This window comes from Peromyscus leucopus, chromosome 1, assembly GCF_004664715.2.
Source record: "Peromyscus leucopus breed LL Stock chromosome 1, UCI_PerLeu_2.1, whole genome shotgun sequence".
Classification (NCBI taxonomy): Eukaryota; Metazoa; Chordata; class Mammalia; order Rodentia; family Cricetidae; genus Peromyscus; species Peromyscus leucopus.
In genome coordinates this window covers 61397418-61669096 of record NC_051063.1, presented here as the reverse complement: position 1 = coordinate 61669096, position 271679 = coordinate 61397418, and the positions used below count along the sequence as shown (strand labels likewise).

General features: G+C 50.4%; 6 protein-coding genes, 1 long non-coding RNA gene and 1 other non-coding gene across 15 annotated transcripts in view; 5 read left to right on the top strand and 3 right to left on the bottom strand.

Moving 5' to 3' along the window:
* Positions 1-48137: 48137 nt before the first annotated feature.
* Ascl2 (achaete-scute family bHLH transcription factor 2) lies at positions 48138-50149 on the bottom strand. Its single transcript, XM_028870874.2, has 2 exons — positions 49202-50149; positions 48138-48641 (listed from the first exon to the last, which is right to left on the bottom strand). Exon 1 carries the CDS (start codon positions 49799-49801, stop codon positions 49220-49222), a length of 582 nt encoding a protein of 193 aa, XP_028726707.1. The 5' UTR covers positions 49802-50149; the 3' UTR covers positions 48138-48641; positions 49202-49219.
* A 22345-nt stretch (positions 50150-72494) lies between these two features.
* On the bottom strand, positions 72495-148596 carry LOC114694109. Its single transcript, XR_003734655.2, has 7 exons — positions 148367-148596; positions 141027-141181; positions 131205-131294; positions 126580-126870; positions 86709-86784; positions 85476-85609; positions 72495-72590 (listed from the first exon to the last, which is right to left on the bottom strand). It is a non-coding gene; the product is annotated as an uncharacterized LOC114694109 (transcript).
* Tspan32 (tetraspanin 32) lies at positions 96000-110053 on the top strand. 8 transcript variants are annotated; one of them, XM_028870869.2, is made up of 9 exons: positions 96000-96130; positions 96708-96822; positions 97732-97829; positions 102009-102083; positions 105663-105764; positions 106289-106375; positions 107729-107812; positions 108104-108195; positions 109254-110053. In XM_028870869.2, the coding sequence occupies exons 1-9, from the start codon at positions 96065-96067 to the stop codon at positions 109366-109368; spliced, it is 834 nt and encodes a 277-aa protein (XP_028726702.1). In that variant the 5' UTR covers positions 96000-96064; the 3' UTR covers positions 109369-110053. The 8 variants fall into 8 exon arrangements, with proteins under 8 accessions (XP_028726702.1, XP_037064747.1, XP_037064742.1 ...); XM_037208842.1 differs by having other exon boundaries at positions 96005-96130; positions 96529-96822; XM_037208849.1 differs by lacking the exon at positions 108104-108195 and having other exon boundaries at positions 96005-96130; positions 96529-96822.
* Positions 148597-150583: 1987 nt separating the features above from the next.
* On the top strand, positions 150584-166698 carry Cd81 (CD81 molecule). The gene is made up of 8 exons (XM_028870889.2): positions 150584-150875; positions 160828-160942; positions 163942-164039; positions 164693-164767; positions 164999-165103; positions 165422-165523; positions 165905-165991; positions 166073-166698. Exons 1-8 carry the CDS (start codon positions 150810-150812, stop codon positions 166133-166135), a joined length of 711 nt encoding a protein of 236 aa, XP_028726722.1. The 5' UTR covers positions 150584-150809; the 3' UTR covers positions 166136-166698.
* A 104-nt stretch (positions 166699-166802) lies between these two features.
* On the top strand, positions 166803-169859 carry Tssc4 (tumor suppressing subtransferable candidate 4). Its single transcript, XM_037208836.1, has 3 exons — positions 166803-168329; positions 168484-168607; positions 168690-169859. Exon 3 carries the CDS (start codon positions 168713-168715, stop codon positions 169664-169666), a length of 954 nt encoding a protein of 317 aa, XP_037064731.1. The 5' UTR covers positions 166803-168329; positions 168484-168607; positions 168690-168712; the 3' UTR covers positions 169667-169859.
* A 747-nt stretch (positions 169860-170606) lies between these two features.
* Trpm5 (transient receptor potential cation channel subfamily M member 5) lies at positions 170607-189540 on the bottom strand. Its single transcript, XM_028870899.2, has 24 exons — positions 189422-189540; positions 188823-189003; positions 186736-186902; positions 185886-186069; positions 184372-184436; positions 184059-184250; positions 183680-183782; positions 182207-182325; positions 181514-181852; positions 181320-181448; positions 181089-181212; positions 180498-180643; positions 179934-180046; positions 179697-179789; positions 179091-179349; positions 178329-178447; positions 178018-178150; positions 177217-177391; positions 174387-174540; positions 173286-173467; positions 172845-172977; positions 171978-172050; positions 171530-171596; positions 170607-171231 (listed from the first exon to the last, which is right to left on the bottom strand). The coding sequence occupies exons 1-24, from the start codon at positions 189536-189538 to the stop codon at positions 171143-171145; spliced, it is 3456 nt and encodes a 1151-aa protein (XP_028726732.1). The 5' UTR covers positions 189539-189540; the 3' UTR covers positions 170607-171142.
* Positions 172327-181368, top strand: LOC119088603. Its single transcript, XR_005092265.1, has 4 exons — positions 172327-172937; positions 174971-175084; positions 175258-181152; positions 181283-181368. It is a non-coding gene; the product is annotated as an uncharacterized LOC119088603 (long non-coding RNA).
* An 18096-nt stretch (positions 189541-207636) lies between the features above and the next one.
* Kcnq1 (potassium voltage-gated channel subfamily Q member 1) overlaps positions 207637-271679 on the top strand; it is a 329937-nt gene continuing 265894 nt past the window's right edge. The window contains exons 1-2 of the mRNA XM_028870925.1: positions 207637-208121; positions 255975-256065. Coding sequence (XP_028726758.1) covers positions 207736-208121; positions 255975-256065 — 477 coding nt within the window. The 5' untranslated portion in view covers positions 207637-207735. The remainder of the gene's footprint in view (positions 208122-255974; positions 256066-271679) is intronic.

Sequence of the window (271679 nt, the reverse complement as noted above, 5' to 3'; positions counted from 1 at the left end):
CACGTGTGTGTGCACAGCAGCACCACGCCCCCGCCACAGCAAGATGAAGGGACACCACTGTAGCCTGCCACCACATCACACATGGGGGAGAGATTGCTCGGGGCTGAGAACTGGATGGAGTAGGACAGGGCACCTCAGTCCCGGGTCAGCGCAGCTGGACTCTGCCACCACGGCCGGCTCCCGTCATGCACTCCCCTGGGCCCCAACTCCATGCAACCCTACTCGGAGCTCTTACCCCTTCCTTTCCCCCAAAGACGGAACAGGAGAGAATATGGAAGACAGCTGGGGCTCTGCTGTCCTATAGTGACTGGCCCCAGAGGACCAAAAGTTCTCTCCTGTGGTAGCCCCCAACTCAAGGGCCTGACCTCTGACCTCAGGGACCCAGGGCACAACAGATAACACATACCTGGGGGTGCCTGGGGACTGGACCTGGCCAAGGTTCTCATCTGGAAACAGGAGACACTCCTCCGGAGACTTGCCCAAGTGCAGATGTTCCCCTCCTGGTGTGTGATGCTTCAGGCCTTACTCTTCACACTTGGGGATCCCAAGGGCAGGCTATCTGTCTCTTTGCCCAGGTCTTGGTATGGCAAAGGTCTTGTTAGAGCCTCTGGTTACCTGGCCCCTACCAGGGTTCTCCAGGAAGGAGTGTGGAGACTGTACTTTCCAGACCCCAGGGACTCCTCACTGAAGAACTGACGCTGACAGGGACCTCTAGCCACTGGGATTTTCCTGTGTGGGCCTTCGTGGACTCTTGAATGTAGCAGGACCAGCACACCATAAAGTTTCCAGTCACAATAGACCACCCACTTCCCTGACTACTCCTGGGTTTCCTAGCCAATATGATCTTGGAGCCCTGAAGATGTGGCAGGATCCACCTCGTCCACAACGGCTTTGTTTTTTTCCAGCAATATCCCCTACTGAACCAAGTAGGCTCTGGGATCCTCTGGGGGATCCAGAAGGCAGGAAGATCCTTCCTAGCGCCTCATTCTGGCCCATGGGTGGCCCCAGCATGGGATAAGGAGCAAGGGTAGTGACCATTATGTTTAGAAAGAGCGAGCCCTCCAAGCCCCGCCCCACCTCCCAGATCCATGAAGATGGGAAAACAGGTGTGAAGGTGAGAGAGTGCTATCTGTGCAAAGTGTGAGCACGGGGATAAGATAAGGGATGAGGTGGGGGTGGGGTGGGGGAAGATGCGGACTGTAGGAAGGGGGAGACAGCGGGCCACAGTCATGACTCAGCTCTCCCCTGCAGTTGCATCTGGGGATGAAGCACCTGTCCTGTTCGCCTTTGGGTGAAGGACAGAGATATACACAAACCCCTCTCCTGCCCCTACTCCCTGCTGGGGCTGCAGTAGCTCACTCATCTCTCTTCACTCTGGGAGAGGGTTTCCATGATCAAGGGGCTACCCTCAGAGAAGGTACTGCCCGCCGTGTCCTCCAATGAGGGTAGCAATCCTGTAGGACCACAGACCACCCGTCACCCTCACCTAATCTTCAAGGTCCCCTCGGTGACATCCTCAAGGCTGCTGCCCCGCACAGCCTTTAGCATCCCACACTGTTCCCACTGAGCAGGAGTCCGCCTATACAGCGGCAGAGAGCAGAGGCTCACACTAGGCAGAGCACGCACAGCTGGAGAAAGAGCCCCAAGTCTAGGCCCTCTGCATCCTGCCCCAGAGGATGCCTAGACCCTCTCTCCCTGACCCCGGCATCAATTGCTTGTCTCCTCTTCCTTTGTCAGGTACTCGTGTACACACATACAGCGCCCCCATGGGGAGCACACAAATGTAACACAAATGTGGGCCCCCCAAAATTAGTGCTCCAGAAAGACAGAAATTAAGTATTTTCAAAGAAGCTGAATGAATTAAGACAATCCAATGGCCTTGGAGTGTTTTCATGCTCAGAGCAGAGAGTTCCTGGAAGCAACTCTGTAATATTCCCCTCATAAGCTGCAGAGTCTGTGGACCAGAACCCAAATACCAAAGCTGACAAGAACATAACATAAATAGCGGGGCTGAGTGGCTAAGGGAGTGAAGAGATTAGAGACCACTGTTTAGATAGATCCTGCAGATACCTGCAAACATGGAAGAAGTGATGGAGAAGGAGAAAAGAAGGGGGATGGATGGATAGATGGGTGGGTAGGTGGGTGGATGGGTGGATGGATGGGTGGATGGGTGGATGGGTGGATGGTTGGGTCTATGGATGGTAGGTGTGTGGAAGGTTGGGATGGATGGATCACTGAGGAGATGAGTGAGTAGATAGGTGGAGTATGAGTGGGTGGGGATGGAAGGATGAGTAGGTAGGTGAGTAAATGGATGGGTGAGTGGGTGGGCAGAAGGATGAAGATGGAGGATGGAGGGATCAGTGTATGGTATCCATCAGAGTGTATGGTTGGGGATAGGTGGGTAGGTTGATAGACAGATGAGAGAATGGGTGGGTTAATGGATGGATAGGTGGTGAGTGGGTGGAAGGATGGATATGTGGATGGAGGATAGATAGATGAGTGGAAAGACAGAAGGATGGGTGGATTCCCGGGTGAGTGGATGGATAGATTGGTGAGTGGAGAAGTAGACAGTTGGAGGCACATCCCTTCACAGTGTATCCTTGAAGTTGTGTCTCTACCCAGGGATGCTGGGAATCCTCTACTTGTCTTTTTCCCCATCTTCTAAGCCTGGCTGAAAGGTCACCACCATTCTAGGAAAGTTCTCTGAAATAAAAGGCCCCCTGACCCCTGCCCTTGGTCACTTTGAGGCAGGAAAATCTTTTCGGAAGGGAAGCAGTCGGCTTTGCTAGCATAACAAGTTCAGGCATGGGCTAGAGAGGAGGGAAGTGTTCACAGAAGCATGGAGTGACCGCCTCCATGTGTCTATGTCCAGGGCCACATAGTTGGGACCCTACATTAAGGTCTGAGCCTCATGTGCTTGCTCATGGCCCTCATGTGTGCAGGTATCAGCAGATGAGGATGCTCATGAGTGCAAGCTCCCATACCTGTGGGCAAGTACCTCTGATGTGGATCCCAGGCTTTCAAGAGTGGCCAGAAACTAAATCATTTCCATCCACAGGCAATGGGTGCCTGCTAGAGCCTGAGAAGTAAGAGGAGAGACACTGACTAGGAGGAAGAACACTCAATTAGCCTCGTGGAGCTTACGCCGAGGAGGGTGTGGCCACAGAACCAGAGATCCAATCTCTTCTGGACCCATGTTCCAGAAGGGTCAAAGAGTCCAGGGACCTGGACGGGGGCGGGGGGGGAGGGTCTTCTACAGAGACAAGAGGGCACTGCTCCAGACCAGTAGACCTCCACAGTGCTCTCCGCCTGGGACAGTTCCCATGCCATCAGCATAGGGGGCCACGGAGCCTGTTGCCAGCCTCACTCTGTCTCATGAGACTCTTACGCAGAGCTGTTCAATTCCCAGAAGGACATCACAGCCCATGGCCAGTAAGTGGCCTTGGACAAATCACCTTCAGTCTCCCCACGCCCGAGCCTAGGTCTCTACTGCTGTGTGGGTAGTGGGCTGGCGGGGCTGTCCTGGCCCGGAAGCCCTAAACCATAAAGACTCCACCTGCCTTTTTGATTCTGTAATTTTATAGCAAAAAGAAGAGATAAGTCAGCCTTGATTGGCAATAATTTTATTGGCATAAGCTTTTATCCCTCTCTGTTAAGGGGAACAGAGAGTTTATGGCCACCTCCTCATCTCAGCCAGAGCGGGTGGGGTGACAGGCTGCGCTCTGACTGGGGACCCTCTCAGGCCTGGCTTCCCACACCCTTGAGGGGCTGCGGCATGAAGCAGCAGTCTGTGATGGAGACACCTTCCTAATCCCCGTTCCTCCCTCCCCACCCTTGCCCGGGCTGGCTCCACTTGCAGAGGCTCTGGCACTGCGTGTCTGCAAGCCTGTTTCTTCACCTAAGAGCCCGCTATCTGCGAGTCACTGAGACTCTTGGGATCTCACCCACGGCAGGTACTGCCTGCTGTACTGCAGGGTCAGACACAGCCCCACTGCGCCCTCCAGTCCCCCAGGTGACATCGCCACACACGCATGTGCTGAGCACAGACAAAGATATCAGAGTTTTAGGGCAGGGGGAAGGCAAGGGGCATTGGTCCATAGATGTGAAGCTGGTCCGGAGGTCGGGGAGGTGGCTGGGCCTGTGGAGGGCTGCCCGCTGCCCACAGCCCCAAACTACCCAGCATACTCCAGGGTGGACGCCAGCTCTGGCCGGCTGTGAACGGAGCTGGTGGCAGCTTCAAAGAGCCAAGAAAGCCGCAAGGCCACACCTGAAGAGTCGGGGACATTAAAGGGCCCCACCCTAAGTGGCGGGTAGCCCAGACAAGCATGGGGATGCCCAGAACTCTGACCCAGAGGGAGCGGCCCAGGGTGGGCCCAGGGGGCCAACTCTACCCATGAGGCCACCAGAGGCCCCCACAGGGCCAACCCCACCCATGAGGCCAGTAGAGAGGCCCCCACAATGCCTAAGTCTTCGGCCTGAGGCTGCACCCTTGGGTTTCTTGGGAACTCCTGGAAGGCTCCTGCCTCTTGAGGGAGGGCCCTGTTCCCTATGGGAACAATGGGGCAAAGGGCACGGGATACTGGGGGCCTCCTAGGGCCAGGCCAACCTTACCTCAAGACCACAAATTAGGATTAGGATTGGGACAACTCTTGGATCCCTGGAGAAGACTGTTGCCATACAGTTCATCTTCTACAGGCCTCTTCTCGGGGCATCTCAGTGCCCACAAGGGTCCCCAGCCAGCCCCTGGAGGAGGAGGAGCAGCAGCAGAAATGGACTGACTTGCAGAGGATCTCTTAGTCGTACTTCCACCAATACAAGGCCATACATCCCCTGAGGTGAACGCACCCAAGGATCAGCTGCCTGAACCAGTCCCTTCTGATTAACAGGATATGAGGCTCCCAAGATATGAGGCCCATGTACCCTCACCCCCAACAGCACAGGGGCTCCATATGAAGCACCCTAGGGGAACCCCTTGATAGGGCTCCACTGTGGTCCAGAAAAGGGGCTGACCCATTATGGAGCTCCCTTCTCTCCACAGCCCCAGGCAGGAGCATTCTCATTCAATTCTAGAGCTTGAGGTCAGGGGGCTAGTGACATCCACAGGGTCAAACAGAGAAGGGCCAGGTGGTACCCCACACCTGCCCTGGCCAGTAGACACTCTGGCTTCAGTTTTACCCTGGCCCAGGAGGTCCATCTCCTCCAAGCTCATTCCTAGGATATCTGATGAAATAGCCACCGGGGTGGACTCTAGCTGCAGGCTGTCCAGATGATTCTATGCAATAGCTGGGCCTGTGGGGCAGGTGTCCAGATGTGGGGCCTTCCTATAGCTATGAAAGCAGAAGATTATCCCCTTGCTCCCACCAGGAACGAGGCTAGGTTGGATGTTGTAGCCAGGGGCAGGAACCCTCTGGCTGCCTGCTTTCTGCTTTTCCAGGGCAGAGAGTGAGGAATCACTAATTGGCGTCTAGGGCGGTACGGCACCTGACCCGACTGTCCTCAGGGGCCAGTGACTCACGGAAAAGCCCACACCCTGCTAGCTGCTCTGCCTCCTGCATTAGCTCCTAACCTTCAACATCCCAGCCTCTTGGCCTACCAGCCTCCACTTCTTAACCTCCCCTACAGCTCTCAGACTCTTCTTTTGGTACCCATACTCCACACCCCTCAAGCTCCCCAAGACTTCCAGCCCCTCAGCCTCCCCACCCTAAGGATACTCTCCTTGGGATCAGTCTACACCAGGTGTCTCCCTGCATAGGGACACAGTGCAATGACCCCAAGGCAGCAGCTGTAAGTGTGTTTGTGACTGAGGGGGGTGGAGAAAAAGGCCGAGAAACAGGTCAGAGGGGAGCCTCCGGACTTGAGGGGGAAGAGACCCACACTTGCTCCAGTCTGGCTCTTATTCACACAGGAAATAAGTTGGGGGACACCAGGGCTCCAGACCCCACTAGCAGCTCTCCGCAGTACCTGCAGCCTCTCCTAGTGTAGATTATGTGCCCCAGCCTGCCTTGCAGTCAGTGGTCCAGCCTGAGAAGGCATATGGTACCCTCTCAGGAATCCACATAGCCTCAGAGATGGCAGGCGAACTCATCCATAGCCTGGAACCCAGGAAGATCTTGGGATAGCTCTTCAAATGATAATACTGGGAGGGGATGCTGGGAAATAATAAGATTGTAGTCCAACCCAGAGGATACAGGCACCCTGTAGGCCCAGTGGGACCAGTCCCCATCACTTTCCAAGCACCCCTGTGGTGTCCTGGCTCTGCCTGCAGGACCTTCCCTTCAGCAAGCTGGTTACTAAGCAGAAAATGGGGTCACCCCCACCCCTGCCTACCAAGGATGCTGAGGGCACTGGCAGCTATTCAGGCCCACATTCCAGAAATAACCCGTCCCAGGCTGCCCCGTGGGTGACGTGAAGGCCATCAGTGGCTGCATGTCGCTGCTTGTCCACAGACTGAAGCAGGAGGGCCCCTTCTGAACTCACCTCTTCTCGGTGGAAGTCAGCCATTGCCCACAGGCAGCAGAGAGGAGTGAGGAGTGAGAGGGCAGGGAGACCACCTAGAGGTCACAAGCAGCCTGAGGCAGGGCCAAGGCCCGCAGAAGCAGAGTAGCCACAGAGAGGAGAGGGAGCAGCAGGGCTTGGAGACCCGAAGGAATGGGAGCAAGGAAGAAAGACAGTGAGAGAGTATCACCAGGGCATGGAGATGGCTAGGATACAGACAGGGTATGCTAAAAGGAGGGCATGGCAGAAACGATGATCTTGGGGGAGCCCTGAGGACAAGGCTTCACTGGGTTGCAGAGGGAGAGCATCAGGCAGGGCTGGGCATTTGAGCTGGGAGAGAAAGGACTGAGGTACTCATGGCTATGGGACTGAGGAGGGGTAGGGGACTGAGCAGACCTGGAGCAGCTGCCAGAGCCCCAAGATTCTCCTGTCAGAGCAGAGGGAGAGGCGAGAGCTGGACCCCACCCAGGAGAGGGGTTGCTGGGAGACCCTTTGGCCCCAGGCACAAGCCCCACACTGCACAGCCCTTGTAGCTTGTGAGGACAAATGCCTGGCCATGGCTTAGTGTGAACATGGCATTGCCAGGGAAGGCAGGGAGGAGTTAGAGAAAATGACTCAGCCCTAGACTACTGGCTACCAAGCTTCTCTGTCTCTCTGTCTCTCTCTGTGTGTCTCTCTGTGTCTCTGTCTCTGTCTCTCTCTCTCTCTCTCCCCTCTCTCCAGGTTCTCAAAGGCCAACCTCTGATGTCAGGATTCAAAGCCAAGCCACGCTAGTCCTATTCAAGGCAGTCTCCAGCTCAGTCTCCGCACACCCCAGGGACCAAGTGTTCACTCCTTCCCAAGGCCACATTGACCAGATCAGGCCTATGGATGGAACCAAACCCAAGCCTGAAACATCTTCCCAATGTCCCCACATGACAAGGACAGCCTGTGCCTCCATTTTATCCCATTTCTAAGACCACATCAGAGCTGGCATGGGATAGGGGTGAGGCACCATGGGATAAGATATCTCCTGGACCCCATGAGTGATACTGCATGCTGGGAGAGGGGTACTGAACTTGGCTCCCAAACCAAGGCCTCTACAGACCTTAGGATCTAGTGGCCTGCCTAGACAGCTGGCAGCAGTTGGTCTGCTGGAGAGCAGCTGCTACCTGCTGAGGGTAAGGGGCTACATTCTGGTCCCTGGTTTCTGCAAGCATGCCAGATCCACCCAGCCCACTCCCTTCCAGCTGCAGCCTTCCACATCAGAGGGTGGGCCACCTTGCGGCAGGCGCTTTCCACATCTGCTGCCCTTCTAGCTCCAAGGACCCCACCAACAGTCAGACTCTGAAAGCAGCCGAATTTATTGCTGCCTCCTAGCCAATGGGATGCAGCAAAAACGATGACATCATCTCTGAGTTTAGGACATAAAAGGACTGTAGTCCCCTGCTTTGATTCACAGCCCAGTGCTGAGCCCAGCCCTGCCCACATGGGCTGGTCTGGGAAGGGAATTCCTAGCTCACCTGTCTGCCCAGACCCATCGCTGCACATTTGCACATAGCCCCAAATCAGCTTGTCACATCAAGGCCCTCAAGAGCTGCCAGGTACCAAGTTTGCCTGAGGCTGCTCCACATGGGCTAGACCAGGCCGTGTACCTGTCAGGGTAGCCGCCCACGCTCCCCCCACACTCATCAAGGAAACAGAGAAATGACATTCACTAACGGGTCTTGGTGTTCCCTATAACTCCAGGACCAAGGCCCCAGGGCAGTGATGTCTACAAGAGAATGGTCACTGTACTGTTGGTCCTGATCACAGGGCCACGAGGTGTTCCCCTCCCCCGACATCTGACTTTGATGCAGGGCTGAGGGCTCAGCAGTTCCCAGGACTGCAGGATCAGGCACCTGCAAGCCTCCTGGGGCTAGGACCAGGATGTATGCCCAAGGGGCTTCATGACGGCACCCCTTGTTGGTGGAGTCCCCAGTGCCTCCCAAAGGACCCCTCCTAAGCAGAGCTGGCCTGGAGGATGGCCATCATGTTCCCTATTCCCTGCATTCCCTGGTTCTCCAGACCAGTCATGCCCTAGGCAGACCAGGTAAATGGAGGTGAGCAGGTAGGCCCCCAGCTCAGGACAGCCAGTCCTCACACCTTGTGTGCTTAGGTGAGTGGCTGATCTTGACCGTCTTTGGTGGGCAGGCTGCTGGTGGGGAAGGCCCAGCCAAGCTAGGGCGGTTTGTGGCCCAGCAGCTGGCCTGGCCCCTGCACCTGTCTCTGTTTGCACAAATCCTGTCCCTAATAGACTTAATCATGGAGCTTTGATGCCTGTGCCAGGGCCCTACAAGTCCTTGGGCCTCCCAACAAACAGGCCATTGTCTGCAGCCCAGTGGTAGGCCTGCCTGTTAATGGTTAAGCCAGGGAAGACGGCCCTCTCTGAGGCCAGGATGGGGAGCCAGAAGAAGGGTCATGGTCTGGGCACAGCAGCCCCCATCTCTCAGGGTGCTGCTGTCCTACAATGGGGGCCCTATGGGTGGTCACATGGACATGGGGAGTTTTTTCCCTGTTCTAAAAGCAGTGGACACTGATGCTTGCCTGGTGCCCCTGTTCCCCAAAGCAGGTTGCCAGTCTGTATGAGCCTGGGGCACCTGAAGATGCTCTAACTCAGTCCCAGCTGCTTGCTGTGCTCTCCCAACCCAAAGGACAGCAGCAGATATGTGGTCATACACATGGTCAGTGAAAGGGGCTAGAGAGATGGTTGGTGGCTTAGAGCACTGGATGCTCTTCCAGAACTGCATTTCCTGCACCTACATGGTAGCTCACAACCATCTCTAACTACAGTTCCAGGGGATCCAGCACCCTCTTCTGGTCTCACAGGCAGTAGGCATGCATGTGTGCACATAAATGCACACAGAGAAAACACTCATATACATAAAGTAAAATAAAATACCAGCAAGAAGACCTCACATACAGTAGTGGGAACTCACGATCATGCAGCTGCCATGGTGGACAACACAGTGTTACCAGACGCAGTCACAGGAAGCAAAACCAGGGACTCAGAGAGCCTCCTGCACCTGCTTCAGTGTTCATAACAGCATTACACAGAAGAGAAAGAAGAGAAAAGCTCCCAAGTGTTCATGAACCAATGGGAGGTGGAGCCACATTTTGGAATATTACTCAGCCCAGCAAAGGATGAAGCTCGATGAGCTGAGTGTGGTGGTGGCTGAGTCAAGAGAGTTGCCACATCTTTTCAGATAGCCTGGGCTACACAGTGAGACTAGGACTCAAAAATCAAAAACACAGAAAGAATAAAGCTGTAACATATGCTACAACTAGGCTGAGCCTCTGGCACACAGCTCAGTGAAAACAGCCAGATGCAAAAGGCCACAGACTGTCTTTAGCACTTCATGCCAAATAGGCAAGTCCCCAGAGACAAGAAAAAGAGCAGAGTTCACCAGGAAGTTGAAGGCCAGGTGAAGGGAAGAAGGAGAATAGTAGGCAGGTTCCTTCTGGGATGAGCAAGTTCTAGAAGCAGATGGCTGTGTACCTTATATGCACTAATTGCCTGCCAGTGGGTCATGCACTTTTAAAAAGAGCCAATCTTAGCTGGGTGGTGCACGCCTTTAATCCCAGCACTCGGGAGGCAGAGGCAGGCGGATCTCTGTGAGTTCAAGGTCAGCCTGGTCTACAGAGCGAGATCCAGGACAGGCACCAAAACTACATGAAGAAACCCTATCTCAAAAAACCAAAAAGAAGAAGGAGGAGAAGGAGCAGCAGGAGGAGGAGGAGGAGGAGGAGGAGGAGGAGGAGGGGGAGGGGGAAGAGGAGGGGGAGGGGGAGGAGGAGGAGGAGGAGGAGGAGGAGGAGGAGGAGGAGGAGGAGGAGAAGAAGAAGAAGAAGAAGAAGAAGAAGAAGAAGAAGAAGAAGAAGAAGAAGAAGAAGAAGAAGAAGAAGAAGCAGCCAATCATATGTGGTAAGAATTTCCTTTAATTTAAAACACCAGTGGTCCACTTAGATGGATGGAAGCTGTGGGTGGGGGCTGTGGCACAGACCCTAGTTGTATCTGGTTGTGACCTTAGCTGTGACTGCTTAGCTTAGCAATAAGCTTCAAAGTACCCCAAACACTGATTGCCTAGCTCGGCAATGACATCAAGAGTCCCCATATACTGGCTGCTTAGCTTAGCAATGGCATCAAGGGTCCCTCTTCTTTCCAAATCTCAACAATTTCTGTACTCAACCACCCTAGGTAACACACATGGTCCAAGGCAACCTCCTTCACCCCAAACATCTTGAGAGCGTAGAGTCACCCTGCCCCAACCCTAGCATCTCTGCCTCTTCGCCATGATGCCAAACAACCAACCATCCCTCCAACACTTCTAAAGTGGGCCTGCTAAGGTCTGGGGACTGGCCCAAGCCATTGCGATAATTTATCCCTCCTCTCCATTTCCCCTTCTCCAGCTGTGACTCCCAGGGTCCCTGAGAAGATGGAGCCTCATCTATCTCACAGGGCTCCTAGCCACAACTTTCTACTATGGTTCCCAGCTGTGTTTCCTCTGAATCTCCAGAGTCCTGACCCCAGAGGTCAGCTTCCCCAACTGTGGACCCTACCTGGTCCTCCATCACTGGAGATGCCAGAGTTCTAGGCAACACTGTGGTTTTCCAATTGTCCACCAACATCTGTCCCTTGCTACCTCCACATGCTTGCCATCGGCTGCTCCCTGGGGACTACTGCCCATGAAGAGAACATAGGCTTTGGACAACCTCCATCCCCTTGGAAATTCAAGTTCACGTGACTTCAGGAAACATTTATGTCCATGTTCACCTCGTCCATACTTAGAGACGCTGCCAGCCTTGAGTAAAGACAGAAAAAAATCTCCTGGCTAGACCTACCTCCTAGATTTGAGAGGTTATAGCCAAACCAAGCCCCTCTGTCTCTGAAGGACCTGGCACTGATCAGCCACAGGCCTCTTGCACAAGTCACACCCCAGCCTGAGTTAATCCTATCTGCTTATAACTCCTCCCTCACCAGATGTCCCGGCAGGCTCTAGATCTGCACTCCACATCAATCTCCTCTGTATACATGCCACACTCTGCTCAGCAGCAGGCAGAAAGGTGCTGGGGCCTAGGCTCAGTGTGAGGCTGCAGGCCCTGTGTTTGATGCCCTCTTGGATTACAAACTCCATAAGGACCACATTCATCCCTGGCCCCAAACTGTGCCCCAGCCACATAGCAAGTGCCCAGTGAATACCAGTGAAGCAGAGGGTAGCAACGGACAAGCAGCTGTCTGGATGGCCCCTGGAAGGGAACGTGCTGAGTTTAGGAAACGTCCAGGGTGGTAGTCCACTGGTACCCTACTCATAGGTAAAACCCCGAGCCAGGCAGAGAGCCTCAATCTGGGAAGGGAGGAAGCCAATAGATGCCATCCTGGGGCAGAAAGCAGCACAGACTACTGTGGCTCCTTTTCATAGCCCTCCAGTGGGCAGTCCAAAGCAGGAGGGGTTTCGGTGAAGTGGCCCGCATGGGCTACAAGGTTCCACAGCGTCTTGAGCTGTGCCTCCCTCCCCTTCCTTTTCTCCGAATTGCTGCTGCTTGCTGACAAACAGGGGCTGAACATAGACTTGTGAGTGCTTACCATAGCCCGTCACCCACTGCTGCCAAAGGGAGAAAGAGGCAGACGTTGCCTAGCCTCGAGACAGGAACTCAGTGCCAGGTGCACACAGCCATGCACAGGTTCACATGGCCACACACAGACAAATACAGTCACACGCAGTCACACGCAAGTGTGCATTGCCTCATGCGGCCACACAGAGGCGTGTACAAGCACGGAGACACGTGCCCAGCCCTCCCAGCCGCACTCAGGCTCCCATACCCACAGCCACGCCCATGAGACCCAGCAACACCCAGCCACTCCTGCAGTGGGTGCCCGCAGGCAGCAACAACTCCACGCCGCCCAGGCGCACGTCCTCAGCCATGTCCACCCAGGCCTGCAGGTTCAGACAGACACCACCCCAGGCAGCAAGTGTGCCTGGAGCCTGCCAACTTGGACTCGGAGGCTGTGGGTGTGAAGGTGCTCCATCTGAACCTAACTGCCGCGGCCAGGGGAGTGGAGCCCTGCTGAGCCAGTGTCCTACTTCACAGCCTAGAAGGGAAGAGCCAGAACAGCTACCTGCTATAACCAAGGGCCCCGGAAGCTCTTCCTGGGGCACCAGCCTTGGAACTTCAAGGAAATTCATACCCAGGCAGTACATGGTGTTAAGAGTCTCCAGAGCTCTCTTTCTCTTTGCCTTGGTGGATGCCGCCTGTGTCCTAGCCATGCCAAGTGTCCAGCCCCAGCTCTGAGGTTGACTGCTAACTGCCCACACTGCCCTTTGTAGCATCTTGTTCTAGACAAATCAGAGGTCGTGCTGGCCAGGATGCAATGGCCAGCCCCTCACCTGCAAGCAGGACCACCTGTTTCCTGTCCTAGTCTGCCTGTCTCGTCTGCCTGACAAATCCTCCTTCTCTTATAGGCCCCCTCCTTCTCCTGAGGTCATTGGTCCCCACCAACAAAACCCATAGGTAGATTCTCCATCCTAGGCCCTATTTTGAAAGTGGGGGGCTAAGACAGCTGGTGCTGGCTATGGAGCTGAGAAGTATCTCAGGACAGACTTTGTTACATCCTCTTCAGAGAGCTCAGGTAGGGGATCTGGGGGCAGACCTCTGCAGGTGATGCCTTGCAGTTGCTGCCCAGCCTTGTACTGATGGGAGGAGGTGGCACACACCTGTCTCTGTACCCCAGAGCAGGGAAAGGGAATCTTCAAGCAGAGGGCTGTCTGGTAGGCAACATATGCTGAGGGTAGCTGAGGACCCACAGAAGGAAGATGCGGCAGGGCCTGGAAAGACAGGATTGGAAATCACAGTTGGGCTAGGCATGGCGGCTCATTTCCTTAACCTTAGCACTCAGGAGGCTGAGGCAGGAGGATCCCTGTCTCCCCCAGGGGGGAAGCTTTGAAAATGTTTATGAAGGGTATGTGCCAGGACCACAGACCACTGAAACAGTACAATTTAACCAAAAGACTGAGGAACACTTCCCACATACCTGACCACCCCTTGTTGGAAAGGGGCCTGGGGTCTCAAGAAGATGACACACAAGTACTTCAACAAGGCTAAACGTTCCACTTCTGCAGACAGGTAATATAGATACTCTAAATTCAGCAAGCAAGCATGGGGGGGTGGGCTTCCACTGGTTTCTTTCTTTTTTTTTTTTAAGATTTATTTTTGCTTTTATTTATGTGTATGAGAGAGTGTATGCTATTTGTGAGCAGTGTCCATGGAGGCCAGAGAGGGCATCAGACACCCTGGGGCTGGAGTTACAGACTGTTGTGAGCTACCTGATATGGGTGCCCGAAACCAAACTCAGTTTCTTTGCAGGAACAGCAGGTGTTCTGAACTGCCAAGCTGTTTCTCTAGCCCTCTCCACTGTTTGGGGGTTTTGTTGTTATTGTTGTTGTTGTTTGTTTGTTTGTTTCTAAGACCCCACTGGGTTTTTATGGCTAAGACAGAGGGATCTTGTACCACACTCTGATGCAACTTGAGCACACACTTTGATCTTAGAAAAGTGCTGCCTGGGAGGGGATTTTTGTGAGATGGTGTCTTTACCCGTTTATTTAAAGATGGACTTTCTGATGTTCATTTAACCCTTTGGTAGAAAAGAGTACATTTCATTTACATTCCCACACTTTCCCCCTCTTTTACGATACATTTTTATTATTTTCTTCAAATTCAATTCATGTTGCCTGACTTCCTTATTTTTGGGTACTCTTCAGTAACACATGTGATAAGATGTCAGACGTTTGTGATCGGTTATTGCTGCTTCAATAACTTCAACTCCACAGGTTCAGGTATGTGAACACTGGCCCTCAGTTGGCAGTGCTGTTTGGGTAGGCTGTGCAGCCTTGCTGGAAGAAGTATGTCACTGGGGTGGCCTTTGAGAGTGGTTAGCCATGCCCACTTCCAGCTCTCTCTCTCTCTCTCTTGTGTTTATGGTTAAAATGTCTCAGCTTCCTGCTCCTGCTGTGCCAGCCCCCCCCCACCATGATACATTCTTATTTCTCTGGAACCATAAGCCCCAATACACCCTTCCTTCTGTAAGTTACCTTCATCATGGTGTTTCAGCACCATGACGGAAAAGTAGCTAACATGGAAGGTCAGGACTGAGGTCAGGACACCTTCCCTCTTTCCAAAGCAAAATGCCATCACATTAGAAAAGGGGTCATTTAGTCCTGAAGTGTCAGCTGACTCGTTAAATAACAAAGTCCCTGAAGAGGTTTTGTAATGGCGCTATCAGGATCCATGATATTAGGAAGGAAAGTTCAACACTGGCCGCCTGCCGTCACACAAACCCCATGGTTTCTGCTAGCCATGTCGAGGGCTCATCTCTTACCCCATTGTGCTGGTGGTTTTCCGCTGGTCTGCCTCGGTGTTCACAGATCTTTGTTGGTTGCAGTGCAGATAAACCACCAGGGTGGCACTGATTCCAATCACATTGTTATTTGGTTCCTGGCCTTACACTCACCAGGAACTCCTTTGGGCATGCCAATGGAATCTCTATAAACATCAAGGTCACAGGATGTTTCAGCTCCCTTTTTCTAGGAGACAATTGGGTTTGACTTAGGAATAGACTGGAGAGATGTAGTAATGAAGGAAATAGCCAACTGGACCAAAACATAGCTCTCATATAATGGCTCAGCACAATTACAGAAGACGTCTACCTTGGCAATGCTCAGGATAGAGCAGCACATTTCCTCAAAGGCCCAAAGGCCCTGCCGTCTAGACACATTTCCCAAGAATTACAATCCTCCTGACCTTTCCTGTTAGAAGGTGTCTTACTCACTGCTCTACTGCTGTAAAGAGACACTATGACCACTACAACTCTTATTAAAGAAGGAATTGAATCGGGCTTGCTTACAGTCTCAGAGGTTCAGTCCATCATCATCTGGGGAAGACCGCAGCACAAAGGCGGACGTGCAAAGCGCGGACGTGTTGCTGGAGGCTTCTATGTCCAAATCCTCAGGCAGCAGGAAAAGAGCAACGTTGGGCCTGGCTTGCTTGTGTCAAATTGACAAGAAACAAAACAAAACTAATCAGCAAGAATGGTCTCTTTGTGAAAAGGCCGTCCATTTTCCCTGAGTGCTGTTGCATCTTTTTCTAGTTCTGGGTAGTGTGTCCAGCTTCCTTCAGCCATCTGAACCATTGTCTCAGTAACTAACAGCACCAGAGAGGGTCCCTCCTGGGCTGACTCCAGTTGGCTCCCTTTTCCACTTTTTATCAGCATTTGGTCCCTAACTGTAAAGGATGGGCTGGAAATTCAGATGAGGGGGTGTGGATGAGAAAACCTTATAACCTATGAGAAAGAAAAACAGAAGAAAGCCCGGCACTCCATTTCTGAGAAATTGATCTTCAGTCTCCAGGTTGAAAAAGGTCATCATTCCTCCCCACTGCTCATCAATCAGATAGCATTTCATAATGGATGGCCCTGAGTCCTCTGAAGAGCTGAAAGGATTCTAAACAAAGCTATGGGAAAACACTCGGTCTCTATCTGTCTACTTGTCCTCTATCTTCTGTCCTTCTATGGATCACCTATCTATCTATCTATCTATCTATCTATCTATCTATCTATCTATCTATCTATCTATCTTCTATCAGTTGCTTATCTATCATCTATCTATCTATCATCCATCCATTTTCTACTATCATCTATCTATCCTATCTTTCCATCCATCCTCTAGTAGCTTCTATCTGACTACTTGTCATCTATCCATCTTCCATTCCATATGCATTTATCATCTGCTTATCTATCAGTCTATTTCCTTTTGGTTCTGTTTCTCTGGAGATTTCTGACTAATACAGACATATGCAGAACAATAGAAAACACTGACTGGAACACAGGAAAGAAGCATCATAATCTAGTCCTTCCCAATTTTAACAAACAAATTAAAAGAACACACACCTTAGACCATATTCAAATTTTAACTTAAAATAAATTCATTACACAATATAAATCTAAAACTAGAAAAAGTGTAGAAGAAAATGTTGGAGAAAAATCTTTTGATCAAGAACCAAAAGGAAATTATAGTAAGAGCACGATTTATAAAAATAAATAAGTAAACCCTTATAAAAATTAAAAGCTCCTACCATTTCAAGATGGGGATAAAAACATGGAGCTGGAGAAAAGGCTCAGCAGCTAAGAGCACTGGCTGCTCTTGCAGAGGTCCCAGGTCCAGTTCCTAGCACCCACATGACAGCTCACAACTGTCCTTAACTTCAGTTCTAGGGGATCCAACACCCTCTCTGGGTTCCTGGACACATGAACCAATGTGCATATAGACACACACACACACACACACACACACACACACACACACACACACGTATATATATGTATATATAGAGAGAGAATAATTGAATGATTAATTGAATTGAAATTTTGATATCAATTAAATAATTGAAAAATAATAAAAATAAGTCTATTTTTTAAAAGTTGATCACAGCACCCACCATGAGCTCTGACTGATCACACTAAGCTATTTACTCAAGAGCTATAAATAAAAATGAAATCATGAACTTTGCAGGTAAACGGATAGAACTAGAAAAGATCATATTGGATAAGGTAACCCCAGACCCAGAAAAACAGATGCTGTATGTTCTCTCTCATTGGAGGCGCCTAGCTCCAAATCTTCAGATGTGAGTACACAGCTTAAAGTAACTACAGAAACCAGGAAAGAAATGGAACCACTGTCAGGATAGGGGGCTTGGGGATCAGGAGAGGGGGGAATAGCAAGGCACAAGTGATTTGATCCAAGAAATGGGAAAGGGAGGGGGACTCTTAAGGGGGATGAAGAAGGCAAATACAGAAGGAGGGCAAATGAGAAGAAGAGGGTGCATGTGATTTGATAGGGAAATAGGAAAAAAAGAGGGCTTTTAGGGAAGGCAGAAGGAGGAAAATACAAAAGAAAGAAGGAGGTGAGTAAAATAGCAATAAGGATGTCTGGAAAAGCCACAATGAATCATACTATTAACTGTTTACCTAGGAAAATCTATAATATACATAATTCCATGTATAAACACACATACATAGTTTTAATGAACTTCTCTCATTTAGGCTGATGATGCTAGAGAGCCAAGCCTCCAAGAGCCAAAGACCACCAAACAAAAATCCCAATACCAGACATGAGAAGCCCTTTTTGAGTTGTTAGCCAGGACTGTCCAAGAGAATCCCAAAATGTACATCCTATTACTGTTACTGTGGGTTACCTGACAGAGGTGGAAGATAAGTCTCTATTACTGAAAACACCCTGCATTTCAGAAACAGAGCCCAGAGACCCCTGAGCTGGAACTGACCTCAATGCCGCCTCTTTGAGGACTTTCATCGAACCAGAAGACTCTATGCAAGCTTCCAAAGAGGGTAGGCAACCAACAGTCCTATATAGCTATGATGCTGATGAACTACATGAACAACCAGCATGATACAATAACCCTAAGGGGTCCACTAATGGCACACATACCTTGGTAGTAACCAATAGCTCTCTAGTTGGATTTAAGGCCTGCTCAACAAAAAACAAACCATGCATGGTACTGGAAACCTAGCTGCTACTCAGTACTAGTGAAGTCATGACTGTTGGAGGAGACTCTACAACCTCTGGTTCACTGAACCAGCATAACCCCTAAGAATAATCTATAAACATTTGTCCTTATACCCACAGATAAGTAGTCTTTACCCTTCGGCAAAGAAACTTCTCTTTGCAACAGATGGAGACCACTGCAGAAAACCACAGCCAATCAAAATGCAGAGCTGTGGAGCCCAATCCCAGTGGATTCATCTGCAAAACACTCCTGTGCCTAAGGTTTGGGGAACGTTAGAAGAGGTGGCAAAAAGATTGTAAGAGCTGGTAGATCAGGGAGTTTGCTGTGAGATTATGTCATCTCCTAGTAACATCAGAAATTACACCCATAAAGTCTCACCAACATGATAACCCATGCATGAACTGAGCATGACTGACACCAATAGACACGTCCAACTGGATGAGGAAAAGTTAATGAGTTCAACCAACATGACCTGTAAGGTGCCAATGAAGAGCAAATGTGTTCATTATACAACTCTTCAGCATAAGGGAATGAGCCTGCAGCGGCTTCAGCCATGCCAAGGAAGCTCAAAACAGGATGAAAGAAGCCAGTGGAGGCCTGGTGAGATGACTAAGTCCATAAAGTGTTGCCTATAGCAGGAGGATCTGAGAATGGATCCCTGGAAAACATTTTCTAAAGCCAGATATGGTGGCACATGCTTGTAATCCCGGCACTGGGGAGGTAGACACAGACAGGTGGAACCTAGACTAATCAGCAAGTCTGCTGATGTATTTAAATGAGTCACCAGGAAGTGGCACTATCTGAAGGGTGTAGAAGGATTAAGAGGTGTGGCCTTGTTGAAGGAAGTATGTCACTGGAGGTAGGCTTTGAGGTTTCAAGAGTCTATGCCAAGCCCAGAGTCTCTCTCTCTCTCTCTCTCTCTCTCTCTCTCTCTCTCTCTCTCTCTCTCTCTCTCTCTCTCTGCCTCCAGATCAGGATGTAGCTCTCAGCTACTGCTCCAGTGCCATGAGTGTCTCTATGCTCCCCATCATGATAATAATGGACTAAACTCTGAAACTGTAAGCAAGTTCCCAATCAAATGGTTTCTTTTATAAGAGTCACCTTGGTCATGGTGTCTCTTCACAGCAACAGAATAGTGACTAAGACAGAGCCTGTCTGAAAATCTAAGGTGGACACAACTGAAGAGCAGCAACACCTGAGGTTGTCCTTTGGCTTCCACACACATGCATGCACACACCTGCAACAACACCCACACAAACACATGCAGACATGTGCATCCATACAACAAAAAGGAGGAGGAGGGGGAAGAAGAGGAGGAGGAGGAAAGGAAGAAAAGAAAGAAAGAAAGAAAGAAAGAAAGAAAGAAAGAAAGAAAGAAAGAAAGAGGAGGGAGGGAGGGAAAAAGGAAGGGAGGGAGGGAGGAAAAAGTCATATAAAAAGAATGCCTATGGTGTAAGTCTACTTACAGGAAATTCTAGAAAATAAAAATTGATCTATCATGGCAGAAAGGTTAGCAAGGGTTAAGTGTAAGTCCAGATTCTTGACAGGTGATGATTTCACTCTTGGCTTACACAAAAACTTCTCAGCCTCTACACTCCATAAAAATAGTGTCACTTCCCAGGAAGATGGCATAGGCTGGCACCACCTGCAAAAATTAGAACACAGATAAACTGATCTCCATTGTATCTACTGGTCCATTGTCCTGTAGACCACCTCACTTAGAAGAGTTCTAGCTCCCAATGCAGCTGCTGGTCCAAACACGGCACCTTCATTAAAGTATATGAACTGCCCACAGCGTAAGGGAGGACACACATGCTGTCCCCAGGAATGAGTTCTTTTCCATATTCCTCAGGAAGGTATCTGAGCAAGACTTTGCAGTCACACAGGGCAGACAACAGTGCACAGCCCCTTCACCCAGCCTATACTAGGTATGTGAGGAGCAAGAAGGCAAGCCACCCAGATACCCCAAGTAAGATACATGATCTCTTCAAGGGGGAGTCTTTCAGAGATTACACATAGTGAGTAAAGCCTTGATCCCAGAGCAGCACTCTTGGAATAGAATGCAATCTTTGGGAAGTGGAACCTAGTGGGAATTCCTTAGGTATTGGTGGTAGTGTGCCTTTCAAAGAGACCATTGCACCATGCCTCTTCTCTTTTTTTTTTGTACTGGCTCTGAGATGAGTTTTTCTGTTCTGTCACCTGCTCCTGCAGTGATGTGCAGCCTCACCATGGGCCCAAAGCAACAGAACCCTCTAGAGAAACAGAATAGAATAAATACATAGTAAAAAGGGATTTGTTAGATTGGCATTTGTTATGATATGGCCTAGGCAGCCCAATAGTTGTTGGCTCAAACCAAAGAGGCCAAGAAGGCTGGATGCCTCTGCAGCCCCAACCTGATTCTGAAGGACTGGAGGGCTGCTGGTCTTTGGTCTATACTGGAAGACCAAAGGTGGTTTAAATATCAACGAAGAAATGTAGCAATGGTAGCAACAGGATAGAACTTTCCAGCAAGAGTGAAAGCAAGCAGGCAAACATCAATGTTTCCTTCTTCTATCTCCCTTTTGATTGGGACGTCACCAGAAGCGACTGCTCATATTTAGGATGGATCTTCCTACTTCAATAATCTGATCAAGAAAAACAATATAGAAATACCTAGTAGCTTGCCTCTAAGTTGATTCCAGATCCAATAAGTTGTCAATCAAGATTAACCATCGCAGTGGTCAATGGGTCATAGGCCAGAACCTCTAAACTTGTAAGCCAAACCCAACCCTTCTCTGGATAGATGATTGGTTCAGGTGCTTGCTCTGTGATGAAAAGTTGACTCACATACCATGGAAACTGGTAAATCCCAACAGAGCAGGTGCCTACAATGAGGAAAAGTGCTGTATATCCAGAGTCCATGGAAAACCCCACAGATGAGCTATAGTCCAGTCACTCAGGTTCAGGGATGAGGCCATCAAGGGAATGATCACATCCTTCATGGCTTGGATCTGGAAACCTGACTGAGGTGGTGAGGGGATGAAGAAAGGACATTTACACAGAAATACTGGAATCAGGTGGGCTGTGTGTACTCTGGAACCTCACCAACTACTGCACAGCAACCAGGAATCTCAATGTGCTTATTATGTATAGCAAGGAGGCAGGACCTAGCTAGTCTCAGTAGGAGTATCTGTAGGTGAGCAGTCTCAGGCTGTAAACATCTTGGAGGAAGAAGCTACAGTTGCTAGTTTTTGTACACACTGGTCATTTGTAAACATTGTACTTGGACCAGAGGAATGTTGTGGGATATTTTGATCACACTCTGATACTCTCAAGACTGCCCAATAAAGTTATGCCTTGAATCAGTGGGTGGAGCCAGTGACTAGCTGACTGGAATTGGCCATAAAGAAGCCAGCAAATTGGATAGAGAACACTCACAGAAAAGAAAGGGCGGGGACTAGAGTTTGAGCTCTCTTGGTTCTGAGATGAGGGAAGAGATGTGTCTCTTGAGGTGTTTCCAGCCAAAAAGCAAGGTCAGCTAGTCGCTACTCAGTCTCTCTGAGCTAGCAGGTTTTCACCCCAGCCTTTGGCTTCTTTGAGTCTTACTGATAAATAGAACAATAGGGACTTAATTTAAATCTATATAACACAGCTGCAGCAGAGTTGGGGCATGGGATCAGAAGCCCTGCCAAGCCTTGGCCTGAGTCTGCAGGGTGCTGTGGGGCAGCAGATGATAATTAAAATATCAGTAGACTCATGTGCAGCCACTAAGCCAACAGAAAAACATCAGAGGAAGGCTTTGCCAATTCTGAGTCTGACCCACACAGGGAAGGTTTTGCCAATTTCCCATGAGTCTGAGGCATTAGTCTTTGGCATGGTTGTGCCCCTGTCAACAGTATGCATTTATGTGAACCAAGACTTACCTACTTTTTACACATTCACTCAAGGCTTCACTGGCACCCTACAGAGAACTTCTTCATTATCCAGGCCACACTTCTGGGCCCTAGAAGATATCATATACCTAAGAAGTTTTGAATGTGTCAAAATTTGTGTGCTGGAGACTTAACTCTCAAATCCTTGTGTGGCTGGCATTTGGAAGCATGGGGCTTTGGGAAGTGAGGTTATAAATGTGGGGTCCCCCGGGATGGAATCAGGGACTCTATAAGAGGAAGATACTATTCCTAACACCCTTGCTCTGTGTCGCCACTCAATGCCATGTCCACATTATAGTGAAGCACAAAGCCACTAGCAGGTTCCATGCAGATCCAGAGCTATGTTTCTGGACTCCCCAGCCTCCAGAACCATGAGCTGGAGCTAAGACAATAGGACAACACCAAGGATGTGCTGCCAGGTCCTTTGCTTATGTGTCTTTCTTGTGCCCTCTTCATGTGCCCAATGCTAGGTGTAAACTACATCTTCTGGTGTAGGATGCATGGATGGCTTCTGTGTTTCTCTGACCTCATGAGTTGGTGGTTCTGACAACACTGAGCTCACAGTGGGCATCTCAGAGCACAGATCCCCTTGGATTCTGAGACCATCTCTTTACAGTCTAAAAAGACAACTGGGCATGGCCCCTGCTGAGACTCCACACCTGCACTATCTGGCAGATGCTGTGGGTGAGCAGGGTAGGACTGCAGAGGGGTGGGGAGCCAGATAAACATTTCGTCAGCTGCCACGATGGAGTTTCCATGAAGAAAGGGGTAGATGAACCTTCCCAGGAAGGTTCTATGATGCTCTGCTCCCCGTGGAGCTGCCTCTCTTCTGCTTGGACCACTACATCGCCCAGAGCATTGGGAAACTGGTGGGGAAGAGTGATGGAGACAAGGTCTCTTTCACCCATGTGGCAGGTTCTAGTCCCCACTGGGGTCTGGGAAACACTGGAAAGGCAGCCTGGCCTGCCCCACCTCCACTCTAGATCCCAGGAAGGCCTCAAGTGTCTTCATGGATATCCTAGGCTTCCTCAACTCTGAGAATGGGCCCTGACCAAAGGGTCCCAGACCTTATGTTCACAGAGACAGGTCTAAGAAGGGACTGTAGGGGAAGACCAGGTCAGTGAGTCAGAGAACCCACCCCAATCCCTTTAAGATGTGCCCTAGGCAGATCTAACACCTCAGTGTTGGAGAAACATCTTAATCACAGCCTGGCCGAGGATCCAGGTCAGCCCTCGGTCCCTGGGGGCCCGGTCTATGCCTACCTTCTCCTCTCAAAGAAGGCAGTGGTGCCTGCATGGCTGCTCAGGATGACAGCGAGAACTAAGCTTCAAGCTTGTGAGAATCCCTGGATCGCAGACTAAGAAGCCACTGCAGCTTCCATCAGGGACTCAGAAAGCCACGCCCACACCACCCCCAACCTGAGCAGAAAGACCAACAAAAGGAGCCAAACGTCCCCCAAGCATACAACTTCCAATGAAACAGTCAAAGCTGAGCTCCCAGGCCAATCCGCAAAGCTAAAACTGAAGAAAAGGCAGCATCCACCAGGAGAGACCAGCACAAAGGGACCCAAGGCAGGTGAGGCAGGGCGCATCAGCAGAACTCAGCTCCCAGGCTGCAAATCTGTGAGAGTCAAAAGAAGGCTTACAAGACAACATGGAATCCCTGGGGTGTGAACATGGGTGACCTTATCTGGGGGAGGTGTGAACAAGCATCTACTCACCCCAGAGAGGTCACCACCAATTACAGACCAAAGAAAGGATTCCACACAAGTCTGGTTCAGCCTCTCAAAGTTTACTGCAGTTACACACAGGAGCATGCGTGACCCACAGACAGGAACAAAGCCCAGCCATTGTTGGCTGCTTCTGAGCCTCCCAGCTTCCCCCATCTTCCTGAATCTTACAACACCTCCTTTCTGGGGTCTGTTGCTGTGATAAAACACAAACTCACAGCAACTTGGGGAGGAAAGGGTTTATTTCGCCTTACAGTCCATCATGAAGGAAAATCAGGGCAAGAACTCAAGGCAGGAACTGAAGCTGAGGCCATGGATGAACACTGCTTACTGGCTTGTTCCCCACGGCTTGCTCCCCATGGCTTGCTCAGCCTACTTTCTTACACAACGCAGGACCGCTTGTCCAGAGGTGGCACCGCCCACGGTGATCTGGGCCCTCCCACATAAATCATTAGTCAAGAAAATGCACCACAGACTTGCCTGAAGCCAAAATGACGGAGGCATTTTCTCAGCTCAGATTCCTTCTTCCCAGGTGACTCCAACTTGTGTCAAGCTGACAAAAACCTAACCAGCACAGAGGGTCTGCTGCAATTTAGAGGGAATTACTACACACCACCACCCACTTCTGGTCTCCATGCATCTCTTAGGATACTTATAAAGAGGATTAGTGAGTATCACAGGATCAACCCCATAGTGTATCAGGTCACAGACCCTCTAAAGGCCTCTCTCTCTGCCAGAAATCAGGTCATAGTCCGCAGCTCTCTCTGGACAGAGTTGGTCAGCTGCTTGTGTGGTCTTGCATTCTCCCTCCCCCTTGCCATCCAGGACCTCCTGATACCCAGACCTAGACATGAATTGTAGCTACTTTGAAACTATTCTTATAAATTCTTTGAGAATTTCATACAATGTATTTTGATCATATTCACCTCCTCTAGTTTCCTCCCTAATTCCTTACCTCCCTATCCACTCTTATCAACTTCATGTTTTGCTTTTTTTTTACTATTTTTTAGGCGAGGTCTCTCTATGTAGACCTGCTGTCCTGGATCTTGTTATGTAGATCAGGCTGGCCTCCAACTCCCAGAGAGCTGTCTGCCTCTACCTTCTAAGCGTTGGGACTAAAGGCGTGTGCCACCATGCCTGTTTGTTTGTTTTTTAAATAACGCTTTGACTCCAATTTGCACTGCATATATACACACCCTTAAAGAAAACTGACTCTCCTTCCCTCAAGAGCCATCAAGTGTCCTAGCTCTTCCGTTAAATGTGGGACTTGTGAATCCCTTCTGGGACGATCCATTTAGGACTTCCCTGTGACTCCTGGCATGTAGTGTGCAACTTCCTCCCCACCCCACCCTGTCTCTGGAAACCTGTAAGAACAAAGGATTCTGAAAGATGTCTTCTTTGGGGACCCCCTCCTTGCCATCTGTGCCAGCTCTCTCTCCCAGTGAAGCTCTTCTTCAGGCCCGAAGGCTCATCCTCCCGTCTCGGGGTCCCACCATGGCTGTCTATGGTCATGATGCTGTAACTGCATCTCAACTTTCATCTACCAAACCTGTAACATCTTTTATGAGTTGTATGTGGTGGTATTGTATTTTCCAAAATATTGTGTACCTTAATAAATTTATCTGGGGTCAGAGAACAGACAGCCACTAGATACAAAGGCTAGAAAATGGTGGCACTCACACCTTTAATCCTAGCATTCCAGAAATAGAAATCCCTCTGGATCTCTGTGAGTTCAAGGCCACATTGGAAATAGCCAAGCATGGTGACACGCCTTTAATCCCAGAAAGCCAGCCTTTAATCCCAGGGAGTGGTGGTAGAAAGCAGAAAGATATATAAGGCGTGAGAACCAGAAACTAGGAGCATTTTGGCCTGGTTAGGCATTTGGCTGGTTAAGCATGTGGCTGGTTAAGCTTCAGGCTTTCGAGCAGCACAATTCAGCTGAGACCCATTCCGGATGAGGACTCAGAGGCCTCCAGTCTGAGGAAACAAGACCAGCTGAGAAGTTGACCAGGTGAGGTTAGCTGTGGCTCGTTCTGTCTCTCTGATCTACCAGCATGGACCCCAATAACTTGCCTTGGGTTTGATTTTATCAATAAGAACTTTTAAGATTCATGCTACAGTTGTAAATGTGGATCTGGAGGGTCACAACTGTCACTGGTTGTTAAAATATGGATCTGGCCTCCAACTCACAGAGATTGGCCTGCCTCTACCTCCCAAGTATTGGGATTAAAGGCTTGTACCACCATGCCTGGCTTTTTTTTTTTTTTAATAACCCTTTGACACCAATTTGTACTGTATGTATACACACCCTTAAAGAAAACTAAGTCTCCTTCCCCAGGAGACATCAAGTGTCCATAGCTCTTCAAACAAATATGGGGCTCATTCTCCCAAAGATCTATGGATTACAGACCCAAGCTAGTGACACTCCTGAGAGGCGATTGGCTCATTAGTACACTAAAATCAAGGGGGAATCCGCTGATGAGCTCACAGCTGCCTGGGCTCTTAGGAGGAGGGGCCTAGTTGGGGGAAGTAGGTCACTGGGAAGTGTGACTTTAAAGGGTATACTTATCCTCAGCCGTGTCCTCACACTCTGCTTCCTGCTTCCCCACCACCTCGACAAGAGCAGGTCTGCTCTGCCACACCCTTCTGCCACGAGGCACACTGTCCTTCTACAGGTCCAGAGATGATAGAACCAGCCCTCACCCCCACCCCCGGCCTAAAACCACCAGCCAAACGAAATTTTTTCTCTTTTCAGTTGTTTTTCTCAAGTATTTTGTCAGAGCAAAAATCACAGAAAGCTGACTAACACATAGCCCAAGGCACAAACTCAGCCAGTTCATTTGCTCCTGGGCGAAAGGCTGCTGCTTGCTGCTTCAAAGAAAAGGCTCTCCCTGTGGGGGAGGAGGAAGACCGTGAAGCTTAAGGTGCCAGCAAAGAACCCCAAAGCTGGGGACTCTTAGAAGCTGACAACCTGTGGTGAGGAGTGAGCTGTAGACCCTGGAACCACAGCTGGAGGTGGAGGGAGAACCCTGAGGATGCTGGGTCTAGGGCTAGCCATAAAAACAGAACAGCTCCCAGCACCCACAAATGCTGACCCCCACAGCATTGTAGGACCTGTGACATTGGAAGTTGGCTGAGAAGGTGACTGAGAGCATAAAGAAACCCTCTGAGGTGTCACTCACAGCTGAAGGTGGACCTTGACAGGGAAACATCTCCACAGCAAATCCCAAGCAGTAGGAGACTTACTGGCTGCCCGGCTCTGAGGACAGCTGAAGACATCCATCCCAGCTTGGTACCAGAGTAACACACCAAAGAAGCCATGGCCATTCCCAGGTGTGCATCTGCTTACTTCCAATCCCCCACAAAATTTCCACATCTCAACAAAAACATAGCCTGAGCACACTTATATGTGTATACAGGTATGTGTGTGCAGAGAGCACTGTATTCTACAGCCACACACACTGGCATGACATTGTGCCCTGGGCACGAGACCCCCAAAGAGACCACCAGAGACACAAACTCACCAAAATGCAAAAGCAAGGTTTATTGGAGCAGTTCAAGCCGGGCGGCAGGGACCTCGGTTGAGTACCCCAACACAGTGGAGGTTAGAGGAAGCGCCCACCCCGCTACAAGCTCAGGTTTAAAGGCAAAAACCACAAGGTTACATCAGTTAGGGGTGCTAGTACGGGTACAATTCTGATTGGCTCAAGTTTTAGGGGCTTTTCGGAATTCCTGCGTTAGCTTACTTGGCAGTTTTGACCGGTTGTTTGTCAAACTTTGTAGACTACCTCCAGCATTGGGGCATTCTGTGGTTAATCAATTGCTACCAGATAGTCCTTCAAACATCCTGACTTTGTACTTTTGAGTTCCTGGGACCTATGTCAGCAGCTCTGAGAATTTCAAAACTCAGGCCTATTTCAAGCTGGGGTGAGGGGCTTGCTTGAAATGGGGGTGCTTTGGTTCTTCAAACATGAGTGTACATGCTATGTGTGTGCAGGCAACACTGGCAAGAGAAAGCAATCAGGACAACCAGGTCAGGTGTGACACACACTGAAACCTAAACAGCCACAGTAAACATAACAAAGAGGGGAAAGAAGGGCAGTGTATAAGAGCAGACAGCGTCTGCAAGGAGACAGAAATTCAGACGAAAACTGGTCAGGTTGATGAGACGCCTTTGTGGGCTCCACAGTGATTTGGCACAGCAAAGAAAGTCAGACAACAAGATGGGTCAGTAGTGATGCCACAGGATGAACTGCAAAGAGGTGAAAAGGAAAGGGGGGTGGGTGCTGGGCACGGTGGCACAGTCCCAGCCCTCAGGAGGCAGAGGCAGGTAGATCTCTGTAAATTCTGTGCCAGCCTGGTCTACATAGTGTGACTTTGCCTCAAAAAAAGGGGGTTGGGGAGGACACGATCTGGGAGATGCCCAGTGGGTGAGAGAGCTTGCTCCACAAACATTCAGATCTCTGGCACCCACCTAAAAAGACAAGTGTGACCCTGAATGCCTGTAACCCCAGTGCTTGGTATGGGGTAGAGGGGGAGACGGGAGATAAGCCAGGCCTAGTCAGGTTCAGTGAGAGACCCTGTCTCAAGAGAATAAGATAGAGAGATGAGGACCCAATGTCCTCCTCTGGTCTTACACACACACACACACACACACACACACACACACACACACACACGTGCATGCACATCTGCACACACTCTTACATACACACACACACACACACACACACACACACACACACACACACACACAAAGACAGAAAGAAAAAGGGAGAGAAACTGGATCAACCCAGAGATGTGGACATTAAACTCTAACACATGTAGCTGGAACCTCAGGAAGACACCTAGAAGAGCCGTGCAGACAGAATATTCAGAGGAACAGTGTGGAGAAGTGGCATACCTGGAGAGCTCAGGAAGATCCAACAGTGCGATGCCATTAGAAGGGAATCCAAGGCTCGGTACTCAGCCTGCTGACTATCCAAGACAGAACCTCCTGAACCACCAGAGAACCCACAGAGGGCAAAGAAGTTCTGGGCAGACATCAAGCAAGTCAGGACTAGAAGAAAAAAAAAAGAGAGAGAAGAAACTTTCAACCTAGAATTCCATGCCAACTGCAGACACTTTTCAATAACTAAGTAGACAATAATGTCTTTCTTGAACAAAGAAAGCCTGGAGGATCCATTGCCATGAGGTGTTCACTGCAGGAACTGTCGATATTCTTCAAACTAAAGGAAGGTGATGCTGGACAAGAACATGTATCTAAACAAAGAGCACTGGAAATGGAGCAAATGAAGGTGAAAATTGAACTGATTCTTCCCTTATTATTAGTGTTTCTGAAAGAGAGCATATATCTAAGGAAAAAAACAGTAATGCAGTGTTTGCTTATAGTATGGTGCAGATTAAAACATGTGACAATGGCCCAGATAATGGAAGGGAGGAGATGAGAATAAACAGTTATAAATGCCGTAAGGCCTGGAGAGATGGCTCAGCAGTTAAAAGCACTGGCTACTCTTCCAGAGGACCCAAGTTCAGTACCTAGCACCTATATGGTGGTGTACAGACACCTGCAACTCCAGTTCCAGGGGATCTGATACCCTCTATTGGTCTCTGCAGTCACCTACACACGTGTGGCATACACACACACACACACACACACACACACACACACACACACGAATAATAAAAACAAATCTTTAAAAATATTCCTACCATGATACATAAAACAGTGTGACACTGTTTTGTAGGCATTGATCAAATAATTGTGTGTGTGTGTGTGTAAAATACAACATAGTATGTTATAATGTGTAATAAAATCTGTCATTTTTTATAAAGAAGATATAAATACACCAGAACTAGGAATGTAGTTCAGTGGTAGGGTGCTTGCCTAAAGTGCACGAGGCCCTTGAAACAAAATTATTGATTTTAATAAGCCAAAAACAGAAAAAAAATAGTACGATAAAGAAAAATACTCACGGGGCTGAGGAGATGTCTCAGTAGTTAAGAGCTCTGACTGCTTTTGCAGAGGACCTGGGCTCAATTCCCAGCACCCATGGCAGCTCACAATTGTCTGTAACTCCATTTCCAGGGGATCTGACGCCCTCTTCTGACCTCTATGGGTACTGCCTACACACAAACGTGTGTGTGCAAGAGTGTCACACACACACACACACACACACACACACACACACACACACACGCTGACACAAGCACGTACACATAAAGTAAAGAAGTTATTTTTTAAAGCGGAAAGAGAACTATGGGTACAGTCAGTGATGGGTAGGGCACTTGTCTAGCTTGTGCAACGGCTCCGGGTTCAGCCCCTAACACTGAAATAATAAATAGGATCCTGAAAGGAAACTAACACAGTAAACAGTAACGGACCACCACGCTGCTTCCTGTACGACTGGGGAAGGCCTGTGAAGAGGGTTTCCTCTCCTGCCACTCTGACTACATATTTTTCACTGGAAAGCTCACTAGTTTAATAGTTTTTTAAAAGGCATGCATATTTTAAGGGAAGAAATAAAAATTATCTCTATTCACAGTGCCGTGGATGTTAAGTGGACCATCCCCCCCCCCAAAAAAAAAATAATAATATGGGACGCTAAGTGTGTGTTGATGCCAAGAACTGAGCTGTGCTCTCAAACACCTGTAATGAGCTAGGAGAAATCATTTTCCCCAAAGCTCCACTTGCAGTAACAAAATAGTTATAACAAAAGCATGTGGAGTCTATAAAGCGTAAAATTACAAAACACTGGGCTCAGGAAACAGCTCAGTGATCAAAGCATTTGCCACTCAAGGGTGAGGACCAGTGACCTGTTCTTCAGGACCCACGTAAGTGCCAAGTAGACATGGTAGTCCACCAGTAATTCCAGACTTGGAAGGCAGAGGCAGGAGATCCCCAGAGTAAGACTAGCCAGATCAGTGAGCTCGGGGTTTGACTGAAAGAATCTGCCTCAAGGAATAATGTGGAAAAGCAAAGGAGGATAAGTTCTAACAGCAGCCTCGGCCCCATATGCACACACACACACACACACACACACACACACACACACACACATGCACACACACACATACACATGCACACACATATACTTGCACACACACATACATATGCACATACACATACACATGCACACACATACATATGCACACACACATACACGTGCACACACACACTTGCACACACATACACATGCACACATACATACACATGCACAAACACATACACATGCACACACAGTGGAAAAAGAAAAAAAAACCTACAAACCACTGATGATAGAAATCAAATAAAGATCAGAATAAAACAGACAAACATCCATGGGTGATTCAATTTTAGAATGTCGGTCCTTCTCAAGTCGATCTAAATATTCCCAGATTTATTCTAAAAATCCCAAGAGGGTTTTTTTTTTTTTGTGAACAATGAGCTGTTGATAGTTAAGACAACTCAGAAAATGAAAGACACATCACAACACTCACCAGGGAGTCCACAGTCACCACCTCACAACTGTTCCATTTGACTTTCCTTAAAGCTGAGACCACGTGCTATTGGGTGGAAAGATAGATTGATTGATCAAGGGAAGAATAGATCCCAGAAGTAGACCCCTGTAAATAAGATCCATTGAGTTTGGGCAAGATGCCAAAGTGATTAAATGGAAAAAAGGTGGTGCTGTGAGACTTCTTGTCCTAGGAGGCAGGGACAGCTGTCCATATACCGATACGGCACCAACGACAGACCAAAGAAATGATTCCTCCCAAGTCTAGCTTAGCAAGCCAGTGAGTTTATTTTCCCAGTCTGCTTCTCATTGCTTGATAAACACCATGACCAAAAGCAGGTTGGGGAGGAAAGGGTTTATTTCATCTTATGCCTTGTAGACCATCTTGGAGAGAAGTCAGGGCAGGAAGTCAGAACAGGAACCTGGAGGCAGTAACTGGAGCAGAGGCTGTAGAGGAGTGCTGCTTATTGCCTTGCTCCTCATGGTTTACTCAGCCTGCTTTCTTATACAACCCAGGACTCCCTGCCCAGAGGCGGGCACCACCCACATGGACTGGACCCTCCCACAGCAATCATTAATCAAGAAAATACCCGCCCCCCATAGACTTGCCTACAGGCCAATCTGATGGAAGAGTTTTCTCAGTTGAGATTCTCCCTTCCCAGATGACCCTAGCTCGTGTCAAACTGAAAAGTACAATAAACCACCTAACCAGCTCAGGTGACTTACAGGAAAGGAAACCAGGATGTTGTGAAGATGGATGAGGGGTGACTTACAAGTACCTGGGTGATGCAAGGGTAACTGTATCAGAAAAACCACTGACTGTAGGGTCGTTGGACTTCCCATCCTCAGCCTTGTCTTTTGGAGACTCATTTATATCTCTCTGCTATGGAATTGTTTTGCTCTGTGCAGTAAGTAGGTGAGACAACAAAAACGTTCTCCAGACATTGCCAAATGTCCACCGGGGAAACAGCAGCCCAGAACTGAAAACAACCAGGCTAGCAAAGGGTTCCCACCCGGTTCACCTGTGCACAGCCCATAAAAGAAAGAAGTTATGTGCTAGATTTTTGTTACATTTAAAATGTAAATAGCAATGCTAAGAAGAATGCAGGCTGTAAGAAAGTGTTCGCAAAGCACACAGCTAGTCCAAGGCCTCTACCTGGAATACATAGGGAACTATGAAAACAGCAACAAGAAAGCCAATGTCATAGGGCACAGAGATGGCTCAGAGTTAAGAGTATTGTCTGCTGCTGGGCATGGCGGCACACGCCTTTAATCCCAGGACTCAGAAGGCAGAGGCAGGTGGATTTCTGTAAATTCAAAGTCAACCTAGTCTACATAGCGAGTTCTAGGATAGCCAGGTCTATAAAGAAAGATCCTGTTTCAAAAAAAATCAAAATCAAACAAGCAAATAAAACCCACAAAGAGCATTGTCTACTCTTGCAGAAGACCCACGTTCAATTTCCAGCACCCACATGGCAGCTCACAACCTCCTGTAACTTCTGTTCCAGGGAATCTGAGGCCCTCTTCTGGCTACTGTGAGCACTGCAAGCAATGCACATGATACACATACACACACACACACACACACACACACACACACAAATCATCCACACATATTAAATTAAACTTAAAAAAATAAAATAAGTCTTTTGGCATCTCTTCATGGTGTGCATCTCTCTCTCTCTCTTTCTCTCTCTCTCTCTCTCTCTCTCTCTCTCTCTCTCTCTCTCTGTGTGTGTGTGTGTGTGTGTGTGTGCGCGCGCGCGCGCGCGCGCACGCGCACCAGAGGTCGATATTCGTACCTTCTGTGAGGCAGATTCTCTCACTTAAACCCAGAGCTTGCTGGTTAACTAACTAGCTAGCTGGCTCCAGTGATCCCCTATCTCCACCTACCTGCCAACAATTACACAGGTTCTGGGGATCCAAACCCTAGGTCAAGTGCTTTCCCTGATGAGCCATCTCCCCATCCCAGAAAATAAATTTTAAAGGTGGATAATATCTGAGGAATGATACTTGAGATGGTCCTCCAGCTTACACATACAGACACATGCAAAACACACACACACACACACACACACACACACACACACACACACACACATCTACAAAGCAACCATCAACATGGCTCAGCCAGTATAGGTACTTTTACACAAGCCTAACCACCTGAGTTTGATCCCTGGAACCCATGTGAAGAAGGAAAGAGAGAACTGACTCTACAGAGTTGCATTCTGACTGCCACACACATGCATGTACACCCATACACATCATGCATACACATAATAATAATTAATAATAATAATAATAATAATAATAATAATAATAACAATACATTGCAAAGGGCTTAAACAAACACCCCACCAAAGAAGAGCTATGCACGGCAGATTAATGGCTGAAAAGGTATTCCGTATCATCAGGTGCTAAAGAAGTGAGCTTGGCTCTTGTTCCTCCTCTGCCTAAAGGCCTCCATAGAGGCTGAAATTAAAGCAAATGATGCCATCCTTTCCCATTCGGTCGCTTTCACATCTTGCCCAAGTTCAACTGGCCATGTTTATAGGGTCTACTCCAGGGATCTGTTCTACTCCATTGATCTAGAAACCAACCCTTTCACCCAACATCATATGGACAGATGGACATTTGGATAGATGAGGGACCAGTGCCACCATGCAGTTTTCTATACAAGGTGTAGGTCAATTTGTGTGCTGGGGTGGGCTCTGCTTTATGGGGTGTCAAGAGTAAGAGATGTTTGAATAGGAGCTTGTAAATGAAAGGGTTAAGGGGGAATAGGGAACAAACATGGTGGACTTTGTAAGCAGCATGGAACCACCCATGCCTGTGTCTATGCTGCCTAAAGCTACAATCCAACCTGTTTCAGGAATGTGCAGGTGTGAATGCTGGTGTGTCTATATACCTAACTTTATGTCTGTACATGTGTGTGCTGTGTGTATGTCTATGTTTGTGTGTGTATTTCAGCATGTCCATGTAATTGTGGTGTATCTGTCTCAATGTGTCTGTGTACATGTATGTATCCATGTATCTCTCACAGTGTCTGTGTGTATTAGAGTGTGTCTGTGTGTGTTTCAGAATGTCTCTACATAAATCTGTGTGTGTATATGTGTATGTTGCAGTTTCTGCATTTATCTGGGTGTCTGTTACTTTTCTATTACTGTGATAAAACACCATGACGAAGGCAACTTATAAAAGGAAATGTTTAATTTGAGGATTAGGGTTTCAGAGAGTTGGAATCCATGGCCACCATGTCAGAAGTATGGCAGCAGGCAGGCAGGCACTGAAGTGAAAGCTCACATCTTGATCTATAAGCACAGGCAGAAAGAACTAACAGGCAATGGTAGGGGCTTCTGAAACCTCAAAGCCCATCTCCAGTGACATACCTCCTCCAAGGCCACACCTCCTAATCCTTCCCAAACAATTCCACCAACAGAGGACCAAGCATTCAAACATAAGGGGAGCCTATGGGGACCATTCTCACCCAAACCACCACACTGGATGTGTGTATGTATGTATGTTTTGGGGCATCTCAACATGAATCTGTGCATGTGTTTCAGGGCGTCTCACAGGTGTCTGGTGTGTTTAGAATTTATCTGGGTGTGTCTTTGAAGTGTCTATATGTATTTATGTGTGTGTGTGTATATGTGTGTGTGTGTTTTAGGAGGCCTTTGTATGAATCTCTGTATGTGTATGTTTCAGGGTGTTTCAGATATATCTGGGTGTATGGATGTAGATATGTGTTTGGGCTGTCTGCATGCATCTAGGTATGCACATATATCATGTATGTGTGTTTTGGGATGTCTATGCATGTATCTGGGTGTGTGCAGGTATGCATGTTTTGAGGTTTCTCTGCATATATCTGGGTGTATGTGTTATGAGGTGTCTGGCATGTGACTGGGTGTGTGTTTTTAGAGTGTCTGGGTATATCTGGGTGTGGATATGTGCATATGTTCCAGGATATCTCTGCATGTATCTGGGTATGTGCATATGTGTGTGTTGGTGTGTCTCTGTATGTGTACAGGTGTGTGGTGCACCACAGGGTCTTTGTGCCTATGCCATTCCTGTGCACATATGTAGGAGGGAGGGGCAGCGCTTGGCTGCCTGACGTCTTGTAAGTAGAGCCCTGGGGCTGAGGGCTGGGCTTGAGTGGCCAAGGCTGGGCCAGGCGTTTCCAGCTTCAAATGAAGCAGAGCAGAAACAGAAGCTGGAAGCCACCCCCAGCGGCAGCCCTGCCCAGAACAGGTTCAACCTGAACCAGCCTGGTGCTGTTTGGGGGTGGGGTGGTTGCCACCACAAGGGAAGGGAGGCCAGACCTTGAGGGTGGTGCTGCCACCCTGTATCTAGGCCTGCTACCTACTGCCTGGCATCTCCCTCATCTGTCTTCTGGTCTGAAGTTTACCAGACCCCCCTTCCCTGGAGTCCTTAAACCGTTTGAGCCCTGGGGCCTCCCTGACTCTGCCTTTCAGCTCTGCCTGAGTCCAAGTCTTCTCCAGGGCACTGAACATGCCTTGCTCAGGTCAATGGCTCCATATCTGACCCTAATTCAACTGGCCTCCCCTACCATCACCAGCACCAGCTGCTTAAGTTCTATATCCCATCTACAGGCACTCTATGTCTACTCCAGAAGTGCCCTGTCCCCAGGCTGTCCTTGGCTGAGCTCTGGAACCCATACTAGATCACTAACAACTCATGAGGCCTCATAGGAACTTTAGAAAGGCCATTGATCCCCAATGCCCCAGAGGCTTCTGTTTCCTGTTGACAATGAGAAAATGGTCCTCACATCCCTTCACCCCCTTTCTGCCCCAGGTAGGCCCTGTCCCAGAGCTGTCATGGGAGGGAGGTGCCATGCTGGTCTGTGTGTCCCAATCTATCCCAGTCATCAAACCTTTAGAGAACAAATGACCTGGCCTCTTTTAAAAGTGGAAGATCTGTCTGTCTGATGTTGGTTGGTTGGTTGAAAGAAGGTCTCACTATGTTGCCCAGACTAGCCTTGAACTCTCCATCTTTGTGCCGCAGCCTCCTAAGCACTAGAATTACAGGAATGTGCCACTATGCAAGTGGATCAGCTTCAGAGGCTAATCAAGCAGGAAGGACCTCCTTGACTCTTAGGAATGAGCACCTCAACCAGATGCCTGATCCCAGGCTTCAGTAAGAAGCCAAGGGCATAGGCCAGCTCCCATCATAGGACTTCCCAGCAGCCAAGGCTGGGTAATAAGAAACAATATGGAGCCCATATACCTGCCAATGTCCCCCCAACTCATACTTTCTGGGCATCATCCCAATGGCCTAATATCTCAGCTGGAGGTCAAGCCTAGGAACTCCCTACAGCTCTGCTGTGGGATGTTCTGTATGTCCTGTGGGAGCCCTTCTTGGGTTCTTTGTGGCGTTGCCCAGCAGGTCCGCATAGAGGATGATTAGGACCATGGGCCTGAGTGCAGGTGTCTGAGATGGTCTGCACTTGGCTGTTCTGGGGGATGGTCTGTATGTCAAGTTGCTCTGATTGGTCAATAAATAAAACCTGATTGGTCGTGGCTAGGCAGGATGTATAGGTGGGACTAACAGAGAGGAGATATAAAAGAACAGGAAGGCAAGAGACACTGCCAGCCGCCGCCATGATCAGCAGCATGTGAAGATGCCGGTAGGCCACCAGCCACGTGGCAAGGTATAGATTTATGGAAATGGACTAATTTAAGCTATAAGCACAGTTAGCAAGAAGCCTGCCATGGCCATACAGTTTGTAAGCAATATAAGTCTCTGTGTTTACTTGGTTGGGTCTGAGCGGCTGTGGGACTGGCAGGTGACAAAGATTTGTCCTGACTGTGGGCAAGGCGGAAAACTCTAGCAACACAGCTCTGCTCAGGGGCCTCAGTGACCATCCCTGACAGAAATGCAAGATGTCAGTCTAGCCTGATCCCTTCTGAGTGCCAACAGAACATAGCAGGAAGCCTGAGTCCATGGAGACAAACTAGCCCAAGAAAGTCATGATAGCATTGTCTATAGCAGCTAAACTATGGGCCACTGTCAGTGGTAGAGAGGAGGGCAGACCCTCATGTGGTCACTAGTGGCCATCTTCAGAGACCACAACAGTCAATGGCTCATAGGTTCATGTGTTTGCTTTGTTGGAATGAAGTTCAAGAACAGCCCCCAGATGTGGTATCAGATGGTAGGACATGGCAGGGATGGGGCCAAATCTCAGAGAAGCAAGCCTGTGGCTCTGAAAGCATTGGGCGTGGTGACAGAGCGATTGTCCAAATGCAGATGAACGCAGAATTCTTTAGCAACCACACCAGACTCCTGCTCAGATTTACACCTCAAAAAATCAAAGATGTCAGCTACTCCCCTGGCCCCCCAAGACTTACAGATCTAGAGTACCTCAGAAGAGGGGAGATTCAAGGGTAGGTAGAGGATAATGGCAGGCTTGTGTCCCTGGGGAGGCTGACTGAGGGCACACTCATGTGGGGATGTGGCACTCTCCTCAGAGAGGCCTTTGCTGCCGAGCTTGTGAGCCAGAGACGGGTTGTTCTAAGTCTTGGGCCCCCTAGATTAAGCCCAAGGCTCATGCCTCAGTCCAATCCGATCTCCAGTCTGCATACCCCCTAGGGAACCCCTAGTGTCCCCTCTTCTTTTGCAATGCAGAGGTAGCCAGAATGTGATGGCTTTAGGGAGGAGAGCAGGACTCCAGTGATCCTGATCCCAACCACAGGGCGGATGCCGGTGGATGAGGATGGGACATTTGGCCTGAAACTTGCCCCTCTCCATTCCACTGGCTCTCCTTCTACTAGACCTGCTTCATCCGCAGGTCCAAGCTGACCATGGCCTCTAGAGTCCCCCCCTGCCCAGCTGTGCAGGTGACCAAAGCTCTCTCTGATGCTCCCTCAGCATCCAGTATCCCCAGGGGGAGGGCAGGGTAGAGGGGCACCTTGAAGAAACAGGAATAAAAAGACAGACAGGGAAGGGGTGAGCAGGGGCCTACCAGGCCCTGCCCTGGGGATGAGTGGAACCGTGTGCCCATGCCCACGCCTGTCCTCTCTTCTACCCTGCTCTCTTCAGAGCGCATCCTAGGGGCTGGGGCGTAAGCGTATCTCCTGGAAGGCTGTTAGGGAGGAGAGGCCCCCAGCAAGGTCACTGCAAAGTTGCATTGTTACAAGATGGCCCTGCCAGAGTGAAACTGGGGACACGATGGGGATCATGAGGGAGAGAGACTAATGGAGATAGAGTGGCTGCCAGGAAAATGCTGAGATGACCCCAGCACTCCTCCACCCCTTAACCCTAGGCTGTAGGGAGCCCATGACCCTTCCCATCCTCTACAGCACTGGTTCTCAACCAGTGGGTCGCAACCCCTTAGGAGTCGAATGATGCTTTCATAAGGGTTGCCTAAGACTATCAGAAAACACAGAAATTTACATTATGATTCATAACAGTAGGAAAATTATAGTTATGAAGTAGCAACAAAATGATTTTTTTTTTGGTTGGGGGTCACCACAACATGAGGGACTGTGTTAAAGGGTCGCAGCATAAGAAGGCTGAGAACCTCTGCTCTGCAAGCTTTCCTTGCCCAGCCCTAGGAACTCATTTCTACCAGCTACAAAAATCACATCGGCAGCTAGGAGGAAGGGCCACAACCAGGGTGGCCCTGAGGAAGATTACCAAGACGGAGCCTTCACACCTGTGAAATGGGCACAGAACACAGGCTAAAGTGAAGCAGGAAACACCTTGGGCCTGGCACCCCAGCAGGGTAAACTGAGGAAGATGCTCTCTGCTCTGAAAACTGGCCTCTAAGCACCCTGCTAGTTCTAGGTGTATCCAGAGGAAAACTGACCAGAGTCCTGACCAGCATCCCAAATCCCAGGGATGGCAAGGTTGTCACGTTGTGGGTAGGGAGTCAGACTAGCTACACACTCAGTGAGCTCAGAATAAGAGCAACTACCAGAGAGGCATCAGACACATGTGTTGCACACTCAGATGTCTGGGTCACACGCTCACACCCAGTCAAAGAAAGCTGTGTGCCTGGCTGCCATATCTCTCCCATAGAGTCCTGGCTCCAGCCTAGGATTAGAAAGACCCCAGAAACTTAGCTCCCCCTACCCTCCACAGCTAAATTCTTACACAAAGCAAGCCAGCCTCAAGCCTCAGTCTTGCCATCTGACAAGTGGGTCTCTACTTCCTTTCTCTGTCCGCCTTGCAAGAGGGTGTGGTTTACACAGTAGCCAGCCTATGGGGGCTATAGGGAGTAGTCAGGGAAGAAACAGACTGTGGGACCCAGAAGGTGGAATTGAATATATAAAACCCAGCCCAGATCTTCCCAAACCTAGCTCACAAGACAGCTGTTGTCCGAGTTGAAGGCCCCACCTGCCAGCTTACAAAAGGCATTCAAATAAGAGACAAATATTTGAGGCTCCAAGATATAGGCCCGCCCAGCCTCTGCCACTCAGTGGCTGCTCCGGGGCCCTCATTTGGGTATTAATTGCATTCATTTGGAGATTTGCATGTTTATCAATGCAGCCAGCCTCTGAGGGACTGGACTAAACCTGGGACTCCCAGGTAAGCACCAGGTGCAGGGAAGGCAGGTAATCAGGAGCCTAGGGCTACCCTCATCTCCCAGATAACATCACAGCACAATCAGCACCTTGGGCCACATCACCTAGAGGAATAGGCCCAAGGGACAAGCTAGGGGGAAAATTGGAATCTACCAACAGGTGTGGAAAGCCAACATCCCTGTCACATTGGCTCCCAACATCCCATGGCTGGGGTCAGGGGGTGCTGCCTGCTCCTCAGTCTGTCAGGGCAGCCCTGGGGTCACCGTCACATGAGGTCGGTCACAAGTAGAAGGGGACCCTCCTACCCATGCAGCTCCTGGGGGAAGAGGGAGTCCATGCCACGCTCCTAGGCTTCACTCTGCTGGTGTTGGGATCCTAGAGGGTAGCTTTTACTTCTCAGGTCTGGTCACAGCCACCCTAGTCTCAGGAGAGGTATCTCTCTCAAGGCCACATGGAAACTCAAGTGCCCCTGTCCTCAGTTCTGGACTAGTTACCATCCACAAGAGTTACCCAAAGAGGGACCTGCTTCACCAGGGTCCATGAACAGTGAAGGAGAGGTGTGGCCTGGATGCATCTACGTAGGAGGCCCCTCCCTTCCTGTCGGGTGGGGGCTGCGTCGTTCCCTCCACACACTCTTGCCAGCTGAAGTCACAACCATCCAGTCACCCAGAGCTCTGTGCTTGGAGACGGGTCTTTAAAAGAGGTAAGTTAAAACGAAGTCATTACGGTAGCCTTGATCCGTATGACTTGGGTTTCTTGTAGAAGAGATCAGGACACAGGCACACAGCGGATGATCACATGAGGACACAAGAGAAGACACCATCTGCCATGTAACACCTTGTAGCTCTACCTCAGTCTTCTAGCCTCAGAGAAAGCCCCGAGGAGATGATGCTAAAGTGCTGTCCCCGGTCCTGGCTGACTCACCTCTGCCTCTGCAGCTGTCACACCCCCAGGTCCTGCTGCTGCTCTGCAAATGTGCCTCCTCAGGCATCAGTAACTGGGGCTGGCTTTTCCTGGTCCTGGAGGTACAGCAAACAGCGCCCAGATGGAAGTCAACAACCCTCCCTGATCTTCGACTGTGGAGTGTGGGTGCCTGGGGAGCGGGGTGTGGTAGAGGGACTCGGACTGGCGAGAATATACCACTCTGCCTCCTGTTGCCAAGTGGCCTTGGGCAGTCACTCTGGGGGAGTGACAGGTGACCCCTCAGGAGGTCCTTGCCCTCCTCTGACTGAAGCTGCACTTCTGGGAGACACCTAGGCATCTGGCAGCTCAGAGCCCTGTGGACAGTGGCCTAGTCCCACGTGTAAAATGGAGGGAGTCGGGGTGGATGGGCAGGAGCTCACAATCTCGGCAGAGGTCCTGATAAGCAGCTGGAGGCAGGAGATGGGGTTCTCTGTGTCTTCAGGCCTCTGGCCAATCACCTCACTCCACTAAACCCAACCAGGAGCCAGGGAGGGAAAGGGCCAGAGTGGTAGGGCAGGAGCCCATGGGTCCGGGTGGCAGGGAACAGGAATCAGCTCTGAGTGGGCCTTACCTGCTTTCAGCCCATCTCTTTTCCATTCCTCCTTCCTTTAGGCCCACCCACAAGAAGTTCTGGGATGAAGCAGGACCTGGTGGTCAAAGCAGAGGTGCCACCCTCCAGTCAGCCTTTCAGGGAGTCCTTCCAGAGCCCCAGGCCTCTGCCTGTTGTCTCCAAGCCCAGGGCATAGGCCTTTTCCTTGCCTGCTTGGAAGGCTTGGAATGTCTAGAGGCCTGAGCTGGGCCTGGGCCTGGGCCTGGGCCTTCTCTAATTGGTAAACCAGTCCCTCCATGTGAGCAGAAAACAGTAAGCATGGTGTCCTTACCTCAGGCAGGCACAAGGAAGGTGTGGCCTCCACTCTTGCTCACTTGGAACCTTTCTCACCTGTGGGCACTGGGCAGGGAAAGACCCCTCAAAGAGGCCAGGAGGATGCACCCCCCTGGGGAGACTAGAGATCCCATGTCATCGTGCTGTGTCTTTTCCCTGGAGCAGCCTCCACCCTCCACTAACAACCTGTCCTCGCAGCTTAGGACACCCCCCCCCACACACACACACACACAACCAGCTTCTGGCTCCCTCCTATCTTCTCTGGGCTCTAAAACAGACTTGAGCCAGTCCCCAGGCCTTCAGAGCTCAAAGATGACCCAGACCAATCATCCAGGCTGAGTTTGAGAAGCCACTCACCAGACCAGGCTGGAGAACAGAGAACGGAGGGCATGCAGCCACCCAAGGCCTAACTCTGCTGTGCAGCCTCCAGGAGCTGCCCTAGACCACCTTAGGTCAGGTCTCTTCGGCCTCACCCTACAACCAAACCAGTTGCCTCTGGATGCGGATGTGCTGCTATGGTCCCCAGGTCTCTGAAGGTCACCAATCTCAGGAGAAGGGAAGATGTGAGGTCAGCAGAGCCCTGTAAATGGCTGCATTCCCTGACACAGCCCTTCCGCTGTTTGCTGTGTCTGGGTGTCACCATCTGCAAGGAGCTCTGGTCTCAAGAGGGGCAGGAAGCAAGTGATATGTGGGGCCTCTTCACACAGCAGTTTTGGGGGTGGCTTGAGGGTGGAGCCCCATAGGTCCTACAGTGTCTCCATGTCCCATAGTGTCTTGGTATTCTTCCCTTTGAACATGAGTGAGAGGGTCAGGGGACTCTGGAGTACGCTTGTGAGTGAAGGAGACATTGTCCCCTGTTCATGTTCAGCCTTGCCATCCCCCCACCCCTCTGTCAAGTCCAAAGTCTCCCAGGTACACCTACAGCTGAGCAAGCTAGGTGCCCAGGGGCTGCATTTCCCATTCAAACCAGGACTTGGCTTCAAAGGCAGGAAGGAGAGAATGTAAGCGTGAAGGACTAGGGGACAGGAGACAATGTCTGTCTTAGCGGGAGACTTCCCTGCATCAGAAAACCACTTATGCTGAATATGCTGATGGGAGAGTAGGGTCAACCTCAGTCCCCTTTTGTTGTGGCTGTTGTTTGAGACAAGGTCTTACTGCACAGCTTTGGTTGGCCTGGAACTTGCTATGTAGATCAGACTGGCCTTGAACTTGTAGAAGTGCGCCTGCCTCTGCCTCCTGAGTGCTGGGATTAAAGGCATGTGTCACCATGCCTGTCCTGTACTTCTTTCCCATCAGTAAGCAAGGATGGAGAGCACTGACACACTACACAAACCATTGAACTTTGGCCATATAGCATCTCTGGGATACCAGGAACTATGTCCTGTCGGAGTTTCAGCTGAATGTTCTTGCATTTGCATGTCTAACTGGCACTGCACAACAAAAAGACAGATGGCAACATTTATGCTGTTTATTCCAGGCAGTCTTTTATAATTGAGGGAGACTGATTTTGGAAACTACTACCCCTGAGATACCAAAAAAGGGGTGCTCAAGACTCCTCTACAGAATCCTGTAGTATACAGAACCTACACATCCCTTGTGTGCTTTAATCTTTCTTCCATGACTGACAACACACCACTGCAGAATGCTACATGTGATGGGTTAATGTTCTATTGACAAGAGAAAAGTCCCCACATGTTTACCACGGGTAAAATTGTTTTTCAAAACATGTTGTTTTTTAGAGACAGGATTTTTCCGTGTAATCCCGGAGCTTGCTCTGTAGACCAGGCTGGCCTAGAACTCAGAGATCCTCCTGCCTCTGCCTCCTGAGTGCTGGGATTAAAGGTGTGTGCTACCATCCCCAGCATCTCAAAATATTTTCGGTGGGTTGGAGAGCTGGCTCAAACATCAAAGTACTGAACAAGCATGAAAACATGAGTTTGACCCCCTGCAACCATATAAAAAGCCAGGCAAGGTGGCATTTGTCTGTAATGCCAGCATTGGAGAGGCATAGATAGGAAGGCCCCTGGTGCTTTCCAGGCAGCCAATATAGCCTAGAAGTGAGCTTCAGGCCCAGTGAGAGACCCTGTCTTAAAACTACTGTGCAGAGTGATTGAAGAAGAGAACCAACACCAGTCTCTGGCTTCCACACATGCACACACACACACACACACACACACACACACACACACACACATACACATACACACTATGCTTGAGCATTGTGTGCACATACAAGCATTTTCAGACCACGGTTGGAAAGTCCTTGAATACAGAAGTCCGACTACAGTTTAAACTGTTCCTTTCCTTACAATGGCATTGAATTAGTGAGCACACGATACTCGAGTCAGGACACAAAGCAGAAGAAAAAGAAGCTTTGCATTCGCTCCTTACTCCTTCGCCCTTTCATAGGAAAAAGTGTATGTGTCTCAGTCAACTTCCTGTCACTACAATAAAGTGCTTGATGTAATCAGTCCCTAAGCGGAAAAGATTTATTTCAGCTTGCAGTTTCAAAGATTTCAGTGCAGTCCCTTGGCTCTGTTTTTTTTGGGGGGGTGGGGGGTGGGGGGGTGCACATATCATGGTGGAGACATGTGGCAGGCAGAGAAGAAGGCTGCTCAAAAAGCAAAGAAAGATGGAGGGCAGGAGCCTCCTGAAACTCCACTTGTTTTGCTCTGTGCTTCAGGCATTCCTCAGCCTGCCCTGGACATTCTGCATTGTACAGCATGAGGGTTTGTTTGTTCCTGGGTTCTGGTAGAGCTCAGGGTTCTGGGTCTCCAAAGGCTGAGTCACAGCTGGGTTCCCAGGGCTGCCTTGACCTCTTTGGGAAGACAGTATCCTGGGGAGTGTGATGCCTTCAATGGTGCTGCTCTGGAATGAAAAGAACCTTGTGCAACATGGCCTTGGCTGACAGACGGGTCTATGCAGCTCACCTGAACCCCAGGGCTTCACAAGCCAGGTGGCTGCCCCATGAGGTCAGTACTGTATAGATGATTCTGAGAAAGCAAGGGAGCCAGACACAACCCCAGACCTCTGCTGCAGCCTGGGGCCCAGTGCACATCCCCTAGACACTACTATACAAGGGACACATTGGCTGTCTGGAAGAGGGCATCCACCAGAGACTGGGCTCCTAGGTGGGCTGTCTGTGCTGCACGTGGCACACGTAACACAGAGGGTGGTGCCAGTGAAGATTCCCCGGACGTGTGGCTGGAGACCTGAGTTCAGAGGATATTCAACCCGGGCAACTTCCCTGACCCATTTTGGGGTCCGTGTGTGTCAGTGACTACACCCCGCCACACACACAATGTGGAGAGAAACACTTGGGAGAAAGTGATTCTTGAGTCAGAGTCCATAGGACACTGGTGCCCCCTGGGGGGTCTCAGTGATCAAGAGACAAGAACATTTATTGATCACAAGCAAAAGAGGGTTCCCAAAGCTCCCTGAATCCCAGGTCATTGGATTGCCCTCCACCTCCTCACTCACTCCTGCCAGGGTGAGCATGACCCTGAGCCTGACTCTGCGGATGGTAACCATTCTGAGGCACCTACTCCACCTTGTCCCAGGGTTGAGAGCACCGAGAGGCTATCCCTGCCCCCACTCCCCAAACTGATCCAGATCTCCTTCTGCCTGGAATGGGCGTCTCTCCTTGCCGCAGAGCTCTGCTGCTCCCCACCCCCACTCCAGCAGAGCCTAGGGCAAGCCAGGGGCCCTGTCCAGGAGAGACTCTGCTGTAGACAAAATTCTAAACAGTCTTAGTAAATAAGAAATACAGAGCCAAATACAGGGGAATAGCCGAGGAGATCAGAGAATTAGTGAAGAGCTCTTGTGTGGGAAACTATGGTTTGGTGATAAGGTAAAGGGTAGTCAGTGGCTCTTTGCTAATTCTCTGATCTCTTCAGCTATTACTCCTGTATTTGGCTCTGTGTTTCTTATTTGCTAAGACTGATGAGAATTTCGTCTACACTCTGCCTAAGCTTGTTCGTCCAGAATACCAAATGTTGGGGGTGCCTTCCCCAGGCCAGCTGTGGGGCCACCACTCCTGACTATTCAGGGAAGGATGGAAGCCCAGGGTCAGAATGCCATTTACCTTCCATGATCAAGTTCTGTGGCTTCGGAGGCACTTAATCAGTGGGGATTGGTGTTCCGTAATTGACAGCTCAAGGGACTTTCTGACCAGAGGAGCAGCAGCTCAGGTGACTCACCTGTTGTCTGGCTGCTTGTAAATAGCACTTCTACACTCCACAGTGGCCCTGTCGGGATAAGTTTGGATAAAGAATTATACGGTGCCACACCTCATGTCTTGAGGCAGGTTACAGGCACAGGATAGTGCACTGCCAAAGAGCTCCACTCTTGTCCCTCAGGCTACCATCTGCAAGCAACACAGGGTGAGGGATTCCAAACATGATACCTGGGACAGATTGCTTCCAAGAGGCTTAAGAGATCTATCTATCCAGCAAGTTTGGTGTATGGACATGGGATGGACCCTGGTTCTACAGATCAGAGAGAGAATGGTGTCACTGGCTGGCAAGGTGCACTTACATCACTGTGGGTGATAAAAGGCGCTGGGGTTTCCTTAGGCATCGAAATCGTACAATCTGGAGGTGCTTCAAAAGTGCGTGGAGGCAGGAAGCAGGGTGGGGCAGCAGTAGCCTCTTTAAGCCACAACCTGGCTGTGGGCTTAAGCAAAACTTTCACCCGGCTGCCCATGATCTGGTCCATGCCTCTTGCCAATAGGCTTGTCTCCAGAAGAAGGCGAGTTCCTTGAGGTTGGAGTTTCTATCTGGCACACCAAATACACCCTCAGTTCAGGAAGCAGAAAAGTTCCTTTGCGCCTGTGTTGTGTATGAGACTGTTCATGCACGAAGGTCCGAGGACAGCATCAGGTGTTGGTCCTCACCTTCCACTGTGACACAGGGCCTCCTGCTTTTCTGCTGTGTGCGCCAGCCTGGCTGGCCTGTGCACGTCCAGAGATTGCCCTGTCTCTACCTCCCATCTTCCCACAGGAGCACTGGAATTACAGATGTGCTGGAAGTCCGGCTTCCGAGGATCTGTCCCCAGGTCCTCATTCTTGCACAGCAAGCGCTTTCACCCACTGAGCCATCTGCCTCCTCCGCCCCCACCCCCACCCCTCTGAGCTCAGACTGGCCTGAAACTCACAACAACCCTCCTGTCTCAGCCTCCTACGTGTCCAGACTACACGTGTGAGCCAATAAAGTTGCTTAATGAAGACTTCGGATATCCCATAATACAACAGGTGCACACCATTGACATCACTGAGGATTTTTTTTTTTGTACATAGGGAGGCTCACGCTTCCAGCAAACTTCCGCCCCCTTCCCACAAACCACTTGGAGATACCGGAAGGAAACCATGAGACAGTTCAGGTCCCCTGGCTCAGTGGAGACACTGGCTGGCTATGGGCTCCTGGGAAAAGGGTGGCTTTCCCTATGCTGTCCTCCAAGACAGGTCCACTCAGTCCTACAGCCCCAAGCCGGAGCTGGGCTGACCCCAGCTGAGCCTGATCCTAATCAGAGCAGCTGAAAAACTTTGACCCAAGTTAGATTCAACTTTGGCCCTGGCTTTCGGGTTCTGGGTCCTGTGGGGAAAGAAGGGACCCTGCCATCATACTGACACAGATGACCTTGTATACAGCCTTCTGTACAGCCACCACGGGTACATGGAAGACATCTGCTCCATGGCACAGCCCTTCCCGCTTCCCACAGCTCCAACGGTTGTGCTCCAGCCACTCCCTCCTGAAGAAAGGGATGCTTGAAGCACCCTAAAACCACCTGGGATCCCCTCAGCCCCGCCCAAACCCCTGCAATAAAAGGGAGCTTTGGACACACGGAGACTTCAAAGCTGCAGAGGTTCAGGGTCAAAGGTGGAGCTGGGTAATATCTTAGCAATCACAGCCTGCTTCCCTGGGCTAGGGAACGTGGGTGGGGAGTCCTTGGGAAGCTTCCAGGTCTTCCTTGCTCACTACAGAATCTTGCAATTGCAATCGAGAGCTATCTGCAGGGCCTAACTATGGCCACTAGTCCTAGCAGCCAGCACAGGAGCCTAGCACATGCTGGCTGCAAGCTCATGGTCAGGTTTTCCAACCCCTCCCTAAAACCTGGAAGGTAGGTTTAGACTCGGTACCATTTGCAAACTAGGCAATTTGCCAAAGGCCACCCAGCTGGTAAGGAAGAGAGAGCCTAGGCCTAGAGATGCCCACAGTCCAGAGATGAGAAGTCAATGGTTCCCACACCTCAAACTACTTTCAGCCTAGCACCCGGCACTTGCCCCTCTCACACAGATCCCTCCTGGGGCGAGCAGCCCTGCAGGGCAGACACTGGCTCACAGACCCCTGCATGAAAGCCCTTGTCCTCCAAGGTGTCTGAACTGCTTTGCCATCTGTGGGGAGATAGCTAGAATGGGCACTCACACCTATGCACCAGCCCATGCAATGTGGGGCACGAGAGAAGTCTCAGCCACTACTATCCACCCAGGCCTAGCCCTCACCTAGGAAACAGGGATGAGACGGTATGGACACCAACGAAAAACAACTTTTATAGAATAGTACACTTTACAACAGCAGGTTTCCCACACTGGCCAAACATCAGCGCCAGGCTGGGCTTCAGAAGAGGAAAAGTGCAGCCAGGCATCTTGCCCTCAGGGCCTGGCTGGTCCAAACTTTGGCCAGGTTGGAAAGTTCTAGACAGCGGGGGTGAGGGGCAGAGACAATCTTTATTGTGCTCCAAGCCTAAGGATCCTTTGTACAAAAATAAGTCTTCATATTTTCAGTAAGAGTCCCTCCAGCAGTTCAGGTTAATTCGTAAAAAATAGATTGTCATTGTAAAATCCTTTCTCCTGAGAGAAATCTCCAAGTCCTTGAGCCACACAGACTGGGAGATGGAAGGTCCATTTCGCAGGGTGGAGGCCCAGGTGAGGTCAGCACTTGGTTTTTGGTCAAGTTGCACTAGAAAGCATCGATCCAGGCTCCATGGGCAAGAAGCGCGGGTCTGTCCACCAGGAGACAACCAGGGATGCGGCTGTGAAAAGGACAGAACGCGTTAATGTGTGCGGACACCGCCCCACCTCCCAAGGCGCAGCAGGCAGTTTCAGTTTGCTTGGTTAGTTTTGGAGTCTCAGTTCGTGGGTGCCTCGATCCGCTCGGAGGCGCCTACGGGGGCGGGGCGCACGCTCAAAGTCGGCCCGCGGTGACTCAGGGGCCCGCTCCCGCCGACTCATTCGGCACCCCGGCCCAGGACGCGATTTGCAATGCAAACTCACCCCGCCTCCAGCACTAGACTCGGCCGGGCTCCGCCAGCACTGGGACTTCGCCGGCCCGGCCCAGAGGCCGCTCCCCTCCTCTAGCCTCCCCCTCCCCCACCCTCAGCAGAGCCCAGGGAGGAAGTTTTGCAATCCCGGACAAACAAACGCTGGTCTTGCTCAGGCTTGAAAAAGGTTGAGGAAAAATGAAGCGTGCGCGAAATCGAAGTGATCGTCCCGGCCGAGCCCTGGCTGCAATGGGTCCCCGTGGCGCGAAGCGCCAGGCCCGCCCACCACGTGTCTCCCTTACTGCCTCTCTTCCCGACGCCCTGGAATTTACCTTAGAGGGGTTGGGTACTCAGTAGCCCCCTAACCAGCTGGAAAAGTCAAGTAGCTCGCGCTCCATGGGGCTCAGCTCTCCCTCGCAGCCGCTGTCCTCCGATGAGTAGGCGGAGCGCGGGGAGCCAGGCTCCGAGCTGCCCCCGCGGTCCGGGGATGAAGAGGCGCAGGACAGCGACGCACTGGCGGGGGAGGCAGCGGGAGGCGCGCGGGCAGCCAAGGGCCGAGTGGCCGGTGTTAGCAGCCCCCCGGTAAGCGCGGCGCGCACCGCGTCGTGCTCCGCAAGCAGCCGCTGCAGTGCACGAATATATTCTACCGCGGAGCGCAGCGTCTCCACCTTACTCAGCTTCTTGCTGGCGCCGCCGTGCGGCACATGCTGCCGCAGCGCCTGGAAGCCCAAGTTTACCAGCTTCACTCGGTTGCGTTCGCGCTCGTTGCGGCGTGCCACGGCCGCCGAGCCGCCCCCGGCTTCAGTTGCTCCAGATCGCCGGCGGCGGCTGCAGCGCAGCAGTTCCGGGGATGCGGGTCTCCGCCGAGTAGCGCAGGTTCCAGCGACTCCAGACGAGGCGGGCATGAGTCGGGGCAGCGCGCCGCCGTCCATCAAGCTCGCATCCAGCCCTCGGGCGCCTGCTATGAGTTTCTGGGTGCTACAGGAAAAGTGCCCGCGAGGAACCAGGTGCGGTGGGAAGCGAACGCTCTCACCTCCACCGGTCTCAGGCAGGGCACTGCTGCAGGATTTCCTGGGGCACCGGTCGCTGACTTTCTGGAGCTCTAGGACCCCGTGTTGTACAAGGGCTGAGAGTAGGGAAGCGTGGTGCGCTCGTGTCCCGCGCGTGCGGTCAGACCTCCCCTGGTCTCCCTGTGCGCGGCTCAGGCGGCTCCTTTTAAAATGTATAGATAACCCTCCTCCGCCTGCCGCCGCCTCCTTTCTCACGCCCTCCTTCCTTCGCCTCGCCCTCCCGCCACGCTTCACCCTCCCCCCTGGCGTACACATTCTGCAAAGCTGACACCGCGAGCCCCCACCCCCACCCCTCCGGGGTGCAGTTCGCAGGCTACTGCGCCCCCATGCTCCGCGCAGGTGCTTAGTGAGTCCTTGACAAGTCCTAGAGTACAGATCCCGAACTGTGCTCCTTAAGTCTCACAACCCCAGGGGCTGTCAAAGGGTCTGAGTGTAATTTACAGGCATCCATATCCACCCTGGTGCTCAGCACTCAAGCCCCAATGACTACCAGGTCTCTGCACACCTAGAACGCGTGGCCGGGTAAGGAACCCGACCAGGCTTTGCAGTGGTCAAGAAGTAGATGAGCGCGACAACCACCCTCCAAACCCCGCGCGCGCACACCCCCAGGGCACACGCGCCACGAACTCGCTCCCACGTCCCTCCCCCTGGCGGAGGAGGCGGGAGCCGGAGTCTCGGCCAATCTGGGATCGTCCGTTTGGCCAATGACAGCTGGCGCGGTCCTATGCTGGGCCAGGAGGAAGCGTACGCCTGGCGCGTGGCTCCAGAGATGGGGAGTGTCTCAAACAAAGACCCACGCCCACTCCGCCCCACCCTGCTCCTCCTCCCGGACCCCAGTGTCCACGAACTGCAGGTGCACACCTGTCCCCCTTTGAGTGTGAGGAGGGCTTGAGGAATGGTTCAGACTTGTCTTGGGAAATCTTATGTTCCCCAGACACCTTATTCCCATTCCGTCCCTCATGCACACTCCATGCCTTTGTAGTTTCAAGGAGCCTCAGGACCCGGTGCCCTGACCTGAGGAGATACAATCAAGCCAACTCGGACCCCTCCTTTCTCAAGCTCACTCTCATCTGCATCTTACAGCCAGCTCTCCAAGTCTAGGTCTCTGTTCCCGATGTCCCTCCTTAATCTAGCCAGATTAGTTCAAGTTCAGTTCCTAGACTTTTTGCTCAGCGATACTTCTCAGGATTCCAGCGGGCCTGTCAGTCCCATCCTTCCCCTGAGGCCGGTGGAGGGAGAGTTGAAGGGGCAGGGAAATGCACTGATCTTGGAAAAGCCTCAGTCCTACCCCACTGTCCCGGAACTGTGTGCCCTCGGGGTCATAGCAAGTCCAGCATTCCCAAAAAGGACTAGGTGCTCCTGAGCCAAGACCTATAGTGTTGAAGTAGTCTATCAGGCGGGTCTGGATGCCTGGAGTTACTTTCTGTGTATATATATGATGGAGGGAGGTCTGCGGGACTCAGGGCCTCTCTCTGCTTCCACACTGCCAGGGAGCCTTTACCACCAGGATCCATTAGGGCTCTATCTTCCTAAACTAGCCTTTTGCCCTTCATGCTGTGTGGGGGAAGTGAGCTGTGAGTCGCGGCTGCCTGGTTGCCTGCTCAGCGCACCTGAATGAGGCAAGCCACTTCTCCGGAGCAATCCAAGTAGAAGCAGAAATTGGCCTGGGGAGAGTGTTCAGTGGGTAAAGTGCTTGCTAAGCAAGTGTGAGGATCTCAGTTCAAGTCCTCAGAACCCATATAAAGCCAAGATGTGAAGCAGAGAACAAGAGAATCCCTGTGGATTCCCAGGCCAACCAGCTCCATGAATGCAAAAATGAACAAGACTCCATATCTCAAATGGGCTGGAAGGGGAGGCCCAACACCTGAGATATCCTCCAAACTCCATATACATTGTTGTGTGCACCATCACACACAAAAGTATGCACACACATACAAAATAAATGGAAGCAGATTGTACCCTGACTCCTTGACAAACCTTAATCTGCACTCTCCCTGTTCAGAGGCCACTGCTGTCCTGCCTGCCTCCCTGCCTTTCCCTGAGTTTTTGTTTTGTTTTGTTTACTTTTCCTTAATTTTGGGAGGGAGGGGGGATAGGGCCTCCTGTAGCCTAGGGTAGCCCCGAGTTCACTATGTAGCTAAGGATGATCTTGCACTTCCGGAACTTCTTATCCTTTTTCTTTTATCTCCAGAGTGCTGGGTTTACAGGCATGCACCACCACACCCATTGTATGTGATGCCGGGGATTGAACCCAAGGCTCTCCATACATGGTATCTGCTAGACAATCTAGTCACTGAGCCACATCCTCAGACCCCTTCCTTGGTCTAAAAAAACTTTACTTATTTATTTATTTATTTATTATTGTATGCATATGAGTGTTTGCCTGCATGTGTGTCTGTTCAACATGTACATGCCTAGTGCCCACAGAGGTCAGAAGAAAGTGTCAGATCTCCTGGAACTGTAATTACAGGTGGTTGTGAGTCACCATGTGGGTGCTGGGAATCTGACCCAGGTGCCCTTAACCAGTGAGACATTTCTTCTCCCTGATTCCCTCTTGGCAAGCTCAAAATGACAAGAGATGTCCTTCACTCTACACCATCAAGTGAAGGCTGCAGAGCCAGGGTGGAGACAGTCCCAGGGCCCTGCCCTGGTGGTGAAGCTCCATACAGGTCTTTGTTCTTGAGACTCTGTGGGACTGTAGCCATCGCTCTGCTGATATGTTCAAGCGTTGTTCATCTTGGGACTGTGGAGGGCAGCAACTGGTCCTAGTCATCTTACCTGGCCTTCAACTAGATTTTTTTTTATTAAAATTTAATTTTTTTGAGAATTTCATGCATGAGAGCTGTACTTACATCAATTCCACCCCTTCCTCTTCCCACTCCAACTCTTCCCTTGTCCGACTCACTCCCTCTCAAACCCATGACCTCTCCTTTAACTATTAGTTTAATACACACACACACACACACACACACACACACACACACACCTGAATCCATAGTGTTGTCCATATATGTTTAGGACTGGCCACTTGGAATCAATAACCTACCAGGGAGCTCACCTCTGGAGAAAATGGATTCTTCCACCTTCAGAGCCTTAATTGATTGTTGTTCTTCAGCTAGGGGTGGAGCCCTGTGAAAGTTCCCCCATTCACATTAGCATTTGTCCATTGGTGATGTCATTTTTCAGATCTTGTATAGTCAGCCATATGGTTGAGATTTCCTGGGTATAGCTTTTTGGTCATATATAGAAGATATAATCTAGAAGCAGACTTCCTGATCCTCTGACCCTTATAATTTTTCTGCCCCTTCTTACTCCATGTTTCCTGCGTCTTTAGTGTAAGGATTGCCTTATAAATGTGTCAGCTGGGGTAGGCAATCCACAGTCAGTTGTTCTCTGCATTTTGAACATTTGTGGATTTCTGTAATGGTCTCCATCTGCTGTAAAAAGAAGCTTCTTTGATGAGGACTAAGCTACATTTAACCTGTGGATACAAGGACAAATATTTAGAATGCAGTTAGAGAGTATACTGGTTTAAGAAAGTGGCTGTGGTAGGCTCTCTTCTAGAGTCCATGACTTCTCCAGCCACAGGTAGTTGGCTAGGTTTATAGGACCAGGTATGAATTCCCTCCTGTTGATCAAGCCGCAGATCCAATTCGGCAGTTGTTGGTTACTACCAAGATGTGACACTATTGCACCTCTGAGGATATCTTTCTGGACTTGTGTTGTTGTTCATAGGCTTTGTAGTTTCTCCATCTAGCTTGCTGTCCACAGCTGGTTTCTGGCTCTCAGGAGCAGAGCTTGCAAGACGCCTTAAGAATCAGGACTCCTAGGAGGGAACCTCTGTTGAGACTCACAGTCCTTTCAGAGGTCCCACCATGTTTCCTTCCTCCCAGGCTGGCATCTACCCTACTTTGTAACAAGTCTTTCTCTGTCCCGTCAGCCAGCTCCCAAATAATGACACGGAAACTTTTTATTAATTATGAAAGCTCGGCCTTAGCTTAGGCTTGCTCTCAACTAACTCTTATAACTTAACCCATTGCTATTAATCTACATTCTACCACATTTTTTTTAACCTCTTCTCCATTTCTGTATGTCTGACTTATTCCTCATCTTCTGGCATCTCTCTCATGCTTAGATTCATCTCCTACTTCCCCTCTCTCTCTGCCTGGAAGAAGTTCCCACCTATACCTCCTGCCTAGCTACTAGCTATTCTTTTTTTTTTTTTTTTAGCTCTTTAAACCAATCACAGCAATATATCTTCACACAGTGTACAAAAAATATCCCACAATATTTCTCCCTTTTTTGTCTAAATAAAAAGGAAAGGTTTTTAACTCTAGCATAGTAAAACTTTATACAAAGAACAATTATCAGGTAAGAATTACATTTACAATGTCCAGTCTATCTATATTTGGCAAATTCAGAGAAAATATTCCATTATCTATCCTATCTTGGTGAGTCAAAAGTTTTGTACCTAATTTACTTTCTATACTAACTTGTATTACCAACCTACAACTATCTTTTTAGACCTCAAAATATTTTCTTAGATAAACAACTTAAGCTTTTATGTCTTTCAACCTTATATACTTTATATGTCTTTTGTGAGTTTCTTTTCTGAATTTGGTAACAAGGAAAACTGTAACTATAACTATTTAGTCTTTAACTCCACTGAAGACCTGAGAAGGATATAATATTACCTATATAAACAGAGAGTGTAGAGCAAGCAACTTCCAAAACTAAGAACAACAGAGACATCTAATCACCCCAAGCTTCCTCTGCTATGCTGGAGGATCCATCTTCGACCTAGGCCTAGAGTATCTGACAGACTTTTCTGTGAAGCAGGAATTTGAAGGACTGTCCTATCTTGTCTTGGCAAAGTTCAGCAATTGCCTTCTTTTGTGTCCCGCTTGTCAAAACTGGACAGCATTCTGTTAGAAGCCAAGGCAAGGGCAGTTTCTTTGCCCAGTGGCTAACTTTGCCACAAATGAAAGCAAACTCCATATGGAATTTTTTCAATGTTCTTCATCCTCTTTTGAAGTAAACTGGTGCTGCCAGGAGCAAATGTGTCTCACTGTCATGAAAAGCCTTATGTTATTAAAACATTTTAAACGCCATATTCTGTAGGTCTTTGAAGTATTTGAAGACCATCTATTTAAAATATATCTCTGACCTTAAAAACATATCTAACATGACTGTAAATTTGGTTGTTGTAGATGACTAACTACTAACCTGTCTTTCTTTATTATCCTAAATAGCTTCAGGGACTAGAACTTTACATTATATTTTTAAATGAGTTGCATAGATACAAAATCTTAAACAAGAAATAGAAACATATATACAGTATTTATAACAAAAATAACCTTAAATTTGTATCAATATATAAAAATCCAAAGCAATGCAAATATTTGAGGCTAGTGGTTGTTCAAAAGTAGACTCAACAATCCACCCTTTTATCCCACCATTTTTATACTATATCTCCCCCTCTTCCCTTTCAGAAAGAGATCCTTGGATTTAATGTTTTTTTGCTCAGCTTTTTCCCTGATCATGACCAACAACAACGTGTAACTGATGGGTTTTTTTAGCGGCACTCTTACCCCCAAGGAAAAGTCACGAAACATGACAGAATCCACTAACAAGAGTTTTATCAAGACAAAGAAAAAGGGATAAATGTGATCAAGCCTGTGGAAGGACACATGCAAGAAAAAGAGCCGGGAACATGGGGCCCGTCTTATAAAGGCCAGAACGCACCTGTATACACAGGCCCATGTGGCTATTCCACGCATGCGCACAGATCACGTGGTCACATCCATGTCATTACGTGACCACATAGCCATGGGACATGGGTCACAAGGGACATATGACCCGGAAATGACTAGGCGGAGATGACTAAATGTCCCGCCGGGCATGCATGACCATGGGGGTGTGGTTGGAATTCCTATCAGTAACCAATCTCCCTAAACAATGATAAAAATCCATAATCAATTGAATGACCAAAAGTCACCCACCCCACCTCTTGGGATTGTGGGCATCATGTTGTCTAGACTGCTTCCTGTTGTCTGGGAGTGACAGCATCTTTGGGGGATCCTGAGAAAATTGGAATAAAGGTCAAGTCCTGAGAGAGCTAGCAGTACTTTTTTAAAAACATAGTCTCTGTGTGATGGAAAAGTGTAGAGCTTATATGAAGTTTTAGCTAGAGTAGTATGTGAGGCTTGACCACTTCAGCTCATAGCTTTGAAGTTGTTCTGGATGCAAAATGTTGAGGAAACTGCAACAGAAGCATTCTGAGAGGCTGGATCACCTGTGCTACTTTGTTGGTATCTGATCTGGTTTTTTCTAAAAACACATAAACTTTTAAAGGTAGCATACACACACACACACACACACACACACACACACACACACACACACCTGCATTAACACAAGTATCAAATGTGTAGTGTGCACAAGTCAGTTAAAGATGATGTTTTGTTTTATGTGTGAGCAGGTAAAAGGCATCTGTTTTTGTAAGTCTGTTTGGACTGTATAACAAAACCTCTATCCATGCCATATGAAAGGATGGCATGTAATAACAAGTCATGAGGACTCTGTATCCAATAAGATTTATCATGTCTCATCCAATCTTAGAGCTGTTCCTACGTAGAGGGATCAGCATACACGTCACCTGTCTTATAGTCTTTCCGAAGTCTTCCTCCCTCATGTCTGTAACCAAGATCCTCAGGAAGTCTCCCCTGGTCAAGTCTGATCTCTACTAACTTTGGAGGAATCCATAGTTTTTCCTTTCCTTTGGGGGCAGGGGGGAAGGCATAGCTTCTCCCCCAATGCAACATATTTTCCAACTTCCATCCTGAAGCCCATCTCTAAAGTATACAGGCTGGTTTAATTCAGCATTCCCTTTCACAATCTAATGTCTCTCAGCAGCTGCCGTTCCCTCATCAGCACTCAAGAAATTCAAAGTCAACAAAGCACCACACTGAATCCAGACACCCTGTGTATTTCCTATCCTTATGTGCCCCCCTTTTTTTGTATTGCTTTACTCTTTCTTTAAAGACGTGACTTTATTATTTTTAAACTATTTTTTTTTCTATGACTGACTACACCCATTTTCTCTTCTTTCTTTAGCATCTGAGTACATTTTTAAATATACTGTACCTTTTTAAAGGTTTTCTTTGAACCTGGCTTTACTAAGTAAGCACCTGCAGTGTTCTCAGACCATGTGAGACAAATCTTAAACTGTCTTGTCTGCTGTCACGTGGCTCAGCTTATCACATGTTGCTGGCACATGGCACTGGTGGCTGGCTCAAGCCCGCAGGCAGTGGCCAGTAGCCATTCCTTTGTACACTGAGCACTGGCCTGCCTGAGAGACTATAGGACTATGAAGCCACATCCAGGTCCTTGTCCAGAACTTTTCTTAGCTTCCTCAGGCCTGTTTGGATATTCAAGCCTCCTCATTGGACATATGTAGATGAATTTTTTCTTTGGGCTGCCAGCTCCCAAATAATGACACAGAGACTTAATTATGAAAGCTTGGCCTTAGCTTAGGCTTGTTCTCAACTAGCTCTTATAACTTAAATTAACCCATTTCTATTCATCTATGTTTACCATGTGGCTTTTTTTCTGTACTGCTACTCCATTTCTGTATGCCTGACTTGTTCTGTATCTCCTGGTATCTCTCTCACACCTAGATTCATTTCCTGCTTCTTCTCTTTCTGCCTAGAAGACCCGCCCATACCCTCTTCCTGGCTATTGGCTGTTCAGCTCCTTAATTAAACCAATCACGACAATACATCTTCATACAGTGTACAAATATCCCACAAGACTCCTATCAGGCCAGTGTCTCATCCCACCCAGCACCTTTCTGACCTCTGCCACCCCATCCTCATCTTGGCCCTCTCACTTTCTGCAAGCTCACCCTATCTTCCTCAGCTTCAAGGTGACATTTCACTAGGGATTGGTATCTTCCTAGGTTCCCCCTTCATTTCTTAATCTCATTTACCCACACCCTCTGACCTCTGACTTCTGCCAGCCTTCAACACAGGGCAGTTCTGTTGTTCTGCAAGCAATTCTCTCCTGGACATGTGGGTCTCATGTGTCTCTCTTGTAGGACCCTGATTCTATCCTCACCCATGTAGTCTCCATGTTGGATGTTTTGAAACAGCCAAATGTCCAACAGACAAATGGATGGATAAAGCATGAGCTGACCCCAAAGGGACTATCACTCAGCCAAGAGAAGAGCTGAAACACTGGTGGGCACCATGGTGTTGGTAGAGATGAGTGAGTGAAAGAGGGCAAAATCAAATGCCACATATTATATGACTTCATTTACAAGAAATGTCCAGAATAGGACAATCCCCAGAAACAGAAACAGACACAGGGACAAGAATGAGGGGGAGGTGGAGACTATGGGGTATGGATTTCCTTTTAATCACAATATTCTACAGAGTAGGGAAATGGTTCAGCACATAAAGTGCTTGCTATGCAAGCCCAGAGGCCTGAATTTGAGTTCCCAGAAGCCATGCAAAGCCTGGCATTCCTGTCATCACAGTCTTGCTGTGATGAGCTGGGTGATGGAAAGGAGAGTCACTGGAAACTCAAGGCCAGCTGGCTGAGAACAGACACTTGTGAACAGCGAAGAAACCTTGTCCAGAAAGGCGGAACTCGAGGACTGACCCTCCAGGGAATCTGATCCCCACACGTGCTATGGCACACACGTGCATACAGGCTGACTCTGCTGAAACTTACATGTTGTGAATGAATGGTTCAATGAAGTGTGTGGAGTGTGACTGTGCTCAGAAGACAGCTGGAAGACTTTGATATGGCATGTGCCCCGCCTCTCCTCTGTGCCTCGCCTTTGCAGTGGCCTTCTATTGCTGGCTTGTGTGACTTCTCTTGAGTCTCCATCCTTGAGCTCTCAGGTAGGGGCAGAACAGCTTTGTCGGAGAACCTGATAGCAAATCTATCTTGCTTTGCAGGCTACATAGTCAGTGTCACATGCCCTGAATTGCTAGTGAACAAATGCTACCACAGACATAAACAACAACAACAACAAAACAAACAAACAAAAAACAAGAGTGAATGTTTCCCAGCAAAAGGACAGCCTCTGCATCTGGAACTTCAGATCCTGTTTATGTATTACAAAAAGTTATTTTGGTTTTGGTGTGTGTGTGTGTGTGTGTGTGTGTGTGTACATTTATGTGGGTATGGGCGTACATGTGTGTGGGATACATGTGCACTATGTGACAAGAACACATGGCAGCCAGAGGACAACCTCAGGTGTTATGGCATCTATTTTTTTTTTTGAGACAGGGCCTCTCACTGGCTTTTATCAGGTGGCTGACTGGTCAGCAAGTCCCAGGGATCCTCTTGTCTCTGCCTCCCCTAGAATTGCAAGCAGTTAGCAAGCCTAGCTTTTTTTTTTTTTTTTTTTTAATGTAGATTCTGAAGTTCAAACTCAGGTCCTCACATCCAGTAAGGTTAAACCTCAGGTATCCTAAATATTGACCTTTTAAATCCCATAAATATTTTTTTAATTTTAAAAATCCAGTATTTATCTTATTTTATGGTATGGGTGTTTTGTCTTCATGTATACATATATGCACCTTATTAGTGCGGTACCTACAGAGGCAAGGACAGGGCCTCAGAATTTCTGGAACTGGAGTGGTTGTGAATTTCTATATAGATGCTGGGGACTGGACCTAGGTCCTCTGCAAGGGCAACAAGTGTTCCTAACCACTGAGCCATCTCTCCCACCCCTCTAGCTTTGGGACAGTACTACAGCAGGTAAAGGTCCTAATGCAAGCCACAATTTCTGTCCATGTGACATGGGGACTGAGCCTCAGTCCCCCACAGCTTCCCAAACTGAATTCATAGTAGGCTTATCTTATACTTCTTTTCCTTCAGCCCATGTCCCTCTTAAGTCCTCTCCACATAGATGTCTACATAGCCCTGACAGGTCAGCCACATGGGTACCGTCCTCTTTCCCCATAGTCGTTTATCTGTGACCTGGCATCTTCTCCAGCTGGATTTCCACCTTGCCCTTGGAGGTTGACCTTTGACTACTCTGGTCTCCTGAGTGTGGAGTTCACCTCCCACTGTCTGAGCTCCACCTCCAAGCAGGAACAGCCTGGCCAAACGCAGTCAGATCAGGCCCGGCCCTTGGGATTCAGTCTCAGCTTTCCACATGCTGTATTGAGAGCCATCTGCCTGTATGGTCCCCAGGTCACCCCATTCCAACCCCTTGGGAATGGTACAAACACAGCCATCCCTCAACAACTGTCATTTCTTCATCAGCGGGCTCTGTGACACTCAGATAGCAATGGAGCCTACATAGATCATCCACGGGATGGAACAGAAGGGGAAGCTCTCCAAGGCTTTGCTGGTGAGTAAGAAGCAAAGGATCAGCTAGTTCAACACAGACTGCCTACCGTTGTGACACCCTGAGACCTCACTGAGGCCTTGGACAGACAGATTGGTTCTAGGCCATGCCCTGGAAGTAGACAATGCCATTAAGAAGAAGCCACTCGGGGCTGGAGAGATAGCTCAGAGGTTAAGAGCACTGACTGCTCTTCCAGAGGTCCTGAGTTCAATTCCCAGCACCCACATGGTGGCTTACAACCATCTGTAATGAGATCTGGCACCCTCTCCTATATACATAATAAATAAATCTTTAAAAAGAAGAAGAAGAAGAAGAAGAAGAAGAAGAAGAAGAAGAAGAAGAAGAAGAAGAAGAAGAAGAAGAAGAAGAAGAAGAAGCCACTCAGCCTGATGGCAGAGGATAGCTGGGCCCCCGTCAACTCATCAGACATCAAACCATGAGGGAAGCCGCCATATCCACAACAGCAGATATTCTCCAAGGATGTTCCTGTGCACGGCAAGACAACCTGGAAAGGAGGTGTCCCAAGCACGGTGGCAGATGCAATAAAAAGGACGAAAGGTCCAGGTGACATGTGGCTCTCTCTAAAGTCAAAGAGTAATCAGGAGGAAGGGCTGGGTAGAGGGCTCAGTCAATAAAGAGTCTGCCATGCAGGCATGATCCCCAAGGCCTCACAGATTCCGGGTGTGGTGGTGTGCTTGTAACCCCGGTGCTGGGCAAGTGGAGACAGGGGGATCCCTGGGGTTTGTTGGCCCTAGATCCCACAGAGATCAAGCTCAAAAAACCCAAAGTGCACAGCTCCTGAGAAACGACACCTGAGGTTGAGTTCTGGCCTCTATGCGTGCACACACACACAACACACAACACACATACATACACACAAACACATACACACATATACATACAAACATGCATACACATATACACACATGTACATGCATATATATACACAAACATTCATGCACATACATATAAGCACACAAACATACATGTACATATATATATAAACAAACATAAACATACACACACACACACACACACACACACACAAGAAAAGCCAAGCATGTGTCCACAAGCCTGAATGAAGGTGGTGTGGTGAGAGCAAGGCCTATGGAGCCCTGTAGAGATTTGACTTCACCATAAAAGGATTCTTTACAAAACAGGAAAGACAGGATGGAAACGAACAACACGTTTGACTCTAGAACATCAAGAAAGATTTCAAAAAAACAAAAAAGCCTGGATAATTAGTGATCGGGAAAAGTCAGCAAGATAGTGACTCATTCTCAGCACCTGCATGGTAGCTCACAAAGCCGTCTCCTGTCCCATTTGAGTACTGCACTCACATGGTATATATTCAGACACACACACTATACAGATCTATCTATCTATAGACATATATGTATATATAGGTAAACACACACGTGTATAACAAAAGACAGAAGGTCACGGCTGGAGAATGGCTCACTACTTAAGAGTACATACTGCTTTTGTAGAGGACTGGGGTTCAGTCTCCTGCACCTACATGGGGTGGCTCACAAACCTGTCCTCCAACTCTAGGGGATCCGACACCCTCTTCTGGCACCCATATGCATGTATGTGCACATACACATGTAGACATGTATAACATAAAATAAATAAAATAAATACTTTAAAATTTTAAGTCAAGAGCTGGGTAACAGGAAAGGACCTCTACATATATCCCAAAGACCAAGACTCAAAACTGAGTCAATGGCCTAAAAACTGGGTTTTTCCTTGTGTTATTGGTGCTTATCATGTACTTTGATCATCTTACACCTCCATTGCACTCTTTCCACTCCTCATTTCTTCCTCTTCTCAAACAGCTTCCCTTCTGCATTTGTCTTGCTGTTGTTGTTTCTTTGTGTAGCCCTCGATGTCCTGGAACTTGCTCTGTAGACCAGGCTGGCCTCGAACTCACAGAGATCTGCCTGGCTGGGATTAAAGGCGTGTGCCACCACCTGCCAGCCTGCCATTCTTTTTAAATCTAGATTCCACATATGAGGAAACATGCAGTGTTTGGTGGTCTGAGCCTGGCTTACTTTACTTAGAGCGACGATCCCCATTCCCACCCATTTTCCTGCCAATGACATAATCTCACACTTTCTGGCTGAATAACACTCTATTCTGTATATAGACCACATTTTCTTTATCTGTTTATCAGTCATGGGGCATCTAGGCTGATCAATAAGTGCTGTTGTGAACAGTGCAACAATGCACATGGGCTTGTGAGTATCTGTGGTTTGCTAGCTTGGAGTCCTGTCCATAAGCAGCAGGAGCGGCACAGCTGTGTCGGGTTTTGGAGGGAATCACCGTTCTGATTTCCATAGCGGCTGCATTAGTTCACATTCCTACCAGTATTTGTTGTTAGAAAAATTGATTCTGTAAGTGTGCACGCATGTTCGTGTGTGTGCACATGTGTGAAGGGTACACGTGCATGTGTGTGCATGTGTAGGTCAGAGGTTGGGTGTCTTCCTCAATCACTCTCCACTGGATTTTTTTGAGACAGGGACTCTCACTGAGCCTGGAGCTCTTCCAGGCTAGCTACCCTCCCAGCAAGGCCCAGGGATCCTCCTGGCCCTACCTGGCTGGCACTGGGTTAGTAGCTTTTACACAGCTGCTGAGGATTGAACTCTAGTCCTCATGCTTGAGCTTTACTGACTGAGACAGCCTCACAGACCAAAGGCTGATTGTGAATGAATGAATGAGTGAGTGAATGATTTTTTTTGGAGACCGGATTTTTCTGTGTAGCCCAGGATGGCCTGCAACTGGCTATGTAGACCAAGCTGTTCTCAAACTCACAGAGAGCACCTGCTTCTGCCTTTCAAGTAACAGGATTAAAGGCATATGCCACCACACTTGCCCCAAAAGCGATTTTTAAAAAGTCAATAAAACAAGCTTTAATATTTTTTCTCATAATGGAGATGGAACCAAAGGCCTCTTGGCATGTCAAGCAAGTATTCTGCCTCTAAGCAACACACCTCCAAAACAAACAAGTCTTACCAAGATAAGAAGATACTCTTGTTTTTGTTTTTATTTTGCACTAAGTGTTGTGTGTGGACTTCAGGAGTAAGGAACGTTACCCTAAATGAGCATCACTCAAGACCTTCCAAACCCCAAAACATCAAAGTGTAACTCCACACTGCAACTCAGCCATGCCCAGGACAGAGCTGGAAACCAGAAACACAAAAAATACCTGGGGCCAAAAGGACTAAAACTTGGCCTGACAATGACTCAGCATGGGAAGGTACTCACCATGCAAGCCTGATGACCTGAGTGCAGTCCCTAGGAGCCATAGTGGAAAGAAGAGTCAGCTCCTGAAAGTTGTCCTCTGACCGTCACAGGCATGCTGTGTAATGTATCGAAGTGCACCTGCACACGCTCATGTGCATGCATAACACACACACACACACACACACACACACACACACACACACACACACACACACGGGGTGGGGGTGTGGAAATGAGAAGAAGAAGAAGATAGGGGCTACAGGGATAACTTACTGGTTAAGAACATCTACTGCTCTTGCAGAGGACCAGAGGTCAGTTCCCTGCACCCATGTTGAGTAGCTCACAACTTCCTATAACTCCAGCTCCAGGGGGTCCAATGTCCTCTTCTGTCCTCTGTGGGTACCCACATGTACATGTGATACACACACACACACACACACACACACACACACACACACACACACCCTATCTTAAACAAATATTTTTAAGATTTAAGTTACAATGTCTAGTACCCAACTGTCTTTTCTCATTGCAGTGACTAAAAACCAGGCAAAAGGAACTATGTGGGGGAAACAGACACTTCTTCATCTCCCCAGGAACAGTGTCATAAAACAGGTCACAGGCAAGGTCAGCAAAATATTCTGTGGCTGAGTTTCCTATGCTGAATGTCAAGGAGAAGCACAGGAGGTAGTTAGTTACAAGAGCAGAAGACATGCCCGGAAGTTCTGGAGACAAGAACAACAGCATCTGGGATGGAAAATGCATCAGTGGCAAACTGGATGCTGTGGAAGGAAAGGCTGGTGAAGTGGACAGCACAGAAGGGGTCCCATCCGAAGGTCAGCACAGACAGGCAAGGTAAGGAGACGCACACGTCTAATACACACAGGAGCTCCTGAATGAGAACGAGAAATGAGACAGAAAAACACCTGGAGAAAAAAATAACTGAAAAATTTCCAAATTTGATAAAAATCATAGGCCTACAGATCCAGAAAGCTCAGCAAAACCTAAGAACAAAGAAAAAACATCACGATCATATTATGTGAAACCAGGAAAGGAAAAAACATTCTTAGTCAGAGGAAAATGATACATATGCATACATGCAGAAAAAATAATTTGTATGCAGAGATACCAAAAGGAGGTGACACAATACTGGTGCATCTGTTCACAGCAGTATTTCTTAAAACAGCCAAGGGGTGGAGGAAACCCACACCCACTATTGGTGGGGGCATGAATGGATAAGCACAATGTAGTCGGCCATTCTTAAACATGAAGGAGAGGATGGGATGGAGAGATGGCTCAGTAGCTGTGGCTCTTGCAGAAGACAGGCATTAGGTTCACAACTTCCATATGATGGACCCCAGCTCTCTGTTGTTCTGGTTACACGAGATCCGATGACCTCTTCTGGCCTCTGTGGGCAATTCATGGACATGGTGCACAGACGTACATGGAGGCAAAACACCCATATACAAAAAAAGAAATACTCCGCTTTTTCAATGGAGGGGGACAGTGACATGGATCAGTAGGTAAACTGTACCTGCCAGCAAACCTGACAATCTGAATTAGATACCAGGGGCCCACACATCGGAAGAAGAGAACCAGTTCCTACTAGTTGTCCTTTGACCTCCACATGTGCGTTGTGGCAATCACCCCCCACCTCACCCTACCCCCTGCCAACCAATCAGTCAATATAGTTTTTAAAAATGAAGGAGATCTGGAGATGTGGCTCAGTTTGATAGCATGTTTACCTGTCAAGCACAAAGCCCTGAGTTCAATCCTCAGCACCCCATAAACCAGGCATGGTGCTCATGCCATCATCCCAGCACTCGGAATATGGAGAAGTCCAAGGTCATCCTTGGCTACATAGTGAGTTCAAGGCCAGCCTGGGATATGTAAATCCTTGTTGGAAGGAAGGAAGGGAGGGACGGAGAGAGGGAGGAAAGAAGGAAGGAAGAAAAGAAGGAAGGAAGGACATTTTAGCCAGATGTGGTGATGCATACCTGAAACCCAGCACATAGGAGGCCAGGCAAGAGGATCAGAAGTTTGAGACCAGCCTCCTCTACATAGTGAGATAGAAGAAAGAAGAGAAAAGAAAAACGTGGATAATTCACAGGCTTTGAGGACACGATACTAAATGCAATAAACTAGTCACAAAAAGACAGGTGTTGGGGCTGGAGAGATGGCTCAGTGGTTAAGAGTGCTCGTTACTTTTCCAGAGGATACAAGTTTGGCTCCCAGAACCCTTTAAAATAGCCCATAACTGCCTGCCTAGCTCCATGGGGAACTGGAACTCTCTTTTGACTTCTGCAGGCACCACCAACACACACACACACACACACACACACACACACACACACACACACACACTTCAAAACAGATGTTTAAAAAGATTTATTTTTATTTTTTCCATAAAATAAACTTTAGAAAATAAAAAGGGAAGGTACTGAATGACTCAGTCTCTATGAGGTTCCTGGAGCCATCACATTCTTGGACACATAAGGTAGGACGATAGGTATCAGACACTTGCCTTATTTCTGTGCCCAAATGTCTGATAAAAGGCAACTTAAGGAAGGAAGTGTTTACCTGGCTCACAGATCAAGGGCACAGTGCATCAATGGGGAGAAGACATAGCAAGCAGGAGGCAGGTGGATCTTTGTGAGTTCAAAGCCAGCCTGGTCTACAGAGCTAGTTCCAGGACAGCCAGGACTACACAAAGAAACTCTGTGTTTCTACCAAGGGCTGGTAGCTGGTCATATTGCATCTACATCAGGAAGCAGAAAGATGAATGCTGGTGCTCATCTCACTTTTCCTTCTTATTCTCTGTGGAGCTCCAGACACAGGATGGTGTCATCACATTCAGGGTGGACCTTCCTTCATCAGTTAAACATCTCTAGAAAACAACCACACAGACCCACAGACCCACAGACGAGTGTCTCCTGGGTGATTCTACACTGTCACATTGATAGGAGTAACCATCACAATAGGTGTGGTGGGGTAGGGGCTGGGAGAAGGATTTGTAGCCCAGGCTTTAATGGAACAAAACTTTGGAAGCTGAAGACACTCTGGAGTTGGATGGTTGTGATAACTGCACAGCAATGTGGATTTGTTTGTTTGTTTGTTTTTGTTTCTCCTGAACTCTGCAACCTAAAATGGTTAAGGTGATGCTATGGTTTAAATGTGAAATGTAATGAACACTTGATCCCCAAAGAGTGATTTGGGGGGATGCTGTGTACCCTTGAAGAGGTGGAGTCAGTTTAGTGGGCAGAAGTAGGTCACTGGAGGGCAAGTCTTGAGTTGTGGAGCCTAGGTCTGTTCACTTCCTGTCCTGTCTCTGCTTCCTGACTGCCAAGGAGATGTAACCAGCCACCACATACCCTTCCCACTGCCATGCCTTTCCTGCTAATGGATTGTATCCCCTGAACTGTAAGCCCCAAGAAACAATACTCCTTTAAGTTGATTCTATTAGGTATTCTGTCACAGCAAAAAAAGGTAACCAATATGGAATACTGATATCAGGAGTGGGGCTATTTCTGTGATAAACCTGATCATGAACTGTAACATGAATCTTAAAAGTTCTTATTAATAAAATCAAACCTGAGCCAGGTTAAAGCAGGAATCTTAAAAGTTCTTATTAATAAAATCAAACCTGAGGCCCGAGTTATTGGGGTCCATGCTGGTAGATCAGAGAGACAGAACAAGCCATAGCTATCTCACCTTGCCGGATCCTCAGCTGGTCTTGTCTCCTCAGACTGGAGGCCTCTGAGTCCTCATCCGGAATGGGTCTCAGCTGAACTGCTGCTTGAAAGCCTGAAGCTTAACCAGCCACATGCTTAACCAGCCAAAATGCTTCTAGTTTCTGGTCCTCACGCCTTATATATCTTTCTGCTTTCTACCACCACTCCCTGGGATTAAAGGCTGGCTTTCTGAGATTAAAGGTGTGTGTCACCATGCTTGGCTATTTCCAATGTGGCCTTGAACTCACAGAGATCCAGAGGGATTTCTATCTCTGGAATGCTAGGATTAAAGGTGTGAGTGCCACCATTTTCTAGCCTTTGTATTTAGTGGCTGTCTGTTCTCTGACCCCAGATAAATTTATTAGAGTACACAATATTTTGGGGAACACAATACCACCACACCAGGTATTGGGGTGAACTGGAAGATCAGAGAACCAGAACAAGCCACAGCTACCTCACCTCGCTGGATCCTCAGCTGGTCTTGTTTCCTCAGACTGGAGGCTTCTGAGTCCTCATCCAGAATGGGTCTCAGCTGAATTGCTGCTCAAAAGCCTGAATGCTTAACCAGGCCAAATGCTTCTAGTTTCTGGTCCTCATGCCTTATATATCTTTCTGCCTTCTACCATCACTCCCTGGGATTAAAGGCTCACTTTCTGGGATTAAAGGCGTGTGTCACCATGCCTGGCTGTTTCCAATGTGGCCTTGAACTCACAGAGATCCAGAGGGATTTCTACCTCTGGAGTGCTAGGATTAAAGGTGCACCATTTTCTAGCCTTTGTATCTAGTGGTTGTTCTGTCTCTGACCCCAGATAAGTTTATTAGGGTACACAATATTTTCAGGAACACAATACCACCACAATGTACTGCACAGGCCTTTGGGACTGGCTTTGGGAAGAATGGGAATGAGTTTGGAGATTGTGAGCTACCAAAGCCCTAGAATGCTGTAAGAGGAATTTACTGGGCCACTCTAGTGGGAGCCCTAAAGACCTGAATGTTCATAGTAATTGCGACATTGAAGGCTGTGTGCATGTGGTTTCAGAAAACAAGGACTTAGTCAGGAATTGAGCTAATGACCATCTGTGTTAAATTTTGACAAAGGTGTATTCTGTCTGTGTCCTGAATACTTGAGTGTGGCTGAATTAAAAAAGAATAGACTAAGTTGTCTGGCAGTGAAAATTTTAAGATAGCATAGTGGTTATTGCTTGCTGCACTGACTAAGATTTACAGTGAGAGAAAGTATAAAACGGGGCATAAAGATATGAAAATGTGTAGCTTCCAAGGAAAGGAGTATGGATAAATTTAAGGCTGCAGACATGGCAGCTATGGACAAAGCAGCACTGATTACTAAAGAAAGAGAAGCCAGTACTCTGCACTTGGACAATTGGAAAGGTATATTGAAGACCAGACCACACCCATCAATAGCTGCAACTTATAAAATGTAAATTCATTAGAAAGGGAATGCTTGGATAGAAAAGTGGCCATAAGTATTCCCTGTTTGTATTAACTACCTAGGAAGTGTTTCCCCAGGATTATACTGCACTGAGATCATGCTGACACACAGAGGTCACAGCAGATGTGGCCCAAAGAATATCAAGCTACATGCAGAAGCAGGCAGTTGTGATCTCATAGTGCTGATTTTGTGGACCTACAAAATGGAAAAATTATGGGGTCATAGAGGTTTGCCCCAAGGTTCAAGGAAGCCTCCAAGTATGTGTGGCAGGGTTGGATTCTCTGCAAGGAGGACCTTAGAGGCCATTATATGAAGCTGTAAAGATAAAGCCTAGATTGCATTAGAGACTTCTAGTTAAGAGATAACAGAACCCTGGGGCATTTACTAAGGAAAGCTGCAGGTACCAAATGGAGAGGCAAAGTGGGAGGAGCTGGAAAAGCAGGGCCATCTGAGGCTTTTGGACCCCAGATGGTCTCATCCTTAGTTCTAGACATGAGGCATGGAACTGCGTGGGTTGGTGTTTTTCACTCTGGGCTTCTGTCTTGCTTTGCTTCACCCTTTCCTTGTTGTATCCCTATCCATCCCTTTGGAATCCAAATGTTTACTTTGTGCCATTGTGCATTGGAATTATGTGTCAGAAATAGTGATCCTTACTTTATAGTAAGAGCACTCTCATTTTAGAAGAAGAGCACTGGAGACAGAGTAGTAAAGTCAAGGCAGTTTGTTTTGCAACATTACGAAGTTGGGGGTCAGCCTGGAATGCCAAGCGTACTGACTGGGGCAGAGAATATCTTTGTAAACCCCAACACATGACCTTTCATCCCTTTTTTTGAATGATCAGGAAAGTACGATCTTCTGCATCATCTCGGACTTCTCTTTCCTTCTGACATTTAATTTGTCTTTTACTCAACAAAACGCACACACAGGCTCATCTCTATATTTTACATCATGTTTGTTTGAAAGTTTATCAGATGCATGACCTCGTAATCATGACTGGCTGTCAGTAATCTTCTACTCTAAACCTCTAGTTTTGAGGGCAGAAGTAGCTAGAATAGCAGGCAATAGTAAAAGTCCAGTGTTCTCTGTCCATTTAAAACTGAGCTGTGAGATATTATTTCTAACAGTGTGTAGCTATTTTTTTAAAAATTTTTTTAAACAGGGCTTCACAGTTAAGAGCTTGCCTTGAGTGTCAGAGGAGATGCTAGACTTTCGACAGTAAAACTGTAGAGACTTAATTCATTTTACATTGTGAGACAGCCATGAATGAGCTTCAGAGGCCAGAGGTGGAATACTACCATTTAAAGGTAACATAGATGGGAACACTTGGTCCCCAGTTGGGGCTACTATTTAGGGAAGTTGTAGAACCTTTGAGATATAGAGACCAGCTAGAGGATATGCGTTTCTGGGAGCAGGTTTTCAGATTTAGAACTCGGTCCTTCCTTCTCTCTGCTTGTTGACCATAGAGGAGATGTGACAAGCCCATCACACCCCACTGAGACAGCTGAAAGCTCCCTGCCATTGCTCCTTCCACACCATGACAGAGTACATCCCCTGAACTGCTAGCTAGGAAAACCCTCTATCCTTAAGCTGCTTCCACGGGGTACGTTGTCATGGTAATGAGAAGAACAGCTAATAGAGATAGATGGTAAACTTCAACTTGTGTGCTTTATTTTTAACTAAGTACATGTGTACACACACACACACACACACACACACACACACACACACACACACACACACACGCTTGTGTGGGCTATGTGCACATGGGTGTAGGTGGCTTTGGAGGCCAGAAGAGGATGTCAGATCCCTTTGGAGCTTAAGTTAAAAGTGGTTGTGAGCTGCCTAATGTGGGTGATGGGAACCAAAATCAGGTCCTCCACAAGAGGAGTACCTGCTCTTAACTGCTGAGCCATTTCTTCAGTTCTCTCTCTCTCTCTCTCTCTCTCTCTCTCTCTCTCTCTCTCTCTCTCTCTCTCTCTCTCTCTCTCTCTCTGCCTTGTGCTTATGTGCAGATGTAACCTCTCAATTACTGCTCCACTGTGATGGCTGCTGCCATGCTCCCTGCCATGATGGTCATAAACTCTAACCCTCAGGAGCTGTGAGCCCCCAAATTAAATGCTTTCTTTTGTAAATTGCCCTGGTCATTGTTTTTTCATGGCAATAGAAATGTAACTAAGTCAGAACTTGGTACCAGGGAGTGGCATATTGCTGTGACAGGCCTGAGCACGCTAGAGTTTTTGGGTTTTGTTTTTTGAGAAATGTGGAAGACTTTGGGACTTTGGGCTAGGAAAGTGGGTCAACACTGTAAGCTGAGATTAATGGATCATTCCAGTAGGAGCTTAGAAAACAGTAGTGCTGAGAGCAATGTAGACTATGGAGGACCAGCTTAAGAGGTTTCAGAGGGGAACAATACTAGAAACTGGGCTAAAGACAGTTTTTGTGATATTTTGGAAAAGAATGCACCTGATTTTTGCCCTGGTTCTAAGAATACACGTAAGGCTAGCTTGAAGAGGGAGCCATATTCCCTGGAACTGTGAGTCTCCATGTGTGTACTGGGAATTGAATCCACTCCTCTGCAAGAGCCTTGAGTGCTCTTAATCACTGAGCCACCCATCAAGCCCCTAGAAACTGCTTTTATCAATGAAAACAAAAGTTATTGGGCTGGGAAGATGGCTCCATAGTAAACACTCTTGGTACACAAGTGTGAGGATGTGAATTTGAATCCCCGAATCCACACAAACCCAGGTGCAGTGGCCTGCATCTGTAATCCCAGTGTTCCTATAGCAAGATGGAGGCAAAGGCAGGGGAATCCCCAGAAGCTTGTGGCCCAGACAGACTGACATCCACACAGGGGACAACAAAGACAACAATGAGAACCCACCTCAAAAAAGGTAGGAGGCAAGGATCGGTACCCAGGGCTGACCTCTGACCAACATACGCAGACTATAGCATTGCTGTATCTACACACATACATACGTGCCCACACATCATACATACTGTACACACATCATACATACTGTACACACATCTATAAAAATAAAAACCAAGGTTTGTGGAATTCGATGCTTAAAGGAAATTTAAAGCAAGTTATCGGCTTCTTCAGCATGCACAAGGCTTACATGGGTCTGCACCAGGTCCTCTGCATATGTATTATGGTGTCTGGTTCAATGTTTTTATGATATTTCTGCATGTGCAAACAAGAGGGTCTCTGATTCTTGTGCCTTCTCTTGGATTCTTTTCCTTCTGTTGATTTGTCTTGTCCAACTTTTATGTCATAGTTTTTGTTTTATCATTATATTTTATTCTGTTATGAACTGAATAAAAACCTAACCATTGGGGTAAAGGTTAACAATTGAACTGTTATCTATACCTGCCGGGAAAAGGAAAATCAATTTTCTCCAAGGGAGTGACACTGGATGTATGCCAATCACTCCAGGCAGGCCTCATGTTCAGGAATAGTCGACCAACATATAATGGACACCACAGGTAGGGGTGTAGGGGTGTGTGTGTGTGTGTGTGTGTGTGTGTGTGTGTGTGTGTGTGTTTATTTGGTTACAGTTTGGTGGGTTTTGGGGGGTATTTTATTTTGTTTTCTTGATTTTAGTGGGGGCTTGTTGTTGTATTGTGTTTTTGTTTGTTTTTGGGAAAGCACTTAAAGTTGGGTGGGTAGAGAGAAGGAGAAGATCCAGAAGGGCTGGGGGGAAAGGAGAAATACAATCAAAATATATTTCAATTTTAAAATTGTTTTAAATAATTAAAAATATATGCTTCTTACCCTTAAAAAGTCAAAGCACTCAATAATGTGTTAGAACAGAATAAAGATTCCAAGTCAGAGACCGCTGTTTCCTTAAGGAACTTAAGAAGAAAAAAAGGGCAAATTAAATTCAATAATCCAATAGAAGTGGACAGACTAGAAACACAGGCCATAGAAGAGCCACAAAACACACAGAGAAATGAAAAACCAAACACAGTCTTTGGGAAGAGGGAACCTCAACTAGGAAAATGTTTCCATCAGACTGGCCTGTTGGTAAGTCTGTAGGGCATCTTCCTTCCTTCCTTCCTTCCTTCCTTCCTTCCTTCCTTCCTTCCTTCCTTCCTTCCTTCCTTCCTTCCTTCCTCCCTCCCTCCCTCCCTCCCTTCCTTCCTTCTTTTACTGTTTGTTTGTTTGTTTGTTTTGTTTTGAAATGAGACTAGCCTTGAACTCACAGAGATCTGCCTGTCTCTGCTTCCCTGGTGCTGGGAATAAAGGTATACACCATCACACCTATCTGTTGGGCATTTCTTAATTAGTGATTGATGTAGGAGGGCCCAGCCCACTGTGTGAGGTGCCACCCCTGAGCAGATGGTTCTGCATTGTATGAGAAAGCAGGTTGAACCATAAGGAGCAAGCCAGGGAGCAGCATTCTTCCATGGCCTCTGCTCCAGTTCTTGCTTCCAGGCCTTGAGTTCGCCCCATCTTCTCTCCATGATGGGCTGTAAACTGTAAGATGAGATGAACCCTTTCTTCCCCAAGTTGCTTTTGGTCATGGTGTTTATCACAGCAACAGAAAGCAGACTAGAACAGTGGGTAAAACCTCCCAATAAGCCGGGCGGTGGTGGCGCACGCCTTTAATCCCAGCACTCGGGAGGCAGAGCCAGGTGGATCTCTGTGAGTTCGAGGCCAGCCTGGGCTACCAAGTGAGTTCCAGGAAAGGCGCAAAGCTACACAGAGAAACCCTGTCTCGAAAAACCAAAAAAAAAAAAACCTCCCAACAAAGAAAACTCAGTGAATTCTATTAAATACTTTAAGGGAGAAATAAAACCAACCTATACAAACTTATACAGAAAAACTTGAAAAGGATGCAGCCTTCCCAACTCTCTTTATAAAGCCAGTATTGCTCAGATGCCAAAACCAGATGGACTACAGTCTTTTGTGCCTCATGGATGAGGATACAAGAATTCTAAAAGAAAATTTAGCCAATCCAAAATAACCTATACCGTGAGGTTTGTCCTTGGAATGCAAGGTTGATTTAACAACAAAAAAACTGGACTTGAGTGGGACTGGAGAGGCAGCTCAGCAGCGAAGAGCACTGGCTGCTCTCACAGAGGACCAGGATTTGCTTCCCAGCATCCACATGGTGGCTCACCACCATCTGTAATTCCAGCCCCAGGGGATCCATCCCCTCTTCTGACCTCCAAGGGCACTGAACATACATGGTGCAAATATATACATAGAGACCCAAATGCAAAACATTCATCAACATAAAATAAAATAAATAATTTATTAAGGGAAAAAAAACTTGATTTCTAGAAACTTCCAGGCTTTGCACTGTGAATGGCATCTCCCCCAGGTTCCCTCTTTCTAGACACCTCCATCACCTTCCAGGACTTGGGTCTCTGGTGGTCTGAGTACTTCCTTCAAAGGGTTGGTACAGTGGCTCTTTCCAAAGCAGGTGTAGCATGTCTTAGATTAGTGGGCCTGAACTTATTTACACCCCATCTGCATGTAAATCCTAGTTACAGCCTATAAACTCCCACGTCTGGGCTGGGGAGGTGGCCAGGCAGCAAAGTGCTTGCACAAACACAAGGACCTGAGTTTGATGCCCAGCACCCATGTAAAAGCCAGATATGTAATCCCTGGGCTGGGGAGGCCCACGCAGGAGGATTCCTGCGGCTTGCTGATCAGCCAGCCTAGCCTGCTCAGTGAACTCTGAGTTCAGTGAGAGACCCCATTAAAAAAAAAAAAATGAAGAGGAAAGCCATCAAGGAGAAAACCATGGACCTCTAGCCTTCACATGCACATACACACACACACACACACACACACTGCTAGATGTGAGAAAAGTAAGTTCTATAGCTCTGAAGAGAAATGCCTTTGAACATTGTGTGTGTGTGTGTGTGTGTGTGTGTGTGTGTGTGTGTGTGTGTGTGTGAAGAGGTGCATACACACCATGATACCCATGTGGAGATTAGAGGACAGCTTACAGGAGTTGGTTCTCTTCTCCCACTATGTGGGTCCTGGGGATCAAACTCATGTTGCCAGGCTCAGCAACAAGGGCCTTCTCCCACTGAGCCACCTCACTGGTCCCCAGCATCATTCCCAAGCTGTAGGATGTGTTTGCTGTGATCAGTTTAGAACTGTGACGCTGCAGCACTCGAACATGTGTGTCCTCTCGGGTGCTTCCCTGAGTTGCCTGAATTCTGGGATCGCTGATATCTCCAGGGATCTTTTTCCGGCCAGTTTCCCTCTTCCCTCTGTGAGCCCTCACACCTGGCCCACCTGGCCTGCTTTTCTCTCCCACATCCCAGCTCCAGCTCCCTTTCCACATGCCTCCTGAGCTTCTAGAACAGTGGTTCTCAACCCGTGGGGTGGCAAACCCATTGGGGGTCCGATATCAGATATTTACATTACATTTCATAACAGTAGCAAAATTACAGTCATGAAGTAGCAATGGCATAATTGTATGGTTGGGGGTCACCGCAACATAAGGAACTGTATTAAAGGGCCACAGAATTAGGAAGGTTGAGAACCACTGTTCTAGAACCATGCCATCTGACACCTCCTCCGCACAGTGGACCACCGTTTCCACAAACCGGTCCCCTTGGTTTCTTTCGAGGCCATCTGAATGCTCATTTCTGCTGCTGCTTATGGCCTTCCATGATAAGTCTCTACTGGGACCATGACATGGCTCCATCCCTCTCAGTGACACTGCCTTGTACTGGGGGAGGGTCAGAACGTTGTCTCTTTCTCAGTCAGGGATCCGGGAGCTCAGGTCCCTGGTGAGCTTGATCACTCTGTCTGGTCATGTGTATGGAACAAGTCAGGACCCAGGTCCTCCTGGCCGGGGTCTGGGAATTGGGGTTCATCTTCCCCCACTTGCTTTTTCTTTAGTTACAACACACTCATTGCTTTTCTCCCCCTTCTTTCTTTCCTTTGAGTTCTTCTGTAGACAGGAAAGCTAGGAACACAGGGGACAGGGCTGGCGCCAAGGCCAAGAAGAAGCTAGAGTCTGCCAGGTTCAAGGATATGTCAGGGACAAGTACCCACAGCATGGAGACTGTTACAAGAATGGGGACCCCGCTGGGCATGTGTTGGAGATGAGGGGAGCCCCATGTCTTGTTATAGAGACAAGTGACCAGCATGGTAGGGCAGAGCTCAGAACACTCGCATTAGAGAAATCTGAATTGACTTGCATCTTTTATCTTGGGGTTGGCCAGCATTTAGCTGGATATAGACCAAGCATGTAGATGAGGATGTGCACAGGTTACCAGTCCTCACTGTTGGACCTAGACTGATGTCCAAACACTACACCTCAAAACCCAAATCTTACCTTTAAAATGTATTTTCTCTTTCTCTCGCTGTGTGTGTATGTGTGTATGTATGTGTATGTATGTGTGTGTGTATTGTATGTATGTGTATGTATGTGTGTGTATGTATGTATGTGTGTATTGTGTGTATGTGTGTGTATATGTGTGTACATGTGTGTGTGTGTGTGTGTGTGTGTGTGTGTGTACATGTAAGACTGGATGTTGATGTTAGGACTCACTCTCAATTACTCTTCCACTTTATTCTTTGAGGTAGGGTCTCTCATCAACCCAGAGCTCACACATATAACTAGTCTTGCTAGTCATCTTACCCCTACCACCCTCTGCTAAAATGACTGTGAGCCACTGCACCCACCCAGCATCTCTGCGGGGTCTGGATGTCTGAACTCCTGGTCCTCATGCTGGCCACGCTAGTGCTTCAGCTGCTGAGCCAGCTCCCTCTTTAAAAATTGCATTTTTGAGAGGGACATGTTGGCACATGCCTTTAATCTCAGCACTCTGGAGGCAGAGGCAGCTGGACCTCTGTGAGTTTGAGGCCAGCCTGGTCTACAGAGTGAATTTCTACACCGAGAAACCCTGTCTCATAAAAAAGAAATTATTTGTGTGTGACATGTGTCTGCATGCACACATGCATGCACCAAGATGTGTGTGCAGAGGGTGAGAGCACAACTTTCAGGATTCAATTCTCTTTTTCCACTTGCAGGTTCCAGGGGTTGAACTCAGGTCATTAGGACTGGTGACAGGCCCCTTCACATGCTGAACCATCTCACAGGTCCCCTAAAATTAACATTTTCTGATAAAAAGGAAGAGTGCCTTTGAGAGACCGCAATTCCACCGCCAGGCAAGAAACACCTGAGATGACCCTCTCAGGTCAGAGAGTAAGTCAGCACTTGGAGGCGCTGGGCACTTGTCAACATGACAAAGGAGCCAGCTTCACGGGCCAGCACCTGCTGGCCACACTGGGGACATCTGGATCATGGCAGTGACACACTGTAACAGCTGGCCGTGGGTCCGCTCTACAGTCCGCGTATTACTCACTTCGTTGTGGAGAAGAAAAGGCCGGGGGAGGTTTTTTGTTTTTGTTTGTTTTGCAGTAGAATGTCAGCTAATAAATGTATAGGGAAGGATGGGAGGAGAAAGCCATCACTTCGCAACACCTACGGATGGAGCTGGCCCAGGTGGGTACAATGGGGTTGTAACGGGGCAGTTGGGGGGCTTCCGCTTCCCTCCACGGTGGGTGCATTGGCAAAGGAAAAGGCAGCCCACACTGGAGAAAGCTCCTGGCTACAACTTCTACCCAGCGCTCAGCCGGTCCTGCCCATGCTTCCTTTTCGGACAGTGATGAAGTGAGCAAACCACACGTGCCTGTCCACTTCCAATACTTGAAAACAGGACGTGATCTCACCCAGGTGAAGCAACAGGCCTCCCGGCACCAGCAGCAGGAAGCCAGTGAGGCCTGAAGCAACCAGGGACCTGAGTGGCTCCTTTGAGCTGAGGGCTCCTGAGGTGGAGATACCCGGGGGAAAGGGAGGAGGAAGAAATGGAAGAGGGGAGGAAAAGGGAGGAGGAGGGGGAAGAAATGGAGAGGAAAACAGAGACAAGAAGGGAGGGAGAGAATAGGATAAGGAGAGAAAAGAGAAGAAAGAAAGGAGAGAGAGGAGGGACAGAGACAGAGAGACAAGAGGGACAGAGACAAACAGATGGCGGAGAAAGAAGAGAGAGAGAGAGAGAGAGAGAGAGAGAGAGAGAGAGAGATAGTAGAGAGGGGAGGAGGAGGGAAGAGAGAGCGAGAGGGAAGGGAAGCGGAGAGACAGAGACAGTGTGCTGCTGCAAGTCCCAGCAGAGGCCTTTGAGACACGGCAGAATACTGCTCCCCACATGCATACGTGGCCTGGAAATTGTGTCACCATAAAACTATAACAGCTATAATGGAGGGAGAGTCCTCAGACATCTCTCAACCCCTGATGTCAAATGCGTCTTGACCTTCGGCAGCTCTGCGGATGACTCGTTGATCCCCAATAAGACCCTTTCATAGGAGGAATGGATTGGGGTTCTGTGGCTTGAATCACTCCCAAAAGTTCCTGTGTTAGAGGCTTGGTTTTCAGTGTGGCTCTGTCAGAGGTCCTGGGGCCTTTAAGAGTCAGCACTAGTGAGAGGAGACAACGTTCTTGGGAGGGATTAAATAGAATCCAAGAACCCCAGTTGGTTTCTCAAAGAGAATTGTTGAAAAAACAAACAATAACCAAAAAAAAAAAAAAAAGGCAAAAACCCAAGATGAGCTAGATCAGGTAAAGTGCTTGCCGCTCCAGCCTGTAGACCTGAGTTCTATATCTGATGCCCACATGGAAAACCAGGCACAGCGTTCCATGCTTGGAATCCCAGAGCTGGGGAGATAGGTGGAGCCCTGGGGCTCACTGGCCAGACAATCTGGTCTTATCTTCAACTTCTGGGTTGCAGAAAGACACCCTGTCTCAAAACACAAGGTGGCTGGCTCCTGAGGAATGACAGCAGAGGCTGACCTCTGACCTCTACATGCAATTGCACAATCGTGCACCTAACACACATGAGCGTGTGCATACTCGCTTGCACACAAAGCAACGCTGACCCCTCCCCTCCCTCTCACTTCCTGTCTCACCTACAGCCACTGTGACACTGTCATCACCAGGTTGTCACCAAAGCCAGGCTGATGCAAGTGTCATGCTTTGAGCAAATCTCTTTTCTTCACTCTCCCCACCTTCAGAAGTTTTGATATAGAGAGGAAAAATGGGCCAAGACAGGGTTTGACACCTGTCCTGGACTGAAGTGAACACAGGTGACTATTACCCAGGGACTCATCTGCATATGACACTCCCTTTAATGGGATGTGCCCCATCCCCAGATTCCTTAGCTTGAACCTGCTTCTGATGCATGATGGTTTGAAGGTGATCTGTCACACCTCATAAGTTTGTGTTCTGGAAGTTCAGTCCCCAGAATGGCAGCATTGAGGCCTTGCAGAGGTGGCTCTGTCCCTGGAGACACCCAGCTCAGAAGCATTAATGCTACTCTCAAACTTGGGGCTTGTGTATGTGGTTGTGAAGAAAGGCAGCTTGTCCTGAGTCCCCCTGGCTTCCTGTCTTACTGTGGGTGCTCGTCTGCATATGTGACGTGACACAGCCAGGACCCACTGGACATCCAGGAGTTGACTGAGCAAACAGGAGGCAGCCACTGAAATTCCAGTGGAAAACTGGAGACCCCTCGGCATTCCGTGACATTTAAACCCACTGAAGCTGATTATATCATTGAAGGGGCAAGAGGAAGATGTGAAAAGGCAGCTGAAGGAAGCCCCATGTTTCTACAAGTGAAACAGTGATCTAAACAAACCCTTTTCTATTATAAAACACCAGCCCTGGGCATCTTGTTAAAGCATCAGAAAGCAGACCGAGATGAACTGTTTACATCCTTTGTGTCTCTGTTGTGTGTATATGACTCTCATGCTTAGGCATCTTAACAAATGTATCATGGTTTTCTCTGTCATTCTGTCTACCCACCATTTTATTTCATAGACTAAAACAACAGAACCTTCAGAGGCCTCGTCTGCCCATGTGTCAGATAAAGGAGGCAAGGCTGGGGCTGGCTTGTGGGATATGCCTCTTGTTCTATCAGGACCTCTGCCAGGTGACATACGGAGTTTCTAGTGTGCCCCGCTTTGCCCCAGCCATCATGGCTCCTGCTGCAAATTCGTCTGGTGAAGGAGCCAGGAATGACTACAAGGCCACTGGTGGGGCTTTGTGAGTGGGGGTAGGGAATTAGTGAGGCTTCCTCCAACTGCTGACCCCTGTCATTGCCTCTGGCCATTCATCACCACACATATGCAGGTACGCCCACATGCACACCAGCCACAGTGCAGTGCAAAACAAAGACAGTACAGTGCACACACATGTGCCTCACCTACCCACATGCATGCACACATATAAAAAGGCATGTGTATGTGTGCATAACACAAACACACACACACACACACACACACACCCTGCAAACCTGTCTGGTATAAATATACATGTGCCTGGGCACATACACATGAAGCCAGGCAGGAATGCACACATGTATAAAAGCATGCAAACATCTATAAATACCTGCACACATATACATACACATGTATGGAGCACAGCAGCACTTACACATGTGTGCACACGAACATGCAGGCATGGATATATGAAAGCGCACACATACACACACACACACACACACACACACACACACACACACCAACCCAGTCTTTAGTATTCGGTTGGTTGCTGGTTTTTCTTCAAATCCCTTAGAGGTAGGATCTACAGTACTACTTGAGGGATAGAAGCACAGTCTGGGCAAGGTCACCATGGTGGATACCAATGACAGTTTAAAATGGTCACATTAGCTGCTACATAGATAGATAGATTAGGTGAGGGAGGGATGGACCAGTAAGTGTGGAAGAAGACTTCTGGGGGAAGGTGAGCAGAAGTGATGGCCTGCACAGGCAAGGGGGAAGGTGTGGAGCACAGAATGTTCTAGACACTACTCAGGGAAAGAAGCCTCCCACATGGTGTAGGACCCCTCTCCTGAGGTCCCTGGAGACCTCAGATCCACAGAGACAGAGAACAGGGTGGGATGATGGGTGCTGAGGAAGGACAGAGAGTCCGTGCGTGTTTCATGGGGAAGGTGGGAGGCTGGTGGTGAATACCGCTGAGTCATCATTTAGATGATTCAGTTCTGTGTACAGGTTGTACACAGGTGTGTCTGTACAGGTTGCTAGGACTGGATGGAGTCTGCTGACCTCAGGCTTCTGCTGTAGTCTGCAGCTGAGGTGGGAGAGGATGGGGAAGGGAAGTAGAGGGCACAGAGAGCATGAGTCTAAGGCCCATGGAGCTGATTATGACATCAAAGAAGCAAGAACAAGAAGAGAAGAGGCAGCTTGAGGAATCCCCATGTTTCTGCAAGAGGAGAGCAAGAAAAAGACAGGGAACGGTCACATACTAGTAACCAGAGCTGGGGACAGATGTCACCCAGGCGCTTCATGGAGAGGAGCTAGGGCCAAGACAGAAGAGCCCTGCTAGACTTGGGGGCCCGGGGCTCATGGAACACATCCTGACTGGGATGTACACAGTGGTCAGTTGGAGTCCCAGTGGGTGAGAAGTGGGAAACAGGAGGTCCCCTATGGTGCTGAGCTCCCAGGAAATCTGGATTAACCCGCGACAGACATTTGCACAGCTCTGACCTATGGGAGGAGGCCAGTACTCAAGACTTGAGGGAAGGGGCTCTAGGTGAGCAGGCTAAGACAAACGTGAGGCATAGAGAAGATGGTCACCACTTCACCTCTACACCCAGGGCTGCCCCCTTCAGTTCAGTGAAGATGATGCCACGTAGATCCCCTCTCGCCCTGGAGTCCACAGACACTTCCCTTTGAAAACAACACACTTCCTTGCATCTAATTGACATGGGGTCTGATTCGCTCTTAGCAAACCTAACAGTTCTCTGATTTTCAGTAACTCCACTGACAATCACCGTTATCTGATGTCAGAATGTTGCCAGCCCACAGGCCCCCATCTCCCCACCACCACTGGCATCCACTCCTCCCTTTACTCCCTCCCCAGCTCTAGGAAGCCACTTCCTTCTCTAAGGACCTGGCCGGTTGGCATTTCCTACATAAATAAACCCTTTGGTGAAACTTCTGAATAAAACAAAGCAAGGCTCCACTTTCACCTAACAGACAGCTGGGACTGCACAGCCAGATGCGCGTCCATCCCCACCCCCGGAGAGGGGAGGTCCCCTGTCCAATCTGCGGCGGTATCTGTCCCTTTTCTGGCTGAGCTGCAGCTGGAACAGTAAATGCTGAGAGAGAAAAGAAGCAGCTAGGAACTCATAAACACTAGGCGCAGGGCTCTAGAGGAGGGGAAGAGGAGGGGAAGGAAGAGTCACTCCATCATATCTGCTCACAGCATAGCGAAGGATTCCATAACCCTCACAGGCTCAGGGCTATAGCCGGTCACATGGTCTGGCTGGTATTTATAACCATTTTCCTGCATATCTCTTTCCTTCAGCGAGTGCCTCAGCTGATTGTGGCCCTTTACCTAGTGGGTGACCTAAGCCTTCATTCCTGAAGGGTCTGGGCCTTTGGCGGTCCTACCTGGATTGGGCAGTAGAGTCTTTCCACAGATGTTAATCATTGAGACCAGAGCTGCAGGCCATCATCTATGTTCTAGACATTCTGTTGTGAAACCACAGCCTGTTTCCCCAGTTGCACCAGCCTGTAATCAATCGCCCCCCTTGCAGCCTGATGTTTGGACCCATGATCACCTCAGTGTCCAGGGTACTGGGAGTCAGTGCAGTACCTACGGTGGAGGTCTTGACCAAGAGAACCCAGACTAGTGGGGACAGGAAGACAAATGTTGCTGGCAGAGGGCTAGGATATAACTTGGTAGCAAGGTGCTTGCCTGCTGTGTGCAAAAGCCCTGGATTCAGTCTGCCAGTCACTGGCGGACTTTCACTGGGGAACAAGAAAATCATTGATGCATTAACCTCTGTGTCCCCAGGACCATGAGCAGTGGCTACAGGAACAAGGCCACATGGTTGGGTTCAGAGGACATTGTTCCAGCTCCTCAGAGTGCAGAAAATGAGCCACCTTTCTTTCTATCCTCAGGCCAGGGCGGTGGAGCATGTGAAGGATGGCGATTCTCTGAGCTTGCACTCCTGCTGCTTTCTGGTCCTGCCTGTGCTGAGTCCCTGTTCAGAAGGAAGCCCTGAGATACACAGCAGGGAGTCAGTTAAGCATGCTGTGAAGGTGCCCTGGGCCAGGAGGACCAGCTCATATTCAAGTGTGCCTCGGTGCCAGTGGCAGCAGAGGGGGTCTCTCCCATGATGACAGTACTCCAACATCACCCAGCAGTGAATGCCAGGCAGTAAATTTAGTGGATGGACCTCGATGAGTAGACACCCATGTACTGTCCACACATGATCTCCAGGTCATCCCATTCTCAAACCCCTTTGGGAATGGCAGGGACATCTGGGGGAAAAGCTGGCTGGTGGCCACTGATTGGGTCATCTCATCCACAGTGGACCTCCATTCAGCCCAGGGGTTTATTTCTGTGGCCAACATCCATATGGAACATATGTCTCTTCACAGCCTGTGAGGTGCATCCTGAGAGATGTGTAGTCCTTTCCTCTAACCTCTTGCTACCACCTTTTTCAAATACTTGACCATCATGACCTATTGGCCACCAAATGGTGGAAGCTGCAAACCTAATCTCTCCTTCCAGGTCAAGTAGAGCAACCAGGGTGACTGTGCCAAGTCTTGCCTGCTGAGGTGTATCCTTCCTCCCATTCCCCAGAGGAGGCTGCAGGTCACCCACTCACTTTGGGATTGGGCTGACATGTCGTGCAAAGCTGTTGGAAGCTGAGCCTAGACTTTTTCTTTCTCAGTGACCAGGTAACAAGAAGTTACACGTGAAGTACAGGTGCTGCTGGGAAGGGCTATCAAAGAAGCAGGAAAAAGTCACCGGCATCAGGGAAGCTCTTTATGAAACTCCCTGGAGCTTTGAAGTATGCAATGGTCAATCTTGATTGTCAACAGAATGGGATTTAGAATCACCATGGAAACAAACCTTAGGGCATGTCTGTTGGGGATTTTCTAGATTAGGTTAATTAAGGTGCAAAGACTCACCCTAAAAGTGGCACCATCCCATAGGCTGGGGTATTGGAATAAATAAAAAGCAAGCAAGCTGAGCACCAGCGTTCATCTCAATCTGCTTCGTAACTGTGAATGCAATGTCGCTAGCTGCCTCGTGCTCCTGCCACAATGCCTTCCTCGCCATGATGGACTGTACCCTCAACGGTGAGTCAGAACAGACCTTTCCTTCCTTCTGTTGATTTTGTCAAATATTTGCTCCAGGAGTGAGTGAAGTAACTAGCACAGTGCCGGTAGTTATCAGGCCTGCTCTGAATCCACTGCCTCTACTTAATTGTGAAACACACCAGTGTCTCCCCAACCTATCAAATCATGGGTCATTCAATAGCTCGTTTATAATGGACAGTTCAGGTCATGTGGTCATTTGGGGTTACATGGCCACTAAAGCCTAGGGCAATGCAGGATCTAAAGAAATATCCACGAAGGTTGGCAGGATTCAGCTCCATAGACCAAGGTGGTAGACTGTGAAGTCCCTATAGAAGCCTGAACAGCCCCCACAGAACTTCCTACCTCCCACAGGCATCTTGCACACCACGAATCTGCTGCTCAGAGACACTCATACAGCAGCCCATGCCTGTCACCGAGCCTCTTCTTTTCTGGGTGTCTTAGTTTTCTATTGCTGTGAAAAAGACACCATGACCACGGCAACTCTTATAAAGAAAACATTTAATTGAGGGGGATCACTTACAGCTTCAGAGGTTCAGTCCACTATCATCATGACAGGGAGCATGATGGCATGCAGGCAGACATGGTGCTTGAGCTGAGAATGCTACATTTTGCAGGCAACAGTAAGTTGACTGTGACATTGGGTGATACTCTGAACATAGGAAACCTCAAAAGCCCACTCCACAGTGGCACACTTCCTCCAAAAAGGCCACACCCACACCAACAAAGCCACACCTCCTAATAGTGCCACTCCCTATGAGATTATGGAGGCCAATTACATTCAAACTACCATACTGGGCATCACTGAAAAGTGATATCCCTGTGGGTCACTTGATATCATGTATCTGATAACTGCAAAATCCGAAGAGAGCCACTAGGCACTGTGCTGTATCTTACACAATAAGAAGGACCATAAGTAGATCTCCATTGACCCAGTCTACTGCACCACTGCAATATCATCAAGGCAGAAGGCTCCCCCAAATCATGTGGGATTTGATCACCTGACCTTCAAACACATGCCATGTGGCCAAGGCATCTTTAGATATCATGAAGGTCAGCATAAAATTAAAGTTGACTTGATATAGAGCTCTCACCTGGAAAGACAGTTTCAGTGAGGGGCTTTGGATTGGCCCGTGGGCATGTCTGTGGGGGACTGTCTTAATTAAGTTAACTATGGTAAGACCCAGGCCACCATGGGCAGCGCCATTCCCTAAAATAAGGGCCTCTGAACTGTAGGATAGTAAGGACTCACAGCCAAAGAAATCAAACTAGGACAGATGCCTACAACTTCCTGCTCAAATGGTCCAGGAAGCACAGCTGTGTCTATGGAGCAGCAGAGCAGCATGATGCCCATAGGATGAGAAGTCAGTTGAGATCCCTAGGGCTGGAATGGGATAAGGTATTCCCAAGCCTCTGAGATGGGACAGATGGTGTGTTTCCTGCTAGCTGAAAATAGCAGGCTCCTTATAACTTTTATTAAGATGTACAAAGAAACCCAATGCACTCACCAGATCAGCAGCCAAGAAATTGGACTTTGTTAACTGTATAGACTTCTGTTGTATTGGTCATCTCACCTGTTTGCTGTGACAAAATGCTGGGTAGAAACAACTGGAGGAAGGAACGATTTGGGTGGGCTCCCAGTCCATCGTGGCAATGGGGGTCACTCACAGCTGCAGCACCAGGAACACCAGATGGCTTGCTCACTTCTCTGTGGATCAGAAAGCGAGGCCATGCTACAATTCTCTGTGTCCACCCCACATGTCCCAATTTTTCCAGTGAGGACTTACCTCCTGAAGCTGGAACCTTCCAAAACAATGCCCCCAGGTAGGAACTAGGTGTTCAAATACATGAGCCTGTGGGAGGCATTTCACACCTAAACCACACATCTGCATTGCAGAAGCACTGCTAAAAGGATGAAAAGAACTGGATGTGATAATGTATACCTGTGGTCCCAGCATTTGGGAGATAGGCACAGAAGAAATCCAAGATTATCCTCGGAGATGTAGTGAGTTCAAGACCAGCCTGGGATACATGAAACCCCTATCAAAAAGAGAGGGTCAGGGCTGGGGCCGAGGAGCTGGTGAGATCACTCAGCCATTGAAAGGACATGTTGTCCCATCATGAAGACCAGAGTTCAGATCCCAGCATCTACATAGTAACTTGGGGATTGTGTGTACACCTGTGACCCCAGCTCTGAGGGGATCAGAGACAGGAGGATCATTGGGGCTTACTGGTCTCCAACATAGCTAAGAAAATATAAACCTTAGGTTCAGGGAGAGACCCTGTTTCAAAGGAAGAGGTGCAGAGTGATATAGAAAGATTCCTAATGCCCTCTTCCGGCCTCGGCATGTACGCATTGATGTGTGTACCCCCAAACACAAGTGTGCATACACTCACACAGACGTACATAAATAAATATTTTTAAGAGGAGGAGGACAAGGGGGGGGAAGACAAGCCATAGATTGGGAAAAATATCTTTGTAAAAAAATTTTAAAGATTTGTTTATTTTTATGTATGAGTGCTTTATGTGCATGTATGTATGTGTACTACATGCATGCCTGGTGCCTGTGGAGGCCAGAAAAGGGCATTGGATCCCCTGGAGTTGGATTTACTGATGGGTGTGAGCCACCAGATGGGTGCTGGGAACTGAAGCTGGGTCCTCTGCAAGAGAGGTAAGTGTTCTTAACCACTGATCCCTCTGTCCAGCATCATCAAAATATTTTATATGATAAAGGACCCTTATTCCAAATATACAAAAAACTTTTAAATATCAATAAAAATTCATTTAAAAGATGCAGATGCCTCACCAAGTGTGGGTGGGATTGGTGCCTCACTTCTGGGTGTCAGACAAGCAGATTCTCAACACCTCGCAGAACTGGAGAACTGCAATTCAAACAAAAAGGAGATGTCATGGATGCTGCAAATGGCCAGAGTCAGGGAAATTGACAATACCTGATGCTGTGGGCAGCAAGCCACAGGGCATCACATCACTGCTGGGGGAAATGCAACATGGCACAGTCAGGGCAGGAAGACAGTGTGCCAGCACTGTGGGGGTAAGTGTGAACCCCCTGCCACTGGCTCCCATGTTGAGCACTGAGCCCCCGGTGGGTGGCGCTGTTCTTGAAGGTAGGAACTCTGGAAAGTGAGGCTTCGCTGAAGGAAGGGGGTCACTAGGGGAATTCCTTTGAGAGCATGACTCCTCACCAGTCCCCTCTTCTCTCTGCTCCCTGTCCAGGAGATGAGCAACCTCCACCTGTACACACCCCTGTCACCATAATGCCCCTCCTGCAGTCATTAGACATGGAGGTGCCTCTGTCTCAGGGGCTGCGAGTACCAAGAAGTGGCCCAGAAACACCCCCAAAGTCTAGCTATTCATACTCTTTCCCAGAGCAAAGGCGCCAGGCGAGTGGCTGCAGGTCCCTTTGGGAAGCTGGAAGAAAGAGGAACAGTGCAAGACTGTATAGCGTAGCAGGGCCCTTCCTCAGTCTGGGATGCTGACCTGGACCTTGAGAGAGCCAGGCCTGTGTGGGTGATGTCAGTGTGCTGGGCCTGAAGCTCCTCACTGGTGCTCTCAGGCTGAGACTCCAGTGCTGGTCCTTCAGCCTTGGAGATACCATGACCAACTGACCAGGTACCGGTATCTACAGACCAGGCTACTCGAACCACTGCCCACCACAGAGGCCACATTTGCAACAGGCACAGGGGTTCCCAGACAGGTCCTGGCAAAGGTTCCTCTTGTCTGTCTTCCATCAAGGTCTCAGTTCTCCCAGCCCAACACCCACCCTGACTGGCCACCCCTCTTAAATCTGCCTCAGTCCTGATTCTGGTGTTTGAAATATCAAAATTTGGCCGAGCACGGTTGTGCCTGCCTGTAAACCCAGCACTTGGCAGGCTGGGGCAAAAGATGATGAGTTCAAAGCCAGCCTGAACGACATATGTGTTTCCAAGTCAGCCAGAACTATATTTCAAGACCCTGTGCCAAAAAAAGAAATGAAATAAAGCATCAGAAGTTTATCTCACATTGACTTAAGCCAGGAACAGTGGTTGGCTAAAGTCACCATGACACCCCAGTGTGAGCAAGGACCTTGACTGAGACAAGATTGCCCTTTCTGTCTTTGCCTGTGGCCTCTGGGGGGGCAGAGACAACCCTAATATGCTCCTCCCTGCTTCTGAATACTCAGAGCAACCTGTTAGGGAGACTCCAGCCCTCAGTGCCACAGCTGGGGTGATTGCCTAAGCCTGGTTCTGGCAGCCTCGGCAAGCCCTGGTACGATAGAGCTGAGAGCCTCTGGGTCTCTCGGTGCCTTGGCCCTTCTACCCTAGCCCTCGATACCTTCAGACACATCTAGAACCTCTGGGCTTTGACTGTTCAGCTCACTGCTGCCAACCGTAGCCAGCCCAGCAGTATCTGATCTCTAATCCCAGAAACTGGATATAAGGGGACACAGACTGGCCAAGGGGGGCCAGGGAGTTACAGTCATCATGCTGGGCCACCACAAGAGCGGAGCGAACACGACTTCAGTGGGCACTGTCTGCATAGTAGTTCCTTTCCTCATTGCTGCGGCAGAGTCCCTGACAAAAATGAACTAAGGGAGGAAGGGCTTCTTGTGGCTCAAAGTGTGAGGGGACACGGGCCATCCTGGCAGCAGTGGCCTGCAGCTGTGGTGGCTGGAGGACAAGGCTGCCAGCTCACATCTCAGTAGGCCAGGATGCAGAGAAAGGGATGCTGGTGCTCAGCTGGTTTTCTCTCTTTTCTCTTCTTCTTTATCCCAGACCCCAGCTCAGGCAACGGCGCTGGCCACATGTAGGACTGGTCTTCCTTCTGTTCATCTTTTTTAGAAATGCCCTCATATGCCAGACATGGTGAGACATGCTTTTAATCCCAGCTCTCAGGCCACCCTGCTCCAGACCAGTGGGGGCTGCATAGTAAGACTGAAAATGTCCTCAGAGAAACACCAGGGATGTTCTTAATCCAATCCCTGATGTTCTTAATCCAATCAGGTTCTCCCTGTGCAGCCAAGGATGACCTTGAACTCTTGGTGTTCTTGCTTATACCTCTAGCATGCTAGCATGACAGGGATGCACCACCACCACCTGGGTTATGGAGAGATGAGGATCAAACCTAGTGCCTGTGCATGCCAGGCAATCACTCGACCCACTAAGCTATATCCCTAGCTCAGCCCCTTGTAAGTTTGACATACAGCGCATCACTTCAAACCATAACGCTGTGCAGCCAGCATGAGCCTGATAACCACCCTTCTGGGTTTGCTGAAGGGACCCTTGCTGTATTTACACATGGTAGACACACACAACTCTCCTTCCTCCCCTCACAAGGCCACTGACCCCATCACCAGGTCTTACCTGACCTTAGTCACCTCTCAAAGGCTAACTAGTTTCTCATTCTTGGGGTCAGAACATCCTCCTAGCAATCTGGTGACAGCTCAGTCTATTGCTGATGCTGGTAGCCAGTCGACCTCCCAAAGCCTTCTCTCCCTGCTCCTCCCTTCTCTTCGGGTCTCTGCCCTGCCCTTTCCATCCCAAGGGTCCCCACCTCTGGCCCTCCTGCACCAGATGGGAAGCCTGAATGGCGAAGAGGCATGGTCACCAGTGAGTGGCATTTCCTCAGCTCCCAAAGGCCACCAAGCAGGCTTAAAAGTGTCAGTGACTTAATCGAAGCCTTTTGCCAATGAGCAGTCTCATCCCCGACCACAAGCTTGAGAATGAAAATGAAGCCACACGGGAGATACAGGGCCATCAGGCAAGGGGCACTAAAGGGTCCCTGAGTTTCTGCCAGATTTTCAGGTGCCATGGGAGCCTGGAAGAGGTCCAGGGGTCACTCTGATGACAGCCATCCCAGGTACCCTGAGCAGCCGGCCCTTTCTCTTCTTCATCATCATGGGTAACCCAGGCAAGACTCCAAGACTCTTCCTTACACTGAAGAATGGGACGGCATGGAGGTAGAGGGATGTGCTTTCATTAAAGTGACCCTGGATCCTGGGAGGTGGGTTGTGGACTCTGGATACCTCCCCACCCCATCCCCTGACCCCAGGGAAGATAGCTGCAGCCTGTAGCGCAAGCTGGGCCCCAATGGTGAGGATGGAGGGCCTCACTCCCAGGAAGGACAGGGATGGGTGGAACAGGGTTGGTCTTGGTATCCACTGCTACAACAGATGTGAGCGTGGGCTGAGAATAGGCTCAGCTGCCATGTGCCAGAGCCAGAGAACAAGAGACCCCTGGGCTCAGCCTTGGGTAGAAGGCAGCTCCTCACATGTCTCACTCTCACTATAGTGGGCAATTTCCAAGTCAGGACAAAGGCAAAAGTCAGGCCATTCCCAGTCCAGGTTCCCTAGCAGCACCCTCAGGCTTGGAGCCCTACTCTCCAGGCAGTGACAGGGGCAGAAGAGAGCTAGGATGTGGGTGTCCCCATGCACCCAGGTAACTGGCCTTCCTGAGTGGGAAGGGCTGTGTGTCACCCACCCTGCCCCTCCAGGTGCTCAGATGACAGATGCAGGTTGGGCTGTTTGTCCCCAAGGAGCAGACAGGAGCGCCTTCTGTCACACCTCCTTCCAGGTGACTCTTAAGGGGACAAAAGAGGAGACTATGACCCTTCTGGCCCAGGGTAATAGCCTTCAAGCTGCAGGAGCCTGCTCCTAGGCCAAAGTCCCCCTACCCCACCAGGGTTTCTAGAGGCAATTGTGTAGGTAAACTGAGGCACCAGTGAAAGAAAACTACACAGGAATAAAGGAAGCATTGGACAGATGAACATGGGGGGAGGGGAAGGACAAGCCGGTGGTGGGCGGGTGGATGGACATCAGGTGGTAAGTGTCCTCTCCCCTCTCTGGTGGAGAAGGAGCAGGGGGAAGGAGAGGGGGAGGGGGAAGGCCAAGAGGGCAGGGCTCAGGGACACAACCCGGGGACCGACAAAACAGGCTTTGAAATGACATCTACTTTTTAGAGTTGTTTGGTCTTACAGAGTTTACAAAGATCCCCCCTCACAGTCTCTATTGCCCCCCCACCCCCCCGCAGGTGCCAATCACAGCTCCAGGTTGTGACCTGTATGTTGCTGGTTCCTGCAGGCCCCTCCTTTGGTCTGGGCCACTTACTGGAGTAGCCCACAGAACTCAAGGGGAGTGCTGGCCCACCTCTGCCTACCACTTTATTACAAAGGCCATGATGAAGGGTGATCACAGATACCACACCAGAAACGCCTCAGGGTGAGGCACCTGGAAGGGGATGCCCCCATGTCACTTTCAGGTCCACTGCCCTCTGTCACACACACACACACACACACACACACACACACACACACACACATACATACACACACACACACCCTCTGGCACACACACACACACACACACACACACACACACACACAGCCATGGTCAGCTGTTTGGATACTCCTGCAGTGTCCTTTCCTTTTAATTATGTCTTTAAGGTGAAGACGGGCTGACGCCATCACTGGTCTCCAGCTGCTCTCCCCTCCGTGGAGGCAGGGGGAAGGGGTAGGATTGAGATCCCCAAACCCTCCCTCCTGTCTTGAACTTCCTGGTGTGCAGCTCCACCCTGAGGCAACCTGGATGCCAGAACTACCAGCCAGCCCATGAAGGATGTTCCTGTCACACTGGAGATTCCAAAGGGTTTTAGGTGTGTCCAACCTCTAGACATTGTGACACAATACTGTCACCTACAAAGTTCATGTGTAGAACCCTCACAGTCGAGTTACAAAAAAACAACCCCCCCCCCCAACCGGAAAGGCGGCTCAGTTAGTAAAGCGGTCAGTGCACGATGAGAACCTGAGTCTGATCCCAGCACTCACCCTAAAAGTGAGCTGTGAGGGGCTGGAAAGGCGGCTCAGCAGTTAGGAGCACTGGAGGCTTTTCCCAAGGACCCAGGCCTGGTTCCTAGGATGCTCATGAAGGCACACAACGGACTAACGCCGCTTCTGGAGGATCTGAGCCCTCTTCTGGCCTCTTCAGGCATTGCACATACATGGTGTTCCTGAGACACGTGCAGGCAGAACACCCATACACATAAAACAAAAATAAATCTAAAAGAAAAAAAGAAATTGGAGAGTGATCAAGGAAGACACCTAAAGTTGACCTTGGGCCTTTACATGTGTGTGAGTGCACACACAAAATTGTGAAAAGAAAGTCTCATGATGTTCTCAGTACACTCACAATTTTATGTTCAGTCACACATAGGATAGGCAGCTGTCCTCAGTCACATGCAGACTACAGGGTGGACATATGTGGTAGCAACTTTGAACCAGGAAACAAAATATGTTTCTCAGCAACATGTGACGTTGATGAGGGGCAGCTGTCATCCAGGATTGATATATTGCTGTCAATTAAAGCCATCTCCTGTCTCCCTGCCTGTCCTTTTCTGGCCCCAAGGCTTATCCAGGATCCCACATGACCTACATCCTGCCTCCTAAGGCTCTTCTGGGCTAGAACAATTTCTCATTGTCCCTGACGTGACCATGAGTTCTGAGGTGGTTCCTCAGGTGTCCTGCAGGACCCCAAGTTGGGGAATGTCCCATTTTTCTCAGTGTTAGATGGGGTCATGGGTTATGGAAGAAGACAGCCATTTCCTAACCTTCCACCACAGGTCCCCACCATCCACATGCTTGTTCTTGGGTGTCATGGCTGGGCTGCCTGCAAGGCCTCCACTATGCGGAGCCCCTCTCTCTTCTCAGGAAGGAAGAGGCTCTGGTTTCTGGTGACGAGATCTGGCCAGCCTTCAGGAGGAGGGTGGAGTCGTGGCATGGTTTCTCTGGAATTCTTCTGGAGGGGACATTTGTTTTCTTCGTCCTCATTCATTGAGTAGTCTATCATTTGCCTTATTGGTATGGATTCACTGTGGGGGCGGGGCTGTGCCACAGCACACAGATGGAGGTGCTGTCAGGGGGCAACCTGCAGAAGTCGCCTCCCTCTACTGTGTGACACCCAGAATTGAGCTCAGGTTGTCGGGCTTGGTGGCAGGAGCCTTTTTGTTTTAATTGAAACCTAACACTATTCAAAATCTCCAGCTTTTGGCCATTGGATCTCTTTTGGATAGAACCGTTTTTAGTCAATTAACTCATTATTAGATGAAGGAAGAAGTAACAGAAAGGAAGTAGTAATACTCCAGCAGTAAGTGCCCTGTTGTGGGTGAATATGCACACACACACACACACACACACACACACACAGAGAGAGAGAGAGAGAGAGAGAGAGAGAGAGAGAGAGAGAGAGAGAGAGGAGAAAGAAAGAGAGAGAGAGAGAGAGAGAGAGAGAGAGAGAGATGCACACGGACATATGCACACAACAAAGAGAGAGATACACACAAATACTCACAAGTAAACACACACAAGCACACAACATACAAACACACATACACATATACACAGACACACATACAAAGACAAACTCACATCATACAAAACCATACACACAGATACACACAAACACACATAACACATATACAAATACAAGCACAAATGTAAATGCACACTAACACACACAAATACATATATACACATAAATACACACACAGAAAACACACAAATGTATACATACAGATATAAATATATACAAACACACCCAGAGACACACAAATACCCACATACATAGAACACACACACACACACACACACACACACACACACGCACACGCGCGCACACACACACACACACACACACACACACACACACACACACAAAGAGCATCTTGGAGATCTGGGCAGCCAGCAATGAGCCTGGCGTCAGCACAGGATCTATCATAGGACCAAAGTGGATCTGGGCCATCTCTTTGGAGCTGAACATGCAGCTTTGGGCCTCTTCCTGACTTCAGAGGGCCAGTACTGCCCTCTACTGGGAGTGGGTCATACCCCAGGGTGTCCTGAGGTAGGCAGCAGGCGGAACAGTAGCTTCCTCGGACATACCACTTCCTCCTAGAGAAGGTGCTACAGCAGAAGGTGGGATGCAAAGGTATCCAAAGGGTATGTCGCTAGGTGGTCCTGCCACACATGGCTCCCTGGCCCTGTTGATGGGCTCAGGAAAGAGAAGGTAAGGTTAGACCTGGCCTTGGGGGGAATGGCCTGGGGTCCCCACCACTTTGAGAAGACACAGTAAGGCCACTTGAGCAAAGAACCTGGCTCCATTCTCTTCTCCTAGGCACAGAGTAATAGGGGAAGGGATTCTAGGTGGTTCCAGGCCCATCTGGGGCCCTCGAGGCTGCCTGGATCCTCCTTTCATGCAAGTGGAGAAAGATGTTAAGGAGTGAGCAAAACCAGGTGGTGAGCAAGCTGAAGACTCTGCTGTAGGTGGCTTGGCACACTGGATGCTTAGGTCACCCCTGAGGCTTTGCTTAGGCCACGCCTAAGCTGGTCTGCACCCTGGCTGAGCCCTGAACTCTACAGTGGTCATGCCTCACCTACCCTACAGTCTCAAGACAGGGACTCTGAAAGATGGGAGCTACAGAGGAGCTATCTGGAGCTCTGGAAAGAGCCCCTTGGGAAGAAGGAGAACAGCAATAATGGGCGCCAGTGTCAGCGCCCTGTTCCACTGGCTTCTAGAAGACCCAGGGGCCACTCCCACAGTCACCTGTTTTTCCTACCAAGTTGCCCCCCAGCCAGGAGGACCCTATATTACAGGATGTGAAAGGAGAGCCACACAGTCCTTCCTGGAGTACCCAGAAGTGGCCCCTGGTGTTACAAAGGCCCAGAGTAAACCAGATTTTATGGCAGCCACTCATGTTACAGCCAGGCACACCATGGCCTCCAAAGCCCACTTAGCACCGACTACATGTATTTGAATTTGCAGCACTGTGCTGTCCATGGCTTAATGTCATTCTGTGTTATGATAGATGATGTTTTAACAAAGATTCCTGTGGTGTGAGTGAGTAAGACCCTCCTGTGGGGCTCTGATATTTGAAGTAAGCAAATAGTTGTTCCCCTTTCAAAAAGTGACTGGTAGAGTCTCAGATGGTCCTTACCATTGTGTATTTATTTATGTATGCATTCCTGGGGTGGGGTGGGGGTGGAGGTATGTAGAGGCCGGAGGTGAACCTCAGGTGTCCTTCCTCAGGAGCCATCCAACTTGTTTACTGAGATAAAGTCTCTCACTGGCCTAGGAGTCACCAGATAGGCTAGGCTGGCTGGCCAGTGAGTCCCAGGAATCCTCCTGTCTCAGCCTCTACAGTGCTGGAATTACAAGCACGCACTGCATGCCTGCCGTCTTTAACGTAGGTTCTGAGGAATCTGACCTCAGGTCCTATGCTTGCAGGGCAAACACTTTACCAACTGAGCCACCTCTCCACCCTACTTATTTTTGAGATGGGGCTCACTATGTGGGTTAGGCTAGCCTCTAACTTGCTATAATCCTCCTGCCTCAGCCTCCCAGGTACTGGCTGTGAGAAACACGTTTTGTTTTTGTTTTCTATCCAAAATGGCTAGCCCACCAAGGGCCAATACCCATAAACTTCCCCCATTTTGAACCGCCTATGTATGTACCATGCCTGTTTGCCCAGCCCCTGGACATTCCTGAGACTTGACTCTAACACACCCTTCCCCTCTGTGCTGATTATGAACTGGCCAATAGCATCAGATCTTGAGACAAAAAGCACCTGCGGGAGTCCTGTTTGGGGATCAACTCCAGGAGGACTTTGAGACACAGGGTCTTTAACCCAAACACTGAAGGTTCTAACCGTAGCTGAGCAGGTTAGTCCACTCTCCTAACCAATGCCAGGCATTGGGCTCTTCTCTTACTGCGCCACCAGACTCCACCCACTCCTGGTGCTGCAGTGTGGCCCAACCCACCCACCGGGAGGCCTCATACACCTACAAAAGCCCAGCTGTCTTGGGCCAGGCCAGGGCAGCTGCAGGTATAGAAACTGCGCCCCCCCCTTCCTGCCTGCCCTTCTTCCTTCCCCCAACCCAGCCAGCCACTAGGTTACAAGGGCTGTTGACAGATGGGAGGGCACATCCTACCTACTGGGTCAGCTGTGGTCTGAGGTCCCCACCCAATGAGGAACCACAGAAGGGAGGGGAGCAGAGAGGACGGGAGGAGGGGAGGGGAGGAGAGGAGAGGGGAGGAGAGGAGAGGAGAGGAGAGGAGAGGAGAGGAGAGGAGAGGAGAGGAGAGGAGAGGAGAGGAGAGGAGAGGAGGAGGAGAGGACCATCATGGAGCACTGGAATCGAATCAAGATTGCCAAATGCCAGATACTGATCACCAACTTCTTTGTCTTGGTAACATGCAAGCGGAACAGAAGGAGTGGGTGGGTGGGTAGGTGGGCAGTAGGGGAAATAATTCACCATGCCCAGGCCCTCCAGCACTGTGAGCTCCCCTCCCCCCACACCAGAGTCCCACAGACTGGGTCTGGGTCCCTGGTGGCCACCTTAGAGGACTGTGGACACCTGTCCTTGTAGGCCCAGCTGTTACCCCAAGGGGCAGTGAAGAGCCTGGGAGAACCTGGGTTGGCTGGTGGTTTGGAGTGCACAGGGACTGCCAGGAAGGGGTGCTACTGGGGATCCGGGAGAGGACAGGGACCGCAGGGTCTCTGCAGACAGTTTGATGTGATCTTCTGAGCCCTTAGAGAAAACAGGCGCAAGTATGCGTGGTGTGGACTTCTCTCTGTGTGTGGCAGCATGTCTGTGGGAGGACCTGTCCCTCCCATCCACAGAAACACGGAGGCCTCCTGCAGCGGCCTTGCTCCTGGAGGGAGCCAGGCTGGGGCGCCCAGAAGCCCAGGCCCTACCCTCTGTCATTGCGGGAGGGCCTTTGCCACTGTCCCCAGCTCTGATGATGAGCCCACCTCACTCTCAGCTGCTGGGCCTCTCTACGGCCACCATGGCAGCCGTCACTCACTTTGGAGACCACTTGTCTGTCATTGGCCATGCATCCTTGGAGAGGAACCCCTATGAAGCAATGCACTACTGGGGTAAGTGAGGCCAGAGATGGCTGGGGAGAGGAAGTGGGGGGGCTCCAGGGCCAAAAGCATTTGGGAGGGACTGACCTGACTCCCCCAGCCCTAGGCCGTCCAGAGGAGCTGGCTTTGGGTAGAAGTCAGAGGTTGGGGGCAGGGAAGGGACGCCCCAGTGTCCTGGTTGCACTAACAGAAGTGGGGAGATGTAGGCAACATCAGGCACTCCTGCCCTGGTTCTCCGGCCACACGGGACTGTTGAAGCTGTGCCAGGCCCCAGATATGTGCTTTCAGGGCAGGGATCAGATGGGGCTGTGGGACTCAGCAGTGAATGCCATATTCAGAGGGCAGAAAATGCCCAGCCAGGGCCACGCCCGCCAGAGTATCCCACTTCCACAAGAGCTGGGCTACTTTAACAAGGCGGGTGTTCCTGGTAGAAATGCAAGGAACCCAGGAAGGCGACCACCCAGTAGGAAAGGGTGGGAGAAATTGAGGCCTTTGAATGGGGGGCTGGCAGCCCCAGTCCCTAGGCCCCCTGCCTTCCGAGGAGCTAGGCTCCGCCCAGGCAGGAAGCCTGAGGCCTGGGCCTGGACTGATAAGTCACAGCCCCACACTGCCACCCGTTCACTAGAGTGTGGGGATGTGGCTTCAAGATAGTCTGTGAGGCAGGGAAGGCCGGAGAAAGGGGGTAAAGAGTATGGCCCCTAGCTTGCTCCTGCTCTTCCTCCTTCCTTCCCAGTCTTGAGAGGAAACAGGCTATTAGGCTATGGCACACCTCTTCTTTTTGGGGCCAGAGATTATGTGCCTCTTGGGACCTCCCCAGAAGTTGAATTCTAGCTCTGTGACCTCCGAAGTCGATTTCAGATCCAACCTCCATGCCCAGTCCCCACGCTCGATCCCTTACCCTCTGCCTCTCCCTTCCCACAGCCTTCTACGTGGGGATCAGCCTAGCAGGTCTACTGAGCCTGGGCGCTGCCCTGAGCACCATAGCCACAGTAAGGGAGGCCCATGGCCTCATGGCTGCGGTAAGTTCTGTGTGCTGCCAGATGACCCCAGCTTCCGACTCTCAGACAGGGACAAGAGCTGGAGAGAAGTAAACCTGGGGAGCTGCCCGACCCCAGCAGAAGTATCCAGAAAGAAGCAAAGGTCAGGGGATATGCACCAGGGAGTCCCTCCACCTACACAGTTAGGACCTCCCACCTGGACCAGTCAGGATCCTCCCACCTGGACCAGTCAGGATCCTCCACCTGGGTCGTTTAGAAGTCTCCATAGGGCTTCCTCAGATCTAATAATGGTTCTGTAGGGCCCCTGAAAGAGAGTTGGCACTCTCAGCCCTGGGGCCATCTCCAAAGGCCCTAACAGGGAGGGCCTGGTTCTGATATCTAGCCAGAGCTGGATGAATTCCACCACTTCTCATTAGGAGACCAACCAGGGACAAGGAGGTCCCGAAGCTGATTCTGCAGCCTGGGCTTCCTTCTCATGGGTCCACTATCCCTGCCTAGTCATTGAAGAGAAGTTTCACAATCCCATGGAGGAAAGCCCTTGCTGGTGCCATAACTATTCTCTATACGGGTGCCTTAGTGTGCCCCTACAACCAGATTCTATCTGCCAGGACTCTTCCCATGGCCACCCTGTCCCTGTTTGATCCAGGCTTTCCCAGTCACCTGAACCGGGGCAGCTCCTTCCTGGTCCCCTGGTCTCTTACCTGCCGCCCCCTCCCCACCTCCATTCCAGGCATACGATCTCATTTCCCTCCTCCACCCATCCCTGTGCCCCTGCTTGTAGGACTTCCACCCTCTGCCTATGAGTGACAGGGGGAACCCAGGAACCCTCAGGAACCTGAGCCAGAGGCTTTGCTTCCTGGATAGACTGAAACTAAACTCTGCATCCTGTCTTCATGCTCAGTACGTTTGCTGACGACCCTTGGTTTCCAAAGACAGGGACAGAGTCACCTCCTACCCAGAGCCGCTTCAGGGACCAGACAGACCTGGGTGGGCCTGTGTGGTGGACTAGGCAGAACTTGGCAGCCCCAGCCTCACCAGGATTCTTGCTCTGACGACACAGGGGCAGGGTGGGGATAATGCTGGCATGAATGAACACTGAACAAAGAGAGCCTGGACTTAGGGCCCAGAGGGAGGCCCTAGTGAAGAAGTAACAGAGCTGGTGGACCCCAGACGATTTGTGCCTTGCTAGAGGGAAACAAGGAGGAAAAGACAAGATGGAGGCAGGGGTATGCAGAAGCCAGCCCAAGAGGCCTGCGCCTGGGTGTAACTTCAGCCACCAGGGGGCACCATTGTCAGCACTGTGAAGCAGGAGGCGGCAGGCAGGTGGGCCCAGGGGCCCAGCTCCAGATCAGCCTATTCCATCTCAGCCTTCCCAAGCTCCTCCCATGTCCTGCTTGGCACTTGATTTGTGAGCAAAGGATTCCAGGAGCATTAGAACCCACCCAGGCCTCCCAAGTCTTCCATTCCACATCCCTAACAGACTCTGGGCCTGATGCGGTATGGTTATGTGGGTCAGGCTGAAAGGCACATCCAGACTCCTCCTGTTCAGAACTATGTTCTCAAAGCCGCTCCAGGACCTGTGTGGGCTCTGCGCTTTGTTGAATCCCAGCACCCTCTACCCCAGCAGGGACAGTAAAGCCCAGTTCAGCCACCACAGGGTCACTGGGAGTTCCACTGGTCACAGCCCCTTTGGGTCGTGTTTATATTAGTGCCTGTGCACATGGTGGGTGCCATCTGCCTCTGCCTGCCCCGTGTGCTGCCTGTGTGTTTTACCTGGCCTTCAGGTCAGAGCACAGAGAAAGGGGTCTAGGGAGTGGCAACATCCCCCACCGTGACTCTGTGCCCACGGCCCCCTCTCTGCTCTTTCCTGCACCACCTTCTGCAACACAGGAAATGAAAGAGCTCGCTAGCTGCAGGAAGCAGACTCAAGTTGTTTACAAGTTTATTTATCCATTCATTTTCATTTAGAATGAGTGGAGAGAAAAATGGTCACAGTTAGGCCTGGCCCAACCTTTCTCTGCACTATGCAGATCTTAAGACCCTTTCTACACACACACACACACACACACACACACACACACACACACACACACACACACGAGAGAGAGAGAGAGAGAGAGAGAGAGAGAGAGAGAGAGACAGAGACAGAGACAGAGAGAGACAGAGACAGAGAGACAGAGACAGAGACAGAGAGAGACAGAGAGACAGAGAGAGACAGAGACAGATAGGCAGAGACAGACAGTTACAGAGACAGAGAGAGACAGAGAAAGAGACAGACAAAGACAAAGACAGAGTGAGAGGGAGGGAGAAACTCCCTCTTGAGAATGAAATGGTTTCTGGAAAGGGCTGGACTCTTGGGCTGGCTCACAGCCTCAGCTGGGAGGCAGAGTTGAGGAATGGCTTCCAGATGGGGAAGGCAGCCCTCAACTGCCAGCAAGAGAGAAGAGGGGGGAGGAGGGGACGGAGGGAAGAAAAGGTGGAGGAGAGAGAAGGCAGGAGCGGGAGAAGGGGCAGGAAGGATAAAGAGAGGTGGGAGCAGAAGCAGCAGGCACCCAGGGCCAATCCAAGATAGTGATGCGGCTCTGGGACAGGCAGGAGGAAGCAGGGGAGGGGGCACCCCACCCCGACAGAGCCCACCCCCACCCAGGTTTGAGGCGCAGTGCCGGTGGGTGACCCTAGCTCTTGGCATACAATTGGCAGAGCTAAGCTGGCCCTGGCACAGGCTGTTTGTCCCCATCATCCTGGCCTACGACTGGAGGTTGCTCTGCATACTGGTCACTTTTCCTCATGGGGGTTATCCCTGAGTGAGGCTGGGTTGAGACAGCCAGGTCACAGCAACCCATATCTGTTGAGTGACAGGCTAGTGACACTTGGGAGTGGGGTGGTGGTTGATACAGAAGGCTCAGTGGTCACACAGGGGCCTCTGTGTGTTGAGTGGACCTATGTGCATCACGCTGAGGCTGACCATCAAGAGTGCTAGGCAGGGCGCGGAGGGTACCCAGATTGGAGGTCACTGGATGGGAATTTTGAGGTGTGCTATTGAGGAACGGGGTTCCTAGTCTAGAGTGACCCTGTGAAACTATTCACAGAAGAGTAGGAACTTGTACCAGTACACGGTCCAGGGAGAAGATCTGCACTGACCGCTAGCTTCCGTAGGAAGTAAGAAGTTGTACCCTGACTAAAAGAGAGAAGGAAAGGGTGGAGTGTGTAAAGAAGTCCCTTTTTAGCACTTGGGGTGAGGGGTGGGAGTGGGATGACCATAGAGACCCATGCAGTGGGGTAGAGCAAGGGTAGAAAACTCATGAGGGGAAGAGGTCATATAGTCTCTGGGGTGTCGAGCCTATGCCTGGGGTTATGGGCTGTGGTCCTCTCTGAGTCAGACTGTAGAAGTTAGGATCTCCTTGGAAACGTTTTTCAGGAACAGAACAACAAAGAGCCCACAGAAGGCACCCTGTATGAGGTGGCCATTCTCTACCTTCAAGGGAGACATTTCTGGCTGGGGTGTGGGTCAGTCGATAGGGTGCTTGCCTAGCCCCCATGACACCCTCGTAAAGTCACTAACACTGAATAAAACGTAGTGGCTACATACACCTGTAATCATGGCACTGAGGAGATGGAGGCAGGAGAATCACGAGCTCAAGGCCAGCCTGGGCTACAGGAGGCTCTACCTCAAAGGAGGGGATGGACGGTGAGGTGAGCGAGGCTGGAGAGATGGCTCAGCGGTCACAAGGGCTAGCCGCTCTCCCAGAGGATCCCAGTTCAGTTCCCAGGAAGCACACAGAACTACCTGTAGCACCTGTTCCAGAAGATCCAACACCTTCTTCTGGCCTCCCCATAAATGTAGATTTTTTTTTTTAATCTAAAAAAGTGTTTAAAGGGCTGGGGCAGGGGGTTTGCTGCCGACATTTCAGATACAGAGAGGCACTGCCTGGGCTTCCTGGGGTTACTGTTCCTTCTAGAAGTAGCTTCAGTGAGCTAGGGTCTCCACCATATTGGAAAGGCCTCCATTCCTGGGGAAGCACGTGACACCTTAGGTCACAGGTCCTCTGGAGCCACATAGAGCCTGGGGAGCAGTATTTAATGGGGCTCAAGCCAGCAGCTCAGCCCAGCCACCTGGGGAAGCTACCTACCTGGTACCCTGCCCTACCTCCCCAGACCACATACCTAACTGTGCAGTGACTCGGCCATCTCTGCCCCTAGGGGTTCCTGTGCTTTGCCCTGTCATTCTGTGTCCTGGTACAGATGGCATTCTGGAGATTCCACAACCCCACCCAGGTGAGTGCAGCCAGGACCCTCTATCTGGACCAGCCAGGCTCTTTGCTCAGACTTTCTGCGTCACCCTTCCTCCCTGCCCAAGGAGATCCCCAAAGACTCACCCCAACCCTAATATTAAAGGAAAAAATATTTCTTCTATGGTCTAGAATCTGGAAGAGGGTTGAACTCCCACAACAGCTTGAGGGCATGGGTGTCCCAGTGTCCTGCCAGAGGCAGCAGGGCCTAGCAGCATTTTGGCGGAACATTCCCTGTCCAGTGATGGGTGGTCTGGACGGCTGGAGGCCTGAGTCACAGTGTGGGTGGCCTCAGTCAAGACAGCTGCCTGGTATCAGGGGCTGGCCTCGGGTTAGCCTGGAGCAGCTGTGGCCCATCTCTCTGTTCTAAAGCTGTGTTTACATTCTGAGCCCTAAACTTGGGGACAGACAGGGGCCTTACAGTGACCAGAGGACAGACAGCAACTAGGGTTTAATGTACAGAAGGGAAGGGACCTCTTACTCCAATCCCCGTAAGACTGATCACTAGGGCAGTTCTCTAAGGCGTGCCTGACCCTGAGTGGGCCAGGGCTTCCTCCCAGGCCCTGGCCTGCTGGCCTATCTGTTGTCCTGGAGTTCTGACTTCCAAGAGGGCCCATGTGAGCCCCGGTGAGCTACCTGGAGGTGAAAAGCACCCTGGGTTTGAAGTCAAAGGCAGAAGGCCAGCCTTGGGCAGGTCCGTTGTCCCCGCTGGGCCTCTGTGCCGGCTTCTCTCCATGGAGAGTAGAAGGCCCTGCTGGAGTGTGGCTGCGTGGTGGAGATGAGGCAATGGTGGAGGGGTGGTCAGGCCCCTCTGCGCTCCAGGTTGTCTGGAATGTGGACCTAGTTCTAGGTAGGCCCGGGCTGGAATGAGGCCATGTGTGGTACCAAGCACAGCTTGTGCAGAATCACCAAAACATCCTCCCATCATCCCATGCTCTCCCTACCAGTGGATCAATCCAGGCCCAATAGGTCACGGCCTTAGACTTGGTCATCCCAGCTGCCCCCAGCCCCAAGGGTAAGAAAGGATACAGGAATCAACTAGTGATGCTTAGAAGTCACTCCCAGCTTCCCCACACCTCCCTGGAAAGATCCCCAAGACATCCTAAAGCAAGGGTCTAGCAAGAAGCTGAAGGACAGAGGAAGAGACCTTGTCTGTCTCTGTAGACACAGGCTCTGGCCTGAAGTGAGGATGGGGTGCTCCTTCCTGATGCCCCTCCCAGGACATAGGTCTAGGCAGGCATCCAAGGTTGCTGAGGATAGCAGTGTGGCCCAGCCTGCGATGTGATGAATACAGAGTGATAGGACTATTCATTACACCCTCACGGTGGCTTCAGAGCTACTGGGCCACAATCTCCCACTGTCCCCGGGGAGTGGAGAATGAATTGTTCAGCTTTCCTTAATAATTCATGTCAAGACCAAGCATAGAACAGACATGTCTATGTAGCCTCAGGACCCAGCGCTGGCCCTCAAGCCACCTGCAGCTCTGTGGGGGGCCCTCCTGGCCATGGCTGTATGGCCCATCTGTACTACCCTGAGCTGGCAAACATGGGGGAAGGGAAGTCACCCAGCCCAGTCAGATATCACAGTGTCCTGGCCTTAGGGAGAAAGACAGGGGGACACCCTAGACACCAGTCTTCAATCTGCACATAACCTGGCTGCCGTGTCCTGCACAGCTCCAGGCACTGACCTGACAGGGGCGGCAAGGGCGTGAAGAAGGACAGACACACAGGAAAGCTGGAATCGGGTGGGTTGAACCCTCTGGTGGGAACCCCGCAGTCCCTTCGCCCCCAGCAGCTCAGTGCGTTTATTATATACAGCTGAACAAGGAGGCGGGGTTATTACAAGCAAATAAACAAGGAGAGAGGGTTTATCGGATACAGCTGGACAGCCAGGCAGCTTTAGCTAGTCTCAGTGAGACTCACAGGGTAGCAAGCTTTGCCAGCTTCTCGTGGGTCTGAGGCTTTGGTCCTTGACAACAAACACCCACTCAGGACTTCATATACTCAGGGCTTTCTCCACCCTCCACGCTGGATAACACACTTACAAAGGAGAGTTTGTACCCCAGAAGCTGCTTGCCAACCCTGCAGACACAGATCCCTGCTAGGAGGGACCCCTGGGTAAGTGATGTGGAGGCTTGGGGCTCTGGCTTAAGAAGCCTGTGGTCTACCCTCCAGATTCCTATGGAAAAAACAAACAAACAAACAAACAAAAATCCAGCCTCAAGTCTCTCACAGAGCACCCTGAGTGCCAAAATGGGTGCAGATGGCAATGTACTACGCCCACCCCAGTGCAGGGCTCTCAGAGAGTCCATCCTGGTCTCCGAGGCCCCAAGGTCAGGTTCTGAGGTCTGGGCAGGCCTCTGTTGTGCTCATGGTGGGTGGGATGCTGGGCAGAACCAAGCTGAGCTGAGCTCTAGAGCTGATGTCATCTCTATTGTCCTGCAGGAATGACAGTGCACAGAGGGCCCCTGGGCACTGGGACATCCCTGAAAAGTGGTAGGACTGAGGAGGGAAATAAAGTCAATTGTGCTAGGGAGAGGTGCAAAAAGGGCTAGCCTGCTTGTTTCGCCTACCTGCCCCACCCACCCCGACCAGCTCCAGGCATTCCCAGCCCTCCCCAGGATTTGCTCTCTTAAGGACACAGTAACCCCACAGGCTTGAAGAAGCTGAGCCCATGAGAGGGCTCTGGCCCAGAATGACCAGCCACCAAGGCCAGCTTGGCACCTGCCCTGGGTGGGGGAGGGCCGGGGCAGGCTGAGCTGGGGATGACTCATGGGGATGTCTGGCTCTGCTGCATGGATGGAGAGGGAGAAATCGGTGCCAGGATCAGCAGTTAGCAGGGAGTTCCCTTGTCTCCTGCAGGGGCCTTGGGCCTGGGCTAGACTAACCAAGCACCTCTAACTGCCTACCTGCCTACTATGACCTGTAGGCAGCTGGTGAGTGAGGCCCATAGTGGACATCATGCCATGGGACAGAAACCCTTCCTTTCTGAAAGGCAGGAGTGACCAGAGGAGGCATAGGGTTTCAACACCACCCCAGCCATTCAGGACAACTCTGTGTGACCTGGCTACTGGCCTGCATGAGGCTGGGAGTGGGGAGGATTCAGGGTCTTCAAGGCAGAAAGATATTGGAAGACTTGGCCTGGGCCAGGAGACCAGTGAACCCTGCTTTCCAAATGCCTTCCTGGGAGAGATGAAATTCCAGCTTGTCTCTGAAAACATTTTCAGCCTAGGGGAGAACATCTTGGGGTAGGGATTGAACAGAGTAGAGAAACAAAGCTAGGAGACAGAAGCAAAAAAAGTCTAGGCTGTTTGTGTGTGGAGCAAAAGCAGGGCCAGCCTTAGCCCCACCCAGCTTCTTTCTTCCTCTGCCTTGTCTACCTGGATCTGACCCCAGATCCCCTGACCTTCCCTGGTCCAAGACTAGAGCTCACCTTCCCAGTATTCCGGGTAGTTCTGGAGAAGGGTCCACAAGTACCTTAGGGAACAGAGGAACTAGTCCAGACCTCTGTCCACACTTCTCAGCTGGCTGGTTCTATTGCCTATATCCATATGCTCTTGGTGCAGGTGGAGGATGCAGTATTGGACACCTATGACCTCGTGTATGACCAGGCAATGAAGAGCCCATCTAGCAGTTGGTGGCAGGAGCTGGCCACCATCCAGGACACGGTGAGCCAGGGACAGGGTAGTCATACTTGCTGTACTCCAGAGAATGGGTGCCAGACATCCTCTAGAGTCAGCCATCCTGGCCAGGCTTCAAGAGATGATCCCAGGACACAGGTCCCATTGCAAGTAGATGACTGAGATCTCACCCATCCCCCTCTGTCCCTAATAGGACTGGCTACCCAATGTTAGTGCAAAATCAAAGTGTTTTTGATTTCATTCCATGTTCAACATGGAATGAGAATCCCAAGAAGGAATTGGTATTCTTCAAGGAAGCAGGTGTCCAGCCACCAGGCAGGCAGCAGGGACCTGCTGTAAGGGGAAGAGGTCCTCAGAGAGTCATGCTGTTCCATCACCAGGGCCAAGTCACTGGTGGCTAGTTTTCTAGAAGCAGCTGTGATCCCAAGCCCTGGCTCTGGTCTCTTGGGGGCCTAGTTTGCAGAATCACCTAAGTTACGTGTGCCTTGGTGCCTTAGTTTCCCATCAGTGAGTTCCGCCCACGCTATGCTCCTCTCTGGTCTGTCTTGCAGTTTCTGTGTTGTGGGAAGAAGTCTCCTTTTGGGCTTCTGGCGAGCACCAGAGCCATCCCATGCCAGGGCCAGGAGGCCATAAGAGAGGTGAGGAGGAGGGGGATGAGGGCTTCTGCACTCAAGTCTGATGAGGGCTGGGTACTTCACAGGTAGATGGGACATCTGCATCCTCTTTGTCCCTGTGGCCTCTCACATCTTGGAATCTGCCCTCAAGTCTCAGGGATGTACCCTCCCCATGGTGGGGGCTCCCCCTGGGGCGGGGACTCGTGGGGTGGCCAACTTGACCTCCAACTCCCTTCTGCAGGCTAGCATCAGGCATGTGCCCGCCCACTCTTCCCCTCCTTCATGAGGCTTCCCCAGGCCATCAAGCTCCTCCCCCACTCTCCCCTCTGAAGCTTCTAGAAGCTCAAAGCTAAGGCCCTACATAACAGAGTGATCAGCTATTTAGGGGGAGTAGGAAGGGGTCCCCAGAAAGCGCAGAGAGTGCTACTGGAAGGCCAGGGTGTAGCCCTTCTGCCCTGAGGACTAGGCTCTGACTCACTCACCCCCCACCCTGGCCCTCTCTCCCTACCCAGCCCCCTCTTTGTCCCATCCCCCTGCTATCTTGGAAACAAACCAGCCCTATCTCATGGGGAGAGATGTCTGGCTACCCTCCAAGAAACAAGAGGGTGGGGAATGGCTCAAGGCCCAGCAGGGAAGGAAGGGGCTGAGAGTCAGGGAGTCCCATCCACCCAAGAACAGTCCTCAGGTCTCAAATACAAAATAGCTCAGCACCTGCCTCCTGCCCCAGGGTGGCCAAGGACCGGGCTGCAAAGGACCCCTGGTGGGAGAGAAGCAAGGCCAGAGCAGGCCAGCAAGAGGACCACTTGTTTGCCAAAAGGCAAGCAAGTACCCTGTAGGGCTCCACATGGTCCAGCCTATCTTCACCCTCCCCAAATGCTATCCCCAACAAAAATGCCAGCATCTGAATGTCCCAGAGGTCAGCTGTCACCTTCCTATTTCTAGAAAGGGAGACTCTGTTGATGTCAGACCCACAGCAAAGAGTCTAGCAGTTCCAGATTCTCTGTCCTCACCAGCCTCTGGGGACTAGAGTACTTCCACTCTGGACTGCCTGGGGACAAACAGTAGCCCACTGGAGGAGCTCAGAGCAGCTAGAACAGAGGAAGGCCCTCCCTGGCCCCCAGGGCAGTGGGTCACTGTCCCCACAGAGACAGGCACCCTGCCCTCAGTCTCAAGGTTCATGAAGCCTCTTTTCCAGAGCGCTCAGCAGTCCTGCTTGGGAAGGTGCATACCTTGACTGCCCTGGCCTCGGCACTGGCTGAGCAAATCATGCAGCCCCAGGGGCTTCTGGGAGAAAAGTGGAATGGGGAAAGCTGAGCACACTGTGCAGGGAGAGCCAGCCAGGGTGGGCAATCAACCATGCATGTTGCCTCTGTCCAGGACTGCCTACAGAGCATCGGGAAGTTTCTGTGGACACACTACAGAATTGCCTCCACCCTGACCTGCACCAGCCTGGCCCTCACGGTAGCCACCAGTTCCTTCCTTGTCCTCCTTCTATCCTGCCCTGCCTTGCCCCTTCCCAGACAGAAGCAGTCCTGGGCTACTGCCTCAGGCCAACACTCTAGTCATGGCACTACCAGGATCTTCCAGGCCAAGTCAGCAGGAGGAGCCAGCCCCTGACCCAGGGAGGTGGTCTGGTGTCTATCTCATGCCCCCCATTTCCCAATCATAGAAACTTCCCTAGAAGTGGTAAGGATCTGCCACCAGGACTGTTGATGGCTGCTGACTCCTGGGCATCTCTCCTGATTGCTCCAGGTATATGCCATGATGCTCTGCGCCTTCCTCTGGTTTGCCATTCACTCCTACTGTGGCTTGGATCGAAAAGGCAGATACACCCTGAGCCCACGGTAGGCCCCCCTCTCTCTGGAAGAGTCTCACAGCACCACTATATATCCCAGTATATATATATATCTCCGTGGAAGTGTTACCTGTGCCCAGTAGAGCAGGTGTAGCCTCCATAGGAAGTTCTTTGGAATTGTGGGGTGACAACATGCCCTCCTCTATTCTGCCCATTTCCAGTCTCTGATGAGAACTGACATCACTCTGCCACCAACACAGAGATATGAAGATTCCAGCCCCCACCCCACCCCACCTCCTGCCATCCAGTAGAGCTCCCAGGCCAGGATACCTGGCCTTAAGGAACCCCAGGACTCCTTATTGACGAGTCAGGAAGGACCAGTCCCAGCAGCTAGGAAAGCCCTTCTGTTCCCAGAACACATGGACCTTCCTGTCAGCAAGCTCCGCCCACCCACCCACCTACTCAATGCTCTGACATCTGGATCCCTATGTGCAGCATCTGCATTGCCCATTCTGAAAACAGTCATGCCATTCCCTTCAGAGCATTCTGAGGCATACTTTTAAATGTTCATATGTGTGCACACATGAGTGTGTAGAGGCTGGAAGACAATACCAATTGTCATCCTCAGGAATGCTGTCCTGCTTTAAAATGGAGTCTCTCCCTGGCCTGGAGCTCACCAATTAAACTAGACTGGCTGGTTAGAGAGCCCAAGGGAGCCTTCTGTCTCTACCTCCCCAATACTGGGATTACAAGCATGCACCACAATGCCTAGCATTGTTAGGGTTTTAGGAATCAAACTCAGGTCCTTGTGCTTGTAAGGCAAACATTTTTTTTTAACATTTATTCATTTATACTTTATTTAATTGGCAGGAGAAGGGGCATGTGTGCATGCCACTGACTGAATTATAGTTCAGTCCCTTTTACAGTACCTTCTAGAACATTCTGAAACAGCCTCACCACCCACTCTAGACTATTCTGGGATGGACTTGCAGTCCCTTCTATGATGTTCTATAACAGCCTCATAGTCCCTATAGAACATTCTGGAACAGATATCCAGTTCTTCCCAGAACATGTAGAACAACTTCACTATCTCCCTTTGCTTCTCAGAGTCCATGGCTGCCAGCCCCAGGAACCCAGCCTCTTCAGATGGACCAAGGGTGGGCCAGTGCCTCAACGCCCCTCTGAAACACAAGCGTTTGCTAACTATTCGACACCCCTCTGAAGCACAGGTGTTTGCTCATTGGATCTAGTAGGATGTGTACTGTCTGCTTGCCCACAGAGATGAAGACTCTGGCCCTGCGCCCTCCCATGATCCACATGGTGGGAGAACGGAAGGGGAGAAGAGTCCACCAGATGTGTTAGTTACTTTTACATTGTTGTGGTCAGACACCTACCAGACACAGGGAAGATTTATTCTTGCTCATGGTTTCAGAGAGATTCTGGTCCATCACAACAGGAAAGGCATGGAGGAGTGGCTGTGTCTATGTCAGCAGGAATATAAGGTGGCAAATGCTGGAGGCTAGATGTTGTAAACTAACTTCCTCTGGGTCATCATGGACCACCTTTGCTCTGTAGTCACGACAACAAAATGCATGGAACCACATGGCAATAGCCAGGTTTTTGGTAATGGCCATGGGGCTGTTAATGCTTCTTAGTTTAGGGAGAAGAGGTCACCATATCCTCGCCTGCAATTCCAGCTACCACTCCCTCCTGCCAAGAAACTGTTAGGATCTTGGGAGGTGCCAGAGTGTGAAAAGTTAACTGAAGCCAGGTCTCCATGGTCCAGCATCCATGAGATTGTCGCCTATCATGGGGTGGGGCTTTTAGGTAAGAACACTGTTTGGGGGTCTCCCACGCTCCCTATAAGTAACTCCTCACCCCAATAAATCCATTGCTTCAAGTTGAAACTTGAGTAGAATCCTCTCTATTGTCCATGCCCCACCTGGGGTGACTGGTTTCTCGCTCGTGTTTCCCAGAGAAAAGTCATGTAATAGCAGAGAACAGGTAGAGTGGAACCAGGGGCAGTGTCTTAGGGTTTCCATTGCTGTGACCGTGACAACGGCAACTATTCTAAAGGAAAACATTTAACTGGGGCTGGCTTACAGTTCAGAGGTTTTTAGTCCATTATCATCATGCTGGGAAGCATGGTGGCATGCAGGCAGACATGGTGCTGGAGTGGTAGCTGAAAGCTCTACATCTGGATTGGCAGGTAGTAGGAAGAAAGAGTGATGATGGGCCTGGCTTGAGCATCTGAAACCTCAAAGCCAGTCTCCAGTGACACACTTCTTCCAATAAGGCCACACCTCCTAATAGTGCCACTCCCTATGAGCCTATGAGGGCCATTTTAATTCAAACCACCACAGGCAGGTATAACCTTCCAAAGCCCACCCCTAATGACCTCCTGCTAGCCAGACTCTACTTCCTACAGGCTCTACAATACCATCATAAGCTGGGGACAGAACATTCAGAATATGAGCCTGTGGGAGACATTTCAGATCAAACCCGTGACACAGAGCAAACATTCAGGAGCCTGTGGAAGACACCAGATTACAACTATGACATCAGGTAAACAGCTCCATGCAGAACAGATAGAAACATCTAGGGTGATTTGGTGAGTCTGTGGAACAGGACAGACTAGGTCAAGGACAGAGGAAACCAGCACAGGGTGGGCAGGAGCCCTGGTCAGATGTAGTCCTGCGCCTGCCCCTTCCAGACACTGCCACATTCATGTCCTGTGCTGGGAAGGGAAGAGCATAAACCTGGCGGCAAAGTCTGTGTCTGTCACTGTGACAAAATACCTGAGAAAGTCAACTTAAAGAAAGAAGGGAAGAAAACCAACTCAAACCTGAGAAAGTCAACTTAGTTTGACTCAGGTTTTTAGAGGTCTCTGCCCATGGTTAGCTGGCTTCATTGTTTGGGGGCCCAAATGAGGCAGAACACAGCAGGCTATGTGTACAGTGGAGTAAAGCTAATACCTCATGGTGGCCAGGAGTAGAGAGAAGGGCCAAAGACAAAGAAACCCCCTTCTCAAGGCACCACTCAGTGACCTCTTCCTCAAAGGAGGCCTCACTTTCTAGTTTCCTTTTTAAAAATGCCATTAAATTATGAACCCCTCCATAGATTAATCACTTCCCAGAAATCCAGCCACTGAGCCCTGCCCTGGGGGCCATGCCTGCAGCGCATGCGTGTGTGTGTGTGTGTGTGTGTGTGTGTGTGTGTGTGTGTGTGTGTGTGTGTGTGTGCTCACAACAGCAACCTGAAGTAGCAGCAGCTTGTGGGTCAGAGCCCAGATAGGGTGGGCAGGTTCTCCACCAGGCAAGAGGACAGGTTAGCTGGGCCCTACTCGGAGTCTTCTAGAAGCTCCCCCATCTGGGCTCACTCTGGCTGCTGGAAGAACCTAATTGATTGCAGCTGTGTTCTCTCCTCGGCGGCTGCCAGCTAGGACAACTTTCTGCTCTGTGAATTTGGTTCACTGCCCTCCAGCCTCTTCTTCAGACCCATGGGGCAGGCCTGGCCTTCCTTGTGCTCTGCATTCTCCAGCTTCCACCGGCTGGTGAAGCTCTTTGCTTTGAGGGACACACGATGATCGTGTCTGAACAAGAATTCTTTCTTCTGATACTGGTCAAATGCGCCGTGCCTGACACTGGCCATTTGACCATGTTCAAGTGCACAGCTCAGCAGAATTAACATCCACCCACGGCATCTGCCTCCAGAACTTTCCATCTTCCCAGACTGAAACTCTGCCCCCATTCAACACTGACTCCCTGCACCCTCCCCAGCTCCCGGCTCCCTGTCCTGCTTGCTGTCTCTGTGGATCTGGGGAGTCTGAGGCCCTCCTGGGAGTGGCTATCCTACCACACCACGGTTCATCTGTGTTGCAAAGTGAGAGAGAAATCTTACTTTGCTTACCACCGCCTCCTAATCACCTACTGGGGGATGGTGACAGAGCGTGGTGGGAAACAGGATCTAAAACTCCTGCTCCTGTAGCCACCACCGCCACACGACAGTTCAGCCACCTCTACAGAGAACTTTCACCTGCTCTTAAATGGTCACACAATCTGTACGAGCTGCTAAGTCCCAAGGAGATACACTGACCTAACCGAGGCTGAGGCCCCAAATGCAGCCTATAAGAGAACTTCCCCTGAGGGAGGTGACCCTGCCTCACACCCAGACCCAGAGAGAGAGGGTCCCCCCAAATCAGAGCCATCCTGAAGTTGGTCGCCAGACACATGGAGAAGAAGCCTGTTAAAGCCACCTTGTGTTTCTGATGTGCATGCTCGCTCCTTCCCACACATTCACTTCCTCAAATAGGAGGACTAAAGCACTCCACATCTGAAGACACATGGGGTTTTCTCCCTAGGGGATTCCCCCAACATCACAAGCATTTGGTCCCGAGACAGAAAGTTTGGGGGCTCTGGTGGCAAGCACTTCTTCCCTGGTTCCATTCTTGTCATCTCGCTCTGCTTCACCCTGTGAAATCAACATTGAAGAACATAGACAGGCCGTTCTAGTTTGGTGATTAAACACTGGCCCAAACCAACCTGGGGAGGATAGGGTTCATTTGGCTTACACTTTCAGGTAACGGTCCATCATTAATGAAAGCCAGCTCAGGAACTCAAGCAGGATGGGGACCTGGAGGTAGGAACTCAAACAGAAACCACATAGGAACATGGCTTACTAGTTTGTGCCTCATGACTTACCCATTCTGCCTTCTTATACAACCCAGGGCAGCACTGCCCACAGTGGGCTGGACCCTTCCACATCATTGTCAATCAAGCAGATGCCCCCCACAGATTTACCTACAGGGCATCTGATGAAGGCAATTAATTATTCAACTGAAATTCCCTCTTCCCAGATATGTCTAGATACACAGGGCGAGGTAGTACATATGCATCTGTAACCCCAGCACTCAACGAGGCAGAGAAGGGGATTGTGGGTTTGAGGCCAGCATGGACTAAATAGAAAGACTCTGGTTCAACAGAAACAACAGAAACACCAAAGAAGGGAAAAGGAAAGGGAGAAGTAAGACAGGAAGGAGAAAGGAATATAGGACCCCATACACAATGGCGGTGGGAAGACAGGGATAAAGGAGGAGTGTGAGATCGAGTCTGTAAAAAGTGCACAATACAGCATGAAAACAAAATCCACCAGATGCCATCAGAGAACGCTCATCTCTGCAGCTCATCACCAAGTCACGGTGTGTGAGGCTTTAAACAGCCATGGTTGGCTCTGCTGTCCCAGCTCTTCATTCCCGGGACAATCTCCTCTAGACTCTTGTTGCCATTTCTTGTATCACTCTCGTGGTGGGGTAAGAGAGCCCGGACCACCCAAACCTGCCTGGAACGAGCATCACCATCCTTACTTCTTCATTTTAGCACTACTCAGCCAGCACCCGTTAGGTTCTCTTAACCCAGCAGCAGAGGAGCCCAAAGTAGCCGGGTTGTCACCACCGCTTCTAGCCCTGTAGTAGTACACTCTACACTCTGTTCTCTGACCAGGGTTTTCCCCTGTTGGCTACTGAGAGCTTCAACCCAGGGAAACGACTTCGAAGGCGTGAGGCAGAACTTCTATGATGGCTCATTAGCTATCCTTACAAGGAGTGGTGACCCCACATCCACCCCATAGGCTTCCAACCCAGGGGTTCTGGTTTGAGGAAAGTGGCACCACATTGGTTACACAAACCACATGCTACAGGACACCATGCAGTTTTGCAATGGAATCTCCCAAGGTGATCTTAAGTGATACCTAAGAAGCGACTCAAAACCCTACAAAATGCCCCTAATCACTTGTTATTTGAATAGCAACTTCAGTGAATCCCAGGGCAGCCTCCCCATGATCTTCTCTGCCTTTGGCTTTAAGGTTAGTTCCTTAACCAGAAACAATGATATGGGTTGGATGCAGTTAAGTTGAAATTTAATGTAAAGTGTCGCAGTTTGATCCCCATTGTGAGGATTAAAGGATACAAACTTAATCCGACTGTGAAGTTCAGAAACAGGCCCTCTAGGAGCAAAGAGAAAGAAATACATGCAGGCCTACTTGCTTGGCTGCTCCCAGCTAACTTTCTCCTTCCTGTTAACTGTTTTGGACAATCTGCCTATGGAAAAGCATTGACCTCAGTGGGCTGGGTCTTTCCACATCAATTAACAATTGAGACAATTCCCTCACAGCCAGCCCCACAGGCTAAGCTGACCTGATAATAGGGTCACAAGGATAAAGTCCCACAAGTTTCCTGACGGCTTTACACTCATCCTGTCTCCTGTCCTGGGGATGCCCTTTGTTGCCCCAGGACTGAAGCAAGGAGGCCATCACCAGTGGAAAGCCCCCTTTACCATGCCCTTGCAGAAGCTTGAACAAAATAAAACTTTCAAGATCATCTTGCCTCAGGTATTTCATTATGGTAATGAAATGCTGACTAATATAGAAAACTGGTACCAATGGATAGATCTCATTAGAAAAGAGAATCAGAATAGATAGTATGGATGGTTGGGGGAAGCTGGAACAGGATCAAGTGTGGAGGGGGAGGAAGAAGGGGCAAAGAAGAGGGTATGGAAAGAGACTGCTAAAATTAAGGGCCATTTGAAGGGTAACAGAATACAGTAGAAGCTTCCTAAAATATATACATATATGAAGGTGATCTAAAGGAAATCATCAAATGATGGGGGAGACAGAGTCCCATCTGGCCATCTCCTGTCACCAAATGAAGCTTCCTGTAGAGGCATTGGGTTACATGTAATTGAGTTGTTGGCCAAAAGGGTCTCAGGGGAATCTCCAAACAAGCCAGGGGCTGTTGCCAGGACAATAGATTACTCTACACAAACCTGGGACAGCAAGGCCCCATTGCTGAAGACAATACCTACACAACTCATTGAACATGGAGAAGTCAAGCTGGTGCCACATGGGGCCTTGACTCCTACATCTAGCATCTTTGGTACAGGTAGGTACTCTGCACACCACCAACAGAATAAGGTAAACACCAACACAGCTGCAAAACCTTTGATCCACAGTGGTGTCCTGGCCACAAGGTATGCTAGGGCAATGGTGGCACAAAGCCTGTAGGAATAGTCAACCAATACCTGATTTGACTTAAGGCCATGTGATGGAATCCATACCCAACACTGCTTGGGTGATCAAGAACCAGAGACTAGATAGATAGCCTAGGGACCTAGAGTAAAACCAAATACTAAAAATGTTCTTAAAAGAAAAAACAAAACAAAACCAAACAACAACAAAAAGAGTAGCAATAAAATGACTCCTAAGGACATTCTGCTATACTCCTGGGTCAGTGCCATCATCAGAGAAGCTTCCTCTTGAAGCAGATGAGAACAAACCCAAAGCCAGACATCATGCAGAAAGAGAGAGAGAGATCTTGGAACACTCACTCTTAAATGGGATGTTTTTTATCAAACCCCTCCCCTCAGGAGTCAGGGGACCCACAGAAGATGAGGTGGAAAGAGTGTAAGAGCCAGAGGGGATGGAGGACACCAAGAAAACAAGGCCCTCTAAACCAACATGATCAAAGAACATATGAACTCACAGGACCCGCTTGAGCCTGCACCAGGTCCTCTGTGGATATATTATGGCTTCCAGTTTAGTGTTTTTATGAGATTCCTGAGTGTGCAAACGAGTGGGTATCTGATTCATGTACCTTCTCTTGGGCTATTTTCCTTCTGTTCATTTATCTTGTTCAACCCTGACGCAACTGTTTTTGTTGTATCTTATTATACATTGTTTTATTTTATTATTATCATCCCCCAGAAGCCTGTTTGTTTTCTAATGAGAGACAGAAAGGGGGTGGATCTGGATGGGAGGGGGTGGGGAGGAACTGGGAGGAGTAGAGGAAAGGAAACCGAAATCAGGATATATTATGTGAGGGGAAAAAAAAAATCTGTTTTCAATAAAAGAAAAAAATAATTTTAAATAAATAAAAACTTTTAAGAAAGAAAGAACGATTGAACATTGGTACTAAGAGTCTCATTGTTGTTAAGTATACCTAACATAGACTTGGGTCTGTGCTGGCAGAGGATGGGAGGGTTTGAAGGAGTAGTTACAAAATGACTAAACTGTGCTGGAAGACGGCTAAATGGTTAAAAACACTTTCTGCTTTTGCACCCACACCAGGCAGCTCACAACCACCCATACCTAACCTCAGCTCTAGGGCGTCCAACTCCCTTTCTGGCTTTACGTGCACACACTCACACACATATATACATAAAATTTGAAATAATAAAGAAAAGGGGGCTAAACTGCTGTAAAAGTAGGGCATTGTGGGTAATTCTAGTGTGGGTACAAAAGACAAGAGACCAGGAAAGATCAAGGACATATTAAGGACTGCCTACATGGTTGTAATTAGGATGCTGATGGAAGGAAGTTTGTCAGTCATGGCCAGGCTGACGAAGTCTCTGTTGGAAATGAGGATTACACTGGAAACTGAGGGCAATATCATTACCCTGCAGCAAAGAATTTGGATGGCTCTTGTCCCTGAGCTGAGGCTCTGTGGAGACTGAAGTAAGAACAGTGAACTTGTTTATTTGCTGAAAGAATCTCAACATGGCACAGCATTCAGGATGTGGCATAGGTATTTGGGCTGGTTGGTTTGGTGGTTTGAATGAAAGATGTCTCCCATAGACTCAGGCATTTGAACACTGTTGTGTGTGTCTGGGTATACACCATGTGTATGTGGGACCCCACAGAGGCTAGAAGAGGGTGTCAGATCCCCTGGAAGTGGGATTGCAAGTGATGTGAGCCGCATAATGTAGGTACAAGGAATCAAACTCTGGTCCTCTGCAAAAGCAGCATGTGCTCTTAGCACTGAGCCATCTCTCCAAGAGCCCTATGCTGATTAGTTTTAATTGTCAACTTGGAACAACTCAGAACCACTTGGGAAGGGTATTGATGATGAATTATTTAGCATGAGTAGGCCAACAGACATGAGTAGTTGTCTTGGTTGTCAATTGATGTGGGAAGACCCAGCCCACTGTGGGCAGCACCATTCCCTAGGCAGGTGGTCCTGAACTATAATAAAGGGGAGAAAGCTTGCTGAGGGCTTGGAGGCCTGCACTTACTTGCTTTTGCTCTTGACCGTGCATGTGATGTGACAACCTGCTTGAGTTCCTGCATTGGCTTCCCTGAAATCATAGACTGTGACTTGGAATTGTTAACCAAATAAGCCTTCCTTAAGTTTTTTGTAAGGGGATTTGTCACAGCAACAGACATGAAGCAAGGATAGTTTCAACAAGTGCTTTCTATCAGGTTAACAGGCTCAGGAACAAAGGGGCACAGAGCACAATGATCTGGGGGAAAAAAAACAAGCTTGGCCAGAGAAAAGCAAGAAATAAATGCATATAGGGTGCAGCACAGAAATCATTTGCTATGGATATCAACACAAATAAAAGGGAGCCAGTGTTTCTATCCAGACAAGGTATCTCAAAAATCTAAGAAAGAAACTCTCCCTCAGGGTGGAGGAGGCAAACTGGAGGCTGAGTCACCAGCAGGTGTCGGCACATACCTCAGAGGACACTGCCAAATTGTTTCCCAAGCACTGGTTCCAGATTAAAAACTCACTGGCTGCATGTGGATATGCATTCTTGTTCACACATTTAAAACTCGTGTATTCCAGCCTTTGGTTAAATTAGTATTGTTTTCTGATTCTGATTTCCCATTTCTTTGCTTGTTAACTAAATTTTCAGAGTCTCGGCCATGTCTGTTTCCATTTCAGAAACACCCTCTGTGCCTCTTGTCAAGCAATAGATGGAATAACATGCCTTGTCTTGCTGGTTGATGGGAGACTCTAGTGTATCACCACAGAGATTACATGTTGCTCACAAGCAGGGTAAATATAGCCTCATGACCTGTGACCATCACCCCGTGTGTGTGTGTGTGTGTGTGTGTGTGTGTGTGTGTGTGTGTGTGTATGTGTGTGTGTGTGTGTGTGTGTTTGTGTGTGCGTGTGCGTGTGCACGTGCGTGTGCGTGTGCCTGTGCCTGTGTCTGTCTGTGTCTGTCTGTCTGTCTGTCTTTCTCTTTCTAAGTCTTACTATATAGCCCTAGCTGTCCTGGAACTCATAGAGATCCCTTCATCTCTGTCTCCTGATTGCTAGGACTAAAGGTGTGTGCACCATGGGTGGCTCCTTCTACTCTCTTCATGGCAACTAATTTTGAATGGAAAAATCTTAGTCTGTTTTACCATTTTGTGTGCAAGCAGCAGAAAGAACACAGCAAACACACACACACACACACACACACACACACACACACAGTGATGGCTTATTCTATGTGACACCCTAGCAGCGTGTAATTTTGATTGTCAACTTGTCTGGACTGAAAAACCCTGATTGTGCTGGAGAGGTGGCTTGGGAGGCAAAAGTGCTTGCTCTGAAATCACAAGGACTGGAATTCATATCCCAGGACCCATGTAATAAGGCAAGAGATCTCCACAAACACCTGGAGCCTCAGCTCTGAGGACAAAAGAGATGGGAGGATTGTTAGAACTTGCTGGTTTCAGCCTAGCTGAGAGTAACACACATGTTCAGGGAGAGACCCTGACTCAAAGGAATAGGTGGGGAGTGATAGAGGACACTTGACACCCTCTTCAGGCCTTTGCATGTGCATACACCCCTGCACACATATACTCACACAGATGCATACACACACACATGAATAAATATAAAATAAAAAATAAAGCACTTGGATACATTAATGAGGCACCTTTGGGTGAAGATGTTTCTGATGTAACTGAGAAGGGAAGATGCACCCTGAATATGGTAGCACTATCTCACAGGCTGGGGTTCCAAACTGAATAAATAAGTAAACAGGAGAAAGCCAGCTGAGTTGGGGGTTCCCATTTCTCTGCTTCCTGCTCAGCACCATGGACAAACAGCTCTCTGCCACAGTACGTGCTACATTTCCTGAACTGTGAGCCACAACAACCCTTCTTCCTTCAAGTTGACTGTTGTTAGCTACTGGCCACAACACAGAGAAAAGTAACTAGTGGCCCAGGACATGTTGCCCAGATGTGGGTTCAAAACGTTGCTGCTCTGAGTACATTTTAGCCAGGTGAGGAATAACTAAGCAAGTGTGCAGGTTAGTTTTTGTCCACACAAACTAGAATCACATAGAAAGAAGGAATCGCCATCAGATGGGCCTGTAGGCAATTTCTGTGGGCATTTTCTTGATTATTGATTGATGTAAGGGAGGCCAAGCAGGGTCCTGAAGATCCAAAGCTGCAGGATCTCCAGGGCAACAACAGGATATCGAAGAGGAGTCCCAGTGAGGGCCCAGTATCAATAGCGCAGCAGAAGCCAGAGGCATCGAGCCAGACCAATGACTCATCGCAGTGAACACTTCCAAGTAAAGATGTATAGATTAAAGGGTACACTGTGTGACTCACTGGGCCACACTACAGCTTCCATAATGAGATTTTTTCTTTTAAATTTTATTTTATTTTATTTGGGGGGGGGCATTGCAAGGGCAGACGGAGGATACAAAGGGACAGGGAGATGAATGGGATCAGGATGCATGATGTAAAATCCACCAAGAATCAATAAAAAGTTTTTTTTTTAAAGTTCATATGCAAGTATAAAATTATAGGGGAAAAAAAAGAGGCCAAGCTACTGTGAGTGATGTCATTTCTGGGCAGGTGGTCCTGGGTTGTATAAGAAAGCAGGCTGTAGCCAGGCAGTGATGGCGCACACCTTTAATCCCAGCACTCGAGAGGCAGAGGCAGGCGGATCTCTGTGAGTTCGAGGCCAGCCTGGGCTACAGAGTGAGTTCTAGGAAAGGCGCCAAAGCTACACAGAGAAACCCTGTCTTGAAAAACCAAAAAAAAAAAAAGAAAAGAAAAGAAAAAAGAAAGAGAGAGAGAGAAAGAGAGAGAGAGAGAGAGAGAGAGAGAGAGAGAGAGAAAGAAAGAAAGAAAGAAAGAAAGAAAGAAAGAAAGAAAGAAAGAAAGAAAGAAAGAAAGAAAGAAAGAAAGAAAGAAAGAAAGAAAGAGAAAGGAAGCAGGCTGTCTAAGCCATAAGGAACAAGCCAGTAAGTGGTGTTCCTCCATGGCCTCTTCTTCAGTTCCTGCACTGAGGTTTCTGCTCTGGCTTCCTTCAGTGATGGACTTAGAATCTGTAAGGTGAACTAAATCCTTTGTTTCCTACGTTGCTTTTGGTCGCAGTGTTTATCACAGCAATAGAGACAAACTAGGACATCAGGTGACCCCATGAGGTGGAGTCTTGTCCAGTAAGTGCAAGCCTAAAGAGCAGAGACTCCCACTTCCCAGAGAGGCACTTTGGCCTCAGACCGAGCTATGACAACCCCGCTTGAGCTTCCAGTCTGCTGGCCTAATATGCAGAGGCTGTATTTGTCGGCATACTGTGAAAGGGACCAAGCCCTGCAAGAAACCATGTGTGTATCTCTCTCTCTCTCTCTCTCTCTCTCTCTCTCTCTCTCTCTCTCTCTCTCTCTCTCTCTCTGTCTCGTGAATGTGTGTGCATCTGCATCTGTGTCTGTGTTCCTAAATGTAATGGCAATTAAATGTTTAGAATTAAAGTGAATTGTAAACATAGTGTTCCACAGGTATGTTAGTTTAGCAAATTCAGCACTCACCTCCAAATATGGTGGGTGTACTCCCAAGAACTGCAATCCATCACTGTCACATCTGCTGTGTTCATAATAACTCTCTAGTCACATTGAAAACATAACCCAAATTCAGTTTTCCCATGTCCCCAGATGGCTCCTGCTGCTGATTTGCTCAAGCCCAGACCCAACCAAGCTTCACTCTGAGCACGCCTCCTCGGTCTAACATTTACTCCAGTTCCTCTCTCGCCCACTCTCAAAACCTGGTCCCCTAGCCACTGCCTTGCTGCAGGAGGCTGGCTCAGCAGCTGGAAACCCCAGTCCTGGCTGTCCTCTACACTCCACATCTTCCTATTTCCTTGTCACAGGATGGGAGTTGGGAGGTCCTCCTGGATGAGACCACACCCTTACAGCCCATACCCAGGCACCTTCTATCTGCTAAGGTCACCAGGGGTCAGCTAGATGTTTCCATTTCCTGTGTAAATGTTTATGTCCCCTCTGTTAGCTACTTTTCTTGGTGCCATGACCATGTACTTGAGAAGAAGCAGTAAGGGAGGAAGGGTTTGTCCTGGCTCATGGACTACGATGGCATAGTCCATCAAGATGGGGAAGGAGTGGTGTTGGGGGAGGTGTAGCAGTGGCTTCACTGCAGTGGGGAGCATGGCGGCTACTTGTTCACATCTTCATGGACCAGGAAGCAGAGACAACACAGGAAACAGCAGCCTATAAACCTCACAGCCTGCCCCCCCCAAGGGTGGCCATAGGTATTAGATCTCCCAGAGTTGTAGCTACGGGTAGTTGTGAGATGCCCCCCACTGGGTGCTGGGAACTACTGAATTCTGGTCCTCTGTAAGAGCTGCAAGTGCTCTTAACCACTGAGCCATCTCTTCAGCCCCATTTTATCTATTTTTAGCCAACTTTGTCCATTTACAAATTTTTCTAGTAACGTTTTGATTTGGTTGACATTTTCAACGTTCATGGCCTGAAATCTGTTTGAACACTATACTTTGAGACAATTATAGATTCCCAAGAGGTACACAGGAAGCCTTGGTGCATTATTCCTTCAGGCCTCCCCCAGAGCAGACATCTGCATAAATACCATGATAACAAGCAGAATCGTCACCTGTTCAATACACATAGATAATTTAGACTTCACCAGATGCACCTGTACTCACATGTGCGAATGTGACTGTACATGTGTGTATATGTATGCATGCATGTGTGTACTACCTGTGTGTGTGTGTGTGTGTGTGTGTGTGTGTGTGTGTGTTTGTGTGTAGCTTCATATAACTACCACTGTAGTAATCAGAACTTTATCATCACTGCATTCCTGATGCTTCTCAAAGTCACAGGTCCACATACAACACCTCCACAGATGACCACACAAACACTGATCTGCTCCTCATCTCTACATTCTCCATCTTCCTTTGGGAAAGAGTGAGACAGAGTCTCATGTAGCCTACGCTAGTCTTGAATTCCCTCTGTAGCTGAGGATAACTTTGAACTGACCCTCCTGCCTCTACCCACAAAGTTCTGGGATAACATCCATTACACCTAGCTAACCACTCACTTTTCTTTTCTTTTTTTTTTTTTTTTGGTTTTTCGAGACAGGGTTTCTCTGTGTAGCTTTGCGCCTTTCCTGGGACTCACTTGGTAGTCCAGGTTGGCCTTGAACTCACAGAGATCCACCTGGCTCTGCCTCCCAAGTGCTGGGATTAAAGGTGTGCGCCACCACCGCCCGGCTAACCACTCACTTTTCAAGGCACATTTTCATCTATTATACTTGGGGCTATTATGAAAAAAGAATGTTTGAAAAAGTAATAGAGAAAAATATTATTTTGTTTACTTAAACATACATGTACACTTATGCACACATATAAAACAATAATTATTAAAGAAGAGGTCATGAATTTGAGAGGGAGTGGGTTGGGATATGGAAGGAGTTGTAGATGGAAAGGTGAAAATAATGTAAATAGAGTACTCATGTATGACATTCTCAAAAAAAAAATTTCTAAATAAACAGCTGCTCTGTGCTCACACTTATAATCCCAGCACTCAGGAGGCTGAGGCAGGAGTTTTCCTGTGAGTTTGAGACCAACATGATTATGTACTGTGTCCAAAGAGAGTCTGGGATATAGGGTAAGCCTCTGGCTGGGGGAGGGGTGGTAGGGAGAGATCAAGAGGAGAGCCTGACTCTCCATGTGTGAACATGCATTTGAGTGGGCGTGGATTCTCATTTCTTTGGGACAAACGCAGAGACGGCACTTGCTGGCTGTGTGGCAGCTCTGCATTTAGATTCATTCCTAAGAAACTGCTAGTTCTCTACACTACTCAACTTCTCGCCACCCCACGTATCGATTTGTCCCCTTGTCCTTTGCCAGCATCATTTTTGATTTTCATGATCTGCTTTGCCAGACTTTTCATCTTTTCCAAGAAGCCCTTGGCTGGGCCTCTCTCACATCTCCCATGTCCGTTCAGTCTCTGCCCAGAACTGTATCCTCCCATGTCCTTCAACACTGTCTCTTGGATTTTAGTATTACAACTGCTTCTTCAGGTCAGTTCTCGGATCATTAACATCCAGTTTGCTCATGATAGAACAAAACAACAAAGAACCAAAAACATAGAGTCTTATTTGAGTTGGCCAACTACTCCTGGGCATGGGGTCTCCCCTGGAGTGTGGCTGATAATATCCAGTGACATTCCATTGGAGAAAAGTAATTTTCCCTTTCTCAGCATATATCAATTGCCAATAGCTTCTTGGCTAGGAATGGAACTTTGTGTCCACTTCCCCTTCTCAGTGCTGGAATATTGTCTGATTTGAACCTGTGTAGATCTTATGTGTGATGTCACAGTGCCTGTGACATCCATACTGTTGTGTCTGGAAGACACTGTTTCCTTGGAGTCATCCATCACCTCCAGATCTTAAAATCTTTCAGTCACCTCTTCTACAAACATTTCCCAGCCTTTGGTGGAGGGGATTAATGACATTCCATTCAGGGCTGAAGACTATGTCATGAGCAATACAGACCTTGACATCCTACTGTTAAATATTAAGTTTCTACTAAGGCCCAATTACACGTCAAGGTTTGTCTCTCAAAGGGAGAACGATTGTCTATAGATGATAGTAAGGCTCCACTCCAAGGGGCTCCACTGTGGTCACCTATAAGGACCTACCAAAGACTCCAAACAGCATCCTATCTGCCACTGCCACATTAAGTGACCTTCAAGTCTGCTGGATCATATGATCCAAGCAGCAGAGGAGCCCACACAGCAGCGGGGTCCCACTCAAAACTAGAGCCTTCTGAGTTTATTTGGTGTATGGGCTGAAGTGACACACCCAAGTAAGGAGCTTGCTGCCTCCCAAATCCAAAATGTTTTACTAACAAGTCCAAGTCCTATCAGCATAATGTCATCAATGTAATGGGCCAATGTGATCCCTTGTATATCAGGTTCTCTGCAAACTAAACTATGACACAGGGCTGGGTGTTAATATGCCCTTGAGGTAAACTGTAAAGGTATACTGCTGGCCTTGCCAGCTGGAAGCAAACTGCTTCTGGTGGTCCTTATGGACAGGTTTCTAGAGAAAAAAGAACTTGCCAGACCAATAGCTGAATACTGGGTACCAGGAGATGTATTAATCTGCTCAAGTAAGGAAGCTGCATCTGGCACTGCATCTGTGATTGGAGTCTCTACTTATGTTTGTCATAGTCAACTGCCATTCTCCATGATCCATCTGTCTTTTGCACAGGCTAAAAGGGAGAATTAAAAGGAAATGTGGTAGGAACCAACACCCCTGCATCTTTCCAATCTTTCCAGCTTTATTTATGTATTGTACTACTTTGTTTATGAATGTTTTGCCTGCATGTATGTCTGTGCACCACATGTGTGATGCTTGGTACCCATGTAAAGAGGGCATTAAATCCCCTGGTCTGGAGTTACAGACAGTTGTGAGCTGCCATGTGAGTGTTAGGAATTGAATACGGTCCTCTGAAAAAGCAGCCAGTGCTCTTGACCTCTAAGCCATCTCTCTAGCCCTCTCATTTTAAAAAAAAATGTTAACATAGGTGTTTTGCCTACAAGTTTATCTATGAACCACATGTGTGTAGTGCCCTTGGATGTCAGAATAGGGCGGGCATCACATCTCCAGGAACTGGAATTACCACCAAGTGGGTGCTGTGAATCAAACCTGAGTCCTATGCCAGAGCAGCCCAGTGCTCTTAACCACTGAGCCATCCCCCTATCCCACTCCACCCCCAGCATCTTGCAATGCCTTAATGGTGGCATTAATTTCTGTAATCTCTCCAGGGGATTTTCTTTTTTTTCACTATTTTACCTTTACTATTAGAGGCAACTAATGGCTTCCATTTGGCCTTTCAGACCATAATAGCCCTCATTCCACAGGTCTGACAACCAGTATTGGGATTCTGCCAACCTCTAAGTATATCTGTCCCACTGGGGTGAGTTTGTGGGCCCAATGGAGCCACTGTGAGTCAGACTTTGGCTGACACTCCATCAATTGCCCGACCTCCATAAGCCCTTACTTAACTGGATGTCCACAATGCTTTGGAGGGGGTTTCCCAGAATCAGTGTCAGGTCACAGTCAGTATCTGTAGGCCCTGAAAAATCTGGTTATTTCCTTTTCCTGGATGTACATTTACCCTCATCAAAGCCTATGAGTTCCTTTGGAGAAAGACTGATTGACTGTAAAACTTTTTGGTAGTGTAATGTGGTCCTTCCTGACTGGACCTGCTTCTCTTTCATTCAAGAGATTCTGAGCTGTAAGCTGGCTTGTCTGGGAATTTGTTGAGGAACTGTGATTCTCTGTTGCTACAATTCAAAGTAAACTTCTTAATTTTTTTTAAATTTATTTTGTATGTATGAGTGTTATGCCCGCATGCATGTCTGTATACCATTTGCATGTCTGGTGCCTGCAGAGGCCTACAGGGGATATTGAAGCCCCTAGGACTGGAGTCACTACAGATGGCTGTGAGCTGCCATGTAGGTGCCAGAAATTGAACCCAGGCCCTTTGCAAGAGCAGCCAGTGCTCTTAAATGCTGAGCTGGCTCTCCAGTCCTTCAAGGCAAATGTTTCACTTGCTCTGGAATTTGCTTATACAGATGGAGTGGGTGTTCCTTAAGCCCCCTCCCCCATCTATTGCTCTTTTGGGAACCCACACCACTGAGCGATCCAAGTTGAACCATAATGGACACTGCTTGGCCTCTGCTGTCTGTTAACACAGGATATTGGGGAAGAAGAGGATGAAAATTAACATATGAAAGAAACCAGTGGTAGAGGAAGACTGGAAAGGTCCAACTAGGGGCAGCATATAAGGGACAGACTCCACCTGAATAAAGCTCCTGCCCTCAAATGCTCCAAATGTGGAGCATGTAGCTGCTCTATAAATGACCCATAGAAGCGCATGACTGTCCTGGCTGAGCGCCATCAGAGCTTCTAGCTTTTCCCAGCTCTCAGCCCACTTCCATTCTTGGAAGGGCCATTCTCTTTCCTCTTATTTTCATTTTAAAATTACATTCATTTATTTATTTACGTGTGTGTGTGTGTGTGTGTGTGTGTGTGTGTGTGTGTGTGTGTGAATGCATACATGCTGTACAGTTCTTTAATTCACAAGATGGAATAGTAATGTTCTCTCTACATTACCAGATTAGTGCAGAGTCTTTATCAATTCTAGGTGTAGATGAATTGGAGAGCCAGCTCCAGATACCATCAAGCCCACTAGAGAAATTCATCCTTAGAATTCTGCCTCTCTAGAACCTGCTACTGGCACCACAATCTGGATTAGATGGAGTTCTTTAGAGACAGAACTAATAGAAGAAACATGTATTATAAAGGGGGATTTGTTAAATTGACTTACACAACACTAGAGATGCTGTTTAGTCCACAAAGTTGATCACCTCAGCAGTCCCAACCTGGTGCCGAAGGTCTGGAAGATTCCTGGAGAGTCACTAGTGTTCAGGTCGTGTTGGAAGAAGGCTGAAGAAGCTTGAGTCTGACATCAGAAAAGGACAGTGGCAGCAGAGCCAAGCACTGGCTCCAGACCAAGGGAAGGCAGGCAGCCAACACTGCTTTTTCTTTAGGCTTTTCTGTACTGGCTCACCTGCTGGAAGGTTCTCACTCCTGCTGGGTTAGACCTCTCTGGAAACACCTGTCAGAAATAAAATCTGGTAGTTCATTTCCAAATGGGCCCTGAGCAAGCTTAAGTCCAGTTACCAATGAACAGAAAACAATAGACTCCTGCTGATACCTGCTAGTCTAGCTGTTCTCTCATGACCCAATATATCCAAACTTTCCTAAGCTACACACCATCTAAAAGTTTAAGAGTAGACAACTACTGACAGCCAAGCTTCTCTGCAAGATGGTGCATCTGATAAGCATTAAAAAAAAAAAAACAAGGTGTCAAACACAGAATGAGCCCACACAAGGTTTTTCTCAACAAGGTTTTTGTTGAGAAAAGCCACAGAAGGAAGATAAGACCTAAATAACATGTAAACTCCCACCTTCCCGGTTATTCATAAAAGGGAGGAAGGTCTGTTGGTTTAGAAAATGTTCTCTGCCTTCAGTCAGTATGCCTGCCATTCCAGGCTGGTGTCCAACTGTTGAAGAGCTAAGATAAACTGCTGAGTTTTTGCTACTCTGAGTCTCCAGTACTCTTATTATGAAACGAGGATCACTTTTTCCTCACAGACACGCACACAAGTGTATCTCCTAGGTGATTGAGAGCCTGGCAAATTGAAAATAAAGATTATCTATCACACACTGGGCTGGTACAGGAGGAGTGGCCTACAACTGTGCCCAGGTCTGCTTTTCCCCACCACTGTGAGTTTAGAGATCCCTAACCTGCTGGTACAGGTTGTGATGAAGGAAGACACTAAACCACATTAGAGGCCAGGGTTTAGCACAGCGTGATGGTGGCTTTGATATGTCAACTTGACTGACCAAAGGTGTTCAGATCAAACACTGCCTCTGAATGTGCATCTTTGAGGGTGCTTCTAGGAGCAAACAGCAAAGAGAAATAGAAGGTGGGTGACTTTTCCAGGCCACTGAGATCCAGAGTAGAAAAGGTGAAATCAATCTGCCTCCTTTTTCCTGCCTCATCACTGGAGCTGAGACATTGGACTTCTCCTGCCCTCAGACAAGATTCACACCACCAGCCCTCTTAAATCTCAGGCATCTGCCTGTGGACTGAATCACACCACTGACTTCCTTTGTTTCTAGATACAGACAAGAAGTGTGAGACTTCCTAAACTGCGTGAACTGGATTTTCATTTTAGATGATAGATAGATAAGTAGGTAGGTAGGTAGGTAGGTAGATAGATAGATAGATAGATAGATAGATAGATAGATAGATAGATAGATAGACTGATAGAGATGATAGATGGTATCTTAGTTACTTTTCTGTTGCTATGATGAAATGCCCTGACAAAAGAAACTTTAGGAAGGAAGGATTTATTCTGACTCATAGTTCAAAGTACAATATACATAATGGCAGGGAAGTCTAGGCAGCAGGAGCCTAAAGCACCTGGCCATGTTGTGTCTCAGAGCAATAAATATCTATGCTCAGCTCACTTTCTCTTCTTCATACAGTCCCAGGTGCCAGCCAAGGGAATGGTGTCACCCACAGTGGGCAGGTCTTCCCATCTCAATTAATCTAGATAATCCCTCATTAGTGTGTCCAGGGGCTTGTCTCCTAGGTGATTCTAGATCCTGATAACATTACACATCCTAGATGGATGGATAGATGAATGGATGGACAAAATGTAGTTATGTTTAACTCATTAAATATGCATACACATTATCCAGAAAATGCTGACTAATACAGATTTTAGTATCAAGAGTGTTTTCTGGAATTGACAGTCTAGTCTCTTTAGATTTAAAACCACTAATAACTCTATTACTAGTACTAAGAAGTCAGGAGCTAAGTAACTCTGCATATGATACTTCTGAAATTTTTTTTAAAGCTAAGACATCAGCCCTTTGCTCCTAATATTTCTGGACCAGATGACAAAAAGGATGAGCTCAGGGTTTGCATTTCCTATCAAACATCACACAGATGATCTATAAGCCCCTGGGTTGTGAAGGGCAGTCTTGTCTCCTAGAGATGCAGGGAGGAATGTGCTGAAAGTGAAATATAGAACCTCATTCTAGACTCACTGGATCACAAGGCAAGGTAAATCTACTGTTGAAATGAGGACACTGGCTGGGAAAGAATGGATCCTGAAAGCTGGAATAGGGTCATGTGGGAAGACCCTCATAAAGCTGAGGACACCACCACCCTGTGTTCTGATGAACCTTTCTTGTCAGCAAGTGTGGTTCTCATGGGCAGGAGAGATGGCCATAACTCTTAACAGCGGTTAAGAGCACATATTGCTCTTCCAGAGGACTTGAGTTCAACTACTAGCACACACAACTGATGTCACTACTACCTATAACTCTAGGCTCTAGGGGATCTGATATCTCTGGCCTTTATGGGTACACCCCCCCCCAACACACATACATATTCAGCATATGCTCACATATATACACACAGTTAAAAATAAAATAAATTTTTTAAATCAAAGAAGTGGTTCCTGCCCCCATAGATGGGGTCTCCCTGTCCACTGGAGGGAAGTCTGTAAGGCCCAAGGAAACAGCAATGACCTTTCCCAAGGCAGCTACCAGGCAGGACAATACTGGCCCCTTCCATCACCACCCTCCCTATGTGTCCTACTTCGCTCTTCTGTTGCTGTGATAAACACCATAACCAAAAGCAACTTGGGGAAGAAAGGATTTATTTGGCTTACATTTGCAGGTAATAGCCTATCACTGAGGGAAGTCAGGGCAAGAGCTCAAGGTAGAAACAAGGAGTGAGGAGCCATGTAGGGATGCTGTTTATTGGCCTGATCTCTTGTTTATGCTCAACTAACTTTCTTAAGCAGCCCAGGTCCCCCAGTCTAGAGATGGTGACACCCACAGTGGACTGGGCCCTCCCAATAAATTATCAGTCAAGACAGTCTCTCACAGATATGGTCATAGGTCAATCTGTTTGAGGCAATTCTTTAATTGAGGCTCCCTTTTCACTGGTGACTCCAGGTTTGTGTCAAGTTGACAATGAAAACTAACCAGCACATTTGTTTCCATACTCATAAGTAGACATGTGTCTCCGTGCAGAACAGTGTGTGACCCCAAGGCTATGCACTACACTTTAGAAGGACTGCTTGAGTTCTCCATTTTATACAGACAGAAACATAGTGAAAAGGAAATCATTTGAACTCATGGTAATAGACATCAAATGAGACAGCAACGTAGGACAGGGTCAAACATAAAGTTGGATCAGGACAGATGTATCTGATGTATGGGAGCACTGAACACAGATTGTGTCTAATGACACAGCTCCAGGAATCACAAGGATTAAATCACATGGTGGTATACTCCTTTAACCCCAGCACTTGGGAGACAGAGGCAGGCAGATCTCTAAATTTAAGGCCATACTGATCTACAAACCAAGGTCAGTCAGAACTGTTTAGTGAACCCTGTCTCAAACAAAACAAAACAAAAAGACTAGTTAGTTGTTAGTTAGTTAGTTAGTTAATTAGTTTGACTGATGTGTGTGTGTGTGTGTGTGTGTGTGTGTGTGTGTGTGTGTGTTACATGGTGGCCCACAGTGAAGGAATCAGAAATAGGAGACTTTCAATGGTTTTATGTAGAGGGATGAATGAAAGACACAGGGAATTGAGTATTCTAGGTTGGATTCAACTTGTTCAACTTGCTTACCCACACCGGAAAGGTTCAGAAGGTTGACCTTCACCATGACTATGAGAAATACACTTGGGGCGTGGGGTGAGGGGTGGCAGTATCCTGCCACTGTTCTGTGATTGCTCATCCCTGAAGACTGTACTTTGCAGTGGGAACCAAAGCTAGTCAAGTGGAAAGCTCAACTTCAGTGACAGTCATTGGATCCCAGGGTGGCATGGGCCATGTGGGGGCATTCAGAGGGCATGGGCACAGTGGCTGAAGTTACTATAGTGGAGAGCAGAGGCAAAGCCCCACGGTCTGAGCAGTCTGGCGCGGCAGACCTGTGGTGCTGACTGATTGATCATGGTGTTCCTTCGGGGAAACAGAATGTCTGCTAACTTCTTGCTTGATCTTTCTATGGAAAACTTCCAGGATCCATGAGCAAAAGTGAAACTTGAGTCATAAAAAACAAAGGTCACAGACTCCAGCAATCCCCAGACCTGAGCCAGTTTATGGGTCTGAGCTTCTTCATGGAGGGGAGGCCTGGCCCACTGCAGGAGAAATCCTGGGCATAATACCCATAAGACTTCTTGTCGGCCTTTCCATCCACTTTCTCCCAAGTGGACTCAAGGTCCTTTCTCGGGGACACTGCCCTGGAGAAGAGGATATAAGCAGTGAGTTCAGGGCTGACTCAGAATTGGGTCTAGATTGACACTGATCTCAGAAGACTAGATCCTCGGGGTGGCCCCACAGTCATTCAGGACTTACAGGTAAGAAGATCCACAGAGTGTTCAGTCTGGTCCATCTCACTGTGAGCCCATAGGTCCCCAATTCCATTCTATGATTATTTCCCTGGATCTAGAAAAGAAAAAAAGGAACAGACATACTTAGCCAGTGGTGGGATCCTTCAGCTGGCTCCCTGACCTGTGCAATAAGGGTTGCTATGGTAACAAAGGGCAACTAGACTAGAGCTACTTCCAGCGGGGAAACCAGCGAGGTGAGTGTAGTGACACCCCTCGGGGGACTGCGGACGCCAGGCAGTGATTGGAACTGAACGATGCAGGGTGAGACGGACACCGTGGTACATGGCTATAAGCCAGGCACTCAGGAGGCAGAGGCAGGAGGATCACCATAAGCTCAAGGTCAGCCTGATCTACATAGCAAGTTCCAGGCCAGGCTAGGCTACAGAGTAAGACTCTATCTCAGAAAAGCAAAAATGGGGCTGGCAAGATAGCTCAGTGGGTTGAGGCACCTGCCGTCAAGCTTCATAACCTGAGTTCCACCCCAGGACCTGTATGGTGGAAGGAGAGAACCAACTCCCACGAGCTGCCCTCTGGCCCTCACATGTGCTCCACGGTATATGTACCCACCACTCCAGCCCACAATAAATAAAGAAATGTATTTTTTTAAAAAACAAGAGTAGTGACTTCCATCCCCACCACCACCACACACACACATACACACACACACATTCAACTCTCCTCATGGCCTGAGCAGTTGACAGGAGGACCTAAAGAGGACAGTGGGATCTGTCACAGCTTTACTCAGGTAGTAACTCCAATCATAGACTCCCTACTAGATACTGTTTCCCAGCCTGGGTGCATGAACACATGCCCTGGTGGCTGGTGTGTAGACAATGACTGGCAACGCCTCTTTCCTACCCTTGCCTCTCCATAAGGCCCATCAGAGTCAGTGTGCTTTCATCTGGTAAGGGCGCCTTTCCCATCCTTCCTCAAAGGGTCTGCTCTCCAGCCTTGGTTCACGGTTTGGTTTCACAAGAAACTTAACGACCTTCCTGTTCCTCCTCACCGCTGGCCTGTTGCACGGATATCACGTCAACCGAATCAAGCCATTCAGAAGTAGCAACTATTGACTTCTTGGAAAGACACTGGTGTGTCAGGGAGGGAAGTTAATTCAAACGAATTTCAACATAAGATATTTAGGCATGTCAAAACATCTCTTCCAGGGAAAGATAAGTTATTGCACATAAGCCCCAGCACCAACCAAAAAAAGCACAGCCTCTCATAGGCCTATCCATATTTCTCACTTGGGTGTGTTGCTCAGGCATTTTCTAAACTATGCAAATGGCCCCCAACAGGAAGAGGTTCCGATGTTCTTCCATGAGGGTTCTTTGACCCCCACAGAAGAGGTGCTGGGATTGGATTGACAGAACTTTGGTTTGACCCCATAGGGAAATTGCAGCAGACCGCCCTAGCAGATTGTGGAGTGAGGCCCTGCCCTAATTTGCAACAACTACTTCCCTAATTTGAGTCTGCTCTTGGCTGCTACTGGGTATTCATAGAAACATGTCTCACACATTACTGTGCATCCTAAGCTGCCCATCATGAACCACGTGTCATAAAGCTGGGTGTGTCCAACAGCAACCCATCATCAGATAAAAGTGAGCTATCTGATTGGGTTTAAGACAGCCTTGAAGGCACAGAGTAAGTACCAAGAGGAAGTGACCCAGATGTCACTGCTGTTTGCTCCTCCAAGTTGATAACTGTGGCTTCATGGAGAGTGCCCTTTGACCAGCTGGCAGGATAAGCCTGACCAAGGTGTGATGGCTAATTTTGTGTCAATTTGACACAGGCTGGGGTCATTTTGGAAGAGGGAACTTCAAGTAAGAAAATGCTCCCATCAGATTGGCCCGTAGAAAAGTCCGTAGTGCATTTTCTTGACTGTGGGATGGGCCCACCCCATCAATCATCGGTCAATCGTGGCTTTTCTACAGGCCAATCTGATGGGAGCATTTTCTTACTTGAAGTTCCCTCTTCCAAAATGACCCCAGCCTGTGTCAAGTTGACACAAAATTAGCCATCACACCTTGGTAAGCCAGACACAGGTCATCTCTTATCCTGCCAGCTGGTCAAAGGGCACTCTCCACGAGGCCACAGTTCCACGGGGATGAGAGTCCAGCATAGCAGGAAGGCATAGCAACAAGCGGCAGACGTGGAGAGATCAGATCTTCAACTGTAAGCACAATGCAGAGAGGGTGAACTGGAAGTAAGCAAGGCTGTAAACCTTCAAAGCCGATCTGCCCCTCTACCAAGGCTGCCCTCCAAACAGCACCAACTGGGGACCAAGTGTTCAAATACCTACAGCTGTAAAGGACATTTCTCATTTAAACCACTACAGCTAATCTGGCTGGCCAGTGAACCCCAGTGACACCCCCACCCTCAATTCTGCCTCTTCAGCACTGGGATTATAAGCAGACACCAGCATACCAGGCTTTTTAATGTGGCTTCTAGGGATTGACTTCAAGACCTCATGCTTTCAAAGCAAGCACTACCAACTGAACTGTCTCCCCAGCCCTAGGCTGGTAACCCCCAAACAACAGAAATTTATCTTTCAGGCTTCTAAAGGATGAGAAGTTGAAGATCAAGTTGTCTGGGGAAGACCTATTCCTCCCAGATGGTACCTCCCTACTGTGTCCTAGCATGGAGGGACGAGTGGACACAGCCCTCACTCCTTCTAAAAGAATATGGATCCCATTTGTTAGAGCTCTGCCCTCCTATAAATGAGTCACCTCCCAAAAGCTGGTATAAAGCATCTTGCTTGCAGTCAGACATTTCAACCTCAAGGACACTGCATTACCTCTGGGAAAGAAAACACACCTGCCAACAAGTCAAGCATGGCATGAGGCCACATCCATGTAATTCACAAGTCTAACTGTGTCTCCATCAATCTGAAGCAGCCGGCTTATAGCTTGAAGATAAGATACAGCACCAACTGGGGTGGCAGTGCCTAATAGAGCTGAGGCAGAATTCACCAGAGGGCTGAATGTTCTTTGACTCAGTGTCCCGTGTCCAGTACTGTTTCTCCCATAGTCACGACTCATGGGTCCAGAAATCAAGGGGTATGAGAATGGAACCACTAATCACCACCCCTGGAGGTCCTGTTTGCACAACCTTATGCTCTGCTGGCCTAGAAAATCTTGGTTCCAGAATAGGGAGCACTTTTGCAAGGAGGTACAACAAACACTGCCCTGAACTGGATGCTGAGACCCCCCAGCCGCCTCACCCCCACCCCTCATAGTGAATCTGAGTTCCTTGGGCTGAGGAGGAGGAGTTAGAGATTGGTGGGATGTCTGACCATAACTACCAGGAGAGATCTGCAGTTCAGGACTCCCTTAGGGTGCCCCTAGTGTCACCTGGATAACGTCAATGGGACCACAAGGGCTCACAGGCCAGGGAAAAGTGCGGGTCACCTGCCAGGTAAGAACCAAGAGCCGCCAAGGGCAAATGGGCTGCAGAATTTGTGGTGGAAGAAAGCATTTCCAAATGCTAGCTATGGTGACGTGACCAGAAACAGCCGCAAAGATTGCTGTGGCCACAGTACTTCCTCTTTTAATAATGTGTCTGGAGAGATGTCTCAGCACTGGGTGCTCTTGCAGAGGACTTGGGTATAGTTCACAGTACCAGCGTGGCAGCTCACGATTGCCTGTAACTTCAGTTCCGGAGGATCCAACACCCTCTTCTGGCCTCCATGGGCACTGCACACATATGGTACACATGCATATATGTATGCAAAACACTCATACACATAAAATAAAAATAAATTTAAAAAAACAACTCCAGACAGTTTCTTGCTGTGTAGCTCTGGCTAGCCTGGAACTCCTTATGTAGACCCAGCTGGCCTTGAATTCACAAAAATTCAAGGTTCCTTTACAGGTACAGGTGTTTGAACCTGCCTCTGCCTCCTAAATTCTGGGATTAAAATTGTATACCACCACACCCAGCAAATTAATCTTTTTTTTTCTTTTAAAGAAAGTGTCTGTGGGTATATAGTTCATATATGAGGAATCAGTGTCTATTTCCTTCATGTTTCTTCCCCAGCTTATTCATGAATCACATGACCGTTGAGTTATGGATGTTGAGGGGAGAGCAAATATCACCCAGGGACTACACATTCTCCCCTGGGGAAGGTTCAGGGGGTGCTTGGGATACACCACACAGTTGGCTCATGTTATGTAGAACCATGGCCATGTAGTCTACTGGGAGATAAAGTTGGGTTTAGGAAGATGTTGTTAGTCATGTGGCCCTAGCTATTCCACTATGAATACATCTTGTAGACGTGGATGAACGTGGCAGTTTAGGGTGTCAGCCTGACTTGGATTATGGACTGCCCAGATAGCTGAAAAAGCATTGCTGTTGAGTCAGTTTCTGCAGGTTTTTCTGGAAGATACTGAAACTTGAATTGGTGGCTATGGAGAAGACCCACCTCACCCAATGTGGGCAGTATCATCTGAACAGCTGAAAGCCCAGATGGAAAATGGTGAAGTTGTCCCCCTCCCCTTGCCTCATCTTCTGGCATACTTCTGTCCATGAACATCAGAACTCTGGGCTCTCTGGGAGAGCCAAGTATCCAGGACTTTCACTGACTGCCCTGTCCCATGGCTACAGGCCTTCAGCCTTGGACTATATATTAGTTCATGGCTTGGCTGGTTCTAAGACATTTGAATTTGGACTGAACCTCAGTAGCTGGTTGTCTGGGGACTCATTGTGGGATTTCTCTGTGTCTACAACCATATATGCCAATATCTCTAATAAGTCCCTCTCATCAGTCTCTGTCTCGGGATGGAGATGTAGTAAGATGGAGCAGGCCTCTGTCACTCTTGATCCTCCTCACTAGAGATGCTCCAGCTCACAGGGGTGCCTCCCTGAGTTCTTGTCCCTTCTGGGGGACCTTCTGATGACTGATGGAGGGACAAAAGGACAATACCTTACTCTTGGTTCCTGCAGCAGCTCTGAAGGTGCCCTCAGGCCATCAAAGCTATCTTGAAAGTCTGCTCTACTCCTCCTCCCAAAAGTGGGAGTGGGACAGGGAGCTGTCCCTGGCTCCTGGACTTCCATGGCATGCAAGGAGCCTGTCCTAGGCAGGTGCTGTGGGACTGCCAGGCTAGGGACCCAAAGCCTAGGGTCAGAACCTAGACACTATTATGGGCAGGAGCCTCCTTACAGGACAGGAAAGCATAGACCCTGGGTTTCCTAGATGGAGCAAGAGGAACCAGAGGCCTCTGATCTGGCTAGAAAGACAGATGCCCATGGAGGTTGCAGGCCTGTGGCTCCATCCACACCATGGGCCCTTCCTATCTCAGTACATGTGCAATCTGGGCACTGAGTTAGAGACTGAGATAGAGAATATTCTACCCCACCAGATGCTGTGTCTGCACCCAGTAGCCCCACTTGGCAGTGGCATTTAGGGGCTCAGGGGTGCATGCATCCTGCAGATGCTGATCCACAGCACCAGCCAGCCTTACTGTCATCCGCCTGGTGGACAGTGGATCTTCACTTAAACTTGGGGCAGCAAGAGTTCTCAGACCCCCTGGCATGCTATAAGGAGGGGATAAAGTCAGAAGGTGACTCCTTGCTAGAGCCCCATCCTACACCACCCCTGGAGTTCAACCCCTCCCTCTGGACCTGTGTCTCCTTCCTCCTCCCTCTTTCCTTCTCCCAGCAGTGCCCTGCCAGGAGGCCCTTGAACCACTCAGCCTCCTCATTGCCCACCTGGGCTCCAAACAGCTGCTTTCAAAAGTCCAGTCTTCACCACAGCCTTTCCCAGTCCCCGTCCTGTAGGGCAATGTCCTTTGTGGAGTCTTCCGACTCTCTTGTCTGCCACAAACTTTGGACCTCTGAGTCTTATTTAATAATTTTTCTCTCTTAATTACTTAGTATTGATCTGGAAACCAGAGCCCAGTTCCACTGTAAAGAATTAATAGCAGGCAGTACTGATGGCTATTTGTTCCCCTTAATGTTAGGTCATGAACCCAGCCCTGCCCCACCCACTCACTGGTTGGTACTGAGGCCTAGCCCCATCCTTCCAGCCACGCACTCTTTCAAAAGCACCTTCCCACTTCCTACTCCCACAGCTTAACCCAAGCTGGTTTGGTCATTCATTCATGCTTGAGGAAATGGGAAGCAGAGATAGTTAGAGATTCTGGAACTTTCTCCCACGGCGTCCACCCTTCCTGGCTTTCCCCTGAGTATTTCTAGCTACTTCCTTGCTTTGAAAGACTTGCCTTCAATCCAAACTTTAGGTTCTCTGTTGTGTAGACCCACCCACTTTCCCTCTACATTCTACCCCATCCCACAGTGGCCTCTCCACCCCAGTCCCAGTGACCCCCTTGACCTGTCAGGGTCTAGGCTGGAGGTGAGTAGGGGACACCCTTGACCACCCACACCTTCTTTTCCTAAGCATTGCCTACTTCTTCTCATCTCACCTTGCAGCCCCTCCGTGGGAACTTCCCCTAGTGTGTGGCCTAGTCCCATGGAAACTGGTCAGCAAGTGCTGTCAACAGTGGGGATAGTTTGTCCAGGCAGCCCCTGGTAGAGTCTAGACAGTAAGAGACATAGATCAGCAAGAGACCCTGGGACAGACCAAAGGTCCTGACGTCTCAGTGTGCCCTTTATGTTCTCAGCAATACATCTGGAGAAAGAGGGGCTAAGGCTATGTGAAGGGCAGATTGACTCTGACCAGAAGGGACTGTGAGCCTGGTCACTGCAGAGGCAGGAGATGATTTCCCCAGGCTGTCCCCTTCGGCCCCTCCAACCCCTCCAATCCGTGGTGATGGGACAGAGGTTGCCGGGCCTCCCTAGGGTTATATTCCACAGGAATGGAGGCACCAAAAACATCACAGCCAGCCCTGGTCACTCCCCAGAATCCCTCTTTCCTCAGGAGATGGGTCTTAATGGGTTACTGCTCCCAGTGCTGAGCAAGGACTCATGGGTAGCTGGTGAAGGTGACCCTGGCTTCACACTAGCAGGCAGCACCACTGGGGTCTTAGCACAGAGTGACACAGAGACCATGAAGCAGGATTAGCCCTGTAGGTGAAGATCCCAGACAGTGGGCCGTCTGACCCTCTCTTTAGGGACATGGCCTCCTCTTGCCGGCTCGGTCCAGATTTCCGGATTCCACTGCCTTCCAGGAGGAGTCCTGAGGTGGAAACAGTATGAAGCTCTGACCAGCTCTGACTCAGAACTGTGTGCACTTGGCCAGGCTGATGGCTTGGGACTGCACCGTCCTAGGGGGCAAGGGTCCCACAGTTGGGATAGCTACAATGTCCGGCCAGTCACAGTCAGGGTCACAGTCATCCAGAGGCCAGCCAGGCTTTTTTTCCTCCCACAGCTGCAGTATTCAGCCCGCCCCCCAGGAATCCAGAATGGTTACTGCCCTCTTCCTCCAACAGCAGGACTGAAGTGGGGCTGGGTCCCTGCAGATCCCGAGGAGACTCATCCTGACCCACATGTGACCTCTACAAGCTCCCTGAGAGTTGAACAGATCTCACCTCTCAGGGCTCCTAGAACATGCCACGGTGCTCCCCTGGGCATAGCAAGACCAGGCCTCTCGGCACCAGGCCAACACCTCATTGCAAACTATTCCACGCACAACTGCAGGCCACAGACAAGCTCACAAGCCCTTGGCACTCATAGCCCTTCCTTGGGTTCCCTTTTCCTCCTGACTCTGAAGTCTTGTTGGCCTCGGTCTTTTGAAAACCATACAAGTTGGGACTGTTTGTTGTCCCTGAAGCAGGAAAGTCTCCCTTGCTGGTGACCTCTTGACGATCTCTGTCCACAGGCCAGCCGCTGGCAGCTCTTCCTGGACCTGCACTGCTGCCCTTGTGAGTTTCCCTGACCCCCTGCTGGTTCTCCTTCCACCACAGAGAACACTTAAAAGCACAGCCTGACCCTCCAGGGTCCCCAGGCCCAGGCTCAGACTCTAGCCTTTCCTCTCACTTCCTTCCTATGGCCTGGGGGCTTTGTCCACATGCTGACCAAGTGTCCAGTACAGGCCTCAGTTATGTCTCTGCTTAACCACATAGCCACCACTGCAGGGAAGAGATCATCCTTTTCTCATCACCTTCTGGTTCCTCCCAAGTTCCCTAACTTGGTGACAGGCCCTCTTATTTTCTGTCTGCTCCCTCTCCCCCCAGCGCTCTCCTGATCTGCTAAATGTGATGACCAGAATGAGAAATGACTTCCTGTTCTAATTTGTTTTCTGTTGTTGTGATAAAACACCACGATCGAAAACCTAGGGAAAGTTAGGGGAAGAAATTGTTTACTTGGCTCATACGTCTGGATTACAGTCTATCATTGAGAGAAAGGAGGACAGGAACTTGAAGCAGAATCCATGGAGTAATGTTGCTTGCTGGTTTGTTTGCAGGCTGATGCTTGGCTAGCTTTGTTATATACCCCAGGACTACCTGCCTCGAGAATGGTGCCACCCACAATGGGACGGGCTCTCCTACATCAATTAACAATCAAGACAATCCCCCATAGACACGCCCACAGGCCAATCTGATCTAGACAGTCCCTCAATTGAGATACCTTTCTCGCCTGACTCCAGGCTTTGTCAAGTTGACAGTTAAAGCTAACTAAGGCATTCCCCCAAAGAGATAATGTCTACACAGGACTCTAGGATTTGGAACCCTTGGAAGGAGAGCCTAACCTCTAGGTAATAATCCCTAAGCATCAGGCCACAGTAGGGAAAGTCTGGGTCCCTGAACTCAGACAGGACCAGCTAGAGAACTCCAAGTACGCTCCCTAAATCAACCCCAAGGCACACACTCCTGTTTCTGCTCCTCCTTTCTCAGACCAGCCACTTGCTGTGGAGGCCCGCCTGAGCTGGATTTTGAGATATTTTATATCTTGTGCAGCCACAAATTATCTACCACAAAAGCTTCCCATGGACAGACTGGAGTCCATGTTCTCAGTAGGGAAATGTGTGCAGCCTGAACTACTGCCTATCTTAGATCACTTTCACACCCCAAAGATAGGATGAGGTCTCTTGGGTACCATTAGCACCACCCTCCAAGCTCCAGCAAAAGCAAATCTCCCTTCTATCTCTGTCATTCTACTATTATTAATTTACATACTCTCAGCACTTTAATTTTTTTTTTGAGACAGGGTCTCTCTGTGAAGCCCTGGCTATCCTGAAACTCTATGTAGACAAGGCTGGCTTCGAACTTACAGAGAACTGCCTGCCTCTGCCTCTCAAGTGCTCTGGGATCAAAGGCTTGCACCTGACTTTCCTCAGCACTTTAAAAGAAAGTGTTGAATACATTGTCTTTCACACCGGGCCTTCCTCTTTCATTAACAAAACATTTAAGGACTTTGTTTTGAGACGGGGGTCTTACTTTATAGTCCTGGTTGGCATGGAACTTGTGGAGATCCTCTTGCCTCTGTCTTCTAGGTTACAGGCATGTGTCACCATACCTGACTCAGCATTTTCAAGGCTCATCAGAGCTATAGTACGTATCATGGCTTCCTTGATTTTAATGGTTCCATTACACTCTGTGGTCTGGACAATGTCATGTTGATATATTTGCCACTTGATGGGTATTTTGTTTTGAGATAGGATTTCTATGTGTAGCCCTTGCTGTCCTGGAACTCGATCTGTAGACCAGGCTGGCCTTGAACTCAGAGATCCGCCTGCCTCTGCTTCCCTAGTGCTGGGATTAAAGCCATGCACCACCACCACCCAGCATATTATTTTATTTTTAGATGTACATTAGATTCTCTAAGGGAATAGAACTGATAGAATGAGTATATATTAATATATATTAAAAGGGAATTTATTAGAATGACTTACAGGCTGTGGTCCAGATATTCCAACAACAGCAATCTTCCAGTGGAAAGGCAAGAATCTGGTAGTTGTCTAGTCCACAAGATTGGATGTCTCCACAGCCCCAATCTGGTGCTGGAGTCCTGGAAGGTTTCTGAAGAGATGCTGGTCTTTGATATATGCTGGAATCGTGAAAAAGTAGGTTCTAACATCAGCAAAGGAATGCCTTACCAACAAGACAGGTGAACATGCCAGTGACAGTGAGGGAAAACAGAAAAGAAAAAAAAAAAGCAAGTTTCCATCATGTTCTTTTATGTGGGCTGCCACCAGGAGGTGTGGCCCAGATTTAGGGTGGGTCTCCCTATCCTCAAATGATCCAATCAAGTAAATTCTTCATGGGAATGTTCAACTTCTTGAGTTTTAGTTGATTCCAGATGTAGTCAAGTTAACAGCCAAGATTGGTCATTATAAAAGTGTATGGGTGCTTTGTCTTCATGTATGTGCATCACGTGCACGCAGTGCCCAAGGAGGCCAGAAGAGGGCATTAGAACCTTTGGAGCTGAATCTACAGGTCACTGTAAGCCACTGGCTGTGGATGCTGGGATGCAGACTCAGGCTCCCATGATTGAGCAGCAAGTCCTCTGAACTGCTAAGCCACCTCACCAGTCCTGGTTCCACTTTTTGGCTATGATAACAAATGCTGGCACAAAAGTACATGGATCCATTGTTGTATGGATGTATTTTCACTGACCTTGGATGTAAAAACACAAGTGTAGCTAGAGTTTTCCTGCCTTGCCCACAGGCAGGACAAATCTTTGTCACCTGCCAGTCCCACAGCCTCTCAGACCCAACCAAGTAAACAAACTGTATGGCCATGGCAGGCTTCTTGCTAACTGTTCTTATAGCTTAAATAAATCCATTTCCATAAATCTATACCTTGCCACATGGCTCGTGGCTTACCGGCATCTTCACATGCTGCTTGTCTTGGCAGCAGCTGGCAGTGACCCCTTCTGCCTTCCTGATCTTCCTTTTCTCCTCTCTGTTAGTCCTGCCTATACTTCCTGCCTAGCCACGGCCAATCAGTGTTTTATTTATTGACCAATCAGAGCAACTTGACATACAGACCATCCCTCAGCACAGCCAAGTGCAGACCATCTCAGACACCTGCACTACTCAGGCCCGTGGTCCTAATCATCCTCTATGCAGACCTGCTGGGTAAAGCCATGAGGAACCCAAGAACGGGCTCCCACAGGACATACAGAACATCCCACAGCACACAAGTTTCTACATATGGGTAAATACATGGATGAAATTTCCTGGTCATCAATCCCCTCAAGACAAATTCAGATTTCCTTTGGGGGATTTCAGAGGATTTATGACAACAGAGACTTTCCTCTTCTGACGGGGCAAAGGTAGCTATTGGTTGCAACAACAGCCAGTTGTCACAGGTTCCTTTTAAAAAGAAATCTTGTCGGGCCGGGCGTTGGTGGCGCACGCCTTTAATCCCAGCACTCGGGAGGCAGAGGCAGGCGGATCTCTGTGAGTTCGAGGCCAGCCTGGGCTACCAAGTGAGCTCCAGGAAAGGCGCAAAGCTACACAGAGAAACCCTGTCTCGAAAAACAATAAAAAAAAAAAAAAAAAAAAAAAAAAAGAAATCTTGTCCTTGAAAGGATCCCATCCTCTTCCATTCCTATCACACACATACAGAATTACAGAGAGCATGGCAAACAGATACTGGAAGTTCAGCCCATTTTGTGGTCTCTATTTACCATTTGGGTGGAGAAGTGAAACACTCTGGGTACTGGGTGCTTACATGCCTAGAGGGTATTACTGAATTTAGAGTCACTGCCTGAGTCCCAACAAGCCAGACTTGGCTACCCATCCTTCATAAGCTAGTTAAAAGAGTCAAGTGAAGGGGCTAGAGACATGGCTCAGTGGTTAGAACAGCTGCTCTTGCAGAGGACCCATTTGATTCTGAGCACCCCGTCAGCCAGCTCACAACAACCCGTAACTACAACCCCAGAGACTCCTGTGCACATACCACGAGAGAGACAGAGACAGAGAGAGCACACGCATACACAGACACATTTACACATAAATAATATGAAAACAAATCTTTTTCAAGAGACAAATTAATAAGCAGAAAGGAGGAGATTTATCCAACATGGTTACATTGGGAAAAGGGACAGAGAGATCTAGAGATGCCCTGCCCCAAGTCCATCTTCAGGGCCCTGATGTGAGGCTGAGGTTTAGAGGATGCTGGTATGCATAACTAAGCAGTCCTGATCCACGTGTGGTGGCCCTTGGCCCACCATTCTCTCAGCTCCTAAATCTTTCCTACAAGGTCCTTTGACAAGGTGTACACCTTTCTTTAGGAAACAAAACCCTCTTCTGGTTGTTCTACCAATTCAATCTTTTCTTCTCCCAGCGTATTTCTGGGGAAATTCTCATTTCTCAGGTCCATTGTCTCAGTAGTCTGCTAGCCAAAGAAAGGAGCATGACAGATTCACAAATATGGCTTTCAATTCCCTTTTCCTCAACAAATCGGAGCAATCTCCTGCTAATACAATGCTTGGACTTCCCCTTTTAGTACAAATATCGTGTTAGTTACTTTTCTCATTGTTGTGGCAGAATATCTGTCAAAGCCAACTTAAGGAAGAGTTTTTTTTTTTGCCTCTGGGTTTGAGGCTCCTGGCAGGGAAGGCAAGATGGCAGACAGCATGACGGTGAGGCAGCTGGTCACATCCATTCACAGTCAGGAAGCAGAGATATGAATGCTGGCGCTCAGCTCCCTTTCTCTTTTTTTATACAGCCTGAGACCAAGCCCATGGAACGGTGCTTCTGTTTCTTCTTTTGCTGTTTGTGTGCTTGGTCATAGAAAGGAAACTGCTGTCCAACACAAGGTCACTGAGACCTATTTCTTCTTCTTCTTCTTCTTCTTCTTCTTCTTCTTCTTCTTCTTCTTCTTCTTCTTCTCCTCCTCCTCCTCCTCCTCCTCCTCCTCCTCCTCCTCCTCCCTTCCTTCCTTCCTTCTTCTCCTTCTCCTTCTTCTTCAATAGAATTTCATCCTAGCTGTCCTAGAACTTGCTCTGTAGATGAGGCTGGCCTCAAACTCACAGGGATCCACCTGCCTCTGCCTCCCAAGTGCTGGGATTAAAGATGTTCACCATCACCGCCAGACTTAAGATTTTTATGTAATTATTTTTTAATTATTTTTTGTGTGTAGGTGTTTTGCCTCCATGCATGTCTGCACATTATATGCATGCCCAATGCCAATGGAAGCCAAATGAAGGCCTCAGATCCCCTGGAATTGGAGTTACAGGTGAGCTGCCATGTGGGTGCTGGAAACTGAACCCAATTCCCCTTGAAGAGCAGCCAGTACTCTTAACCACTGAGTCATCTCTCTATCCTCTAGGTCTCATTTTGATCTTAATGTTGGCAGATGTGATATTCAATAGATTTACCTTGGTTTTTCTGTATACAAGGATGGCTATACCAGAGCCATGTGCTAGGAAGACTCTTCTCTCCACTGAGTTGTCTTTTCCTCTCGTTTAAAATCAAAGATCTATTTCTAGAATTTCAATTCTATTTATTCCATTGATCTCCATTGCTACCATGTTCGTTAATTTTTTTGGTTTTTTGTTTTTTGTTTGTTTGTTTGTTTTTATTAACCTGATACAAGTTAGAGTCACAGGGGAAGAGGGAACCTCAACTGAGAAAAAGCCTTCATCAAACTGGCCTGTAGGCAAGTCTGTGAGGCATTTTCTTTATTAATTATGGATATGGGAGGGCTCAGATAATGGATGGTGCCACACCTGAGCAAATGGTCCTGGGTTGTATATAAAAAAAAAAACAAAAACAAAAAGCAAAACTAAGCAAGCCATGAGAAGCAAGTCAATAAGCAGCATTTCTCCATGGCCTCTGCTTCAGTTCCTGTCTTGGCTTCCTTCATGATGGACTATGATTGGAATGTATAAGCCAAATAATAAACTTCTTCCTCCCCATGCTGACTAGTTTTATGTCAACTTGACACAAGCTAAAGTCATCTGAGAGGGGGGAACCTCAATTAAGAAAATGCCTCCTTAAGATCAGGCTGTTAGGCAAGTCTGTAAGGCATTTTTTAAATTAGTGATTGATATGGAAGGGCTGGGGACATCCCCAGGCTGTAGATTCTATAAAAAAAAAAAAAAAAAAAAAAAAAAAAAAAAAAAAAGAGCAGGCTGAGAAAGTCACGAAGAGCAAGCCAGTAAGCAGCACCTGACAGGTCTCTGCATCAGCTCCTGCCTTCAGGCTTCTGTCCTGTTTTGAGTTCCTGTCCTAACTTCTTTTGATGATTAACAGTTATATGGAAGCATAAGCCAAAAAAAACCCTTCCTCTCCAAGCTGCTTGGGTCATGATGTTTCATCAGAGCAACAGTAATCCTAACTAAGACACTCCCCAAGTTGTGTTTGGCCCTGGTATTATCAAAGCAATAAAAAGCAGACTAAGATAGCTGTACTTACACTGTTTCTCTGTCTCCCCACTTTTGGAGACAAGGTCTCATGTAGCCCAGGCTGGCTTTTAACTCCTGACTCTCCTGCCTTCACCCTTTAAATGCTAGGAGTACAGCCATGTTCTACCATGTTCTACCACACCTGACTTTAGAACCACACTCTCCTGACTACTATAGCTCTGTAGTGAGAATCAGGAAGTGTAAGCCCTCTGCCTCTGTTCTTTCTCAAGATTGTTTTGGCTATTCTGAGTCCCTTGCCTTTCCCTGTGAATTTAGGGTCAGAGGCTGGCAAGATGGTTCAGCGGGTAAAGGTACTTGCTGCCAAGCTTGGTGACTTAAGTTCAATCCACAGGACCCACATATTGGAAGGAGAGAATCTAATTGTTCTCTGACTTCCACACACCTGCTATAGCTTGTATATAGGCACACAAGTATGTGTTTGAGCATAATGCACACAGAGAATAAATAAATAGAATGTATTTTTTTTTTCCGAGACAGGCTTTCTCTGTGTAGCTTTGCGCCTTTCCTGAAACTCACTTTGTAGACCAGGCTAGCCTCGAACTCACAGAGATCCGCCTGCGTCTGCCTCCCAAGTGCTGGGATTAAAGGCGTGAGCCACCACTGCCCGGCCAATAGAATGTAATTTTTAACAAAAATTAAAAGAAAAATAGCCTTGAATCTAGAATCAGCATGTAAAAAGCCAGACAAATTCTTTAATGTTACTACCTGAATGATAAGTTTGTCTTTGACCCATGAAGGGAGATCCCCTCACAAGGTTAGATCCTAGTTCCTTCCAAGTCTGCAGGTCTCACACATGTCCCGTAGCAACTCCATTCCTTGATGTTTTGTTCTGCTGCTATTCTAAATGAAATCGCCATTTAGACTCCATCTTGGATGTTCACTACTAGTCTATACATCTGTTTGTCTTTTGCATATTGATTTTGTATCTGCCGCATTGTTAAACATCTTTACTCATCCAAGTGTTAATTTTCTTCTTGCTGTGCCTAAAATACCTGACAAAGCGATTTAAGGAAGAAAAGATGTATTCGGGCTCACAGTTCAAGGGTACATCCCATAATATCAGGGAAGGCATGGGCACAGGGATCTGAGGCAACCCATCACATTATACCAACAATCAGGAAACAGAGAGATGAACACTGGTGCTCAGCATACTTTCTGCTTTTCGTCACTCTAGGACCCCAGCTCACATTTAGGGTGGGTCTTCCCTCTTTAGTCAGCCCAGTCTAGAAACTCCTTCACAGACACGCCTGTAGGTATGTCTCATACGGAACTTTAAGCATTTACCAGCACACTGTCCTTTTCCATGGTACTAGGTCCTTTTCCAACGGTGCTGTTTCCATCTTGCCCAATCATCCTGCCTAGAACCCTGGGAAGAAATGCTGAGACTGTCTTGTTTGTTTCATCTTGTCTTGTCTCTGACCTTTCCGGGTGAGGAGACTCCAGGCTTCCTTGAGAGGACACAGGCTCAGGACTTTTATAAATCTCCAGTCCTTGCTCTGTCTAGAGGTCAGCTCCCCTTCTATTGCTGGTGAATGAGGTACTCTAACAGGAGAGTGTGGAGCTTAGAGAGTAGAGGGCTGCATTTCCTGTCTCTATGGAGATGCTCGCAAGAGTTTTGTCTGGCACTGCTCTGGTTGTTTTTGGATGCTGAGCTCTTTTAATACACAGCTGTCTTGCTCCCTGACCTGCATATGAATCTCTAGCAAGCAGAAATGGCAGTGGCCAACCTCCTCACTTGAGCAAGCGCTGCAGAAACAGCCCATTTGGGTAGTCGTCATGAATTTCAGGAAACTGAGAGAGTGGCTCGGCAACAACCTCTCCCTACCTCCTGCCAAACACACACAGCAGGAGTCCTCTGTGGAGTGAGTCACAAGACCCTGGGACTGGGCCAAACAGGACTTGACCTTGAGTTTCCCAAAGGCCAGGCCCTGCTCCAAATGACAAGGACATTTTGCCCTTACCCACCTAGAGACACTCTGCAGCATCCCTGTCACACTGGGGAAACTGAGCAGCCAGTACCAAGTCACACTGGCAGGAGAATTTTGAGACAAGCCCTGGCTATGAAGGCCTGCTCTTCCCACCTTCCCACACCCGCTGGCCAGGGGAAAGCAGGGAGAAACCTCCCATCCCAGGGTTAGGCTCCCTCATTTCCTACCACAGCTCATCTGCCTTCCCTCACTGATGTCTTGGAGCCAAGAAAAGAGAGAAAGTCAGGCTGAGCTAACCCAGGGGCCCTTCTCTGATGCACTCTCTGGGTACCTACCTGACACATGTCCTACCAAGCTGGCCTGTTGGTCTCCCCATGTCCTCATAGCCAAGCTGGCAGGATGTTAGGCAGGGCACTTAGATGTGGTGCTCACAGGTGCAGGCCCTGCAAGGCGGCCCCATAAACGCTTGCAAACAGTCCTCTCAGCAAGTCTCCTAGAGCCTATAAGGTAGCTCCCTACCCACCCCCATCAATTGGAACAGAATGCGCCTAAGTCAGCCTTCCACCTAACCCAGACCTGTCTTTCTCTTGCCTACATCTGCTCCTGGGCCCAAGAGAGCTTCCTTTCTGTGCCTTGACCTGGAATGGTTCTCTCAGCCCACAAGGTTTTTCAGGTATGAGAGTCTGGACCCATCTTTCAGCTCCTCTAAGACCCACAGTGCAGGTCTACTACTATTTTGTGACATTTCCCTAAGGAAATGCAACATGAACATCAGTTCATGAACATGAACATGTACATGCACATAAACATTCACTTCAGAAAAGGAACTGACAGCAGACCAAAGAAAGATTCCACCAAAGTCCAACTTGGTAAACCAAGCAGTTCATTGGGCTACTTACAGGAGTATGGATGAGGGGTTACTTACAGGATCAGAGAAAACTCAAAGGCAGCTGTATCACCAAAAACCCCAGCATGGATGATGGCTCCCAAAAGCTGGAATCCTGGAGCTCTAGCACCTCAACAAAGGTCAGAGCATGGGCTCTCTTCCTGTTTACATGTCCTTGGGGAAGAAGGGACCTTGTAAGTGTCAGGAACTTCTAAGACTTGTTAGTTGTTCACTTCCTAGTCTTAATACCTTCCCTCTAGAATGTGATGTTCTAATTTGAACATTTTGATCTACAAAAAAACTACCCACTGTGATTGGTCAAGCATCCTGGAAACTCTCTTCTTGGCATTGATGTGACCAGAGCCTAAGGGTCCCATAGGGAGTGGCTGTGGCTCCTAGGCTGCCCATAGCCAGTACTTGGAGAAGTTCCTGGCACACAATGGAACCCACTAAAAACCTGATGTACTACATAGCACACAGACAAAACAGCTGGCCCTGCATGACCTTCAATGTGCATCCCCCACTTTGGGCATGAGGTGTCCCCATCACTGGAGAGAGTGAAGAGCTGATGAGAGAGCAGGTGCCCATCTCTGCACATGCAAGGACTGTTCTTTCCTCCTTTAAACAAAAAGAATCCTTACAGACTCCCTTGTGGGGACTCAAATGACTTTTATTGCGACGTCACTTCAGCATTGGTGACTTGAGTTACTTCTAATGTAACAAAACTTCAGCCTCTAGGAACTATATAAAAGAAGGGATAATCCTTTACTGTAGCAGCTATACTAACCTGTTACAAAGCCAAAACAAATGCACAAATTAACCTTCAAGAAACCTACTAGCCTAGCAGAGTAGGTGATTCCAGAAGAGTAGCTCCCCACAGGAAGCTAATGGCCAACCATAAGGTGTACATGTAAATTATACACAGTTCAAATTTTAGTTCAATTAGACTCCTGGGCATGGTGGCCCACACCTCTAATCGCAGCACTCGGGAAGCAGAGGCAGGCAGAGTTCCTTGCTAGAGATTCATATCTCTGTCTCTATGAGTTCCCAGAAAGCCAGGACTACTTAGCAAGACTATCTCAAAATTAAAATTATATATATTCCTTTGTAAACAAACTTCCAGTGCCCTGTAGCCAGAGGGGTGCCAGGGGTGAGCCTCATAGGGAACATGTCCTTTTTTTGTTTTGGTTTGGTTTTTGGTTTTTCAAGACAAGGTTTCTCTGTGTAGCTTTGGAGCCTGTCCTGGAACTCACTCTGTAGACCAGGCTGGCCTCGAACTCACAGAGATTCACCTGCCTCTGCCTCCTGAGTGCTGGGATTAAAAGGCATGCACCACTGCCTGGCAGGGAACATGCCCTTAACTGCTCCAAGTTTTAAGAACAGGGAGTGAACTGGAAAAAGCTGGGTCTTGGGAACTGGCCCTTCCACGGTCTCCAGTGTGTCCCTGCTGATGAAACAGCCAGGCTGTCCTCCAGTTCAGGAAGGAGGTGCCAAAAAGTTTCACTGGAACATCATCTATGGTGACAGCAGCCATTCCTCAGCTGGGAAGGGAGCCCTCCCCCAATTTTTTCTCACTTCCTTATAGCCCTAACTTTCAGGGAGCCAGTCAGAGGATAGAGGATGGACTCTTGGAAGGCACAGCCAGGACAGCATGAATATAGTATTTGAAGGTGCCCCTGAGGGTGCTCCAGCCACAAGACTTGCTACGGACACTGGGTACACTAGTGACCTTCCCAAATGCACTTTCCAAAACTGCAGCCAGGGCCTCTATCTGTGGGACTTGGGATTAGCCAGGGAATACATAGAATTCCATCCTAGACCTTCAGACCTATCCAAGTTGCTGCCTAAGAGATACATACACAGAGCATGCTAACTTTTAAGACCCTTTCCTGTCGAGACACCTCCACTGAGGAACCCTCGGGGAAAGTCCAAGGCGCCTGAATAAGGGGAAGTAAGTGGGGGTTCTTTGGGGAGGAGGTATCTTGTGGCCAGTCCTCGGTCGCGACCCAGCAGCGTGCCCCCGGGGGTTAGGAGCCCTCAGGAAGCTTGGGGAATATCCTGCGCAACACAGCGCAAGGAGACCGTGAGAACCATCTGCACTGAGTTCTCAAACGGTTACTCTGGGACTGAGGTGGCAACACCCAAGCACCCCTAGACCAGGCACCCCCGCAGGCGGGAGGCGGGGCCTGGGGAGGAGCGTCCTCGGGGCGGGGCTTCGAAGGGGCGGGACCTAGCGGTCTATAAAGAGTGCGGAGCTCCGCGCGCGCCCGGTCCAAGCGAGCGCGCCCCTGCTTCTAAGCGGTAGCGACTCTCGCGTTTCCTGCTAGGCCTCCAGCCCTTCTCTACCCCGCGTCTCGCTCTTCATATCCCAGTTCACCGGCCCGCCAGCGCCCCTGGCCACCTGCCAGCCCCGGACCCCAGTCCTGCGTCCCCAGACCGCCCGCTCCAGAACCAGCCCAAGCTCCGCAGGCCGCGCGCCGCCATGGGGGTGGAGGGTTGCACCAAATGCATCAAATACCTGCTCTTCGTCTTCAATTTCGTCTTCTGGGTGAGCAGCCACTGGGAACTGGGGACGGGGCGAACCCTCGGCTGCCAGACTGGGTAGTGCGCTAGGCCCAGCTGAGAGGGCGCAGCGCGGCCGTGAAGTTGCGGCGCCACCTGTGGGCTCCGTGCGCCAGCCGGGGGCCTGGCGCCCCTTTCCAACCGGGCTAGGGCCTGGAGCTGAGCTTCCGGGCCTCTGCTCGAGGGTCTTCTGGGGCCGGGGAATCAGGGGATCGCTGGCCTGTCGCCTCTGAGTGCTGGGGACCGGTGCAAGGGTCTGCGGGCTAGAGCCACGTAACTCGGAGCCTTCAACTGTGAAGGGGGTGTAAGCATCCTCGTGAACGCTGTTTTGGGGACCATCCTGCTTAGCGAGCACTGAGGGGGTTCGAGAAGGGCGGGATCTTGGCGCCCCGCCCCCATGAGCTCATCGTAGCCACCGCCCCTGGATGGGCGGCCTCGAAGTGGTGGGGGCACACTCCGTACTTGCCTTGGAGATGTCCACCCCAATATTACACCACCCTTGCTTGCTCTCCAGCTTGGTATTGCCACCCTGGGATGCTCGAGCTCCGGGCCTAGAAAAGAACAGGGTGGCCCGCGTGCTGCTGCGCAGCATGCCCCAGTTCCTGCCCACCCCACCCCCCAGCTGCCCCTCCTCCTTGTCTGTCGTCTCCCGCACAGATTACAGCCCTGGCCTGGCCCTTAAGGTTCTGTGGAGGCTTTTGAGAGGAAGGGGTTATGCAGTTTTGAGTTGGCACAGGCCAGGGTAGTGCAAAGATCTGGGGTCTGTACAAACCGGGGGCTTGAAGATCTTTTCAGACATACGGGGTCTGAGCTGGGCAGTCCACTTCGGAAAGAAGCGCACACCCATTTGGTCACCCTGGAATGGAGACTTGGGTATAGGAGGGTCTCCAGGGGCCCCTTGGTGCCGACTGTCTTCACTGCTGGGGAGTGACCGTTGGTGGTGTGTGCTTGTTTCCATTTCCTGACTGGGTTGAGAATGAGGAGGGGTAGAGTCTAACAGACCTGCCTGCAGGGACTTGAGTGAGCAGTGCTGGCCACTCCACTGGTCAGTGTTGCCACCCCCTCCCCCCTGCAGTGCACAGACTGCTGTTCCCTCCATCCTCCTTTTTCACAGGAAGAAATGAGGTTATGCCCAAACAGTCTCTGAAGTTGAAGCTGGGAGGGCGAACTTTGAAGATGGCCCCTAGAGTGAGTGTGTAGGACAGGGGACACCTGTTTTCTGTCTTGGACTGCTGAAGATCCATGGGCGGGTCAGGGCGGGGTAGGGTGGGGTAGGGTGGGGTAGGGATCAGTAAGATGTTGGGGATGGGCAGAGACTGGACTGAACTCAGCTGGGACTATGCTGCATGGCCTGCTGAGGAGACCCCGGTTCTCAGTCACAGTGACCCCGGGGAACACCATGGGTGATGGAGTTAAGCTTGATCTGTCTGGGCATGCCCTGGGGGTTAAATGCACACTCAAGTAGTCCCTCTGCTGGCCCTTAAGCCCCAGATGTGGAATTTCAGGAACCTGCTGGGTATTTCTCTTTGACACCCACCTGATCACGCTGGTAGCCCCTCAGGCTCCCTGGAGGCTGGGGTTCGATGAGGCTGATTGTTTCCCAGGCAGCTGGGGTGGAGTCCCAACACATCCCTGGGGGGTATTCTCTGTTGAGCCTCCAGGAAAACAGTTCTGAAGCCTCTCCCTGCTCCCAGGGGCCTGCTTACCGACTGCAGAACAGTGAAAACCATGTCCTTTCACAATCTCATGGATCTCTCCTCCCCACCCATGTTGGCCCCCACAGTGGGCAGGGATATGGAGCAGAGCCAGGCCACAACTGGTGAACACCTCCCTGGCAGAGGGGCTTCCTCTGTGCCCCGTGTGGCAAGCCCACTGCTCTGGTCCTCAGCCTCCACTTGCTCTCTCTAAAGTGGGAGTTCTGGGGGTCCCGGTCTCCTGGGACTGTGGGCAGACTAGCTCATGCACTCTGGAGTGGAGCAAGAGGCTTGGCAATGGAGAAGGCACAGGAAATGGATGCTGGGCACAGTGTTCAACAGGGAGCTGGGCCAAGGAGAACTGAGTAATGGTGTAAAAAGTGCCTGGGGAGGGGGCTGAGGAGGCCTGTGGGCCCATGGTGGGTATGGAGGCTCTGGAAGTGAGATTTGGTGACAGTAATGTCTCAATGGGCACTTTTTAAATGTCCAGTTGAATGATTAAAGGGGCTTTTCTGTGGGAGGGGACATCCCGGCACCCTAGCCTGCCTGCTCATGCTCCCGTGCCCAGCAAGGCTCCTGGGGCTGAGACCCACACTTGACCTGTCTTGTCCAGAGCCTACTTTGGGACCAACAGAGTTCTGGACTCCCAAGATACACGAGACAAGACATAAACATGAAGGATGAGCAGTGAGCAGATTCGGCAGAGGCTGTGTAAGATGCTCTTAGAAGCAGGGTAGATACCTGTCCTCTGGGACAGGTCTAGGGTAGAGAGACCTGTCTCCTGACTCCTGCTGGGAGTAGGGCAGGAGAGCAGGGCATGGTGTCCCTGTTTAATCACCCTGCCAGCCTCTGTCCTGGGGTGGGTCTTGTAGGAGCCTCATATGATAACGTCCCTACTGGTGTAGTCGAGTAAGGGGAGAAGGCTACCCCTGGTCCTCACTGGGATAGGAGTTGTGTTCTTTGCACAGAACTGGCCGCTCCTCCAGCCTAAGGCTGCCAGTGGCCCCCTTCAGTGGCCCAGGCAGCCAGACCCACCACAAAAGGCTGATTACAGCCTCTTAACTGGCATTTAATTCTCCAGACTGCACATGACTGTCTGCCACCTAGCTGTCTGCTGTCTTCCTTCCGGCAGAGGGGCCGCAATCCCTGTGGGCTCAGGGTGGAATGAGGACTTCCTGTGCCTCGCTTCACCAGTGGGAGAGCAGACTTCCCCTTGTTCCCCCAGGCTGTCAGCTTGCCCAGCTTTGGGAAAGACAATCAGTGGGCTGGGCTGCCTGAGAAGGGGAAGTCTGTGGTCGGTCCCTGGGCTGGCTTCAAAGAAGGATGGATGTCTGCGTGGAGGGCACAGAGCTGGAGTAACGAAGCGGGAAGCCCTCTGGCAGCCTCTGCTCTGGTTCCCATACACCGCCACCTCATAATAAGAGCCCTCACCCGATTCCTTCTGGACCCTTCAGGCTTTCTCTCGGCACTTCCCTCCTAGTTTGTCTCGCTTCCTCAAATGGAGCTTGTTTGCTGCTTCAGGTGGCGCACCAACCCCTGCCAACCTTGATTCCAGCACCCAGAGTCCCGCCAAGGGGAGGAACCTCAGTCACAAAATCAATAGGTTTAGAGTCCGGGTGCCCCAGGGAGGTAGTAGGAAGTCGTGCTTGCACACAGGCCTGGCCTTTGGAGAGGGCTTAGGTGGGGGTAGGGTGGGGCGGGGTTGTGGAGAAGTCCAGGTACCAGTGGCTCTGGCCATGACACCAGGGAACCAGATAGGACATGCTGTGAGTGCTGGGTGTCTCTGAGGCCCTATAGGTACCCATTTTGTTCCTAGGACTCTTGCTAGAGTCCCAGATGTGCTGAGAACTGGCCTTTGGTGGCCTTCAGCTGTTCTGTAGGATGTATTATGACCTGGCATGCCAGTAGCCTTCCAGGAACCTCTTGACTGACTATGACTCCCCAGTACCTCCCCCTACAATACACACACACACACACACACACACACACACACACACACACACACACACACACACACGAGACAGAGAGACAGAGAGACAGAGAGGACACTTCTGTATCCAATCTAAGCTACTTTGGCCAGCTATAGGACATAGGCTATGTCATTCAGAACCATTTGGGATCCTCTGGCTGGGCTCTATGTTTTGGAGAGCTGTTCATAAGGGATTGGCCAAGGATCAGCTGGTGGTGGGCATCCTGAGCTGGCTCCAAAGTAACTACAAGGGGTGTTAGGAGAGGGCACTTGCCTTCCTGCATGTGAAGTCTGGGGAGGGCTGCAGGGCTGGGAGTGCAGGGAGGTACGTGAAAACCCGAGTGCCCAAGATCTTATAGCCCCAAAGCACCTTGAGTTTGTAATCCAGGAAAGAGCCCGGGAGCCAGGCAGTTTGGGCAGAAGATGTTGGGTGATAGGGTCCCCCCCAGTTCCCTGTGCTTCCTTGGTGCTGTCTCACAGCTCACTCCACACTTTATGTCAGCTTGGGTCGTCAGCACTTTCTCAGGGTGGGTCTGTGACACTCTGTGACTTGTTTACCTGTGGTCAAGCATCAATGTCGGCTCTGTACTGGAGCTTACCAGGAAGGTCCCAGGGGTATTTAAAGGTGTCTGGTGAGGCAGGTGCAGGAATGAGGAAGCCCAGCCCAGGCCACCTGTCCTCCTGAAATACCATCCCTGAGCTCTGGAGTGGGACCCAGTGTGGCAGGGTTGTGTGGCAAGCACAAACTGTAGCTGCCACCCACCCGCTAGGGCTTAAATTCACCCTCTCACTTTTCTTGACTAAAAGTCCTCATCCTGAGGGCATGGCCTGGCCTTAGCCCCTGGGAACAGTCTTCCTCTGTACTCTAGAGACCATGATAACAGCTCACCCAAAGTAGCACTCTGCTGGGCGGCTATCTGACCCTTGCCAGTGATAAGGAGACTGAGGTTTCCAGGCAACTAGCTGCCACATGAGGAGGAAGTGGGATGGGGTAGAACCATACCCCCACTCTGCCGCCATGTGCCATAGTCCAAGTGTGCCAGCCCCACAACCTTGCACTGGGACATGGTTGGGACAGAGGGCCATGCATGGCTTGGAGCAGATGGAAACTTCTTGGTGCTGCTGGTGGCAACACACGAGGTACATAGAACTCTTCTACCCACTCTTGGGTCCCCTGCCTCCCTTTGTCCTTCAGGTACCAGGGCCACCTGAGCTTTCTCTGAAGCAAACAGCCTGGCCTCTCTGCTGCCCCTGCTGTAGTCAGCTCTGGCAGATCACTGTGGCCATCTGGGTCCACACACACTCCCTGCAGGGTCTCACAAGACCCTGGTCTTCCAAGCCGGGCAGCGGTGGCGCACGCCTTTAATCCCAGCACTCGGGAGGCAGAGGCAGGCGGATCTCTTGTGAGTTCGAGGCCAGCCTAGGCTACAGAGTGAGTTCCAGGGAAGGCTCCAAAGCTACATAGAGAAACCCTGTCTCAAACAAACAAACAACAAAAAAACCTGGCCTTCCTAGAGGAGAGCGTGGGGTGGGTGGGGAAGGCTCCTGCCAGCTTCTCTGTCTGAGGAGCCTTATAGCCTGGACCTGAACCGGCAGAGCTGAGATAGCCCAGCCTAATCTCCTGTACCTCACGACAGCAGTGTATCCTCCCGTGGCCATGCCTTGGCCCTTTATACCCCGCCCCCTCCCCAGCCTGTCAGTTGGGCCCCAGAGCTAGGCTTTTGCTTTGCCACCTATTTTTAGATGTCAGGACAGTGGCTTCCTGAAGTGAGGGGCCTTGTGAAAGGAACCATACTTCCTGGCCAAGGCAAGGATTCCTGCCCCTCTCTCCAGCTTCCTTCCTGAGCTTCCTTTGGTGAACTGCAAGTCTTTACCTCCTAGGAAGGCCTGAGCAGGATCCTGTATCTCTCAAAGAGGAATCTGGCCTTCTCCTCTTCTTCCATGCCCTGACGAGGCCCTGTCCCCCTGTGGTGCCTGAGCGCATGAGGTCAACTCGCAGGGGCCCAGGTGGGAAGAGCAGCACCTAAGTCGCCTCCCTCCATCAGCCTCTCCACCTCACCTGTGGCCCAGCTCCTAAAAATAACCAGTCTGAGTATCTTTACTCTGGCTTATCCAGCTGCCCAGGGAAGCCTTCTTCCCCCCACTGCCTTTGATCTTCACAACCTCTGCCTTCGCCGGGGAGGTTCTTAGACCCTCAGAAACTTCCAGTTGCTTAGGCGAGTGGGCACTTTCTGGTTCACCTTCCGCTGTGCACCATGTACCTAGGAGGCGTTGAGCAAGCCCCACCCCTGTCTGCCTCTGCCTTTGATTCTTCTCCTGAGGCACAAAGGGTCACTTAAAGGAACAAGCTGATGTTACAGTCAGCCTTCTGGAGCATGTCGGATATCTGGGGTAACCATTCAGACCTGCCAGACTGGTGACGGGAGCTGTCCCTTCCTGGAGGGGTGCATATGTGTAGCAATAGGAAAGCTCCAGAGAAGCCCCCACCTGAGGTCTGGCCAAGGGCCGGCCGTGGGCAGTTAGCACAGAGTAGAATGCTGTCCCAGGCCTGTTCTCTTTCAGTCACTTCTGGGAAACCGCAAAACCAGCCGGGCAGGGACCCAGCGTGCTTGGCAGCTCCTCATCTTGTTAAAGTTTGAGTCTGTTATGTGTTAGCCCTCAAGAAGGAGGAAACAACATAATCCTGTATAGAGTCATGAATGCAACCTTCTGTGCTGTGGAAGGAGCTCCAGGAACCTGGACATGCCACCTGGCGCTTCCCACCCCCACCTCTAAGCAGAAGGTCTCTTAGGCCACAGAAGCAGGTGGACCCACCTGGAGAAGAGAAGCTTAGGGCAGGGGTGGCTTAGGCCCCTGAGTAGATGCATGAAGAAATCCTAGATCCTAATGTTGGTAGATTCCTTGTGGATCACCTCCTCAGTTCTGTCAAGAGCCAAACACAGTGAGATATGTTGCAGCCTGTGTGTATTCCTTCCCCTGTTTACAAATGAAGGTAAGAATGGAGGAGGCTGAGATGGGCCTGAGGTCCCCAGCTCAGATATGACACAGCTAGAGGCTCCGGCCACCCTTAGCCTTACCTGTGCTCGGCCCAATGGCACCGCTCCAAAGTTCCATTGACACTGAACTGTTTTTGTTTCTTGGTTGTTTTTTTTTGTTTTGTTTTGTTTTGTTTTTTTTAAATGGGTGCCCAAGTTTTTGCAGATCATTCTAAACTTATGGTTCTGTAGACAAGATGTGTGCCAGTCTGATTGCTGCTCATCACTGGGACACCCCACAGGCCTGGGGAATGTACTTTAGCATAGCCTCTGATCCAGGGACTGGACTGAAGCTGGGGTTAAATAATAGCTTTCCGTAGCTGTGACTGACATATAACGAGTCAACATGTATACCCCATGGAACTGTTAGCACCATCAGGAGAGTGGATGTGCCCCAGAGCATCCTCGGGTCCTTTGTGGTCCCTTCTCTTCCTTCTCACCCCAGATCTTCTGCTGGGTTATCACTGCACTATCTTGAACGGACTTTGAGTTCCACTTTGATATGAACAGAGTTGGAAGGCACGAGCTGCTTCCTCCTCTCTGTGCCCCCTTCTCTCAGCATAATTGAACTGTCCTCCCTGCTATCTTGTGGGTCTGTCCTTTCCCTGGAGGCTCCAGCATGTGATGGCCATTCATCGGTCAGGAGACATGTGGACTGCTCTGGGTTGGGCTGTAACAGGGGAAGTTTGGGGAGACAAGAGTGTAAAGCTTGAGGTGCTAGGCTGGCTGTGGTGAGTAGGAGGCGCCAGCTAACTTTCTCAGAAACGACAAGCTGCTCGCCAGTGCGGCAGCACCACCCCACCCAGCCCTGCCACACCGGTAGCAATTTGGGATTAGTGGGTAGATTGGTAATCTCCTGTGGCTCTTTGGTGCTTCATGATGTAAGAATGGTAGCCCCACTCCGTCCTTGGGTGCCCTATCTCTGTGTACGTATATCTCGTGAAACATGGATGGTTAAGCTTTCTTACCATAGAGTCTTGGAAGTTCCTTGTCTGTTTTGGTCATGTTAGATAACATTTTGAAGCTGGGGTTCCTTTCCAGCCTCTTACTACTTGAAGACCCCTGTCCCACCTTCCTAGGCCCCTTAATTTTCCCAGCACTTCCTCTACGTCTCCCTAGAGCAGGGGGTGGAGGGTCACATTGCTGGAGGCAGCCAGCCCAATGACTAGCATTTCTTCCTCTCCCCTCCCCCCTCTCCCACTCAACTCTGATTACCTCTGAGACAGTAGGCTGAGTGGTCAAGTCCCCCATTCCCCTCTGTCTCGACTACCCCTACCCCTCCTACCCCAGTTTGCCCTCTTTTCTGGTTGAAGGTTGACTTTTCTGGAGTTAGCTTCCTGACCCCACCTCTTCCATAAAACATGCCTGTAAGTGGTGGCCTGGCCAGACACCCACATTAGTAGGCTTTGGGGCTGGGCTGAATATCATCCCTCACCCACTTCTGCCCCCCAACTCACAGTAGAGAAGTCTGAGTTGGGCATGGTTGCATGCTCACCTGTTTTACAGGTGACCCACCAGCTACCCCTCAGCTTCCGTAACTGTCAGGGTTTGTCACCATGGGGTCTTTTTACCACAGAGGGAAGCATGGGGAGAAGGCATGCCACCTAGTCCTTCTGCCCTGGAACATCTCAGAGTGACCTCTGGTCCAGTTCCCAAACAAAATACATGACGTTTCAAAGCTGCAAAGGAAGCCAGGTTACCAGGGCAACTCAGGCCGGTCACCTCCTCCTCTCAAGCCAGCTCAAGAGGAGTGCTCTCTGTTGGAGGCAGGCCCTACCCTCCTGCCTCTGCTGCCCAGGCTGAAGGCTAGACTCTGAAGGGTGTATAAGCACAGAGCTGTCACTGTAAGGTTCTGGGAGTTCTGGGGATCCCCAGCATCACTAGGACCTTAGCACATGAGGGTACTCTAAGGGTCCCAGCCTCCATGTCACGTGTGAGTTGGGCAACAGGTGCACAGTGTGGCCTTGATTGCTGTTCCAGAGGCCCTGTTCTCTCAGACTCTGGTAGAGGTTGAGGGCTCATCCCTCCTTGACCAGAGTGTGAAAACTAATTAAAACTTATAGAGGAAGCTAAGAAACCACAGGGCTCGTGGGGTATGAGTCCAAAGTGATGGTGCTCTGCAGAAAGTGCCCCCAGCTTCCTCTCTGAGAGTTAGGCAGAGGACAGGATCCTAGGGTAGAAGGAAGTAGGTGGGTCCCATAGGTGCTCTTTCCAGAACCAGCCTGCTTGGGGATTCCAGGGAGCTTTCTTGAACTTGTGTTCTGGCCTGGATCCCCAAAGCAGGAAGTGGGCCACCTGGTGTTTTTGATCAGGCCCAGGTTTTGGTTTCTGTTTCCTGTGTGTGCTGGGCAGAGTCATTGATTCTACGAGAAGAGGATGCTTAGTAATGGGGAAGAGACTGCCTCTCCCTTGGTCTGTCCTGAGAGTTACCTCCTGCTTCCAGATGTTTCTATTATAGCGCTTCACTTGAAGCCATGGTAGGTGGTGCCCTGCTGCTTCCCCCTGTGGGGCCCGGTGACATCACATTGTCACCCCTCTCCTCCTGGCAAGGAGAACTTGGTGTTCCTGACACAGGGTTCTTCCCAGTACCCTGCCCATGGTAGTTCCTAAACAATCTCAGGACTGTTGGGACAGGGCACCAGAGGAGAGCCCACCAGCATCCGGAATGGCTAGGCCTCACTGTGGCCTCTAGCCACACTTCTCAGATAAAAATAGTGCATAGTTGGTCAATCTAGAACTTGAGATCAGTAGAAAAAGATTTTTATTTTATTTTATTTTTTAGGAGACAAGGTCTCATATAGCCCAAGCTGATCTCAAACTCAACTTGATCTTCAAGTCCTGATCCTCCTGCCTCTATCTCTCAAGGTCTGGGATGACAGGCATGTGCCACCAAACCTGGTATATGTGGTACTGGGATGGAACCCAGGGTTCCCTATGTGGTAAAGCACTCGATAATTATCAATGGAGCCACATTTTCATCCCAAACCTTCTTATATGTGTCATGCAGTGTTAGGGGGTACAACTGAACTCTGTTCTCTAGTCACAGTTCAGAGGAGCTGGTGGGGTCCAGGGCCCCCAGTGGACAGTAGCTCAGACAATGAATGGACAGAACCTTGGTCCTGGTTGGGGTCTGTCCCCACAACTAGAAATGATGGCTCCGCATGATAATTTTAGTAGGATTCTATCGCCCCACAGTGCTCTGGCCTCTGTGTGACATTGTTCTTGATTTTTTTTTCCTAGCTGGCTGGAGGCGTGATCCTAGGTGTGGCTCTGTGGTTGCGTCATGACCCACAGACCACCAGCCTGCTCTACCTGGAACTAGGAGACAGACCAGCACCCAGCACCTTCTATGTGGGTGAGTAACAAGGAGGCAGGGGCTAGTCACAAGCCGAGAACAGTCAGGGAGGACTTCCAGGATGAGGCTGGTGGGTGGGGCATTAGAACTGGCAGTGGCCTAGGTCTAGTATGTGCTGGGCAGGGAGGCTGCCCACAAGAGGGGCTCTTGAGAGGAGAGAGTTAAATTGAGTATAGTGCTGCTGGGGACTTGACAGATCTGAGACTAGGCTAGGCAGAAGGAAAGCAGCTGGGTGGGGCAGGAGCCTTGTGAGACCTTGCTTATTTTAACATGGACATTTCTGGTGAACCTCCCTGGGCAGGGTGGGGCTGGATGCCTGGGCTAGCAACAGCTGAGGCCCTAGGAGTCCTGAGTTGGGGAGGGCTGGAGACTGGGCGGTCAGTAGATGACTCAGATGCCCGCCTCCACCCCCCAGCACACAGGCCAGACTGCTACACCTGCCTTATTAGGCCGCCTGTGGGGGATTGAACGCCCTCCCTCCCTCCCAAGCAGGGAAAGCAGGAAGAGGGCTGTTGTGCTATGCTCTGTTATACTACGCTATGTTATGCTATGCTGTGCTGTACTCAGGGAGGCAATTCTCCTGCTTTCTCCCTGAAAGGGGGACTTGGCACCCTTGGAACCCAAGAAGTGTTTGGAGATGCCTCTGCCCTTTCAAAGCTCCTAGCTCTCATCAAGGGTCTGAGGTGGATTCTCCCTCTTGTGTGGAGCCTAGAAGAGGCTTGGTAGACATGCGTGAAGGCTGAGGGGGTGGGTGTTGGGAGGTCAGAAACAGCCAGTACTCTTCCTTTCTACCCAAGTGTTCCAGGGCAGCCAAAGGCTGTTGTCACCCCATGGTTGACTGTTTTTCCTTCCTCCTTATACCCTCTCTGCAGCCTCCCCATAGGTAAAGTGGTCAGGCTTGGGGTCCAGGCGGTGTGGGCAGGGGCAGAACCTGGTCTCCTTTAAGGAAAGCCATTAGGAATAGCAGTTTTCAGGTCTGGGTGTTAGTGGGCAATGTCCCACACTAGCTATCCCTCCTTGGATCTGGTGCCTTCAGAAGAGGAGGAGGCTGCTCACCAGTTCATACAGAGACCGCAGCCTGTTGTGTAGCAACCAGTATGAGCATCTTCACAAGGGTAATCTGGGCATCAGAGACAGGAGTCCTGGCCTGTGAAGGACTCTTTCCTGGCTCTGGGCCTTCCGCAAGGTGAATGCTGTGAGGCTATGCCAAAGCTCCCGCTTTGTACTGATGCGGCAGGAGAGGCTAGGTACCCTGCAGAGCCCAGATAGGGTGGCCTAGGAAGCAGATAGGTCTCTGCCCTCATATTGTCACCACAGTCTACATCTGGCCCAGCTCCAGAGATGCTCCGCCACCTGCCTTTCTGTGGTCATGACCTCCTGGGCACTGAGGAAATAGCCTTGTGTGGCAGGTTCGGCCCTGGACAGCAAGGCCCATGGCCTATGGGTGGGAGCTACTCTGACTGCCATCTCCCTGCCCATTCTGAATTGGCTTTTCTGGATGCCCCTGCTGCCCCTGAACTGAGCCCTGCTAGGAGCAGATGTGGCCCTGACAAAGGCACTTTGTCTAGTGCTTAGGAGAGTTGGTTCAGGGGCTTGCTTAGCTATTGGAATAGGGGTGGATGCCCAGGGCTCCCAGTGCTGGGTGAGTGTGAAGGCAAAGACAGGCTATGCCAATACCCAACTCCAGACACCTCATCTCAGGCACACTGGTGTGTAACCGTTCTGCTCACCTAACTAAGGATGGGAACCTGTGGGTGGGGTGACTGGATGGCAGACAGAAGGATAGGGCAGCTTGAGCAGAGCACCCAACACTTGTCACATATACAGGCTGGGCTGTGAATTTACAGGGGAGCACTTCAGACAACACCCCAGAGCCTTCAGATAGGTCATATGCTAGGTCTAGGAGGGTCTGTAGGCAGTCCAGCGAAAGTTCCTGTGTGTTAGGTGCCCTGAGTGCATCCCCCTGATGAGCCTAATGTAGTGACAGAGCCTACTTCATCTTGAGGTTGAGGTTTCAGGTCCTGAGTTCCAGGGGTCTAGTTGAAATCGCTCTGCCTGCCTGGAGGCAGAGGGCGAGCCAGTTGCTAGGCAGCCCTTCCCTGGACCAGATGTGTTTAGTTAGGTCAAGGGAAGCCAGGCCCACAATCTGGCCTGTTTCTAAGCCTGGCAGTAGGTCCTGGCCATGGCGCCTTCACCCCTAGACTGGCCAGCCAGTGGACAATGGGCCTGGCTTTGTACAAGGAAGCTTGAACTGCTTGGTAGTGTTGCTGTGGAGACTGGGGGATGGGCTGCGTTTGCTGAGGGACCAAAAGATGGACGGCTGTGCAGAGACACAGTGGTCTTTCCCAGGGGCTGAGTGGTACTGAGGGCACTGAAACAGGGACATGACTCAGCTGGTACCTCATGCATGGGTCACAATGCTCCCCAGCCCGTATATGTGACAAGTGTTACGTGTTCTGCTCAAGCTGCCCCTATCTTCTGTCAGCCATCCAGCCACCCCAACCATAGGTTTCCATCCTTAGAGTTAGGTGAGCAGAATGGTTATACACCAGTGTGCCTGAGATGAGGTGTCTGGAGTTGGTTGCTGGCATAGCCTGCCCTTGCCTTCATACTCACCCAGCACTGGGAGTCCTGGACATCCACCCTCAGGCCAATAGCTGATACCCAAGCTGCTTCCCCATTTCATGCACTGAGATGGGTAGTCTATCTCAGCCCTCTACAGTGAGTGCTGAGGGTTCCTTTTCTGAGATGCATGGGGGGGGGGGTGAGGGAGGGGGAGCCGGCTACAAGGCAGAGCATAGCTGTGAAGTGCAGATCACCTTTGTTCTCTGGGCACTGAACTTCTGTTTTGTCCTCTGGTGGCAGTGGCAGCTCCTCCAGGAGGAGGACACTGAGAAACAAAAAGCTCACATTGCCAAACTCTGCCTATTGTGGGTAAGATGCTCCTGTCTCAGGTAGTGATGCATGCAGCCTGCTCATTCAGTTCTTCCCCTCCCCAGGCATCTACATTCTCATTGCTGTGGGAGCCGTGATGATGTTTGTGGGCTTCCTGGGCTGCTATGGGGCCATCCAGGAGTCCCAGTGCCTGCTGGGGACGGTAAGTAGGAAGGGCTGCAGAGCTGGGAGTAGGGTTTCTGGCAACCTCTGTCTTCCCCAAGGTTTTGGTCTTTCTGTTTGCTTCATTTCCATTGAGTCTGACTCTGAAGATTCCTATTGACAGAGGGAGTTTCTCTTTAGAAAAGCATAAACTCCAGAGGGGTGCCTCATCCCCAAAGCTAGCCTTAGTGCTCCTGGCCACAGTAGCTACTGGTGGAGCTGAGTCCCAGATATGTCTTCTAGAGCCTGGCCAGCCAGTATCAAAAGCTGGGGACCCTGAAGCCATGCTTCATATTTTAACCTGCCCATGAATGTAGGATAAAGGGGGTAAGGAAATGGAGGTCAAGGTTGTGGGGCATATTGCTGCATGTGCCTCCCTGAAGGCTGTGGACACTTGGGTTTGTTGACTGCATCTCCTGTACCAGCCACTTCCTACAAAGCAGGGACCAGGGTGAGGTCGTGAGAACTTGGACATCTCAGTGCTAAGCTGCATCAGGATCTGTCTTTTATGGTTCTGTGTGGCTCATTCTTAATCAGGACATGGTTAGTGGATATGTTCAACCCCCTTGGCACATTGTTGTTGGTCATGTGGGCACCTGTAGATGGCCAGGCTTGGTCTTGCTGGTCAAGGCTCTGACCTCTTCTTTCCCCTAGTTCTTCACCTGCCTTGTGATCCTGTTTGCCTGTGAGGTGGCTGCTGGCATCTGGGGTTTCGTAAACAAAGACCAGGTGAGCCTGGGTTCACTGAGGAGGGAAATATGCCCTTTGCCCAGGCAACAGGTGTGGACTTCTCTGAGCTCATGGGTTATAGGGTGCTTTTTGAATTTCTGGTGCCTGCTGGTAGGAGGGTCTTGGGAACTCAACAAAAGAGGTGGCATCAGGTTGAGCACATAAATCAGGGGAAGCTGAGTGCTCTTGACGGTGGTCCCTGTGCTGCATGTGACTATGATTCTCCCCCAGATCGCCAAGGACGTGAAGCAGTTCTATGACCAGGCCCTTCAACAGGCTGTGGTGGATGATGATGCCAACAATGCCAAGGCTGTGGTGAAGACCTTCCACGAGACGGTACAGCTAGGCTGGAGCAGGGAGGGCAGGTTGTGGGAGTCCTGGTGTGTATGATTTGTGGGAATGAGTCCTGTCTATTCCCAGACCTCAGCAACTGGACAGGGCCTGGCTAAGTGTCTCCTCTGATTTGTAGGTCCGCAGGTAGGAACCTAATGGGCCTCATTTGCCCAAGGGTTTGGAAGAACAGGGCTCTTGAGCAGTGTGATAAACAGGGCAGGCCAGCTCCCAAGTGTATTTGGGGGTGACAGTGTTTCACGTACCTGACCTTTCCCTTGTCTCCTGAAACTAAGCTGACAATGATGCTCTTGCTCTTTGCAGCTCAACTGCTGTGGCTCCAACCAACTCACTGCACTGACGACCTCTGTGCTGAAGAACAGCCTGTGTCCCACTGGCACCACCCCATTTAACTCCCTCCTGAAGGTGACATGGAGTGGGGGTGGGCATCATATCCTGGGTAGTAGGTAGGGTGAATGTGGCCAACCAGTAAGATCAGCACTTCAGGCAGAACCTCAGAAAGGCTCACAGAACATCTCAAATAGTGGGGCGCTGGATCCTGATAGCCTGGATTATCCCCCACAATATTCTGGGAAACTGCCCTCTTGAATGGCCCCTTATACATACTGGTAAGCCTAGGGTACTAGTGAGGTCAGAAACTACCCAGTGATAGAGAAGGCGAGCAGGTCCATGTGTTTTAAGTTTATTTTTGGATGGAAGATAAGCTGTGGGACATAAGCCCCACCGAGTAGGGTGATGGCTGTGACTTAGCCACTGACTGTTACTACCCTCTGGCCATTCCTGCAGGAGGATTGCCATCAGAAAATCGATGAGCTCTTCTCTGGGAAGTTGTACCTCATCGGTATTGCAGCCATCGTGGTAGCTGTCATCATGGTGAGCCCACGGCCTGTTTGGTGGGTGGGTATGCCCCTCCCCCAAGGTCCTAGGTGCTGACAATGTCCCTCCCTCCTGCAGATCTTCGAGATGATTCTGAGCATGGTGCTGTGCTGTGGCATCCGGAACAGCTCCGTGTACTGAGGCCCTGCACTTTGTACCACAGGGACTCTGCAGTGCCCCGTCCCTGAGTGACCAGAGGCCACCTTGGGGGCCATGGCCTGTGTATATATTTCTGTATTACTCTGCTACACTTAGCCTTTTTACTTTGAGGGGTTTTTTTTGTTGTTGTTCTGAACTTTTCCTGTTACCTTTTGGGGGCTGACATCACACATAGGGGGTGTGAGTGTGTGTGTGTGTGTATGTGGGGAGGGGGATGTAAGGGTGGAGCTGGCCCTGGCTTGCAGGGCCCTGTACTTCTGGGACCCCTGGGGAGCTCTGCCTGCTGAGCCAAGCCTTCTCCACAGCTACTTGCCCAGAGGCTATATAGCTGAGCTAGAGGGCCATGTCCACCCACTCTGCCCACTGTGGGTCACATCACTCACATCTTTTTAATCCTTGTCCCTTTCCTGCCCCCACTTCAAGAGCTGGGTTTGTAAGCACTCTTATGCCTTCAATGCACCTGTTCTTTCTAACGTGTCACCTTCAACTGTAATTACATCTTCAAACAGTCATTTAATAAAGGAGGAGAAAATCAGGCATGCTAATGGGACTGCCAGACCTCTTCCTGTGCCAGTGGTGTCAGAGACCGGGCTCAGCTCTGAACTTCGCCAGGCACAGAGCGAGCAGGTCCAAGAGAGGCTGTAGAACACAGTGGGTGGGAAAGGTTGGGACCCTGGGAGCACTCCATGTGAGTACTCTCCCGTTTCTACCTCTCTGCTGACCTTATACCAGCCTTGACCTCATTTCCACTCATCTGTTGGACATGCCCAGTCATGCTGAACCGGGTAGGAGGCGCCACACAGCAGAAAAATGAGGCAGAATGCTGGGGATAGGCTACAAAAATACACATCCCGCTTTTGAGGGACAACACAGTAAAGGTTAGACCACGGCTCCATCCCAAGTATCTAGGTGCTTGGAAATGTTCTACGGAGCTGGGTGGCTCTAGCCTGTGTCTCAAGGGGTAATGGGCAAATGGCAGCCTTGTGAACTGAGGGTCAGGCTAAGCAACCTCCTGGACACCAGCAACTCCCACCACTGTCTTTTTCCCTTTGACACTCCTGTCTGCACCACCCACCCCCGCCGCCGCTGGCATATTTAATTGGCCTCTAGAGGAGAGAAAGCCTGGCTGGGATTCAGGTCCCAGCTCCTAGCAGCCTCCCAGTAGGCTGATTGTCAGAGAACCCCAAGTTTGTACTAGGGCGTTCTAGTCTCGACTGCCCCCTACCCCCATGCAGCACGTTCCCTGCTTGGGTTGGCTGCTGGTCTGAGCAACCCTTTCTAAGGTGTGAAGCCCGTGGGCACCTGGCCAAGGCTGTAGAGAAGCCTGCAGCTCGGTTTCAAGAACATAGGGAAGGAGGGGAGCATGCAGCAGCCCAGTGGACCCTCAGACCCTGGTCCCCAGGGATCCAAAAGGACAGCCCCAGGGCTGGAGGGGGGTTGTGTGAGGCCTTGAATAGTGAGTGGGGTCAGTGTCCAAGCACGGACAGGCAGAGCCCGGGGGAGCGGCCTCGAATCTCTGTAATCCCCACCAACCCATCCAGCACCCCAGGGCCGACCACGTCTCTAGATGCCAAGAGTCGACTAGGACCTTAGTCCCGCCCCGCTCCAGGAAACCAACAGAGCACAATACCGGCGCCACTTCCGCCCAGGAAACTGGTTAGCGCCCGCAGTGCGTGATGACGCACATCCTTCCCATGACGAACCCGGCTCAGGCGGCTTCCGACAGGTGGCTCTGGAGGCCTCAACCCTTTGCGATTGGTAGTTAGTCCCGGAGTATTATGGGAATCGAGGCCCTTTGGCCCCGCCTCTTCCCCTTTCGTCAATTCCGGGTAGATTTCCGTGTCCGCTCCGGTCTTCCGTGATAGCGCATACGTAAAGTTACACCTCCCGGCAGGCATTAGGCGTTGGCCCATTGCCTTCTGGGAGTTGTAGTTCCTTGGGCGTTAAAGTCGCGACATTCAGCCCGCCGGAGACTCGGTTTCCCAGAAAGCCCAGCAAGAGTGGGAGGGAACCACGGCCTGAACCCCGCGGAACCGGCGGTACTGTGCGGGAAAAGCCGCTGGGTTTTGCGGCGTGCACGGAAACGGGAACAGTGAGCGCCCGTATTCTTAGGACCTCTCAACTACGAGTTCCCTGACAGCCCTCCCTCCGGACCCGAGTGGCGCCTGCGGTAGCGGTGTGTACCCGGAGAGGCTGCGTTCTGCTGAGAGCCGGTGATGGGACGAGGGGCTGGTCGAGAGCCTCTGTCTCCAGCGTCTCCTAGCGCGCATCCTTTATATGTCCACACTATTGCGATCTCATGGTTTGACTCTCTCCTTAACTCTATCTAGCCTGAAGCTCCACATCTGTGCGCGCGAGGACGCACTTTAGCCACCCAGCTTCGCGAGGCCTCCGCCCGCCTGCGTGACCAGCCAGCGCCGGGCTGTGAGCAGAGGCGCCCGGCACATAGTGGAGGTGAAAAGGGACCCTGGGAGGACAGGGAGGGGCGCGTCCTAAGTACACCCCTCACGGCGGAACCTGGGCTGCTTCGTTACAGGTGGAGAAGGGTTCCAGGTCGGCATGGCGGAGGCGGAGGCTGGCTTGGAGGCTGAGGTACCCACCGAGGATGACACCCTGCCTTCTGACACCGTCTGCCTCAGCGATTCGGACTCGGACCTCAGCTTACCTAGTGGTGCGGAGGTGCCAGTGTTGTCCCCGGAGAGGCTTTCAGGGGAAGCTCAGGAGGACTCCGGCCCTGATGACCCACCTTCGCCCCCCACTGGCGTCTCCACCCCCGCAGCCCAGCCGTTCCTCCTCCGAGGCATGAGCTCCACCTTCTCTCAGCGCAGCCACAGCATCTTTGACTGTCTGGAGAGTGCAGCCCGGCAGGTACCGCCCTCTGCGCCCCAAACCAGTGTGACCGACAATGGCAGCTTCAAAAGGCCCGTGGCTCCCCCAAGTCAGACTCCATCGAGGAACCTGAGCAGAGTGCATGAGAGCACCGGCCCAACCAGGGTCCCTCCTGTGCCCGATTATGTGTCCCATCCTGAGCGTTGGACCAAGTACAGTCTGGAAGATGTGGCCGAAGGCAGCGAGCAGAGCAACCGTGCCGCTGCTCTGGCCTTCCTGGGCTCTCGAAGCCAGGCATCCCCCACAGACTGTGTACCCTCCTTCAATCAGGACCCCTCTAGCTGTGGGGAAGGGAGAGTGGTCTTTACCAAGCCAGTCCGAGGTAGTGAGGCCAGGGCTGAGAGGAAGAGGGTCCTCAAGAAGGGGAATGTGTCAAGTACTGGGAGTGAGGCCTCTGTGGAGCTGGCTCATCTGGCCGGGCCCGAGGCTGAGGAGTGGAGTGGCCACCAGGGACTGCAGGAGGTAGTGATACCTTCAGTAGCTGACCATCCTGGGTCCCCATCAGACCCAGCAGGGGTGGAGGTTGTTGGTTTCCATGGTAGCAAGAAGCGGAGCCGAGAACACTTCCGGAACAGGGACAGTAACCCCGAGGGGCCAGGGTCTGAGAGGGGCCCCTCAGTTTGACTGTGGTGCTGTCACCCCACCTCCTCACCCCCCCCCCACCTCCTCACCTGCCTAGGTGGGAAGCTGTGGGCTGTTTGTAGGAGGGGTGTGTGTGCAGCAGCTCTGGCTGGGACTGTGGGAATTGTGGGACCTTGGAGGCCCTTGTGCCCCAGTGTCTTGGGGTGAACAATAAAGGTTTGGGGTATTTCTTGGATTTTGTGGATTTTTCTGGGCCCCACCCAAGGTCCATCCAAACAGTCCTTGGCAACTAACTGTAGGACTCCATCTACACCAGCCTCACCTTGCCCTCCCCACTCCAGTGGGAACTGCTGTGAAGGTTTGCCATGGTCATTTACATTCGCCACTGGTGAGCCTACCCAGAAGCACTGGGCTCATAGCCATGTCCAGCCTTGTGCCCCTGATGGTAATGGATTGAACATAATCTGCATCCCAGAAACCAGCACTAGGCCTATGCAGACCACAGTTTTAGGAAGAGACTAGGTTGATCCAGCAAGGGAGGTTGGGCAGGTGTCCACCCAAACTAAAGATAGAACTGGTGTCCTGGGTGTCCATCTTCAGGACTTGTGACCTCTGTGTAGGACCCCACTGATACTATAGATTGATGCTAGGTCATTTAGCCGAAGCTAAGCCCAGGAGGAAAAGAAGGGTGCGGGGAAGACACATGAGTGAGTACTTCATGTGGAAGCCAAGGTCTTGGACCAAGCTAGCTAGCCTGGCCTGCTAAGTACCAGGTCTGTCCTAGCCTCTGTAGTCCCCATTCCAGGGCTTGAGTGTCCCCCAAAATGGAGGGATCAGCCTGGATGGTCATAATTTGAGGAGCAATGGAAGCAACCGAGATGTCATTCAATAGGTCAGGTAACTCCATGCTCCCCAGGTGTTTGCCATGCATGTTCAGCCATCCCTGTGGTCCGGTGCAGCGGAGTCGAAATGGCCTGCAGGGTTTATAGTAGCGTAGGGTACCTTTGAACGGTATCTTGGGGTTATTGTCAGTGGTTTCACAGATAATTCTGTGGGGGCAGAAGTGGGGACGGGGGGACTGACGGTTACCAGCCCTCTAGAAGCTGGTCAGCTGATAAAGAGTGGATCTTTGAGGGCAGAAAGAAACCACTAGTGTTTAAGAGGAACTAGTGTTTCTTAGGAACTCAGGGTAGGATGGAGGCCTAGACCCAAGTAGTTCAGCCTGGGCAGATGGTGTCCTGTGTAGGACTTGGCTAGTTCCTGCTGTCCAGTCCAAGCCAGTGAGAGCTCTAGGTAGGACTGAAAGAACTTCCCTACTGGAGAGGACGCCGCTGGGGCTCCCAGATAGGTGCCAGGAGACATGAGTTTCATTTTCACTGGGAGGGATGTCCAAGAAGTGGTCTGTGGCAAGGCCTAGAAGACCATTCCTGGGGGTTGCTGGGAGTAGGGGAAGGTTGATGTGTCGCAGAAGCCCAGGATGGCAAGGTCTGGGGCTCTAGGACAGGTGGTCCCTCCATGTCAGGTGTCTGAGGGTGGCAAGCCAGCCTCTGGGTACTCCCTGTCCCTAGTAGAGGCTGGCTGACTCCTGCGACCACAGTTCTGGGAGCCTGGGAGCAAGGAAGGGAGAAAGGACCCTCAGCTATGGAGGCCCAGCTGGGGCAGGGAAGGACAAGGCAGCAGAGAGACAAGGGCCAGGCCATGGAAAGTGATAAGGCCTCTGTGCAGGAGGACCTGCTAGGCACCTGTGTGCCTCAGGAGCAGTGGCCTGCAAGGGCAGCAGGCACCTCCAGCACAGATGGGAAAGGCCGGACCTGATGCACAGCCTACAGCCTTGCTCTTGCCCTAATCCAGTGAATGAGGAGGAGCCCCTGCCCCCCTCTTTCCCATGGCCTGAACAACACTTACTCGAGTGGGTGCCACCTGGAGCCACTGTGTCAGCCATGGAGGACAGGAGGAGCATACAGTAGTTGGCCTGGAAGGAGCCAAGGGAGGTGCTGGACTTTGGGCACAGGGTCCCTCCCGTATGTCTCCCCTCCTGCCAGGGCTACTGCTGCCCCAGAACTCCTCACTCTGGACCAGGTTCCCCCATGGCACATAAGGGATGGTGACAGGATGTGGTGGTGAACCTAGGTTTTGTTGGACCAGTTCTAGAAGAACAATGGGTCTCTAAAGTGACTTGGGGCACGGACAAGCATAGGCCAACATATGCTTTGGCCCTGAGGTCTCCCCTCCGCTCTGTCCAGGCCCTAATGCTGCCCATCAGGATGCTAGTACAGGGCTGCGGTAGTTCCCATAGGACCAGAAGGATGGCCCCACCTCAGGAAGAAGAATGGACAGTGGGTTGCTGGCTTGCCTGTGATTCCAGACACTGGATCCTCTTTTCTTGCTCTCTCAGCCCGGTGATGTATTTGGCAATCAAGTCCACTCTGGAAAGCAGAGCCGGCCGCAGATGTGGCACCTCCATGACAGGCCACAAGGGGGAGCCTGCCTGCCTGCCCTAACTGCTTTCTCAGGACCTCAGTCAGCTGTGGCCTCTTCTTGTTCTACTCTCCTTCCAGTCTTGATCTGGGGCCTGTCTATGGATGTGGAACACTACTCTACCTACCCTCCCAGAGATTGAGGTCCTGTCCCTGCTTGGGATAGACCACGTAGCAAGAGGAGAAAAAGTAGGTAGTCCCCATAAGCGTTAAGGAACAGCCCCTCCACCACCTAGCATCGACTGGGGGTGATCTTCCGACTTGAGAGAGGATGAGGAGAGAGTCCCATTGCAGAAATGGGACTAATAATGCCTAATTATAGGCTTTACACACACACACACACACACACACACACACACACACACACACACACACTCCCCCTGGAGCAAGAGGCTGGAGTGCTGGGTCTCGTGACCCAGCCATGTTTCCCCAGCTCAGAGGTCCTATTACTGTCACTAAGGAGTTTCACCCAGCCTTAAGGCAGTTCAGAAAACCCCACCCATTACTGAAAAAGCTAGATATTTCCCCACCTCCACATGCTTGCACTGGGGAGCCCCTCCCAGACTTATTTCCCCTCATAACACCCAGCTGACTAAGGACAACCCAGCCCCACTGCATCTGAGTCCACCTGCCTCCAAGCAGGCCACTTTCTACATCTCTGGACAGCCCATGAACGGGAATGATGGCACCTGCCAGCCTGAGCCCCCTGTGCCCACCGTCTGGGGTCCCACAGGCTGCCCCACCTGTGTGCTGTTTTCCTCAGCACCTCCCCCTCGCTGTCCCTCCTCCGTTTCTCCATGGCACTCATGAAGTTCTCCTTCTGAACTGTTTCCCAGGTAATGATCTTCTGGTCCAAGGGGTCAGGCAAGTCTCTTTCTGGCAAGGTAGGAGACAGCAGCAAGCCTTGTGTGGGCCCCTAGGGCAGAGCCCAGGCCCAGGCTGTGGCAAGGGATTGGGGCAGATGCCGCCAGGCAGGGCATAGTGCAGATGGCAGAAATAAGCCCCATGGAGGGATCTGGGGCTGCAAGAAGACAGGATGGCCCTGTAGCTGTCTAGTACAGGGGGCCTGGGGCTTTGGCTAGCCTGGACAGAGCCTAGATGAGAAACCCCAGTCCCTTCTGTGAGTCTTCTCTGGCAGCTAGGACCCTTGGGAGCAGGGGCATCCATCCAGCCTGTGGCCTCACCCAGGTGCTGACGCTTGTGCTGGACTTCTTTCCTGAAGACCCTCTTGAGCACCAGACTCAGGTGGCTGAGCAGGATGAAGGGCGGGGCCAGGGCCGGTCGCCCATGGTATTCAACAATGAGGTGGTAGCGCTGAAACTTCCAGAACATGTCGGCATTGCCCTGGACCACTTGGAATGTGTAGCTACAGGATACATGGCCAAACCCTTGCCTCATAAGCTGCTCTCCCTGCTCGTAGAAGCATGCTACCTCAACCCGGCACCACCTCCCATGCCAGATGCCACCCCATCCTGTATCCCACTTCCCTTCTCTCACCCCTCCACCTCCCACACCCTATATGCCATCCTCCATTGCATCCAGGGGGCAGCTGGCCTGTCCTAGGAGCCCTTTCAGAGATGGAGGCTAACATAGTTAGCCTTAACTGTCACCTTGACGGTCTACAGTCACCTGAGAACCACAAGTGAAGGACTGCCAAGATCAAATTGTCCCGTGAGCATGCCTGGGGCGGGGATTATATTGACTATTAATTGTTGGAGGAGGGCCCAACCCATTGTGGGCCGCACCATCCCTTGTGCAAGAGGTCTAGGGCTATGTCTAGCTAAACACGAGCCTGAGTGAGCCAGCAAACAGCATTCCTCTGTGGTTCCTGCTTTGAACTCCTGCCCCAACTTCCCTCAGGGATGGACTGTGATCTGGGCATGTAAGGTGAAATAAACTGTGCCTTCCCCTAAGTCGCTTTCAGGCAGTTTTATCACAGCAGTGGAAGAGAGACTAAGACAGGGACCCAGCAGTCCTCAGTCACAGACTCAGGGGTTCTGCAGTGGAGGCATACTCCCTGCAGGTTTTTACACAGTCCTGAGCTCCCAGCCCTGTAGGCTCACCCTCCTTCCTAGCAGGATAGACATTAGCTAAACATGAGCCTGAAACCTGGGGTGTTGGCTCCCTACTGCCGAGCCAGCCCAATGGACACAGCAGTGAAAGGGACTAGGTCCTTTCTACTAGGGACATAGGTCCTATCTCTGCCGGCACCCTGAAACCAGCCCCACTGAGAGGAGGGAGCGTGGATGTAGTGAGGGCGGGTGGCCAGGAGAGGAGGAGGGTACCTGAACATGGCGATCAGCAGGTTCATAAGTAGCACATTAGTGACCAGCAGGAAGGTGACCAGCAGGAGAATGACCACCCAGTTGGCATAGAGATTGGGGCAGGCAGCCGAGCTTTCCAGCAGTAGAGGGTGAAGGGAACAGTTCACACGGGCCTCTGCAAGGCAAGCAGACGTCTTCAGACTGGGAGTGTGGTTCCAGCTGAGGCAATCAGGCTCACATGGGGCTGGCCATGTGAACCACAAAGTACCAAAAGTCCCATTGTGGAAGCCAGCAGGTGGACTCCTTATCATCTGCCCTCTCTGCTGGGATTCCAGGAAAGGTCACAGGCCATGGAGGCAAAAAGAGTCCTGGAACCCACTTCTGTCTGCCATTGCATGGAACAATTCCTCCACCTACCCCAGAAAGGCTTACTGCCCATGCCTTTCCCACCCAGGGCTCCCAGTTGAGAGTGAGGCTGCTGCCTTCTAGACATCTATGCCCACTCTGGGAGTTTCCAAGGCCCTGGGCATCCCCCCAAGCGCTCTGGGCCACAACACTAGCCCCTTTGAGCCGTCAGCTCCTTCATTTATGCTTCTCCCCTGCAGGTCCCCTGGCTACACCTGGCCAAGCCTGCCAGGCAGCACAGGCTGAGGTTGCCATCCTGACTCCTGATTCCATCCCTGTCTTCTCCAGGCTGTGTGCTGGGGCATGACTGTCGTGTAAGTAGGTGTGAACATATGCGCATGTGTACATTTCCTATTCCTGTTCTTCCGGATCTCTGTGTTACAAGTGATACTCTAGGGAGGCTGCTTGGGGTGCATTTTTGGTATATGGGACTTTCAAGGTCTACCTGTGTGTACTGGTGTTTCTCTGACCCTGTCTCCCTTTCTAGGACAAATTCCTGCCTTGCGATCCCAGTGAGTTATTCTGATTGGTCAACCCACGGGTGAGTAATGGAGTGTTGTATTGTATGGAGGGGTGCGTCAGCCATCTGAGAGTGCCAGATCCCATCCTGTCCCGTCCAAGGCTGCATTAGCAGCCACCCCCGCCCCCCAGCCTATGAATCTGCTCCTAATGTTGTTCCCCCACTCTCTTCTCTCCTCTTGGTGCCCCAGATGGGTGGCCAAGCCCTCCTTTGTGAAGCCGTAAATCTACACCTGCCTGAGGTCTGAGAAGGCCCACACGGCCTAGTTGAATGCAAATTTGGCCCTGGAGCCCAGAGCTCGGTGGAAGGACGGGCAAGTGTGGTGTGGAGGGAATGGAAGGGGAGGGAAAGGAAGTGAAGAGAAGGACTTCCGTGTCTCTTTACTCCAAAAACTGGGCCAGAATTACCCAGGCCTTAGTTTCCCTCTGAGCACAGGCATGTTAGAGAATACCAGTCCGCTGTCAGCACAGTAGACACAGTGTGAGGGGAAGGGCACTGACGAACCTAGTGAGGGGGTTGGCAAGACTGTTCCATGACTCGCTAGGCCTGCCACATCCCCAGTGGTTCTGCTGACCCTGCAGTGGCCTCCGTGCCTAGACTGAGGACTTTCTATCCCACTGCCCTTCTAGGCTGCCAGTGGCCTGAACCTCTTCCCCAATGCCTGTGGAAGAGAGACCAGAGTTATAGCTACTAGGGAACTGAGACCCCAGAGCTGCTGGGCTGAGACATTCAACTTCCTCTTCCTGCCCCCAGGGATTGGGGCCATGAGGCCATATGGTGAGGGGGGAGGGAAGAGGCAGGCAATATCTGCTTAAGCTAATGGCCTAGAAAAGCGATGTCTCAGGTTGAGCAAACACCGAAGGCACTGGGGTGGGGAGAAAAAAACAACCTAGGGTATGGCTTGGAAACACCCCAATTAGAAGTTAATTTCCAGCCCTTCTGTTCCTGGAGGCCTGGACTTGCTCCAGTCTTACTGTCCTCTATTGACAAATATTCATTGAGCGTCATGATTGCTGACCTGGCCTCATTATTGGCCTCCCCCAGGATGGCTAGGGTCAGGTCTCTACTGACTATCCAAGCTGCATGGCCCCACAGTTGGATAACCCTAAATCCCTTGACACTAGCATGAACACTGACCCTTATGCCTCAATCTGCACCCCATCTCTAAGCCTGTGCATGCTCAATAGTGCCATGTGGAGCTGCTGTCCTGAGCCCCGACTCTCTAGGCCCCTTTATCTGTCTGATGAGCCGGATCCCTCTGTTTGCCCAATCTTAGCCATCTTAGGTCTTCACAGGTCCCCATTCTGGCTCCAGGTTTTTCATTCCTCCACCACCCACAGGCCCCCTGCTGTAAGTTCCCAGCTGCACCCACTTGTCATGCAGTCCTAGGATCTCCATCAGCCCTAGACAGGTGCAGGGCCTAGCTTGAGGGGACACCCATGATTATAGATAAGCCACACACCATTGACACCAACAGGCAACACACACAAGTTGGATGGATCCTTAATGAAAGCAAGGTCCAGTTGGAAATGGTGAGCAGATGGACCACAGGGAAACTGCAGCCAGGTGAAGAAGCAACGTGGAATAGCCAGGGTGGCCTGGGTTCTTCATGCTGTGCTCGTAGTGTCTGCCCGTCCTCTGCCCCTCACAAGACCCCCTCAAGGGCCAGCCCAGCCCTAGACCCCCTCAGACAGAAATCCAGCTCTGGCTATTTGGCATCTCTATGGCCTACTTTCCAGTCAGGGGAAAGATGAGGGCTCCATGGCCACTTGTGTCTTGCCCTGCTTCTGGATCCCAGCCTGTGGCCTAGACTTAGGATGTCATTGTCTCAGGCATTTCCAGCCAGGGCCTTGGTGACACAGAAATGAGACCACATATCCTGGAGCCCACCAGCCCACCAGCCCACCTTCCTGGCTCAACACAAACCATCAATCTCGTCCAGAGGGATTTGCCCAAAGATCTGCAGGTAAGGCCGGTAGAGCACACGGCGGAAAATCCACTCCAGACGGCCATCGTGGGGGTGCAGCAGGGCCTGAGTCGTCACACCGTAGGCCACAAGCCACACGCTCAGGAAAAAGAGGAAGAAGAAGACATCCTTCATCTGCAGGGGGATGAGGGTCACAGTCACGGATGGACTGGATGGGAACTCACCTCAAGGAGTCAGAGGGGCTCATTTTCCTCCGTATGGGAGTCCAGAGAGCTTACCCTCACCTAGGGCTGGAGTTCCTGGGTTCTCACCTCAGCCAAGGATTAGGGTGTCAGGGTTCTCACCACCACCTTGGTTGGGGTTTCAGTACTTACCCCCATCCAGGGTTGAAAGTCCCAGGATTCTCACCACTACCAGGGTTGGGATATCACAGGGCTCATCACCACTCAAGGTCAAGGTCCAAGGGGGCTCACCCCTAACATAAGTTAGGGTTCTGGGGGCTCACCTCCACCCAGGGCTAGGGTCCTATCTACCCAAACCTGGAGGTATAGGGGTCACCCCTTTAGTTGGACACAGTGGTAGCTCACTCTCATCCAGAGTTAAAGTCCAGGGCCCTTACCATTCGAGTCAGTGTTCTTTTGGGCTCCTCAGCTATCCAGAACTGGGGTCCCAGGGGACTCACCCTCAATAGGTTTAGGGTCCCGAGGACTCACCATCCACTGGGTCAAAATGCCCCATCTATCCAAGGCTGGGGGCCCAGTGCCTCACCCCCCTCAGGGGTCAGGGTCCCACAGACCCACCATCCGCTCTACAATGATGATCTTAGGACCCAGCTGCTTGTGAATGGCAAAGATGTGGATGAGCCGAAGTGTGAACACCATGAAATCAATGGCCAGAACAGTGCGTCCAGCCTCAAACACCGAGGGCAGCATCCTGGAGAGAGACAAAGGCTGGGTAGGGCTGTTGGTACCCACAGAGGGCCAGAGGCTTTCCCCAAGACACAGTATGCTAGCTAAATGGCCAAAAGGCAGGTTCCAGGACCATGCTAGGATTTCAGAGAGCTGAGTGGGTCCCCTAGGGCCTGCCCACCAGCCCGTCTGAGGCTACAGACCTACAGGTGACACCAACAATGAACAGGAAGATGGCCACCATGTCACACTTGTTCCAGTTGTCCTCTACATACAGAGTGAACTTCTTCACCAAGTGTGTGTCCTCATCTGTAAAGAAGCCCTGACAGAGGGAGGAAGTCTGGTTATAGCAGCCAGGTCCACCTTGCTGAGACCAGGGTAGAATCTGCATGTGTCAGGGCTCAGTTTGTCAAGCTGATCAGAACTAATTGGTGACTAGGACCCCGTGTATGGCTAGGACTGGGAGTATCAGTTGAAGAGATTTCAGGACTAAGTCTGGGACAAAAAGTGAGGTCAAGCTGAATCTGGAGTCAGGACTGTCTGTGACTAAAACTCAGGGTCAATTTACATTGCATGTCTGGACTTAGCCAGTGACTCAGGTCAGGGTTCAGACTCTGACTAGGGAATCATGATCATGACCAAGCTGGAACAGGGATTGAAGCTCAGGATGGAGCTGAAATCAGCTCTGTTTGTGATCGTGATCAGGGCTCTGACTGTGACCAACATCAAGACTCTGTGATGACCCTTGATCAAGATAAGGGCTTGGTCTGGAGCTGGGATTGGGGCTCAGTCTGTGACCAGGGCCATGATGCAGTAGACTGGGTTGACAAGAAGGCCACACAGTGGTCTTGTTCTATAGATGAAAAGTCTTAGCCCCCCCGCCTTCCAGAGCAGGCCCCACCTGGAGCTACATCTAACATAGCCTGAGCTGCAGAGCCCAGGAGTAGGCCATGCTGTCCACTGACCTGTCGGATTTCCTCCAGGACCAGTGTGAACACCCAGAAATAGAGGGTAACCTCAGACCCAGATGGCCCCTGGGGAGGTGGCTTGAAGTCTACCAGCAGGACATAGGTGAACAGGAAGAGGAATGCAAAGTACATGACCACATTCCCCAGGAACACAGTCACAGGAGCTCCCCAGAACTTCCTCCACCGTGTGAGCAGGAAGGCGGCCTGTGGGCCTAGATCGCCTGGAGCCCTTGGTGTCTCTGTCAGCTTCTCCAATCTGTGTGGGTATGGAGGAGGTCACCATGGTGAAGAGGCACCTAACCACGGTACCCGCAAGGGAGCCTGCCTCTGTCTACCTGTGTCTATCCACTGGCCACTGCTGAGTGGTAGTCCTTACTCTCTCCATCCTTCCCAGCCTCCTCCATTCTTTTTAAACTTCATGCTCCCCAGCCTTCTCTATCATTCTGGGCCTCACTCTGTCCCTTCTATAGTCCCCTCCATTTTTCCTACCCTCTGTCTTTCTGGGCCCATTCTGTCTTCCCCACTTTCCTTGCTCCTCCTATCTTTCCTCACTCCATCCTTCCTGGCCCCCTCTATGCATTTCACCACCCTGCCACCCCTTACTGGCCGCCCTGGTTGCACAGGAAGCTCTTTTCCACATCCAAGCTGTCCAGCTCCTGCAGATCTTCCAGGTCCATCCTCTGCGGGACATCCTCACTGCAACACAGGGAAGGATAGCCGAAGCACACAGAGAAGGAAGTACTAGGCCCACCGAGAAGAAGGAGGACTCACATAGTCAACTGGACATTGGGCTATGAGAAGTGGGAACAGTGAGAGACTCTGGCACCTGCATAAACCAACCTGAAGGTGATGAGGTTGGTATAGATGAGCGCTGGGCAGGTGAAGGCACCCAGCAGCCGTAGGATGGGCGTGCCTGTGGCCATGTCTCCCCACCAGATCTTGGTCAGGAATGCCTAGAATAAAGTCACATGTTCCAGATGCCTATCACTCCTGATCCTCCTGTTTCCACCTCCCTAGTGATGGGATTGTTGTCACGGACCACTGCAGCTGATTTATTCAGTTCTGGGGATTGAACCCAGGGCTTCATGCATGCTGTACACTCTATTAAATGAGCCACTATTGTAACCTTTCAGGAACAGAATTAGGGGTTGGGGTTAAGGACAACCAAACTGAGAACAGGTGTTGCTGGGTCTAAGAACCAAGCTAGAAAAGCATCCCTGATGAAGGAAGCTGGAACCCAGCCACTCTTCCTGGTCCCTCCCCTATGTAGCTTGGGCATGGGCTGGAAGCTGTAGACTGGGACATTATTAGCTGAGATACCTCAGTGTCCTGGGTGGGTAACCTGGACCCTGCCAACCCTTCTTATCCTCAAGCCATCCATCCTTAGGCCGATCAGCCACTCACTTGCACACCATCATGGGCAAAGAAGGCCTTGGCATCAGCTTCAGTGGCCAGGTGCAAGCAAGTGGTCCTGCTCCAGCTGTGGTTCCTGCGCACCAGCAGGGCAAAGGCACGGTCCTCACTGTTGCTGTAGCACTCAGAGAAAAGATCTGTGCACGAAGCCAGCTGCTAGGATGGGGTGCTGAAGCCTGGTTCCTGGGTCCCCGTCCTCTGCAGCATACATCCTGCATCTGCTTTCTAAGGTCCAGCCAGGCCTCCCATGCTACAGGGCCCCTGAGAGTTCCTGCCTGGCCCCAGGGCCCTTCCCAACCTCTGACCTTCTCTGGCCCTTCCCCTTCCCTCTTAGTACTGTGAAGGCCTCAATTGACACAAAGGGCTTCCACTCTGTGGTAGGGACCAGTACATGACTATCATGTACTGTAACATCTCCACCTCCCTGTAGGACTTTTTGACTAACCTCCACCCCCAGAAGGAACTGCCCTGAGTTCTGCTCTACACTGGAGGCCATGGGGGTCACCCTGAGCCACTTGCTGAAGACAGCTAATCCCTTGTCTACAGGGGAGCAGGAACAGAGACCTTCGACCTGTCACTTACCCAGGGCCAGCTGTTCATACTTGGCCTCACGCATGGTGCGGGCCACCTCCGCTTCTTTCTCCAGGTGAGACATTTCCTTTATGATCTTGCAGGCAGCCAGAGCAGCAGCCACACCCTCCTGGCCCTGGAAGATGGAGAGACAGGGTCTTAGAAGGTGGCCCAACTGTCCCAATATTTCCCAATCTGCTTCTTAGGATGTCAAGGGAGCTGTGGACTGAGGTGGCTGCTCACCATGGCCCAGAAGTATGTGGCCATCTCATAACGGTTCTGTAGCACAGCCCAGAGGAACAGGTCCCTCCAAGGGTCCTCACTCTTCCGATTGAGGTCTGGTAGCCACTTCTGGCCTGTGGGCCGCCTCTCCTGCAGAACAGGGCATCAACATCCAGCCTTCCCAGCACACCCTGGCCCAACTTAGCTCTACTCACCTCCAACCTGCGCCCATCCTGGTAGAAGCCACGGCAGGCATCGTGCAGGAAATCCTTGAGTACACGGGAGACCTCATGGAGTGAGAAAGCGGGCAGTCCAACAGGCAGCTCCCGGGCCTGCTGAGCACCCAAGCCAGCCAGTGTCAGCCGGCCCTCCTCATGCTTACGCTGTAGCAGTTCAAAGAGGAGGCTCTTGGGGGACACAGAGTGGTAAAGCTGCTGCAGCCGCCCATAGGTCAAGAACTCGGCCATGTCAGCACCGCTGTCCACAAAGAGGCGCACGAAGTCAGGCTTGTTGCTCACTAGGGCATCAGTCATCACCTCTTCCAGATCGCAGGACTAGATTCACCCGGTAGGGGAGGAGATCAGCACAGTAAGAGGGAGGAAGAGGAACTGGACATCCTCCCCTGGGCACCCCAACCTGTACCCTAAAGCTGGGGCAGGCATGGGTTAGCAGAGTATGCTGGCCTCAGGAGCTGGGAATAGGAAAGGTCTGATGAGTTGACAATAAGAGTGTCAGGACTCCCACACCCCAGTCTGGACTTTGGGGGTTCCCTAGCATCATTTTGGTCTCCTCAGGGCAACAGCTGGGGCAGAGTGGGCCCAGATGATACCTCTGAGACCCCCATGTCCTCAGGCCTTAGTGCATTCCCTGCCTGGTGTTCCCAAATCAGTTCTGGGTAGGGGGGGCACCTTCCATTCCACGTCTCCACTGAAGATCTCGCTCTTGGCAATGTCCACACGGTCCCAGGCCACAGCCAGCTTGAGCTCATCTAGGTAGTCTTGGGCCTCTTGGCTGTGGCTCTTGCAGGCTGTGGGTGGGAGTGAGTCCCACAGAGATGGAGGGGAGGGATTGGAACTCTGTAAGGACTTGATGGGGATTGGCAGCTGCTTCTGAACAGCAGCAAAAGGCACAGGACTTAACACTCAGGGACGACAGCCCACAACCCCCTAGATAGAGTCTCGTGAGGCAGAAGCATGTTTTCAGTATTATAGCACCTTGGCCAACATTTCCTTGCCCACGAGCGGGGCAGGGTGGTACATTCCCATGCAGGCACATTTCTTCCCTGGGGATGGCTGCACACTTTCACTGGAGGTCACAGTTACCCCTAAACCCCAGAATTAAGAGCACCAGGCTTTTGCCTCCATGAGACTGTGGCTCACTGAAAGCCACATGTGGTCCTGTATATGGCTCCCTGGGCCTCACTGTCTTGTGAAGGGGAATGGCTAAATTCAGAGCTGCCCTTTTGTAGACCGGACTGACCTTGAACTTGCTATATAGCCAAAGATGACCTTGAACTGCTGATCCTCCTGCCTACCAAGTGTAAGCTACCACATCTGATTTATGTGGTGCTGAAATTGAACCTAGGGCCTTGTATATGCTAGGCAAACTTTTTTTCTTTTTGAGACAGGGTTTCACTGTGTATCCCTTGCTGTCCTGGACCTCACTCTGTAGACCAGCCTGGCCTGGGACTCACAGAGATCTGCCTGCCTCTGCTTCCCAAGTGCTGGGATTAAAGGCATGAGCTATCATCACCCTGCTCAAACATTGTACCAATTGAGCCACATCCTCACCCCCAGGTGCCCCAGGTCCTCTTGGAGTGGCCCCTTACTCAGGTATGCCCCACCCTTTCCCCAACACTGCCTCTCCCAGCTTCCAGCCTGTGTTCTAGGCCAGCCCCACTGCCCCAACAAGCCTGGGTTGAAATCCAACATCTCTATCAGTGTCCAAGTGGACAGACCCACAGTATATCTACACAGTAAATGTTAGAACTCAGCCTTGGAAAGTCAGGACTTCCTGGCTCCGGCTGCCATGGGGATGGGTCTGTGGGACATTGCGCTTTATGAGGAAAACTGGGTACAAACAATATACGTTGTAATTCCGTTCATGTACAGTGGCCCCAAAGCTCACATCCATAGACAAAAAGCAGGTAGGGGACCAGGACCTGGGGACAAGGTGAAGTTGCTAGGGCTTTTTGGGAGGGAGTAATAGAAACATTCCAGAATGAGTGCTGGTTACAATGCCCTGAGGCTAGATTCTAAGCCCCTGATAGAAAGGACTCAAGAATTTGTGAGTCATCTTTCCTACCTGGGAAGGTCTGACAGGCATCCACTGTGAACACTGCTGAATCCTGCTGCCTCTGAAGGCAGGTCTACTTGGCTCACCTTTCACAAGCGCCTTGAGGATGACAGTGTCCAGGTCCTCGGAACCCTCCTGCTCGAAGTCGTACACAGTGAGTAGGTGGGGGTGTGCAGCAATGTTCTGTAGCTAAGACCAGGAAGAAGCCTTGAGGTCTGAATGGAGCCTGGAAAGGTCCTCAGATGAGCCACCCTGTCACCACTGACCCACAAGCCAAGCTCAGGAGCACCCACAGCCTCACGGGCTGGCTGGCTGCCTGGTCTCACTGTGGCACAAGGACCCAGATAATTCCAAGATGGGATGGGAAGAGAGGGCATAGGCAGGGCTTTCAAGAACATCCCCACCCGGGGGTTGCTAGGAGAACAGAGGCAGCAAATGCCCATCGCAGCCCCCAGCAGCACGCACCAGCTCCGTCCAGTGCACAATGGCTTCCCAAGAGAAACACTCGCCGGGGAATTTCTCTCTGAACTGCTTCTCAGCCACCTGGGGCACCAGGAGATGAGGCTGGCTCACCAGGGCAGCAAGCACATCAGCGATGCCCCCAGAACCTGCCAGGATCAGCCACGGGGCAGCCTGCTCCACTGCCCTGGAGATCCTCTGGGGAGGCAGAGTGACATTCAGATGCATATTTAAGAAGTGCCTCAGTCCTTCACATCACCCTGGGAAACCACCACATCCTCCCTGGCTCCAGTCAGGCTTTCCTCCCCCCTGCCTTTACCTCCAGGGTTCTGGGGTCACCGTTGACCAGCAGGCAAAGGACAGGTATCTGGATGTTGCTGGTGCCTGTGGGCATAGCAGCCATGAGGCCACTTGATGCTCAGAAAGTCAGAAACTCAGGTCCTCCTCATTAGATGGGGCAACCACCCCCAACTTCGGACCCCTCCCCCCCCACCCCAGCTACCATGTTTCTGACACACCCTGCCAAAAAGCTTCCTTCCCCCCCCCCCTTTTTTTTTCTTGTTTTTTGTTTTGTTTTGTTTTTTGAGACAGGGTTTCTCTGTGTAACAGTCCTGGCTGTTCTGGAACTCGCCTTGTAGACCAGGCTGGCCTTGAACTCACAGAGATTTGCCTGCCTCTGCTTTCCAAGTGCTGGGATTAAAGGCATGTACTATTACCACCTGGCTCTTCCTTCCTTTTTTTTTTTTTTTTTTTTTTTTTAAACAAAACAAAACAACAGGGTCTGACGGAGCCCAGTCTGGACTTGGTTTTGAAATGTAGTTTAGGATGGTCCCTCTGCTTTCATCTCCAGAGTGCTGGGATTATAGGCATGTGTCAGAGTGCCTGGTTTATTCCATGCTTCGGATTGAACCCAGAGCTTTGTGTGCAACAGCCAAGCACTCTACTAACTGAGCTACATCCCCAGCCCATGGTGGCTTTTTCCCCTCTCTCTTTCAAACCAAGGGTGAACCAAGGCATTGTACCAAATCCCTGAGGCTCAACACTTTAACTGTATGTCTGTACTGTCCAGGGCTGGCATGTGACAAGTAAGTACAAAGGAACTTGAGAGAAATGAAGCCTTGTGGCACCCACCACATCCCAAGGGCAGCCATGCTATGGCTAGATAGCCACTCTACCAGCATAGGACAGAGTCGCTCTGCATCACAAGAGACACACTGGGCCAACAAAGGGATAGTAGCTGGTGGGAGCAGCCCCATGCTGCCGGGGTCCTATGTGATACCTTTGTGGTGTCAGACACACAGTCTGTTTCCACTGTTAACGTGGACTGGCTTCACCAAAGAATTGCATGGTTCTTTGTTAATATATTATTCACACATGGTCTAAGCAATGATATAGTAGTTTATAAATATTGTTTGTCTGTTAATATTTTCCCAGTCCATCTCTCTTATATGCCCTTCACTAGCCACAGTTGTACCCATTGCTTCAGGCATTTCTGCTCCCTGGTGGCAGTGGAGGGGACTGTGCCTCTTGGAAGGCTTATTGGCTAGCAGAGTCTGCAGCTAGAACAATGCCAATTAAAACAGTGGCAGCTGCCTTGCTATCTGGCCAGGAGGTGGCTGCCTAGCCAGGGCCATTCTGCCCAGCTGTGCCACTCTCCCATCCCACCCCAACAGCTCTTCTTCCCAGGCTTTGTATGCTCAGGCATGCGGCAGGGGGAGGGGGTGCTTCCTGGAAGGCCCTTTCCCACTCTCCATGAAGTTCTTGCTGGTGTGTATCATATCACCATGTCCATGTCCCCAAGATGCTGCTCTGTGCAGCTGGAGAGAGCCTTACCCCCATAGCCTGTCCTCTGCTGAGAGATGTGCTTCTCCAGGCTCAGCCGTAGCTCCGCCAGTCTGTCCCCACTCCCGTGGGTGCTCGGCTCCACCAGGATGAAGTGGGAGAGATTGTTGTCCAGCGGGCAGAGTGGTCCCTGGATGCTGCCCTCATCTGCAGGGTAGTGGATGGGGGTATCCTCCTGTGCCAAGTATTTGGGAAGACATGGGGAGGTGGAGACCTCAGGAGCAGCTTTGGCTGGGCCTTGCTAGTCTGTGCACGCCATGCTGGAGCCCTGGGCAAGGCTTCAGCAAGGCCTCAGAGTCCCCACCCCTTAGGCAGAGGGAGGCTGGACTGCTGGGCCGGGGGGCCTCCCTGGAATGAGTGAACCATGGAAACAGCTGGGGCCAGGGCTGTGCAAGCTCCACCTTCTAGACTCTTCTGGGCTGGGGTCCAGACTTCACCTCAGTGGGGCCTCCTGGGCTTCTTATTGGTTATGCCTTACACAGTCCACAGAGTGGGGGATGTGAACAAATACCAGAGAGCAGAAGCCACCTGGACAGGGTTTCGTAGGACTTGAGGACAGCCGTCTAGCCAGGCTGGGCCCAGAGTGCTATCAGTCTAGCTCCCTAGAGGGATGCCGCAGGTTGCCACCCTTATTCCTGAGTGATGCTGCCACCTGCTGGGGAGTGCTGAGGCCCGAGGAAACAATGTCTTTCTTCCCACTGAAGCCTATCCGTGTCCCCCACCTCACAATGCTTTCAGAGCCTATGCAGGTAACATAGTCCTTCAGCCTGTCCATAGCTTCCTCTACCTACCCAAGCTTACTGAGCCCTAGCAGCCATGGACCCATGAACCTGTCACTCACCTGGACACCATCTAGAAGCTGACGGTGAAGGATACGGTCCAGAGAGGTCATTCCAATGGCCACTACACGGACCTTGGTGGATGTGCTAGCCAGAGAGTGATCACGTACAGCCTGCCCAACGTGGCGGGCCAGGCCTACACGGAGGGCGCTCGTCAGGATCCAGGCACCTATGGGAGTTGGGAGAGAAAGGTCCTGGAGTCCTAACAGCTGGCTGGCCCAAGTCCATCCCCTAGTCATATCTACAGTCAGAGACCCGGGACTCAGGTAATGGGAAATGCTTTTTTGCCCCTTCCCCCAGACAGGGTCTTTTTAATGTTGTCTAGCCTGTAACTTGAAGTAATTCCCCTCCCTGCCTCAGTGTTTCATGTACTAGGAGTACAGTATGCACCACCATGCCCAGCTACAGGGACCACTTTGAAGCTGATGGGGAGACTAAGGCTCCGGGAGGATGTGCATGGGGTAGATAGTGACCTTTCCCAAGATTTGTCATAGATGCTGCCCTGTAGCCTGTTCTGGGAAAGGATTCCATGACGAAGTTCCCACTTGCATCTGACTGCAAATTGTTCCTTTATTATTATCACTTCTGCAGTGAGAGGCTCAGAACCTCCAACCCTCTTGACGGGTGTATGTTTGTGTGTGCAGAACACCTGTGTGGGGACGGGCGCATGTGCTGGCCAGAGGTACCATTCATCTTGTCTGTGTAAGATCGTCTCCGACCAACCTGGAACTCGCTGATTTGGCAAGTCTGGCCTGCCAGCAAGCAAGGGATTTTCTTGTCTATTTCCCTTTGCGTTAGGATTTCAAGTACAAGCCTCCATGCCCAACTTTCTGTATGGGTGCTGGAGACTAATCTCAGCTCTTTACTGGGACATCGGCCTGTGCTGGTCAGTTTTAATTTATTTTTTAAGTGATGTAAGTGGGGCTGGAGAGATGGCTCAGTGGTTAAGAGCACTTGACTGCCCTTCCAGAGGTCCTGAGTTCAACTCCCAGCAACCACATGGTGGCTCACAACCATCTGTAATAGGATCAGATTCCTTCTTCTGGTATATACATAAAATACAAGAATAAATATATCTTTTAAAAAAATGGTGTAAGTGTATTCAGTATGTGCATAAGAGTGAAGTTGCCTGAGGAAACCAGAGGTGCTGAATCTCCCTGGAGCTAGAATTATGTGCAGTTTCAAGTTGCCTGACTTGGGTCCTGGGAACAGAGCTCCAGTCTCCTGGAAGAGCAGTACATGCTCTCAACTGCTGAGCATCTCTCTGACCCCTGTGCTGCTCAGGTGCTAACCATCAACTTGACACAACCCAGAGTCACCTGGGAAGAGAATCTTAATCTAGATCAGCTTGGCCAGTGGGTATGTCTGTGGTGGGTGTGTCTGTGGTGGGTTGTCTTGGTTGTTAAGTCATGTAGGAAGACCCCTCACATTGAGGGCGGCACCATCCCCTAGGTGCTGAATTGCATAAAAGGAGAAAGCTTGATGAGAACAAGTAAAGATGTGTTTATTCTCGCTGTTCTTGGCTGTGGATGGGATGTGACTCTCTGCCTCAACTCTCTGCCTTCGTGTCTCTGACATGATGAGCTGTGACAGGAAATTGTAAGGCAAATGAACCCTTTTCTTCCCTGAGTTGCTTATGGTCAGGATATTTATCGCAGCAGAAATGAAAGTAGAGCATTCCCTGAACCCGTATGTTTTCAAAATAAAGCCCCAGGGATTTGATTCTGACATCTACCAGTCGCCAGGTGCCCCCCAAGGGTGGTGTGTGGGGACACACCCCAGGTGCTCCCCAAGGGTGGTGTGTGGGGACACACCCCAGGTGCTCCTTGGTGAACTGATGCCAGTGGGAGGCCGTGGCCTGAGTGGAGCGGATAGCTCTCAGGGAGGACCAGCTTCTGCACACCACCGAGCAGCTTGCGACCGCCTTTAAGTTCACCCGCACCACATCCCCGTGACCTGCCCCCATGGCCTCCCTAGGCACCACCAAAGGGGGCTGAGGAGGAGAAATGTCACCAAGGAATGCCTCCCGCCCCCACCAGTGGCAAGCAGGGCAGCAGGCCAGGCAGGCCCAGCCCAGGGCGAGCCTTACCTGTGCTCTGAGCTGCTTTCACCAGCCCCTTGCGCAGGACGTCCCGAAGCCAAGACTTCATAGCAAAAGGCCGCTCCTCACCCACCAGGGACACCACCAGGTTGGGGGCTGGCAGGTGCCACTCGGTGAGCAGGAGTTCAAAAAGCATAGAGGGGGCCACGCTGCTGGGCACCTTCACAAACTGCAGGATGGGGGCAGGTGGATTCAGGGTCGAGGGACAGGTAGGCAGCACTGGGGTGGGGGCTTCCGGGCCTATGGTAATGTTAGATTGGAGGGAGTTCTTGAAGGATTCTGGGCATGGGACAGGGCAGGCCATAGGAGGGCAGGCCTTAGACCCCTCTTGGGGTAAGGCCTCTGTATGGTACAAGATACACTGCAGTGTATCTTCCCCTCATGAGTCGGGGGTGAGGCAGGAGTCCTGGGCCTCAAGGTTCCCATTATCACAAGGGCAGGAAGCAATTCTCAACTTTTGTCCATCTGGTCAGGGTCTCTGCACTCAGATCATAAGGAATGGCCCCAGGGTGATGGGCTTTGAGGAGGAAGTAAGACTTGAAGATTCCAGGCATGGTGGATGTCACCCAGGTGCAGGCTGCCCCTACCTTGCTTCGCTTCTTCCTGGACCCTCCGAAGTCAATCTCTCCCCGGCATAGGACTGGCTCCCACCCATCATCAGTATCTGGGGGGCTTCCAGGGCAGGAGCTCTGGGCAGTTTGCATGGTGGCTTCTCTATGAGACAGATGATGGAACCCAGAAAGTGGGGTAGCCACCCTCTTCCCCACTTGACAAGGAAGACTTATCCCAGCTGATATGAAGTGGCTGTCCACCAGCTGACCCCACCTGCCGTGGCTCTACCACCTTCCTCACAGTAGCTGTGATTAGAGTCAGGCTCATTCCCCACTGGGGACAGGGGCATGGCAAACCCACCTGCCTACCTCTGTTCCCCACACTTACCGAACTCTGGGTGTCTGGACTCCAATATGCCTGTCACGGTTCTCCAGAGGCTTTTGCAGGGAATGTCCTAGAAAGCCCCAAACACTAGGTAAGGAATTCAGTTTTCCAACCCAAGGGAGCCACAGCCTAGACTGCTCCAGACAAGGTTTGAGGACATCCTGGTTTGCACCTGAGTAGGTAGGTAAGAAGGCAGGTGACCTAGTTCAGATGCAAAGGGGCTGGGAGGACAAAGCAGAGAAAAGGAGGGACCTTTGTGGACCGGGAAGTTCAGGGAGGGGAGGCCAGGGAAGGAAGGCAGAGATGAAGGCTAGAATGGGAGGTGGGGACAGAAGGCAGAAAGGGAAGTCAGGAAGGGAAGTCTGTGCAGGGTAGCAGGTGAAGAGGGCAACGGGAAGAACACGGGTGGGGGGGCAGGGAGGGGAGCCTTGTCCTGGCTCCCCTGGCCTCAGAGGCAGAGCCAGGACCCCACCAGGCTCTTCCCCTTCAAGTTCCCACCTTGGCAAACAGAGGATGAAGAGGCTGCCTACAGCATCTCTCACCCTGGCGGGGATCAGGTCTCCTCCCACCCACCCACCTACCTGGCCAGACCAAGCTCCTTAGCTCCACCCTTGACTGCAGTGACTTGAGTGGAGTGGCCTGTGCGATATTCATCTGTCTCCTATAGGTCTCCTGTGTTTCTCTGGTGATTTCCCAAAATCTCTAGGGCACAGCATGGCCCTGCCCTCATCATGCCTTGGCTCCTACGTCTGCCCTCCTGAAAGCAGGTGTCCAGCCAGGGAGGAAGAACACAGCCTGTCTGACTTGGGACAGCTCTCTACACACCCATGTGTGTAGACCATGATTCCCAGATCTGCATGGTTGTCCCATGTGCCCAGCTTTGGGGTGCCTGCATGATAGCACTTCATTCAGATCCTGCACATTTTGGAGGAAGATGCCTGTATATATTGGGGGCTGAAAAGAAGGAGGCAGGGTGGTATAAGATATAAGGAGGGTTTATTCCCGGCCTCCTGTGGAAAACCTGGACAGGGGCTGAGGCCAAGGTCCTTCCCACATGCCTCTGGAGCCAGCATGGTTATGGTGCTTCCCCCAAAGAAAATGTCCCTCAAGAGATACATCTGACCTCTAACCCCTGGTACTGTGCTATAGACCTGCTATAGAAATTTGATCTTTGCAGATGTGAACTAAAATCTACCTGTGGTGAAGATGCTGTAGATGACTGACTCATTAGAATGTCCTGGTTGTGGAAGCTGAAACGCTACGGAGCCAGGGGCCAAGTGATCTCGGTCTATCTTTAGCCATTTACTGCCCACATTTATTGTCTGACCTAGCATCCATCTACCAGGCAAAACCTTTAGACTGTCTTCTCAGCAGACCCTAAACTTCCACCAACCCGAAAGCCAAACATGTCATCAGAGAGCATCTGAGGCCTACAGCAGAGATCCCCCACGTGGCTGCTGTAACCTACCTACCTGGTCTTCCCACCAATGCATTTGATAAATGTCTTGGCTTACTATTGTCATTTGTCCTGTGACTACAAAGGTTATTGTAACTACAGCCAGAGTGGAACATGTCCTTTGGAGCCTTATTGGCTATAGCCACTCATATCTGCTCAGTATAAACTAAACTAACTCTTACTGCTTCCAGTGCAGGAGCACTGTTTCATGTTGCTGTAGGCGTAATTGGGATATCCTAAGCTGTTGCATGGACTAAGATGGACTCTTCACCCAAGGTGGGTGTGGGGAAGATTTGGAGGTTGGACCCTCAGAGGTGGCAGAGGTGGGAAGGGTCCTCCTGTAGCCTGTCTGGCTTGGGCAGACAGGAACTTCTTGGATCTGCTCTAAATGCTGTGGCAGGGGTTTTTGTAGCCTCCCTCACCTGATGTGCTGGTTAATATTTTTCTGTCAACTTGACATAAGCTAAAGTTATCTGGGAGGAGAAAACCTTAACTGAGAAAATGCCTACATCAGATGCCCTGTAGGCGAGTCTATGGGACATTTTTTTTTTTTTTGATTAACTATGGATGTGGGAGGATCTAGCTCACTGCAGGCAGTAGCACCCCTGGGCAAGGGGTCCTGAGTTCTATAAGAAAATCAGCTGAGTAAGCCATGAGGAGCAAGCCAGTAAGCAGTACTCCTCTACGGACTTTGCTTCAGTTCCTGCCTCTGCGTTCCTGCCTTGAGTTCCTGCCCTGACTTCCCTTCATGATGGACTGCAAACGGCAAACTGAAATAAACCCGTTCTTCCCCAAGTTGCTTTTGGACATGTGTTTATCACAGCATCAGAAAGCAGACTAGGATACCTAGGCTTCACTTTGGGCCTCCAGACCAAGAGTGGCTTGTCACCCTGGCTTTCCAGTGTATGGCCTTGTATGAAGGCAGCCTCCTTGGGTCAATGTATAGCCATAGGCAAGTCCCCTCCCTTGTACCTGGTTCATGTAACCAGGCACAGCTCCTTGGTTCCTTGGGTCCCTGCAGCCCATCCTGCCCCAGTTATGGGAAATGTAAATACTCCCCACCCACAGCAGGAGCTCACACCCAGAGCCTGTGGAGGGCAGGATTTGAATAAGCCCTTCCAGCCACAGAACAAACACCCTATAGTTTTCCTGTGAGGATCTGGCTGGGGTCACAGGCATGCCCCTGTATGCTGGAACAAGGACCATAAGCTGGGAGACCTGACCTAACTGAGGCACACTCCTGAAGTGTTAGGGACAGAAACCCCAAATCCAGGCATGGACAGGCTGTGGCCTTCCCCAGAACTCTGAGGACATCTTCTCTGGTCTTTCAGTTCCTGGAGGTTCCAGGCATCTCTTGGTTTGTGGCCACAGGACTGCAATTCCTGCCTCTGTGGTCACAGAATTGTGCCTGTGCATGTCTGCCGTCTCCTCTTCCTGTAAGGACCCCATCACTGGGCCAGGGTTCCTACCTTCCCTCTATCCCATCTGCAAAGACTGTTTCCAGACAAAGTTACTGTCTTAGGGTCCATGCGGGTACCATGCCACCACAGTAAGCTCCACTATTGGAAACAGAGTTTCCTCAGCCATATCTGGACATGCACTATACAGTAAGAGAGGTGACCCAAGCTGTATGTGTACCCTGGCTTTGGGAGCTATGTTTGTTTCTGGTCTTTGGGCTGAGGATGGGACCTCCCACTCTTCTCCTCACTTAGTCTGTGATGGGAAGGTCATGAACAGCCTCTTTTGGCCCAGGAGAGGAGTTCTCTGGGGCTCCCTGAGTCCCTGGGTGTTTCTTTCCCAAGGACTAGGCCCTAGATAGAGTCTTCCAATATGGGGCTCAACAAGGCACCCCCACCCATGGGCAGTGTATTGGACCTGCCAACCAGGTTACCTTGCCTTGCTTCAGGATAGACTGGATAAGTGGTCTGGGCCCCTGGATACCGTGGGAGGCAGACACAACACTCAAGAACTGCCAGGCCTTGCTTTCCCCACCAAGCATTTGGGCAGGTGCCAAGTACCAGGCAAATGTGGCCACCAAGAGGGAAGGCATGCAAATAGGATTTGCATGTGCAGGTGTCCGGGTCTTAAACAACCCCCTCTTTATTGGTGGTTTTTTTTTGGGGGGGGGGCTACATAACTCTGGCCATTATCTTATGCCAGAACTCAGAGAGACAAAAACTAAACACTTAATCCCAGGGCAGTGGAGATCTTGGGGGTTCTTACAAGCTGAGGTCGTCATAGAAACAGCCTGAACTAAATGTGCTTTTCACCCCCTAACATGGGAAGAGCCTAGGGCATGATGGAGCTGGCACCCAGACCTTGGGGTCCTAACTCTATTTGTCCCCAAATTATCTGTGCCAGCTCACAGTGATATGTAGGTAAAACCACAATGATAAGAAGGGGCATTAAAGTCACCACATATAGGCATGAAATAGCATGGCTCCTCTCATCTCCTCAGTGAGGACACCTGGCGTTCCTGACAGACCACGACATGGACACAGCTATGAGAGGCTGCCTTCTTCTCTCCCCTTCCCCCCTTGCCCAGCCCCTGAGCCCTGACTGGCTTTCTGGCAGATGTAATTCCCAAGTCTGAGGTTCACAGTTTGGATTATCTTCCACCCAGATCCTCCCAAACAATGGGGTCGCCCCTTTCCCTTGCCCATGGTAGACTGTTCCTCTGATGCTACAGGAAAGAGGGGCTCCATCCCTGATAGAGCTGAGGAAAGAAGAGCACGAGGCAGGAATGTGGCCAGAACACGGCTCCTACTTGCCCTTCCTACCTGCCCCACAGAGGTGCTGGGCACTTCTCCGACCCCACTCTCTGTGCAAGCTGGCTCTGGTGTGAGCTTACCTGCCTGTTCCTTCCAGACTCCTGGCATGTGGCTGCTGGTGCCGAATGGTGGAGCCACTCACCTACTGCAGGCTGTGTCCCTCTTTGCTCCCCCCACATACCACACCTGGCACCTGGCAGCCAATGGTGTCCCAGAAAGCTGGGACATAGGGTACCACCCAGCCATCAAGAGCAGGATTGGTGCCATTGGTCTGAGAGCACACCTGAGCTGGCAAGGAAGCTGTGCTCACTGCTAAGAGGGCATGAATGATGTGTGGGTCCTGTCCCTTCCATCCATGGGCTCAGCCTGGGGTGGGCAATGAAGTCTGGGTGACTGAACTCTAACATGAGGTCAGATGGGAATTCTGCTCCATTTCTCACAAAGTCCCAATTTCTCTAGTTGAGGAAACAAGGATTGTATCAAGACTATGTGACCCATGCAAGGATGTCTAGCAAGCTGTCCCAAGGAGGACAGGCAGGCAGAAGAACTGTCCCCCCAGGCCCCGGGAGGTCTGGAGCTGTCTGCCCTGCTCTGTGGTATGCCATCCTCCTGGAGAACCCCATGGTGCGGGTGAGCTGAGTACTATCTCCTTACCAGTCAGTTAGTGCCTTGGGTGCTGCGTGAGGACTGCCTCTAATCAGGGCTCAGGACTGATGCTTGTAGGACAGACCATACTTTCTGTGGTTGCTCTCCTGTTGATCCATCCAGCTCCTTCAACACTCTGAGTCCCAGTTTCTCTGACTGTAGACAGAGATCCTTGAGCCCAGCTTCCAGGCAGCTGTGGTTAACTGGGGAGGAAGGACCCTCCTGACAGTGTTTCTGTGAGTCCTTCCCTCAGAGACCCTAGGACCTGGTCCTCATCCCCCTGCCAAGAGTGCCATAGGGTTGGGGGTTGGGCAGCAGCCAAGGACCCAACATTAACCACCAGAGGGCGCCAGGATTATAGGCCGAGGCAGGACAAAGGTCTTCTGGTTTTGCCCTGAGTGAGAGGGCCACAGTTACTTGCCCATTTGGACCGGCATGTTCCTTAGCACGCCTATAGTGTGACTCTGACATAAGCCAGGTTCATTTAAGGTCCTTCTGGAATTACGGGCTGGGCTGGGGCCAGAAGCTCAGGACTAGCTCCAGACACTTAGGCTCTGCAGGGCAGGGACCACAAGCCCTCAGGTCTGGAAAGCTAGAGGGTCCAGAACCAGAGGAGGGGACATCTTGGGGGGGGGGGCTAGGTGGAAGGGCCAGCCCTCAGCCTTGCACAAGGCCAGAGTCCATTGGATTCTGGAGGTCCAGCCTGAGTCCATGACCACCCAGCAACCCAGGGCCTGGTCTTCCTATGGCTCCCACTGTGTCTGGGGTGTATGGAGAATATATGCACAACCCTTCCTCCATCTGGTGCTGCCCCTTTACCTCCACCTTTTGGTCACTTGAAGGGCTGCAGTAAACATTCCCTAGCCCTTCCCGGGTCCGTAGCATGTTGTGGTTCTCCTTACCCACAACCTTCCACGGCCCCCTATTACCCTAATAATCAAACCCAGAGAGGCCCTGGCGCTTTTGCTTCTGCTGCCTTGAAGCACTGTGGAGTGTCTCCTAGAGGCTCCTTGTCACCACAGGCTCCTCTGTGCTGCAGAGACCCCTCCACGCAGGACCACACCAGGACAGGGCACCTCCCTTGTGGCTCCTCCTCCCAAGCACCCCGGCCATATTGCGCAGTGTTGCCTTGCCATCTGAAATGGTGTTTTGTTTCCTCATTTGCCCACTGGCAGCTGCTTCCCCCACAGGACTGTTGGACACTGGGCGGTCACAGCCAACCCCAAGTGCAGAATATGACTGTATACAGAACAAGTGCTCAAAGGAAGCTGTGCGTTTAGACAAGTGCGTGCCTGGGCATGTGCATATGCATGAGTCACATGGAGGCCTAGGTGGGGTCTGGGGAGGCAGCCGTTTAGTGGGAAACAGCTTGCCAGCTGTTCCAGGACCCTGGGTAGATAGACACTGGGACAAGGCTCAGCTGCCTCACATGCTCCCAGCTGTGAGTCCTGTGACAAGGGGAAAGAGAATCAAGGTGCCGTGGGGGAGGGACATCCAAATTGTCCTCAGCAACTGCTCCCCCACATTGCTCACTATGGCTTAGCTGGTAGCCGCTTCTGTCTCTCTTGTGGTTGCTCTGGCTGGTGCCAGGAGGATACTTCCTCTTGGGTGAGGCTGTGTCCCAGAGGGAAAGGCTCTAGCAAGGGCTGCTCCCACCCAGTTTGTGTCCGCGGGGTAGCAGTTTTCCTCCCCACTCCCGACTGCACAGCCTCACTAGCTGCCTGCCATGCCCACCTGATCAGAAGTCAAGTCCAGCATCCACGAGAGCCAGTGTTCTTACATAGCCTGAGCTGTCTCTGAGGCTGACACTTAGATCTAGGCTGGAGCAGAAGAGGCCAAAGTCCTAGCCTCCCCAGCCTGCGGAACTCTGCAACCCAAAGGCCCCCAGCATATTTTGGGGGAAGGAAACCGCCTCCCAGGGCCTTGCCCCACCTTGTCTCTAGACTCGGTCCTGTCTCAAGCTCTCTGAATGCCCTCTGTGGAGCAGAAGCACTCTGCTTCCCTAGAAATTCTGCAGCTCTAGCTCTGGCACTTAGGGAACCTAGACCTCTCCTTCCCACAGCAATTCTAAGGTCACCTTCTTGGCCCAGGATTTTTGTCCAGTTTGCTGGACTCTTGTCTGTGGTCTCTAACACAAAGACAGGGTCTGGGAAGGAAGGGACAGAGGGTAGCAGGCCTTAGGCCCGAGCTCTGTCTTATCAGCCTGGCCCTGGTCCTGGCCCTATCCCACAGATGTACACCAAAGCCAGAGGAGCTGAGGGACCAACTCAGGGCTCCTGCCAGGCCTCATGGCCCCTAACCTCTCCTCCTGCCATCTGGTGGCAGTCCCAGCCCTTACAAGAGCTTGTCAGTCATACAGCAGAGCTGGAAGTACAGGGTAGCACAATGGGGTGGTTGAGCCAACTTCAGCAACCAGAGCATGCTTCAGTTATAGAAGCTAATGGCTACCTGACTCCATGGCCTGCACCGGGATTCTGTGCACACGTCTGTGCCCCAGATGCATACTGTGTAGACATGTACTTGTATGCTTCTATGTAAGCAGAGCAGGTACAGGATTGGTAGTCAGGCTCTGCTACCAGATCTGTACTTGTTCCGGGTCCTGTAAGGAAATGTAATTAAATGGCCATGAGCATTTCCTGGGAGTGAGTGAGGGTACACCAAGATGAGCATGCCTAGGATAGCACCTAGGATGTCTTGAGGACATCACTCACCTGTTAATCACCCATCCACCCAAGTATCTTGTTTTATAATCTGTGTGTATGTGTGTATATGTGCGTGCATGCACATGTTTTTGTGTATGAGCACAGATGTGTGCATGCCACAGAGTATGTACAGATGACAGAGAACAACCTTGGATGTCAGTCCTTGTGAGACAAGTTCTCTTCTTTGCCACCACACAACACACACACACACACACACACACACACACACACACACACACACACACGAGGCTGGCTGGGCCCTGTGCTTCCTGGGAATCTCTTGTCTTCACCTCCTATCTCATTGTAGGAGCACTGGGATTACAGACACACACTATCATGTCTGGTTTTCCGTGGACTCTGAACTCATCTTTGTGTTTGTGTGTTTTACCCACTGAGCCAGCTTCCCTGACTCTATCCAAGCATCTAACATTCTCCGCCTTCTGTCCATGCTTCCACCCACCCAACCCTTCAGGTACATTAATCTATGTATCACCATCTGTGGTGGTATTGTGTTCCCCAAAATATTGTGCACCCTAATAAATTTACCTGGGGTCAGAGACAGAACAGCCACAATATTAAACATAGAGCATAGGCAGTGGTAGCACACGCCTTTAATCCTAGCATTCCAGAGGCAGAAATCCCTTTGTTCAAGGATACAGCCAGGCATGGTGACTCACGCCTTTAATCCCAGAAAGGGAGCCATTAATCCCAGGGAGTGGTGGTAGAAAGCAGAAAGATATATAAGGCATGAGGACCAGAAACTAGAAGCATTTGGCCTGGTTAAGCATTCAGGTTTTGAGCAGCAGTTCAGCTGAGACCCATTCTGGATGAGGACTCAGAGGCCTCCAGTCTGAGGAAACAAGACCAACTGAGGATCCAGCGAGGTGAGGTAGCTGTGGCTTGTTCCTGTTCTCTGATCTTCCAGTTCATCCCAATACCTGACTCAGGTTTGATTTAATTAATAAGACTTTTTAAGATTCCTGCTACAACCATCCATCCATATAGCCATCTGAGTTAAGCAACCTTCTCCAGAGGAACAGAACTCATAGAATATATACAGATTATTAATAAGATTTATTGTATTGCTTACATGATAGGGACCAAGTAGTCTAATAACGGCCATCTGTGTGCTGGAGAGGCTGAAAACCTAGTGTCCACTCAGCCCACTCAGCCAGTCAGTCACCTCAGGAGTCTCAATCTGTTCCAATCAGGCTTGGAAGGTCCCAGGAGAATCATTGGTGTTCAGTCCATGCTGGAAAGCCAAAGAAGCTGGAGTCCAAAGTCAACAGAGGACAGCATCAGCAGTGATGCACACACTTGCTCAGGAGGAAGAAGCAAGGGAAGGTGGACATTTTTCTTAGCACCTCTTTATACCAGGATCACTTTTTGTGTGGGCCTTCCCCGATCTTAATCCTCCCTAGAAACACCCTCTTAGATACACCCAGAGACAGTTCTCCAAGTTGACAATCAAGACTAATCAGGCCATTCACTCACTGATCCATCCATTCATCCATCATCGATCCATCCAAGCATCTACCCATTCATCCCATTCATCTATCTTGTTATCCATCTGCCTTAGTTGGGTTCTTTTATTGATGTGAAGAGACACCATGGCCATAACAACTCTTATAAAGGAAAACATTTAATTGAGGTGGCAGCTTATAGTTTCAGATGTTTAGTTCATTATTGTCATGGTGGGAAGCATGGTGGCTGGCATGAAAGCAGTCATGGTGCTGGAGAAGGAGCCAAGAGTTCTACTGGATCAGCAGGGAGCAGGAAGAGAGAGTGTCACTGGGCCTAGCTTGAGCTTCTGGAAACTCAAAGCCCACCCATTGTGACAAACTTCCCCCAACAAGGCTATACCTACTCCAACAAGGCCACACCTCCTAACAGTGCTACTCCCTATAGATCTATGGGGGCCATTTTTATTCAAACCACCACACCATCCATCCACCTACCCATTCATCTGTCAAATCTACCACTCATCACCATCCATCATTCATGTAATTATTCATCTATCCTTACACCCACCCACTTATGCCTCTATCTCTCTAGTTATTACCATCTGTCTATCCACTCATCCACCTATCCACTAGCTACTCATCCATTTACCCATTTATATATCTATCTACCCAGATAGCACCATTCATCCATCCATCCAATCAGCTGGCCACCCATTCATTCACTTACTTATCCATTCATGCAAATTCTTACATACTATCCACTTACCATCAACATCCAAGCACCCATCTGTCTATGCAGCCACCCACTCATTTCTCTCCAGTCACTCACTCACATTCAGCAGGCTCTCTGTGCCTGGACTCAGTGAGGTGAATCAACTCCCTGTCACACAATGCCCACACATGGGAATGTTGGCAGCTGCTTCACAGTCTCTGGGTCACATAAGGGCCAGGGCTGGTCAGAGCACTCGAGTGGCATGTGAGGTTCTCATGTGCTTCCTCCCGTCATCTGTGTGTCTCACAGAAGAGATCTTCACCTCCTGAAGCTGAGGCTTTGCTGTCCATTGCTTCAGCCTTCCCCACAGTGTAACTAGCAAGGTTAGAATTACAGTAGGTACCTAATAAATGCTGTTGGCAGCTGAATCATTCCTGCCTCCTCTTCTATCCTTCAGTTGCCTTGCCCTTGCTCTGGGCTCCACCCTTGTGTAGGACCATGGTGGCTTCCCATGGTGAGCCCTTCCAGCTGTGTTGTCCAGTTTGTATCACCAATGAGGACAAAAGTTTTGGCTGGGACTGCCCACCATGGCATTGGATTTGGCTAGTGATATCCAACATATTTCTATCAGTCAAAGCTTGATGGGTTAGCAGATGCCCAGGATGGAGCACTGTTGGGCTAGAGGTATCTGGGAGGCTACCTGTCAAGGGTTCCTGAGTGTGGCAGGCTGTGTTTTTGAACAGGCCACTACCACAGACTTCTGAGGAAGGTCTGAGACCTTTGAGGCCCTGGGACTGCTCTCCATGATACCCACTTAGAAGGAGAGAAGTGGATTCTGAGGCAGATAGGGGTAGCTCCCTGAAAGAGGACCCTTCAGTATTTGCTAAACTGACTCTCCCAGCATAAGGCATGTGCCAACAGTCCTCAATTTTTTAAAGATCTTTCCTTGGATTTGGAAGATCAGTGCTGACTCCAGAACAATGTATAGAAGGGCTTTCCATGGCTACGCTGGGCCTCAGAGGTATAGGTGAGTTTCTGGAGACCTCAGGCAGCTTTACCAGAAGGCTCATCTAAAGGTAAGCACTATGGTAAGTCTCTGGTACCTCGCCACTGACTTGGTGCTGGTGAGCAAATGAGGGGGTGCAGTTTGCCGAGAAAGTCTGCTCACCAAGTGACTCTCATATGGCCTGGTTAAATTGGGTATAGCTGTGGCCCTGTGGGGTGGCTCCTACCTCCTTTTCGGGCTGCTCCCCTCTGAGCACACCCTTCCCACTGTGCTCTTAGGAGCCTGTCCTTGCAGCAGTCACAAAAGGCTATTTACGTGTGTCCAACACACATGTGCACTGCACATTTACACGTGACCCTCAGTATTCCCAGCTGGTTCCCAGTTTGGCATCTTGGAAGAGGCGAGTGTGGGTGGGTGTGGCCTGTGAGTAAGGGGTGGTAGAATGACACCATGCCAGCTCCTACCACTCTGCCCTCATGCTCCTGCACTCTCCTGGTCTCAGTGTGGCCCAGACCAATTCTCAGGGCTCCATGAGAGAGAGGAATACCCAGGGAGACCCCATTTTTTTGACTCTACATATGCGTAAAGACCAGCTCATGGGGCAACTTTCTCCATGAACGTGTGCTTGGATTGTCTGTCCAGCCTTCGCCCACAAGGCAAAACACAGTGGGTCCTTGGTACACCCAGTGAAATGACGTCAGATACAGCGTGAGTGGGAGGACAAGACATCAGGCCTGGAGGACTCTGGACAAGCCCAATCTTGCCTTTGTCCTACTGTGGCCGCAGAGTCCCTACATGGGAGGGAATAGTGCTGGGTCCTAACCAGTAGCACCACCTCAGTGCTTGCCTAGAGAAGGTCCTAGGTCCCCCTTCCCAGGCCTGAGAGCAAGGTGATTGACATGATGGATCTTTATGCGCTCAGATGAGGAGAGGACACCCCAGGAGCTGCCTGTGAGGTGCAGGACAGATGGACGATCAGCCCCACTGCTGGGTGTCCCATCCACAAGGGTAGTCCCCGGCCAGGAGGACCCACAGAGAGACACCAGTGGCTCGCAGTGGTAAGCACCTGTTCCTTATGCCTTTCCCTTGGCCATCCGTCCATTTAGCATTGAGTGTCTACTGAATGCAGAGAGCTCTAACAGCAATTCTCCCCCAAGTGAAGAGTCCTGTGGGGACACCTTGAGCCCTCAGTGAGTGTTCTAGTTCAATTTATGTTTTTGTGATACAACACCCTGAAAAGAACCAACTTAGGGCAGGAGAGGCTTTATTTCACCTACCAAGTCACAGTTCACTGTTGGGGGAACTCAGTGTAGGAGGGACTCAAGCAGGTACTTGAGGCAGGGACCATGGAGGAACACAACTAGCTGGCTCAGTCACAGGCTCATACATAGCCCAGGGTCACCTGCCCAGGGAATGGTGCCATCATCATGAGCTAGGTCTTTCTATATCAATCAACCATCAAGAGAATCCCCTTAGGCCAATCTGGTCTAGGCAATTGGTCAATTAAGGCTTTGTATGTCAGATGATTCTAGGTCGTGCCAAGTCTGCTCACTATTTTACTCACCTCTACGTGATGGCTCTATGGCAGCGCATACAAGACTTTGGGGATGAATGAATGGGAAATGAATCTGAAGAAAGAACACATCTGGGAAGTCTTTGGAAGTCTGACTGTCCCAGCATCCCTTGGCTGATAGACTCTGGTCCTCACAGAAGACATCAGCCCTAGTTTTCCTATCCTCATGACAGCCTCAGAGGCACCTCCTGTTGTTACCCTCTGACCTCACCAGATGCACAAGGAATGAGTGGGTGATGGGAGATGGATTGGCAGAAAGTCCTTAGAAAGTCAGCAAGTAGAATGGTGGGCACCGGGTTTCCATAACATCTCAAGGCTTGGAGATAGGTAGTGAGAAGGGGCTCTTCCAGGATGCAGCCTGGTGGGGGGTGTGCGCCCCCTCGATGACTGTGGGAGTGGGAGGTGCTTCCTTGGTAGAGGAAGAATTCTGTAGAGAGCAGGTGGCGCCCCGGAATCCCATGTCCAGAGGCTCAGTCCTCCATGGCCCAAGCAATCTGCTCATTCTCTACCTCAAGAGATTTTTCTCTTCTTGGCTGATGGGCCCCTCAGGGGTGCTCACCCACCTCCACAGTAGCCATGGACTTGATCCCACCCTGCTACCACCCATAGGCAGGGCCTTTTGTGTTTCCTGATCTGGGGCCACCAGCCTTTACTTTCTCAGCTTTAGCCTCACCCTGAGCCCAGCCCATCTTAGCTCTGTGCTCACTGGTACACCTGGAGTCCATCATCCTTGGTTCCCACCCTGCTCAGCCACTGCCCCCTATTCTCTGGCCAGCTTTTTGGAGAGGACAAGGACCTCATAGCAGCTCCCTTTGAGCCTCGCTTCTGCCTCAGTGTCCTCCAGAACAGATTCCTTGTTCAGGGCAGGACAGGCATCCCCAAGACCCTTAAATAAAAACAAAAGCTTTATGTGTTGTGTGTGCAAATGCAAACACAAAGTGCAAATGTGTGTGGAGGTCAGAGGATAAGTGTGTGTGGGGTATGTGTGTGTGTCTGTTCTCTCCTTCCATGTGAATCACAGGGATCCAACTCGGACTGTCAGACTCAGTGGCAAGCAACTTTACTCACTGAGCCATCTCAAAGGTCCTAAGAGAGTATTCTCTCTTTCTCCATCTTGCCCCAGGACAGACCTGGGCAGTTATTAGTATAATTGAAAAATATGGAAATGTACATGAAAATAAAGAGCTCAGTATAATGCGTGCATTCAGTGTAGCTCCAACAATCCCCAATTCAGAGGCAGTCTGGTTTAATCTGCACCTGACTCCCTATCCTCTTCCTGTTGATCGCTGCAAAGCAGTTTCCCTGCGTCACATACTCCTAGCCACACATTCTTCCGTGTGTACCTCTGGCAGGCATGGCCTCCTCGCACCCTGAAGTTGGTACAGAGAAGGCAAGGCAGGCCACATTTTACCCCACCCTCCCCTCTAGTTTTCAGAACAATGAGCCAAGCAACTGTCCAAGGACAATGAGGACTTTCCAAGTCTCATTATGAACAAATTGGGTTTTAGGATATTTGGCATGCTTTAATCTGTATTTTTGTTTGTTTTTGGAGATAGGAGCTTACTCTGTAGACCAGGCTGACCTTGAACTCATGGAAATCCTCCTGCCTCAGCTTCCTGGATTCAGGGATTATAGATGTGAGTCTCTATGTGAGGCTTCCATAATTGTTTGTGCTGTTTGAATTCTTCTGCTATTACTCAGACCCTTCAAAAAATGTGTGTGTGTGTGTGTGTGTGTGTGTGTGTGTGTGTGTGTGTGTGTGTGTTGTATATGTGTGCATAAGCATGGGTGTACATTTGTGTGGGGGGTGTACATGTATGTGCACAAGGGTATGTTTGTGTGAATGGGTGTACGTGTGTGGAGGCCAGAAGACAAATTCCTGGTGTTGTTCCTCAGGGGCAGCCTGCCTTGATTTTTGAGACAGGGTCTCTACATAGGCCTGGCTGTCCTGGAACTCACTGTGTAGACAAGGCTGGCCTTGAACTCACAGAGATCTGCCTGCCTATGCGTCCTAATTGCTGGGATTAAAGGCATGAGCTACCATGCCAAGTTTATGTCCCACATTTTTATGTGGGTTCTGGGGATTGAACTCAAGTCCTTGGGCTTGCACAACAAGCATTTTACTGACCAAGCCACCTCCTCAGTCTGCCCCTTCCAAAGTTTTTAGTGGATATAAAGTAGTTTTGAGAGAAAATAACGGAGGAGATTATGGTACTATTTCAAAGTCACATTTAAAGATTTGTTTGTACTTCTTTGATTTTACATCTGTATCTTTTATATCTTGGTTCCTAAGGAACTCAAAAGGATTGCTTATTTGATATGTAAACATATATGTTTGATTTGTTCAGACAGTCGGCACTCCCTATCTCTAGGTTCTGCAACCCACACCAGGTGGAAGATATTTGAAAAACAAATTACATCTGGAATGGACTAGTGCAGACTCTTATTCTTTCCCCAACAGTATAATGCAGCAATACTTGAGCTGGCATTCCCATTGTGCTAGGTATTTTGAGGAATCTAGAGATGGTTTGAGCTATGCTGGAGGATATAGTAGGTTCTAAGATCAGACTATACTGTTTTATGTGAAGGACTTGAACACTGAGGATTTTAGCCTGGGGGCATCTGGAGTGGGTCCCTGCCAATATTATTACTGATGGTTCAATTTGTGTGACTATGTTAGAGTATATAATTCAACATACTGAAGGATACTGTATTGTGTGTGTGGTGTGTGTGGTGTTCATTCACATGTGTGTGCAGACGAATGCACCTGTGAGCATGCACAAAGGGCAGCAGAGGGTCTCTGGTGTCCTGCTGTATCACTCTTTGCCTTGTTCTTTTGAGGCAGGGTCTCTTTCTTGCTCAACCTAGAGTTCAAGTTTTTCAGTTAGGCTGGAGCCAGAAGTCCCAGAGTTCCTACCCCTAACCCCTCAGTGCTGGAGTTATAGACATGCACAGGGTCACACCTAGCATTTATGTGGGTGGTGGGATCTGAACTTTGGCCTTCATGCTTGAGAGGCAAGCACTCTTAAGCACTGAGACATCTCTCTATCCATTTCTTGTCTTTTGCTAAATACAAGCCATGTTGCAGAACAAGGTTTGTGTGCTTATTCATTCTCTCTCTCTCTCTCTCTCTCTCTCTCTCTCTTCCACTCTCTCCCACCCCAGGGTCTTATATAGCTCAGGCTGGCCTCACTATGTAGCTGAGGATGACCTTGAACTCCTGATACTTGCCTCTACCTAAATTCCAAGTATATGGATTACAGCTGTGTCTCACCATGTCCAGCTTCATTTTCTGTTTTTTTTTCCCCTCATTTGTCTTTGGGTTGGTTACTAGTGGTGGGATTTCCAGGTCAAAGGGCATATACACTTTTCCTAAGAATGCCAAGATGCCCTTCCCACCGGTGATTAGGAAAGCACCTGCCACCCTGGCCTCTCCCAAAGATTGTGCCGTCAAACATCTGGAGTTTTGCCAATCAGATAGTGGGCCACTGGTATCAGAGTGTACTTTTAATTTGCATTTTCTTGTTATGAGTGAGGCTGAGCATTTTTTCTGAGGCACCAAGGCCACATGCCTCTTTCCCCATGTGCTGGTCCTGATTCCAGCCCACTCTCCCACAGCACTGTCTGCCACAGTCTTCTCTGGCTTCAGATGCTCCTTATGTAGTAATGATATTAATCCCTTGCCTGTGGTGGTAAAAACTGTGTCCCAGCGTGTCCCTTATCTCTTACTTCCCCTGCGGTGGCTTTCCGTTTTATCTCCTGCTTCCGGATTTCACAGCACAGTGGGGCATGATTTGCTTAGTGACAGTTTCTTGAGGCAGGTGCTCTTCCTACTTTTCCCTGCCACCTCATCAGACCCAGGGCCTTGCACACGATAGGCACGCACTCTACCTCTGCCTAGCCCGGCGGCCCTCACCCTTAAGTTCTTTCTGCAGAGCCCTACTTTAACTTTTATACTAAAGTCTTTGATCCATCTATCCAAGTTTCCTTCTGGCTTTGTGGTAAACACCAGGATCAAGAACAACTTAGGTGAGGGGAGGGGTTATTTCAGTTTACTGGTTACAGCCCCATCTTCAAGGGAGGCCAGAGCAGGACCTCAATCAGGAACCCGGAAACAGGCCGGCTTTCTATTCCACATAGCACTATCTCCCATCAAAGAACTCATTCACAGCCAAGGAAGTACAGCAGAGGAACGTGGCTTGCTTGCTTGTTATCAGGCTCATTCTTAGCCAGCTTTCTTATATAGCTTAGGACCACCTGCCCCAGGAACGGATGCCACCCACAGTGGGCTGTGCCCTCCCACATCAATTAAGACAATCAAGACAACCCCCCTCAGACACACCCACAGGCTAATCTAATCTAGGCGGTCCTTCAATTGAGATTCCCTTCTCAGATGACTTTAGGCTGTGTCAAGTTGACAATTGACACTAACAAGGACACCACCCAAAAATCATTCTTGTGCATGGTGTGAGAGGTGGGCCTGGCTGATCCTTCATCTTCTCTACATGCCCCAACTACTGTCGATGCTTTACTGTTGTTTTGAGGTGGGTCTGAGATAGCCCAGGCTGATCTTGAACTTGCTATAGCGCCTGGGAGGATCTTGAGCTCCTGATCCTCCTGTCTCCACCTCCCGAGTGCTGGGATTATAGGTTTATATCACCACCTGGGTGCTTATTGAAGGCACACTTTTCTTCTGCTGTGTTTGTGATATGGAGGTGCAGGTGTTGGTCACATCTGTGTGCATTATCCTGGGATGTAGGTCCCCTTCTACTCCACACAAAGGCCAGTGTAGCCCTCGTGAGGCATCTCCCAAGAGCCAGTTGCACAAAACTTTTTACTCTATTCCCATCCCCACTACAGGGCAACAGTCCCAGGACAAGAAGCTCCTTCATGACCCTGGGGAGGAGCAAATGTTTCTCCCTTTACTTGCCCAGGCAGCCCTGTCTACCAGCAAAACCCTCAATCTAGCCCCTGACTCGGCTAACTTTAGCCTGCTCTCACTGAGTGCCACTTATGGTCTGTCCTTATCTCCTCAATCCCACATCCTTAGTGGGCAGCGATTAGCATTTTTGCATTCGCCTCTGCCAGCAGGGGCTTCTGGACACCCGAGGACACTCAGTGTTCTTCGGGCCAACACTTTCTCATCCTGCGCCCGAGAGTGTCCACGCGTATCCCAGGACTCCCTTCTTTGTGGCTCCTGCTCCCTCTCTAGGGTAGGTTCAGAGGGTGAGAAAGTGAGGGCCTGTGCTTCACCGGGTTCTTGGTGGTGGCACCTGCTAGTCCCTGAGCCCTGCAGGGAGGGCGGCCTCGGAGTGCGAGGAAGCACGTGCGCCCAGCAGGTGCGCACAGAGGGGAGCGCGGCGAGCAGCCTGGAGTGGAGTGGCATGGCGTGGCGTGGCAGGTGGCCGGCTGGCTGAGCCAGGCTGCAGGTAGGCGCGTGGTGGCACCCAGGGGCGGGGCGTCCCGGGGGCGGGGCGTGCCATCCCTGGGGACCAGCCCCGCCCCCGCCCCAGGCCGAGCGGACAGCGGCCCCCCGTGGCTGGGCTGGCAGAAGCTGCTACCCGCACTGCGCCCAGCACCCTGTGCAGCCTTCACCTCATCTCCGAGGCGCGGCGCGTTCCGGGGTCCTGTCTGCCCATGGACTCGGCCTCGTCCCCGCCCAGTGCGGAGAGGAAGCGCACGGGCTGGGGCCTCCTGCTGGGAGCCCGGCGGGGCAGCGTGGGACTAGCCAAGAAGTGTCCCTTTTCGCTCGAGCTGGCTGAGGGTGGCCCGGTGGGCGGCACGCTCTACGCGCCCATCGCGCCACCCGGAGCCCCGGGACCCGCATCCCCCATGTCGCCCCCTGTGTCTCCCGCCGCGGCCCCCGCAGACCTCGGACCACGGCCGCGGGTGAGCCTTGACCCGCGCGTCTCCATCTACAGCACGCGCCGGCCGCTGCTGGCGCGCACCCACATCCAGGGCCGCGTCTACAACTTCCTCGAGCGCCCCACGGGCTGGAAGTGTTTCGTGTACCACTTCACCGTGTGAGTAACCTCCCCGCAGTCTAACTCCTCTGGGCTGGTGCCGCTGCGCCCTAGCTGCGACCCTGAGGGAGGCAAGGAAAGGCTAATCACAAAAACAGAAATCAGACTGGTAGCCGGTTCCTTAAGTTCAGGGACTCTGCTGGTGGCTGAGAGGGAGGCATGTGGAGGGGGACACTTGGAACATGGGGTACGCCAGCCCAGGAGTTCCCACACGCCAAGCTCTTGGGATGGAGGGACTGCGGTTAGGAGTTAGTCCCCACAGGAGTAATAAGCAAGCCGGGAGCTGGCCTTTTGGTGTGGGTCAGTTGTGACAAGAGACTCAGGAGCCCCCAAGAGTGACTGGTGTCTGTGTACAAACCCATCCAGGCCTTGGCGGGTGTTTCTGTCTCGGGCACTCAGAGCAGCAGGGACGTGTACAGGACAGATTGGCAGGTGCCCTGGTGTTGCCCAAGATGTCCACAGGGAAGTGCCCACAGCTTCAGTAACCCAAGCTGATGAAAGTGGGCTGGATGCCCTGAGCCCAGCGGACACATTATCAGGAGTCCGCGAACAGCACCTGCTTTAGGTAATGGGAGGGAGCAGAGCTGCACCTGGCCTTCACTGCTCCCAGGTGGCTCTCATTCTCACAGGCTGCCTGAGAGGGGCAGGGCATTCCGTTTTTCAAGGGCAGGGGCACAGGAAGTCATCTCCAGGAATGGTCTGGCTGCCCTCCTTGCTGCCTCCCCCTGGCCACCTTGAGGCAGCACTTCCTGGCTGCCTGGCTTCTTGGTGCCCTGCCAGCCTCTGGCTCCGGATTCTACCCTGCCGACCCGCAGCTTTGGAAGCTCCATTAAGTGACCTCCTTGTGGCTTGTCTTGCCACCTGGGCAGGGCCCCACTGGGTGTCCAGGGTTCTGTTTACTCCTCTGAGGCACAACAAGGGCCAGGCTCACAAAGGTGTGTCTGATGCTGCTTGCCTTGCACCGGGAGACAAAGATCTTCCATGGTAGCCAGGGCAAGTCTCAGGACACCCTATCCCCACCGGCATTCTTGGTATGTCCTTAAGGCCACCCAACCCTCAACCTTGCCTCCCAAAGTGCCAGGACCCCTGAGATTTCATTGCTGGCCTTTGGGTGACAGAGGCTCTGCATGTGTCTGCAGTGGCAGTGGGCTTTTCTCGGGGTACAGGGAATAGTGTGCAAAGACCCCAAGGGGCCTTACCCTTGTAGGAATGTCTAGCAAACACAAGGCTTGCTGTTCCTCAGTACTTGCCTGCTGGGCCCTAAGATCCTTGGGATGAAATGGGCGGGGTGCTGGAGAATCCTCTACCCTATTACCTCTTTGTCCAGGAGCTCCATTTGCCAAGGTGAGCAGCCTTCAGACACTTGCATGGTATCCTCCTGGGGATGCAGGTCGTTAGAGTGAGCATCGTTAAGTTCCTGACTGTGGTAGCCTGGCCCTGGTGGAGGAAGAGGGCTTGTCCCGCCCCAGAGGAAGTCTGTGCTTACACTGTGCTTTCTTCCTGAATTGGATTGTTCAGCCCTCGGGAAGTTTGCTCAGCGGAGCTGCCTTTGCCCAACTTCCCCAGCAGCCAGGAGCCACACAGGGCTCTGGCGACTTTCTAGATTGGTAGCCCAAGGGCTTCGTTGTCAAGAAGAGGGAGTGAGATTCTGGCTGCTTAGTGGCAGTTGATCCACCTTCCCCAGCCCTAGCACTGGCTGACCGTGGAGTTTAGTTACAAAGGGGAAGGAGTACGCTGGGAAGGCCCTGCTGGGCACAGTAATGGCTTGCCCAGACTCTGGGGAAAAGGAGCCTCATTTCCATCACCATCAGGAGGTAGGCAGGACCCTCTGGGTCATGCAGTCTCCCGAGAGGAGACCTGGCCAGCAGCTAGGAGTCTAGCCACGTCTTCATAAAATGCATGGTGATGCTGGCTGCTCCTGGTGTGTTGCTCTAAGTAGCAGATTCAGCTGGCAGACAGCAAACTCTGCTCTTGGTAAGACGGACTCTAGACTGTATCAGGTGATGATGTTGCGGCTGGAAGGACAGACCTGCTCTTGAAAAGCAGGGAGTGAATGTGTGGGTGTGGGGGGAAGAGTAGGAGTGAGAGCCAGTGTCCTGCAGGCTCTGGGGTATGCTTTCCCACATGCGTATGGGGAAATGGGCCCGGACATCCTGGCCCCTCCTTGGGGGACCCCTGCCTTGGCCCAAGTAGAGCAGCTCTTCCTGTGTCTGTGCTGGCCTTCTCTGGCTGCCAGGGTCAGGACATGGCCCCCTGGCACTGCCCTTTGCTGTTTGGGTTCCCACCTCCTCACCCTAATCCTTTCCTGTGGCCCTTTGTGTCCCCATAGAGAGGAGCTCTCTTCCTAGTTGAGGTCACAGGGGGTTAGCTGCCTTGCTGCTGGGCCTTGGCCAGGGTCAAGGGCAGATGTTCTACTCTGTCAGGCTGCTTGGAGATTTTGGCTGTGACTAACAGAGGGATTTGAGAGACACTGCCCACTTCCCTGGTTCTTGTCCCCAGCCTCTCACAGTCTTGGCTTGCTCAGTTCCCAAGAACTTTCTGTGGCTTTTGCTAGTACCTCAGGGAGTTGGTCATAAGTGGAGCTTGCATCTGCTCCTGGTGAGCAGTTGGGCAGGCCTTTTCAAATGCAGGAGCTGACTGTATTGGTTCTGACTCACGGAGTGGCTGCTGGGCAGTTGTTCAGCAGACCTAGGATGATGGAGACAGTGCTGAGGCGATGGCAAGGCTGTGTGGATGACCAAGTCTTCCCTTCTGGTCCCTGAAAGCATCTCTATTCTTCGGTCCTGGAAAAGAATACATTTTGAGGTGTCTCTTTGGGGCTTCTCCACATGCCATCCCCTCTGGGACCTGGCCCCTTGGTGTCATCCCCTGACATACCAAATATCCATACATACATCTCAACCTGTCCTCAGACCCAGCCTGGTATTTCTGTGTGCACTGTTGCTTGTATGTGGAGCCCTTCATCTTGGCTTGCCCTTAGCTGGGTGGCCACGGACGTCCTTTTTTGCCAGGGCTCTCAGCTAGGGAGGAAGAGGAACAATCCCATGAAACTCAGATCTGAGGAAGGAATGCTCTACTCTGGGGTCATGAGGCATGGGTACCTGTGCCAGGCCAAGGTGGTACTGGGAGCTACTGAGGCAGGAAAGGAGCCTATAGGGACCCATGGTGTTACAATGACCAAGGTCAGGCCCCTGCTGCTGTGGCCTCTGTTTCTGAGGGAGTTTGGTGCTTGGAGCCCTCTGGTGGCAAAGTAGGGTCCAGAACTCATGCTTCCTGGGTGGTGTCCCCTTTGCAGAGTCGTTGCTTATGGTGCACAATGCAGGATGGCATTCACAGCGGGTCTCCCTAGCAAAGGAGAGTTGCAGCTGCTTCGATCAGTGGCTTCTGAGTAATGAGATGCACAGGTTCCGGTTGTGACCTGCAAAAGGGCCCCGGCTCCTCACTCTTTCCTCAACACCCTTATCTGGGACATGGGCCCGGTTAGTTCCACAGTCCCTCCCAGCTCTGACATCCTAGACCAACCATGAGTGCCTGTGCACCCTGCTGTGAGGAAAGGTTGCAGAGAAGCTTCTGGGAACTCCTTTATGGGGTGCCCAGCCCCCGCCTCTGGCAGGGGGAGTGAAGGGATGAGTGCTACCAACAAGGGTCACCTGGATGCTGAACCTAAGGAATAGTTGCAGAGGGGAGGTGCCGGCTCTTTTGACCCTGTGGGGAAGCATGTGGAGTAACAGGTAGGGCAGGGGGAGGCTGTGGCCCTGCAAGGCCTCAGGGCCAAAGAGTAGGTGGTGCTAATGGGTCATCCCAGCTAAGCTCTGCTCACCCACCCCCAAGAACAAGATGTGTTCCCTTTGCTTCTTCCTGGGGGAAGTCCCTTTCTGTAGCCCCCCCTCCCCCCGAGTGTGCAGAGTCCCAGACTTCTGAGGGCCACAGAGAAAAGCTGGTGGTTGCTCTATCGGCAGGGTGACTGTGGTCACCACGGGACCTGACTTTCCATGAGGCGGCTGAGCACGTGAAAGGGCTGCCTCTGCAAGCCCTTTATCTTCCGCTGTGTGGCCCAGCCCCCTTCCCTGGACCTACCCAGAGGCCTCTTGAAAGGTGGAAGGGACGGCAGCAGCACCTCTGTCAAGGGCCTGTCAAGTGTGGCTACTTGCTGGGTGCAGCTGAGAACCCTGGACCTCCGAGAGGGCAGATTGCTGGCCTAAGGTCACACAATTGGGCGTGCCCGTGGAGCCAGGAGCTCCTGTCCCATTTACCATATGATGATCAGAACCAAGTAAGGAATGGTTGCTGTTCTTCTCGAAGGAGAGGTGAGAGTCCTTGGACAGAAGGAGCCTGTCTCCTGAGGATGCATTGGAGTCCAACCTGACACATGTCAGCCTTTAGTGCACACTCTGTCAAATGTTCAGAAGCTGCTTCCTCCAGAAAACCTCCCCAGGCAGAGAGATGCTCAGTGCCCCTGTCTGTCCCCCTGCCCTGCCTTCTCACACACGGAGAGTCCATTGGTAAAGCTGTCTTTTTTTGGTGTTAGCATGTATCTTGATGCCCCTGAGTGTTAAGAGGCCAGGCAGGCAGGCCGGCAGGCACCTGGAGCTGTCTGGCTCCTTTCAAGGGCTCCTTGCCTTCTCCCTGCTGGTGTTCACCCCACCCTCACAGCCTGGCCTGTGGTCGACAAGCCTGCGGCCTGGATGACTCTAAGCCCCACAGACGGGCCAGACTGATGACATCTGTCTGCAGTATTTTTATCCAGTGACATTCCTGAGCTTGGGAAAGTGGTGGGTAGAGGCAGACACTGCCAGAGGACCCTTCTGTGGCCTGGGGACAGTCCTGAGGGCCCCACCCATTACTGTTCTAATAAGCCAGGGCTTCTGTCTTGGCCACTGCCCTGGCTAAGTACAGGCAGATCTGAGATGGGAGTACATGGTGTTTGTCCACTTTCTGGCCACTTCCTGGGAAGTACCTGACTCTGGTTCATGGGAACTGAGCAGAACACACCTGGATATGGTTCCTGAAGGATCCAGGCAAAGGCAGTGTGTCCTGGAAAGGAGACTGAGTCATTTGTAGAATCCTCCTCCCCATGTGTCTGCCAGGTTACCACCTATAGCAGAAATGTGAATGTGTATGTATGTGCAAATGCACAGGTGTGTGTGTATTGACCAGAGGACAACCCTCTTTATGTGACTTATCCAGCCTTCTCACCTTCATTGGCTAGAGAGAGACTTCTTTCTCCAGTGGCTGCTCTTTCTATCTGGGCCAAAATTCAGCTGGCTGCAAAGACACGGATTGCATTCTGGGTCTCCCTACATTTCTATTGTGTTTATTTTTAAAAATTAACATGTGTGCGCGCGCATGTGTGTATGCTTGTGCCTATGCCTAAGTATATGTATGTATACCATGTACATGCAGGCAACCTTAGAGGCAAGAAGAGGACTTCAGATCTCTGGGAACTGGAATTACAGGCAGCTATGAGTTACCACGTGGGTGCTGAGAATTGAACCCCAATCCTCTTCAAGAGCAGCAAGTGCTGTTAACTGCCATCTTTTCAGCTCCATATTGTGTGTATTTTTATGCCAGGTCCATGCTGCTTTGCTTACTCAAGCTATAAAATATTGTTTGTTTTTTAAGATAGGGTCTAATGTAAAGTAAGCTGACCTCAGACTCAGACTATGTAGCCAAAGATGACCTTAAACTCTTGAGACTGTCACTACCTTCCAAGTGCTGGGATTAAAGATGTGCACTGAACACCCTGCAATATATAGTATCCCTCCATCTATTTAAAACCTCAGTCTCTCATATCCTTTTTTGCCTCAGATTGAACCAGGGCCTTGTGCATGCTAGGCAAGCTCTCTGCCAGCTGAGTCACATCCCCAGCCTGAGGATGTTTCCAAGTTATGTATTGTGCTGTCTCTCTTTTGTTCCAGTTTCCTAGCCTTGTTCTTTTTTGATCCAATTTCCCAGGCCATTTGGGTTCTTCTGTGGCCCCATACCAATCTTAGGACTTATTTTTAGTCCTGTGGAAAAATGCTGCCGATACTCTGGTAGTAACTATATTGAATCTCTACATTGCTTTCTGCAGCAATGGGTATTTTAATAATTTCCTTTGGAGCCATGAACACAGTATGGTGGTCTTCTGCATCATCAATTTCTCACGTTGTAATGTTCACTGTAGAGATATCTGCCTTTTTAGTTATACACATCCATCCTTTGTAACTAGCATGAGCAGGCTTTGTTTTCATTTTAGTCTTAGCAAGTTAGTAGTCCAGATATAGAGGGCTGATGATTTTTAAACATGCATTTTGTTCTCTGCATCTTTGTTACATTCCATGACTAGTTCTAGTATGTGTGTGTGTGTGTGTGTGTGTGTGTGTGTGTGTGTGTGTGTGTGAGAGAGAGAGAGAGAGAGAGACAGAGAGAGACAGAGAGACAGAGAGACAGAGAGACAGAGAGATAGAGAGACAGAGAGACAGAGAGAGACTTTGCAGTCTCCTGTTAACAGATTTTTCTTTAGGCTGCCAGCTCACAAATAATGATACAGAAACCTATTATTAATTATGAAAGCTCAGGCTATAGCTTAGTCTCATTCCTAATTATCTCTTATAACTTAAATTAACCCATTTATATTAATCTACATTCTATCATGTGGCATTACCTCTCTTCCATCTTGCTCCTGCACCTCCTGTTTCCTCTCAGAGTCTTCTGGCATATCTGCCTTTCTTCTTCCCAGAGTCCTCTCTGTCCCTGGAAGTCCCACCTAACCTCTTCCTGCCTAGCTATTCACCATTCAGCTCTTTACTAAACCAATCAGAAGGTGCCTTGGCAAAGAAACATCTTTGCAGTGTAAACAAATATTCCACAACAGTCTCTCATGTGGTCCATCCTGCAGGCCATTCCCTATGGTGAGAATGCTCTGTGAGTGCCCTGTAGGTCCTTTTAGTCTATAGTGTACTTTATTATCCTCATTATTATTGTTTGTGTATATATTGGTTTTTCAAGACAGGGTTTCACTCTATAGACCAGGCTGTCTTGGAACTCAGAGATCTGCCTGCCTCTACTTCCTAGGTGCTGGAATTAGAAGCGTGGGCCACCACTGGCTGGCTCTCTAGTGTACTTTAACTTCAGGGTTTCTCCATTAACTTTTTCCTGGACTGCCTTTCCATTGATACAATTTGTCCTTGATTTGTATTAGTTTGTTATTGGTACAATCTGGTAGAATCTGTTTCTCCTTTGGATCTAATGGTGTTTGCTTTATAAAGTTGGGTGCAGGAATTCACCTGTTGGCTCCATCCCTTTGCCATTAGAGAGTGGGCTTCTCTGTCTCTTTTCAGTCTGACAGCTGACTTTCCTGATGTAAGTGTGACTACTGCTTGCTTTTGTTTTCGTTTGCCTCAGTTGAGTCTCCCATCCCTGAATTTTCAGTCTCTGTGTTAGTTACTTTTCTCATTGCAGAGACAAAGCACCTGAAAGAAGCCACTTCAGGAAGAAAGGATTTAGTCTGGCCAGCAGTTTGAGGTAGGGAGAGACCAGAGACATTTATTTTTGTTCAGGGTACCACATGTAGCTTTTCTTATAGGACCAATCTGTTGAAGAATTCTTTCAGTTTTGCTTGCTTTAGAAAGACTTTTATTTTATTTTTTTCTTTTCTGAAGGATAGTTTTGCTGGGTATAGTATTCTTGGTAGACAGCTTTTTCTTTTTTCTTTTTTTTTTTTTTTTAATTCCCTTTTAGGACTCTGGCTGTATTATCCCATTCTTTTCTGACCTATAAGGCTTCTGCTGAAAAGGTTCTCCATTAATTAGTTAGTCTAATGAAGATTACTTTACATGTAACCTGATACTTTTCCCTTGCTGTGTTTAGAATTATCTGCCTTGTATTTTTGGTAGTTTGATGGTAATGTTCCTTGTAGAGTATCTTTTTTTAATTTTTTTTTTTTTTGGTTTTTTTGAGACAGGGTTTCTCTGTGTAGTTTTTGGTGCCTGTTCCAGATCTCACTCTGTAGACCAGGCTGACTTCAAACTCACAGAGATCTGCCTGGCTTTGCCTCCGAGTGCTGGGATTAAAGGCATGCACCACCACCACCCGGCTTAATTTTTAATTTTATGTGTATTGATGTTTTACCTGTATGTATGTCTGTGTATGGCATGTGTGCAGTACCTGCAGAGCCAGAAGAGGATACTAACTTCCTAGAACTGGAGTTACAGATGGTTGTGCATTGTTATGTGGGGGCTGGGAATCAAACCCAGGCCCCCTGAAAGAACAGCCAGTGCTTTTAACCACTGACCACTCTCTCCAGCTCTGTAGAGCTTTTGGTTGTATCTATTGTAGTTCTTTGAACTTCACAGGCTTAAATGTCTGTTTCTAAAAACTGTGATGTTTTCAGTAATTGTTTTGTCGACTCTTTTATTGAGTTTCTATGTCTCTTCCCTTCTCTTCTCATTCTGAAACACCTACAATGTACCTATTTACTCACTTTCTGGTCTCCTATAGGTCTTGAAGGTTTTCTTTGCTTTTGCAGACTTTTTTGTCTGACTTTCCTTTTCGTTAGACTTGTTTTCAGACTCAGAAATTCTTCTGCTTGATCTAGTCTGCACTGAGGCTCTTAATAATGTTTTTTTTTTTAATTTTATATGTCACATTCTTTCATCCCAGATACCACCCCAAATCTGACTCTTTACTAAATTTTTCGTTCATATCACAAAGCATTTCCCCAATTTTATTAAATTGTCTTGCTATAGTCTGTATTTTATCTTATAAAATTTTCTTTAAAAAATCACTAGTTTGAATTCTTTGTCAAGCAGTCTATCTTTTTTCTTTTCTTTGGGATGTATTGCTAGAGTTACTAGTTCCTTTGTGCTCCTTCACTTCTGTCCAGAGGCCTTTGGGATGCCGTATTCTCTGACAAGGTGATGCTCTGCTCTTGACTTTAGGTGGGCTGTGCTCTCATGCATGGCCTCTAAATGCAGCCCCTAGGAAACACTTCCAGTGGCTATTCTTTTCCCATCTCAGGTTCCTGGCCACCTCATCTGTAGGGTACAGACTGGGGAGCAGGCCCTTAGGTTTCCCCTCCATGTCTCTTGCAGGTGGGCGCCCTTCTCTGTACCTTCTCTACACTGTGTTCTTGGGCAAACTGAAAGGCCAAGCAGAGCACCCCTCCAGAGTACCTTCTCCTGGAACTTGCGATCAGAAAGCCACAGTCAGGATTCATCAGCTGCCTAGAGACCCAAGCCACCTCCAACTTCTTCAGGCCTTGACCCTTATAGAGAAGCCCCTGCAGCAGCCCAGAGGCCCCACCCTACCTCGGGCTAGGAGTGCTTCTTATCCATGCTGGTTGCAGCCTCTCTGAGAGGGAAAGGCCCTCCATCCCATGTTTCCTTCTCAGAGGTACCTCATCCTCCTAGCAGAGAGGAGAGTGTGGGGATACCAGGGGAAGCCCACTGGTGTCTAAGCATCCCCAAGGGGTCATGTGCTCAGAGCACTTGACCTTGGTAGAGTTCTGCTCTATACCATCTTTGCCTGTTTCTTCGTGAAGCACATCTATGCCCTTGGCTATGATGGCTTAAAATGTGGTAAAACATGAAGATCTGGTGGTTAAAGAAGCATGCTACTGGCATGTGGCCAGGCAGACAGCCAAGGCAACAGAGCTTTACATATCCATATAAGGAAATGCAGCATCTCAAACCAGATGGACATCATGAGGGATGTTCCATCATCAGATAGCCAAAGCATAGAACAGTCAGATGGTGCTCACTGGACACACAGCATGCTGAGATTGTTTCCACGTGGGCCAGAGAACCAGTTGTGTGGAAGATCCCATGTGCACAGGACATCATGCAACTGTGCAGGGAGCAGTCCCAGGTCTTAGGGTGGGTCTTCAGTGAGAAAGCCACCATACAGTCAGGTGTGTTGGAACACATCTGTAATCCCAGTGCTTGGAGGCTGAGGTAGGAGGATTTCTACAAGTCTGAGGCCAGCCCTGGCTACACATCAATGCATTGTCTTGAACAAAACAAAACGAATAAAAATTGCCTCCAAGAGCCAGGAGAGGAGGAATGAAATCCTTGTTTTATACACTTGACTGCAGATCACATAAATATAACATATTGTGAGTAAGAAAGAAAAAAAACCAAGCTCAATTAAAAGCTTCAAATGTATTTTTTTTTAAGACAGGGGCTTACTTTGTAGCTTTCTGGCTTGCCTGGAACTAAATAGGTAAGATCAGGCTGGCCTCAAACTTACAGAGATTCACTTGCCTCTGTTTCCTGAGTGCTGGGATTAAATGTATGCTACCAAGCTGAGAAAATGTATCTTAACTAGAAAAAAAAAACAGTCCCCATTGATTAAAACAAAGCAGGTGTACCAAGAGGTAAATGCTGACTCTTAAAGGACTAGTTTCAGGTGACATCTCTACACTGTTTTGTCTTTGGGACAAATGCACAGCTCTCAGAGACCATGCCATGGGGTGGCACCATTTCCCAGGGTTCTCTGAGGCTGCTGTTTGGAATTGTAGGTGAGAGCTAGGGCATAGTTATCATGGCAATAGTTAGAGGACATTAATCCTGAATCACCCTACATGTGAGTGACTGGTGTCAGTATTCATTCGCCATAGTTAGATTTTTCTGCTTTCCGGAAAGGCAGGAAACAAGGCTTGCTCAGCAGCTGTGAGCCCTCTTGTCCCCAAATTCCCTTAACCCCAGAGATCTTGAACTCCTAACATACAGCTGAGCCTCCTGCCACAGCAGGTGCCAAGCCAAGCCTGGAGCAGGAGGCAAGGCTATGGCCAGTGTATGCCAGGGCATGTCACAGGACTGGAGAAAGCCTGAAGGTGTCTTGTTGGCACTAACAGCTAGAGTGGGTCAGAATGCATTGTAGGCATTAAGATCTCAGTTGTGTTAGTGACTAAGGGGCAGTTTGGGAGATGAACGGGTGATAGCCCAGATCTCACCCAGCACATACCTATCCTGCTTTCCTCTGTAGCAGTAACCAGGGGTACCAAAGCACGGAAGAGGTCCCGTTTCTTTGGGGTTTACTTATGCCTAAAACCACACAGGGCTGAACTGTACCATCATGGGCCTTGGTGAGATCACAATTCAGCTTTGAGCATCTTAGCTACTACCTTTCCCAAAATCTAGATGGGTGAGACAGTCTAATATTGGTGTAGAACTGCTCCGCCAGGACCCATCTTGCCAGCACTACTGGAGGAGTGAATGAGCTGGAGGCAGCCTCCAGACCAAGCTTATGGGAAAGAAAGACTGGGGCCAGAAGAACATGCTTTGGTGGTAAGGGTGGAGATGAAGTGCGTACGTCATGATGGAAGGGACCTGTAGGGCTTTGGTGAAGAAATAACACCAAGATATATTCAGGGGAGGTGGGGAGGGTAGAGGGACTTGGAGAGTGTGTTGCATGTGCCCTTCTTGGGTCCTGATTAAACAAATTGCAAAATCCGCTGTTTGAGATTACCTCTTGCTGGAGGTTATGCTCTTTTCTGCAGTGAGTGCCACCTGTTGGGTCTGTGTGTCCTGGTTCCTGCCTGCTATGGGAGCTGGCTCTGCCCAGTGGGAGAGGGTGGGGTTGCTGTGACCCTTTTGTGGCTAGCTTGCTCCCTGGGGACACGATGTCAGGAAAATGCTGGAGTGGAGCAGATAGACTGAGGCTCATGCCCGGGGCTCTGGTGCTCCTTCATGGCAGCCCTGTAATGTCAGCAGTGAGATGGAAATGCCAGGCTTCCTGGGGAGTAGCTGGAATGACCTGTAGTGTCTATGGTTACAGAGTTAGTATAGGGCAATGCTGAATGCTGCCAGGAACTGGCCCGGTTCATGTGACCGGTTGGGTCCTTTGAGGACTATAATTAGGGAGCTAGTCAGTGCTGAGGAGAAGCCGCATGCCCACCTATCCCGGCGAGCCAGAGAGCTGTGGGGAGCAGGAGGCATGTCGGTAGGAATGCTGGGGCAGGAGTCAGACTAGGAAAGCCAGAGGGGTGTTGGTGAGCCTTGAAGGATTTAGAGCCTCGGGCTGCCCAGGCCCTGCCGGAGGCTCTCAGGAATGTGGGGTGTGGGGAATCTCACCTGACTTCAGCTGAAACCGCTTACATGTCTAGTACAGTCTGGTGTCTACCTCACACTTCTTGAAAGGGGAAAAGTGCCCAGTGCTTTTCCCAGCTTTCCACACTGCAGGCCAGTAGTCCTATCTGTAAACAGCCAAGGCTGGCAGCTGCCTTCTGCGCTGACCTGAAGTCCAGAGATGGTTGTCTGGAGAGTGAGCAAGGATTCCCCCTCCCCTATGCCCACCCCCCTCCTCACCCCTCCCTCCTCTCCTATCTTTCTTCTACTTCCTCTTCTCTCTGTTCTTCTCTCATTCCCTTCTCCCCTCCCTGTCTCTCTCCTTCCTCCTCCCCATCCCCCTCCTCCTTCTCTCCCCTTCCTTCCTCTCTCACTTCCCTCCATCTCCCTCCCTCCTTCCCTCCCGCTTCTGTGACGCCTCCTCCCTCTGGCCGGCCTGAAGTTTACTTGGTAACAGGCCAGGCCCTTCCCTGTTTCCAAGTAATGAGGCATGCATAGGTCTTTGAGGTGGTTTTTGTTCTGCAGGGTCACTCCTCCAGAGTCCTTAGCTCCCTCCCCAGGAACAGGCTACAATATCATGGTGCTCGGTGAGCTTGCTATTTAATCCACAGGTCCTGTAGAGGACAGCCTGGGGTGGATTGCTACCTGTTGTTGCCCACATGGCTGGCCTTCTCTTTGACTGAGGCTGCCTGCTTTCAGACAGCTCCCTCTGTACAGGTGAGAGTCTCAGGAAGGCCCATGTTCTTGTTCTGTAACCCAGCCAGGTGATTCGGGGCTGACAGAATCAGAGTACTGCTTGCCCCCCTTCCGTGGCTCAGCTGGGTGGCTGTAGTGCACAGCTGGGTTTTAGAATTGTATTAGCCAGTTGGGTGTGGTTATTTCTTCTTTGTGGGAACACGAAGGCCAGGGGTGTGTACAAAACCACATAGGGGATTTGGTGTCTTTGAATCAGACCAGACTGAACACCTGGTTACCTATGACCAACAATAGCTTCTCCTCAGCCCAGGAGCCCTGCCTGGCACCTTTACAAAAGCCCCTCTGATCCCGGGAGGACTGTGGTTCACTGAGCACCCAGACAAGCCCCTCCCCAACTGCAGCAGTGGTTCACCATCTTGGGATCCTCTATGTAATACACAGTGGAGGTTTCTAGATTTTCTCAGGCAAGTAGGAAGCAGGACTCCAGTGGTAGGGGGTATCCATCAAGTTGCCTAGTCTGCCTGGGCAGACAGGCTGGGCAGAAGGTGGGCCCAGGCAGCAAAGGCCACACTGCTTTGCCTGTGTTTCTCTGAGCAGACAGATACAATGCCCATCTCCCCGGGGAGCTCTGTGGAAGGGGACCCTCAGTGGTGCAACTGTAGAACCTGGGCTCTCAGGTGGCAATGGAGAGCAGATAGGCTTCCTTCATATAGAACTGGCCTCGCCTCTGCTGGATCCCAGAATGCCCTCTCCTGAGTGAGTGGTAATGGCAGGGAACAGTTTAAGTTGGTTGTGGTACCATCCCAGAGCCTTCATACTGGGGGTATGTGGCCTGGGAGGTCACCTTGCTTTTTGGGCTGTTTCCTCACAAGTGAACAGGGCCTGGGCCTCTGTCTTAGGGATACTAACAGGTCATGTGATCACATGGGTTTGGATATCACAGAGTCCCACATCTTACTATATGTGGTCATTTAAAGGTCCCTCAAGGCTGTCATCTCACTGTTGATTACTCCGAGTCTCTGGCATTATTTCTAAGTGGACATTATGAATTAGTCACCTTGAAAGTGTTTAGAATATTCTGTATTACTCTAGAAATAGGATCTGCAATGAGGCAGTTCTCCAGAGCTTAGAGGAGATAAGCTTTGTGAGTCACATAAATTGATCTGAAGTGGAACTGAGACACCCTTGCCTCTTACCCTGTCCCTGCTAGCTTCCATAACACTGGAAGTCCATATTTCCATGTGTGCACATGTGTGTTAGGTGGGCAGGGTAATAGTCCACAAATAATGAATGACTGCTTTTGTGTGGTCCCTGCTCCCAAGTCAATCTTCTAGGTCTTAGGGAGTTGGAGTATTAGACTGCCACAAAGTGTGGAAAGAATCGTCTCCTCTTATGTCAGTGCAGAGCCAATGAAGCAGAGGCCACAGAGGATAAACAGATGTGAGAAGAAGAGCGTAGGGACAGATGAATTTGTGCATAATAGGGAGAAGTAGATGACTGACTGGTTGGCTGGGTGGGTGGATGGATGGATGGATGGATGGATGGATGGATGGATGGATGTCTAGGTTGATGAGTATGTAGCCTTGAAGTAGTAGGTAGATGTATGGAGAGATGAATGGATAGGGTGGTAGGCAGATGGGTGAGGGGTAGGCAGAAGGAAAAATAGATATAGCTTGTTGTATCTACTGAGGACACTGGCATCAAGCCACCTGATGTCCTGAGAATGTCCATAGGATCATGTGGCCTTGCCTTTGCAGTCAGCCGAGTTGCTGCTCTGTCAGCCATCTTGGGCCATTGTTTTCTGTTCATCCTATGCTCATGTAACCCAAGTCTGAGACCCAAAGGGTAGCCGAGTCTCCTCAACCTGGAAAGAGAAACAGTCTTACTGTGTCTTTCAGGGACTCAGGGAAGACTTGAAAGCCATTTCCCATCCTGAAGGGGGAGGTTCTAAGTATGCCTCTATGGTGGGCCATGGGCTGCCTAGCTGGTAGCCTGTGAGTGCTTGGACTCCAGACCAGCGAAAGGGTTCTGGACCAGTGGGTGTCGATTGGTTGGCTATGATGTTCCTGTGAAGTGGAAAGGCTGAACTCAAGTGTGGGTTTGGATGCCAAGGACAGGGGTGTCATGTTGGAGTTATTGTCTTTCATGTATCTTTCCCCTGACCTTAACACTTGCCTACAAGTGCCTGGGGAGAGCCCTGAGTTTCAAGAAAGGCTAATCCTGGTGCCCAGCACCCCAGGCCCTTACACTGATCTAGACTTCCTCATAAGACCCTTTCCATAAGAGAGTGGTGGATTTCCTGGAGTCAAGTGGGCAGGTGGTCTCACAAGAGAATCCTGGGTATGGGTGGCCTGACCTGCAGGTGGGAGCCTGGCAGAGCCAAGGGCCAGGGTAGAGTAATAGTGACAGCAAGCTCAGAGGGAAACAGAGGGGAGGAACTGGCCAGTGGTTCCCAGGAACACCAGGGAGACCGTCCACCTGCAAAGAGAGGTCAGAAGCTGCATCCTTGCCGTTGGGCCAGACCCGGTACCCAGAATCCTTCTGAGTGAGCTGAGCACCCATGAAGGGTCCTGGTAGGTGAGGATTGCAGCCTGCTTTGAACCTCTAGCACTGCAGGTTTGACTGCTGGGCACAGGAGGGCTGAAGGCGGTGGAGCCAATGCAAGGGCCACTGGGAACCTTCAGGAGATATCTCAACTACCACAGAGAAAGCACGGGGTGGGGGTGGGGGTCCAGGGTCCCAGGTTTGCCTCTGACAGAAAAGTAGGGCTGGCACTCTGTTCCAGGCTCATGCCATGACCTCAGGTGACCTGTTGACCTCCCTTTGTCCCTGGGGCACCTGATTCCTACCTCACGTGGCTAGGAGGTAAAACAGAAGGACAGGTATACAAAGGGCCTTTGAGAAGTGCCTGCCAACCTGTGCAGGAAAGATGATTTCCCGCTAAGTGTAAACTTGCCCTCTCTGTCCCAGATCAAGGTCCCTGGCTTAGCTCTTTTGAGGCGTGGTACCTCCCCAGGGAAGCGGGAATGTTCTAGCTGTCCTTGGCACAAGGACTGGGGTGGGGAGTTAGGGGGGAGATTGGGGACTCCACGTCTTCCCAGCTTTGTTTCCCAGGGCAGCCCCACCTCTGCCGTGCTTATCAAGACCTCTCTGGCTGGCTGCCTGTGGCCTCAAAGTCATACCGCCCTGGGCAGGTGTCCTTGGGCGAGGCAACCTCTTCCAGGGTGGGGGACAAATGGCTGTCGTGTGTAGGGTACCAGGCACCTGTTGAGCAGGGCATATACTAGCTCACAGAGATTCAGGGGTACCAGGCTCACATAGGCACCTAAGTATGTTCTCAGTGTGTCTCCTGGAGGGCCTCAGCTGGAGCCAGGCAGGAACCAGCCACGGCAGGAGGCCTTGGAGGTGTCACATACATCCTGTGTGTGGCACTTCCCCAACAAATCCCATCAGCAGATAGTTAAGAGGGCAGTGTGAGAGCAGCACCCGGGGCTCCTGACAAACTGAGCTTGCTACAGGATTAACCCAGAGCCCAGGATGACAGGCTCTGTCTGCAGGGCACTGTGGACACTGGATGTCACTGGTGGACAGACAGGTGCTCAGGGTAAGGTCAGGACACGTGGAAGAAACTTTCGGACAATTAGAGCTAAGTTTGACTGGCATGGAAAAGTGTCCCTCACTTTGGCAGATGACAGGGTGCTCACTCTGGAGCCAGGATATGTGGTCATTTAGTTTGGAAAGAACTAGAAAGGGGCATTAAGGGATCACTGTGGTGGCCTCATGTGAATTTTACAACAGGTGCATTCCTGTATTTTGGACAATAAAAGCTCATCATAATAAAAATAAGCAATAAGAAACCTGCCATAGGGTTCTGCCCCTTGCCTTCCCCTGGGGGAATTCTTCTTGCCATTTTGGGTGGAGAACTCTGTTTGAATGTACTTTGGGCCTGGAGCGGGTGTTGGGGTACAAACATGTGCCTAGTGAGGGGTTCCATAGGCTCTGGGCTTGAGTTCCAAGTCCTATCCTTAGGGAAGTCTGGGGTTAGTATGAGTGATGTGGGCAGGCAGAGCTGTGGCTGGATGGAAGGAACCCAGCTTCTCTTTGGGACCAGTACTGCATGGTATGTAGTTTATACTGGGAGAATCTCTATTTGGCCAAGTAGCCTCTGGGGTTCTTAAAGCCCTGGGGGTGATAGGAACAGCCTAGGTAGGGTAGGGCAGGGGGCCCAGGTAGCTTACAGGTAGGCTTGGGACTAGAGGACAGGTCTCATTTTAAGGTCTAAGCCCAGAGATACAAGAATTGGGAATCCACCTCTTGCCTTCTCTTTGTCACAGAGAGTCAGAAGACCAAGGGTGAGTTCCCAGGCAGGGATATGGCTGCTCCCTCTGCGGGCTTTGAAGGAAGGTGGGTGTTCTATACCTAGACACTAGACTTGTCACTGTAGATGTGGCCTTCACCTGAGTGACCAGCCAGGGTATAACTTTCCCATCTGGTACTAGAGGTGGAACAAGGATGACTGGACTGCTATTCACATCACCAGGGGGGCTACCTGGAAAACAGGACCCCAAGAAAGACACGAGAATCGCCCAATGACGAAGAAATGGCTGAGATCTACATGAACAACCTGGACATGAGTGGGAGTAATGAAGGGCGAGGGTTGAGGGAAAGAGAGCCTGTGGGAATGGGAGATCCCAGCTGGATCAAGAACAGAGAGGGAGAACAAGGAATAGTAGGAGACCATGGTAAATGAAGACCACACGAGAAAAGGAAGAAACAAAGTGCTAGAGAGGCCCACAGAAATCCACAAAGATACCCCCACAATAGACTGCTGGCAATGGTCGAGAGACGGCCGGAACTGACCTACTCTGGTGATGGGATGGCCAAACACCCTAATTGTCGTGCCAGAAACCCCATCCAAGGACTGAGGAATCTGGATGCAGAGATCCACGGCTAGGCCCGGGGTGGAGCTCCAGGAGTCTAATTAGCAAGAAAGAGAAGGGTTTATATGAGCGAGAATTGTTGAAACCAAGATTGGATAAAGCACAGGGACAAATAGCCAAACGAATGGAAACACATGAACTATGAACCAAAGGCTGAGGGGCCCCCAACTGGATCAGGTCCTCTGAATAGGTGAGACAGTCGATTGGCTTGATCTGTTTGGGAGGCAATTAGGCAGTGTGACCAAGTCCTGTGCTCATTGCATGAGTTGGCTGTTTAAAACCTGGGGCTTATGCAGGGACACTTGGCTCAGTCTGGGAGGAGGGGACTGGACCTGCCTGGACTGAGTCTATCAGGTCAATCTCAGTCCTTGGGGGAGGCTTTGCCTTGGAGGAGGTGGGAATGGGGGGGAAGGGGAGGGGGCAGGAGGGGGGAGAACAAGGGAATCCGTGGCTGATATGTAGAACTGAATGGTATTGTAAAATAAAATAAAAGGGAAAAAAAAGCACCATATGTACAGACTTGGAAAGGAGATGTCAACATATTGTAAAGTAAAAAGGAGGCTCTGGCACAGCGTGGAGAGTGCTAATATACATTTTAGGTTTGTATACCATACATAGTAAAAATAGCTAATGGTTAAAAAAAAAATAGTTCCCCATCTGGGTGGGAGGCCTGCGGTCCTCTCTGCAGCCAACTACTGCTCTCTGTCCAGCACATAGCAGACCATCTGAGGGTCTGATCCAGAGGAGACCTCTTGACCCCCGCCAGGGCTGGCACACCTACAAGCCCCTTGCCTATATGGTTTTTCTTAGTGAGGGCCGCAGGGCAGTGGCAGAACCTGTGGCCCTAGGGCCTGTTGGGTGGTGCAGCACCCTCTGTCTGGTGCAGCTTGGGTAGTTTTGTGCACTCCTACCCTGTCCCCTTTCACTGCCCATGACAGTGCATTGCACAAGCACCTGTTGTAGGTGGGGCTGTTGCCCAGGTGGCTTTGTCTAACTGGGACTAAAGCAGGTTCCTATGAAAGCCCAGGGGAGGTGGGAAAGCATGGGGGCTCCTCCACCCTGTGTGGATGACCTCAATACAGCTGGACTCAAGCCAAAGGCATTCCCATAATTTGAGGAAGCTGGCCTGGCCTGTGTGAGGATGAGGGCGTGAGTACAGGATCCATCTCCACCAGCCTCCCTTCTAGGACAGGGTAGCCTTGGGTTTCCTGGAGCCTCAGGTGAGTGCAGGGCAGTCTAGAGCCTCTCACAGGTCTGTTTTGCATCTTGATGCCCACTGGGTAGCCTGGCACCGTGCCATGTCTGGTCACAACCCTCAATATAGGGCTAGCAGCATTCCTGGGAGCCTACAGGAAGCTGGCCTCTACCAGATGGCTCCAGATTCTGACTTGCTGGCTGTAACCTGACCCACCCCTCCCCTGGAGTTGTGTGGCTGTTGGGTTGGGGAGCTCAGACTCTCTTGGGTGAGTGTGAAAGGGACCCGCCCACTTGTGGCTGGCTCAAGGGGACTCTGCAGTGTATTGAATCTTTCTGGAGCCTCTGCTTAGGACATGTCAACCTTAGCATCAACTGTGGCCTTGGTTACTGGCCCAGTTGCTCCATTTTATAGCTGGGGAGGCTGAGACCTAGAGTAGAAAGAAGCCTTCCAAGAAGAGATGACTTTGTCTAGGGTTCTGCTCTGGTGGTTATGTGTCCATATGGATGGGTGTGACTTCCTCCTAGGCCAGGCATGTTTCCTCTCTACAGAAAAGTCTGGGGGCTCAGAAGCAGAATATAATGGTCCTGTTCTCAGGGTGAGAGTGAGGGGCTGGCCAGGGTTACCATGGAGATAGCTGCAGGCTTTCTACTGTCATCTCTATCTGGTCCTGGAGTTATGAACGGGTGGCAACTGGCACTTCTTCCTGGCCTGGGCATATCTGGGCTGAGTCACCATTCCCCAGGAGAAGCTACTCCTACCAGTCCAGAGCCCTATGGTGAGCATGGTGCTCCCAGCATGCTGGGTTGTGAGGATGCATCCAGGTAGCAGAGAGGCTGGGCTTTGTCCCTGGTGATTTCTTAGCCTCTCTGTGCCTTAGCTATTAATGGAATCTGGCTTCGGGGTGGTCTAGTTCATAGAGTGAGCTTCTCCCCTGCCAAAGTGACATTGTCTGTTGTGACGAAAGTCCTGTGTGGAGTCAAGCACCATTCCTGGCAGAAGCCAACAGCAGCCGTCCTCACTGGGTGAAGCTGCTTCTGGGGCCCCTATCTGTGGAGTTCATGGGAGGATTTGAAAAGTGAATGAAGGGGTCAAGGTGCCAGCAGGTAAACACTTGCTGCACAAGCCTGGATCACAAGATCTGAGTTTGATCCTGGAAGCCATGTAAAGTTGGAAGAGAGGACCAACTCCACAGTTGTCCTTGGACCTCTATACCATGGCATGTGTGCCCTCCCTCCACATCCTACACATATACAATAGTAATGAATTTCAAAGGTAAGCACAGAGCAGGCCTTGAGAACTTAGTCTGGTGGACACTGGGAAGCACAGGCTATATCTGTGGACAGCAGAGCTAAGGTTAGCAATCCCCACTGTGGGCAAAGAGTAAGGGTCTGATTACAGGAGAGGATCCATTCAACTTCACACCTGCTAGCCAGCCTGCTTCCTCATCCACATTGCTCTGGGTGTCTCCATGTATGTGTGTGGCTTTATGTAGTTCTGAATAACTCTGTGTGGTTTCCTGTGGCTCTCTGTGGCTCCATGTAGCTACAGGTGGTTTTGTGTAGCTGGTTCTGTCCCTCCTCTGCCTTTGGGTGGAGCCCCACCCCCTCCATAGTACCAGTCTATTATTTGGAAGCTGTAATGTCATTATTGATGTGTCAGCAGACCCAATGGACCCATTGGATCTCTCTACCCTCATGTCACCATGAGTGTCCCTATCTGGGCCTTGAGGGGAGGAGTGACAATGGTCCTGGTTTTGTTCTGTGAACATAGCTTCATGTCTCCATGTGTTTGGAGTTATACATGCATGCATATGTACGTGTGTGTTTGTGTGTGTGTGTGTGTATGTGTGTGTGTGTGTGTGTGTGTGTGTGTGTGTGTGTGTGTGTATGTGTATGCATGAATGTACATGCCTTACTTGCAGGGGAAGATCTGTGGTGTGCAGGGGCCAGGCACCTGCACCCAGGCAAAGGCCATGACTCCGCTTCACTGTAAACTCAGCTGGTTCCTGGCCTCTGTCCTTACTGGATCCAGATGGAGCATTTGGAGGACAGAGTGCTGTGTTGACTTTCTGGCTCAACAGCAGTGTGAGAGTTAGGTGGGGACTCAGGGATGAGAAGCTGCTGTGTGACTCAGGCTCCCTGCCTGTGTGTGTGAACCTGACTAGGCTGCTGTCCTTTGCCCAGTCCCTTATCATCTAGAGTGCATGGGGACCACACCTGCCCTACACCTCCACTTGCCTGAGGAGTAACAATGTTGGGGACTTAGCCTGGTGTCATTCTGTTTTCAGGATATTGGGTACACTAAGGATGGGTGACTCTATGGATCCTAGCTATGTCTCAGCTTCAGGGGCTCCATCCTGACACCCAGGGCCCTCAATAAGGAATGGCATAAGCAGACATAGACTTATTATGTTAGGGCTTAGACTGGAGTCTCCCCAAAGGCCTCTCCATCTTCATCTCCTAAACCTGGCCTTCAAGATGGGCACCTTCCAGGCAGAAAGGCACAAGGTTTCACCTACTCTGAGCTCTCTATAGACATCCCACAGCAGCTCTCCTCCCCAGTAAGTTCTAAGACTCCTACTCAAAGATCTGGCTCATGGTGTCACAGAGCCTCCAGAAGACTTTACCAGCCATCGAGGTGCACTAATATGTACAAGGACTGGACATTGCAGGTAGAAGGGGGTTGATGCATCAAGCCTATTCCTATCACAGTACTACTGGATCCTGGGAGACAAAGGTGCAATCACATAGGGACAACCTCAGTAGGTGGGGACGGCAGGGGCTGTGTCCCCCATGTGTGACAGTTCTAGGAACACAAATGTCTGATCACTGCCCTTGTCATTTCCCCTCTACAAAGAAACTTTATTCAATTTTTTTATTGTGTTTGGGGTGCATGCCCTGGTGTGTGTGTGTGTGTGTGTGTGTGTGTGTGTGTGTGTGTGTGTGTAGGTCAGAGGACAACTGTGTAGTCAGTTGACTCCTTTCATCTTTATGTGGGTTCTAGGAATCAAACTCAGGTGTCATGCTTGCATGGTGAACACTTTTACCCACTGAACCTTCTCACCAGCCCCCTGACATTCCTGTTTAGGCTGAATAAAATTTTATGGTGTGCTTTACAAATAAAGTTAATCTTTTCTGTGAAAACTAGAATTATCCACTGTGTGGCTTCCAGTTTCGGTTTTCAGGTACTCCTGTTCATAGTGTCATCTCAGCCAGTGTGTACACAATTATAAACATCTGTCAAGCCTTTCCGATAAATCCAAAACAGTAGAATTGCGAGTTCTGTGAGCACTTGCCAAGGGCTCAGGCAAGGGCTGGCCCCACAGGTCTTGATTTCTGATCCCTTCAGCTTCCCCTCCTGCCTGGCTACCTCCAACTCCAGCTCCAGCTCCAGGCCTAGAAGCCCTTTGGCATTCCCCCTCCTCATCCACCTCAACCCTGTCTTGCCAGGCACCCTGGCTCCCTGAGGTCGCTCTCCCCTCCCACATATGTGGACATGACTTGGTCACTGTGGCTCATGGATCAAAATGGCAGTTGCTTCTTGTCTTTCGCACCTGCTATGATGAGGCAGGGCTGTGTGGGCCTTAGCACTGAGACACAGCAGATGGTGTGTTCTAGTACCGGACCCTGGGGAAGCCCTTGCAACTTAAGCACTGAGTGCCTGGATTAAGGCCTGAATCATTTGGGTCAGAGTCACCTGCTGCCCTGCTTCAGTCTCCCCACAACTATTCACTTCTCTGGCTTGAATTCACCACTGGATCCCCTGAAGCTGGAGTTACAGATGGTTGTGAGCCTCCCAATGTGGGTACTAGGAACCAAACCCCAGTCCTTTGTAAGAGCAGCCATCACACTTAACTGCTGAACCATCTTATTAGCCACCGCCCATTTTTTTTTAATTTTGAATTTTTATATTTATTTATTTATTTATTTATTTTGCATATGCATGTGTTTGGGTAGAGGGGGTAGATATCACTGCATGTATGTTAATGTCAGAAAGCATCTTGTAAGAGTTTGTTTTCTCCTTCCCATATGTGGGCTCCAGAGATCAAACACAAGTCATCAGACTTGATGGCAAGCTCCTTTACCCTCTGTGCTATCTCATTGGTCCAATTTTGAATTTTTAATATAGTTAAAACTTGGTCCTTTTCTAGCATATTCGGGACACTGAAAACATCCATGGTTTACCTAGACCATAGAAAGCCTCAGGCATTCCAAAATTAAGAGCCTATATAGCAAATGTCCCTATTTCAGCCTAACTTTGTCTCTTGTTGTTAACTACAAAGTTAGTTAATGAAAGTTTCAGAAGAAAAACATACTTAAAAATAGTGACAACTATAACTGCCATTTAATAATAACCTAGAAGAAGCAAAGGGTTGCATGCACTTCTCTGCTCTGAAGCAAATCCATAGCTGTATGGAATTTCATTTTTAAAAACAAGTGAAGAAATCAAGGAAAGACAAAGGAATAAGAGATATGAAGAACAATAGTAGAAAAGCAAAACAAACTGTTTCTTCTTGGCAGTGGTTAATTCTTTAGGAACAAAGGCAGGGAAGAGATATTCTTCCATTGTTTGAATGTGAAATATCCCTCACGGGCTCATGTGCTTGAACACTTGGTCTCCAGCAGGTGGCGATTTTTGGGGAGACTGTGGAGACTTTTGGAGGTGGGTATTTACTGAAGTGGGTTTCTGGAGGTAGGTCTTTATGGTTATAGATAGCCCTCCTTACTGTCTTTTCTTTGGTTCCTTAAATGCCTGCCTACCTGTGAGCAAGCAGCCTGAGGCCAGAGCAGTCAGAGCCCCAGACACTCCCACTGCCTCCTCTGCCGTGATGACTATACATCCCAAACCTTGAATTCAAGTAAACCCTTAAGTTGCTTCTTGTCAGGTATTTGATCAGATGAGAAAGTTAACTAGTCGATGCATCATAATTCCAGTCTTGGAAAATCTTATTTCTAAAAACTAGACATTTAGCTACAGATGTAGAAAAAGTTTTAAGTTTGTAATTTGGTGAACCATATTGTAACAAATTTAAAATGTTTGGGACTTTGCAATTTCTCTGTATTTGAAATGGACTGATAAGCTAGAGAAAGGTCACACAATAATGCCTACCATTCCTCTTCTGAACCCAGGAACAGATGATGATGCTCGTGTCACTGCCCTAGTCAGACTCTGATGGCGATGCCACCCCTGATGTACAGGCCCCTGAACATCTCCTTGCCAAATGGGCGATCATGGTTTTCTGTTAGTTCTTCTGACCACAAAATCCAGAAATGCTTGGCAGAGAACATTGAGGGATTTCAAGGAAGAAAATAAAATTAGTTCATTTTAAGAAAAGCTAATGAGGCTAACTGGAGGTCCTTTGGTGTCTTTTTTCCAAGTGACTTGCTTGTGTAAGTGGTTGCATATCTCTCTCTCTCTCTCTCTCTCTCTCTCTCTCTCTCTCTCTCCTTCGTGTGTGTGTGTGTGTGTGTGTGTGTGTGTGTGTATTTGCACATACTTGAGGGCTTGTGTATACATAGGGCACACACTGGTTGCCTTTGTTAGCTTTAATTATCAACATGACACAGCCTGGAATCACCTGAGAAGGGTGTCTCTCAGGTCAGCTTGGCCTATAAACACATCTGTGGAGGATTGTCTTTATTGTTGATGGAGGAGAAACCAGCCCACTGTGGATGGCATCATTCCCTAGGCAGGTGGTCCTGGCCTATATAAGAAAGCTAGTGAGTATGATCCTGTGAGAGAGTCAGGATGGTGCATTCCTCCATCTTCAGGTCCCTGCCTTGAGTTCCTACCCCGACTTCCCTCAATGATGGGCTGTGGTCTGGAAGTATAAGTCAAATAAACCCTTTCTTCCTCTAAGTAGCTTTCTGTCAAAGTGTTTTATCACAGCCACGGAGATGAAACCAGAGCAGTGTTGAACCAGGAGGCAGCTTTCCACAAGCTGTGGCTCTTTACCATTGTCTTCCCTGTTACTGCCTCAGTTTTCCCTCTATGAAATGGGAACTGTGAGAGTCCACAGACTCTGTTGGAGGGCGAGGCAAGTGAGTTGTGAAACAGCAGGTCAGTGCGAGCAGTAGGAGGCACTCAGCAGCACTGGACATGCTAGCACCCTGTGTCCATACATTCAGGCAGATATTTGAGAAAATCACAATGCTGGCCTTGCTTGGACCTGCTTTTTGAAGTTTTCTGTATATTTCTGCATGGACCTTGCCTTTCCCCTGTGGTATTGATGCAGCTTGTTTGACTCTCTCCTGTGGACACCTGGACAGCTTCCTCACTTACTATTAAAAATAGCACTCTGATGCAAATCCTCACAGTTCGGCAGGAACTCAGGATTGTGTCCTTGGGCATCATCTCTAGGAGACTGACAGGATCAAAGGGTTCCCACGGTTTTATGGCTCTGGAACCCAAAGCCACACTGGCCTGCAGGAAATGCCCTGACCTATCTCCACCCACCTTGCCAGACATCACTGACTTCCACCTCTAAAGCTGGGGATCACCACAAAACACTTCACCAATTTGATGAGGCAAAACTAGCATCTTCAGGTTTGGGAGGGATGGCTCCGTCAGTAATGTGCTTCTGAGGACCAGGGTTTGGTCCTCAGTTAACGTGTGAAATGCTGGGTGTGGTGGGACTTGATAGCTCAGCTCTGGGATGCAGAGACAGGAGAGGATGTTTGGTGTTCACTGGCCAGCCAGCCTCACCAATAGATGAGCTCCAGGCCCAGGAGAGATGTCCATTTCAAAGTCTGTGTGCAGCATTCCTGAGGATGATACCCAAGGTTGTCCTCTGGCTCCATGCTCACTTGTGCAATGCACACCCCTATACACCTGAATGTGCACACGTGTGCACCTGTGTACAGTTCTTAAAAATAGGATCTCACTGAGTGTAGTGGTGCATACCTTGAATTTCAGCACCCAGGAGACAGAGGCAGATGGATCTCTGTGAGTCTGAGGCCAGACTCCCCTACACAGCAAGTTCCAGGCCAGCCAGGGATACATAGTGAAACATTTTCTCAAAAACAAAACAACTCATTCAGTGAAGGAACACTCTCAATGTTCTTCAGTCTCATGTTGTATTCATTATCACCCCGCTGCCCTTCCATTGGGCCCCTGTAATTGTGGGAAGCTGAGGTAATAAGGCAAGAGTGTTGTCCTCTTGAAATTGATATTCCAAAGAGCAGAGAGAGACACAAACAGATATGCAGTGCTCAGTACATCCAGCAGAGTCAAGACCCCTAAGAAATCACACAGGAGATGGGTGGAGAGAAGGGGCCAAGTACCCTTCTGGAGGATAGTCAGGGGAGCCACCACCTCAACCTGAGTCAATAGAGGGAGTGAGCCATGCCTTTCCTGCAAAAGGCCACCACATGTGCAAAGGCCCTGTGGACAAGAGCTTAATGCCTATGGGAGCAGCCAGGGGCCCTGGGCTGGAGCAGATGAGCTGGGGGAGGTGTGGATCAGGGAGAGGAAGGTGGCAGGGGAGATAGGCCAGAGCTGTGACTCAGACCATCAGGAAGCACTGAAGGCTTGAGTAACCGTTGATAAGATCTGGTGTCTCAGCATCCCTACATTTTTCTTGCTTTTTATTTTGAGATAATTTGGGGCTTGATAATGATCCAGGACAGTACTGAGTCTCCCAGCTGCCCCTATAATCTCAGGAAATTACATCATTGGGGCACATGATTGAAACCAGAGGATTGTCACCAGTAAGTGACAACTGAATCTCTGGCCTTACGCCAGCCCACTGAGAATGCATTTTTCTCTTTTGTGATCCTCACATCATACTGTTTCGCAGCTGCCTTGTCTCTGCCACCTGTGCAAGATCTGTCTTTGTCTCTCATGACCTTGGCATTTTGAGGGATGCCAGCTGTTGTGTCCTGTGCCTTCACTCTGATGGGCTCTGTGATCAGATAGAAATTGTGAATTTAGGGGAAATCAGCCCAGGAGCCGCACTGTAGATCCCAGGGTTGCTGGACTGTGTCTCCTCACGGGTGACCTTAGCTGCCCCGTGGGGACTTACCTTCAGAAACTACCTTGGGGCAGATACCCTTGAACATACAAATTCACCTCTGCTAGACTGGTCTGGGACTTCTGTAGGTCGCATATAATTTAGATTTATTTGTTTTATGTGTATGGATGTTTTGCCTGCACGTGTGTCTGTGTACCACCTGTGTGTCTGATGCTTGAAGAAGCTAGAAAAGAGCATTGGATCCCCTAGAACTGGAGATACAGGCAGTTGTGAGCTGCCATGTGTGTGTTGGAAACTGAATTCAGGTCAGCAAACAAAGAACTGGTAGTTTTAACCACTGAGCTGTCTCTCCATTGTGGACCTTGCCTGTGAGATTCTTTCTGGAGTGTTTGCTGAGCTGGGCATCTGTTTCCCAGTTTCCTCCTGGTGTCTTAAGAATTGAGATTCCCCCAAACACTCTAATTACTTTCCCTTATATCAGTACCACATATAAACACTTACTTTATGGCAAGCACATCAACACTGTTGTTTTTAATGTTTGTTCTTTTATTTATTTGGGTTTTGTTATTTGATTGCATGTTCTCTCTCTCTCTCTCTCTCTCTCTCTCTCTCTCTCTCTCTCTTTCTCTCTCTCTCTCTGGATGTGTGTTGTAATTGTATATGTAGTATATGTACACATGTGTAGAGGCCAAAAGAGGACACAGGGTGGATGTCCTGTACTCTTACTGTCTGCCTTATTCCTTTGAGGCAGAATCTCTCCTGGACCCTGGAGCTAGGCTGTTGGGTAGCACAGTCCCGTGGTCCTCCTGCCTTCGCCCCCCATAGCACTGGGTGTCACAGATTCATGCCAGCACTCCCAGCTCTTTATGTGGGTGCTGGAATCTGAAGTCAGGTCCTTATTGTGCAGCAAGAACTCCTACCCATGGCTCCATCTCTCCAGCGCTGTGGTTTGCTTTTGTTTTGAGAGAGAAGTCTCAGGTTCCCAGGTGGGCCTCACACTGAGGCCTCTGCTCTCCCTGCCTCCATCTCCTGAGTCCTGGGATGACAGCATGTGCCCAGCTGTGCATTGTTTATTTTTGTTGTTCAAATCCTGTGGCTTTGGTATCCGGGTCTCTTTAGGTCATTGTCTGGTGACCCTGGTGGTGTTTTTTTTTTTTTTTTAAGTGGAACCTTCTCTCCTGTTCCTAAAGCTGCAGGCTCACTTGGAATTTTCCCTGTCCCAGTTCAAAAATCATTTCTTCTCCCAGGAGAGCTGGCTCCTTGGATTAGAACCCAGTCTCCTAAGGCCAAGCTTGCACACTGCCCCCCACCCCCATGTGATTCCTCTACCTTTGTGGGAATGCTGCTGTGTGCCCACCATCTCCCTTTCTGGGTCTCTTTCCTGGATGCATGAATACATACATGGCCTCATACTGGTGGCTCAGTCCCAGCTCCTCAAGGCAAACATTCTCTACTGCAGCATCTTCTTCCCACAGTGTGAATGGGTTCCCAGCCTGAAGACTTGCTTGTTGGGGCCCAGCACACACATGGTAGTTCCCGGGTTGTCACTTCTCTGGGAGTAGCCAGGAGGACAGGTACCCAGTGTCTGTGTGCAGCTCTTCTGTCACTAGCCTCAGTGTACCCTGCTGCCCACAGTGATTCAGGTTAGGCTTCCTGTCCCTGTCCCCTCCCCTGTGGTGTGGCCCTGTCGGGTGCTTGTCACAAGTTGCATTGGCGTGGGGCTGGTGGTTCGTTCTGGTGTCCCATCCCGAGTGGGTTCAGGACTTGCTGATTTAGGGATATGAGGAAAGAAAGTGAGACACCCATGGTGAAGATGCTCAGAACAGTATTTCACCTGCCCTTCCCAGCCCTGGCCACTCCTGGTTCCCTTGCTGCAGTTTACCCTTTCTGTAGTTGTTGCACACAGTTGACCGTGTGTGTGTGTGTGTGTGTGTGTGTGTGTGTGTGTGTGTGTGTGTCCCACATGCATGATGTGCATGCCTCATGGCAGAGGAGGTCAGAAGAGGGTGTCCCATTCCCTGGAACTAGAGTTACTGTGGGTGCTGGGATCTAAATCTTGGTCCACTGAGACAGCAACCAGTTCTCATAATTGCTGAGCCATCTCTTCAGCTCCCTTCTATTAGGTTTTGTTGTGGTAAAACATGCACAGCATTTACCATCTTTACCTGCATTGGCTATTTCCTCCTTACTATGAGCAAATACCTGAGAAGCAGTATCACAGAGGAGGAAGGGTTTGTGGCGCCTTGTTGTTGAGGGGATACACTCTGTCATGATAGGGAAGGTGTGGCTGCAGGAGGGCTTGAGGCTGTGGCAGTGGAGCCTGAGGCTGCTTGTTCACATCTTGGTGGACCTGCAGACAAGACAGGATGTTAGACCAGGCTAAAAATCTCAAGCCCCGCCCCCAGTGGCTCACTTCCTTCATTGAGTCTTCACCCGCGAAGGGTTCCAAAACCTTCCCAAACAGCACCACTTGCTGAGGATTGAGTGTTCAAACACATGAAGTCGTGGAGGGCATTTCATAACCTTCCCATTGTAAGTTCTGAGCTGGGTGTTGTGACACACATTCAGCACACTGCAAGCTACCCCCGTATCTAGCTCTAGAACTTTCCATCTTCCAAACTGAAACCCTGACCCCATGTAAAGCTGACTCCCCTACCTCTCCCCAGCTCCCAGTATCCCGTCCTGCTTTCCACCTCTGTGGGTCTGACACTAGGGTCCTTGTTCCAGTAGAGTCCCATAGTGTGTCTTTGTGTAACTGGCTCAGTTCACCTAACACAGTTATTTTCAAGGCTCGCTTGTGCTGTAGCATATGGATGGGTTCCTGTTCTTGGTAAGGACAACTCACGTTCTACACTACATTGTCTACGTGTTGATATTTCTAGCTCTCCCCACTTAAGTTGCTTTTGTCAGAGTATTTTATCACAGTGACAGGAAACGAGACTCAGATGCCAAGCATGTGCGTACTGACTATCTGTGTATCAATCACCTTTGGAGGAAGTCAGTTTTGGCCATGTTTAAAATCAGCTGGGTTTTATTTTTTTGAGATTGAATGGTAGTCTGTTTATCCCTGATACTAAGCCCTTATCAGATAGATGATCTGAAAATCTCCCATCTTATTGATATGATCTTTTGCCACATGACATTGACAATTTCATAAAGCCTGATAGTCTATTTTTTCTTTAGTGGCCCAAGCCTTTGATGTCCTATAAAAAAAATCATTGTTTAATCCAATATCATGAAGCTTTTGTCCTAGGCTTCTTTCTCAGGGTTTGGCAGTTTTAGGCCTTCCATGGAGGTCTTTGGTTATTGCATGAGTCCAGCCTTCTTCTTTTGCATGTGGAGTCCCAGTTTGCCCAGCACCACCTGTCAAGGAGACATTGGCTTTGCTTTGGTATCTGTTTTTCTTGGTTAATATATGGCTTATATTGCCTTCTTGAGATCTGCCATGTTCTTTTTTTGTGGTGGCCTAGTACCTTTGGATGTGCATGGGGCAATTAGGTTTTTCTTTTCTTTTCTTTTTTAAGATTTATTTATTATGTATACAGCGTTCTGCCTGCATATATGTCTGCAGGCCAGAAGGGGCACCAGATCTCATTATAGATGGTTGTGAGGCACCATGTGGTTGCTGGGAATTGAACTCAGGACCTCTGGAAGAGCAATCAGTGCTCTTATCTGCTGAGCCATCTCTCCAGCCCCAGGTTTTTTCTAATAGGTGCCTTAGAAGATAAAGTTGCATAGTGTAACTATGTATATAATGTTTATCTGCAGTGTTTGGACAGTGTTACAGAATGCAACAGTGCAGGTGTGTATCTGTGAGGTGGTAACACTGTTATAAGGCGAAGCCTTAAAGGTACCCATTTGGGAGCCTGGGCTCTGCAGGGCATCCTTAAAGACTAAGCTGGGAATCTGAAGCAGCTTGGGGCTGAGTGTCCCACCCAAGAATGGCAGTGGGTCCTGGGATAAGCATCCTGTGTGTTAGGCAGAGGAAGAAGATGGCTGGGGAGGCTAGTAAGTGGACTCTACAGAGTTAAGTGTGACTTGAGTCATTTCAAGAGAGCCTTGAGGACCCTAGAGGATGGCCCTGGCCCCCCTGGCTCCAATATAGAGACTGATGTACAAGAGAGGTGTGCAGGGGTTTTTTAAGGAGAAAGACCATTTTCCTTATTTCCCAGGGGGCTTGAGAAGGACTGAGGAAGGTTGATTGTTCAGTGTATACCCTGGATATTCCTGGAAGCCAGTCACAGTCATGAACCATGAAGGCAGAGCTGCAGCGGGGAGTGGGTACTGGAGGAAGGCACACAGCATCAGTGACTGTGAGCCAGGTCCTCAGAGGGCTTTAAGCAGCAGTCTGGGAAGCTTCTAACTGGGGACTTCGGGGTTCCTGGGGAGAGACTGCCCTTGTACTATGGGAAGTTTAGCTTGGAGGACAGAGTAACCACCAAAGGTTTTTATTTTTATTTTGTTTGTGGTATATGTGTGTATACATGTTCCTTTACACACATGTGTGTGTGGAGGCCAGAGGTTGACATCAATGTCTTCTATCATTTGCTACCTTATGTTTTTTGAGACAGGGTTTCTCATGAACCCAGAACTCTCCTATTCAGCTTGATTATCTGGCCAGGGAGCTCCTGAATCCCACCTGTCCATGTCCCCCCAGTGCTAGGATTACAGGCACACACGGCCATACCTGGAATTTCACATGGGTGCTCAGGGTTTAAATTTAGGTCCTTATTCTCATGCAACAAATGCTTTATACCCCGAGCCATATTCTCAGCCTCCAGGGTTTTAATTTAATACTCTGTGTTCACTAACTTGGCTTGGAGAATGGGATTGATGAGAGCCCAAAGTCCCTATCCCTGTTATAGCCTTTCCTCTGTTCCATGCTTAGGATCAGGGTCTCTGCTGCTTAGGATTCAGAGCCTGGCAAATACTGTCCTCTGGTCCAAACTGGTCTGCAACAAAGAAGGCTGGGTCCCTGAGGACTGTGTCAGTGACCTGAGGAGGATACTCAGTCCTCAGCCTAAGGGAGGCCAGGTCCTGTGCAGAGGGTGTGCCTAGCTATTCCAGACACCAGGCAGGAAGTAGCAGTTCCCACTCATGTACAAGGGGGTGACATGAAGAGTTCCCACATGGTGGAGGTGTTGGCATTTCTGCCTCACCATTTTGACAGGTCCCTTTCTTTTTCTTTAGCCCCATGTCCTACCCTTGTACTATCAGCTGCTGGCTCTGGGTCTTCTAGAGAGAGGGCGGGGGTGGGGGGAGAGTCCCTGAAGGAAGGGAGCTCGGCAGCCACTGGCTGAGCCTAAGGTATAGGCAGTTTCCTGGAGGGTCCTGAAGAAGGTGGCATGGGGCAGGCTTTGGGGGTTCCAAAAGACAACCACTGCAGTGTGCTCTCTGATGCATTCCAATACCCCACACTGTGGCTGATGGGTTTTCTCTGTCCTTTACGGTTGGTGTCCATATAGATAGGATGCTACTAGGCTGTCCCACCCTCCTTCCCATTTGCAGTTCTCTGGGATGCAGGTTAGGTATTCCATTGAAAGCCAGCCATCTTCAGAGCCTTGCAGGCTCCTTGGTGCTTCCTGTGAGAATCTCCTGCCTTCTGACTGATGTCCTCTGACCCTGTTATGAGGGGCTGTCCTCACCCACCACTGTTCTTGCTACCCTGGTCTCTAGGCTTTGTTCATGCTGAACCATGCTGAAGGCCTTTGTGCATGCAATTAATTAGAGTATCTGTCTCCAGTTCTGACACAGCTTCAATATCGCTACCCAATGAGGCCAGCAGGCCCACCACTCACAGGACCCCCCTTGTTCTCCCTGGCCTACTATTCATGGTGACCTTGCCCTCCCTGACCCACTGGTCACTGTGACCTCACCTTGAGTTTTTCCTATCCTGTTATTTGTTAGTTTTCTTCCCTCCTAGTTTCCTATGTCTGTATTTTCTGTTGCTACACCTCTAGAGTCTGCATTGTGCACACAGTGGGTGCTTTCTGGGTGGGGACTGCTAGGGTGCACCAAGGCTTGAGTTTCTCGTGGGCCCTTGAGAATGGGTGGGGCCAGGTCTGGCAGGTAGGGTTAGGCCTGTGCCTTTCCTTCTAAAGCCACAGCACTACCAGAAGGCATTGTGAAGTGAAAACATGATTCAAATTGACACCTGTCTCCAAAACCTTCCCAGAGCGAGAATAGCTTGGTCAAGCCCAGCCATCCCCTGTGGGCAGCCTCTACGTAGGCAGGGCCCTCTCTAGCTAAGTCCTGGGCACTCAATGGCCTAGGAAGTCTGGGTGCTGGGTAAGTATCATTTGGTCCACTGGCCATGGGGCCCTGTGGCCAAGAGCTCCTATGTAGGATGAGGACACTCAGCCTGAAGGAGCTGTGCCCATGGTGGCTATCGCTAAGTCACTGCCCCATTCCTGCTCTAGGAGACCGGTCACTCCCCACTGCCAGATCCACCAGCCACCCCTCACTGTGAAGGCTTGGTGTCTAAGGGTGGCCCTTTAGAAGCCCACAGAGCCCCAGGGTCAGGGAGGGGGCACTGGTGTGTGGCATGCCTGAACTCACCCTCCACTCAGTGCAGGGAGAGAGCTGAGGCCCCTGAAGGATACTTGGGTTTCCCTGGGGAAGGCACAGGTCAGAGCAGAGCGCGGTAGCCGAGGAAGAGGCTCAGGAAGTGAAGTGTGTCCTGGTCAGCCAGAAGAGGAGGAAGCAGGGTGGCTTCCTGAGAGGAGCCTCCAGAGTCTTCTCTGGGTCTTATCCCAGTGTGATGATGAAAAACCCTAGGGTTCAGTGTCTGCCATGTGCCTGCTGGGCCAGGGTCCTTACAGGACCATGCTACTCAGTGCAATCAGCCCATCCTTACATAGTCACCTGGGCCCCAGGTCCATAAAAGTTCATGGTCCTGCCCCAAGGCAGTGACCCTAGGTACTTCATATATCTAACCTGCTGGGGCACAAAAGGCCTTGGGCAGCCCTTGGCCTTCCTCCAGTCCCTGGGAGCTTGTGTCTGAGGGTATCATTTGGAGCCCAGGTGTGTGGCCGCTGATCTCTAGCATGTGGTCTAGGCATGCCCACTGCTGATCCTGTTCCTCCTCCTTAGGGCTCTGCCAGGTTTCCTTCCTCTGCCTTAATGCCCACCATACCAGCTGCCATGTTCAGCCTTTGGGAGTGAGCTGAGGTCAAGGGTGGGAAGGGCCTCATCCCCTCAGTTCAGTGAGCTCTTAGTGCACTAGAAGCAACCCCGCCAGGGTCCTGGTGGAGGAGCTGTGGCCGGGTTGGGTGGCTGGTGAGAGCAGAAGGGCTGGAATGGGGCAGCAATGAGGGCTGATGGGGCTGGTACAGGACACTGGATGATGTCTAGGGAGTCCCATAGTCCCTAGTTGACCAAGAGTTCTCACCTGGCCTGGCCTGTGAGTGGAGGGGCAGGCAGGTGGGTAGGACTGTGGATGCGGCCTGGTTGGCTCCCAGGGGCATCCGTGACTGTGCAGAGTGCAGCTTGGGGTTGGACTTGGGGGACAGCAGCAGATGGGTGGTGTTTCCATGATGGATGGCCAGGGAAAGTGTGTCTGTCTGGTACATCTCCTTTGACATTTGTGATCACCCATATCCTGTCCCTCCCTTTCCTGTCCTCCTGACCCCTCACATCTCTGTCACCCATCCCTGTAGCCCCATATTCATATCACTCATCCCTGTGCCCTGTTCACTGTCCTCTCTTGTGCTTCCACAGGGAAGCCCTGTCCGTGTGGGATGTTGCATGGCCACAGCATGGGACTGATAGGGACACTGTCCCACCCCATCCCAAAGCTTTGTGTCTTGTGGTCACACCTTGTGCAGACACCTGCCAAGAGCTCAAGCCTTGCCTGGACCCCAGAAGAACAGTCCCATTGATGAGATGCTGCCTGGGGCTGTGTGCTTGGTGAGGCTGCACCAAAGTGAATGTGTCCACCTTGTTTTGTCATCAGAGGCTTTTCTTGGTCCAAGTCACTTGGTCAACCAGAGGAAGGCTTCAGGAGGTGCCTGGCACGGAGGCAGGGTCTCAGGAAGCTGAGGTTCCTAGCTCAGGAAGAGACCTGTGGCTCTCCTGGGGCCTCCCTCCAGCCTGACTGGACTTAGTGAGAGGGAGGCTCCCTCAAGGAGAAAGCCACAGAGCTGAGTGGGTTTAAGACCATCAGGTATTGTGAGCCATGAGACATGGCTGCAAGGACCCAGGATGTTCCCTCCTGGTCCTTGACTCCAGTATATGATTCCAGGACACCTCTAACCAGGGCACCAAGGTCACTCACACAACATCAAGGTCGGGGTCTATCAAGTAGAAATGACAGGCTGTCCAGTACATGTGCTTGGTCCTCATAGAGGCCTTTCCCAGGAGGGGCAGAAGCTGCCACTGAGATAAGATGCTGTTCATTCCATTCTCTGCTCTGCCAGCTTTCCTCCCTGAGCTTGAGTTTCCCACTTGGCAGGAAGCTGGCCTGCCAGGTGACTCCCCACCTCAGTGCCAAATGCTCCACCAAAGCTGGGTGGACACTGAGCGTGCATGGCTCTGACCTTCTGCCAGAGCCTCCTGCCAGGCCATCTGGTTGGGCTTTGGGGGAATCCTGGGCTTTGAACCAGCAGGATCAGGTCAGCAGGGGTTGCCATCCATGAAACAGGCATCTCAATGCCCACCCCTCACGTTGACGTTTTGCATAAATGGGGCGTCTGAGCTCATTGTCATGAATCAAGTCACAGGACAGCAGGGCTGGCAGAGCTGCATTCTGCGGATGGCTAAGAGCTCCACTTGGCTCCTGGGTCCAGTCTTGAGGTCATGTTACCTTTCCTTTTCCCCAGAAGCCTCAGAACTGGTCTTCTGGATTCTGCTGGTTGGGTGAGGTGTACCTTATGATGAGCTCTGATTCAGGCCTATCCCATCTACAACAGTGGAGCTCTACCCCGGCGACCCAGGCTGAGGTTTTGAGACAAGAATCAGATGCTATGCCTAGGCTGGCATTAGAGTAGTTACGGTAGATTCTCTCCCCCAGCTAACCTCAGGGCTCAGTTTCTCTAGGTAGAGCAAAGGCTAGACCCTGGCCTCCATACAGTCACACTAATCACACTGTCTGCCGTCTAGTGGCTCCTGTGGGGCCACTACTACTACTAAGATGTCCCCCTGAGGCTTTACAAAGTAGCTCTAGGGAACTGGGTGGTCTGCAGCGCAATTGCTCCCTGGGCCTCATCTGGGTGGCTGCGCCTCCTCTGAGTGACCCATGGCAGGCTGCTGCTGTTTGGTGACCCTGTTTTCTCTCACTGGTGCCCTCTGCTGTCAGCATATCTGAGTGACACTTTAACTCCTGCATAAGCAAAATTCCAGGTCCTGTGACCAGTGAAGTCCTTCTGGAGTGTGGGGGTTGCAGCAGGAAGCAGATCTGCTTTGAGGGTGCAGGTTAGGAGATCCACTCACCCAACCTGTCCTAACGGAGTCCAGTGATCCACACTAGCCCATGTCCTCTTCATCAGTCTCCATTCCTGGGAAGCCCTCCACCACTGTCCTTACAGGGGGGCAGGGGGCAGAGGCCTGCCCTGCCTACTTGGAAACATTGCCTGTTCCAGGTCTGTGATCCTTCCATGTAGAGGGGATGTTAGGGGCCATCTCACACCACCTTAGCCACCCCACACTGCACTCCTCCAGCTGATCAAAAGGTGACAGTGCCCCAGCCCTACAGAGACAACTGTGGCTGCCTGTTCCTGAAGGGAGAGGTAGATCACCCCTGGCCACCTCATCAATTCTCTGGCCTTTGATCACCTTCATATGCAAAACTCAGCTCTCCCTCCCAGGTTACCTTATTGGAGGTTTGTACCAGATAAGACAGCGGGACCTGAACAAGCTTCTGCCAGAGATGCTGCACAAGCCCTTGGTGATATCTTGGAGAGAGAGAGACTCTGTGGTCCCAGGGCCCAGGCCTGTTAATTCGACTATTAGAATATTCATGGTGTGGCTGGAATTGGGTACCTTGGAACAAGGGGGTTGATCTGATGACAGTCCCCCTTTACTGAGCACAGACAGTTGCTGAGCAGCCTTGATGTGTTTCCACTCTCCTGTGGGGAAACTGAGGCTCAGAAATTGCACAATAGCTTGGTGGATAGGGATTCAGGGAATTTTCCAAATAGGGCTGCACTATGAGAATGTAGACATATGCAGGTATCTGTCTGGTTGTGGGGATGCATCAACCCAGTGAACTACCTGCTACTCCTGAGTAGTCTACTTTCCTCCAGGGAGGCCAGATCTAGATGAGCCTGCTGGGCCAGAGCAGTCCTGTGTAGAGACATCTCTACGAAACACAGACCGTGTCTGAAGGGGGAGGATGTGTACAGGTGCATGTGACCCCACTTCATGCTGGAGAACCATGAGTGTCTTGACAAGCATGTGCCATGCAAGCCTGTCCCTACCACCCATTCTAAATATAGTCTGTAAAGCATCTTATCATGAGGCCTAGGGGAGCAAAGCTGGGTGTGGACATTGGCCCAGGGACAGGACACTCTAGCACTTGCTGGCTCTGGCCTCCTCAGGTCTCTAGAAGAATGGCATGCCTCCATACTCACAGGCCACTGGTTTTCTCCTGAGCTCTGGGCTCTGGGGCCATAGGATAGAACACTGCCTTCTACTAGGCCTACTGACTGCCTTTGCCTTCCCCATCCCTAGTTCCTGCCTTCCCCTTGGGGATGTGGCTTCCCTGGAGGCTTTGAGATGGGTGGGTGGAGGCCTATGCTATGTGCCCTGTTCTCACTGAATGCTGAGTGCTGTGGGACTTTGGGAAGGATACAAACTCTCTCTGATCTTCCCTTTTCAATCCTTCAAATAAAGGACAGACCACCTTTAGGCACCTACTGAGTTGACAGGAAAACATGGGTTCCTGATTGGCCCATTTTCACCTTCCCATATCTGAGGCCCCTGGTTCGAATCCTGTGGGGGCCACTGTGGCCTGCACACATGCCCCTCAGAGAACCTGGATCTGTTGTGCACTGTTTGCCAACTTAATTCTTGAGTCTTGGCTCCACACAATGACATCCAGTTGTAGTAGCCCCAGGGGCTTTTACCAGTCTGAGAGCCAGCTGCTCCAGGGCAGATGCTATGGTTTATGTTCCCCATAGGAGTGATGCATGTCTGATCAAGCAGTGGATCCCACCAGGCTGCAGATCTTCAGACACACACTTTCCACCAGACTTGCTCTGAGATAGAGGTCAATGCACTGCCCATCACAGGTTCCCCAAGCCTCAGATACAGCCACTAGCTCAGAGGGGCTGCAGGGCTCCCTCCAACCTTGGCCAGTGTTCCAGCCTCCCTGCTATGATCATATTGTCTGAACACACCTCCTCCAAGCCCCATCCTATCCCTCTAGTGCTCCAAAAGGTTTGCATGCGTGTGTGTGTGTGTGTGTGTGTGTGTGTGTGTGTGTGTGTGTGTGTGTGTTTGTGTGTGTGTGAACCTCAATAGTCCCTCTCCAGTTTTCAATCTTGATTTTTGAGACAGGGTCTTTTTGTTGTCCCAAGATTTGCTGATTAGTCTAAACTAGCTGGCCACTGGTCCCCAGGGACCTGCCTATCTCTGCCTCCCCAATGCTGGGATTACAGGCACATGTCACTGTTGACGTGAGACACAATTGCTCCTGGCTGCACCAATTGATCCCGAGAGAATGTTGGGCTTCTAAGACATTTCCATTTGGAAGTTTGTCTTTTGGCACAAAATGGCCTACTGGGCAAAGAACTGCCCTTGCCTTGATGGCTGACAGTACAAATGCAATGCTGTCCTTTCTGGACAAGCGGGACACAAGGAAAGCGACCACTGTACTCTGCCAAGACAGGGTAAGATGGTCTTTCAGAAATCCTGCTTCCGAAAATGGTCTGTCAGATACTCTAGGCCTGTAGCCAATTTGAATGCACCAACAATGCTGAGAAACATTAGGTGACTGTCCAGGCTGCCAGCTGTCTTGGTCTACTCTTGCAAGATTCCCGAAAGTTGCTTGCATCCATCTACCATTTCTCAGGTACCATTATGTTCCTTCTCAGGTCTTTGATGGGATTGAAGACTAGCAGTTATAGTTACAACTTAGTATATATAATATCTTAGATAGAACATATTAAGTATTAGATTCAGGTTCTTTAGGATAGGATACCTTTGAATGATCTTTATAACATGCTGTTTACCTATGCTCTATACTTCTCTGGATTTTAGTATGTGTTTCTTGCTTGATATTGTTTGCATTGGTTGTAGTTACATCTTATCTAGGTCATTATCCCTCATTATTTCTGGACAATATTTGATAACCATTCCTTTGTATATAGTCTTGTATTAGTTTAGAACCTTCTTATTTAGACAAAAAGGGGGAGGTGTAGTGGGTAGCCATTCCAGCTTGGTTCTGGAAGTTCCAACCCCCATTGAGACTCTGGCAACTGTCACGCCTACGAGGCGGGGCGAGGGGAGGCGCCGGGGGACCCGAGAGCTGGATGGGTCAGCGCTCTCTCTGGGCGCTCTCTCGGTGCCGGAACGCTGACCGGTGGAGACTGACTGTGCAGAGCTCCGGAGAACACCGCTGGACTGCATTACACCTTCCCAGACCCTGCGACCTACCCATTACTTAATTTGTGAGTTACGCCATTAAATAAATATCCTTTTAACTACGTGGAGTGGCCAAAATAATTTCTCCAATATGTCACCATGCCCAGCTTTTTTAACTTGGGTTCTGAGGGTCAGACTAAGGTCATCATGCTGTGGGCCAAGTGCTTTACTGATCTCCACAGCCTCCAAACATGGTTTCAAATGATAGTGCATATGATTGGCTAACCTTTCGCCAAGGATGGTCTTCATCTACCAGCATGGTAAGCCAGGAAAGAAGGACCAAGATGCTCCCTGAGAGGCTTATTGGTGACAGCAGGGTGACACTCTTGACTATTCTTGGGGGACTCTGCTGAAGTAAGTTTAGGATTCTGAGTGCTGGGGTAAATGAAGAGGCAAGCTGTGGACATGTGTTATCAAGGTAGGATCTAGGCTTGGGGATGGATGCTGCCTTTCTTGCCATGTGGCTTGAGATGGTCAAGCTTCTGTGAGTCCCACATGGTGGTGCTACTGGGAGGAGAGATCCAATGTCAGGTGTTGCTCTGGGTGCTGGGAGGACACTGGGTCCTGGGCAGGGACTCCAAAATGGAAACCATGTGTTCTTGTTGCTAGTTAGCATAGCTGAATGGAGGGTGGCTTTGAAGTTCCATTGACTCTCATTGGTAGCCTGGTGGTCTCTACTTCTACAGCCCTCAGAGGGGCAAATGTGGGACACCTGAACAATCAGGCTCTGTGCTTAGCCATGTGTATGACACTGTTCTGCTGTCATCCTTACACCTGCCAACCGGAGACAGCCACCAAAGGACACTCATCTGCTCATGACCTGTGCTGCCGGCTTGGCCAGCAGCAGGTGTAGGCTCAGCCCTGTGTCTTGCACTGACCCAATTCAGAGACTGTAAAGGGCTTGGCTGAGCTGGAAAGGCAGAGCAGGCAGATGACTGGGCTCCCATGGAAGAGGGCCTGAGACTTCCTCTCAGCTTAACAGTTGCTCAGTCAGTCAGCAAACTCCACACACATACTGTCCTTGACCTGGTGCTGGACTTTCTGAAGGAGTGCCAGCCAATGGGCCCAGGCTGGGCACTAAGGGCTTCTCTACTAGTAAAGGAGATTTTCCAGCAACCATTGGGCTGAAGGGAGCCAAACACAGATACCTGGGAAGGAAGGCCATTCATTTTTCAGGATTCCAAGATGCCTGAGGATGCTAGTTGGGGCACAGGGTGCACTGAGGTATGCTGGGGGTGCCTACCCCATGGCCTTGGAGGAAGTGCGTGGGCAGAGGGCTTTGGAGCTCTGCAGAGTCAAGTGGATGTTCTAATCTTCTGGGGTTTCTGGACCAGATCCCAGGGAGAGTATCAGCTGGTGCTGGGGAGGCAAGGCACACCTCAGTCCTGGGGTGGGGTTAATACCCTGAAGGATCTACATTTGCCAGATCAGCACACTTAGGGGCTCCTGAGACAATGGGTTGGAAATCTTACCTCCCAGCTGGTAAGGTCACGGTCACCACAGATGATATTTCCTACCAGAACCTTTCAATGAAATGAACTCTGTCCCGAGCCAGGCATAGAAAGGTCTAGAGCCAGTGTGATCTCAGGGAGTAGGCAGTGATTGGCCCAGAAGAATCTCAGGCCTGGGAGCCCTGTCCATAGGCCTTTGCACCAGACTGAGACCAGGGCCCTCAGCGAGGCAGGTAGGGTCTGACCTTCTAGAGGGCTGAAGTGTGGGGGCTGCTCAGCGGGTCTCTGGGGCTCCCCAGCTTTATAGCATCTCCCATCCACAGCTTGCAGACATTGTGTGGCCCAACACAGGTATGAATGTGGTCCCACACAAGATGATAAACTTATGTAAAACCTTATAAGATTTCTTTTGCTCATCAATCCCACAGTTCTCCTGTGTAGACTTTGTAGATGACAGTGTCATGCCATAATGTCAAAAGGTTGAACACCTGTAAGCCTGTGGCACCAGTATACTCTTTGGCCCAACTGATTTTGATGTTGATCAAGATTTCATGATCTTCTGCAAATCACTATTGATGGGTCTCTTGATGTAGGTTAGATGATAATCCTAAAGCCCCACCCCCAAAGCTGTGGTGTGACCTCATGTAGAAAAAACTCTTGCCACTGAGGATGGCCACCATCCTGGGATGTCTGGCACACCCCAAGCCAAGGTCAACTGTCTTCCCAGAAGGTGCCTGATGGGATCTGAGAGAAAAGGGGTGGCCATTCAGATAGAGGAGGTGGCTCTCCCATTCTGAGCATTGTGGCCTGAGTAACCAGGCTGAGCTTACTGTCCATGTGGCCCTGTATGTGTCCTATACAGTGTTGAACTCTTAGTCTCCCCACAGGTGGCTGTCTCTTGTTATCCCTAATCCAGGGACTTCTGAAGGTGCATAGATGGCCTAAGCCTGAGACCAGACATCACTTACCCATGACTCCTCACTCTGGGACTCTTGCTCAGGGCTTAGATAAGGGAAATTATGCTCAGCCTCTGGCACATTTTGGGCCTTTCAACATGCATCGAGATATGTTCCTTCAGGAGGTGGCCTGACCCAGCCTTTACCCTGAACAGCATGTGGGAAGGGCTGTTATGAGCAAATGGCAGCCTTGAAGTCTTCCAAACCCTGCCCACTCTATCCAACTGGCTTTTGCTGTTGGTACCATCCTATATGCTGATCCTTCCTGGGATAACCCTAAACCTGCTGCCCCCTCTAGAAGTCCAGTATCCTGGGACATGTCCACATCCAACCTGAAGCCAGGGAGCGGGGAGTCCAGGCGATGATGAGGGTGGATGGTGGGCAGTGAATGAGTAGGGTACCCCTGTAGGCATCCCTTCCCAGGCAGCATATGTGAGGTGTAGAGTGGAATCTTTCCAAGTAACTCACTGGGGAACAATAGCATACTCCCCTAGACATGACTTTGCGGCTCACACATCAGAATTTAGTCTCTGGGGTGTTATGCATACGAAAGCTCATGGTACCTTGGGTTTTTACTTGAGCCCAAGAAGCCCATTGAACGTTTATTGGTCTGTGGGGAGCTGTCCCCATGGGGGCCTTTGAATATTGATACTTTCAATTACAGCCCATGGCCTGTGTGTTTGGCCAGCTCACAGTCCACTGTCAAAGCCATTTGCTTGGTTTTCTTTCTTTTAATTTGTATGTATGTGTGTGCATGCATGCATGGGTGCACCCATAGAGGCCAAACAAGGATATCTAATCCCCTGAAGCGGGAGTTAAAGGCAGTTGTGAGTCACCCAACATGGGTGTTGGGAACCGAAACTCTGGTCCTCTGGAAGAGCAGCAGGTGCTTTTAGCCATGGAGCCATCTCTGCAGCCCCGGGTTTTCTTTCTTAAATCTGCTTTAGTCATGGTGATGACCATGTCTGTGTGCTTATGTCAGAAGTGTGAAGCTCACTCGCAGAATGTGTAGTCGTTCCCACCTCCAGAACTCTCTATCTTTTTAGACTGAAACTGTTCCCAGCCTTCTGTCTCTGCAGACCTGCTAACTCTGGGGGCCTCTGAAGAGAAGCATCCTGAAGTGTGTGTCCTCTCATTCCTGGCTTATCTCAGCAAGTGTCCTTAAGGTCCACCCATGCCTAGTGATCTTTTGTGTATGACATTTGCACACACACACACACACACACACACACACACACACACACCCCTTAAATAACAATACTTTCAGGGCACTTCATACTATTATCATGTATGCAGATATAGTAGCTCAACATCTCCTGAGATGTTTCAGTGTTACATTTTAGGTCCCGGGAATTTGATGGTGGTTAGGCTGAAGGTCAATTTCTCTGGAACAGACCCTGTACCATTTGCATGTATAGAGCATAATCCTTCTCAATGGGATGATGAGGTGCTCGGGCTGGGGACAATATCAATATCAGACCTGTGTCTGAGTGGGTCTGGTGGCCAAGGTTCTAGGCCCAGCCCTGGCCTCTCCTGGATCAGCTACTACTCAGGGGCCTGGTATGTATGGAGGCGATCTCCGAGTCATAGTCCCAATTTGCCATAGCTGGCCTATGCATGCCCCCATCACTGTTCCCTGTACCCCTGTGCCTCCTTCTGGGGCAGCCACGTGGTGCTGGCTCGATGCCACGTTCTGTGTTCCCAGGGCACCTGGGCACAGAGATATTGAAGTGATGTCCGATAAGGCATTGGACGTCCCTCAGGTCTGGGTGGCGGTCACGGCCAATGAGTTTGATTTAGAGCGAGTGGAGAAAGCAGGCTATTGTTCCGGAGGACCTCCTGTTTCATATCCTGCACAGTGAACTCTTTTCAGAACATGCTAGTTTGTGTCTAGGGACACAGGCATTTTCTTGGGCCCTAGTTTGCCTTGCTTCTGGTGGGGGAAGTAGAGAGGGCATCTTACGGTGGCCTGACCTAGGGTATGCAGGTAGGGTGAAGCGATGGTGATTGCTCTGTAGAGGCAGGAAGGGGGTGGGCAGCTGGCCTTTGAGCTCCCCAAAGGCAGAGACCCTTGGTGCGGCCTCTCTGAAGCTCCCAGCCCCACCCAGGCCAGGAACAGATAAAGTAGCAAATAAGATAATACTCATTTTATCGGGAGTAGATAAAGAATAAACTATGCTGTATAACCCTTTCTCGGGCAGCACAGTGTGTTTAAATATTTGAAGAACTGTTTAGTTTTCGGAATACTTGAGGCTAAAAGGCAGCCAGCACGTGGGGGCAGATTGCCACCATTGTCCCCAACCTCAAGGTTCCTGGGCAGGTCAGCAGGGCTAGCTGTGGTGAGTGCGTTGCCTGGCTCCGGCCACCCTTCTGGTCACTAGGTGGTTTTCTGTCTGCGCTGAGAACTTAGCTGTTCTGCACCTCTACCCTGGGATTGGTCTGTGTGTCCGAGGCCTTCCCTGCTGCCAGTGGGGGCAGTCAGAGAGTAGGGGGCCCTCCCCACAGCCTTGTTTGCATACCTCCTTCCAGGCTGTTGGAATTTCTCCCCACAGGCTGCAGCTGCTGCCCTCCTGAGGCCCTGAGCCTCCTGCAGATGTGGACAGAGTGGCCTGCAGCAGCCATTCCTCCTCTTGTGGCCTATGGGAAGGTCTTTGATCCCTTGCTACACATAAGCTCTCTGATCCTCGGGTTCTGTAGCTATTGTATTCCATTTTGGAGCCGAGGCTACCTTACGGGGCTTGAAAGGCCAAGTTGTCACCCCGACAGTGAAAGAATCGAAATCCCATTAGGAGATATGTCGTTGTCACCTCGTGGTTCAGCCTGAGTGACCTAAGGAGCCCCAGGAACCTCAGTGTCCCCTCTGAAATAGCAGCTGGATTCCATCACGGTAGCACTGTGACCTGTCAGATTCCTGTGGGACCGGTGTTACTCTCTGTCAAGCCCTGGCCAGGTGATAAGTGAGTGGACCTGGCCGCAGAGTGCCCTGAAAGGATTCCTTGACATTGGACCTTAAGGTGCTCCCTGGGCAGCAGGAGGTTTTCATCGTGTGTGGTGACAGCAGGAGTTGGGAGGCTCCTCAAAGACCTTGGGATAGTCACCACCTCACTTCTAGGTGTTGAGCCCCGGAGGGGTGTGCATTGTTCTGTAACCCGTAGCTCCATGAGAGGGTGTCTCTAAGCTCCTACCACGCCAATGGGGAGTGGGGGCCACTTGGCTATTTCACTGTTGAGGGGCAGCCAGAAGAGGCTGTGTCTCTTCATGCTGGTGGTGTAACCAATGGTCTGGGGTGGAGCGTCTGTTCTTCTTTCTGTTACCCAGGGATGGACCCAACCCTGCTTCCCTGCCTGCTGCAAGTGAAAACAGCACACGCCCAGGGTTAGTAAGGTCCCGCTGTGTGAAGAGTCAGCCTGAGGAGAGAGCAGAGCCTAGCCAGAGAGGATCTGAGTCCCAAAAGGCCGTAAGGGCCTCAGAAAGCAGATAGGGATCCATGACTGAGAACCAGACCTCTCCAGCAGGCCTGAATGGAGGCCAACTCTGTGGGTGGGTGGTGGAGGGGTGCTCACCTCACCCAGTGTTTGCTGGGTCCACACAAGAGCCAAGGCTTCTCGATGACCCATGTGGCTGGTCCACCACACAGCACACGGACCAATGCCGTACAACGTGACCATCGCGTGGTTACCACTGGCCACGGGAAACACCACTAGGGGGTCCAGGAGGACCTGGGTGTGCTGTCATGTTGCTCTGGGAGGGTCCCCAGGGCAGAGGCAATGTGGAGAGTGGATGTGAGGAAACAATCACTGGTAGCAGCACTGGGTGCCAAGGTTAGAGGCTGGCTACAGCCAGAGCCCTAGGCCTATGAGGAAAGCATGGCGGGAGAGAAGGCCTCAATCTGGGGAGTGATGAGGGCTGAAGCCTACCCAGGGGTTCTTCTGGGGCCAAATCAGATGTGTGCTCCAGGTGAGCATCCTGGGGTGGATGGTGGACAGGGATCAGTGCCAATTGGGGCTATTGCCTACCATGGCATGAGGTCACCATAGGTGTGGTGAGAGGGGCAGGAGCTAGGGATTAAATGGAGGTGTGTATGTGTTGGGGAACTGAGATCTCTGTACACCAGGCTCTCTATGAGGCACCTGTTCCAGAGATGCTCACTAGCTGGGGGTGGCTGCAAGCACTAGGAGTTGGTAGAGATACTTGGCCATAAGTGCGGTGAGCTCCTCGACCAGCGAGGAAGAACGACCACCACGCGAGGATTCTTCTCAGATCACACTTTATTGGAGTGCCTCTTGGTTAAGGGAGAGCGGATGGTGAGGGGCCCCGAGAACTAAATTGCAGCTGCTTATATGAGGACTCAAGCACACGGGTCAGTCCGTGATTGGATCCCGCCAGAATGCTAGCACGGGGAGCCACGGGATAGGCTGAAGACATAAGGTCGATTACCATACCCACATATGCGCAGGTCACAGGACACGTAGTCCCGAGAGCATAGCCAAATATGGAGTTGTTTACAGCTAGGCTACCAGGAAGCCAGCACCATCTTTAAATGGCGGCTCCCTACACATAAGTGTTCTGACTGAGGTGGCATGGGGGACTGAGTAGGCACTGGAGCCACCTCTTTGCATGTGAGATGGGATCACTTTGTAGGAGCCTGAGTCTCTGTCTCCAGGCAGGGCAGTGACAGGAGGTCCTCAAGACCAGGAAGGAGGGACAGGGAGCCAGGACTGGGTCCACTGCGGTATCACACTAGGGATGATGATGTGGGGGAGCTGAAGGTGGAGTGGGTACCTGGGCGAGGGTAAGGAGGAGGCTGGGATGTGCTTTGCATGGGGGAGCAAGTGGCCATGACAAATGAAGTGTCTGTCATGGGAGAGGCATGGTAAACTGTGACTGCAGGCTTTGACCTGGCAGGCCAGGTAGCAGAAGAGGGCAGTGGGGAGCGATGGGGCTTTTAGCTCTGGGTCCTCCTGGCCTTAGTGGTGGCTGCAAAGGCCAGGAATGGATCGAATTAGTCTTGGGAGGTACGAGAGACCCGAGTTATGCCTCCCCCAGGAAACTCTGTGGCTGAGTCAGGCCACTGCCACTACATGGCCTCTGGGAGGTTGAGGCTGGTGGTCTGGGCCTTATAAATTGGGGAAAGCAGATATGGGATTGGTGGAAGGTGTGTGAGTTCCTTGATGTGAGTAAGGGTCTGTGCTGGGGCCCTGATGTCTTTCTGTATGGCTTCTTTGTCTGCCCCTCTTATGGCCCTGGGACAGTGTGCCAGCTCTCCCACTTCCATTCTGATCCCCAAGAACCTTCCATAAGGGCATGCAGAGTCTTTGAAGCGCCACCCCCCAAAGCACCTCCCTATCTGCTACCCTGTCCCTCGAATAGGGGCAACTTTGAAAGCTACCTTGGGTGGTGATACCCAGGGATGGAGAGCTCAGTGGAAGGGAGACTTATCATTTCAGTGCCCTTGGAATCAGAGCAGGTGGCGACTGTGCCCTCTGTGTGCTAGTTGTGCCTTCTGGGTGCCCTCGGGGTACAGGTCCTGGCTGTGCTTGGCCCTTCTTTCTTGGGGTCTCCCCATTAGCTGAGGGGCTGTACCCTGCTGCACTCCTGGGCATGGAGGCCCCCAGTTCATTAAAATGGCTTTTTGAGTGTCAGTTGTACACCAAGGCTCTTGGACATTCTGAGGCTGGACTATTGAGTCTCCTAGGAGCCCCTGACCTGTGGGATGTTCCTGTGGATTGGCTGCTGGACCAGAGCAGTCAGGTGACAGATGATCTTGGGATGGGGATGGGGTGGCCCATAGTGTGGCATTTTCAAGGTCTATGTACATTGAGACACCAGTTTGGGGTCCATCCTCATGATGGTAAATGGTTTCCATCCTAGGGACCCCATGTCTGAGTGCACTAGCTGAGGGATACTTGGGGTTGCCAGCGCTAATGATCTTGCATGTGGGGTGTCGGGAAGGAGGGAGGCAGCGGGGCAGCTGGACCAGGCACTGACCATATGCCCCTGTTTCACAGCTTCCTCATTGTTCTGGTCTGCCTCATCTTCAGTGTCCTGTCCACTATTGAACAGTATGCTGCTCTGGCCACTGGGACCCTCTTCTGGATGGTATGTAGGCACCCAGGGACATCACTGAATGTCATCACTACAAGTGGAAGAGGTGAAGGAGGGCTGGGTAGAGGAGTCATCCCTGGTCTCCACCACCCTGGTGTACTGGGGTATCGGAGAGGGCAATTCCCCTGCATCCATGCCTGCCAGGACCCTGGGCTGTGTGTTGAAAGGCGGGAAGAACATAAGGGGACTAGAGCTGATAGTGAGAAAGGAATTTGTATGGAGAACTTTCAGACTGGGCCCAGAAGGAAGGCAGGATGGCATGGGCACAATGGCACTGAGGGGTGGTGGGTGGGGGGTATTGCCTAGGGCTGGGTGATTCCTGTGTATGTTATTACTGACTCATGAGTCCTGCAGGTGTCCTAGCCCAGACTCTCTCCCAGTCATCAGGGTGGACCCTACATCAGCCCAGGAGACTTTCATGCATCATTTCTGGCAGGATCACCATGGCAGTCCTAGTGGGCACCACAACTACTTTAATACACAGCTCAGGTCTCCCTCTCTGCAGACCAGGCCTGGGACATCTCTCCCATGTGCCCTGTCCCAGCATAAAGTAACATGTGGAAAGTTTGAGGAATGGAATTCCCAAATGCCAGGGTCCAGCCACATTCTATGAAGGGCTTGAGGACTGTCCTGTGTGACCCACATACTGTGAGACACTTGGGAGACTGTCTTTTATGATGATCCCATACTCTGTGAAGGACTTGGGAACTGTCCTGTGTGACCCTACGCTCTGAGGAGCCAGCCTTCAGGGTACTGTGTCGTGTGTGAACCTACATGCTTGGAGGGACTGAAGGACTGTTTTTCTGGCAGCTGTGAGCCCTGAAACAGGGCCAGGGTTGGATACTGCAACTGAGGCAGACGCTGTTCTGGAAGGGCTATCCAGAGCCTAGCGCCAGTTGCCACGAGAGTAGAGTACCCCATGCATCACCATTCACTGTTGGGCCAGACATGGGGCCGTGTGGACTTTAGAAGCGGTGCGGATGCTGCCTGCCATGATGCTGCTGGGAAGGCAGGTGCAGGCCAGCATGGCTGGGACTAAGGGGGAAAGATGGTAACCGGTGCAGCCGAATGGCCTTCTGCTGGGGTACATTAGTGTTTTCCTCTTGCGATGGGATGTTCCTGATGCTCACAGGGAGCAAGGACCCACAATTAGCTGTCCCTCACTGTGATTCAAGACCTAGCTGTCAGCTGGGAAGCTTGTCTTGCTAGGTCTTGAATCACAGTGAGGGCCACTCAGTGGCACACGTTTTTCATGTGTCAACTTTGTCTTTCCTCTATTGCTTCTAGATTTTGAGCCGCAGGGAATATCCCTTCCCTGGGTCACAGAGGTCTCTGGTTCTGGCCTGAATGTGATGTCTTCTTCCTCAGGTTTGAGCAGTCATGTGTGATGCTGCCAATGGCTTTGGGAGTCTCCGCTGTTCCGTCCCATCTCTAGCTTCCCAGCACAGAATGCCACTCACCCCAAAGCCCCCCATTTCCCCTCACCATAGGATTTGTGTCTTCACTGTGGACCAAATCAGACCTGGGCCTTGCCTGGAAGTCCCCAGTTCTCCTCCACAGGCCACTGGAGGGTTCATCTGTCCAGGCTCTTGCACCCTACAGTGGGCCCTGGAGCATATTTCAGGGGTCCCTGGCAATTTCCTTGTCCCCACTCCCAGCCTGACTCAGGACAATGCACCCAACCCAGGACACACCTCGTGTTAGCTATGTTGGGGATACCCACATGGCTGTGGTGCCAGGCAGTGGTGTGTCTGCCTCTGTGGGGGTCACTGTGGTTTTGCATGTGGTTTTGGCAGCTGGTAACATGGACAAGCTGTGATTGGGAGTTGTAGTCACTAGAGGGTGACCTCTCTTCTGATATATTCTGAGACCTCTCACTGTGGTGAAAGGCTTTGCTGTCCCTGCACTTCACAATGCTGCCTGTGCCTATGAACACTGAGCTTCAAGTGTGGGTCGGTTCCTTGGGCTTTTCCAAAAGCAACATCCAGCCAATATGCCTATTCTCTAGTTGGTTCCATGTGGCTGGCAAGATGCTATCAAATCTTAGCTGGCATCTCTCTTGATGTGTTGGCCAGCCAGTCTCGATTTCTTGGGCGACATCTCTCAGTCCCAGAATATAATCTTTCATGACTTGTCCAATGGAGCTTTTCTATTTTGTTGGGGACTTTTGCATGATGCTTGCATCCTTCCACAGGGTGAGAGGGCCCTGGGTCCCTTAGTCTTATGTGTGATGATATTCCTATAGGTTCTTCTCAGGATTGTTCCCTTGCCCACTATAGAAGTGGCTGTCACACAGGCAAGGTCTAGTGTCTGACTGTGTTGTGAGAGGTCACAGTACCTGGTTGCTGCTGAGGGGAATGGCCCAGGTTTCTCCCCCGAGGAGCTAGGGTTCTGGAATCCCTGGCTTGGGACTTGGTCTGGAGAGCCTAGGCCAAACGTACCTGCTAGTTCTTGTGTTGAGCAGGGCCTGACGGTCAGAACACTCCCCTGGAAGTTCTGTAAGCATGCATCTGTATATGCATTCATGAGAATGTGTTCACACAAGCATGTACCCATGTATTCAAAGCTGTGTCTTTAAGCAAGTGTGTGTTTGATCTGAGCATGTGTGTGAGTGTGAGTGGATATTTACATGTGTTTGATTTCCTGTATACCTGTGCACTTGTGTGTAAATTTGTGTGTATCTGCATATGCAACTATGTTCATGCCTATGTGTAAACAGTGTTTTTATATGTAACTGTATGTTCATGGGTCAATATGTGTTCTCGTGTGTTTGGGCCCATGAATGCACCTGCTCTTTTCCTCACGTGGTAGCTCCAGACTTGGGGTGGTTGCTGCTCTCCCTCCTGCCCCATCCACATTAACTTCTGGCTTAGGCTCCCTCTCCTGGTGGCCTCTGCTGCCTCCCTCAGGCCAGGCTCTTTCTGGGCCTGTATGCCATCTGGTGGCTACTCTTGGAATTACGCACACAGACCCTACTGACCCAAAGCCAAGGCGGGTGTGGGTGGGACCTTGTGATATCCACTCCCCCTACCCCTTCCCTCTGTGTGAGCAGGTCTCCACTCCCAAGGCAGCCCCTCCCAAGTCTGTTCTGCTTCCCAGAAGTGGCTCTTTGTCCACTGCGGTGAGGGCAGTGACCTCATTACCTCCTTTGTCCCTTTTCCATTCCCTGGACCCTTCCTGCCTCACAACAGCTAGAGAGAGACTTTATAGGACAAAACCCTGAGCGTCCCAGATGTTCCCTGGGTGGTTTGGGATAATTTCCAACTTCTCTCTCACGGTCCTCAGAGTGCTACACATTTAAGTATCCCCCCCCAATCTCCAATCCTCTCCTCCCTCCTCATCACTCACTCCCAACGGCCCCAGGGCCTTTGCACAGGCTCTGTGCCTAACAGAGTTGCTTCTCTGCTATTAGGGTTGACCTCTGGCCAGCTCTGCATACTCCCTTCTGGAATACTGCTCTTTTCTGGGCAACCTGTGTGTGGTGGGGTTCTGTGAGTAGGCTCACGTCTCTCTTACATCTTTCCACTGTGCCAAGGGAAGCTTAACACTCCAGCTGCTCAAAACTGTATATCTAAAATAGGATACACAACCTCCTTCTTTTTAAGTCTTGTTCCCAGGCATGCCCCATAAGGACATCCCTGAGCCTCAGTTTCCCCATCTGTAAAGGGTAGGGAGGAGAATCAGCCTCAACCTTGGCCTTTCCACTGGCTTTTCCATATTCTTTGTGTGTGTGTGTGTGTGTGTGTGTGTGTGTGTGTGTGTGTGTACAGTGCCTGCAGAAACCAGAAGAGGGTGTGGCATATACCCTGGAGCTGGGGTTACAGATGATTGTGAGCTGCCCAACATGAATAACCAACCAAACTCGGAACCTCTGCCAGAGCAGCAGGGGCTCCTAACTGCTGAGCCATCACGCTGTCCCCCACTTTGCCACGGAGCTGTGTCCTCCCTTGCTGGCCTTTGGAGGCCATACCTTTCAGGGTTTGAACTGGCTGTGTCTGGAGGCTTACTTCAGAGTCATGACCACAGATGGTGCTCCGGACAGTAGGGACGAGGAGGGCGTGTGTCCAGACATATGGACAAGGAGAGAAGTGTGTGACTCAAAGAGCCATGTATATGGGGTGGTGATATCTTCCTGGAGGAAAGGACGGTTGCTGAAGGGCTCAGTAAGGAGGAGTTGTGTGCTGTGGCAGCCGCTCATGGCCCCCAGAGGGTGGATGTGTCCTAGCCCAGGCAGATATCAGGGTTATGGATTCCAGGCCTCTGGTGAGAATGACGGTTGGAGCCCCAGGCTGAGGGACACAGTGTACAATGCAGGTGCTACGTGCTGTGGATGGGAATGGGGTAAGAAGCAAAGGTGTTTGTTTCAACCTTGGGGCAAAGGACAACGCAGACTCTGCTGGACTGTGGAGACACCAGGTGGCGCTCTTGTCATGCGCATTTCGACAGCCCTTGGGCCGGGCCCAGAGTGCTGAGCGCGGGAGCCCAAACCACAGCCTGGGGTACCCCACGGGGGCCAGGGCGAGGGAGCGTTGTGAGGGATTCTGGGAGCACATTGGGTAAATGGCGGAGAAGAAGTCACGCGAGGCTGCGTTCCCCCAACCCCAGCGCCGATACTACTGCCTCAGCGCCTGGCTTTCGCGGTGCCAGAGCCCTGTTATCTCAGCCAGGGCCAAGGAAGCCAGGCGGCCTCTGAGGGATTAAGCATTCTGCTGAGCCAGGCATATTCCCTGGGCCTGAAAAGCTGTTCTTGGAGAAATCTGGGCCCTGCCAGGCCAGGGTCTGGCTGGAACTTTGATCATGCGTGTTGTAGGTGTGCTTGGCCTTGAAACCTGTTTGTGGCCCCAAGGAAGGCATCCCCCACCCCAATCCTGCTTCTGAATCCAGAGCAGGCTTTCCCGTGCATCTGTGGACGTGGCGCACATGTGTGTGCTCGCCGTGTACGTGCACTTCTGCTGAATGTGCATGCACGCCGCCAAACCCACCCACCCCTGCTTGCAATAGGAGACCCTGGCCAGGCCCAGGTGCAGGGCTGTTTTTTGTCTCTCAAACCCCAGCTTGTTTTCAAATCCCACACAAAGACAGCTGCATTGAAAAAGTACTAACACAAACTCCAGCTCCATGAGGCCCCGTGGCCCGCATACCAGGGAAATGTCCCGCCATGCCTGCGGTTAAAACCGCTGTGAGCTGCGGCCGGAGGCCTGGGGGATGAGGTCATCTCTCCAGCTTCCTCCCTCTCTGTGAGGCTCCCTGGCCCCGCAGGGGCGACCCACCTCCCTGCAGCTGGACCCTTCCCGGCCCGCCCTGGCTTTCTGCAACTCTCTTGGCAGGCCTCAGTTTCCCAGGGGCAAAATGAGATCCTGTGGCCTCTCTGAGTCCTTGAGACAGCCCTCGGTGGGTCCCACTTTCATGTGGAACAAGGTCAGCTCCCTGGGTCCCAGACCCTCGTTCACACTCGGCAGGGCCTCACTTGTACTCGCATTCATTTTCACACCCTTTCCTGCCAGTGGAGACTTATTGGCGCTAAATTCAGCGCCTAGCTTCATGTCTTTGTGCTGTATCTGGGCTTTGCCTTGGTTTATTTAGTTGGTTTTCACCGCCTATCTGTTGTAGAGTGTGTTTCTATCTCTTGATCTGCTGCTGCCTGGAGTTGTAGCTGGTGTCTTTTTTTGTTTTTGTTTTTTTTTTTGTTGTTGTTGTTTTGTTTTGTTGACTAAGACACGGCTCAGGGTGTACCCGGTGCAATGTTGGTGCTTGTACTCTGTTTGGCCACGTGTCACACTGCCTGGTCTGGTGTCCTATCTGGAATCTCTTGTGTGTGTGGGGGGGGTAGTGGGGGGGCATTAATACCACACCAGCCACTGGCTGCACTCATGGAAGCCAGCGTGTCTACTCTGACCCTGTCCCTGAAGACTGGTTTGCAGCCGAGGGAAGGAGACTCCTGCAGGTTGAGTCACTGCTGCCCAAGGTCAGGAGACCAGCAGGCAGCTTGAGCTTTCTACTGACAAACCCAAGGTTGCCTCTCTGTGAGGCCCCAGCTCTCTACTTGGAGAGGTCTGGTTCTTGCAGCTCTTTAGAGGTGCCATCCAGCTAGCCATGTATCCTGTAGTGTTACAGGCTCTCTCCTGGGCTCCTGCGTCCTCTGGGGAGACATTCTGTCCCTCTCAGGACCAGAGCTTACTATTCCTGTGTCCTCAGCACACAGGTTCCTGCTGTCCTAGTTTATAGTTTTCTGCTTTAGAAGATAACCCGACCCCATGCATGCAAGATGCCCACCTCTTTGGTTGACTTGTTTTCTCCTGCATTCATTGAGGCAGAGAATATCTATGAAGCTTCAACTGTATTTTAGGCTTTGGGCTGATGGCACACAGGCTACAGATTCACACCCCGAACTTACACCGCAGGGCCCTGTGGACACGGAGGCCAGTCCCCATGACCATTTGCAGTGAGCCCCTAGGGCTGGTGTTGGGGCTAAGTGAACGAACAGACATGGACTTAGCTCTGTGTGCAGCCCCTGGGGTATCCAGAGCTCAGGAGGCTTGGGGGTATCTCCAGGGAGACAGCTACTCTGTGGCTTGGTCTAAGTGGGGGGATGTGGCCTCTAGTCTCAGGGGTGACCTAGGTGAATGGATGGGGCTGGGCTGTTTACAGGGCCTGCAAGGCCTCAGGGTTGTGCAAGGAAGGCACACTGGCTGGGCTCAGAGCTCATGTGTCCTGCTAGATTTCTAGAAATGCCTGCCATGCTGAGCTGCAGCAAAGCTTCTTGTCTCCTAGCTGCCCTTTCTGTGGAGCTGGATCCTCCTTGCCAGAGTCTTTCCCAGAGTGCTATTATGGTACCCACGAGCAGGGGCAGGAACGGTGGGCAGCTCTCGTAGTATCTTTTCTCTTTCAGCTGCTAGAGAATGTAGGGCTTGCCTGCGGCGCTGAGACCCTGCCTATCTGCCTGCTAGGGGCCAAGAAGGACATGGCAGCACATAGTCTGCAGGCTTGTGGATTCTATTTTTTTGTTTCCAAACCAGGATAGAGACTGTGTGGCCCTTGAAGCCTACAGCAAGTACTTCATGGCCTCTGAGAAAGTGGCCAGGCCCCACCCTGTTTCAGTAGGAGAATTTGCAGAACAATACTTCGTTTTGTCATTTTTCGTTGTTTTGAGACAGTGTCTTGTGTAGTCCAGACTGGCTTCAAAGTCACAGATCCACCCACCTCTGCCTCCTGAGCACTAAGATTGAAGGCATGTGCCACCAGGCATAGCAACTTTGAGTGGTCTTGAACTCGTAATCCTTCGGGTTTCAAATGAAGCATGTGCATTTAAATGGTACTTAGATTGCCATGTCCTAACCACATGGGCGTGCTGCACTGTCCCACACTGGCCTAGTCTTTGTGGCCTAGGATGGTTTGTGGTCTATTTGGTTTCACAGTGTCTTTCTTCTGTGTTCCCATGTTGACACACAGTTGCTCCTAGTTCATACCATTTTGGATGACTACCTGAGGCCTCTACTTAGTTTTCTTGATCCCATCTATGTCACTGTGTTTTCTCTCTCTGAGTACATCATGTTGGGTTTTTCCAAGTCACCAACGTATGGCCCTCAGAGAAGACCTTCTCCTTTGTAACTGGCATGGTTGGCTTTAGTGGTCAACTCAACACAACCTAGGGTCACCTGGAAAGAGAGGGACTTGCCTGCATTGGGTTGAGCTGTGGGCATATCTGTGGGTGATTGTCTTAAGAACTGATGTGGAAAGACCCAACCCACTGTGGATGGCACCAAGGCAGGGCAAGATAGAACTGAGCACAAGCAAGCGAGCAAGTAAGCATGCATGCATTCGTTTCTCTCTGATCTTGACCGTGGATGTGATGTGACTAGCTGCTTGAAGTTCCTGCCTTGACTTCCCCATGATGACAGACTGTAACTTGGAATTGTAAGCTAAAATTCGCCCTTTCTCTCCCTCTCCTAACTTGCTTTTTTCTCCTAGGATATTTTGTCAAAGCAATAGGAATGAAACCAAGTTGTGTGGAGGACACACGTCCTAGGAATGGGACACACGTCCTAAGAGTGGGACACAGGTCCTAGGAGGTCAAATTAGGAGCTTGGGTGGAAATGGCAGGGCAGGTTATCTCTGCCACAGTGTATACAATTTAAGGGCCATGAATTCTAGGTCACCAGGTTTATGGGGTTTAAACTGGCCACCACCCTGCCCTGTTTCCTCTGTGCGAGGCCTGTACTCTGTAAGAGCAGGAAGGCCAGCATCCTCAGCTGCCACCAGACTTCCTGAACCTCCCAGGCCTTAGTGTAGAGGGTCCTGCAGGACGCAGCTCTGGTTTTTTCATTTACTGGGAAGCCAGCACCATGCTGTGTGCAGTGACAAGAGTCGTCGCATATCACATTTGTTCAGAACAAGGTAGAACCATGAGAATCCTGGGACAGGAGGGAGAGGCAAGTAAGAGACTGTGGGAACCTTCTGGAAGGACACACAACCTATTCCTTACTGTGTAGCAGGTGAGAATCAGTTGGAAGCTCCTAGGCAGGATCAGGAATGCAGTCAGGGCTGGCTTCTGGAGGCTCTGAAGGTGGAAAGCCATGACCTACCTGGATTTGAAGGGTCTGTTCCCCATTGCTCTTCTTTCAGGGCTCATCTCCACACCCTTTTCAGGTGACTCTGAGCCAAAAGGAAAAGAGAAGAGGCCTTGGTGTGTGCCTGGCAACAGGTTCTCATGGCCTCAAGAAGACCCTTGGATAGCCAGAGGTTCCCCATCCCCATCCCCATCCCTGCCCTGAGTGCTGACCACTTGCCTCCAGGGCTCAAGTTCCACAGCAGGTGATGCATGTGTGGGCTTGTCCCCACACTTTGGAGTTGCTGAGTCTAGTGACAAGGCCCAGGCTCTGTACAGGAACCCGGGGAGAGGCCCATGTTGTACCAGCTCTCATTGTTCCCTTGTGGGCCTGTGGTCGGTGCTGCCCCTTGCCATCTGTATCTTGTCTTGGGGACCGAACCAATGGGTGGGGACCTCCCCCTCTCCCATTTTATAGTTCTTAGTCCTCAGATCTATCTTCCTGGGAGCTTGCCATCCCCATGCCACTCTGGGGCCCCAAAGATCATTCTCCTGGTCAGGGAAACTGCAAGGGGTGACTGGGACAGCACCAGGATACCGCCATCTGTGTGTGTGTGTGTGTGTGTGTGTGTGTGTGTGTGTATGTACACGTGCTTGCACGCGCTCATGGCTTCCCAGCCCCCTCCCAGGGCCTCCAGGTATCTGGGTGGTCTTACACTCCCCTCCCTCCCTCCCCTCACCCCCTACTCTCTCTGCCTCTTTTCTGACAATTGTGCTGACTCAGCTCCAGGTTGGTAAGGAACGATAAATCAGCCTGGGTGGCCAAGTGTGGGGTGCCCAGTAGTTCTTGGGGGTCTTGGCTTACGACAGGGTTACATGGGGCTCCTGTGTCAGTAGCAAAGGCCTTTCTGTGGCAGGAGCCTCCTGACCTTCTAACGGAAGACAACTGTTCAGGAACCAAGGACCCTAAAGCAGGCAGGGTCCTATTCACAGACCCCAGAAAGTAGGGGTGTGTGTGTTGGGGGTATCCCTAGGCACTCTGTTTTCTGTAGCCTGGGTCTAGCTGGGGCACAAGGAGGCCTCTGCTCGCTAGAGCAGTGGGTTCTCTTCTCTGTTTTCTCCACCATCCTTCCTTTACCCCCAGGACAAAAGTCAGACCTGGGGTAGGAGCTGCCTGCGGGGGGGTGGGGGGGTGGTTCCCCACTCAGGTTTAGTGGGATTAGAGTGTGCCGGCCAGGGACAGGTGTTTCCTTTATGCTCTGCCTGAGGCTGGAAAGAGCCTCCTCAGTGAGTGCTGCATGTGGTGGGGGTCTCTAGTTCAGAGTAGCTGGGGGGTGGCAGGGTTTTGTTAGGCCCTTGTTTTTACATCTGACCCTGGCCAGCTGGAGCGCCTCGCTTTAAGTGCAGTCTAACAGCTGACATAATATAGTGGGGTGGGCTGAGCAGGCCGCCCTGGTACCCTCTCTCCAGCGGGGCGCCCAGGGGCTGCTTGGGGGCTGTGATGGGGGTGAGAGGATGAGCCGCAGGGCCTCATGGCTGAGGGGCACGGCTCGGTGGAGTCCACCAGCTGTCTGCCTGGATGAGCGGGCTGCCTGAGTGGCGCGGGCTGGGGCCCTAAGTGTCCCCCAGGGCATCACACTCAGACGGGCTCCCATCACGTTCTTGGCCTCCCAGGGTCACTCGGAACGAAAACCAGAGGCCCAGGCTGTGTGCTATTGAAGCATGTCATTGTGTGACTTCGCAGGTGGGAGGGAGGGAGGGGGCTGGGGGCAGCCTCTCAGGGTCGAGAGGCACACTTGAGCACCCAGGCTCCCTGGCCCCTTGCTTTTTTGAGCTGACCAGTGAAGGAAGGCTCCAGCAGCAGCTTCCAGTAGACTGTCTGTCTCCTGGTGATGAGGCTGCATGGCGACTGGAGACTCTGGGTGGAGCAAGTGGGGTTTTGGGGCTGGGGGCTGGGGGCTGGGAGCTGGAGCTGGGCTACAGCAGCCTCTTCAATAGCTGTGGGAGGTGCTCTGACCCAGAGGCCATCTCTGTGTGTCTGGACGGCTGGGCTTGAGAAATGGAGTATGTCCTCAAGTACCTTCAGGGTCGTGGCAACCGGGGGCTATGCTCTCCTCCCCCATGTGGGTGATGCTTGGGAAGGCGCATCCTAGCCTCTGATGTCACCGCTTTGTGTTCTCTTGGTTATTTATAACACAGGCTCTTCTCTGAAGATGGGGCTCAAGGGGCTGAGTTGCAGGTGGACCCAGCACTTGTGGTGTGTGAAAGAGGCTAGGAGCGGCAAGTGGTGACAATGGCTTCCACACTTGCTCAGGACTGCTAAATAGGTTGTAAGAAAAGGCAGCCGGGTGCAGCTGGGACGCTCGATTGTGACATGCATGGCCAGGGGTGCACACACCTACACACACACAAAGAAGTGTGGGGGCACGCATGCGCCTGATCTGTGTGCACTGCTCTCACCTGCAAGCGAGTTGGAGTCGCATACAAATGCGACTTGAATGCTCGGCTTGGATCTGGGTCTGTGAGGAGTGGGGCTCCCCTTTGGGGCCCACTCCATTTGCACATTTAATTCAGAAACTGTCAGCATAAGAAGCCTGGACAAGAACAAAAGGTCAAGTGCGGCCTGGGAGTTCCACTCCTGCAGGGGGAGGAGAGCCAGTCAGAGTACCATGGGGCTCTCTGGGGAACCTGGGGGCTTCTTTATTTCACGTTAAATTTCTTTTTTCTTTTTGCTTTTCCTTCCTTCCTTCATCCCTCCCTCTTTCTCTTCCTTCCTTTCTTAACATGGCTCTATCCTCTAGCTCCCTGCGTAGCTGAAAATGATCTAGAACTGGTCCCCTTCCACAACCTCCTCAGGGCTGGGATTACTGGCCTGCACTGCCGCACTCAGTTTATGGGCTATTGGAGATCAAACCCAGGGCCTCCTACATGCTAGGCAGACTCATCGTCAACTGGGTTGCACCCCCAGCCATCACTTTACATTCTTTAACAGGGCTGTGCCTCTTCTTGCTCACAGAGGAGCCTCTATCCCTGCTCATTGCTAAGTATTGCCAACAAAACAGGTCCCTGGGCCTAGCGCTTGCTACCAAAGCCTGGAGATGAAGCCAGGCCTGACCCACCATCCCCAGACATTTATGAACCCACTCCTGAGCCCCATATCTGAAGAGACTGGCCCCTCGTCCTGGGAATGTGGAGATGTGATAGTACCTCTTTCTCTTAAAGGGACAGGGGCAACAGGCTCTGTAGCTAGCCCCTGCTGAGGGCCAGTGGAGGGCCTAGGTGGGGCAGGGAGCCTCTGGAGGCCTATGAGGGTGAAGAACAGGAGGCAGGAGGCCTTCTGGTTTTTCAAAGGCTGTTCCCACGGTTTTCTAAGGCCCAGAGACAGTCAAAGAAGTGGCCAAAGTCCGGAGACTTGAGGCAGCTTGGTGGCATCACGTGAAGCACCCTCTCTGGACCTCTGTTTACTCCTAGGTCAGAAAACAGTGGGGGGTCCTGCTCCTGGGACATACATGGATTGTGTTGGGGAACACCAAATGTGAACATTCTCAGCCCAGAGCCAACGGCTACAAGGGCTGCAACATGTGGATGGGTAGTGGCTGCCTAATTCTAGTAAAGTGAGCAGGCAGGGATGGAGAAGGGCCCATTGATGGTATCCTGGGATGGAAGGACCTCAGTTAGGAATCATACTGCTTTGGGCTTTTATGCTGGGGTGTGCTGGCACGTAGCACATGCCATATTTAAAGCACACAGTTCAATAACTCCTGACACATAAGACCACAGCCAGAGGCAGGAAGAAGCATGTACCTACCTTCCCCAAAGCACCCCTGTGTTCTGGGTGTTACCCTACACCCTCTCCACCACTCATTTAGGTGGTGCACGCTGGTCTGTTGTTTGTTACTGTAGATGCTTCCATTTTCTAGTTTCCTTTAAATGAACCATTTATAATGCCCTCTTTTTGTCTGGGTCCTTTGATTCAGTTTCATGCTTTGAGACCTATCTAGGTACATGCTTTTTCATCACTGAGCAGTATTCCAGTATATGGATGTACCCCAGTGAATACTCCTGTTTCCTTTTTCATGGGCCAACACTTATGTGTAGATTGCCTGGATGATATGGTGGGTATTTATCTAGCTATTGAAGAACTGGCCAACTAGGGTTGTACCATTTTACACCCTCTGAGCAGCATAGGGATTTCCAGCAACTTCATGTTTTGGCGGGTCAGTCCTCTCCATGGTAATGGACCTACTGTGTGTCTTGGAGGAGGTGAAACCACACTGTATTTGAAATTCCATTTCCTAGTGAGTGAAGGGGTTGAATCTCTCTCTCTCTCTCTCTCTCTCTCTCTCTCTCTCTCTCTCTCTCTCTCTCTCTCTCTGTGTGTGTGTGTGTGTGTGTGTGTGTGTGTGTGTAACTTATTTTTGAGACAAAGTCCCTCACTGGACTTGGAGCCCACTGATTTCAACCAGACTGACTGGGCAGCAAGCTCCAGGGATCTCTGTCCCCCGTCCCTCAGTGGTGGGATTACAGACATGTGCCACCACACCCAGCTCTTTATGTAAGTTCTGGGCATGCTAGGCCAGAGCTTCAGCACTAAGCGAGTTCTCAGTCCTGCCTTCCTAGCAGTGCAGATGTCAATATTCTCTGTGAAGTTACATAGGTCTGGGCTTTGCACATAGCTTCTTCCATTCTGTGGCTTCCTTCTCATTTATTTAACAATGTGATTTTTAAAAAATGGGGCTGAGAGTGTGGCCCAGAGGTAGAGAACTTGCACAAGATTCCTAGCAACCCAAGAAAAAGAAAATTTTAATTTTACAAAGTCAAATTTATGTTTTAATTCCTACCTTTTAACTTCATATTTAAGAATCATATATTAAGCATGACGGAAATATTTTCTTATTGTGGTTCTATAAATCTGTGATAGAGTATATGTGTGCATGAGTGTGTGTGTGTGTGTGTGTGTGTGTGAGAGAGAGAGAGAGAGAGAGAGAGAGAGAGAGAGAGAGAGAGAGAGAAAGAGAGGTAGACAGACTTGGGCTCTTCCTCCATTGCTTTCCACTTTATTTTTTTGTCTGTCACTGAACGCGAAGCTCACTGTTGCAGTTCACAGTCCGGCCTGAGAGGCCCAGGCTCCATCTTCAGTGCTGGGGGCACAGTCGCATGCAGCCATGCCTGGCTTTTCACGTGGGTGCTGGGGATCTGTACTTAGGTCTCCTTGTTTGCGCAGGCAGTGTACCCCTGGAGTCATTTCCAGTCCCTTGTGTGGAATGTAGTTGACACTCTATACTTCTTCTTATGGATGCTGAATTGGTCTAGTACCATTTTCTGGAAAGAATATCCTTTGCCTACTGAGTCTCCTGCCATCCTTTTTAAAGTCCAGTGTGCCATGAGAGTGTGAATCTGTCAGACTCTCTCCCGAGTCACTGATCTGTCCTGTGATGCTGTACTTTGCTTACTATCATTAAGGTAGGGCAACAAAAAACAGTCATTTGTGGAGCTTACTTTTATTTTTCAAGTGTTTTTGGCTATTTCTTGGTCTTTTGCGTGTCCATATAACTTTTTGGAGCAGCATGCTCATTTTTACAAAGAAGCAGTGTGGAGTTTTACTGGGGATATGAACCTGAAGGTCAGCTTGGGGAGAATTAGCCTCTTAGCAATACATGAGCACACATGTCCTATTTTGAGCTTACAATTTTCTCTATTAAAAAATTAAGTTTATTTATTTTGTGTGTGCTAGCGCCCATGCCGTAGCATGTGTGTGGTGGCCAGAGGACAATTTCTAGGAGTCAATCTTCCACCATATGGGTTCTGGAGATCAAACTCAAGTTCATCAGGCTTGGTGGCAGGTGCCTTTACCAACTGAATCATCTCCCTTGCACTCAACTTAATATCTGTCAGAGATGTCTTATAGGTCTCAGTGTCCAGGTATCTTGAACACCTATTTTCGAGGTACCTAAGTTCTTCTTTTTTTTTTTTTCAAATTTATTTTAGATTTATTTTACATAAATGGATGCTTTGCCTACAAGTGTGTCTGTGTACCACATGCATGCCTGGTGCCTGTGGAGGTCAGAAAAGTGCATCAAATTCCCTGGAACTGGAGTTGCAGATACTTGTGAGCAACCATGTGAGTGCTGGGAATCAAACCAGGGTCCTCTGGAAGAGCAGCCCGTGCTCTTAACCATGAAGCTGTCTCTCCAGCCCCATTGTTTATATTTCTGGTGCTCCTGCTGAGGCAAGTTAGTTTTTCTTCTTTTCTTATATTTAGTGAGCTTCATCCTGATGCCTTCTCTCCATGTTCTAAGTATAATTTAAGTGACATGGTTCTGTTAATTTTGACTCTCTATTTAGAACTGCAGGTATTTTGGTAAATTCATCTTGCTGATCTTGTTAGTTCTAGAAGATTCTTGTAGGTGCCATTGTTGTCTTGTGGCATTAACAATGTTGGCTGCCAATGAGGAAAGAGTTATCTCTTCTTTCTGACTGGGACTGCGTGTTTCTTTTCTTGCTTTATGGAATTTTCTAGCCTTGATTCTACAGTGCTCAACAGCTGCAGAAAGGGTGGCCGTATTTTGTTCCTACCGTAGGAGTATATTCATCGCTTGCCATCTTGTGAAAGGGTTGTAGTGTGTTTCTCTCGACATACAGATTATTTAGGATTGTGTCCACTAAGCATGGACATTCTTGATTGCCCCTTGTCCCCCTCAATGATTTCTACCTGGATCTGGATTCGATTATAGAAAATACTCAATATGCTTAGAATCTATCACAGCTTAGTAAGGCTCAGTTTAGGACCCAGGATGTGGTTTGCATTGGTAGATATCCCTCTGTGATCATGTCAGTGTGCTTGCTCTGCTGGTGCTAGGACACCTGCTCTACATGCCTGCCAGTGTGAGTGACAATGTTGTCTATCTCGGCTGTGTCCTTACTGATCTCCTGCATACCCTTTCCATCCATCACCAAGAGACTGGTGTTGAGATCTCCTACTGTGAATGGGAGCTTGTAGTTCTTGAAGGTCTTGCTCAGTGTGTTTCAAAGCTGTTTTATTAGGTGTTGCAACGTCCTCCTG

Coding starts and splice junctions, on each gene's coding strand:
- Tssc4 (XM_037208836.1), top strand. CDS start 168,713: ATGGCGGAGGCGGAGGCTGGCTTGGAGGCTGAGGTACCCACCGAGGAT.
- Tspan32 (XM_037208837.1), top strand. CDS start 96,097: ATGCCAGATACTGATCACCAACTTCTTTGTCTTG. Junction 96,823..97,731: donor TGAAGCAATGCACTACTGGG/GTAAGTGAGGCC, acceptor CCCTTCCCACAG/CCTTCTACGTGGGGATCAGC. Junction 102,084..105,662: donor GATTCCACAACCCCACCCAG/GTGAGTGCAGCC, acceptor CTCTTGGTGCAG/GTGGAGGATGCAGTATTGGA.
- Ascl2 (XM_028870874.2), bottom strand. CDS start 49,801: ATGGACGGCGGCGCGCTGCCCCGACTCATGCCCGCCTCGTCTGGAGTC.
- Cd81 (XM_028870889.2), top strand. CDS start 150,810: ATGGGGGTGGAGGGTTGCACCAAATGCATCAAATACCTGCTCTTCGTC. Junction 150,876..160,827: donor TCTTCAATTTCGTCTTCTGG/GTGAGCAGCCAC, acceptor TTTTTTTCCTAG/CTGGCTGGAGGCGTGATCCT. Junction 160,943..163,941: donor ACCCAGCACCTTCTATGTGG/GTGAGTAACAAG, acceptor TCCCCTCCCCAG/GCATCTACATTCTCATTGCT.
- Trpm5 (XM_028870899.2), bottom strand. CDS start 189,538: ATGCAAACTGCCCAGAGCTCCTGCCCTGGAAGCCCCCCAGATACTGAT. Junction 186,903..188,822: donor GAAAGCAGCTCAGAGCACAG/GTAAGGCTCGCC, acceptor CAACTCCCATAG/GTGCCTGGATCCTGACGAGC. Junction 181,449..181,513: donor AGGATGGGCGCAGGTTGGAG/GTGAGTAGAGCT, acceptor CCTGTTCTGCAG/GAGAGGCGGCCCACAGGCCA.